The 272,809-nt window shown below is 39.9% G+C and overlaps 1 pseudogene; it reads right to left on the bottom strand.

Annotated features, from left to right (window-relative positions):
* Positions 1–59,423: 59,423 nt before the first annotated feature.
* On the bottom strand, positions 59,424–254,351 carry LOC144252640 (growth factor receptor-bound protein 14-like; annotated as a pseudogene).
* Positions 254,352–272,809: the final 18,458 nt, after the last annotated feature.

Raw genomic sequence — 272,809 nt, 5'->3', positions numbered from 1 at the left:
CTATCTTGTCATCAGTTTGTATAACATTTTTCAAAAGCAATTTGATCTGTGTAATTAGGAGCCAAAAAACTTTGGTTTTTTGTGAACCATGTTTCTGTGTTGTGTATGTGCATATCCTGAAAATTTATGCCCTACATAAGAGCAAAGGATAACTACTTAAATATATTTATTATAGTACTAGTTACATTATGAAAACTTGGAAAACAATGGAATTCCCAAGGATAGAGTGTATTTTTGCTTGTTGTTTTTTGTTTTTCTTGGGGTACCAGAGATTAAACTCAGGGGCACTTGACCACTGAGCCATATCCCCAGCCCTATTTTGTATTTTATTTAGAGACAGGGTCTCACTGAGTTTCTTAGCTCCCCACTGTTGCTGAGGCTGGCTTTGAATTCATGATCCTTCTGCCTCTGCCTCTCCTGCCTCAGCATTCCCAGCTGCTGAGATTACAGGCATGTGTCACCAGCCCAGCAGATAGAACATTTTATGTGATGCAGTTTTCTTCAGTTTGGTCAACAATAAAAAGACATTAAAAATGATAGCCATACAAATTATTATAATACTCAAAACTATGCCGGTATCTATGATGATGTGTCTTTCCAGAATCAAACTGGCACTTACCCATATTCACAGTTATGATACTATTTATATAGAGAGGATAAGGTGAAAACTGAAGATAGTTACTTGATTTAAGGTAAGAGTTACAGGTAACTTTTTCCTTCCTTCCTTCCTTCCTTCCTTCCTTCCTTCCTTCCTTCCTTCCCTCCTTCCCTCCTTCCTTCCTTCCTTCCTTCCTTCCTTCCTTCCTTCCTTCCTTCCTTCCTTCTCTTCTTTGTTACTCCCTCTGGTATTATTAAATACTATTTGTAGAATAAATCATATTTAATAAAAATTAGGATAAATGAATCTATGATATTTTTCCTCTTTGAAATGTCTTTATCAAGAAGTTTCTATTATGTTTATATGTAAAATGGAAGATTGATTAGCCGAATAATACCATACCTTAAAAAACCTTTCACATGAAATACTATTAGAAAGATTTGGTGGCACATGCCTATAATCCCTGTGACTCTGCAAGCTAAGACAGAAGGAAAACAAGTTCAAGGCCAGGCTTGGCAACTTAGCAAAACCTGTCTTAATATAAACTGTTGGTGATGTTTCTCATGGTATAGTGCCCCTGAGTTTAATACCAGTACAAAAAAAAAAAAAAAAAAAAAAGAAAGAAGAAAAGAAAAGGAAACAAACATAACAAAATTCTAAATATTGAGATAAATATGCAAATATTTTTATTTTAATTAGTCACTTAATTGTTTTCAGTTTTCATACCAGGATCTCTAGGATCTTTGGATTAACAAAAGGAAGACATCCAAAAACTCTCCACGCACTATGGAGCAGCAATCAATGAGACAAATTGTTCCCAAATTCACTGCTCCAAAGAGTACATAATATCAAATTAAATTGAATAATACAATAAATCCAATTAACAAAAAGGAGTTTACAGAATAATTATATTTAAGATTGATACATATTTTCCAGGCCAACCAAAATGTTTTCAGTCTAAGAACTATTGGAAAAAAATATTTTGAAGGCCAAATTCCAAACATCTGTTAACACGCTGTGTATCAAAATCTTCTAATTGTATGTGGTTATTTTATATTTTATTAGAAATTCCCAATTTAAAATCAGGAATGGCATAAAATATTTACTTGGAGAGAAAGCAAAGTCCTGGGTTCTAAACCCAGTCTGGCACAGACTATCTCATTGCCCATGGCTCACATCACATATCTCTCTGCAACTTGTATTCTGTGACCAAGAATTCAAACAGAATACAATCTCCTTTTTACACATTTGGATTTCCAGTATTCACTAAGAGAACTTAAAAAATAAAAACTTTATTTGTGTTGGTTCTTCCCATGGATGAAGCAGATGATTATATACTTAGTTCATAGAAAGGACCCAAAATTATATTTTTAAAATACTTTTAGAACTTCACAGAATTGTGGCATGTTATTTTCTGAGAGAAATCAACTAAATTGTATTAGATATATGGTTGTTGACTATGTTATTTATTCTTTTATCTTTTCTTTCAGGATTTTAAGGCCCTGAGGTCCCCAGTATAAATATAGACCATCAGTAGAAAAATTATAGTTCTGTGGTATTTGGGGAAATGGAATTTAATAAGAAATGTGATTAGAAAGAAGTGGATGAAACAGGACAACACAAATATTTCAAAATGTTGCATTTACTAACCTTTTTCCAGTCTTCAAGCAAAGTAAAAACAGAAGTCTGATTGTTTTGAGGGATAGTCTCTGAGCAAAAAAATTAAGTGAATTAGAAATTTTGTAAACATTAAAGTCTTTCAAGGGCCTACAAAGCCAGAAAGATACACTGAATTAGGTAAATTACCTCCAACATAAAATCACATTATTCTGTCCCTGACTAAAGTTTTTCCAAATATATTTTTCTTCCCAATTGCATGAAATTGTGTTGTAGAGACATTACCACAACTTGCTTTTTTCCAACTTGGCTTCATGATAAAGCAAACATCCCATTTCACCTTAAATGACTGTAATAGTAAATGCTTCATTGGCTTTGAAGAATAGTCTGGTGTTTATGAAAATTTAGCAAATATTCCCCAGCTGAAAGGGGTCTTATTGTTTTCTTTTTCTAATTCTCTCTATATAAAATTCTCTAGGACCCCAATAGAAATGATAACTTGCTATAAAATTTTATTTCTCCAATATCCTCACATAAAAGATTTAGCTGGGCACAAAAGAATCAAAGAACTCATTAAACTTTTAAGGTTTCTCCCTTTATGCTTCAAATTCCTGTTTATTATATAACTCCAATTTTAAATTCATCTAAAAACCAAACCAGAAAGTCAACTGAAAACTCTAGTTCTGTTCACTAGAAAAGTTTCCATAAAACACGTAAATGCCTTTAATTGCTCCAGCACTGCTATTAACTTGTATTGGGAAAAAAAAATTAGTAAGGTGAAATCCCATTACCCATCAATTCTTCTGTTTAAACAGATGCATAGAAGTCAATTTGGATCACTTATAGCTTATTGGTTTCCTTTCTGGTTGACTTAAGTAATTCAGAAAGAATTTTTCTTTCTAAATGACGTTATGTGAAAATTCTAAAGTTTACCAAATAGTTATGTTGTTTTCTAAGTTTCCAACTCCATGTATAACAGTTCAGTTAATAATTTGCACAGAAGAAAATAAACAGCAAGAGATTATTACAGTTATGAAACATATACAGTAGTTTAAAGGGTTAAATTTTATAGAAAACTATTTATATCAAATTCACATTACAAAAAGCAGATTTTTAAATTCATATTATACAATAATTCTATTTTTGTGCAAATAGATATTTATACAAAGCATGTAAGTGATAACATCATGAGTGGTTTTGTTATTATTTTTTGGTTCTGAATTCTAAAACTTATGCATTTATGAATTAAACTATTCACTTTTAGTTATCTATAAAAAGTATTTATAAAGCAACTAAGTTCATTACAATAATTGTGAATTTTTACAGCTACTTTATGTTTCTACTAGATAGTATAGTCTTGAAAAAAATTGCAAAAACAGGTTAAAGACAGAAAAGTAAAATTTTTACATATGAATCAAAAGGTATTTTTTTTTTTACTTTTGCAACTTCCAAAAATGCTTGTAGTTTTTTTAAACATAAATTTTGCATTTCAATTCTAATGAAAATTATGACTTTGAAAAAATCTTACAGAAATAACTTATAGAAACATTGTAAGATATGTATCATATATTTAACATCAAAATAGATTTTGATGAGATTCACCTGTTGTTAACATTTTCCACATTTGCTTTATCACTTGCTCTCTGGTCTCTTTCTCTTCTCCTCTGAACTATGTTAGCAGAAGTTACCTACATGCTGTCCCTTTACTTCTAAGCATACAATGTATATTTCACAAAGATATTCCACATACTCACAGAATAGCTATCAACTTCGAGAAATTTCACTTTCACATAGTACTTTATAGTCTGAATCTCAATTTTGTCATTTGTGTTAAAAGTCATCTTTATATATACTGAACTGTTCATTTATGTGTTAGGATGCTGTCTTTAGTCCTTCAGGAATGTTAAAATAAAAACAATCATATGAAACTTTCTGTGATAACCATAGTGAAGATGTGGAAGATGTCATCCAAGATATTCCAGATATTCCAAGGTGTTGCCTTTGCAAAGGGCCATAGCAAAACTTGGATTGAATCTTCCCACCAGAAGTAGCTGCGTGTTTTCTGAATATTTATGCACACAGAGCATGTTTTGATGCTTATTTTGGCTACCAAGAAATCTAAAGCCAGAATTAGCTCACAAATCTGGCAGGAATATATGGTGCTTTGTTTTGCTTTGTGCTATCAATAGGGGACAGACAGATGTAAGTGGTGGGAACACAAAGTTAATGGAATAATTCTATAAAATGGGCCCACTGTGTTGACCCCCCCATATTTTCTTTTCTCAGAAGTAATTTACTTACAGCCCTGCCTGCCTTAAGTGGACAGGATAAGTCACATTCCTCAGTAAAATACCTGTTACCTAAATAATGTTGATAAGAGAAACACAAGTTACCCCGATGGAGGAAATTTTGTGATCCTTTTCATAGACTAGATCCCAAAACTCAAAAGAGAGATAAGGATAATTCCTCTTAGCCACAAAATTTGTAAGAATTTGTGGTTAAGAATTCAATTAGAACTGCTCAGCATAGGTCAAAGTGACCTAGAGTTGTCATGGCAGTGGGGACTTGAACGTCTGATGTCATCTTGCTGTCAGTCAAAAGTCAAAAGATGGATCTCTCTGGGGACTCTCTGAAAATTTCTCTGGGATCCCTAATAAACGTGGAGTACACCAGAGGCTTGTTGTACCTTTCCTCTCTCAGAGGACACATTCTCTCTATATATAGTGTCCTTGAAGGATATAATAAATAACATTCCCCAAGACAGCCCCCAGGAAAAAAGGAGGACACAGTGGCCAGGAAGGAGGCGGGTGGTGAAGAAGACACAGGTTCATCCCTTCCCAGTGGCAATGGATCCTGAAAGGAGGAGGTGGGTACTAGGCACTGGGCCCTGAACTTTTAACCTTTACCATTTCCAGTGAGTTCTGTAAGGAAAAAAAAAAGCAAAAAAAGTGAATCTCTGGGTAACAGTGGATCCAGGGGCAAGAAGATAAGCAATGAGTATCAATTTCTGTGCTTTTATCCTTTCCTAGTAACATTGAGTCCTAGAGAGGAAGGCAAACAAATGAGCTCTCCATTCTGAATGTTTATCCCAGTAACAGTGAGTTTTGAGCTTTTACAACCATTTCCTTGGGTTAGAATGAGTTTTGAGCTTTTATAGCTGTTTTACTGAGTTAGATTTTTAACCTGCGCCACTAGTTTCCTGTTGGCCAAGACTACTTCTCCTCCATCTTATGATTAATTCACACTAAACATTCTGCTAGGATCAACTCTCATTAAGACCCCTCTTGTAACCAGTTGTGCCATGTTCTCCCCTGACAATGTGCTATGTGCCATTCTGCTGACACTTAGTAAAGACAGCTGTTAATTCATTTGAGGCCACTCCTATCTCAGTTATTTGTGCATACAGTTCCCTTTTCCTTTTCTTATCCTTTCAATAAACTCATTGCCTGTTACTCTAAGTGACATATCTGAAATCATTCTAACTTGATAAAAAGAATTAGGGTTTGAGGGGAGGTGGGGACCTTCAGGCTGCCTCAGTTTCCTAGAAGGCCCCAGTTCTGTGATACTATCACCATATTTGTAATTTGTTCTTACTTTCCATTTGTTCACATTTCCTCATCTATGTCCTTTGTCCTTTACTGCTAACTGCAAAACGACTTTAATTCCTTGTAAGACAACTCTTGGACATAAACAAGTAAATGGGCTAAATACACACATGCATACATAAATGGGTGAGGAATATGTCATTTATTTAATATTGTAATTGGAATTAGGACAAGTACATGTACTAACGCCATGTCTGTGAGGCAGCATGTTACCATATGCTTCTTCCTCCTTCAGCTGCTTATATTTCCAATAGAGAATCAGGTGCTGTTATGATATTTCAGTAGGTTATCTTGGTGATCCTCTTACTAGTCTCAGGATTCCCATCAACTAATTGAGAACTAATGCCAACTAATGGCAACTTTAAGAATGTACATAGAGGCGACAGTTGTGTACACATATCAAACCCCTCTACAATGATAGTGCATAGTTTCAGAAAATTTGTGTTTCTAAATTTAATTCACATTCTAGGCCCAGCCTAGTTAGTGGCCTCATTTCATACACTAAGCCCTTCTATTCTGCAAGAATTAGAAACCTTTCGGGCTTCCATAACAATAGCTTTTGTTATCCTTTTCCATTTTGAAAACCTGTTTGGCTAAACCTCTAAATGAAGCTGATTAAATCCTGAAGGCTTTGAAAGTGAAAAAATAGATTTTGCTAAATCATATTTTAATATATGTTATTTAGAAAATATTTTCTTGAGACTTCTTTTCTAAACAATCTTACTACAGGTCAGGGTGCTGTTTTGTGGGAAGGGAATTCCATGCTGATTGCCATAAAGTTGTCTCTATGGCAAAAATAGGGGAATTTGAATAGTTCTATTGATTCCTCACTTTGGGAATAGATTTGACAATTGAGAAAATATCGCCACACCACATGCATGACTTTGCCCGGTTTTCACAGCAACCCAGTGAGATAATCACAACATGAATGGTGCCTATTTTATAGATGAGGAAATTGTGATCCAGAGAGTTTAAAGTGGTCCATGACCAGGAATTTTCTGCCTGTAGAGTATTTAGTTTTTTTTTTTTTATGAACCCTCAACCAAACTCATAATTTACCCATTTCACTGATGGCATCCTCGTCTTCCAGGAAAACAAAACTAAACAAAACTTGGATTAATCTTCAACTCTTCCTCTTGTGGCATTTTCTGCACTTGGTGAAAGCCAATCCCTGCTGTCTCTGCCTCCTAAAATTTCCTGCCATCTGTTGCTTGCTTCTGCCACCTCGTTACCCTGACAGTAATTGCCTTGTTACTGTGGATCCAAATTACAGTGAGCATTTCTACTGGTCACTTGACTACCAGTTTCTCTTCTATTTGCAATACAAATTCACTACCAGTGTGGTTTCTCTGCTGTACGACAACAATCATGACCTTTCCTGCTATAGGATCAGCCATGGAGTTCTACTACAATTAAAAAGTTCAGATGCCTGAAACTGCCATAAAGAGTTCTCAACTGTTTTTAAACCAATTTTATGTTATTTTCTGCTTTTACTTGATATTCCCAGCCTATAATAGCCATTACAACTGCCACATTTACTTGCTATTTTCCAAAAGCATTATGCATTATTCAGCAGCTGGGTCTCTGATCAAGTTCCTCATGCGATTCCCAAACCCCATGCTTAAAAATTTAGTTCAAATATGCCCCCAAAGAAGCATATAAAGTGCCTATATCTCTCCAGCTGGAATTCATCTCCTTCTCCCACATTCTCCCATGACTCTTGATTCAAATTCTATTTTAGCATTCCCTGGAATTCAGTCTTTTAATCATTTCTATGTGTCTGCCATCCACTGTAGACTACAAATTATGCAAGAAAAAAAATTATTTCATATTTTTGTTACTTCCTCATCTATGTCAATGCTGTGCATTAGTAGATATACAATGAATGTTTGCCAAATTAGTTCACTTGAGAGACTCAACACTTTGTTTTCAATTATTGCCTCTATTTTCATTAAAATGAGATTGTCACTTGAAAAGAGTGCAATATATTGACCAAGTATACCTGATTTTCTCTAACTGTGGTCAAGTTTTCAAAACAAAAGAAGGCAGAATAACATTCTGAGAGATTTTTAAAGAGGAAACGGGCAACTTAGAAGTGAGAAGTGTTGGTGCCAGTAACATTTTAAGGTAGCTAAATGAGAAGATGGACCAGAGTGTTCTGTTAGTATATAGGGAAAACATTATGGACAGAAGGATAGAAGAGAAGGAAAGAAAGAAGCTCACATTTTTTAAAAGTGCTAATCCTATAACAGAGACTGCAGCATAGCATAGGTTTATTCTGAGTCCTTTATCAGCCAGAAAAAGTGTTTTTATGCTATTGATTTACTTATTTAACACAAGGGAAATTGAGATGAAGAGGTTTGCACATTCAAATCCAGGTATATCTGATTCTAAAGGACATTGTGTTCCGTTCTATGTAGAATTGGATAAGATGGATGCTTGGGAGAGGTGCTCAAGGACAAAAAGAGTAGATGGTAGAGAGGAAAACTGGGCACCAATGGAAGTTTCAGTTTTATTCTGATTTTATCTCCTCCTCCTCCCTCCTCCTCCTCTTCCTCCTCCTCTTCATCTTCCTCCTCCTCCTTCTTCTCCTTCTCTTCTCCCTTCTCTTCCTCTCAATAAGACATAAAAGTACATTGTGACAAGAAGAAATAGACCTCAAATCAGATTTCAAACACATATCCATTTAAGCCTCTGCTGTTTTCTTCATAAAAAGCCTTCCCATTTCCACTTGCACAATCTGCAGCTTGTCCTGGATACAGAGAAAAGAAGAGAAGTGGGCAAGGTGAAAGGCAAGACTTTTTTAAAAAATATCTTTCTTTTATGGAACGGACTATGCTGTGAAAGTCAGTCTTGTATCTTTTAGATTATAAATCTGAGTGGGGCATGCTGTCTTGGCAAAAAACAGTAGCAATGTGCAAAGTGTTTATTGCCAAAGGCAATATCATCATTACAGCAGATAATTATGAACAGGGCTAGTGAGCAGTACTGGGAGGAAATGGTTCAGAGGAGAAGGGAGTGAGGCCCCTGAGGGCTGAAACCAATCAGATTCTCAATCCCTGGCCTCTGTGCTGCCTTTAAGCTCAATCACTTTCTCTAAATTACAAGTTTTTTTTTTTTTCTGGAGAGATGAAATCCAATGAGAGTGATCTGAAACCAGGGATGAAGTAATGATTAAGGGTAAAGATGATTTTTTTTAATAGTAAACCCAAAGCATCTCCCCACTTCATGACCTGTAAAAACTGTTGGAATTCCCGGGCAGGTTCCTGAGGATTCTTATTATTTAGGATTTTTCATCCAATTTCTCTTGTGGTTTCCACTTGACACATTTTATTAGGTGCAATAGCTGGGTGCTGCTGTTTCTTTCTCTTGATCTGGAGTCAACTTATGAATGAGGGCAATTCAACCTCTGCAGCATGGTTAGGAGAAAATAAGTCTAATGAATTCAGTGTATGAAGGAAACGTCTGCCCTGGGTCTCTTTCAGTGGAAGAGGAAAGAAAAGAGGCAGTCAGGCTGCTACCTGGCTGTCCTCTGCAGGCAGGGTGTCGTCTGGACTTGGGTTTCCTGCTGGAGTGAAACAGGCTCCTTGTTATGTAAGACCCTGCTGGCTCTGTAGGCAAAGCCACCGTCTGGAGGTCACACCCAAGCCATGCTCTAGGAGCCTTTGCCTTGGTGTCTGTATGCTTACTTGGTTCATTTCGAGAAACCACTCCTGTTTATAAGAATTCTTTTTATCTGAACCTCTGCCCTTCTGGGAACACAATTCTTCTATATGAGGCAGAACTACTACCCAATCTAGCCTCATCAGGGATTTCAGTTTTTCTCCAAGTGAACTGTACAAATGAATTATGCTTTACCACTTGATTTGTGCAAAAAGTTTTATTCAAGGAAGATCAAGATTGAAATACCTGAAAAATATTACCTGCTTTCTTCTTATAATATTCTGAATCTAACTCAACACTTTACTTTATAACCTGAGGTCAGAATTGAGAAGCTTCAATTTATTATTAGAGTACATGACATAAAGATTTCCTAAGGCCAAAGTGAGAGGTAAAATAATTATTAAGGGCATGTAACAGGAACTAATCAATCCAAATGGATTAAGGCCATGAATAATGCATTGGTCTAATTATTGAGTCGTCCTTGATGACTTGTCCTTGGAGTTTACTGTCCTCAAACTTAATGCCCCATGGGTGACTGATATTTATCATATGTGTATTTTACATATGTCATCTAATTTAATTCACAAATGGTATTATGATGTAGATCAAATTATTTTCATTTTATAGAAAAATAAAAGTATAGTGAGGCCAAGAAAACTGCTTAGGTCACACCACAAGTGAGTGGTAAGGCAAAAATCCGGACACACCTCACCTGCCCCAAGTCAGTGTTACCTACAACACTGCTTAAATTTTACCCTTGCTTTAAATTGTCTGCTACAAGGACACCCCACAACTCAGAGTATTAAATTTGTAGTCTTATTTGAATACCACACAGTTCTCTCTCCTACATTATTCTAATAAGTAAGACTTTATTGAATGCCTACAATGTACAGAAAAATCAAATAGCTCTTACAGCAAACAAACTGCTAATACTCTATTATGTTCTATATTCAACTGACTCATGTAAGTTATTCCAAAACTTATTTGGCCAAATATGAGTGAGAGAGGAGAAATTTCTCCTAAAAATAGGAGTGCTTATATGAGAGAGGTTTTACCTACAAGGCAAAATAGCAAATCTTTGATCTCAACAGAGACCAATTTGGTTTCATTTCCAATTTCATGTTTGGCAAATGAGATAATTGGAAGTGTAATTCTGGATTTTAAAAAAAGGTTATTTTTAAAAGTTCTCCTTTGTTCCTGCCCACCTGCCTGATTATAACACAGCTAAGGCAAAGGTGGTGAGCAATTCCTATCTCTCAGTACCAGTGGAGGTGGGCAGAAGTCTCTCTTGATCTCACTTCATTCCACCTGTGTTTATTGAATGCCTACTATGTGTGGAGAGCTATGCCAGGGGATGTTCTTTCCAGGGCTCACTGTGCTGCCTAACCACTCACCCATTGGAAGCCTTTTTGCACTTTCATATTTTGTAGGCTTGACTTCTTCAGGCCTTTCCCCCAGTTATAGCCAAGAGCAACATGACGTCTTTGAAGCAGGGTTTACAACCTTGTTTTCCTATTACTAATATAGCATGCTGTTCTCATCAGCAGCCTTATTTGGCTATTGACATGGTGACAGGCTGGAATGTTTTCTCAGAGATCCAACAGCAAAAGAAAGCAAGAACAACAAAAAAGGACAAGGAGTTCAGAACAAGGAGAATCCTTCCATAACAGTCTACAAAATAAATTGAATTCCACCAGTGCTCTAAGAACCGAGTATTTGGCACAATAGAGGAAGCCTGGGTATTTTCTGGAAAAAAATGAGGAAACCTGTGAAGAATACAAGGTGAGTCTCTCTCCTCCTCCTGGCTCTTCCATGTCACCTTTCATGTAGATACAGACACCTCAGTGCATCACGTAGGACATTTATGATACTATAATTCCTCATCCCTTCAGAATCAGCTAAATAATCCCCCTTTTCCAAAAAAGGTTTCTGGTAAACTCTGCCTCAGTAAAACGGGCCAGTCCTTCTTTTGTGTTCTTACTCTAACTTTCATTATACGGAATTTCAGTGTTGAGTCATTGTGAGACTACACATTTGATTGCCTGGAATTAAAGGTTGACTTCTACACTTAGTTGTCTGACTTTCAGCAAATTGCACAACATGTCTAAGCCTCAGTTTCTTTATTAATTGAATAATAATAATCTAAAAAAATGAGGATCAAATGAAATAACAGGTTAAATTAAATGTCACAATTTAATTACACATAGGTCTCTAAATATCTTACTCCTTACCATAATTGCATGCCTATTTTCCTATTAAACAGTGAATCCTTTAAGTGTGAAATTTATGTCACATATATTTGAACTTAGTTTCTCATTGTGTTCTTAATTAATGGATAGAAGCTTCATGAAGTAGGATAATATATTACCTAGTATAACACTAACCAATAAAAATAAAGATACAAAAAGCAATACAAGTTATTTTTTTTTGTTTCTGTAAAATTCTAATTTGAATAATTGTGCATATTTTTGAGGTACAGAGTGATAATTCCTATACACAGTGTGTAATGATCAAATCAAGGTAATTAACATTTCCCTCTTCTTTATCATTTGTCATTTGTGTTATAACTTTTAATTTTTAATTTTTATTTTTTTTGGTAGTGAGGATTGAACATGGAGGTGTTCTACCAACGAATCCCCAATCCTTTTTATATTTTATATTGAAACAGAGTCTTGCTTGTTAAGTTGCTAAGGCTCTTTCTAGTCTGGAACTTGAGATACTACTACATCATCTTACTGAGTTGCTGGGCTTATAGGCATGCACCACTGTACCTGGCTTGTAACTATATTTTCATACCCATTATCTAACCTCCTTTTATTCTCTTTCATCTTCCTATCTTCTTGTGACTGGCTCTTTTACTCTCTATGAAATCAACTTTTTTTTCACATATGAGAAGGAGCATGTCTTTCCAAGCCTGTCTTATTTCACTTGTCATAATGCTTCCCAGTTCCATTTATGTTGCCATATATGATGGAAGTCAATTCTTGTTCATGCCTGAATAATACTCTGGTGAATATATGCACCACATTTCTTAAGTTACTTTTATATTCTGGATATTAACTTCTTGTTAGATGATTAGTTTGCAAATATTTTCTCTAATTTTGTAGACTATTTTTTAACTCTGTTGATTATTTCCTTTGCTATGAAGAAGCTTCTTCATTTGACATAATCTTGTTTGTACATTTTTGCTTTTCTTGCTTAAAATTTGGGGTCTTATCCAGAAATCATTGCTTGCACAGATGCCTTGAAGTGTTTCCCCTGTTATTCTTCTTGTAGTATCATGTTTTACATTTTGTCTTTGATCCATTTTAACTTTATTTTCATATATGGTGAGAGATATGAGTCTAGTTTGCTCTTTTACATATGGGTGTCCTGTTTCCTGGCTCCATTTATTAAAGCGAGTGTCCATTATCCAATTTCCACCTTTGTCAAAGATCATTTGGCCGTGGGCATGTGGATTCATTTCTGGGTTCTCTTTTATTTTTCATTGATCTGTATGTCTGTTTTTCTGCCAGTATCATGTTATTTTGGTTATTTTAATTTTGTAGTATGTTCTGAGATCAGATATTGTAATACCTACAGCTTTGTTCATTTTGCTGAAGATTTCCTTAACTATTTGGGGTATTTTGTGGTTCCATCTAAATTTTAGTTTTGTTTTTTCTATCTTTGTGGAGACTGCAATTGGAATATTATGTGTATCACATTGAATCGGTAGACTGCTTTGGGTAGTAAAAATATTATAACAATAATTCTTCCAATTCATAATGGGAGGGGAGGGGGGATAGTAGAGAATAGGATAGAGAGCAGAATTCATCAGACACTAGAATGGCAATATGTAAATCAATGAAAATGTAATTGATGTAACTGATGTGATTCAGCAATCTGTATACGGGGTAAAAATGGGAGTTCATAACCCTTTTGAATCAAACTGTGAAATATATCAAATTAGATGTAATGTTTTGAACTACCAACAATAAAAAAAAGAAAAAAAACATGGGATATCTTTCTATTTTTTGTGTCCTCTTTAAATTTTCATAAGCATTTTGAAATTTTTATTTTAAATACATTTTCTTCCTTAGCCAACCATGTTTATTGATCATCCTGTACCTCTCCAAAAGTGTGACAGAGGAACCAAGGGTCCTTCAAAGTTATGGCTCCACACATGGCTTCCAAGGTCATCATACTTTACGTATCTAGATGATGAAGGGTAAGACAATGGAGAAGGTCCACTTAACTCTCAAACACCTTGGCTCTGTAAGAACATACCTCAGTTCTGCTGAGATTTCACTGAAAATCCTCACCATTTCTACACAATTCTATGCCATAGGATAAGTAGAGAATCAGCCATTATAGATAGGCCTTGAAGGATATTCAGGAATCTGATGGGTAAAAGATGATCAGAAGGATATTCAAAGGAAAATAAAGGAGATCAATCACAGAAAGGGAAAGGTAAGAATTACAGAATCAACACATTTCAGGTTTCAATAGGAACACAAGGTTCATGGCCCAGAGTTTAGAGATAGAGTGGAGTGAGAGCTAAGTTTGTAAACTTCATGTGACTCTTCACTTGGTGTCACTCTCAGCCAAAGGCTCTGTACTTCTAAAGCCCAGCTTCCCTTGCTGCCTCACATTCCAGGGCAAAAGTGGTAAGTCTGAATATAACTGAGGCCATTAGGTAACTACTTATAGAATGAATCTCAGGAGATAATTGGTAGATAGGAATAAATATTTGCTGCTTATCTAAAATTCAGATTTAACAAGGTGAACTATATATATTCTGAAAACTTCAATTTTAAGGACAAGATGAGGAATCTAAATCATATTTCTTTTAGTTGTAATTATAATTCTTTATGATTTGAATACACATTTTTGGAATTTCCCCTTCCCAGTCACTTCTCTTGTTTCTAGTTTTTCACACACACAATCAAACTCACCAAGTTATTTTTGGTGGTATAATTCCTTCTGACTTTCCTTTTTAAATTTTTTATTTGTTCTTTTTAGATGTGCATGACAGTAGAGTATATTTTGACATACTATACATACATGGAGTATAACTTAATTAGGATCCCATACTTGTGGTTGTAAGTGACATGCATTTTCACTGTGGTTTTTATATATGTGAACAAATAAAAATTATGTGTTATCAGTCCTTTTAATAGCTAGTTCTTATGGCTAGTTATCAATGTTCTTTAGTTGCTAAAGGCCACTAACTAGATCAACTTGTTATTAGTGCCAAACTTAATTATCCTAAGAAAGTTTTCCTTTGCTCCTAGACCAGGGTGGATCACCAATACAAGGCAGTTATCTTATAAACACATAGAGATAGTAAAGCAATGTTAGTACAGTAAAAGTAATACTAGTGTAGTAGTAGCAACAACATCCTTATGGGTAACTTTAGGAGAACCACTTTTACATTTTTAATGCAAATTATTCCATATAATCTCAAAAAAAAATTAACTTTGTAACAGAGAGGTTAACTAACTTGCCTATGTCTGACTAGCTGGTAAAATGAAAAGCCAGAGCTACTGGGTTAAGGATTAATGTGTCATCATAGTAGTTAGCTGCATTAATACAAATTATATTCCCAATGGAATAATGACTCAAAGCATAAACTTTTCTATACTGAAAGACAGTCTTGAAACGAGTCAGCTGAGTCAGATTTAAATAGTGCCTTTTGCATTTTCTTATTCAGTACTTTGGGTAGGCTATTTACTTTCTCTGTCTTTTATATTCTTTGTCTCTAAAAGGAAATGAAAGTGCCTACTTAACAGATTAGTAATATAAAATAAAGTACATTTAATCAAAGAAACTAACACACATAAATAAAAATAATAGGTATCATTATTACAATAAACCTTCACTTCCATCTAAACTGTTTTGTACAGAATTTACTTGTCTTAGAAATGAGGTTCCCAATGTTCACATATAAATAAAAATTAAACATCTAAATGCTTACTATTTCTGTGTCTCTTATTCATCCCATTATTGTAAAGAAATTGAGATGGAGTTATATCTATGAAACTAAGCAATAAGGGAAATAAAAAACTAAGCATGCCTTAGTGCTTGTTAGTTCAAAAAACATCATAATATTCTTTAATTTTTCTTCTAAAGGAAGGGTAATATCTTTCTTTCCTTATAATGACTTGTAATTTTTCCTACTAAACAGATTAAAACAAGACTATTCTTGTTTGATGATGATAAATGTGTGACTGTTGTTTTGGATAGAAAGTACTGAAAGTTTGAATTAACACTTAAATAAAAAACTAGTTGGTATCGCTTTTTTGCTCTTGTAATGAAGACCATTGTACATCCTTGATTTTTCTCTTTAGGTATGGTATTATCTCGTCCTTCTCCTTTATGCATTTCTTCCCTTTATTCTAATTCTTGCTTCAAGTTCCACCCCATAAGAGTACAAATAAAGATTTGATCATTGTTCACTGGCTAATATTTTCTAATTCCTTGTCTAAAGTAATGTAGGACTTGTGTCTTTCCAATGATTTGGATGTTATCATCATATTATTGCATAAAATACATACAAATTAAACTATCAATGAACAAAACATGAAGCTTACATTCTGATGCCTGATTGTTCCATTTTTCTAGAACTCAGAGTCTATCTTATTTCTCTTTCTTATAAACATCTCACTGTTGAAATATTAGAGACATTTAATAAATGCTTACTCATTTATATATATATATATATATATATATATATATATATATATATATATATCAGAATTTAAGTAAGTAATATATGGCAGAAGTTGACACAAAATAGATGCTCACAATGAATTTATTTCTCATTTTTATGATTCTTCCCTGACCGTGCAACATTCATGGATTTTTTAAATTTATTTTTTTAGTTGTTGATGGACCTTTGTTTTATTTAATTATATGCAGTGCTGAGAATCAAACCCAGTGCCTCACACATGCCAGGCAAGTGCTCTATTGCTGAGCTACAACCCAGCCCTTCATGGATCTTTTATGAGGAGTCAAAAGCTTGATTCTGTTCCCAATTAGATTAACTCAACAATCTAAAAACTGAGCATATAAAACATTCTAGTTGACTTAGCAAGTTCTTAGTCAACAAAGTGTTGTTACTTGAAATGTTAAAAATCTGCCATCATAAGTAGAATATTATTATTTTTGTCAGGGACATATTTTCTGGAAGGATGTCACATTTTCCAAAATGACCATCTTATATATTATTACAATGTAACATGTGTTGACTTCCTCCTACCCCTCCCCTCTATCTCAGGTTGACTATTGTCAGTGCTTTAACCAATAGTGAAGTTACACTATTTGTTGCACAGCCATGGTAACTGGAGCAGGGCAACTGGAAAAAACAATTCTCAGCCCAGTTAGGCCAAGCTGTCAGACAGATGAAGCATGTCTTAGAACATTCCATCCTTCAGTGTAAATGACAACTGTGATGGTAGAGCAGAGGTGCTGCTTAATTTGTGAGGTTTCCATTGATTCCTGGGATTGTAACCACTGGAGAAGTCTAAGACAGTTTTGCCTTAAAAACTCATAGCTCTGGAAGAATAAAATATTCTTTCTTCTTAATAGTTTTTTCAGTAATTAAGTTTTTATTTCCACATCTTTTTAGTAAGTGTAAAAGTATACTCCGAATCACTCTTTCTCTCATAGTGGTAAAGGGTGTGGGGAGCACAGTCCATATGTTTCTACATAAATCTAATTACTATCTAAACACTGGCCTTCACTGAGGTCACACACTTATACTGTGGAGGGCTTCAGATGGTAGAGGAAAAATTTTACATCTGGAGAATATCAAGTCTTGTCGATTGTAGCTTGTTGACTACAATTGCCATGCCAATTTTCTTGTTGTTAATCCCTTTGTAACATTAAAGAAAAAAAATGATTCTAAACTTGTCATAAACTGGAATTGGGTAATAGCTATGGTGGACAATAGGCAACTCAGACTTGCTAAATATTAAAATGCTTCCCTCACTGTCATTGAGGTGAAACAAAATGTGAGGTCTACACATGTGAGTAAAAAGGATAAAAAAGGATAGCTTTGCTTCCGGCCATTAGTAATAGAATGAAAACAAAATATGCAAATCCCCCAGCTGCTGAGAGTAAGAAGCTCCATGCAGTTCATCAGTGAAAAAGGTGCTAAATGGCTACTGAGTCTGTTTGGAATTGTCCATAGCAAATGGATTCCTGAGCCTTTGGTCTGACAGAGTGAACAAAACATTGCCAATAGATGATTAGTAGGCCTTTAAATAAGGGAAGTATTTAAGAAGGCAAATGGAGAAAAAAATATTTTTCCATGTGTTTTACCCTGCCAGTATGCAGAGTCAGGAAAAGAGACATCATGATTCTCCAACACAATTTGGGATTTTACATCAGAATGTGTCATGAACTCCTTTGAATCCGAGGGCCGAAGAGAGGGATAGGGAATCAAAAACTCTTTCAGGGTTTCTACTTCTTTGCTCCAACAAATAATGAACTTTGGCTTATGAATAATGCATAAAAGTCTTTTAAAGACCTTTTACCCTAAGCCATTTTGGACTAGATGAGCAAGTATTTTAGACATAGTTAGTATTTTGGAATGATCCTCCAGATTATGTAAAACAGTGCTTTACTTTATCCTTGATTAATTTCAAAACATGATTAAGAGGAGGGGTCTTGGGCTTATATCCCAATCTCTCACTTCTTGATTGCTTATAACAGGTTGCTGAATTTCTTTGTGCCTAAAGTTCCCCATCTTTAGAAATTAATTGTATGTACTAGCTCCAGAGTACTTTGTAGGAATTAAGTGTAATGAAACACTTGAAGGTCTTAGAGTAGGGCCTCACATTTGCTCCTATTATTATGTTCAGTTGTGGCTTTCTAACTTACTATAAGTGCATACTATCTTCTAGGCTGGTTTTCAGTTTGTTTTATTCATTTCCTCTGTAGTAGTGAGTTGACCATGACCACTCATGGCATTTGCTATCACAAATTATAACTTATAATTTTATGTCTTATCACCCTCCTTCTTTTCTCTTAAACTTGACACAATTTATTTGCAGTTTAATAAGGTCTTCTTTTCACATTATATCTTACAAATAGCTATTTAAAACTATTCCTTTAGAAAACCAAACAAAGAAATACAAATATCCATACATGATTAGAAAGGTAGTTATTTAACCATAAGTTTCACAAGGCCATGGGACCATGATTGCTTGCTTGCTTGCTTATTTGTTTTTGTTCATGTGCTTGTGTAAGGTGGATGTTGTGACTTACTTCTAACAAAGAATATGACAGAAATGATGGGACATAAGTTAAAAGCTTCAGTTACAAAATTATTCTGGTTTGTTCCTTTCTCTACCTCCTTCCCTCCCTCATTTTCTCTGTGAGAAGCCAGCCACTGTGTTGTAAATAACTCATGTCAGTCCATTGCTGCTGCTGAAAATAAATATCTGAAACTAGGTAATTTGTAAATTATGGTTTGCTTTCTTGTTTCAAGATGGTACCTTGTTGCTACAACCTGTGGATGAGACGAAAGCTGTGTTCTCACAGGTAGAAGAGAAAGAAAAGCCAGGCATCTCTCTTAAACCTCTTTAATAAGGGCATTAATCCCATTCATGAGGGAAGAATTTTCATAGATGAATCCAAAATGGTTTTTCCTCTTGGTATCACCATTTTGGGGATTAAGTTTCGACATGAATTTTGGAGAGATACAGATATTCAAGCTGTGGCATTCTATTCCGTGTACTGCTAACTTCATATCCTCTTTGCAGTTCCAATAGTTCCAATATCTCTGAGCCTGGGTTGATTGGTTTATTTAAAATATTTTTTCTTTGCTTATTTGTATTTTTTTGTAATACCTTACCAAATGGCAGAAATCAAGGTGAGGAAATATTTAAATTATATTTATACCTCAAGCTCAATACACTTCTTCTTTCAGGCATATAAAATTATGTTTTGGGTTTGGGTTTTATAGTTGCAAAAGTTACTTTTAGTCTACTATAGTATTCAAATTCCTCTATCAAACGCCTGACTTTGAACTAGGGTAAAGACTGGAATGTTAAAAAGTTTCGCTCAGTGTTTACATTATATAAATATTAGTAGAATATTTATCTTGCACTTCAGTATTTTAAATGTTGTAATTTAGTTAAACATGCAAAGCTGTTTGTTTACAGAATGATTATTTGTAACATATATATACCCTTTAAAAGGTTAATAACTGGAACTAGATGTAGATCAGAGATGGAATTATAAGCCAGACCTGATTCAGTGAAGGTGTTCATTTTTACCTAGGAAAGAATTTCAAAGAAGGAGCATCTTAATGCACTATCAAGTGAACCTACATTTGTGCCCATTGCTCTGATTTATTAACATATACCTGAGCATGATTGGAAATTATTTTGTTGAAACTCAGTAATAACATGGTATCTTGTATTTAAAATGTAGTCATAGAGAATGACTCAACATCCTACTTTATCCAGGTCTGTTTTAGGTTTAGCTAAATCTCCCATGTCCTAGGAGAACCCTTCTTAGTTCCATATGAACTGTGCAGATTTATCAGTTAATGACTGGACACCAACAGCGTTGATGTTACCTGGGAGCTTGTTAGTAATGAAGAATCTTGGCCCTACTTCAAACCTACTGAATCGTAAATTATTTTTAATATGATCCACTGGGGATTTACAGGCATATAAAATCTAGAAGGAACAATAATAGGAATGAGTTGAGAATCTGTATACCTTAAATTTAAATTCCTGAAATGTTTCTATTCCCTTTTCTCTGACAGCAGTATTGTTCAACTTATGGGCAGATTTTCAATAGTCCTAGTCCCCCCAGGACTTTGTTAATTATATTATCCAGAGAAAGCACAAACTGCCAATTGCCCACTGAGAGGTGCCAGCTGTTTTAGCTTCATCAATCTACCCTTTGTGTATGTGTTTATGCACTTTCAAATTAAATTTACTGTTTCAGAAATGTCTTTTAACTCAGATACATCCAAGTATCTGGAGAGTCATGATTAATGTACAACCAACAACTTACTAAGCTAAAGAACTAGTTAATAAACAAAACTCTAGTAATCTTCTTCTCTATTCTGATAATTTGGAATTCCAAAATTATATTATTAATCTTATCTGGACAGAAATAGATGAAAAATATCTATGTCTAGCTTTGGGGGAGATAGAAATACCTTCTATTTTCATTTTTGTACAAATGATTTTCTGATAATTTAATATAAACATTCATAAAACAAGTGGTCAAAATCATAAACTAGATCACTTATACATATTGAAATATTTTGTTGGCAAACCTCCCATCTCCATATGCAACCTGACTATATGGATTCTCTCTCTCTCTCTCTCTCTCTCTCTCTCTCTCTCTCTCTCTCTCTCTCTTTCTCTCTTATTTTAGAAGGCAGCATTTGTCCTGGAGGGTAGCATAAATTTTAATTTTTTTTATTTTGAATATGCTTTTTCTAAAGCACTTTTCTTTAGCATTGTTGGCTTCAAAATTTGCTCATGGATCCATGGAATAATCTCCTGAACATCCAATGTTTGTTTAAGATGGCATAAACCACCCCCACTCCCCACACACCCCCACTCCACATAAAAAGAAAATTCCAAAAAGGCTTCCTATGGTCACAATCCAAAAACAAATCTCAGATTCACTACTGGCCAAGTACCTGAAACATTGACTGCTAAGTGGAACTGCAGGGTTGACTTCAGATCAGGAATGAATGTATGGCTTTGTAAAATAATTAGGTTTTCCTAGCCTTTGATTTACTTCATTCTTATTCTACCTTAACTAAAGTATTAAACAGCATAACTTCATTTGACAAAACACCCCTATTTGAGATTTTAATCAAGACAGGTTTGAGTCTGCCTTTACTCTGCTGTCAAGAGCCAAATGATTTAGAGATCATGGGAATTCCATGAACCTCAATATCACTATGTTTAAAATGAATAAAAATAGTGAAATATTTTGCAAAGTTATTGTGAGAGTTAAATTTTTAAGTATACAATAAAAGCACAGAATGCAATCCTTCACATTTAGTATTGTCACCATGGTAGCTATTCATGTTATTTGTGATGTGATAGTAATTACTGTCCTGAAAATAAAAAATAAAATAAAGCTATAATTCTGTACATATGGGTAGGTATATGTATTTTAATATATTCATGTGTTTTCTACAACTATAATTTATTTGTACAATTCTTTCCTAGTCTGTTGCCCAAAATATTAAATGCCATTTGGGAAAGGAAATCAAATCAACACATGTTCTGATTTGTTCCGGGCCAATTTTGCAGTTTTTAGACCATATCAAAATGCTGCTGTTTGCATTAATTATGTATATGTGTACCTGACAACTCATACCAGAGCCTAGAAGAGTCTTGAAAACTAGTCTATATTATTTTATACATAATATATGATTAAAGTTATAGCTTTTACAGAAGTTTAAATATATATTATACCCTCCTTATATAGAGGATTGCATATTGAAGGAGTTTGGAGTCAGATACATACCATTCAAAACTATTTGATCAAGGGCAAGTCATTTAATTGCTTGGCCTTAGGTTGTTTTATATTTTTAATATTAATTACAATGATAAAGTACCACTATAGCAATAATGATACATTCCATGAACATTTATAGAGTGCTTACTATGCCATAATTTATTTATTTAGTTGAGTATTTGTATTAGTCACACTTTGTAGATGATAAAATGGAGGCTCAGAGATGGCCAACATTATCCAAATAATAAGCATCAGATCTGGGCTTTACATCTATGTTTCAAAGTACTGGTACTTCCCATACTGGGAAGTACTGACAATTTTCCAGTGTTGTCATCAGGAACTGAGTCAATGCAGGAAGAGAATACTTTCTAAACTATAAAAATATGTAAATGTTAGCTATTATTTGTGCTATTAAAGACTCTAACCTCTGATGCTAGAGAAACTTTATTATGATATAAGAGAAAATTCAAGTAGAAAAAATGTCCTGCAAAGCTACCTTTTCAGGATCTTAAATAATGTGCTATTTATAATATGTTGTTTCCCTAGCCAAAGGCCACTTTCAAATTCTTCTCCATTAAACACTAAGGCATTGCCTCTATTGAACCCAAAATGCTAGATACATATTTCTATCTTGTCTTCATTTCACATGGGGATGGTTGTTAGTTTCCTAGTACTGCTGCAATAAATTACCACAAGCATGGTGGCTTTAAACCACAGAAATTTTTCTTACAAAATTAAACATATTTTTAACATATGAGGTAGCAGTCACACTCTTTGGTATTTACCCAAATTAATTGAAAACATTTGTCTACACAAAAACCTTCACACAGATGTTTATAGCAGTTTTATTCATAATTGTCAAAACTTGGAAAGAACCAAGATGTTTCCAGTAGGTGAAAGGGTAAATAAATTATAGTGTGTGAAGACAACGGAATATTATTCAAGTCTAAGAGGAAACCGTGACAAGACAGAAAGAAAATTCAAGTACATATTCTCAGTGAACAAAGTCAATATGAAAAGATTTTGCAATTGTAATGGTTAATTTTGTGTGTTTATGTTTCTGGGTTTTGGTGTTCCCAAATATTTGATCCAATACTATGTGGAGTGTTTTTGTGAGTGCTTTTGGATAAAATTATCCCTTAAATTGGTGAAGTGGCATCATCTAATCAAGTGAAGGCCTGAATAGAACACAAAGTATGACTCTTTCTAGTTAGGAGGGGAATTTTTTTCTGCTTGACAGCCATCTGACTAAGGCTAGGCCTATTTTCTGCCTTTGAATTAGATCTAAACATTTGATCTTTTGGGGTCTCTGGCAGGTTGACTCACCCTCAAGATCTTGGACTTTCCAGTCTCCACTACTGCATAAGCCAATTTATTTTAATAAATCTTTCTCTCTCTCTCTCTCTCTCTCTCTCTCTCTCTCTCTCTCTCTCTCTCTGTGTGTGTGTGTGTGTGTGTGTGTGTGTGTGCCAAGTAGGCACAGAGACCTCCATGAAAACTCCACTGAAGGTGTTGCCTTAGCTGTCTGCTGCACTACTCAGCAGTTCTCAGCCAGAGAAGTGGTCAAATCTAGGGGACATTGGGCCTGTCTAGAGGCATTTTTGATTGTCAAAAATTGTAGGGGTTGGTTGTAAGACATCTAGTATGTAGGGAACAGAATTGTTACACAACATCATGGGCATGCCCCTAATCAAAAACAGCCTCTAGCCTATAAGAGTAACCATGCTGAGGCTCAGATACCCTGGCCTAGATCATAATGCTGCACAGGAAAACACTGGGACTTTTCTAGTTCCTTATTTTATTTCCAGTGATTTAAGAACAGGGATTGTCTTCTTACTAGGGGTCTCCTACTGTTGATAAAGGGAGGAAAAAACAAAAGAAGAGGAGAGGGAAGACACCCAGTATATTCTCAGAAGCAACCTAATTTGGGTCTGATGGTGGTGCTACAGTCACTCTGTCAGAGTTTACCATCCTACCCAAAGTTCTCTAGTCTAAGTTCAGTTGTTGATTTCGAGCCAGATCAGGTGATATTCCTCCTAAGCCAAAACTCTATTTAGGTAGTAGTCTTTCCCTCTCCTCTATCCCAAGCATGCACAGTGATTTATTGAGCACTTTACCTGCACACACACACACACACACACACACACACACACACACACACAATTGCATGCAGAGCCATCATATCTACTGCTCCATGTCAGAGGTTGTTGTCTGAGGCAGTCTCTTTAGAGCTGCAGAGAAAATATGTTGACTTCTGATGCTGCATATTCCAGAGTGGTCTCTGTCATGCTTCACTTTCCCTTCCAAGGTGCCATCAGAGAGAATAAAAGCTCCTGTGAGATGCAGTGTCATGTAAAACTAGACTACTGCCTTTTTCTCTTAACCTGAGAAGTCTGTCCTTATCAAAAACATTGTAAGCTCACCCCAGGCAGGCATCTCCTGGTGACAGATTGAGGATCAAAGGACAGAGGAGAGACTATTGACAGGCATCTACATTTTCTGCTCAACTGGCCAAGCCTTATGTCACACTGGAAGATACACCATTAAAACAAGGAGTCCTGATGCTTGGCAGTCACTCATAATTCTGCTTGTTGTTTATGAAGCATGTGACCTAGAAGACCATAAACAGAGGCCCTGGTCTGAGAGAGTAGAGAGCAGGCTTCCAAGAGCACCTGCAGAGTCACTTTTTTCCTTTTGGGGAAGCAAACTTCTTGTGTTAGCCAGGGCTTTTACTGTTGGGACTCATGTTTCTTTGACTGTTGGGGGCTGCAAACAAGTCAAGATGGCGCCTGGCAGTTTGCCAGGAGGAGTGGTCTGTGAGGCAACGCCACAAAGCCATTAAGTTGATGGGGATTCCTTATTGGCTGACTGCTGTATCTAGATGATGCTAATTAAGTCAAGCTGTGTGTAATCAGTTAGGTATATATACTTCTGCTGCAGTGTAATAAGCGGGTGCCTGCTACCTTGGGTGCCTAATACCTTGGTTGCCTGCTACTTTGAGTTCCCGCTCAGTTCTCACTGAGTTTCCCTGCAATAAAGCAGTTCCCGCTTCAACCTTCAAGTTGCTTGTCACCTCCCGGTTATTGTGCTCAGCCAGACTGCGGCATTTGACAATGGGGCTTTGCTTACCCTGAAAGGTATGGCTACCTAGGCTTCTTGTGTTTGTTTCTCTGTGTGTGAGGGGGTGCATGTGTGTGTGTTGGGGGCAGGGGAAGGTACTGGAGATTGAACTCAGAAGCATAGTACAGCTGATCTACACCTGAAAAATATCCCTAGCCCTTTTTATATTTTATTGTGAAACAGGGTCTCAATAATTTGCACAGGCTGGCCTTGATGCTGAGCAGTGCAGCACACAGTTCCCTTACACACTTGAATAACAGACATGTACCAGTGTACCCAGGGCATACCCTCTTGGGTGTATCTAATTCCTAGAGTCAGTCATCTACCTAACTTGTTCACCATATGCAAATTAACCAATCTAGTTCCTACTCCACCAATACCCTCCCTATTGGGCTTCCAACCTCCCAGAACACTCTCTGCCTACTCTAATTGTTACCGGTGTTTACCAGTGATGAGTCATTGCTTCCCCAAATGCTGAAGTATAACACCAGGGAAGCATGCCAAAGCAAGTGTAGATTGGAAAGTGGAAGGCTTTATTAAAGGATAGCAGAAAAGACTTCTCCTCTGGGAAAGAAGGGGACTCAAAAGGCAGAATCCGTGGAAGGGGGAGGTCTTCTCTTTTATATAGCTAAGGTCTTCTATTAATCTTCTCACATTCCTGTCCTTTTTTACCCTTTATTCTGCACTGATAGAATGCAGGTGGGAAAACTAAAAGGTGGAAGATAGGAGGACTGAAGGAGTAATCTAGGCAGGAAAAAAATCTTGGGTGGTTTGATTAGTACCTCTTTGTTTGCTGGGAGCAACTTCATTAATATTTCCTTAGGATGGGTTCTGGCCTTGGGCATATTAACATTTTAATTTCCCTAGGTGCTGTTCCAGTTTACTGGACTCCATCCTCAGCCAGATGTCTCTGACTCAGTTACGCTAGGTGAGGACCCATAGCAGCCCCCTAGCAACCACCAATCAGCATGAGACAGGGAAAATACTTGGGATGCCAGATGACCCCCCCCAGTATTCTCCCTGGTTGATAACATGTTAGGAAATCATGTAATTTAGCACATACACCCCTCGTGAATTAAACCAATAAGTTTAAATGAATCCCCCTCTTTTACTAACCAATCACCCCTACCCAACTTGTTCGCGCCAATGAATGTGCTAATCAATGTTAAGAGTTTTGTTTGATTTTCCTGTGGTGTGGAATGATTAGCTGTGTGATATTGTGATGCATAGAGTATCCCCCCAAATCTATAAAATCTCACTGAACAAATGACCCAGACTCACTCCTTGGGACCACCGTGTTGGAAATGGTTGTGAGTCCCTGCTTCAGCTTGCAATAAAAAATCTTGTGTGATTGCATCAGATTCGGCTCCTGGTGGTTTTTGGGGGGTCCCCCCAATCCAGCATTACAGCCCTAGCCTACTAGAACCCACTGCAATGATTGAAACATGCTAATCCTATGTAAACTTGGTTAAGTTGCCTGATTTTTTCTGCTTGAACAAATGCAGTGAAACCTCTTTCCCATATTCTCCATCACTTTTCACACACTCTATTTATGACCAAACCTGGTGCTTCCCACATGGCTCTGCACTACTGTTTATAGAAAACTGTAGCTCTATGCGATGGTATACCTGTTTCTGTGAGTCTCCCATATCTGATAAAAACAAACCCAAGGCAGTTTTAGAATAATGCCAAACTTGTAAAGCTTCTCAAAAAAGCCAGGGAAACTACATCCATAGCCTACACTCTTAGGTCTGGGTCCTGGGGCTGCACCCAGCCCTATTTTTTTCTGTTAGTCTCTCCCCATCTCATTGGTGGAGAACAATAAAAGGTTGTCAGAGGTGGGAGAGGAGAAAGGCCACTGCACTTAGGAAGTAGGAAGTGTGCAAGCACACTTACTGTGGCATACTCTCTTCTTTCAATATGGGTCACAGAAGAGACCCAGACACAGATAAAAGCCCACAGTAGTAAGGAGTATAGCTAGACTTAAGCCCAAAATTCAAATGTTTGTTCTCTTCCCACCTACTCAGTTATTTTCCCAATGAAGTTTTTAAAGCTTTTAAAAAGGCAGGCCATATATTCTGGGTGTTGTTACAATCAGAGTAAACTTTTTAAAAGAAGAAAATGCACTGTCACCACTTTATGACCTCTCCTCTTCCCAATTGGTATTATTATGGCCTGTGACCTCAGCTTTGCTACCTCCTCATCTTCATGCTATGGGGAAATGATTAGGCTGTCCTTCAGGGAGAGAAGGACCTGTAACATTCCAAAGGATTTTCTGCTACTGTACTATAGCCATTGCTCTCTCTAGTCAAAGCCCCTGGCTTCATATCACTTCCTGGTAACTGCAGTAAAATTAGCCTCACAACAGGAGCAATTGAAAGACTCTGATAGGAATGACCCAGAGAAGCTAGTGACTGGCTGAAACACACCCTTGAAGCCAGCAGAAAAACGCATGCTTGCCCTCTAATGGTCTTAACTGGCAACTGCAGTGATCTGGACACCATGACCCAGGATCTTCATATAAGAAAACTGTGGTCCTCCCAATTGTAGTCATAGCACAGTGATATGGCCTTTAGAACTTCTTAAACCACAGATTGGGTTTTGCTTCCATCTCTGAAAGAGAAGTAAAGTTCAAAATGTTTATAGGTATTTGACTAGTAGGTGTGAATGCTGTTGTTGATGATCTTAAAAAGGGACATTGCAACAAGATTCCCTGGTCCACACTGCAGAATCCAAATGGTCAAAAAGTCAGGATGGGCATAATATACAGTCTGTGAGGCCTGGTTTAATTTAGATGTCTCCACAAGATTGATGCAAATTTCCATCACTTTTACACAAATATTTGCATGTGAGGTGTTTCATGCTAGAGATTTACCAACACAAATGGGAAGCCTCTGTGATGGACAACCACCAGGATTTTATAAGAAGATTATTTTGAGCTTGCAGTCTCCGGCACAGGGAGCTCTGATGGATGCTTGGCCCCATAAGACCACTGCTAGTTCAACCAAGGAGAAATGAGAAGTTTTCTTATCTCTTGCCTTCCATCCTGTTAAAACTAATGAAACCACAAGTACATTTGACCAATCAGAAGTGATCCCTGCTCTGACACTCCATCAACTTGAATCCACTATCTGGCTATACCTGTTTTACTCACTCAAGAAATATACCTCAGTTGATGTGGTTCTTAATATGAATCATAAATCCAGTAAAGAATGATTTGACTGATACTAGAAACAAATTATTGCTTAAAAATATATGCCCACTGAAAAGCATGTATATATAATACAGAAAAAAGGCAAGCACTTTAGAGTTGATGTGTCCATTGGACACAATAGGCACTGTAGCTGTATTCCATGGAAATCTTTTATTTTGAAGTTCTAAGAAAAATAAATACATAAAATATGCCTTGGAGTATATTGATCTTCACATTATTCCAGGAGCAAAAATGTCACTTTTAACCTTATTTTCATAACAATGTACCCATGAAGACAGAAGCAACTCTTTAGGACTCTCAAATTTGGGCTCCAACTCATAGCCAGAATTAAGTCATCCCAAGGCTTCTATGAACTTAATCTTCTCCACATTTTATATTGGTAATTAGAGTTGTACATAATGCTGTGATTTGTTTTTGCATATTTGTACAAATGCACACTACACACAGTACACTGACCACAGGGTTTTACAATTCATGGTGAATATTCAAAAGTGAACTCTTTAATCCTTGATCCTCCTCAAGTATTGTAAGAAAACTCAAGGTCATCAGACCATGCTGCCAGCAATGGCCACAATTCTCTGTCTCTTTCTCTGACTCTCTTCCTTCTGCTTATCTTCTTCAGCAGGATCCCACAAGGGAGTCCATTCATCAGCACTGCTTAAGGCCATATTTTGGCATGATGCTTGTTAACACTAATATGAAACTAAAGCCCTGGTCCCCTTCCTTGTTAGGGCTTCTAACTGCACTAGCCAGAAAAATGCTAGGGGAGTGTGGGCTTTATCTACCATGACCAAGAGTCTGTGCTAACATTAAGCACAGGACCTTGACCAGTGTGCCCAGAAGGGATGGCTGCATTAATTTAATCTCAATATTCCAGAGGGTACTGATGCCAATTTGTGACTCCTAGAGACACATGACAAACCATAGCTTGGAAGATCATGAGTACATTGGTAACAGTGTCAGCTTGGCTTAGCTAGAAAACTGACCTTTAGGGAAATGGCCCATCCCTCTCAACAAGATCTGAGGACCAGGCCTGGTTCACATTCACCTACACTTCATTGAGAAAGGTGTGGCTTTTGGCCTCAAAATTTTTCATTTCTTTTCTCCTCTCTGACTCCCTTTCCTCTTCTCACTTCATTGCCATTGTTCTCATTATCATGGGCAGGACAATGTGTACTGGGCATTCCTGGATTACTCATGGTCATGTGCCTTAAGCTTTCCAGCCAATTGTTCAAGAGAAATATTGTTCTCACTTTATAAATGGAGCAAAACTGGTCCCCAAAGTATCATGTATGCTGTTGCTGAGAAGCAAAAGTCAAAAACACCAAAAAAGCAACATCTCTAGCAATTAGAGAAATGCATATTAAAACTACACTAAGATTTTATCTCACTCCAATCATAATGGCAATTATCAAGAATACAAGTAATAGCAAATTTTGGGAGGATGTATGGAAAAACCCACATTTTTGGTGGAACTGCAAATTTGTGTAATCTCTCTGGAATACATTATAGAGATCCCTCAGAAAAACCACATTTTTTTTAGGAATAAAACCACATTTTTAACTAATTTTTCACTCCTCAGCATATATCCAAAATACTTAATATTAGCATCATACAGTGACACATCCATGTTTATAGCAGCACAATTCATAATAGCTACGCTATGGAACCAACCTAGATGCCCACCAACAGCTGATAAAGAAAGAAATTGATACACACACACACACACACACACACACACACACACACAAACACACAATGGAATATTACTCAACCATAAAGAAGAATGACTATATGACATTTGCCAGTAATTGGGTGGATATGGAGACTATCATAGTAAGTAAAATAAGATAATCCCCAAAAACTGAAGGTGGCATGTTATTGCTGATATGTGGGGGGTAAAGCAAAATAATATGAGAAAGAAAAAAGAAAATGTTAGTAGATTATCCAAAGAAATGTTAAAAAATGAGAGCAGAGATAGGAATAGAAAAGACAGCAACATGAATCTTACATAAGTTAGATTGTATACATAAGAAAATTCCCCCATCATTTCCACTCAAAAAATGGGATTTCTAATTAGAAATAATTATGAATAATAATTGGAAAATTTATGTTTGCATAATTTTATCAAAATAGATTTTATGTCATGTATAATTAAGTTCTTAAATAAATAAATAAATAAGGACTAGTAACATGAAACCAAATTGATGGCATCATAGCTTAATGATGAAATGTCTTTAGGTACATTCCAAAATTTTCTGAATCTCTCCCCCAGTGGAGTATGCTGAGGGTGTTCAGACCTGAGAGAAAGTTAGAAATTCAGGATGTTGCACCAAGGAGAAGAAGGAACCCCATCCCTTCCACATTCATCTTCAGATGAAGAGATGCAAGGGAGCAGACAATCTCAAGTCCCCCCCCCCCAAAAAAAAAAAACATTTAACTATGGCAGAGAGGCACAGAGTGCATTTTAGTGGATCAGTGAGTATATATTTATTTGTTGGCAAGTCTATGAGTAATTTATTGAATTAGGTCTGCAATCAGCTTTCCTAGATTCACAATGAAAGTCGAAATATTTTTTCCTTGAAGAGATAGACCCTTGAGCTTTTCTTAAAACAGTCTTCTTTGTATTATTTAACTTTTTGCACCACTGGTATTTGGGGGACAAGATACATAGATCTTTTGAATGAGGTCTGCTGTTTGCAACAAGACATGTAGGCAGGGGTAGGCAGTTAGTAATTCTCTTTTTCTTTTTTTTTAATTTCTTGTAAAGTACAGAGTGTCAAGTTACAATTAAGAATGCACAAGGCACACCTGGGCAGGGCTTTGTGACTTTTGTAGGAAAGCAGGTGAACACCCACAACCAGGGATCCTGGTGAAGAGCAGAAACCAGGGAAAGTGCTCAAGTTGGCCTTAGTCTATGCAAGGCTACAATAATGTGGCCACTGCAGGTATTTCTCTCAAAAAATGGCTAGCCAGGGAGCAAGGGAGCCCAGAGGAAGCTGAGTTTTACACATTTTTGTGCTCTCTGACATCTCTTCTGAACTGATCCTTTTAGTCTTACTCCAGGCAGAATTCAGGCTCAAAATGTAGATTAAACTCAGTTGAAGGAAAATCAGACTTTAATGTTGCCAACCAGGTTTGAGTCTTCTCCAAACCACCTACAAAAACTTCTGAGAGCCTCCACCAAATGAGGCAGAGATGTATTGACTACTTCCGAACAGGATGAAAGACCATTTCTGTTCATATAATTCTGCAAAGATAAAGAGAAAACATCTCCGCACATTGAAGAATGATTTGGGAAGGTCTCATTATTATAGAAGGCCCACATAATGAAAATTTGAAGAATGAACCTCAATTTCTTAGCATTAGAACCCAACAAAACTCTGGTAACCAGGTACACACACTACAGCTCATTTAAAGGGATATGCACAAGATAAAAAGACGTTTTTGTGATGAATTCAAACTTTTCAAGGTTATAGACACAAAAGTGTCCAGAGCATGTTCACATGTGGGCTCAGCCCTCACACAAAATTCTTATAACGATGGTCTAGAGGGATGATTCCCAAAGTCTGATTTCTGAGCACTCTAGAACTTTTACTTTTATGCATAAGCAAGTTTGAGGTACATCAAAGCAACAGAGTTGATGCAATATCATTGGATGGTGAAGTCTATATTCCTTACCAGGGTATAAGCTTGTCAACAACCTAGGGACTCTTAGCTCATATAGCTTAGGAACTTCTATTACATTAAGGCTAAAGGGGGATTATTTTGATCCATTTTTTTTATTTCCTGCTTCTGATACCATGGTTATCTTTTACAGGTACTTATTAGCCACTGCAAGCCTTTATGGTTTAATGTCAGTAAGCAGAGCTGCTGTTAGGAAGCAGGATATATCACAGCCTTTCGGCTTTTAAACAGCTGAATTTCCATTTACCTCTACAACAAAAAGCTATTTCTGAAGAATTTCCTCACATGAAAGAAGAGTAAACAATAGTCTCTCAAGTCAAATGGACCTCCTGGGATATCTTCTCTATGCTGTCTTTTTAAAATGGGGGAAGAAATCACGTTTCTCCTGATGGACATCTTCTATATTAAGAACAATCCAGACTTGGAGGAGCTTCAAATGAATTTTATACAGTTCTGTCCTGGGCAGTTCTCAGCTCTCACTTATGTTGTTGAGAGATCATTTGATATCTAGAAGCCTGTGTTTTCTCATATCTACAATTGGATGCTTTTGGAGGACACAATTGAACAATGGCTCCCCGGAAAGTATTAATTAAGTAGGTGCCAGGCCTCCATGGCTGATAAAATGCCTTGAAGTTACTGTGAAGGTACTGCTTAACTATTATCTTACATCCCGCATAAATTTTCTTTTAAGAAGCTTATGACTTTGTCATCATGAACACTCATGTCATTCACATGTCCAAATACAATATGTCACACATTCCTTGTCTGAAATTCAGATTCAAATTCTCTGATGATTTATGTTACTTCCAATAATTATGTATCCATAGTTGGCATTTTTTGCTATATGCCCTTAATAATACAATTTTCTGCTGCTTGCCTTTAAAACATAGGACTTGGTGGTTTTTTCTATTCGTCTAGATCAGCCTGTGTCTATAATTGATAAACCTTTAGTAAACTTACCACATTTTCAATATCAATGTATATATTGATGTGTAAATGGTGTGTGTGATGGATTCTAGCTGGTGTTTGCCATTGATGTTCTTATGGGCCAGGCTATACGGGCAATGACCAAACAGACTTCATTTTACTATGAGACTCAATATCATGTAGAAATGCTTCTCCCATGGGAAAGCCCCACCTCTGTACCCATTAATAACATACTTGGCAACACAAAATGGCAATTCTTATACAATGTAAAATTGGTCTCTTTTCTTTTCATTATTATTGGGCAATGTAACTTGTCAGAGATTAATTGTGTAGACATTAGTAACTATTCTCTAATCTAACTTGAACTCAACTAGTGTCATTTTGACCCACTTCCCTTATGTTTGCTTGCTGCTATGCCAATTGGCAAGTCCTGTGGGAAATACCAATGTACCCATTTCATTGTGCTGTTAAATGCCCACTTTGGCTTCTGTACATGCTTGCTTACATTGGCTAAACTCCCAAACATCCCTTTCCTGTTTTTTTTTTTTTTTTTGATTAAATATAAGGCCAGGTGAAGACAGGCATGTCACGCTGACTATCTTGTTCTTTGGAGAGAATAGTGACTGTCATTGCTAAGTACTAAAGGCTTAATTGAAATGTCAATGTGTAGTTTGAGAGTTATTTGGGAGATCTTGGTATAATAATGTAAACTGAACCAGGATTCCCAGGATCTGGAAATATATCTGAGATATATAAAATAGTTCGGTTCATATTATACTAGGTATTACATTGGACTGGATTTTATATACTTATATCATAAATTCTGCTAATTTGAATAACTGTCACTTTCAAAATATGAAGACAATAAGGAATTTTTCACGTTTCTTGTGATGTGGTGGAAGTGTTTTGCCTTTGCAATCAGACACAGCTTAGAAATTCTGAGTCCCAGCCTACTTGCTTATATAGTTGTTGGACTTTGTCCACAAACAGAAACAGATTTTACATCTCAGCCACTAGGTTTGAGGCCAAATTCCAAATAAGAAATTTGTCTTTAATGAATATAAACTATAGATTCAAGGCTGTGGACAGAAAATACCCAAGCCCCTGGAAACTCATCTTCCTTTTTTTTTCTGATAACTACAATTGGAAAGAGACTTTGACCAGTACCAAGTTAGAAGACCTTTCTGTGGAGCTCCCTGCTCTCATTCAGGGCATTGTCTCTACTGCTCTTGGGCCAGAGGAGAAATACTAGTAAGGAATTTTATCCCTCCACTTGAGCACATAAAAGGATAGACCAGGGGCTTACCTCTTTGACATAAGGGAACCCACAGTTCTCATATTTGGAAGTTGGCTGCTGTGCTAAGATATTCTGGAGAATTTCATATCTGAGAGTGTCATTTAAAAAATACATACAATTCACTACTAATTCTTAGTCACATAAAAGTAATATTATAAACATATTGGTTTATGTGATTGAAATTAATTTCAACTGTTTCTTTTCACTTTTTTAATGTGAATTCCAGAAAATTTTAAATTACCCTTGTGCCTTATGCTTTTTTTTTTTTTTATTTGTTGCTTTAGGGGGTTGCTTCTCAGCTCAAAGTTCTATCTGTCTCTCAAAAAGACCAGAGAACAAGAAAGTTAAATGATTTTTTACAGCAATTTTTATTTTTAAAAAATTTATGAATAATATACAAGCATATATAATTCATAAACTGAAATGACCTTATATGCAAGGTTAAATGCATATATTTTGCTGATTGGGCTAGGTCCCACTTCTGGGAGGAAATCTTGCAGCATCCTGAGGCTCTGAGGTGCATTTCCTACATCTCAAAAGATTAAAACAAACAAAAAAAAAACCCTGCCACCCTAAACCTGCCATAATTCTGGCCTCATTCTTGCCTGAAGTGGATATCATCCCCTGTGGCTCAAAAAGAAGGCTCACTGGGCTCAGGCTGGGTGGCTGGGACTGACTGAAGCCTTTCTCAATTAGAAGCCCTTACTGAAAACTGTCTAATCCTGAGAGCCGCCAGCGAGGAGGGGATTGTCTTCCGCACTTGGTTTCTGGAACTTTTTTCTGGAGTCCGCTATCCCTCTGGCTTTGCCTCCCTCTGGGCCCAAGATCCCGGGTTACTCTTCTGTGCCGGTGCTGAAGCAAATCAGGGAGCAGGTCTGACTGCTGAGCACCAGGAAATGATGAGTGTTCTGTGGCACCTGGAGCCTGGGCAGGGAGGCTGGAGGAGGGAGACCCGTCAGGCGGGACTGGCTGTGGGGGAACTGGAGCTGGCTGCCCCAGACTCCAGAAACTCTCTGGAGTTTGCAGGCCTAAGCCCTACTCAGGGCCAGTTTCCCTCATTCCCACTGGCCAGCCCGGTGTTGAGCATGTTGGTGGCTAAGACTCTTGGCAGCCTCCTTGTGGCAGCCTAAGCCACTGCTCAAGTCCTATCTTTCAGGTGGGTGCCACATTCTAGAGTCTTCCTGGGCTGTGGTGATTGACACATGGGCTGAGTCTCAGAATCAAATCTCCAAATGTGGTTTTCCTGCAGGAGGGGAGTGGTGCTGTATAGGGTCCTTGGTTATTTATAAGCTAGATACTTTTCAGTTTTACCATCTTTGTTTATTTATTTATTTATTTATTTATTTATTTGGTATTGATAGTTTTAAAAGAAGGGTGTTTTACCTTATTTACACCAGTGTGTTACATTAGGTCACTGGCATCATTAAACAAGTTACAGAGTTATCAACATTATGCAGCTTAATCCTCTGTTACCTACTAAGTTTCAATGTGCAGTGTTAGTTGCTTTGCACAGCTCTCAAGAAAGTTTATTGTTTAAAGTTACTGTTATGTGGGCAGGTTCTGGAGCAGTAGAGTTTGGTGAAACATTGTGGTTGTCTAAGAAGAGAGTTTCTTTTTTCCAAGAAACTGAGGGTCTGAGATTATAGTGGAGGCTGATAAGACACTAGCACAGATCCTCATGGAGGGCTGCCTATCACAGCAGCTATTATCTTGCACCTTTGTAGAGAAATTTTCCCAGGCACTGAGCATGTTCCAGCCATGAAGTCATAAGAGGCCCCAATATCAGACACTGCTCTCCCATTCTCTGTCACCCCTTTCCACAATCAAAGAAAACTTGCTGTTCTCTACATTTCCATAGTCAGAACCCTAACAAGTTTTCAATATTACTTTCTTTTTTCTTTCTTTTTTTTTTCTTTTTTTGGTACTGGAGGTTGAACAACAGAAGAATGGTTTACCACTGAGCTGAATTCCTTTTACTATTTATTTATTTATTTTGAGTCAGAGTGCAGCTAAGTTGCCGAGATTGGCCTTTTTATGGTTTAATGTATATTGGCATTCCTATTGCAATTAAATATATAATTTTTACATATACATGGGTTCACCTACGGATTTTGTTTAAATTGTGATTCCTTGATTATTGTAATAGTAAAGTTTCATAATATATTTGTGTCAAGTGATGAAAACTCCTTTTTCTCTTATAATTGAGAAGTTTCTTGGCTATGTTTACATATATTTAACACTATATATGGATTTTAGAAATGTATGCTTTAGTATTGATGTTTTTTTTTTTTTTCCACTTAATGTAAAGCATGCTGAGCTGGGGGTTGTAGCTCAGTGCTAGAGTGATTGCCTCACATGTGGAAGGCAGTGAGTTAAATCCTCAGCACCACATAAAAATAAAATAAAGATATTATGTATGTATGTGTGTGTGTGTGTGTATAGTAAATCATGCTTTTTTATTAATTACTAGTTATAGTTATAAATACTATTCAGGTTCATTTAGTTATAATTGTAAAAGCATAGAATATAATTGCTCCACTTAAGTACATAGTACTTCCCTTTACCCTCTCCTTCTATTTTTCCATTTCTTCTATTTACTTAGAGTTTTAAAATTTATTGCTTTATGGATACACATAAAGGTTAAATGCACTGTGATATATTCATTTATTTACATAGAAATTTTGATGAAAAACGTTGTAAGTTAATTTGGGAGAAAATTATCATTTTTTTGTGAAGTTTATCATCTACACATGGTCTGTCTAATTGTGTCTTTTATGTGCTTCTCATAATTTTACTTTCTCACAAATTATATATATATATATATATATATATATATATATATATATATATATATATATATATAACTTGTGTATATGGGAAACACCCTATGTATATGGCACCTATATAAAACTTAAATATTTTTTTAAACTAGCTATTCTGTGACCAAATTTTTCCACAATTTATTATTTATCACTTCCAAAAGGTACATTTCTTTTTTAAATTTATATATGAAAGTGGAATGCATTATGATTTTTATTACACATGTAGAGTATCATTTTTCATATCTATGGTTGTATACAAAGTATATTCACACCATTTTTTCATACATGTACTTTGGATAATAATGATCATAATGTTCCACCATTATTTCTAACCCCATCCCTCCTCCCTTCTTCTCCCATCCCTCTGCCCTACCTAGAGTTTATCTATTCCTCCCATGCTCCCTCTCTCCCTATCCCACTATGAATCAGCCTTCTTATATTAAAAAATGTCATTTTGTTATTTTGGATGGGCTAACTTCACTTAGCATTATCTTCTCTAATTTCATCCATTTACCTGCAAATGTCAAAATTTTATTCTTTTTTATTGCTGAGTATTATTTCATTGTGTATATATTCCACATTTTTTATTTTATCTATTCATCTAATTGAAGGGCATCTAGGTTGGTTCCACAGTTTAGCTATTGTGAATTGTGCTGCTGTAAACATTGATGTGGCTGTGTCCCTGTAGTATGCTGTTTTTAAGTCCTTTGGGTATAGCCAAGGAGAGGGACAGCTGGGTCAAATGGTGGTGCCATTCCCAATTTTCCAAGAAATCTCCATACTGCTTTCCATATGGTCTGCACTGGTTTTCAGTCTCATCAGAAGTTTATGAGTGTACCCTTTTCTTCACACCCTCATCAACACTGATTGTTGTTTTTCTTCATAATTGCTGCCATTCTGACTGGAGTGAGATGAAATCTTAGAGTTTTTGATTTGCATTTCTCTAATTGCTGGCGATGATGAACACTTTTTTCTATATTTTTTGATTGATTGTATATTATCATCTCAAAAGTATCTGTTCAGGTCCTTGGCCCATGTATTGATGGGGTCATTTTCTTTATTAGTGTTTAGCTTTTTGCATTCTTTATATACCCTAGAGATTAGTGCTCTATTTGATTTGTGAGGGGTAAAAATTTGCTCCCAAGATGTAGGCTCTCTACCTCACAGATTATTTCTTTTGCTGAGAAGAATGTTTTTTTTAGTTTGAGTCCATCTCATTTATTAATTCTTGATTTTAATTATTGTGCCAAAGAGATCTTATTTAGGAAGTTGAGGCCTAATCTCATGTGATGGAGATTAGAGCCTACTCTTTCTTCTATTAGACACAGGGTCTCTGGTTGTATTCATAAGTCCTTGATTCATTTTGAGTTGAGTTTTGTGCATGATGAGAGAGAGGGATTTAATTTTACTTTATTGCATATGGATTTCCAGTTATCCCAGCACAATTTGTTGAAGACTCTGTCTTATCTCTAATGCATGTTTTTGGAACCTTTGACTAATATCAGCTCAGAGGGGACAACATCCAGGATGTCTTGAGGTTACACAACTCAAGTTCCCCCTTCCATATGAAAGTCAAGTTGAGATGAAATCTACAAATAAAATCTACATAATTTTTGAACAAGACAAATAGAAAAACAAATCCTGGTCTAACCAATTATGGTACCTCCAAAAAGTAAATTTATTTTGGTTAACTTAGCTAGAGTCACATTCAATCACACTGGGTATGAGATGAAATCATGTTTGCCATCCACTTCTAATCAGAATGCTGGCAGGAACTGCAAAACACTCCCCTCACCACACACATACCTTGTTTTAAACTGGGAGACACTAAGGAAAATAAACAACAACATCCCACAGTCAATTGGGTGGCAAACCTGGGACTTCATGTTTTGCTGTTCTGCCAAAGTGCCTTTCAGCAGTTTTGGATGAAGCATCCAAAGTAACATTCAGCAGCATGCCTCGCCTCCTAAATATTTTGTAAATCTCATCCAAGAATGATGCATTAAGGGAGAATAATCTCTGTCACTTTAGTGGCCTTAACCCCCTGCTTCCCATTTACATTACTTGTGGTTGACATTGATACTGTATCCATGGCAATACTCAAAAATTGCACACACCCTGCAGACCTAGAGTTCTTCTTGCCTTCAGTTAAAGATGCAGCAATAATATTTTGCACATATACACAGGATGGGGTTATATATAACATTTGTAAAGTTTTGTCATCTGCAAAACCAGAGTTTATGGGTTTATCCTCTGGGTATTATAGTATTTTTTAGAAAACTGAAAATAAATACATTATAACTTTCCAAAGCTCAATGTGTCACTAGTGTTATCCTGGATCTTGTCTTGCCTTTAGCAAACACAGTTTGACCAGAGGAGGGATTTTTTTTTTTCTTTTGAAGAGGAAGAAGGTTTCTTTACATCATCCCATGGTGTTCTTTGCATCTTCAGGAATCCCACAGAACAGTTTTAATGTTCATAATAATAGAAAAAAAAAAAACAATCCACAGAATGATCACTGTGGGCCAGGCATTGTCTAAGATATAGTTTGCATTCTCTCATCTAATCCTCACTTTGACCCTAAGAGACAGATTCTGCTAGCCATTATTCCCAGTGGGCCTGAGGGATTAGTAGCTTGTTTGCAATCAGAAGAGTGAGTGGTAGAACCAGGAATCAAACCTAAATCTCTGTAGCTCCAAAGCCTATGTTGGTAACCTATTCAGAGACAACCAGTTGTAAATTCCTGAGGTAGCCAGTAATTTAGTCCACCTGGTATCAATATATTCACCATGAAATATGGATGTATATTGATTCCACTGTCTAATTTGTTATAGAGAAATTACCCCATTTCAGCTTAAACAAGGGGTCCAATTGAAATTATGTTAAATGGCATCCAGGAGGAGAAGACTCAACATGAGTCTGAGCAAGAACTGACCAGGGGAGCATCCTCTGAGGCCACAGAGAAGCTGCACAGCAGAAGCTGAGCTTTGTAAAAGACCCCAGTGCTACTTCTGATTTGTCACCTTAAGTTATTAATTCAAGAGGAGGAATAAGAGAAGCCTGCTCAGGAGCACAAGATTACTTGGCAGGGTTCACATTGTCAGAGGGCATCCATCCAAGTTCTGGGCAGTGGCACTGAGGGCTTTGGGTGGGTGTGGCCAGGCTCCTTCCCTGAGAAGGTGCACAAACTGTTCTCCATGGTTTCTGTGGGTGTGATGGCCCCCACGCAGCTCCTCTGAAAGGGCCACCAGGTTCCATTTCCAGTGTGAGGACACACCCAGACTAGATGGAGAAGATCAGTAAATGGACATTGACCTGCAGGGGTTGTGAATCAGAGATGGAGCTTCTTTAAGCAGGACCAAGGTGGATGTTAAGAGGCTTTTAGAATTGGAGGGGGTGGGACAATCAAAGGAATGTGGCCAAGAACTTGGCAAAGCTCAATCATCCTGTGACATTGCAGGATTGAAGGCAGGATTGCCTTGAAGAACCTAGCCTTCATCAATAAACTTGACCTTCACCATTTGTAAGTCTTAAAACAGAGGATTTAATCTTAGGGTCCATAAAGGTCAGCAAACATTTATATTGGTTTGTTTGTTGAAATGCTTTATACTTCTCAAACATATTGAGGATATGAAGGAGAATTTCTAGATTATCAATAGTTATGTTTTCTGTATCAGAAACATAAGCAGAAATTGTTTGAATGATTTTTCTCATGATTTACTTCAAAATAGCAACATTGAGTGAATTGTATGGATACACTCCACCAAAATTAGTTTCAACCTCATGAGCCCTTGAAATTAGTCCTAGGGCTGGGCATGGTGGAGCCCACCTCTAATCCCTGAGCTTCAGAGGCTGAGGCAGGAGGATCATAATTTCAAAGCCAGCTTCAGCAACCAAGAAAAGGCCCAGTTCACTAAATAAAATATTTTTAAAAAATTGCTGGGGGGCTGGGGATGTGGCTCAAGTGGTAGCACAATCACCTGGCATTTGTTCCGCCAGGGCTCGATTGTCAGCACCACATACAAACAAAGATGTTATGTCCGCCGAAAACTAAAAAATAAGTATTAAAATTCTCTCTCTCTCTCTCTCTCTCTCTCTCTCTCTCTCTCTCTCTCAAAAAAAAAAAACTGCTGGGAATGTAATAAGCATACGTGGGTTAAATTCTAGTACCCCAAAAAAAGAAATTGTAAAAAAAAATTAAATTAGTCCTAAGGAAAAAATCATTTTGTTATAGAATATGAAAAAGCATAATGAAGAATTTAAAATGAGTTTTAGGGCCAGAAATATGGCTTAGTAGGAAAGCACTTATACAGCATGAGATAGGCCTAGGGTTTAATCACTAGTGCAGGAAAAACATTAAATAAAATAAATTTTATTGCTTTGTTTATTAAACTTGAGTCTGAAATGGGTTTAATATGATGACAAATGTTAAAAAATATTATGAAAGGTTGCTTTTATCACTATGAATTTTATCATACAAAATTAACACAGTATATAATAATATTTATAACATATAACATGCAATGCTTATAAAATGCATCATAGGCAAAAACACACCAGGTTGTACATGCCTATAATTTTTGCTACTGGAGAGGCTGAGGCAAGAAGTTCACAAGTTGGAGGCCGCCCTCAGCAATTTAGTAAGGCCTTTTCTCAAAAAAAAAATGGGGTTTATCTCAGTGGTAAATTGCCCCTGGGTTCAATCCCTAGTACCAAATAAATAAACAAAATATATCTTACAGGCCTTGGGTTGTGAGTCAATGGTAGAGCTGTTGTCTCACACGCAGGGGCACTGGGTTTAATCCTCACCACCACATAAATAAGTAAAATAAAGGTATTGTGCTCATCTACAACTAAAAATAACAAAGAAAAAGTCTTTAAAAATGTATCATACACTTTTTAAACTACAAAATACTTTAGAAATCTTAGAAAACTTTGTGTAATTTTGATGGCCTCATTCCCTTGATTTGCTTTTTGCCATCTTCAGCTATGATACAAAGGGCTTTTCTGGTTTCTATGTAACTTATCTATGTTGAAAGATGCTGGGTTTGTTTCACCAGAATAATTTTCTAACTTTTACATTGATTTTATTATGCCCTTGATTATTCAATAAAATAAAATTTCTCACTGAGGAGAGAGCTAAACTTCTTTACAGTTCCTGTCACTTTCTAGGTTTATTCTTAAATGTCCCCTTCAAAGAGGAAAAGAAGTATTATCTCTCAAGCACCCATAGCCCTAAATTAGGTGTTCACACTGAACAGTTTTTTATTTTCACCTTCCTCAAATAAGTCCTAAAGGTGGAATAGAAGGCTTGGTGTGGTGGTGCATGCCTGTAATCTTAGCAGCTCCAGAGACTAAGGCAGGAAGATAGCAAATTCAAAGCCAATCTCAGCAATATAGAGAGGCTGTAAGCAATTTAGTGAGACCCTATTTCTAAGTAAACTATAAAAAAGGGCTGAGGATGTAGATTTGTTGGTTAAGTGTCCCTGGGTTCAATGTCCTGTACCAACAAACAAACAAATGTTCTGGAATAAAACTAATGATAGCTGAGCTCATCAAGAAAGGCCATTGAAAATCACAAAAACTTTGTGACTCTACCTTATACAAACAGGTGCCAGAAACATTAGGCCTCTTTGATAGGATTACTGATGAATTGCTTGTGAATAAATGAGGTATTTTTTCAATGTTTCTTTCCACATTGTAGACTATAGAAGCATTGTCTATAGGACAAATTTCCACCTTATCTGGTTTTGATTTTATGGAAGCTATTTTACAATTCTGCAAAATATAGGTAGCCAATAGCAAGGAAAAATAACTCTCATCTCTACACAGGTACATTCTGCTGTGGCAGCCTGGTTCAGCTAACTTTCCTTTCCTTCTGTTGAAGAAGCTTATTTGAGCCCTATCTGTGCTTCTGCTTTAAATTTCCTTTGCTTGATATAAGTCTGTGCTTTTTGACTTCTCCTTTTAGTCAGATATAATCTGCCTAGTTTCCTCATTGATTCAGTGAAAATCCCTAGCAAGTGTTCATTTTATATCTGTTTGAAGGTCATGATTTGACCTTTTAAAATATATGTTTTCAAACAATGCACAGGGTAAATGTTCATTACAAATAAGGCAAAACTTAAGCTTTAGAGTTTAATTCTCACCTGTAATACCAGTAGTTTGGCAGGCTGAGAATTGGAGTTCAAAACTAGCCTCAGCAACTGTGAGGCCCTAAGCAACTCAGAGAGACCCTGTCTCTAAATAAAATACAAAATAAGACTGGGGTGTGGCTCAGTGGCAAGATGCCCCTGAGTTAAATCTTGGATACCCAAAATAAAAGAATTGAACACACTTGTGGAACCAGCATCCAGGTCAAAGGACAGAACGATATCAGGGACTCCCTGGTTTTTCTTGCAATCACTACCCTCCCCCAGCCAACAGAAGAACTTGACACTGAGTTCTCAAAGCTTGGATTAATCTTGCCAATTTTTGAATTTCATACAAATTGAATCACAGCATTTTTGTGAAAGTTCCTCTCATTGATTATGTTTTCATCCACAAGTTTGCATACAGTGGTAGAATATTCATCACCACATCTGATGTCCCTTGAAATATGGGTAATTCCATTTAGGACTATTATGATAGAGCATTCATCAACGTTTCTATTGGTATATTTTCACAATCATGCAATTTCTACTGTGGAGTGGAATTGCTAAGTCATATTTATTTCTCCATCTGTCTAAAACATGAATTCACCTTGAGAATCTTTGATGTAATCGAACACAACAAGGTTCCTTTTACCCTCTCCCTTTCTTTATTTGTAGTTCATTTCATCCACAGTGAGAAAAGAAGCCCCTACTAAATATAGCATGCTTATTATTTGCTCAATCCTAGAAAAGTATAAAATAATTTCAGAATTGGTAACCTGTATTCCCTAGCTGTGTCTGCTGAGAGGGCCTGGGATCAATGGCACTCCAGTAGCAATGAGCACAAATAGAATCCCAAGAAAGGGAAGCAGAGGCCAGATGCAGTGGTGCACACCTGTATTCCCAGCAGCTCAGGAGGTAGAGGCAGGAGGATCACAAGTTTGAAGCCAACTTGGGCAACACATTGAGACCCTGTCTCAAAATAAAATCTAAAAATCTGAGGAGTATAGCTCAATGGTAGAGGACATGCCTGGCATGTGCAAAGCCATGGGTTTCATCCCAAGCAGTACAAAACTAAATGAATAAATATATAAGGAATTGTTGAATGTCTTACTGGCTAGGAGTGCTGGGTTCATTGTCTCTGTTAAGCAAAGAATTAAAGAACAGGACACAGAGATAGCAAGCAAGAAGTAGGCTTATTGTAAAAGCAATAGAGTTTCAGAGATAGGCTTCCCTGAAAAGAAGGGGCCCCAGGGCTGGGAACTCAATGGGGGAGTTTGGGTTTGTTGCTTTTATGATCTCTGGAATGTCCTCCTTTCTTTATCTCTTCTCCTGTTCATGTGCTCCTCACTACTATTGATTGGTGTCCTCTGACCACAAGTTTGCTTTAGTTTTTCTATGGGATTTCCCACTTAGGAGCATGAATGCAGAAGTGTTTGTCTGATGGGGTCCCTCGCTTAAGTCCTCCATGAGAACTTTCATCAAGGAGGAAGTTGACCTCATCAGAAGACTCTCTCCCTGTTTCTTTGTTCTGGCCCCACTCCAGGCCTCCTCTCTCCCATCTTGCCCTGACTGCCTAAGCCCTTCTACATCTAGAAAACCACCTTTTGAAACACAGTGTTCATGAATAGTGAGCCGGAGTCATCAATGAATGAAAGGGTTAGTAGGTAAAAAAAAGGTGATCAGATATTTACATAGTATTAAAGATTCTTCCATGAGATATTTATTACAAAAGAAAATTACAAAAAAAATATTTTTAGTTGTAGATGGACATAATACTTTTAGTTTTATTTATTTATTCTTGTATGGTGCTCAGGATTGAACCTGGTGCCTCACAAGTGCTAGGCAAGTGCTCTACCAATGAGCCACAACCCAGGATTTTGCAGGCAGACTTAAGTACCTTCCAACTGGAAGCAGCAACTCTCTGACTTTAGATTAAATCTATACATACATTTTCCTTGAAAAATGAGGAAGAAAATACTTCCCTGGTACAAAGATTAAATGAGATAAGGCATGTAGAGTCCAAAACACCACTGAGATTAGAGAAGGCATCCAGCAAATGACAGACTAATAATAAATGATGGTACTTGTTGGCCACCTGTGTGCTTTGTGGCCTGGCACCTGGTGGGTATATATTCTCTCAGTTACTTTCACTGATGCCATTCTTCCCAATTTTGAATTTGATGGCTCATTTTTAGAGAGAGAATATTTAACTTTAATAAACTGGTCCCTTATTGTCTTCTTGCCAAGAAATATCCCATATACATTGGGCTGGTTTCTTTAAGTGTGAGAAAATAAACACAGAGTTGCCATAAGTTCAGACAGTTTATGGAATCATTCAAGTAGTTCCGGTCCAACCATATTTTCTAGTTAAGCAAATCTCCTACTAATAGCAATAATTTGTCTCCTTCACAATAATGCCTCTTTTGATTTGTCCTTTATTGCATTGAATTGCCATTGAGTACTTGATTAATTAATTAATTTAATGTCAGTATCTCTACATTTTCCTGGTGTAAGAAAGAACAAAGGCCATGAAAGGAGGCATATGTCTGTATTTTCACGGCTGGGGAGGCTGAGGCAAGACCATTGAGAGTTCAAAGCCAGCCTCAGCATTTTAGAGAGGTCCTAAACATCTTAGCAAGACCCAGTCTCTAAATATAAAAAAAAAAGGCTAGGGATGGTGTTCATGCAGCTCAGGGGTTAAGAGCACCTGGGTTCAATTCTCTGAAAAAAAAGATAAAAAAGGAACACAGATGTCTTTTATCCTCTATGCATGTGTCAACTGTTTGATTAATAAGGAAGAAATTTTCCATGGATATGTCCCTTAAATTATACCTTAGAGTTTATCATTATTGATAAGTCATCAATGGCTGTTTAATTTCAATAGTTAAGTATTTATTGAAATGATACCATTATTTTTATTTTTGATTCTTTAACTATGAGACAGGAATGGTGGCCTGAAAATTTTTCAAAACACCATTTGGGAATGAATAGTCAGCAACAATTTAATTTATTTTCAATTATCAGTTAAATGACTTGGCTTACTTGGGAGGATGAGACAGAAGGTTCACAAGTTCAAGGTCACCCTGGAAACTTAACCAGCCTCAAAGCAATATGGTAAGACACTAAAAATAAAAAAATAAATAAATAAATAAAAGTCCAGGGATGTGAGGATGTGGCTCATTGGTAAATTACCCCTGTGTTAAATCCCTAATACAAAAAGAAAGAAGAAAAGAAAATTTGCGGCTAAAGGATAGCCTATAAATTAGAGCAGGAGGATATTTAGATGTCCATTTCAGGAAAAAAAAAAAAACCTTAAAGTTAGAAATATTTTAAAAATACATTTCAAGGACCACAGAAATATTATAAACTGAAAAGAGATTACATCTTTAATAACCTTTAAAACTACTTGAGGAAAATAATGGAAATCATTTTTATAATTTGAAGTGTGGAATCATAAGCAAATTGTAAATTCTAGAAGTCACAAAAAAATTGAGAAATTTGGCTACCTAATATCTAAACTTCCTGAGCAAAGACACCAAAAAGATAGTTAAAGGGTGGTCTGGGGAAAGCATTGCCAGCACTAATAAAAGATATTTACATTAATAATTAGAATATACCAAGAAAAGGGGAAAAATAGAAGGGAAAATTATTTGAGTAGGCAAATGCAACCCAATCTCACTTCTAAATAGCAGCAACTAAATGAAACCAACAAGAAGATACCATTTTGAAGCATAAGATGGTTTTATTAATAAAAAAAAAAACTTAGGTGTTGGGGATATGCCCTGGACACCAGGGTCTGTGACCTCAGGTCCTCTCACTCCAGAAGTATTTAATGTAAAGGACACTTCCTCCACATTATTCCAACCAAACAGTGATGTCAGAGTTGGGTGTGCACTGGCTCATGTGTGGTTTCCTGAGAGTTAGGGGCAGTGTTTGCCTTTTGAAGGAAACATAAAGTTTCTCTCATTCTGTGATTGCCAGGACAAGAATCTAGGCTTTCCAGAATATACAAAAATGGGGACTAAGAATGTGATTCACTGGTTGAGCACTTACCTAGCACATGCAGGCCCTGGGTTCAATCCCCAGCATGGGGGGGGGGGAGAGAGAGAGAGAGAGAGAGAGAGAGAGAGAGAGAGAGAGAGAGAGAGAGGGAGAAAGGGAGGGAGAAAAAAACGTGGTATTTACAGCTGCCCTCTCTTTCTAATGCCTGCACTACTTCAAGTGCGCTGACCTCCAGTAGAAGGGAGCAAGAAGGTCTCAAAACGAGTCCTCCAACAAAGCCCACTACCTCCCAAACCACAAGTGTTAAAACCCCCAAGAAGCACTTGGCCACAAAAATCGCTTGAAATGAGCGCCCTCTAGTGTAGAGACAAAAAAAACCTCAGAGTTACAGGCCCAGTGTTGAGATTCTCTGACATCTAGTTTGTCCACTAAATTTCAGATTTATTAACACTTTTTCCAGCATCTGGTGTGAGAAACTGCTCCGATTTAAAAACAGATTTGTGTTTCCGGAGAGCATCTATTCCGTTTGGTGGGAGGCAAATGAAGACTCTCTGGTTGGCTTTTTAGAAGACACAAATAAGATCTGTGTTGTCCATGCCAAACGTTCAGCAGTTATGCAAAATGACCACCAAATAGCACTCTGACACATTGAGAACTTATGTAAGATCCTACTATGGGGCGGGATATATGGGTAGCTGTGTGAAAGCCTCCCATGCATGAGACCCTGGGTTTGATCCACAGAATCTCAAAAAAACCAACAAACCAAACCACTATTTTTAGGTTTGATGTTAAACATCCCCTCTGTCCCCAAGAATACACAAAAAGGTGCCTCCTTGGATGATTATGAGTAGAAAACTAGGGCAGAGTAATCAGGTATTGGCAGGTTTTCCACTTTTATTTGTGTGTGAATTTTTTATGTAAATGTTAAATATGCAAAGCATTAATGCTAATCAAAATGTTTCCATGAACAAATTCTGGCAAATCAGCTGTATGATGATTATATAGATCTGCTATTATTATTATTTTTTTTGATTAGCATTACTTTATGATGGGGTTTTCTCAAAGTCACTCTAGAATTAGTGGCACTGTGGGACTGAGCACTCTTCCATTATATGAGTTAAAATGACTAATTGAGGGTCTGAGTTTAATTATACTCATAAGCACAGGCAAAGTGCAGCTACTTTGATGGCTTAATATCATTCTTGTGTACACAAAGATAGATGGAAAAAAATTAGGGTTGTATATTGTTGGCCTTTAGGACAAGATGCTGAAGTGGGAATAGAATAATAAAAATAAATAAATGACTCAGGGGCACCAGGAAATGAGCTGGGGAAGCTAGCAAACCCAGCCTTGTGCACATGCTCAGGCTGGAGACAAAGTCCCAAGTACCCATGACTAAATACAGTGCAGCTATACAATAACGTAGATCTGAATTTCTTATTTAGCTGCCTCTTAGATTAACAGGAAAAAGAGTATGCTAGCAAGGCTTTACCTGCAGCTTACTCTGAAATGATGATAATGGCCACAACAGGGATATTTAGGGTATTGATTTGTGATATTTTACTGGAAAATGCAGCTAGGTTTCACAGTAAGTCCAGAAAGCATTCATTCTGTACCCAGCTGCTGGAGTTACTTCCAGAAATGACACGTATATCATGTCATGCTACCTGTGTAAGGACACAGAATAACCTCTGGCTGTTAGATAAATCCAAGCCACCTTGAGAAGCTGGCTTGAATTGCAGAGAATAAGAGCAGGACAGCTCTTCAGTGAGAGCAGAACATGCAGAAGTCAGATACAGTGTGGGGAGACCCTTAATGAATGGTCATTCAGTCAAGAGGTTGGATGGAACCTTCTTCAGCTGAGGTGAACATATCTGGGCTTGAAGAACTCAGTCCTGCTCACACATACTGCTTTGTTTTGTATCTGAGCCATGGAAGGAAATGACCTGTGTACAGAAACACAGGTCCCTGTCTGGGTTGTTTGTCCCCATATGTGGGCACTATTTTGGGACAGGCTGTGTCTCTTCTCTGAGATATTTACTCATTTTTCTCCCTGTGCTGTGTCCACAGGTGACTACCTTGTTTTATAGGTGTCTCTCCATTTCTTCCTGGGATGATGTGTTCCTTTCCTGGGGATGCCAGTATGAAGCATCACAAAATCCATGGCAGAAAGCAACAGAAATGTATTCCCTTAGTGTTCTGGAGTCTATAACTCCAGAATCAAGATGTTGGTGGGGTCATGTTGCCTCTGAAGGCCCTATGGGAGGATCCCATCCCTCTTCCTAGTTTATGGAAGCCTTCAGCAATCCCTGGCCTCCTTGGCTTGCCACTCCATCCCACAAGCCTCTGCTTCTCTCTTCACTTCTCCCTTCCTCCTGTACACTCACAGGGTGGCTCTTCTCTTCTTACAAGGACAAGGACAAGCTGATATTGACTATGTCTCTAAAGGCCCTATTTCCAAATAAGGTCACAAGCTGAGGTTAGGGGTGGGCATGAATTTTGGTGGGACATTTTCAGCTCACCACTCGGACCTCAGCTGACATGAAATTGTCCAGAGGCAGAGCCCATCTGACCTCACTCATCAGTGTTCAGACGGGGTGGTCAATATGTGTTTTCATTTGAAGGTGATGATGGTGCCGGCCAAAGGTTAACAGATATATCTGATTACACTGTGTGCAACAAAATAGCCATGTGTACAAAACTAAATCCATTTCAAGATCTGCACAGCCTGACAGGCTATCTGAAGTCCTTTCACCAGAAGAGTTCTTAATCATAAAATGGAGGAGAAAAGATCAGCAATATCCTTCATATACATGTCTTCAGTCTTTTTAACTATTTGCTACATTTATTTTGAACCATATTTTTATTTTTATTTTGGTGGGGTGGGTACCAGAGACAGTCAACCACTGAGACACATCCCCAGGCCTATTTTGTATTTTATTTAGAGACAGGGTCTCACTGAGTTGCTTAGCGCCTCACTGTTACTGAGGCTGGCTTTGAACAAGCCAGCCACCATCACTCTCCTCAACCCACTTCTCCAACAATATGTAAGAGATTATTTTTTTTTCATTTCTGTCCTCTTTCCTCAGTGGCAGAAAGATACTTCAGGAACAAATAGATAGATTTGCTTGAGAAAAAAATCCATTTCCTACTCCAAAATGAATTTTAAATGGAAAAGGACTAAGGGCATCCACTTTTCATTTTATATTTGCTATGTGCTTAAGTTTTTGCTGTGTCAACATGCCAGGACTTTTCCATGAAGGTGTTTCCTGCCTTTTAGGAAAGGAAGAGGCAAGTGGTTCCTCTCTCTAGAAGGTATCCTGAAGCTGGCTCATTCCCCAGGCAGGGTCTGGAGCCACTGCCACACATGCTGGACCACACCCACTGCTCAAGAGACAGCACAAGACTGTGGACACAGTCTCCCAAGATTGGAGCTCATAAAGGCAGGATGACATCAGTCTCTCAGCTCCATACAACAGAGGCACAGACTTATCTCACTCAGATTTCCTTTGCTGAACATTTTTTTGGACATTTAGGAGCAGTGAAATTTGCATTCATAAAATTGTATTTTCTTTCTGAAAAACAATAAAAATGTGATCTCTTTATAGCAACTGCTTAAATCTTTAACCTTGGCTTCTCACCCAAGATGACATAACACGTATGAATTCTTTAGGAACAAAAATCAAGAGTAATGATTTCTAATAGTGAAGTGATAGATCTTCTCTACCATATGCTCCTACTGGACTGGTAAGCTACACTGCCTTAGTAAATACTATCCTGGAAAGAGTTCTATTTTCTTTTATATTTCATTTTCTTTATCCATTCCTGAATATATACTTAATGGAAACAAGCCCAGAATATCAACTTATCTTAACAGTATCCAATGATGGAGGAGTCTGAGTACTGTAAAAATCATGTCAATGTTATTGTCTAGGATATTCCTTAAAAACAGCCTTCTCTTAAAGAAAAGAAAAGGCAACTATAACTGTCTAAATGAAATTCAAGATTGGGCTAAGAGACTAACTCTGTCCAAGCCACTTGACACTCTATACTTAAATTCTGTCTTATTCTGTTTTCTGTTATTACAAAAAAGAATTGATTATTGGTACTTTATTAAAAAAGGGGGTGGGGTTATTTAGGCCAGAATTTTGGAGACTGCAAGTCCAGGACTGGCCAATCCCATCTGTTCAGCTCTGGTCTGGGCCTTCTGGCAGTGATACTACAAAGGCAGGAGTTTGTATGGAAGAGATCATGTGGCAAAACGAGAAGCCACAGAGATTCATGGACCAGGATCAGTCTTTTAACAACAATTTGTCTCAAAGGAACTAACCAGGTCCTCCCCACCACATTAATCCCTTCCCACCAGACCCCATCTCTGAAAGGCCCCAACATCTCTCCTCCTCACCACACTGAGGACCAAGCACAGAACTCTGGGGGACAAGTCAATCCAGACCACAGCAAGGCCTTAGCAGAGGGAAATGGAATGGAAGGAATTGGAGAGAGGAAGAAAGCAATTGGCCTTTTAAGGCAAGAGGGATGTTGGTCAAGTAGAGGCCACCCAGTAGGTGGATTGACAATATTTGGATCAAAACTTTCAGGTCTTTGGAAGGCAGAGATTCTATAAATAATAATTATTGAAGGTTGACTTAAGAGTCTAGTCTCTAAAGACAATGCACCTCGGAATTCCTGGACTTCTCCCAGGGCTCTACCAGACTGTGCCTGCTGCTCTTTCTGGGCATGATACTTTCTCTTGCACACACTGGGGCAGTCCTCTCCATGCCTGGCCCAATATCACCTGATCCTCGAGGTCATTTTTTACCACACCTGGCTGAGTTTGTGACTCCCGTGGCAGTTTTCCTCCTGTGCTACCCTAACTGTGGCGTCAGCCTGAGAGTAGGACACCACCTTAGGGCTAACTGTATGGACGGCCCCTTCTTCCACTAGGCACGAGTTTCTAAAGTGCAGGAGCTGCTGTGTTGACCTCTTGTCTCCTGTCTGGTTCCCCAAGGCACATACTAAGTGTTCGGCAAATGTTTACAAGATAAAACTACTACTGTAGGGGCTGGGGATGTGGCTCAAGCGGTAGTGCGCTTGCCTGGCATGCGTGCGTCCTGGGTTCGATCCTCAGCACCACATACCAACAAAGATGTTGTGTCCACCGAGAACTAGAAAATAAATATTAAAAATTCTCTCTCTCTCTCTCTCTCTCTCTCTCTCTCTCTCTCTCTCTCTCTCTCTCCTCTCTCACTCTCTCTTTAAAAAAAAAAAAAAAAAAACTACTACTGTAAGCAAAAGCAGCCTAGGAAGATTTTTTAAAAAAATGTGAATAAAGATCTAGGAGTTTCTAGAAAAAGCAAGAATGTAAATAAACTCATACTAAAACCTAAAATCTTCTATCATGATGTAGGCATTTGCACCCATTTGGGTATATTGTCAACATTATTTTTCAATAAATGGAAAAACAAATTCCTTGAAAGCTTATATCCACTCACACTTTGATAACTTAATTTTGGCCTCCTCCAGGGCTGCTTTCTTCCTCTCCCAGTCAAACCTGATCATCAATATAATATGATTCATAAACACATTCAAACAAGAGCGGAGCCCCGGGCATGGTGGTGCACACCTGTGATCCCAGTGGCTCGGGAGGCTGAGGCAGGAGGATCCAGGTTCAAAGCCAGCCTCAGCAACTGAGAGAGCCCCTAAGCAACTCATCAAGAATCTGTCACTAAATAAAATATAAAAATAGGTCTGTGGATGTAGCTCAGTGTGTAAGCACCTTGGGTTCAATCCCCTGTACCCAAACACACAACAATGGCGACAAAAAACAAAGACAAATAAGAGAGGTAGAATCATACTGCTTTTTGTAGGAGGATGGAAGTTTAAAGAATTAAGGAAGAAGTTAAAGTTTCACTGATTTTGATAAGTTTTGGTTTGTCACTCGCTTGATAAACGCAGAAACATGGGAAATCACAAGCCCTCGTTGCATTTTGGCTAAGGAAACCTGCTCTGGCTACAACAAACTCTTTCCAAACCAAATGATCTCTTCTTGTGCTTCCTGTGTTGCTACCACTTCTAGCCAGCAGCAAAAGCCAAATCTCTGAGTGAGCAGAGAAAGATGGAGAGTCTCCTGAGTCTGACCTACCATTGTTCTCACCTCACCCTCAGCCAAGGGCTTACAAAGGGGGGCCTTGACATGCACCAGTCCAGCTTCTTCAGCTACTTTTTCTTTCTTTTTTTAATTTTTATTGGTCCTTCGTAACATTACATAGTTCTTAATACATCATATTACACGGATTGATTCAAGTGGATTATGAACTCCCGCTTTTACCCCGTATACAGATTGCTGTATCACATCAGTTGCCCTTCCATTGATTGACATATTGCCTTTCTAGTGTCTGATGTATTCTGCTGTCTGTCCTATTCTCTACTATCCCCCCTCCCCTCCCCTCCCCTCCCCTTTTCTCTCTCTACCCCTTCTACTGTAAATCATTTCTTCCATTTGTATTATCTTGTCTTACCCCTCCTTTCCTCTTATATGACATTTTGTATAACCCTGAGGATCGCCTTCCATTTCCATGCAATTTCCCTTCTCACTCCCTTTCCCTCCCACCTCTCATCCCTGTTTAATGTAAATCTTCTTCTCAAGCTCTTCGTCCCTACCCTGTCCTTGTTTACTCCCCTTATATCAAAGGAGTCATTTGGTATTTGTTTTTTAAACATTGACTAGCTTCACTTAGCATAATCTGCTCTAATGCCATCCATTTCCCTCCAAATTTTATGATTTTGTCATTTTTTAATGCAGAGTAATACTCCATAGTGTATAAATGCCACATTTTTTTTTATCCATTCATCTATTGAAGGGCATCTAGGCTGGTTCCACAGTCTTGCTATGATGAATTGAGCTGCTATGAACATCAATGTAGCAGTGTCCCTGTAGCATGCTCTTGTTAGGGCTTTAGGGAATAGACCGAGAAGGGGAATAGCTGGGTCAAATGGTGGTTCCATTCCCAGCTTTCCGAGAAATCTCCATACTGCTTTCCAAATTGGCTGCACCAATTTGTAGTCCCACCAGCAATGAACAAGAGTGCCCTTTTCCCCGCATCCTCTCCAGCACTTATTGTTGTTTGACTTCCTAATGGCTGCCAATCTTACTGGAGTGAGATGGTATCTTAGGGTAGTTTTGATTTGCATTTCTCTGACTGCTAGCGATGGTGAGCATTTTTTCATGTGCTTGTTGATTGATTGTATGTCCTCCTCTGAGAAGTGTCTGTTCAGGTCCTTGGCCCATTTATTGATTGGGTTATTTGTTATCTTATTGTCTAATTTTTTTGAGTTCTTTGTACATTCTGGTTATTAGGGCTCTATCTGAAGTGTGTGGAGTAAAGATTTGTTCCCAGGATGTAGGCTCCCTGTTTATCTCTCTTATTATTTCTTTTGCTGAGAAAAAACTTTTTAGTTTGAGTAAGTCCCATTTGTTGATTCTATTTGTTAACTCTAGCGCTATGGGTGTCCTATTGAGGAATTTGGAGCCCGATCCCACAGCGTGTAGATCATAACCAACTTTTTCTTCTATCAGATGCCGTGTCTCTGATTTAATATCAAGCTCCTTGATCCACTTTGAGTTAACTTTTGTGCATGGCGAGAGATAGGGATTCAGATTCATTTTGATGCAAATGGATTTCCAGTTTTCCCAGCACCATTTGTTGAAGATGCTATCCTTCCTCCATTGCATGCTTTTAGCCCCTTTATCAAATATAAGATAGTTGTAGTTTTGTGGATTGGTTACTGTGTCCTCTATTCTGTACCATTGGTCCACCCGTCTGTTTTGGTACCAGTACCATGCTGTTTTTGTTACTATTGCTCTGTAGTATAGTTTGAAGTCTGGTATCGCTATACCGCCTGATTCACACTTCCTGCTTAGCATTGTTTTTGCTATTCTGGGTCTTTTATTATTCCATATGAATTTCATGATTCTTTTATCTATTTCTACAAGATATGCTGTTGGGATTTTGATTGGCATTGCATTGAACTTATAGAGAACTTTTGGTAATATCGCCATTTTGATGATGTTAGTTCTGCCTATCCATGAGCAGGGTATATTTTTCCATCTTCTAAGGTCTTCTTCTATGTCTTTCTTCAGGGTTCTGTAATTTTCATTGTATAAATCTTTCACCTCTTTTGTTAGATTGATTCCCAAGTATTTTATTTTTGGGGGGGATATTGTGAATGGAGTAGTTGTCCTCATTTCCGTTTCAGAGGATTTGTCGCTGATATACAGGAATGCCTTTGATTTATGCGTGTTGATCTTATATCCTGCCACTTTGCTGAATTCATTTATTAGCTCTAATAGCTTCTTTGTAGACCCTTTTGGGTCTGCTAGGTATAGAATCATATCATCTGCAAATAGTGATAGTTTAAGTTCTTCTTTTCCTATTTTTATGCCTTTAATTTCTTTTGTCTGTCTAATTGCTCTGGCCAGTGTTTCGAGGACTATGTTGAACAGAAGTGGTGAGAGAGGGCATCCCTGTCTGGTACAGATCTTAGAGGGAATGCCTTCAATTTTTCTCCATTCAGAATGATGCTGGCCTGTGGCTTATCATAGATTGCTTTTACAATGTTGAGGTATGATCCAGTTATCCCTAATTTTTCTAGAGTTTTGAACATAAAAGGATGCTGTACTTTGTCGAATGCTTTTTCTGCATCTATCGAGATGATCATATGGTTCTTATTTTTAAGTCTATTGATGTGGTGGATAACATTTATTGATTTCCGTATATTGAACCAGCCTTGCATCCCAGGGATGAATCCTACTTGATCATGGTGTATAATTTTTTTGATATGTATTTGAATCCGATTCTCCAGAATTTTATTGAGGATTTTTGCATCAAGGTTTATTAGAGATATTGGTCTGTAGTTTTCTTTCTTTGAAGTGTCTTTGTCTGGTTTCGGAATCAGGGTGATGTTGGCCTGGTAGAAGGAATTTGGAAGTTCTCCCTCTTTTTCTATTTCCTGAAATAGCTTGAAAAGTATTGGTGTTAGTTCCTCTTTAAAGGTTTTGTAAAACTCTGCTGTATACCCGTCCGGTCCTGGGCTTTTCTTAGTTGGTAATCTTTTGATGGTTTCTTCTATTTCCTCTATTGTTATTGGTCTGTTTAGGTTGTCTATATCCTCCTGACTCAATCTGGGCAGATCATAAGACTTAAGGAATTTATCTATGCCTTCACTATCTTCTATTTTATTGGAGTATAAGGATTCAAAATAATTTCTGATTATCTTCTGTATTTCTGAAGAATCTGTTGTGTTATTGCCTTTTTCATCCCGTATGCTAGTAATTTGGGTTCTCTTTCATCTTCTCTTCGTTAGCATGGCTAAGGGTCTGTCAATTTTATTTATTTTTTCAAAGAACCAACTTTTAGTTTTGTCAATTTTTTCAATTGTTTCTTTTATTTCAATTTCATTAATTTCAGCTCTGATTACAATTATTTCTTGCCTTCTACTTCTTTTGCTGTTGTTTTGCTCTTCTTTTTCTAGAATTTTGAGTGAAGTATGAGATCATTTATTTGTTGGTTTTTTCTTTTTTTGAGGAATGAACTCCAAGCAATGAATTTTCCTCTTAGAACTGCTTTCAATGTGTCCCATAGATTCCAATATGTTGTGTCTGTGTTTTCATTTAACTCTAGGAAGTTTTTAATTTCCTCCTTGATGTCTTCTAAAACCCATTGATCATTCAGCAACCTATTGTTCATTCTCCAAGTGATGCTTGATTTTTCCTTCCTACTTTTATCATTGATTTTAAGTTTCATTCCATTGTGATCAGATAAGATGCATGGTATTATCTCTACCCCTTTATATTGTCTAAGAGTTGCCCTGTGACATAATATATGGTCTATTTTTGAGAAGGTTCCATGTGCTGCTGAGAAAAAAGTGTAACTACTTGATGTTGGGTGGTATAGTCTATATATGTCAATTAAGTCTAGGTTGTTAATTGTGTTATTGAGTTCTATAGTTTCCTTATTTAACTTTTGTTTGGAAGATCTGTCCAGTGGTGAGAGAGGTGTGTTGAAGTCTCCCATGATTATTGTATGGTGGTCTATTAGACTCTTGAACTTGAGAAGAGTTTGCTTGATGAACACAGCTGCACTATTATTTGGGGCATATATATTTATGATTGTTATGTCTTATTGGTGTATGGTTCCCTTGAGCAGTATGACGTGTCCTTCTTTATCCCTTTTGATTAACTTTGGCTTGAAATCTATTTTATTAGATATGAGTATGGCCACTCCTGCTTGTTTCCGCAGTCCATATGAGTGATATGATTTTTCCCAACCTTTCACCTTCAGTCTATGAATATCTTTTCCTATCAGATGCGTCTCCTGTAGGCAGCATATTGTTGGGTCTTGTTTTGTGATCCATTCTGCTAGCCTGTGTCTCTTGATTGGTGAGTTTAAGCCATTAACATTTAGGGTTATTATTGAGATATGGTTTGTTCTTCTAGCCATATTTATTTATTGATGTTACTAAACCTGATTTGTTATCCTCTTTGACTACTTTCCCCCCTTTACTGTCCTACCTCCCATTGTTGGTTTTCAATGTTATTTTCCATTTCCTCTTCCTGTAATGTTTTGCCAAGGATTTTTTGAAGAGATGGTTTTCTAGCTGCGAATTCTTTTAACTTTTGTTTATCATGGAAGGTTTTAATTTCATCTTCTATCCTGAAGCTTAATTTCACCGGATACACGATTCTTGGTTGGAACCCATTTTCTTTCAGTGTTTGAAATATGTTATTCCAGGATCTTCTAGCTTTCAGAGTCTGTGTTGAGAGATCAGCTGTTATCCTGATTGGTTTACCCCTAAATGTAATCTGCTTTCTTTCTCTTGCAGCTTTTAAAATTCTCTCCTTATTTTGTATGTTGGACATCTTCATTATAATGTGTCTAGGTGTGGATCTCTTATGATTTTGCACATTCGGCGTCCTGTAGGCTTCTAGGATTTGGGATTCTGTCTCATTCTTCAAGTCTGGGAAGTTTTCTCGTATTATTTCACTGAATAGACTGTTTATTCCTTTGGTATGGAGCTCTGTGCCTTCCTGTATCCCAATGACTCTTAAATTTGGTCTTTTAATATTGTCCCATAATTCTTGGATGTTCTGCTCATGGTTTCTTAGCAGACTTGCTGAGTTGTCTATGTTCTTTTCCAGTTGAAATACTTTGTCTTCATTGTCTGATGTTCTCTCTTCTAAGTGATCTACTCTGCTGGTAGTATTCTCAATTGAGTTTTTAAGTTGGTTTATTGTTTCCTGCATTTCTAGGATTTCTATTTGTTTGTTTTTTATTACCTCTATCTCCCTGTGAAATTGATCTTTTACTTCCTGGATTTGTTTGTCAATGTGATCTTTCATTGTCTGATTTTTCTGTCTCATGTCTTCCTTGAGACTCCAGATAATCTGAAGCATGTTTATCCTGAACTCTTTATCTGACATTCCATCTGTTGCAGCTATTACCTCTTCTAATCTTGAGTTGACCTGCATTGCTTGTAGTCCTTTCTTTCCTTGTCGTTTCATACTGCTCGCGTTTCTTTCTGCTTGGTGCAACTGTTGTGTTTTTGAAATTTACCCCCTGGCCTGTCTTTCCAGTGGGCCGCAGGTATCGTTGCTCCCCCGCTCCGGCACCTTGCCGCTCCCCAGTGCGCGCCACAGACTCCAGCCACTGGGCAATTGCCTATCAGGCTATGTGACCCTCCGTGCGGAGAAATGGAGCTCCCGCAGTCGAACTTCGCACAATGGAAATCTGTCCACTAGATTCTGGAGCACCTCAATTTCGCTGGAAATTCCCTAAAAGATATCCTTCAGGCGATTCACATCATCTTTCTCCCGCTCAGTGAAGCGGCGCCCTGGGGTGATGCACTCCCTTCGCTGCCATCTTCCCTCCTCAGGACTTGACTTCTGCACCCGCCGTGAGGCCACCTGTGGAGCCGGGTAGCTGCGGCCGTTCAGCTACTTTTTCATCACAGCGCTACACATGTATGTTCTTAATGGCAGCACCCCAAGCCTTGAGTCAGACATCAAGAAGACATAATCATGCTCCTGTGGTACTCAGATTTCAACTGATAGATTTACTAGCTCTCTACTCTTCTGACATTGAGTCTGAGACACACAGACGTCGTTAAGAACCATGACAAGCTTGGTAAGTCAGCGGCAGCAGGGAGGGGAAAACTAATTGTAATAAGTGGAAATAACTGATCTAGAAAGATCAGCCATGAAAGGTGGGAATGCCTGCAGCTTGAGCTTTGGAAGAGTCACATTTCTCCTGGTGAGGCAAGAGGTTTCTGAAAGGTAACAATTGAAGAAGTCATAAAATTAATGCCCCAATGGAGGTATTTTGGAAAACTGTAAATTTGGCTTACGTTCAAGACTACCAATGTCAAAAATTCATGAATTTGTGACCTAGAAGAAAAGCAAAATTGTCAGAGGGTCCCCACTGCTGTGAATGTATGGAGATACACATGAAGCCTGTCTCTTTATCTCACATTCTGCATACACATTCACACAGAGGCCCTTCTCAAGACTAGGCTGAGAGTGTTATTCTGAATATTCATGACATGATGATTATTAATGTCACTGAGGTGATTTCATTCCTACTTGGCAGAGACAAGTTTTTATACCTAGAAACCGAATAAGTGTTAAGAGAAATGGCAGCTTTGCAACAGCCCAGCGAAAGCAACTCTGTACATTTTAGTCTTGAATGATTATTTGACTAAGTGCCTTTAATTACCCCCTCCTGAGCCCCATTCCATGATTAACCTTATCCTGGGGAGATTTCCAGCTTTGACACAAAAATGCAACATCCTTGGGAGCAGAGGTTCCAGAGGTTCCCAGCGAAAACAACTCTGTACATTTTAGTCTTGAAATACAGATTATTTGAATAGGTGCTTTTAATTACCCTCTCCTGAGCCCCATACCATGATTAAGCTTATCCTCCGGAGATTTCCAGCTTTGACACAAAAATGCAACATCCTTGGGAGCACAGGTTCTAGAGTTTATAACTGTATCTTGATTATTACTTTCTTTCGTAGGAGTCAAAATTAAACAAGGCATAAAGAGGCTCTAAGAAGTCTCAATAGATTTCTGGGGGATTATTTTGTAAAAATGCTTTAGGAGAGAATTACCACATATTTACAACTTCTATTATTTAAAAAAGCATTTAACACAACAAGCCTTATGAAACAGCTCTTTCTAAGAACCACAGACTTGAACAGTCACACAGAAAATTGAAAAACAAAAACAAAAACAGCTACTGGTGATAGTTAAGTAGGTCCTTGCACATCTGTTGTCGACTCCCCAAGCAACTGGCCTGTCTGGTTATTCTACATGCATGATATTACATCAAATGACCCAAAACTATTGTTTTCAATTAAAGTGACTTATATTTGGTTAGATAAAATATGTGTTTTGGGCCCCAGACTGAAAAAAAAAATCTTAAATAAGTCAGACACAGGTGTAGGTACAGGGCAGTGGAAGATGCCTACACCAGGTCAGTGCAGGATTAAAAACTTTTGGTTAGCTTCTTATACAGCACTGCCACACCAACACTCATCTTTGCAGAACAATCCTACCCTTAGGAAGGCAGCAGTGAAAACTACAAGGAAGAGTGCCTGACCCAGGAGGACCCAGGGAAGATGGCAGGAGCAGGCCCTTGTGCCGCGGGACTGACCTTAGGCACCCAATGGCATTGCGCAGCACCTGTGATGAATGCAGCTGTATTTTCTGATCATCCTGAAGAGGTGAATTTTCCCATCCTGAGTGGGGGATAATCACCGAGTTGGTCAATACTGCCAGGGCGTCCTGGATAATTGGCATTTTGAGTGCATCACATGACGAGAGGTTCCACAGGACTCCTGCAAGAGATACACAAGGAAAGAGTTGGTAGCTAACAGTCATTCTCATCTCAAAGTGTTTTCCTCTCTGGAGTGAAAGGCACTGGCAGGAAGGAGTGAGGCAGTGTTGTGCCACTGATAAAGCAACATAAGAAATCAGGGGTTCTCGTGCCATTTAATCTTAGCCTCAATAAATGTTGTCAGCTCATGCATATGTATCTTTTGATTTGGAAAAAAATCAAATACTTCTTAACATAAACCATTCAAATTCAAAAACAACCTAAAGATTTAATTTTGAAATATTCAAAATGTCAAAGACTTTTCTGATAATTTGTTAAGTATTATTGCAAACTGAAAATCTTATCATTTTTCTTTGAAGAAAAAATTCTGTAGCTTTCTAATGGATAATTGCAAATAATGCAAGGAAGTCCAAAAGGGGAGAAAACACTAAAATGACCATGGAAAGGTAAAATTCTTTTTAGGAAGAAATATGACATAAATGAAACCTTCATATTAATGACAATAAATACTTGCTAATTAAGTCAGAAGCCAGCAACAGATGTGTAGGACCATCTGAAGCCTGGCTCACTGCCTAGGCTGCCAATCTTTCACACTGTGTTTTCACTGAGTCAGAATCCAACAAGCTGTGCTTACAGTTGACCAACAAAATGTAACATTTATTACTTTTGGAATTATTTGCAACTACATTTCTATGAGCTAAATTTTATGTGCAATTGTTTATATGTGCCAGTTAATCCCTACTGATCTATTATTCCTTCCTTCGGTCAACACATTTACTGAGTGCCCTGGGCAGCCTCTTGGAGATGAGGGCACCATGATGCTCAGGACAGAAAAAGTCCCTGGTCTTGAAAGTGAGTTCTCACATTCAGGCAGATAGGATAAGGGAACTGAGGTAGGCAGGGGAAGAGGAGTCCAAGCTTCAGGAGGGTAGATTATCTGGATAGGAAGGTAAAGAAAGTTTTTTTTAGTGTCTGATGTTTTAGCAGAGAACTACAGAAGGTGAGAGACTGGGCCACACTGAATAAATAGTTATATGTTTCTCAAAGAGAGTAACTAAGCTATGGCAGCAAAGGACATCAGTAGCAGATCCATTTCACAGTAGTTATAGAATTATTATTAGTGTCTATTTAATCCATTTCTCTCTCTCTCTCTCTCTCTCTCTCTCTCTCTCTCTCTCTCTCTCGTCTCTCTCTGCACTGAGATTGAAACCAGGGTTCCTTTACCATTATGCCACATCCCCACCCAGGGGTACTTAACAACTGAGCTACATTCCTAGCCCTTTAAAAAATGATTTTGAGACAAGGTGTCACTAGGTTGCTTACAGTTACAGTCTCACTAAGTTGCTGAGGCTGGCTTCCAATACACAGTCCTCCTGCCTTAGTCTCCCAAGCTGCTGAGACACATTTCTTTTAAACTCAAAATTTCACAACACAACAACCATGTATTTTTATTTTATCAAAAGAATTTGAAACATTCAGTGGTAGGTTGCACATAACAAAATTGTGAGAACTGCCCAAGTTTTAGCTCTAACTACTTTCTTAATTAGAATTTTAATTTCTTAGACTATGATTATTTAAGTCTTCACTGAGTCTTCAAATGATCAACTGGGAACCTGTTGAAAATGTGGATTTCTGGATACAACCTCCAAGAGATTCTGATTGGGTCAATCTGATTGGACTGCAACAGTGCAAATTTTAATGTACACCCCTAAGCCTTCTGATTCTAATGCAGGGATGAGGGGTCACACCATGAGCTTCCCTGCCTCAAATAAAGCAGAGAAGAAGAAATAGACTGAAAGAAAAACAAACAAAAATCCTCAATTTATCATTTCGTACTTTATTCGAACAGTATCAATTCTACCATCTTATGCCAGTTACAGGTCCATTCAGTATTTCATGGGGACCCACTTATATTGTTGTATTTCTATACTCTATGATGTCTAATTCTGCTTTAATGCAAATTCACCTGCTTCTCCAAAGAAATATAGTTTTGCATGTTTTCATTTTAAAATATACATTAGGTGGTTAAGAATGTCCTTATCATTAAACTGGTCTCTTCAAATTTGCCATTCAGTTTCAAATGCTTATTTGCAAAGAAATAGAAGTAGAAAAAGAGGGAAATGACATTGTAGCACTTGGGAGGCAGCCAGCTGGCCATGTGCATATGAACAGGTAGCAGAGAGGAGTCTTTTCATTTCTGAGATAAAGAACTAACTTCAGAAGAAAAAGCTATCAATTCCTGTGCTATGAAAGGAAGTCCAAAGTAGAATCTAGGAGTCCAGACTTTTAAAAAATTGTGCAATCAGTTCATGTATCAATAGTTATTGATGGAAGTAAATGTGTGAAGGGTAAAAGAGAACTTTTATGAAGAGGGGCAGAGCCCTGCATTAAAGTTTATTTTCTCCTCACACATCTCCATGCAGGTCTGCCTCTGCTGGGCTCCTGACTTAAGGGGTATGTTTTCTGCCATTCTGTCACCATCATTAAGTACTCTGGCCAGGCAGCATGTCCTGTGCAGATACTTAGCCTCTGTGATAGATGATGGCTTTGAAATAGTTATTTTGTGGACTTTGAACTTCTTTAAACAGTTTGGCGTGATGTCTGTTACCATTATATTCCAGGGGAGAGAAAGTTTTACCAGCCTATAAACATTCTTAAAAATATTGGTTAGTGTTACCATCTTATAAGTGTGTACTAGATAAATTGATGAAACATGCAAATATTTCATCTTGGATCACAGAAATACCTCATCATAACAACTTACCTCAAAAGAAAGTACATTGAAAAAGCTACACTTCACAGTGCTATTTTGGGAATATACAAAAGTCAGTGAGACCATTTGCACACTTCCTTCTGAACACTGTACACTATGATTTACTTGTTTTATTATTGATTTTTGCTTTTGACTTGAATCAAAATTCCAATATCACTTCTTACTTGAAGACTAGGAATTCACAAACCAATTTTAGTATTTAAAGGACTCCAAAATATTTCCCCATGTCTCCTAGGTCAAGTTCATTTGCTGAATTTCATTAGCAAATGAGCAATAATTCATTTGATATGATTTTTCATGTTATTATAAATGTGAGATCATATGGGAACATTACCAATATAGAATAAGAGTCATATTTCAGGCTGATTTTAATTAAACATATTAATTCATGTGTATTCAATAAAACACTGTAGCCTAGTGAGTTCATTGTGATGATACAAAATAATTCTATGACAATTCAGTTTTTAGATAGAAGAAATGCTCTCGTGTTTGATCTGTTTCATAAATCCCAGATTTTCATATATTATATGAACAGTACAGCTTTGCTATCACTAAAAGCTTGAATAGTCATGTAGTCTCTGGCGGTATATAAAACACAGAGGATTAATTTGTTCCTGGGATTTTCTCCCTGAGGTCTCCAATATGATTTATTGTAATTAGTAAATCTCATTGCCCCTTTTACTAGGTGAATACTATAATCTAATGTGATTCAAATACTTTGAGGGAGAATAATATAATGGCTAAAATCATGGGTAGGATATGGCAGTTACTGTGATCCTAGCATTTCATCCTCCATAGAGACATATGCCCCTTGTTCTTGTAACCACAAGCATTTCTTACCAAGCTTTTAAGAAAATGGTCTACTTTTGTTAGATTCTTTTTGTGACAGGCAGGTATTTGGAAAAGAAGGAGATGGTGGCAATGGAATATAACAAGGAATGTGAGTTCTACCTCTTTATATTCATAGATGGGCCTTTTCCATTCTCACTTCTAGCCAAATGCTGCATTGCTTCCTTGCCTACCATGCAGTGGATGGTACTAAGCCATAGCTCACACCCAGCTCTCACTCAATGAAGAGCTGTGGGGCGCTATTTGTCTAAGACTCTATCAACATAGTGAAACCCATGGGGTTGGTGGTGTGGTACCTGTTCCCATAACTGTTTTTGCTTTAACATCTCAGGTCAGGTAGAGTACCTCCAAATGTAGTAGTCACACATATCAGTGTTTCTCAAATTGCCACGTGCATAGGAATGCCCTGATTGGAATTCAGGCTCTGACTCCATAGGTTTGAGGCATGGCCCAAAGTGGTGCATTTCTAAAGAGCTCTCAGGTGAAGCTAGTGCTGCTGGTCAGGTTTTGAAGCCAGCAACTCCAGGTCCAGCTGTACATATGTATCTGGTTGCTAGAGGATATCAATTTTGACACCCATCTGCAGCCCTGGAAGCAGACATATTAATGCCACAATGTGCTGCCTTATGGAGGGGACAAAAGAAGCCTCAGCAAAGGCAGAACAAGGGTGCAGCTGAACACTGGCCATGCAGGTGAGGCCTAGCAGGTAGCCAACATTCCAGGTTCAGTATGCACATGCTGTATGCCCATGAGGACATGTGAGCATCCTGGGACTGCTATAGAAAGACTTGCCTCTAGGTGGTCAGGCTCACAACAGGGGCCCACAAAGGACTTCTGAAGCAGCCCATCTGGGGCAAGAGTCAATTCTAGGGAGCAAAACATGTCTTTCCATCAACAGGATGGACTTCAGAATGGAACACTTGTGATCTCAGTGTTTCTGGGGCAACAGGTACACAGGTTGCCAACACTGCTGCAGTGCCCACACATAAGGAGAAAACTCGCTGCTTCTGCACCCTGAGAGAATCTGTATAGCACTCACTGGGGACTTTTCAAAGAGTTTGATGTGTGGGGCCCACTCCCAACCAAGACCTTCAGGGATAGGCCCAGGGAATAAACAGTTCAGTCCCTCTCTGGGTGCTGCTGAGAAGTGACCTAGCTTGGACAGTCAGTTTCTAAGCTGGAGTTTGGGGGCAAGATGCAGGATCTTGAGGAGCACAGGTCAAGGTTTGGTTGTCACCAGGCCCCTTAAACCAGAGCTTCAGGGCATCCCCAGAAATGCCTGTTCCTAGATTGCAGGGAGTGCCTATTAGCTGGAAGTTTCATTTCTAAAGTGTGTAAGAAGGTAGCAATACATTTGAAAACAGGACAATGAGGACATGGGTTTTGCTTCAGCATGGTATACCCTGTGCTGCAATTAGCCTCCTACTGGGAAGTCCCTGGGAGTCCAAAGGCTATGCCCTGCATAGACCTCAGGACATTTCCTACCTCTATTCTCTTCCATAGGCCTCTGAAAAAGGTCTCTGTCCTGCACAGAGTTCAGCTTGTAAGGAGCAGCTGCTCTGGGGCCAGGGTTCCTGATGTTCTCTAGTGGGTATGTGTGCAGGGGTCAGGCTAGGACAATTCTGTGTCCTGTGATTGCTTAGGAATCTTTCTAAAACAGCTTCAGACTGAAGCTGGTTTAAATTCCCCCAGAAAGACTCTACCTAGGCATTTCAAAACCTTCTCAGTGAGACTGGGCAAAATGAAATGTGGGGAGCAATGAATTTCAAATTGTAATACTATTATTTCAGGCTTGTAATCATAGTATTTGGTCATCTGCATGCACAGAAGTTGAGTACGGGAAAGTTAAATTTTCACATGAGAGGGAGCTTGTGTTTAAAATTTGCTTCAAACTGAATGAAGTACCACGTGTTTGGCTTAATGCTATTTTCTTATTGTCCTAATTAACTATTGATGCAAAACAACTTATGATTCGGTGCTTTATTAATTAGTCACTTCCCAGAATTTTTAATGGCCAGTCTCATACTCACACAGATGCTTTTTTTATATCAACAAGGGGGATAAAATTCAATGAGTGTCATTTTATTTCTTGCCAGCTACCTCTCAATACCCCATTAGTGCAATATTTGAACAGTGCATCTGGAGTCTGGCTTCTAGACCTCACTATTATAGGTCATTATGGATATTTCCATGGAAAGAACCCAGAACACTGTGGTCCTCATCCATCTTTTTTTTAATTTATATACAAACAGGACAAACAGGTTGAGACTCCAAAGGGGACTCTTGTCCTGCTTTCCACAGTGCTGACTTTTCCTTTTTGATGTCATGGCTTCTGCCCAAGAATGCACATGAAATTCTGGATTTATGAACAGGAGGAGGGTCTTCACTAGATGAAAGTAGTTTTCAGCATGCCATTTTCTTTCTAAGTGGCTTGTAATATTTTTAAATATATGTGAATTAAGATGTTTTGCATCTCAGCATCCTACACACCAGCCTTTTCTCTCAGCTTGTCTTAGATATATCATAGAGAGGCTGCACAAATTCTCTTTCAAAAACCAGACATTTTGCTTCTAAAATGCAAACTTCCAATACATTATCTCCATATCATTTCTCTACAGCTCTCTGTGTTTCACCAACACCCACAGAGCAGCCTTGTGATAATTTCAGAACAGAAGTCACCATTAACTCTCAAAAAGACCTATGAGGAGAAAATGACATATTGCTTCGCAGATCAGTCAGGGTCTATATTTATATTTTATAGCTCCTCTGTATCAACATTTTATGATTATTTTGTTCTACATAAACTCTGGCATACATAAAAAGAATTTGAGAAGAGCAGAATTACACTGTCCATTGAAAAAATTCTAGGAAGGCTTAAAATTTTCTTTTGATTCTTTTCCTCCTAAAAATTTTAATATTGTGTATGTGCAACCGTAGTTTAAAATCCAATTAGTTACTAGAAATATATGTAAAATCATCATATGAATACCAGTTATAGCCACTAAAACATCAGTTTCCTAATATTATACACAATTTATGAAACCAATCTATACCTAAGTTCTCCCATATCATTTCTTAAATATTGTCTGTATTCAAGGATGACACACTAAATCAATAGTTGGGATGAAACTCTCATGATGTGAGGGATACCTTCTAATACACAAACCCTATTTCTGTTGATTCTTCTAGTACAGAACAAATGTTATAGGTTTGAAAGAAGACTACCAACCTGAAGGGGAATGTTTGTGGCCATGTGAACAATAGTAAGTTAACTGAGTACTGAGGTCTAAATGTTTGTGTTTGCCCCCAAACTTTTATGTTGGAACCTAACCCCCACATGAAGGCATTTAGTAGGGGGAGCTTTGGAAGGTGATTAGATCATGGGTGTAGAGCCCTCATGAATGGGATTTGTGCTCATGTAAAAAAGGACCCAGACAGACCTTTTGCCATTTTTTACCATAGGAAGGCATGGCAAGAAGGCACTATCTACAAACCAGAAAGTGGCCCTCACCAACATCAAATCAATCAGCACTTTCATGTAGGACTTTCTGGACTCCAGAACTGTCAATTACCATTGCATATAAGTTATGCAGTTTATGATATTTTGACATAACATCTCAAATGGATTAAGAAATGTAAAATGTGATACTGGAGAAGGCTGGTATTACTTGTTTCTAACTAGCTGAGTTTAAAACCTGAAAGAATATGTGTGTGTGAGTGTGTGTGTGTGTGTGTGTGTGTGTGTGTGTGTGAGAGAGAGAGAGAGAGAGAGAGAGAGAGAGAGAGAGAGAGTTAGTTCCTAAAGAGAAACAAACATTGGCTTTTCTCTTTTATATCATCCAGGAAAGAAAGAAAAGCATACCTCCTAAGGCTGTAACTTTTCCCCAACATCACCAGTCCATACACAGAGAGCTAAGGCTGAAGTCAGAAACTTCAGGAAAGGCAGGTGCCATTCAAAGTTCAGCACAGACTCCCCCTCTATAATGACCTGGCACTTTTCTGCCCTGGGCCCGTGCAGAACACCAAGGAAAAATCAATACTATCAAGTCTCAGAAGATATCCACATATAAAGCGGCAATTAGAGGGGCCTCCTTAACCCTACTTTTTGGTCAAAATTATTAATGGTCTTCTTGGATTCTGCTGGTCTTCAGTTTCCTGGGAACAGCCACAGGACACGGCATGGGGTCTGCACCAGGGAAGAAGTGTGCCTGTTTATAAGACCTCTCACTTCCACAGAGCTACACTTGTAGGGTTGCTCACTCCTCAGTGGCATTCCATGGACTGCTTTCTGGGTCATTGGGAATGCTGCAGTGGCAACGTATGGAAGGTAAAAGGCCACTTTCCAAGTAACTGTGGAACTCAGAGGTAAGGAAGCCGACATTTCTCCTATCGATGCTCAACACCCATGGAGCCATGCTTTCTGTTAACTATTGCAAACTGAAAAACATTTTACTAACTTTAGGGAGACTCTGGCATCTCTGTGTCCACTCTTCACTTTGAACTAACAATGGCTTTTGGTTTTCCTGGGCTGCAACAGTTTCCTCCACTAGCTAGCTTTATGATACCTGACCAAAGCATTAGCTGAAATCTCCTGGGGGGGAGCTCTGAAACAGGCAGGGCTGGTTAGCTGCCCCCCAGAAGTCCACATGCTCACTGGTTAAATCTCTTATACTTTTGATCATAAGAGAATTTAGGATACTTTCTTCTTTTTATCAAGGTTGTTGCTTTGGTAGTATGCAACACAATAAATATATGTAGATCTATTTGGGATTAGCCTTTAGAGATTTCAGACATATCCATTTTAGTTAGTCAATAGTGTGTGTGTGCCTACGTGCACTCACATGTGTATACGTGAATATATGTGTATGTACTATATTTTACCCTCAGCTCCACACCAACATTATCTTCAGAGGCACAGAGGAGGGAGGAGCCCAACCACCCTCCACAACTTCACCCAGGCTTTCTCCATTGTTGGTGCTCAGGATCCAGCCATGACATCACTGTCATGGCACCCAGTTGACACAGGGCTGTGTGTTCTCCTCTATTCACCTCCTGTGGTTTGCTTTTGTCATTCTGGATTATACATAAAAGCAGTTCACAGAATACTGCTTCTCATCTGAAGCTCTAAAGAGAAGATTCTCTGAGTTCAGTACTAGCAAACCATGGGGATTTTGCCACGTGATCCATCTCTCAAATATGATAATGAAACCTGGCTGGGATCTGGTTCCTTTCTGGTGTCCCAGAACCAGCCCATGTTAATCCACTCCTCTTCAGTTTTCTCACATACCCTCACCTGCTTCCAGTCTCTAATGCCTCAGATATCATTTACATACTCTTGGGACCCTTAACCCAGTGAAAAAGTTTATATGGATTTATAGATGATTCATTCTTTTTTAATCAAATGGTTCCTTAAAAAAAAAAAAAAAGATCCTGGGATACTGTTATGGCTTGGATGGTTCATGCTGGAAATTTGGTTTCCAGTGTGGAGCTGGTGAGATGGTGGAACCTACAAGCCACGGGACCTAGAGAGCATGTAAGGTAATGAGGTCCCTGGGGATGATGCCCTTGGAAGGGACACATGTAGTTCTTGTGGGACCCGAGTGAGTTTTTGAGAGAATGAGATGGTAAAAGAGCAAATACGAAGCCTGGAGTACTCTGGCTTCCTGCCTCATCATGTGATTGATCCCTCTCTAATGTGCCCTCGCCATGTTGGCATCTGCCACATTGTACTCAAAGAGATGAAGCTGCTAGTCTCAGACCTTCAGCTCGAAACTCTGGTACATAAATTTCTTTCTTTAGAAGCATCCAGCTTCGGATATTTTGTTGTAGCAACCAAAAAAGAAAAAAAATACACACACACACACACACACACACACACACTCACACACACACACACACACACACACACACACTGAGGCAAATAAAAATTTTTGTTTGAGGCAACTCAGTGCCTCCCAAACTTGGTCATATCTCCTCAGAGGTCATACCTCCTCCACCATCCAACATAACACCTGTGGAGCAGGTGGGGTCTGTTTTACTTCTTTCAGAGATCAAAAGGTCTTCTCTCTTGGTGTTTGAGATTTCATGATGTAGAATAAAGAATCTTTTCTATTCCAAGCAGAGGGAAGTTCAGGAGATCCAAACTGCACAACAGACTTATGCTAAAACTCATGTATGTCCCTGGCACACTGAACACAGGCTCTGAGGCCCCTCTGCACACTCGTTCACATGAGTATGGAACTCACTCTAGACCTCCCGTCTTCTATATGCATGGCCACAAGGGCAGTCTATTATACCCAGCCTCGAGGGCTGCCTCCTTCACTTAGCCTTCCCTGATTGTCTTCCTGGGAGGTGCCTTTCCCTCTTGGGATTAATCAGGTTCCATATCATGATGACATGATGTTCTGAGCAACTTGTGCACCACTGTCATTCCAGTCACAGGTTTCATTGATTTATATTTGGATTTCCATTAAAGCCTGATACTGTGCCTGTCCTTAATAACAAAAGTTATAATTTATAGAGTTGTTTTTAACACGTGGGTAAAACGACGGGCATGCACAATCTCACATGATCTTTATAACAACACTGTGTGATTGTAGAAGTATTGAGTGTGCAAGCCCTGAAACGTTGCCTGATACAAAACAGGTGCTCAGTAAACACCTATAGACTTGAACCAAACTGTCCAAGGTCACAGAGCTGGGAGGTGAGGGAACCAAGATACCCACTCACCTATGTCTATAGCCCTCAGTCTTTGGACCTTGGGAATATGTGACAACAGCCTCTACTTCCCTATGTGCAATTAAATACATATTTATTTTACTTTACCTGTGCTGAGATACTGACATGACTCTGAGTCTCTGGGACTTGTGCCAACATGCACAGCTCACTGCATGGGCTGAGTCCCCATTCCCTGCTTCCCAGCTGATTTCCTATCCTGGGACTTGTCTTCATTTCCTTCTACTCAGGACCTGTTCTTTTCTGGATATCTTTCTCTTATTTTATGTTCTTATTTAGTTGTGATACATTCTGCACCTACTGTAAATTTCTAGGACAGTGTGCACAGGAGAAGACTTTCTGATTACTTGTAAAGCTGATATATTTGATTTTCCCTTTTCAGTGGATAATTGGCTGTGTGTAGATTCAGGGTTGAGAATTAAATCCCTCCAAAGCTTTGGGAGCAGCTCCTTGTTCTCTGCATTCTAACATAACACCTGATGAGCCAGTGGGGTCTGTTTGACTTCTCTCAGAGATCAAAAGGTCTTGTATCTTGATGTTTGAGATTTCATGATGTAGAATAAGGAATCTTTTCTATTCCAAGCAGAGGGTATTTTCCACGAAGGCATGTGCCCCTCATCTTCTGTTCCTCCCTGCCCTTTCTCTGAGACCCCAGTAACACGTTCCATCTAGAGACTTGTCCTCTATGGTTCTTCTTGCATTATTCTCATATTTCCTGTCTCTTTCCCTCTATGTCCTACCTTCCGGGTAACTTCCTTGATGACTTTCTAGCTATTCTATCATATTATTAGCTTTGGTAGTTACATTTTTACAGCACAGAAGAGATTTGTTGTTGTTCTTGGATCTTTTTGCATACCATCCCAGTTATTATTAAATGAACCCAGGATCATCCTAAATCCTACTCAACACAGAATCTAAAGGTTTTGCTTATTTTGTCTAATCTTTTATATTCCATAAATTATCTATGTTTCTTCCAAGAGAAAAATGTAGTTTTCTATTTTAGTCTCTCTTTTGTGCCACTCATTCCACCCCATTCCTTGGTAATCCTTCCTAATTTATCACATTGAGGAAAGAAAACCTAGTAGCCACTTCTATTCAGTGTGAACACAAGGCCTTCCTATGAGGCACTGTCCCCAGTTACCATTTAGACAGGGAGGACAGTGTAAGTGGGCCTACCATGTTCCTCCAGAGTGAGTGGATGGGCAAGCAGCCCAGTCCCTGGCCATCCCACTTCTGCCTACACCTGCACGGCATGAACCAGGCCACCAACATCCATGTCAGAAGCTTAACTCTCTCAGACAATGCGTGCAGTTTCTTTAAGAGAACACTCCTGCCTTGTGGTGAGCTGTTTCTGTGAACTGTGGCCGCCATTACAAGATGGCGCTGATTTCCCCTGTAGTCTGTGACAAACAACTCCTTATCAGAATGAGTTGGCATGCTGTGACTTGGCACCCTGTGAGAGAGGTCCACGTGGCAGCTTCGCATTGGGGCTTAAGGTGCTTTATTAAGGCTGGGAGGGGCATCCAGGGGTTAAGAAGAAAAGTATCAAGGACCTGAATAAACGGCTGAAAGAAGATTCCTGAGTTGCGTCTTCCTTGCGGGCAAGGGGTCGCGACAAGTGGTGCCGAAACCCGGGAACCAGAACTTTCAGTCAGTCAGGGGTGGTGCACCGGTTACTCCCAGGTAAGTGGGATCTGCGATGAAAGCAGGGATAGTCCCAGTAAGTGGGATCCACGTCCAAAGCGGGGTCAGCTCCTCTACAAAGAAAGAGAGAGCCTCATATTTATTGCAGCTGCACTGTGTACTTTCACTTTTGTTTTCTGTGTTTTTTTTTGTTGTGTCATCTCGTTTTTGTTTTTTGTGATATCGCTTGTTGTTTTTTGTGCGTCTTTTGTTGTTGTGTCATGGGTGCCGCGTCTTCAAGTCCGCTCCTCCTGGCCCTAGATAACCTGTTACGTTCCAAGGGCCTGAAAGTGAAACGTAGTACTTTAGAGAGATTTTTACAGAAGACAGATATTGCTGCGCCGTGGTTTGCATTCTCGGGCAGCCTTACTATACCTAGCTGGGATAAATTAGGCAAAGACCTTGACTTTGCTTCTGAGCAGGGCATGTTAGAGGGTGGGGTGATACCCCTTTGGAAGATGGTCCGTAGTTGCCTCACAGATGGCAGATGTCAGGAAGCACTTACTAAAGGACAGGAAGTTTTAGAGCAATTACATGAGGAGAAGTCAGAAACGGCAGAAAGTGAGGTATCTCAGGAGGATGGGAGTGTGCGGAGCATGAAACAGGGGAGGAGGCGGCTGTCTCCGGCAAGAAGTAAGATATCTCAGAAGGATGGGAATGTACGGAATGTGAAACAGGGGAGGAGAGGATTGTATCCAGATCTCAGTGCGCTGCGCACACCCCCATGCGAAAGTGGGTCAGAGAAAGAGGAGGATGAGGAGGAGGAGCTTGGGAGGCTGTCTTGTCAGCTAGGGAGTGTAGGCATGGGAGAAGGGAACAGAAATAAACAGGGGCTCAAGAAAAATGATCCTCCAGATCCACCGCCGTATGGTGGGGGTGTTTCGGGGAGAGCTTTCCATGCCCAAACATGGAGGGCTGTTAATGCTGAGATGGGTCTTGCTTATCCAGTTTTTCAGGATGACAATAGGGGAAGATTCCATGAACCCTTAGATTTCAAAATTGTGAAGACCCTGGCGGAGTCCGTGCGTACTTATGGGGTGGATGCCGCCTTCACACTAACTCAGGTGGAGAGTTTGTCTAGATACTGCATGACTCCCTCTGACTGGGCTAGCCTTGTTCGGGCTTGTGTTTCCCCGGGTAAATATTTGGACTGGAGAGCATTTATGCTAGAGGGCGCAATAGAGCAGGCCGCCCAAAACCATGCGGCGGGACACCCCGCTTGGGATAAGGACATGCTTTTGGGGCAGGGGAGATTTGCTAATCAACAGACAGGATTTCCTCTTGAGGTATATGACCAAATTAACAGCATTTGCATTCGGGCATGGAAATCACTTCCAAATAGAGGAGAGGTATCTGGTAATTTGACCAAGATTCTACAAGGCCCTACAGAACCCTTTTCAGATTTTGTTGCAAGGATGGTAGATGCCGCTGGAAAGATTTTTGGGGATCCTGATAGAGCCATGCCCCTTATCAAGCAATTGGTTTTTGAGCAATGCACCAAGGAATGTAAGGCAGCAATCACTCCTTATAAAAACAAGGGCATAGAAGCATGGATGAAGGTGTGTAGAGAGATTGGAGGACCTTTAACTAATTCAGGCCTTGCAGCTGCTGTCCTTCGGATTGCCAAAGGGGGAGGTCCTGGTGCCAGAACATGCTTCCATTGTGGTCAATCTGGTCATTTCAGACGGGAATGTCCCAAAAAAGGCAGTTTTACTGGACCTCCTTACGGTGGCCCTTCCAATGGCCTTCGTCTACCGGGGTTGTGTCCAAGATGCAAAAAGGGAAAACATTGGGCAAGAGAGTGTCAATCAGTGAGAGACATCCATGGACAGCCTGTTTCAGCTGGGCCAAAAAACGGCCAACGGGGCCCCCGACCCCAGGGCCCACAAATATATGGGGCAATGGAGAATGTCACACCCGCACCCGAGACATGGCCGTCTCTACGCCATCCCATGAAACGCGGAGAGCCACTACAGGCGCCGCAGGATTGGACCTCTGTTCCACCTCCAGACTCGTATTGACACCTAAGATGGGAGTCCAATTGGTGGAAACTGAGTTTAAAGGGCCTTTACCACCTGGCACTGTAGGTTTGCTAATTGGACGTGCATCCTCTATCTTGCAAGGTCTTCATGTTTTCCCTGGAGTCATCAGCCCTGATGCTGTAGGGACAGTAAAGGTTATGGTGGAAGCTCCAAGGGGCATTGTGTCTATCTCTCCAGGGGATCGGATTGCTCAATTACTAATTTTGCCTAACTTGCATACCCACTTCCCTTCTGACTCAAGGTCACGGACGGGAGATGAAATTGGTGCCACCGGAGGAAATTGTGCCTATTTGTCACTGAATATGAGCAATCGCCCCACTTTGGAGTTAAGCATAGAAGGTAAATCTATTGTGGGATTGCTGGACACAGGGGCGGACCGTAGCATTATAGCCCTTAAGGACTGGTCTAAGGGATGGCCAGTGCAGACTTCTGATCAATCCCTAAGAGGACTTGGATATGCCCAAGCCCCTCAAATCAGCTGTAGACATCTATCTTGGAAGGACCCGGAAGGACATCATGGTACTTTTCAGCCTTATGTACTTGATTTGCCTGTTTCTTTATGGGGCCGTGATCTGATGAATGACATGGGGTTTACTCTTAGCAATGACTATTCCCCGGTGTCTCAACAAATTATGCTAGATATGGGGTATAGGCCAGGTCTAGGACTAGGAAAACACCTACAGGGGCGTAGGCATCCTGTGCAAGGTCATCAAAAGCTTAACAGATTTGGTCTGGGTTTTTCCTAGGGGCCACTGGGGCTCAAATACCCATAACATGGCTCACCGAGGAGCCTGTTTGGGTGCCTCAGTGGCCTCTTCCCTCGGTTAAATTGGCAGCAGCCCATGACCTAGTTAAAAAACAACTTGACTTGGGTCACATCCAACCTTCTACTTCTCCCTGGAATACTCCCATATTTGTCATTAAGAAAAAGTCAGGGAAGTGGCGCCTACTGCATGATCTACGAGCGGTTAATGCTCAAATGCAACTTATGGGGCCCATTCAAAGAGGGCTGCCTCTGCTCTCCTCTGTTCCTCAGGGCTGACATATTATTGCTATTGACATTAAAGACTGTTTCTTTTCTATTCCTTTGCATCCTAAAGACTCACAGCGTTTTGCATTCACCCTTCCCTCGTGTAACCACGAGGAACCAGATCAAAGGTTTGAGTGGGTAGTGTTGCCGCAGGGCATGGCTAATAGTCCTACGATGTGTCAGATGTATGTGGGGAAGGCACTCGTACCTCTCAGACAAAAGTATTCCTCCATTAAGATCATTCATTATATGGATGATGTACTATTGGCTGCTAAATTAAAACAAAGGGTTAATGAGGCTTATAAAGAACTAATAAACCTGTTAGCTCAATATGGACTGCATATCGCACCTGAAAAGGTTCAAACGGGGGATTTTATTAAGTATTTGGGAGCAACAATTGGGTATGACAAATTAAAACCACAAAAAATCACCATAAGAACTCAGAATCTCCAAACTCTAAATGATTTTCAAAAACTGCTGGGAGATATTAATTGGATAAGAGGATATTTACATATTCCTAATATTGTGCTTCAGCCTTTGTATGCTACTCTTAAGGGTGATCCAGATCTTACTTCCCCTCGTAGCCTCACCAAAGAGGCTAGAGCGGCCCTTATGAAAGTAGAAGAGGCTATACAACATGCCACTCTATACAGGCTCCAGAGTGATAAACCTTTCCAGTTATGTGTGCTTGCCACTATGCGGCAGCCTACTGGAGTACTGTGGCAAGATGGGCCTTTACTATGGATCCACCCACATGTGTCTCCAGGAAAATCCTTAGAATACTATCCTGATGCTGTTGCAGCGTTAGCACTTAAAGGGATTCAACAAAGCATTCAATTTTTCGGACAGTCGCCTTCTTCTCTTATCATACCCTACACTAAAGCTCAACTTAATGTTTTGTGTGCTACTCTAGACAACTGGGCTATTCTATGCTGTTCATTTCAAGGAGATATTGATAATCATTACCCTTCCCATCCATTACTCAATTTTGTTAAAGAGCATCCCATCATTTTCCCTAAGGTGACTTCACCCAGTACTATTCCGGGGGCTGTTAATATTTTTACTGATGGTTCCAAGTCTGGAATGGGAGCTTATGTAAGTAATGATTCCCCCCCTGTCCAGCATCAATTTGCTCCAGGAAATCCACAATGGGTAGAACTACAAATTGTTATTGAGGTTTTTAAGCAGTGTTCTTTTCCTTTTAATCTCATTTCGGACTCCGCCTATGTGGTACAAGCACTAAGAGTCCTGGAGGCCGTGGGAGCTATTAGTGATGCCCATAATGTATCTGTTTACTTTACTCAACTTCAACAGCTTATCTGTAGCCGCACTGCTCCTTTTTATCCAATGCACATCCGGGCTCACACCTCTCTTCCTGGTCCGTTATCACAGGGCAATGCCTGTGCGGACTCAGCCACTAGAAATCACTTGATATGCTTGGCTTCCTCCTTGGAGGGGGCTAAATTATTTCACCAAAACTTCCATGTTAATGCTTTAACGCTACGCAGGCGTTTTTCCATTTCAAGAGCAGATGCTCGTCAGATAGTATTACAATGTCCTCATTGTGTCACATTTCTTCATCCCCCTCATTATGGCGTAAACCCACGGGGATTAAAGCCATTGGTTGTCTGGCAAATGGATGTGACACACATTCCTGACTTTGGTAACTTCAAGTATGTACATGTCTCTGTTGATACGTGCTCTGGAATTATTCACGCTTCTGCTTTATCGGGAGAAAAGGCACGTAATGTTATTACTCATTGCCTAGAGGCATGGGCAACATGGGGTGCTCCTACATCCCTTAAGACTGATAATGGACCTGCTTATACTGGCAGACAATTTACATCCTTTTGTTCTACTATGGGAGTGCAACTTACTCATGGTCTGCCTTACAATCCTCAAGGACAAGGCATTGTTGAGCGTGCTCATCGCACCTTAAAGGAAACTTTACAAAAACAGAAAGGGGGAATAGGAGCTGAACACACTCCTAAAGAACGCCTGTCCTTAGCTCTCTTTACCATTAATTTTTTGAATTTGGATATTCATGGTCGCTCTGCGGCCGATAGACATGTGTCCCCTCAGCCCTCTGTGATTGGCTATGTTAAGTGGAAAGATGTTCTTACGGGCCAATGGAACGGCCCCGACCCCGTGCTGACATGGGCACGAGGATCTGTATGTGTTTTTCCCCAGGATCGCACGGAACCGCTGTGGGTCCCTGAACGCCTGACAAGAAGAGTCTTGACTCCAGCCAACCAGCAACAAGAGATACCACAGCAATCCTGTGATGAGGATCTTCATCCTGCTAAGTGCTCTGGCTCTGATGTTGATGCCGATGGTACAGGCGACACCAATGCAGTGGTGGGCAGTGGCACGGGCATGGCCGATGCCGATGCCGGTTCATGGTAATTCTAGTGTTCTCCCTACTCTTTTTTCTACCTCATGTGAGATGTCTGCTCCCTGTGCTTCTCCTAGAGGGGACATAGAGAGCATTTTTAATCAATCTCAAGTTAATCTCACAGGAGTTTTTTGCTTCAGCCTTGGGAACGCTAATTGCATTAGCCTTAAGACCAAGAATTTGACTAACTGGGAGGACCCATTGCGGTCCAGTCAGGACTCGGGGAGCATTATCAGTGCCGTACTGAGCCAAGTAGCTTCGGGGAAGCAATCAGGCTCAGGGACCCCCGCAAATAGCTCTGCTTTAAATATAACTACCTTGGCTATTATCTCCGAGGTGCTAATCCCAGTGCCTTCTTCTTCTAATAATATCTATCATGCCACTCATTTCAAGGCCTCTCCTTACTGTGCCCCTAATCTTGGTTTTCCCCCAACATTTACGCCTTGTCAGGATCATTCTTGGGAGAAACATCAAGTTGCTAAAGGTTTCTCCCTTTCTCCCTCTCTTAAGAGGTATGTTTATAACTTTAATAACAGTGCCAACTCCTCTACAGGAGTGGGTTGGTCCTGGTTTCAGTGGCTGATTTCCAATGAAAGGGGGGCTTCAGCCGATATTTCTACATTGGCTCAATTGCTAGGAGCCAAAAGCTGGTTGGCTAATGTTTCTGGCACTGTTAGGGAGAGTGAACGAGGAAATAGACTTACATCTGTTTCGTTCAACTCTCTGTTATATAGTGCCACATTACCCCCTGCAATGGTCTGTGTCCAATCCCCGTTCCTGTTCCTTTTGGCTAATGACACCTCGTCAGGGATGCTAGATTGTTCTAATGTTACCTGTCTCTTATCTGAGTGTTGGAATGGTTCTTGGACTGTAGCAGTGGTTATGAAAATTCCAACTTTTGTCCCAATCCCGGTAACTGCAGATCCTGAAAAATTCCCCATTGTTGAGCTATTTCGAGTCCGCAGGGATTTTGGAATTACAGCAGCCATAGTGACAGCTGTGGCGGTATCTGCTGCTGCAGCGGTTACGACCGGAGTGGCCATGGCCAATCAAGTACAAACTGCTGCCACCATTAATCGAGTTGTTCAACAAACTTCCATCATACTCGAATCCCAAAACACAATCAATCAACATATTTTGTCAGGGATTTTAGCTGCCAACCAAAGAATAGATTTACTCCAAGCTCAGATAGAAGAATTAGCTGACTTGGTGCTTTTGGGTTGCATTGACCAACGTGCACATTTATGCATAACCTCTGTCAGATTTAATGATTCCAGGAATGCTTCCCGCATCATTGGCGAATATTTGGCCGGAAACTGGTCCATGGAAGCGGAAGACATGATCCAGTCTCAACTAACCCAAATAGCTGTCTTGAATAGTACCCGTGTCGATCCCGTGACCTTGGGACAATTCACCGATTGGATATCTTCTGCCTTTTCCTTTTTTAAAGAGTGGGTGGGGGTAGGCGTTTTTGGTGCAATGTGTTGCTTCGGTATGTTCCTCTGTTTGTGGTTTCTCTGTCGCCTCAAGGCCCGCAATGCTCACGATAAGGCTATGATCATACAAGCTCTTGCAGCTTTAGAAAATGGCAATTCACCTCAAGTCTGGCTTGCGCATCTTAAACAGTAAGTTTTTGACATGGTCGTTGCACCCCAGGTTATTATAACATTGCACTGGGATCGACATGTCTTTCCTCGCTGTTCTCTTAGTGTTGGAAAGCCCTTGCACTCTGCCGGTCTTGCTGCCATTGCACGCAGATGGGTTTCCACACTAGTGCTTCTCTATCGCTTTAAAGTCCGTGCCTTTCTTTCAGGGTGCTGTCAACTTGTTTGTCATTGTACATAGCCACAGTTCAGCCTCAGCTATCCCCCTCCGTCCACCATCGTCACGGTACAGGATGCGAGGCAAGGCACTGCACTTGAGTGATCCTTGGAGTGGACCTCAAGGAGAGCATGTCCTATTGCATGCGGGTTTGACGTCCTTCCTTACCCCACCTTATCCACGCCCCGCCCCACGAAAAAAGGCGTCGGCTGATATGGCCTCAGATCTGGGGAAGGGCCCTCCTTAGGGCTGAGCCATACTATGCAGCCACTTCTGCACAGTGGGATAGGACCTCTACTCTCGCCTGTATTGTTATATAAAAACAAAAAAGGGGGAACTGTGGTGAGCTGTTTCTGTGAACTGTGGCCGCCATTACAAGATGGCGCTGATTTCCCCTGTAGTCTGTGACAAACAACTCCTTATCAGAATGAGTTGGCATGCTGTGACTTGGCACCCTGTGAGAGAGGTCCACGTGGCAGCTTCGCATTGGGGCTTAAGGTGCTTTATTAAGGCTGGGAGGGGCATCCAGGGGTTAAGAAGAAAAGTATCAAGGACCTGAATAAACGGCTGAAAGAAGATTCCTGAGTTGCGTCTTCCTTGCGGGCAAGGGGTCGCGACACTGCCTTAATCTTGAACAGAAACTGGCTAGTTATCCATTTTGGTAGGAGAGGGGACATGAGCAGGAGGGGGTGCCAACTTAGAATCATCTCAAACACCAGCTTTTAATTATCCCTCCATTACAGCCCCATAGTTCTCCCCAGGAATCCCAGCTCAATTCTGACCCTTGAGCTTCTGTTTTGTAGAAAATTCTTGACTTCTAGTTGACACTCAATATCCATTCCCTGTGTTCCCGTGTCTGTCTTTCTTTCTCTCTCTCTCTCTCTCTCTCTCTCTCTCTCTCTCTCTCTCTCGGTGGGGGGAGGTGAAGGGTACCATGGATCCAACTCAGGGGCCCTCAGCCACTGAGCCACATCCCCAGGCCTATTTAGTATTTTATTTAGAGACAGGGTCTCACTGAGTTGCTTAGCACCTTGCTTTTGTTGAGACTGTCTTTGAACTCACTTTCTTCCTGCCTCAGCCTCCCAAAGAGTGGCATGTGCCACCATGCCAGGCAGTGTATTCTTGTTGCTTTAGTGACTTTGTTCCCAGTTTCTTTCCTGTACTTGTAATTTAGGATGGGGTCTGAGAAACAAAGGCAGCAAATGAGCAGCAGAGAATGAACCCACGTTTACGACATCTTTTCACATTTTTTAGTTTACATTTTCCCAGTTAAATTTAGAACACAGTTGAAAACATATAAATATCAATAATATTGAAAAGTCTTTGACAGAATCTACATAAAGATATCACCTTCCTATAAAATAAGAACAATAAAAAGATGTGCCTATTTCATTTTAATTGACATGGTTGCTATGTGGTAGGAAGGATAGATAGATAGGGATTAATTTTCTGTGACTAAAATGAGAAAGAAAGACACCAAGAAGGGCTAGGGTCACCCAGCAATCTAGATTCTTAGTTCTGGACTCCAGACACTAACTTGCTCTAAGAGGGTGTTAGAAGGGGCACTCTTCCTGCTGCAGTTGGACCTGGACACGGAGTGAGACGAAATTGGATGCTAAGGTAAATGTGATGCAGATGCCACCCAACATGAATTTATAGACGTCACACTAAGGACTGCTTCTGGGAGCATTGAACTCTGGGTTGAAGGACATTGGAAAGGACTTGGCATATACAGAGGAGGGAGGGTTTTCTGGATTCCAGGGTCCACCTTCCTGGCAGGTGGAGAAGCCTAAAGAGATGAAAGATCAGACTTCAGGCTCCTTGCTATAAAATGGGGGTACATAATCCTAGAAGGCAAATGGCTGGAAGAATAGATGTTGGGGAAGTGGGAGAGGGCCCATATGTGAACACCAGCCTGCCTTCCCAAATTAGACTGGGATGCAGGAGAAAGATCTATTCAACATTGATTCACAAGATGGACTGGGCACAGGCTGGTCCTATGGGGCAGGAGTATCTGGGGAAGGGGTGAGGAGAGATGCCTAGCCGGGGGGGGGGCACAATGAGTCTCTGTGCCTGGAGAGCACCCCAGTGATGTCTTGCTCCAAAGAGCCTTTGAAAGGCCCAGTGGAGAGAAACACCTTAATCACCTGCAAAGAAAGGTTAGATACTGATTCGTATCCTAGTAAAACTAAGCTGGGATTCATTTCACTTTTGCTCTTTTTTTTTCTTTCATCTTAACTTAATGTGATAGTGGAGCAGAACGTTCGTGCAGCCCAGGAGTGTCATGCAGACTTGCTGGTCACCTGAGATAGTGAAGTTCCCTTTGAGAACCTGACTACCGAGAGGGCAAGGCTTGCACCAAGGATTAGGCATTTGTTGCTTTTCTTCCTTATAAGGCACCTGATAGCCTTAACAAGGCAGGCAGTGGACCTGAAATTTCCACATATTCAGAAGCCTTCCTTCCTCCCTTCCTCCCTTCCTTCCTTTCCCAGTGCCATATTTAAATTCCAGTGCAGACCATCTAAAAACTTCACAAAAATCTCTCACGCATTATCAGTCACTTCTAACTGTCTAATTGTGTGGAATGAGTAGATACATTTCCAAAGAACATCAGCAAGTTGTCACAAATCAAACCCACAGATTCCAAAATCGTGTGTTTCTACACTTGAGCCATCAGAAAAGCAGAGGATGATACCAAATTTCTCTCAGCACCTTGTAGCAGAAGTTGGTTTTCGTTGTGTCTTTTTTTTCTCCATGTCAATAGTAGAGGCAAGTGTGAGTTGCCCCAGTGGTACTCTTATTCTGTTGCTCTGTGAAAGGTAATCCAAAGGAGCAAATGCAAATATCAAAATTTTCTTCTGGGCTTTTAAGCTTCATGTTAATAATGAATAGCTGCCCGTGGCTTCTTACTCTTTCCTAGGTATCAGGGGCTCCAGGTTCATGAAGATCTAAGTCAGTACCCTGACACCCCTTTCTGGACTCATGTGTAAGCCATTTATTCAACCTCTTCAAACCACAGATTTTTCATGTGTGTTCATCACTGTAACAAAATACCTGAGATAATTTGCTTATATAAAGAAAAGATTTATTCTGGCTCATAATTTTGGAGGTTCCAGTCCATGATCAATTGAACCTGTTGCTTTGGGCCTGTCACAGCCAAAGTATGTGGAAGAGCAAAACCACTCAGATTTTATGTTCAGAAAGCATAGAGATAAAGAGGAAGGGGCACACAATCCAACAGGAGGATATTTCCCCAATAATCTAAAAACCTCCAACTAGACCACACCTTTTAAAAGTTTCATCACTTCCCATGAGCACCACCCAGGGGAACAGGTTGTTAACATGACAGGGCATTCTAGATCCAAACTAGGCACTGCCTACACATTGGGGACAGTAATAACTACAACTACTTCAGAATGTTGAGGGAACTCATCCAGTTTTTCAGTGAAGCTCTCACTGTTATGACCATGGGACAATGACTTGGTTGGTTAGGGAGAGTCTGGCTATGCTCAAAGATGCATCAAAGAAAGTTCACCCAGCAGAACTAATGCCAGATTGGGATAGGATCAAGACAGGTATTTGGGTTCAGAGCTGATCATAAACTGTTGCCCCACAACTACTTTGATTCTGATATCACTCTTAAAGGTGAAGAAAGATATAAATAGTCATGATTCCCAGCAGAAATACAAAATCCAAAGTTACTAAAAGTATGCTAATAGAAACTACAGGGACTTCTTAAATTATCAACATGAAATAACAGCATTCCAATACTTAACTACTCCTTTGAGAAATCCAGTTAAGATAATAAACATAAAAGATCATCTAATACACTGCTTCTAAGGCTTTGAAATTGGTTATTCAAAATATTGATACCTGTGGCCCACCATCAGGCCCGCAAAGTCGGGGCGCAGAACTTCGCCAGCCCGGTGCGGGAGAACGCCCCTGCCGCTACTCAGGCAGGAAACTCACTGCCAGGCCGCAAGAGGTCCAAGCCGCACAGCCGGCAGAGGCCGGGGCCAGGAAGCCGGGCCTGCGCACTGAGGGTAGCGGGGTGCCGCGGGGGGGGGGGGGGGCAGGGGGCGAGGGGGGGCAGGGGGCGAGGGGGGGCAGGGGGCGAGGGGGGGCAGGGGGCGAGGGGGGGCAGGGGGCGAGGGGGGGAGCGGCGGGGGCCACGCGCGGGGGGCGGCATCCAGAGCGACCCTCCGCGCGCACCGCGCACCTTCCTGGGACATTTGCTATTTGACCCACCCTAGGAGCCCCAGGGCGTTTCCCCCTGGCGACCTGTGGTGTCAGAGGAGGATGATCAGGGCGGGTATGCCGCGGGGCGCTCGGGGCCAGGGCGTGACCAGGCGCCTCAGAGGGAGTGGGCATCTGGTAGCATGAGGCCCGCAGCGCTCCTGCAAACATATTCTTCAGTCTCTGCCATAGGAAGCCAATGAAAGATGCCTGCTGGTGACCAAATGATGCTCATGCAAAAAAGTGGTTCTGAAAATTTTAATAACCCTTATGTTTTAAAAAATTGTGTCTTCATTTCTTCTCAGGAAATGTTTTCAGTTCAAAATTTGATGTGACTTGATCAAGTGTGAACATTAATGGAAGTTCATATTTTTATGTTGTGCTAAGGATTGAACACAGTGCCTCACACATGCTAGATAAGCGCTCTACCACTGAGCCACAACCCCAGCCCCAGAAATTTATTTTTAAATTGCTCCTTCTTATACTAAATTTAATATGATAATAAATAAAGCATCATGTTTTATTTTAAAGAGTAAAGTGTGTATATTGTAGTAACTCAGAGTTACATTGGCACTCTTTTACTCTTATATTGAGACAGGCTCTTGTTAAATTGCCAAGGCTGACCTCCAACTTGTGATCCTACTGTCTCAGCCTCCCAAATAGCTAGAATAATAGATGTATGCCACCATGCCCAGCAAGAAATTATAATTTAATTTCCATTGTTAAGAAATACACTAGATACTAGTTTGGTCACCAGTCAGAATTTATTTATATTTTAACCTCTTCCATGTCACAGCTACTCTTAGAAAATTGCACGCAAGTTCTTAAAAGACAATCTTCTAATTACATATTCACCTGGTATCCATTTCAACAAATGAAATTAGTCTCAGCACACATTAATTGACATAATTACTGAAACATCAAAATCATATTAGCCACTGTAGCTCAAAGAAAAATAGAAAAGAATCCATTGCTCCAGCAAATTGCAAAAGTGTTTTCTAACAAGGGCTCAAAAAGGTTGTTCAACTTGTAGATAGTTTTAAATAAAGCTAATAAAACATGGCTATAATAATATTCATTCATAAGACAATTCTGGTTTCTTCGTGTGTTTTGGCTATATTGCATTTAAAATTCAGTCTTTATAAAATCATGCACTTTATTGATCTTATAATCCCCATTATACACGTTTTAGTGGCATAGCACTCCTGTTTTAAGAAAAAAAATGTATCTACCATTTCTGTTTTCATAATTAACTATCATACAGTCATCCTCAAAGCACAACAGCAGCAACAAAGACACCATTGTATTTGTAAAAAGCTTACTTCTCAAATTCCTGGCTCTTTTTCCTAAAATACTGACATCATAGTGAAACACTGTTCTCCCTGCTTTGGGTTCAAGTCATCTGATAAATCAGAGAAACATGAAGATAGCAAAATGAAGACATATGTTATAGTGATTCTGCAAGGCAAAAATGTCTTTGCCAAGACTTCTTTATTGATTACATGCCATCTATTGTTTCACCTCTCTCTTCCTTGTTTCCTATGCCAGGTTATTCCACCACTTAAAATGTAATTTGCACAATCCACCTTCCATGCACTCTGTTCTGGTTACTGTGCTATTATTAGACTACCTCAGCTTTACAAGATCTTGTATCAAAGCTCATTAGCATTCTTTATCATCATCATGATTATTGCTATTATTATTTGCTTTTGCTCTTCTCTGCAGAATGTTTCCTCTTTATTGCAACACTTGGTATCATCTCCCTATTATTTGAAAACTGGTTCATACATTGGTGTAGAATTTGCTTTTGTTGTAAATTAACTCCGATAAATCAGAGAAACACACAAAAAAACGAATCATTCAAGATAAAAATAGACCTATACTTGGATTATTTGTTACTGTTCCTTATCACTTAAAATCTTCACTATCAGTAATGTCTCTTGAAACATTATTGGTAACTAATTGTGTTTATTATCAATAATATTTGAATTTTGTGAAATTACAACCAGAATTAGAGTGAAATTACAAAATGAAATTACAACCAAAAATATAATGGAGCAGGGGAATTGAAATAAATAAGGGAAATTATAACTCACCATTTAAAAAAGAAAGACTTTAATACATTATTTGCATTGCATAAACCCATTGTTTTCAAGCTCTGTTTCTTATCTGCAAAGACAGAAAACAGTATAATGTGTTTGTTCTGTTCAACACATAATAAATGTTTACTTTTCTTAGATTCTTCCCATTAGGTACCCCAAGCCCTCCACTAAACACTGTTCAAAATACAAAGAGCATTTCAGTTTATCTTCTCACTTTGCCTTAGCACCACCATTACACAAACACACTCCAGGGTCTGTCTGTGGTCCAGCCCATGCTTGCAAGAGATCTAATGATTATCTCAATTACTTTTGTAGAAAGCAATCAAACTATAGCAATCTTACAATCACCATTGATAATGGATGTCAGAACCTTTGACAAATAAAGTCTCAAAGTCACTCTTCACATCTCTTAATTATAAGGAGAAATAGTACTTTAAAATTGCAGACATTTGGTGAGTTCTGTCTTAATCAAATGACCCAATATATTGTACCAATTACAACAGCACATAAATTTGGATATGATGCATTGAGTACACATTAATACCTATATGATATTTCCTCAAAAATTTTTATTATGCTGGAGATGGTACCCAGGGATTTGTGCATGTTAAGCATGTGTTCTGCCCCTGAGCCCTTCCTTCCAAAAATATTTAACATGAATCTAATCATTAAGAGACAGCCAGGCAAATTCAACTTGAAGGACATACTGAAAACTGGCACAAATTCTAAAAAAAATTGTTGATACTATAAAAGTGAACAAATTAAAACAGACTAGAAAATTGTAACTCAAAGGAAGGTGAAAAGATAGGAAAATTGAATGTAACAGATAATCTTGGTTATATCATGGAATGAAAACAAATAAATAAAACTACAAGAACTGTATTGGAACCATTGTGAAAATTTTAATATACAGTTTGTTTTCAGATAATAATATTGGATCAATGTTAAATTCCCAAGTAGTTGTATTGTGGCTATGTAGAAGAATGTCCTTTTTCTTAAGAAATATATGCTACAGTATTTAGGGATGAAGGGTCAGGATGCCTGCAATAAATTATCCAATGGTTCAACAATACCTATATACCAAGGGAAGGAGGACAGAAACAGAGAGCAAATGTGGCAAAACGTTAGCAATTGGTAGATACAAGCTCCTCATTATACTTTGCCTGCAAGTTTTCTGAAAATTTGAAATGTTGCAAAACAATAAAACTTGGGAAAACTTATTAAACCAAAATCCAGCATTTCTTAAGGAAAGAAGTCCTGGGTTTAATTACTTACTTTAAGCCAACATTCTTTGCTTTGAGGAAACATAGAGATCTCCAAGTTTGTGGAGCAAAGGGAGCAGGGTCAGCACCAGGTGTACAACAAACATTGCTATGTAGACTCGAAGTTTCAGGACAGACTCTATCTCTCCAGCCACAATGAACCTCAGATCAAAAATAGTAACCCCCCCCCAAAATAAGAATTGTGTTTACTGAACATGTACAGATTTCTTCTTGTCATTATTCCCCAAAAAATCCAGTATAAAATTATTTATGAGACATTTACATTGTATTAGATATAAGTGGTCCGGAAAGAATTTAAAGCATACAGGAGGATTTGTGAAGATTCCATGCAAACACTCTGCTGTTTTACATAAGGAACCTGAGCATCTTCAGATTCTGGTATCCATAGGAGGTCCTGGAACCAATTCCCTGCAGACATAGGAAGGAAGGATTGCATATATTTATGTAGTTAAATATGACATCAGAGATGCTGTAGTACAAACAGAGGCTCAGAGATATATGCCTCACCCCATGTCACACAACATAACAATGGAGCTGGATTTCGAACCCAGGAGTCCTCTGTTCTATTAACATTTGAGGCTTCCTCATATACAATTATTTCTACAAAACAACAACAACCTAAAATTACCTGAACTATTTCAGTTTAATAAAAATTTGGACTTTTTGCATGAACAAGTGCTACCAATTCCTCTCTCTTTTCCCACCAATCCTCTATGAAAATGAGACTACAAAGCAAAACCTGAAACATGTAAGATTTTTGGAAGTTAATAAAGTCAAGCCTATAATAGGAAAGAAAGAAATTCAGATTAGTCTATATCCACTACAGAAAAATGAGACCTCATTTAAAATGCGAGTGAATGTTTTTGACTATAATGTTCAAGATGTGGTTTGCTATTTAATGGAACTTCAAATGATCAGAAATTTAGTTAAATTCTGACCTTTTCCTCCTACCACTCTGCTTAGTATATGATTTTATTTATTTATTCTGTTGTTGATCTAATCAAAGGTCTTGCACATACTAGGCAAATCTCTACCACAGAGCTATACCTCCAGCCTCAAATATATGATTTGTTTATTTTAAGAACCACAAAGCATTCTTGAGATGCAAACTGTTAAATATTTTCATCCTACTTTCTAACTTGAAGACAAATAATATTAAAGAATGATTTCTATTGTTGCATTGTTGAATCCATAGTGAAACTCAAGTTTCTTATGCCACTAAAACCCCTGTTGTATGCAAGGAAATTCAGGACTGCAGGCAAAATAGTCTGCAGGCAAAGAAGTGGCATTATGTCTGTGAAGAGTGCTGCCCAATACCTCTTCCACCAGTCCTCCATGAAAATGAGACTACAGCACAGCAGGAAAAACAATAACAACATTATAGCCCAAGTGACCTTAAAAGCAAGCAAATCCTATTATTTGAATGGAGTAATGGATAGTCCTGAGCATTATCAGTCACTCTGGATGTGACAGAAGTACACTTGTTGTTAGATCATCAGAAAAAAACAAACAGCTTTTCAGCATTGCATTCATCTTGAGCAAGCCAAAGAGAGATGTACAACAAAAATGCTACATTCAATACAACTATTTTTTTTAGAAATATTGCATATTAGAGAATGGAGTCTTAAAACTAAAATTAACTTGCTTTGTTAAACAGACTCATTCTTTCTATGCACCCAGGTCACTTTGGTTTTGCATGCAATATGCAAAGTTCCTTAGAAACCTTTTCTCTCCCTTGTTAATAAATGTCCTTCCCTTTTCTGGATTAGGTATTATAGCCATCTTCCCTGGTAAAATGTGGACACATTTTTGACATGTGAACAGTGTATATATTCTTCATTTCCTTCCTTATATATTATCCTGGCATAACTTAAATGTTCCTGGCTGAAATGTTAAAACTTCATATTCAGGCATATAGTGCCACATATGAAAATATCTTACACCTGATGCCAATCTACAAATTCTTACTCTTTTTTAATATTTTTTTTATTTTTTTCTTAGGTGGACACAATATTTTTTTTTATTTTTATGTGGTGCTGAGAATCAAACTCAGTGCCTCACGCATGCTAGGTGAGCACACTACCACTTGAGCCACATCCCCAGGCCCCAAATTCTTACTCTTTGCAAAAGAATAATAATAATAATAATAATAATAATAATAATAATGGGCTGGGATTGTAGCATGGTGGGAGAGCACTTGCCTACCATGTGTGAGGCACTGGGTTCAATTCTCAGCACTGCATATGAACAAAGGTCCATTGACAACTAAAATATATATTGAAAATAATAATAATAATATATTGTACCACAGTCCCAAGGCAAAGAAAAAAGATCTTCATGGCTGTACTAAAAATTATCTCGGGTGGTGAGTGTGGCTCAGTGGCAGAGTGTTTGCCTCACACATTTGAGGCACTGGGTTCTATCCTCACCACCACATAATAATAAAATAAAGATAATGTGCCCATCTACAACTAAAAAAAAATTAATAAAAATAATTTCATTCACCCTCAGCTAGGCAAACTTAGAGGAAGATTAGGAGGTAAGTTGGCCACATTTATCATCATACATTCAATCAATACATTCACTGGACACTGTATTAAACCAACCCCTTCTACTAGGAAGATAGAACTCTTTAAATAGAAAATAAGTAGACAGTGATGAACAGCAATATTATCCCTGCCTTCAATTTAAGTTCCCAAGACTTTGGTAAACGTTTGAATCCTTTATTCTCTGGACATAAAATCGCATTTACCAGCTTTCGAGGGAAGATAAATTGAATGACCTGTGAGAGCGCTCTCTCCCTCTCCCGCCCCTCACCTCATTTCATATTATATGGAGAAGAATGACTCTTTACAGTATGGATAGCAATAGCTTAGGATTGTGAATATGAACAACATGACCCGACGAGTAAGGGAATCAGTTTGCCACTGAGATCCAGCTTCCTGATTCCACGGCACTGAGTTGGATACCCACGAGTCATTCTGAGGATGCTTACCTCAAGGGTTAGCGTACTAGTGCCACAATCTGCTGTCTGTAAACTGGAGACTCAGGTCCAAATACAAGAGCCTTAGAGCCAAGAGCATATATGGTGTGAGTTTTAGTCTGAGGGCAGGAGAAGGCCATTTCCCATCTCAAGCAGGCAGGTCAAGAAAGAGAATTCCTCCTTTTTCTGCCTTTCCATTCACACCCTCAGTGGATTGAAGCAGGCCCACCACACTGAGGAAGGCCTTTGGCTTTTCTGAACCCACAGCTTCAAATGCTAATCTCATCCAGCAGCACCCTCACAGACATTCCTTGAAATAATGTTTAGCCAAATTTCTGGGTGTTCCATAGCCCAGTCAAGTTGACACATACAATTAAACATCACAGGTAGAAAGCTATGTTTACTGGCATTTACAAACATGCCAGGCACCATTGTAGGTGCCTCACATACATTGTCTATGCCACTTAACTGGAGTCTATAGGAAGGTGTGGAACCTGTCTGCTTTGATGAACATTACATTCCCATCCTCCAGCATAAGTGATCAGCACACCATGAATATTTACTGAATGAATAAAATGAATCGGAAGACCTCACTGAATCCTCAAAAGAATCCTGTAAAGTAGGCAAGGTAGATTTTACCCTCATGTGACAGATGAAGAAACAGAAGCTCAATGAATTTGAGAAGATTGTCATCTCACTAGAACTTCAAAGAAGGATTCTCTACATATCCAAGCAGCTTCCTAAATTATAAGGTTGAAATAGAATTACTACTGACAGATGAAAAACACTTTGAATACTAGACTAAACCTGTGGAAGTCAACATCCTGACTCCTGCTCAGTAGAATCCCTGCCACTCAAACAATCCTCCATTTCTCTCTGTAGAGGATGAAAGAAACATTTTCTTTTTGAATGTTACCGACACAGTAACATCAGATGTGAGGTCACAGACCATATATTTCAACGTGAGTATGCTATGTGATCAGTGTGTCTTTACATCAGCTTTTCTGAGAGGTTGACGCAGCAGCTATTACATGTCTCATTTTAAAGACTAGGAAAATATAAGCAATGAACTAGAAAGCAAATCAAATGATTAGAATCACAGCCAGGAACAGGGGTGCAGGCCTTTAATCCCAGCGTTTCAGGAGGATGAGGTAGGAGGATCACGGACTCAAAGTCAGCCTCAGCAAAATGAGGCACTAATCAACTCATTGAGACTATTTCTAAATAAAATACAACATATGGCTGGGGATGTGGCTCAGTGTTTGAGTGCCCCTGAGTTCAATTCCCAAAACCAAAAAAAAAAAAAAAATTCAAATCAGGATTTCTCTGACCAACCACAGTGTTTCTCCCCACCCCATAATAGGCTGCCAGGGTATCTCTCTAGAAGTGTCAATTGACAGCTCATATGCCTACAAATTTATTTTGCCTGACTCAATGCCATTATTAAATTTTGCATGTTAAAACAGGAGCTACTCCATGCTAATCATAACTTCTGGCTAATTTTAAAAACCCCAGAGCAGTGGTAACACCAAATAGAATACTACATTGTTGTCCTTTTACAAGCCTTACTTCTTCCTTTATCATGGTAAAATACATGTTATATAAATGTGCCATTTTATCCATTCCTAAGTGTAAAATTCCAGTGTCATTAAGTACATTAACGATGCTATACAACCATTACCATTACTTTCAAAACCTTTTCATCATCCCAAACAGAACCTACACCTCTTAAACAAGAACTCCTCACAGCCCTCTTATGCCAAGCCCTTGTCCTGGAGTTGTGGAGCAGTGGTTGGCAGGCAGGAGAACAGGTGGGATCAGAGCCTGCAATGCCTGCATGGGCCTGGGGCTGGCCAGCCAGGGCTGTTCAGTTTCTACTGGAATCCTCTCCTGCCAGGCTGATTGTGGGGAGCAGAGGAATACAAACTTGACCACTGGCACCAAAGTGCTTGTCTAGGGGAGGATTGTAAAGATCCAGGCCAATGTCATTGGCTTCAGAGCACCTGTAATCACTAAGCTAAGTAGATTGATACGATTCTTCTCTGTTTTGCCTCTTTCTCAATATAAGTGCTTGTTCCGAATGGAAAAGTTCAGAAGCTAAAATAACTCCATTGCATGTTTTAAACAGGGGAACACGTTGGCCTTTTGTCACAATGAGGCAAAATATGCTTGGAAAAAAAAAGCCTGCTCTTCTGAAGTCTGCCAGTTTGGATGTTTTTCATGTCCTAGAAACTGCTGCTGACAGCCAAGCATGGTAGGATGAATAAAAAAATCTGGATCTGTCTGTGGATGTTGAAACTGTGAAGCTCCGCCAAGACATGAAGTCATTTTAGGATCCAAGAGATGGAAGGGAAAGCTTAGAACATCACTAAACTGTAACAGATAAACTGGATTCCAACCCAAAATACAGATATCCAGCAACACTGTGTTCACAAACAAATGTCTCACTATTGCACTAAGAGGTTAGGGAAAGAAACTGGGGGCTGAGGTTTCACTTGATGCTGCCAACCAAAATAGATGTTCTAGAAAACAAAAGTAATGGATGCTTGAAGGGAAGAAAGAAAGCAGTTCTACCTGAAGTTAAAGTAAAGGCACCTATATCCAAGTAATTTTCAGCAGCATAAAGAACATTGGGGAGGGCTAGAGATGTTGCTCAGTGATAGATTACTTACCTAGAGAACCTGGCTTCCCTCCCCAGCAAAGCAGGGGATGGGGGAACATTGCCTATACAACATACTACAAATTGAAACGACCTTGGATCCCCATTCATGTGTAATAACAGAGCTGATAACAACACATGACTGTTTATCAGAAGTTAGGTTAATGTTTTCTAAATTATCCAAGATTTTGGAAAAGTTCCCAAATCTTGGGCTTTATTCTTCAATATTTAAAAACTAAGACTCTATTTCTAGAGAGGAAAATTTGACCTGGGTGTGCTTAGGAAAATCCAACTATCTGGGTGTTTACTCTTCTCTTCGGGGCTACTTCAAATGCCAGTATTGTAAAAAGATGAGCTACTGCAACATTCTGAGCCTTTCATTCTAACTTGGTTCAAGTGATCTAAACACAGTCTTATTAAAGTCTTATTATTCTTTTGAGACACATTGTTCTCCACTTGACTACTAGATAAATGTTGGCACCTAGTTTGAATGTCATCTCCTCTTCAGATCATTGGACAGCAGCTTCCTGAGCATCTATCTTCAGTAAATAATTAAAGATACATTTAAAAAAAATATAAGGAGTGATGATAGCAAAACATTGGAGGCTACCTAAATGTCCAGCTGCTAGGGATTGGTTAAAATGGGCCAGGTACAGTGGTGCATGCCGGTATGCCTGCGATTCCAGAGGCTAAGATAGGAGGATTACAAGTTCTAGACCTGCCTCAGCAACTTAGTGAGACCCTGTCTCAAAATAAAAAGGGCTGGGGACATACTTCAGTGGTAAATTGTCCCTGGGTCCAATCCCCAGTCCTGGAAAAAAAAGTGCAATTCAATCAAGCAAAATATTTAGGAAAAGAAAAGGAAAAATAAGTCTGCCAGCTTGCCATAGTTTTATTTATCATTTTTATTACTCAAATACATAATGTTTCAATGATGGTAAAAGGACATAAAAATGAAAATCCAGTCCACACTGGATATCTAAACCTAGGGTGCTCAACCCCTGAGCTACTTCCCCAGATCTTTTTAATTTATTTATTTACCTATTTTTGATTAGAGGCGGGATCTCACTAAATTGCCAGGCTGGCCTCAAACTTGCAATCCTCCTACCTCAGCCTCCCAAGCTACTGGCATTACAGAGGTGTCCTCTCACCTGACTAGGACCTGGATAAATTCCTACACACATATTCACTTAGGCCTAATGTTCAGTACTTCTAGCTCCCAAGAAGTTCCTCCTGCCATTCATCTCCTCAGCTAAAGCCCAACTCAAGTCCTTCCCCAAGTGAACTATTCTAACCTTTCAGGTTTTTTAAGTGTGTAGGCAGAAAGATTCTTCGGCCACAGAAATGCTGGACTTGCCACAGAAAAGGGAGGGCTGACCGTGGGTGACTAAGGGCACTGGGGACTGGATGTGCTGGGCTGTGGGTGCCACTCGCCATCCCCAGGTACACCCAGATGCCTCATTTTGCACCTAGATTCAAGGACACCCCACCCCACCCCCACCCCGTCCGTGCTAAGAAGGGTGGTGCACCCAAGCTCTTGGCTCAGGGCGTGGTTTTTCTTTTGGAAGGCCCAATCCCAGGGACACACCCGAGGAGGGAATGAATTTCTCTCCTGTCACTTCCTCTATCAGTTTTCTTAATTTTCCAGAAAGAACAGAAAGAGAAAAAATTTCTCCACCTATCCTTTCATCTGCTAGGAACAATTGAAATATCTCTTTGCCTCCTTGAATTTCTCTTTCAATCAGCAGGTTAAGAACCAGCAAAAGGAACTACTAATGACAAACAACAAAAGAGTTGAATTAGCAATCTTTGGAAGGGTTTCCCATTACATTTAAAAGAATTAAATAGTGGGTGTGATGGTACTGGCCTGTAATCCCAGCTATAGGGAGTCTTAAGCAGGAGGACCGCAAATTCAAGTTGGAGGCCATTGTCTCTAAGTGTTAATTTCTGTTTTCACTGAATGAATGTAATTTAAAATGAGGCCCTTTCAAATCAGTTAACTTCGGCCATTTGAGAAAGATAAGAAAAATGGACTCACGCATGAACCCCCAGCAGAACCTGCTTCTTTGGGATAAATACTGTATGCCACAGCCATGCACTACTTTGGGAAATTACAGATCTGTTCAGAAAGAGAAAGAGGGTTTGAGGGGAGCAGGTTAAAAGGACCCCAGACATTTGTTTTCGATTTAACTAATCATGAAAAGGAAATTGAAAATGAATGAAGGTATCAATTTTGAAAAATATGGCAGTTCTATCCCTGTCAGAAACCCAGTAAGGTTGGTAACAAAGCCCAACAGCCCCAGTGTTCTGCTTGGCACAGTGCTTGGCACATGGCTTGTACTCAGTATGCTTCAGATTCATGGTGCCCTATAAATGAAAAGTTTGCCTAATAGTTGTGTTAACTGTGAGGATTTTATTCATGCTCTCTTCACACCCTATCTTGGTCTACTTGCCATAACAAAATACCTGAGACTCAGTAATTTATAAAGGACAAAAATTTATTTCTTTTGGTTCTAAGGTCTGAAAGGTAGGTATATCAAGACATTGGCAAGTTCAGTGTCAGGTGAAGTCCCTTTCCCCAAACACAGTGTAATCTAGGTGTTCTCATGTGGTGGAAGAGCAATAGAGAGCCTACTGATTCCCTCTAGCCATCTTACAAGGCACTAACCCATCCACATCCACCAAGGCAAGGTCCTCACCATTTAATCACATAGCAGAAGGCCCCACCTCTTAATGCCACCATGAAGGGAACTGAGTTTCAACACATAAATTTGGGGAAACACATTTAGACTACAGAATGACTCCCTTCCCATTACTTTAAAAATAACTCTTTAAAAATATAAACTAGTTCCTGTCGTCTTATGCATACAACTCTTCAACAACTTCTCTTTATTTTTTTCTTAGAATAAAAACCTTAACTCCTTTGCATAACCCATAGATCCACATGACATAGCTGCTTGATTCCCCTCTCACTTGCATCCTAATAAGACTCAGCCTCACGGCCTGCCTCAGTTTTTGCAGGCATACCCTTGTCGTACCTCCAGCCCGCACTGTGCCTCTGAACAGCACGCTCTTTATGTAGCTCTGCTATGGACTCCGTGTGCAAATCCCTCAGCTCTCAGGACAGACCTCAGCTTTCTCAGGGAGCCTCTTATCAGTCAACTAGAGTGAACTCACCACTCCGAGAGACTGTTATCTCACCACTCTCTTTCTATCACAAGACTTATCAAACTGGGACATTGTCTTTCTTAGTAAATATCTGTCTTTCTCAGGGAAGTAACAGCATTGTAAGAAGAGAGGAGTCATCTCTCTGTTCACAGAAATATTCCCAGTGGCTAAGACAGTGTGCATAGTGCCTGATGCTTTTTAGAAGGTCAAAAATATTGTCTGATTTAATGAGCGAATGGTAAACAGAAACATATGCCAGTTCCTTGTTAGAGATCCTTCTCTATATCCAAGGTTGAACTTCAGAATTCATGATAAAAACATGCCACTAGTTGGTCAAGTCAGAGAACAATCTGCTTCATCTGTTCCTCTCCCAGCCTTATTTATACAACAAACATGTATATCACTAGGACAGTACTAATTTTAGAGGATATAGATAATAACATTTATAACAGCTAATTTACACTGAGCAATTCAGACACTTAATCCTTCTAGTATAATATAATGTTGAATCAACTATTCCCATTTTGCAGAAGAGAAAATCTGAGCTCCACAGCCTACATAATGTGCCAAGGTCACATTTTTACTAAATGACAGACCTTGATTTGAAATCCTAGGTGTGTCAAATCCCAAGTACAAATTCTTAACCATAAACAAATCAGTTTATTGCTTTAAGAACCTCACAGGGGGGGATGTCAATCATGAAATCTATTAATGTTCACTGTGCAACATGGTGATCAAATGACGATCTGGTGGATGCTCAGACAAGATTCTCTGGGTGGGAAAAGAGTTTCAAAAGCCAGGGAAGGTATAGTTGAATCCTTTGGTGCCAGTGTAACGTGGAACTTTCAGTATCCTGTTCTGGAGTTACATTGTCTGTACTTCAAAATGTTGTAGGCTTCTTGGGAAAAAAATGATTCAATATTTCAGCATAGCAGTTTTTCCATCTATCAAAAGGGAATGAAAACAACATGTATTATATCAGGTCCATGGGATGATTTAATGAGTTAAATCGTATCATGTGTTTAGACCAGTGTTTGGCATATAGTAAGCATGCAATAAATGTCATATTTTTAATCTATGAAAACATAGATGGTTATCAGGATGGATTAAATTTTGGCAAAAATGGCTTTCTAAAATGAAGGGACACAAGTGCCTATAAGGAATAAAGTGACAGAGTCAAAATCTTGAGACATTCTATAGGTTGAAATTTTGGGGTTTCTGTGTGGAGAGGAAGGTGGTATTATCACATGACAGGAGAGGGAGATAGTATCATACCATCAACAGCAGCAGACCTGGCGTGTAGCCAATATTGTGGTGAGCATTACAGGTGAGCATCGCCTGTGAGCGGGGCCTGGCTGGAGGAAAAATGTGGGACAGTGACTAGACACAAGAAAAGGCCCTAGACACTCAGGATTGGAGAGCCACCCAGTGGGGGAGGAGGAGCCACTTCACAGTGATTGGTTCCAGGGTATTGGGAGGAGAAATTACAAAATTAGAGATTTCTACCCCATTCACAATAGCCTCAGAAAAAATAAAAAAAAACATAATTTGGAATCAATCTAATAAAAGTGGTGAAAGACCTCTACAATGAAAACTACAGAACACTAAAGAAAAAAAATTAAAGATCCTAGAAGATGGGAAGATCTCCCATGCTCCTAGAAAAGCAGAATTAGTATCTTCAAAATGGCCATATGACAAAAAGCACTATACAAATTTAATGCAATTCCTGTTAAAATACCAATGATGTTCTTCATAGTAATAGAAAAAACAATCATGAAATTCATTTGGAAACTAAGAGATACAAATAGCCAAAGCAATCCTTACCAAGAAGAGTGAAGCAAAAGGCATCACAATACCAGACTTTAAACTATACTACAGAGCAATAGTAACAAGAACAGCATGGTGTTGGCACCAAAAGAGATGTGTAGACCAATCATACAGAATAGAAGACACAGACAAACTCACATAATACAGTTATCTCTTACTAGACAAAGACGCCAAAAAACTTTATTGGAGAAAAGACAGCCTCTTCAACAAATGGTTCTGGGAAAACTGGAAATCCACATGTAACAAAATGAAAGACAACCCCTATCTCTCACTCTGTACAAAAATTAATTCAAAGTGGATCAAAGACTTAGGCACTAGAACAGAGACCTGTGCCTAACAGAAGAAAAAATAGGCCCAGATCTTCACCATATCCTCTTAAGAACTGACTTCCTTCACAAGACTCCTAAAGCACAAGAAGTAGAATCAAGAATCAATAAATAGGATGGGTTCAAACTAAAAACTTCTTCACAGCAAAGGAAATTATCAATATGAATAGAGCCTACAGACTGGGAAAAAATCTTTACCAAGGAACCTCAGATACAGCATTAATCTCTAGGAAAAAAATCTTAACACCAAATAAATAAATAAATAAATAAAAATAACCCAATCAATAAATGGTCTAAGGAATTGAACAGGCACTTCACAGAAGGAAAAATACAACTGATCAACAAATATATGAAAAAATGTCCAACATCTCTAGCAATTAGAGAAATACAAAGCAAAACTACACTGAGATTTCATTTCACTCCACTCAGAATGGCAATCATCAAGAATACAAGAAACAATAAATGTTGGTGAGGATGTAGGGAAAAAATACACTCATACACTGCTGTTGGGCTCTAAATTGGTGCAGCTAGTATGGTAATCAGTATGGAGATTCCTCAGAAAATTTGAAATGGAGCCACCATTTGACCCAGCTATCCCACTCCTTGGTTTATATCCAAAGGACTTAAAATCAGCATACTACAGTGATGCAGCCACATCAATGTTTATAGTAGCTCACATTAGCTAAACTATAAAAAAGAAAACCTAGGTGTCCTTCAACAGATGAATGGATAAGGAAAGGTGGCATATATATGCAATGGAGTATTAGCCTTAAAGAATGGAATTATAGCATTTGCAGGTAAATGGATGGAGCTAGTGAATATCATGCTAAGTGAAATAAGTCAATCCCTAAAAAACACGGTTGAATATTTTTTTTTTCTGAAATGAGAATGCTAATTCACAATGGGGGCAGGGAGACTAGAGGTATTTTGGACTAGGCAGAGGGATGTGAAGGGAGAGGAGGGGGTATGGGGGTTGGAAGGATAGTAGAATAAATCAGACATTATTACCCTATATGCATATATGACTACACAACCAGTGTAGTCATGTACAACCAGAAGAATCAGAAGTTATACATTTATGCATGATGTGTAAACATGCATTATACTGTCATTTATAACTAATAAGAAAAAATTTAAAAAATCAGAGGAGGTCACATTCACATAAAAGTTTGCTAATTCCTCCAAGATGAACCAATCACCTAGAAAGTGTTCTTTCCCTACCCTGTCCAGGCAATTACTCTAAAGAAAGTCTTCAACCTTCTCTACTTCCCATAATATCAACCTCTATATTTAGAGAGAGGAAGTAAGACAATATATAAGAATCCCAAATCATACTTTTATCCTTTTAACCACAGGTAAAAAAAAAAAAAAAAAAAAACATGGCCATCTGTGGGATCTAGTATAGGTAGGCGCACTTTGATTATCTACTCAGTCCCACTAATGGATGGCAGGACCCTGTTGCAGTGCTCAGGGGCACTTTCATCAAAGCAGACTCATCACAATGACTGAAACAAGGCCAGAGCACAACATGGAAAGTACAGTGTATTGCTCCTGTAGGAAGGGTAGATGAGAGGTAGCATAAAAACTGCACTGCATGGAAAGAAGAATATTGCAAGGTGGAGGACCTAAACATACAATTACAAATGCAATAATAATATACATTAGAATTCTAGACAATGTGCTGAGTGTTTTATTTGAATGATTTCATTTAATTGCCAAGAAAACTTCAAAAGTGGTGGTGATAATGGAAATAGTAATAGGGGTAGTGGTGGGGGTAGTCCCCTATAGGGGAAAAAAACCCAAAACACTCCTCAACTAAACTATGAATCTACTCAGAATGGGCTAGAATTCAAATATATAAAGTGTGACAGCTGAGCTATCATCTCAACCTGGTTCCTGGTACCTTGTGTATTGTGTGGCTCTTAATTAGAAGGTGGTAAATTATTTATGCTTACAAAGGATATTGGCATGACAAAAAAACTAAACACTTGATACTCCAACTGAGAAACAAGTGTTTATGACAGTGAGAAATTCATTTGGGGGATTTCTGCTATCAGCTTTTAGGTCATTATTGTGATGTGCTCCTCCAAAAGGTAGGACTTTCTTTAGGCCATCACTAAAATCCTTTTTAATAATGTATAAAAAATCCCTCTAATTTGTGACCTGAGGAATATGCTGTTAGAGACATTCTAAGCAGTACCCCAATTATGAGTGTTCCTATAGGTCCCAGAAGGTCTAAGTGTGAGATCCAAGACTGGCACAAGGTGACACAATCTACAAGAGGTAAACATGGAGGTTTGGCTGAGGGAATGTTCAGTGAATATTACAATAACCCTACATTTCAAAAAACTACTCTGTCCCCCACTAGTATTATGAGTAACACTGTAAATCACCCACCTATTCCCAAATGAATATAGGACAGAAAATTGTAAGACGTATATGGACAAGAGTCAATTCAACCAGAAGTAGACACAGGAAGGCACAGCACAGCAGGGTTTCCACCACATTGATAGTTATGTCTCTATATAGTTCATGTGCTTTGAAATTCTATCTACTTTATTTTACATATTTAAAAATATTCTATCAAAGGGATCCATAGGCTTTACTAGACCACCAAATGGAACCAAGGCACCACAAAGCATGAGAACTCCTGGCAATGGAACAGCTTATGGAACAGCTTTAAATCAGTAAAGCCAGCTTGGAATGCCAAGCTGTAACCTTTGCCAATGACAATCATTCCCCGTCAGGGTAATTAGGATCCAGGGAACAGTCTGATCTGCCTACCAGAATACAGCCACCATGAGTAGAGTTATCCTTGTTGGTATTTAAAAGACAGATACCACATGAATTAATTGATGCTGAATACCCTGAAACAGAGTAAAATAAAAGTCTACTCATATAAACCAGGACTTTCCTAATACAGGTGAAACAAGTAATTATTCCAAATTAAAGCACCCTAATAATTTTAGTCTTGTTTGATTAGTTCTTCCAAATGTTTCAAAATGATTACCTATTCCTTCAATATATGGAAATAAAAAAGAACATCAAGGATTGGATGGCTGCGGCACTCCCTTCTTTCTGAGAGAGTGAGGCATGCCAACACCCACATATGAACAGAAATAGAAGAAAACCAAGCTAATCTGTCATCATTCCCATCCAGACTGGGGCAAAATAATATAACATGGCTAAATCACAATGGAAAGGATTCCAAAGGAAATTTACATGTTCTGGGGAATGCATTTCAAAACTGGAGTGCCTGTGAATGTGTCTGACATTCTCAGATTTAACGTCATAATAAATTTACACACACATACACATACACACAGCCACACAGAGGCAAGTACCCTTTTTTAAAAGAAATTAAGAAAACAATAATTTCCCTCCGTGTTATGGTTTAGATATTAGGTGTCTCCCAAAGGCTCATGTGTGAAACAATGCAAGAAATTTAGAGTGAAATGATTGGGTTATGAGAGTCTTCAACTAATCTACTGCATCAATCCACTGACAGGGATTATCCATAGTCAGGTAAGGTGTGGTTGGAGGAGGTGGGTACCTGGGGATGTGTCTTTAGGGTTTATATTTTATCCCTGGTGAGGAGAGCTTGCTCTCTCTCCGCTTCCTGGTGGCCATGGCTTTTCTCCACCACACACTTCTGCCATGGTGTTGTGCCTCATCTCAGTTACCAAAGAATGGAGTCAGCTGTCTATGGACTGAGACCTCTGAAACTGCGAGCCCCCAAATAAACTTTTCCTCCTCTAATTGCTCTTGTCAGGTCTTTTGGTTGCAGCAGTAAAAAAGCTGACTAAAACACTCCATGACTCTTTCCTCAGTAATTTTGACTTTTGATTTAAAATTAAAGTAAGCAATTTCATATAAAATCTGAGCTCCCCAATAGTAACTTTAGATCAGCAATGAAGTTAGAAACACAAATAACAAATACAAGCACAAATTGATCAAATTATAATAATATAGTATTTAAAATATTAAATTTTATGATATTTGTTTGAAATGGAGATATCATGAGAAAGTGCATTCCAATTCATAACACAGTGTGTTTCTATAAATTGAAAATAAATCAGAAATACCCAGGCCCATGATGAAAGTTTGAAAGGGGCAAGTGTGATTACCTCCCACTATTCCACCAGCAAGTCCTGTGTCTTTCAGGGTTTGTGGACACCTGACCAGTAATTTATTTATATATTTTTAATTTTTTATTAGTTATTGGTGGACCTTTTTCATTTATTTTTCTATATGTGATGATGAGAATCAAACCCAGTGCCTTACACATGCTAGGCAAGCACTTTACCACTGAGCCACAATCCCAGCCCCATGACTAGTAATTTATAATAGTAGATTAATGTTCTAAGTTTTATTGTTTTAGGAGTTAGATTTGCAATGAGAAGTAAAGTGAATATTAAAAATCCAATAAGTAATTCTTTTTCAGTGATATTGATTTTATTCACATTTCATGAATGTGTTCTATGTTTTGTAAACAAAAATGTATAGTTTTTAATCTAAAAGTGAATTATGCAGTTTTGAAATATTGATTAAAAAAAACTGTCTTTCCCACAAGCGTGTTACAAGGCTCAGTTAGAGGGGATGGGCAATATTTTGTATAACATTGAGGTTTACTTGATGTTTTATTTCTCCTCTTTTTTTAAAGAACAATGATTATTCTTCCCACCAAACTGGGAATAAGAATCATAGAATAACAACAACAACAACATCAAAACCCAGCCAAACAAACAAAACTAAAAAGTAAAAACATCCCAGATTGTCTTGGAGTTGTAACAAACAGGCAGGTTACTGTCTCAAGTTTTCAAAATTTTTGGCTTCCATAATGATGTTACCATGCTAAAAAAACTAAAAGGGGCACAAAGAGAAGAACAAAGATTTACCTATTAGGATCCTCATAGGTCTTGAATCTTTCTTTCTACCTGTTTTAATTGGTTTCCTGATTTATTAATGAAAGGATCTAACGAATGTTCTGAAAAAGCATGAGTTGAACATAAAATATTAAGGTGACAATTTTATGTTATCATAGTTTATATATCATAAAGTATGTGCAAATTATCAAAATTTTTTCAATAGTTTGATCATTTTCTTAAAAATATATAATCTAAGCCAATTATTAAGAAATGAAAAAAGTGCAATTAACAATGTGCCACTAATATGTTCAATACTAGTATAGATTTTATGGTACAATTAGTAATTCAATGACTTTAATGAAAGTTTTCTAGACAAAAAAACAATTTACTTCAAAATAATTTTAAGCTGCTACCACAAAGTATGATTTGATCCTTTGGCTGTAATAAAACCAGAGAACATACAATTCAAAATTGTTTTTAGTTTTATTAACAAGTCATGTATAGTTTCTTTTAATTAATAGCTAAAGATTTTGTCATGCTCTTTAATATTAAAAAAGTAGTATAACTGGAATTCAGTTTGCAAAAAGGTCATTCTGAAACCTGATTTCTTCTTCATATTTGGTGTTTGAGAATTCTAGGGCTGTCATATTTTAAAAAGGAGAAGATAAAAGTTTGAAGTATTCATATTTGAAGAAAATACAATAATATATGAAACCACAAAAGAACACTCCAAAACATTTTTTCCTAAGGTTTAATTTCAACTTACAAATTTTAAATGACGATTGTAATGCCAATAAAAGTTTTCATTTATTTGCAATGCACGAAATATTTTTTTTTATAACTTGCAGGTGAAATATTACTTTCACCACAGTATTTTTACCCCTATTTATGCTCTCTTTTAATTATTTTCCCCCTTGAGTCTCTTTCTTCAACAGTTTAACACGTTCACTTCTGGCTCAGCTATAGCGCAATCCCAGAACAATAATATTTCAACTTCCAAGGAAGAACACCCTTCTTGAGTTGGTAGAACTCCACCAGCTGGATTAGATCCATAAATCTAGTGTGGCCATCATCTAGCATGTGGAACATTTCACCATCATCTTCCACCTGCAATAGGAAAAGCAACAAGCTGGTAAAGAGGGTAAAAAATCCATCCAGAAAAATGATGGTTGTTCCACTGCAAGCCAAAGTTGTTCCACTTCATGCCAAAATTGACAAGTTTATAAAACTAAGGACTGTGCAGAGAACAGCATGGCATGCCCACTTCTTTGATTTCACTTACATTTTAAAGAAGTATCATATGATCCTTGGATAAGAAACATGCCTCCACTTTCTCTGCATCTAATTCTCCCAGAGTTCTGTTTAGTTAGGATAGTTTAACAATTTTGAGTCAATGAACAGAGAGAAATCTGCACTATTCAGTGTAAAGGTAGACAGGATATTTTAATGCTTCTGTGTACAGAAATTAATTTCTATTTCTAAACATTGTCTCAGTATATTAAATGCCTCAGTATATTAAAGAATGACTATTCATATAATTTTTATCATCAAATTCATTCTGAAGCAATAACATATTATGCTAATGGAATGTCAGTTGACTTTTTTGTTTGGTGGTGAAGTCTTCTAGCATTAAACGCTCATTCTTGCTGGGGACAGTGATCAAAAAATCAAAGAAGCAGGGTTGGTGCTCTATATGGCCTTTGAATGATTTCAAAAAGAGCCAATTCAAAGGAAAGCATTAGTAATTTAAATAAGACCTTCCTGAAAGTAGATTGAATCTGTTTTCCTCTGCCTGATTCCAATATGCACGTCACATATGTACATATGTGCACATGCTGACACACAACAGCAGAAGAAAAAAAAAAAACCAAAGCAAGTTGTGCCAGCCAAAAACAGAGTCACAGATATTTTAAAAATGTTCCCAGGATTATTGAAATGTCCACCAATCTCACAGTTCCTGTGTTTCTATACAAATAATTTAAAACAAATGAACAAAAACTAGCAACAATAATAGCAAAAAATGTCTTTGAGAGAAGAGAAGAGAAAGGGTTTTTAAAATAATGTTTTTTTAAGGAATGGTTAGAACTCAGAAAAAAGAATCTTTAGTGGCCTTTTAACAATAGGTGGCATGGGGTCTATACAATATTGCTAAATCATATTTCGTGCAAAAAAAAGATAAATTTAATTTTTACAATTCCTGTATTTCTTATATTAATTCAGGCTCATAAAACCATTTCTGCCAAATTTAACTCTGGTCAAAGCACAAGCTCCCACATTATATTTAATAAAAGGAACAACAGGAAAACAAAGTTTCCAAAAGCTTATGCATTAAGATCATATCTAATATATGAATATGAAATCACAAATTACTTAGTGGTATAATTTGAAACTGAGTGCTTTATTCTTTGTCCATGACTCATTGACAGGACGAAAGTTTTGGGGTTACTCTGACTATCCCTTACCAAGAAAACTCTAAAAAGAGAGAGGAAGAATTTCAATATGTTTCTACATTTACTCACAGATTTCATAGAAACATGCCATGTAACAAACCCAGGATGTGTACTCATAAAAGCTGTAGCTTGGATCTCCTTAACTGTGTATTCAGTGGGTATGATTATTAAACTTGGTGAATTATATGTTACAACATAATCTCTTACTACAAAACTGTCATCAGTGCTAATGTAATTTTAATAGGATAAATACTCAGTCTATTTGTGACATTGTTTGCTTACAATACCCAGCATAACATTCCATTGGCATCAACAGTTCATTTTGTCCTTTTTCCACTGGGAAATTGGGTATTCCCATGTAACTACCAGAAAGAATAAGGGATGAGAACAAAAAAGGGATGAGTGTGTGTGTGTGTGTGTGTGTGTGTGTGTGTGTGTATATATATATATATATATCATAATGATTTAGAGTAAAATCATTTTTACCCCCGTTCTACACTTGGTCTGCTTTCTTCTTTTGATTCTGGCTTCTACTGTTACACGACAGAAAATAAGAAATGCTATATCCTTAAAATCCATCTTTAAATTGTTTATTAAATGTTTAAGTAAAAATGTTTCAAGTTAAAAAAAATATACCCAACATGCAATTTAACCTTGAAGAATGCAGTGGGAAAGCCTCTATTAATGTCAGGTTACAAAAAGAAGACGTGGTCTAATGGTCTCAGAAAAAAATGCTGCTGGGTATGGATTCTTATTTACTGGCAATGAAGTGAAAAGTCAGTTTTGTATTAATTACTGGAAAACACACTTTGTAAGTCATCCCCACTAGTGACTCCAATACTAATCTCACTGTGCCTGGGCAAAGAGGCAGCCAAATTTGAGACATCACAGATGTCTGATGAAATTATCCATTTTATTTGTGAAACTCTGATAGTACATCATTGGGAGACAGGACAAAGGGCATTTTATGGGAAAATTAAGCAGTAATTCTTCCTCCTCCCAAGCAGATCACCACTACCACCTGATGGACCACCTGACACCTCCACAACTTTCCAAAGGAATACCAAAATAATAGAAACAGGCATGATTACTCTGTTCAATTATTTTCTCCAGGTTACAAATTCATAAATAAAGGGAATTATAATCTTCTAAAACATTTAAATCATTCTTTCTTGTTTTTTTCTTTTCCTGACCTCACTGGATTGTAAACTCTGATCACTATTCAAATTTATATCCAACAAAAGACCATGCTCCAAGCAGAGAAGTATATTAAAATCTTTTCTTATTTAGACTCTGATGAAATGCTGACTTGTTATTAATAATCTTCCATGTGAAGATGCATTTTTACCCAAATGTCAGTATTAAATCTCCTCAAACCCTTGTCATCATCTTAAGTCAACCTTTGAAGATAAAAGATTCTTTCTCCAGTTGTTTAAACTGACAACGGTTTCATTTCTCATCCAATCCTCAATAAAATGTTCTCATTGTACTGCATTTGGGAAGGAACTTAGCAGTATTAAAGTACCTGAAACTGAGTAATGTGAGAAGAAAATCCTTCAGATTATAAATCTCTCATAAAATATTTTAAGCTTTTCTTGTGTACTCCATGGTATCCCATTAAAAGATAACACAAAAAATCATCAAAAGTACTCTTTTAATAGATTCATATTTTTAAGCTGTTAATATTTAGAGAAAAAGCAATAGGGATGTAAACAGAAATAAAAGCAAACATTGAAAACATCAGAAAAAAAAATTTCTACTTAATATACCCTGCATTATACCTAAAAAGAATTACAATGTATAGGATAATGTCATAATGTAAATCATATTTTAGAATAATATTAATTACTTGTTCAAATTGAAACATTGATACCCAAAAACAAGGTTAGTTTTTTTTTTTTTTTGCTCTCATGAATTAATATCTAAAATGCTAGAATTGGCACAGAATGGATAACATTAGTGCTCTTAGTCAAGAACAAAGAATACTATTCTCTTCTCTGTTAATTTATACACAAATACTAAGCACACTCTGTGTACTGGGTATTATACAGATATTGCTAGAATTCAGTGATAGCCACTCTTACAGAACAAAGTCATTTCTGTGTTATGATAAGCCAAAATTAAAAACACTTGGTGTTCACTGAATAAATTATTATTATTTACTGGCAAAATCCAAACCAAATCCAAAATCCAAACCCAAATTCTACTCAACACTAAAAGTATCAAACTTACCCATCCACAAGTCCTTGCTGAATAATCAATCGCTGAGCTTCATCTCTGGAAATCTTGTGGTGAAACCATGGCTGGGACCGATGGATGGCTAAAGAAATAAAATAAATGAATACAAAAGTTTGCTTGCAGTGACTGAAATTTCACTACATATATGCCCCCCATCACTTAGTGACCACATGTCACTAAAGTCATGTCAAGCTGCCCATCAGCTCAGTGACCAAGGCTAGGAGCACACATACCTATTTTTGTGGCAGAGGTCTGTGAGGAGGCAGTGGGTCTACTGTGACTGCCCAGGTGCAAACATCCTTTTTTTCTGAGCAAGGAATGGGGGTGAAACAAACTGAAATTAAAAATTCTTTCAAGAAAGTGAAATTATGAGTACCCTCCAAGCGAGTCCTTCTTCAACTGCAACTGAAAGAGCTTAGGTGGGATTTTTCTATAACTCTGCTTTTCTGACCTGAGAAGTCCATTACTACCAGGGAGTTCTCTGATATACTTCTCTGGAAAAAAATTCTGAAAAACAAAACAAAACCAGAAAACACTTGCAAGTCATGAAAATCTTCAAAAGTTTACTGTTTTGCTGGCAATATGCTTCAATTTGAGACTGGGATTCCCAAAGTGGCTATCAGGAAATTAAAAAGTTAAAAGTACATATTCATTATAAAATGATGCTATGGAGAACTTTGCTAAATAAGTTCAATAGCTATTTGTTAGGATAACTGAATTAAGTGCTGAGTAATGTGATGAAAATCTTTAAAAGCATGTTTTTCCCCTAAAAAAACCTCTTTTTCACATTATCTCCTAATATGGCAAAACTCCAACTGAGGAAGAAATAACCCTTCCTACTGGCTATAAAGAACTACCACTTCTGAACTCATCTCTGTATTAAACTTTATGTCAAATCCACCAACTTTGAAGCCACAATTTTATGATTCAAAATATGTAAAAACTATAACTTAGATTGATACACATCTTCTTAGAAATAGTACTCATGTTTTATAAAGGAGCAAATTGGAGTATGTGTTTTGAAAGCTTATCATATCAAGTTTAATTTTATTTGGAAAATGAAATTTAGCAGAATAATACTACATAATACTAGATTTCATATTAAAATTTTTATAATGGGGCTGGGGTTATGGCTCAGCAGTAACGCACTTGCCTGGCTTGTGTGAGGCACTGGGTTTGATTCTCAGCACCGCATACAAATAAATAAATTTCTGTCAACAACTAATTTTTTTTTAAATTATGTTGTAATATATAAACACTTTTTCATTTTTGAAGAGATGGGTGGCCAAGTGAGAGCTGCAAAAACAATTCTGAATGACAGAAGCACAGACATGAAAAGAAGACATATTTAAACAAATGTAATCAAAACAATGATAAAGTCAGTGTTTTTGCTAATTACTTCTTATATTCATAGTCTCTAAAGGGAAAGTAAAACATATAAATACTGGATCTTATTTTTATTTTCTTTTTTCTGGCATGCTATTTTGCAATCATCTTTCAAGAAACAGGCATGCTATCTACAATGAGTCGTGAGTACTAAAAGAGAAAATTGCCAAATCCTCTAGTCAAGAGTCTCACATGTCTTATACACTAGGAACATAACTTAAAACTAAGCAAAATAAAAAAAAAAAAACTAAATGGAAGTGTGTATCACTTATTCTTCAATAATTACTAAAAGAACAAAACCCAAAGTGAAATTACACTGGTAAAGTATGAGCCAACCTGCATCTGGAGACTTGTGGCTTTCACACACACACTCTCTCTCTACATTTGGAAAAGATACTATAGTCAAATGTGGGCTTCAAATAAAACCTTATCCTCAAGAAAAAAAAAATTAGGTTTCTTTATCACTGCCCCACACATGCCATTTTATTAGCATCTGTTATTTTCTCTTCAAACCATGTGATAATGGATGACAATCTTATTATGGTCCATCTATATTTCTAGAGATCTGGCATGCAATCTTCCATTTGTTACAGGAGCCTTTATAACTGACAGCTGCTCTTTCCAGACAGATGCTGTCTCAGTAATCTCTATTTGCTGTCACACCTTAGTTTGCCCTTCTCACCCTGTGATTTTCCGTGCTGGGAAGTGGACCAGTTGGATATACTTTTGCTTTCCCAACATTAATGGAAAGTGTCTGCCTGCCCAAATCAGAATAACAAACCTGGATCCTAATGATAGATTTCTCCTTATAACATCTTTAACTTCAAATGCCAAGATGGGTTCTATAATGAGAAGTTCCTGATAACATAAAAATACTGTGAGGAAAAAAAAAATAAGCTGTTGGTCTCTCCCTACCCAATACAGGGGACCAGATGTACAATAAGATCCCATGTTCCATAATTATCAGACAAACAGAGAATACAAGACAATTAAAGAAATTTTCCATTTGCTACAATAACTACACTAAGAGGAAATAGGAGTGTACAGTAAATGTTGTCTACTGAATGGCAGGTGGTGGATGAAAAATCAATAGTTTACCTTTGGTGGACGAAGAAATGGAAGTAAAGCAAAGTCTGTCAAACCCAAAAGGTCATTTTCAGCTCAATTTCTTTCACATAGGAAAGCAATGCTGGTAACATTCAGAACTGGCTGTATTTCTCAAATATTTGTTCCTTTTTCTAGCTCTTCTTAGGGGATGAACAGGGTAGGCCCTAGCAAAATGAGCCATGATTTTAATTGCATAGCCTTTCTCTCTAAGAAGGGAAGCCTGGGTGTACCCTGGATTACCCAGGCCAGACTCTGAGACTGCTTGTATCCACTTTTAGTGAGGATTACATGTAAAATGGTTTTTAGGCAATATAACTACATGGCAGCTAGCCATGCTTTCTCTGTCACTCTATTTGAAGGATCTTGATAAACCTGCAGCTCAGAATGACTGAACAAGAGGGCAAAGAATTCCTCCAGATATCGTTCTCTCATCTGCTTCATACAGTGGACACCCCAGATGAGTCAGGAGATTATGCAACTACCCCCTTCTTTTACACTGCAGGACACCAGAGATCCAACCAAGATCACACACCTTATGGTAAAAATAGCAACCAATATGTCTCATCTAGGGTTATTTCAAGTGCCACATAGTGGGAGGTAAAGGAAAGAAACTGCAGCTTAGCATGTCTAGCCCAGGGTTAAAAGTAAAGCCTATTGTTTAATTTTTTGAATTCTTTGTATACTCTGGATATTAGGGCTCTATCTGAAGTGTGAGGAGTAAAAAATTAAACAATAAGAAAACAAATAACCCAATCAACAAATGGGCGAAGGACCTGAACAGACACTTCTCAGAGGAGGACATACAATCAATCCACAAGTACATGAAAAAATGCTCACCATCTCTAGCAGTCAGAGAAATGCAAATCAAAACCATCCTAAGATACCATCTCACTACAGTAAGATTGGCAGCCATTATGAAGTCAAACAACAAGTGCTAGAGAGGATGTGGGGAAAAGGGTACTCTTGTACATTGTTGGTGGGACTGCAAATTGGTGTGGCCAATATGGAAAGCAGTATGGAGATTCCTGGGAAAGCTGGGAATGGAACCACCATTTCACCCTGCTATTGCCCTTCTCAGACTATTCCCTGAAGACCTTAAAAGAGCATGCTACAGGGATACTGCTACATCGATGTTCATAGCAGCACAATTCACAATAGCTAGACTGTGGAACCAACCCAGATGCCCCTCAATAGATGAATGGATTAAAAAAATGTGGCATTTATACATGATGGAGTACTACGCAGCACTAAGAAATGACAAAATCATGGAATTTGCAGGGAAATGGATGGCATTAGAGCAGATTATGCTAAGTGAAGCTAGCCAATCCCTAAAAAACAAATGCCAAATGTCTTCTTTGATATAATGAGAGCAACTAAGAACAGAGCGGGGAGGAAGAGCAGGAGGAAAAGATTAACATTAAACAGAGTCATGAGGTGGGAGGGGAAAGGGAGAGAAAAGGGAAATTGCATGGAAATGGAAGGAGACCCTCATTGTTATACAAAATTACATATAAAAGGTTGTGAGGGGAATGGGAAAAAAATAAGGAGACAAATGAATTACAGTAGATAGGGTAGAGAGAGAAGATGGGAGGGGAGTGGAGGGGGGTAGTAGAGAATAGGAAAGGTAGCAGAATACAACAGTTACTATTATGGCATTATGTAAAAATGTGGATGTGTGACCGATGTGATTCTGTAATCTTTGTAATGTTTTGAATAACCAATAAAAAAAGTAAAGTCTAAAAAAAAACTGAGGAGACATTTTCTCCCGATCTCCACACTCCAGCCAGGAACATATTAAATGAATTACTCCTTTACCCTAAATGAATCAAATCTATCTGGATTCCTAAAATATCTGCTGATGATTCTCATTTCAAAAGTTGATATGAGTGGCTGTCACATGGTATTATGGGTAGGTGCTCCTTTTGATATGATAACTGTTGTTTTGTTTCTCTTCTCAAAACATGGACAAGTTTAAAAGAGAATACTGTTACTTGAGAAAGGTAACTAAATTATTCTAACTTTTCTATGTAACTCACTGAAAACAGTTCCTGAGTAGAAAGCAGCAGAGACAGGTGAGGGGCACCAGCACCATTCAGGTCACTGACCCCTCTGTATTCATCTAGAAAAGTGGGGCTCTCCATGCACACAAGAGTAAACAAAAAATACCTCCCCAAACATCTAGGTCTCCTTCACAGACATTAAGAATAGCATAGATACAGTTCTCAGGTGCTACCTTCTATGATCACAACTCCTGTGTAAAACAAGCCCTTACTACAAGGCATTGGGACCTCTTGCCCCTATCACACCTGATTCCAGTCAGATTCACTCAAGGAGCAGTTCTTTTAACAAATGGGGTTGAATAAGCAAAGACCAGCTAACCAAACTCGTGATCAACAGCAGAATGACTTTCAGTGGGAAAAAGTAAAAATAATATCTCACTTGTATTCTAACAAAAATAATGAAAATGGAAAGGACTTTATTTATAACAATTTTTTTCCTATGATTAAAAGGACACTAAATAATAATTGCTTCCAAATGTTTGGCTGCTATTAATATGTCCATGCTAATAACTCTAGATTCTAAAAAAAAATTTGGAGAGATTTAGGAAAGGATTAAGATAATAAAATTCATCATTTTTTATACACAGATGGATTGAAAGATAAGAGTAAGCTGACAAACTGTAGAAAATATTCACCTTAAAGTGATTTCTATTATAAAAATTCATTACATTCCTTAGTTTCTTATTTTAGGGCTAAAAAGTAATATGATACAAAGATGAAAAGTTATTCTTCCATAATTTAAAGCAACATGACTACAAAATAGGGGCTATTTTTCTATATCATCTATTAGGCTTCATAATCAACATTATTTCATGCCACATTCCTGGAACTGAGCATGTCATCTGGCACATTGCTTGTGGGTAAATGTACCTTCCTTGGTCACAGTCAGGAAGAACACATTTTTAACCTAAGTGGAAACACAGTTTTCAGAAAAGTGCATTAACTGATCTGTAACACAGGCACATACATCTGAATTTCTAATATACCCAGTATTAAGGAGTGCAGCAAGAATAACTTTAAGTTAATAAACTTTAAGTTCAGAAATAAATTTCTGTGTTAATGCACAGAAATTAAAATTAAGTGCTAAAGAAGGTAAAAGATGTGCCTGTGTGTGTCTGCAAATAAATATCAAAGTTACATTTGGTAAAACTCTTAGAAGCACTGCATAGTTAATGTAATGCATGACCTATATTTTGACTTGTAGTTTTTGCATTTCCTGGAAAGCAGTCTGCTTTTTAAGGACCTGGAACTTAAAAAAAAAATTACTGCTAGAAAGCCAGAAAGTAAAAACATACACATGTGTATATTACAGTTTTTAAAATTTGAAATCATTGGCATCTCTATAATAGGCTACAACAATCTCAGAATCAGTATTAAAATAAATAAGCAAACCCATAAAGAAAATTAATTTAAAAAAACACAATGCCAAGGAAAATGATCTATAAATTATCTTATTAAGAATCTAATCCTCAAATGATGTAATGACATAGAATATACATTCCTTCAAATATTTAAAATATTTTACTAACATATAACATTATGTATTATAATTGAATATTTCATATATGTCCTACGATTTTTATCGCAGACCATACACATATGCTATCCAAGTATAAAAAATTCAATATAACATCATACATACAAAGTATAACTTTACTTGACCAAAAGGAAATGGTAAATGTATTGTAGTATGTATTTGTAAAGTAATAGCAAATTAACATAACATAAATATAAAATAAAATATAGGTTCAAAAAATTGATCCTTACCATTGGTGATATACTCTGAGAACTGCAGCCACTTCTGTCTTGATATGGATGCATATAATTCTGGTACAGCTGCATGGCATACTGCAAAATAAATAAACAAAAACACAATGCTACAACTTTTACTTTACTACCCTGGTAATTCAATAAAATATTATTTCATTAATCATATATCATCAGTATAAAAAATAATTTTGTAATTTTCCTTCAAACAGACAAGTAAAGCAACCAAAATTTTGACAGAAAATCTTTTAATGCCCTTCAACAATACATTTAAAAAAGATATGTTTTTAATTTGTTTGTTTTACTGAGGCTCCCAAATTAAGGTCTTGCTCACTAGTATTATTTTATACTGGTATTACTTTATACTGAGACTTACATTTCTACTTACATACTCACATAGTTTGCAGCAAAATCATTTGGACTGGTACCTTGTCTTGTGAAAAGGAAGCTCACTTGGGAAAGGTGTCATACTGCACATTCCAAAGATTTAAAAAACCTCACATATGTCCTAAGCAACACTGTAAAATTCACTGTCATTCTGATGATTGATGAATTAATTTGTCTTTGGTAAAACTATCAATTGGGCCCTATCTGGAAAATTCTTGGCTCTATATCATTCTTGGTTAAATATTATTATAACCAAGAATAATTATTCTCATAATACTTTTGGGCTTCATATTCAGAAAAACAAAACACTGAGGAGTCCAGCTGATTTCAGAGTTTCAAAATAAAATGTAGCAGATTAGAAATGTGGGGTCTTCACTTTTAGGAGGTAGCATCTGACAGACTGAGCCAGCTGGCCATAATGGGAAAGTAGGAGGTCTGGATTCTAAAGGGATTATTAGTTTGAGAAAAATTAAGACTGCTAACTGCCATGAGCAAACTTGTCCTGAAGGAATCCTCATCTGAATCTGAAAACTACTCCTTTAGATCTAAGCTATTTTGTTGAGGGGTGGGGGGCGGCAGTTATATTGGCAGCTTTTAAATTTTTATTATTTCAAATTATTTATTTTTATACATATTTATTTACATTTTGGCTACACTCCACAATTCTTTCCATTTCATGAAGATATAATGAACTTCATGTTAGCTCTCATCAGCCCTGTTCCATCTACTCCTTCCACCTGCATGATGTTGGCATTTGGCAGGGTGGTCATTGTGTTCTATCACCTCGAGGCCCCAGCAGCACCTGAGCCAGCAGGTGCTGGGTCTCAAATGAGCCTGACAGTGGAAGTGTATATGGAAGGTGTGGAGGATGACTTTGAAGAAGAATGTGCTGCTGTTGATTCCATGTTGGCCCTCATGAACTATCCTTATCACCTGGAGGAGAATGACCATCTCCATGCCTGCCTCCGGGGGCTGCCAGAGTCCAAATGATAGGTAAGATGGCAATTCAGTGGCAGGTCTAAAAGCCCCGCCCCTAAGGGTGCCAGCCCTTAGGTTCTTCAAAACCCCAATCAGGCCACAACACTGCTTCCGGGGTCGAGCTCTAGCCTAAGCATCACCACCTAGCTCAAGGTTTCCTGGTGGGTTTTCCTGCCCATGCCACCCTTCTGGCACCTCCCTTTGTCCCACCTGGGCCAGCCCCTATTGACCTGCAACCCTCTGGCACCAGGTATGGGTCTGTGACCCACATATCTGTCTACACAACTTCTGAGCAACACCTACTCTGCCCAGTACTTGAGTGTCCACCTTAAATGGGCTTCCTTCATGTACCCACACAGGTGCACAGACACACACACTCACAGACATGCATGAGCGCGCACGCCCACACACACACACACACACACACACACACAGACACACACACACAAAGAGTACTGTATAGAAAATATTGAATGACACCATGAAATCAAATCTTACCCATAGGATAAATTTTATATAAATAGTTCAACAGTGCTATTTCTCTACTAGTTCCTTGAAACTAATTCTAACAAAGTGGATACATTTGGTAATTAGGCAAACAAACAAAAAAAATTGGGGGGAGGGGATTGAGAGAGTCATTGTTTCAAGATTATGCTTCTAACATGAATACAAACCCACACTCATTTAAAATTCTCTGTGCTGACTTCTTTATCCAATTGTTTCCCAACTTTTAAAAATTATTTAATTCAAGGTTTGAAGGACATTAATGGGACCTAATGAAATTCACTTTAAATCAACTCTAAGCCTACAACAACTTTAAAAAGAAGAAAGAAGAGCTTAATTCCTAGTCAAGTTCATTATGAAGTATAGATAATAACCTCAAACCAACACTTTCACAAGGAACATGAGGATTGGCTACCTTCTTCATTGAAAAACCTGCTACCTACAAATAAGATGGTTATCTTCCTAGCTGTATTGTTCCTGACACCTGCAGTGTTAGGTAGGTACCTAGGTGCCATTGAAGACCTTTAGTAGGCATTTAACTCTTGTCAAGGGTAGTCATGGGCCAACTTTAACATTTCTGTGTCCTATGGAGGGGCAGATAAAAGAATGAAATACCACAACAGAGAAGCCATCAGAGTTCTAACTGAAGGGAGAGAAAGAGAGAATATATAACTGGGACATTCTATGTGAGCAATCCACTTTTCTAAGTCTTCGATGTTCTACAATTCTATATGTAACTAGAATTTCTCCAAAGAGAGGCCAGATCTGTTAATATTCAAATGTAAGACAGACTGTGTCACTTTCATGTCTGGTTTTTCATTGGCTACAGGTTAAAGGCACTCCTGGATGTTCGCCTCCTTTTCTGGCATCATCTGGAAAAGTTTTGTCATTGAAATAAAAGGGAACACTGTTATGATAGGTAGAATAACCATCCCAGAAAGATGTCCACATCCTAATCCCTGGAACCTGTGAATATGTTAGGCTACATGACAAAAGGAAACTGAGGTTGCTAGCCAGCTGACTGTGGGATGAGGATTATCCTGGCTTCTCCACGTGCACCCAATGCAATCACCAGGAGCTTATAAGTGGAAGGGAAAGGCAGAAGGGACAGAGCTAGAGAGTTGGTATCAAGAGAAGGACTTGGAGTGATACTACTGTCTTTGAAAGTGGAGGAATAGCCACCAGCCAAGGTATATGTGTGGCCTCACAAGGCTGGAAAGGACAAGGGAAGTGGTTTCTCCCCTGAAGACTCCAAAGGGCAAGCAGCCCTGCCAAGCCTTGACTGTGACCCAGTAAGACTCATTCTGGACTTGAACTAAAAGAGTATAGGATAGCTGGGAGGAGTGTCACATGCCTACAATCCCAGTAACTAGGAAGGCTGAGACAGGAGGATCACAAGTTTGAGGCCAGCCTGAGCAACTTAGCAAAACGCTTGACCAAAATAAAACATAAAAATGTGGGGGTATAGCTTAGTGGTAGATTGCCAAGTTTATTCCACAATACTGTCAAAAAGAAAAAAAGAATATAGGATAATAAGTTTGTGTTATTTTAAGTCTCTAAATTGGGGGTAATTTACTATACCAGCTATAAAAATCTAACACAATAAACCATCTTTGAACTGGAAATCTGACTTGAAAGGGTCTTAGAGAATAATCAGATGAGGGGAAAAGGCAAAAAGGGAACAATCTTCCAGAAACTAAGCATCACCAAGATGTAAGAATTAAAGGAAATTTTTGACATATTTCATTGATTCTTGCAATTGCATTTCAAAATACAACATTTGTCTCTTCAAAGATGGCACAAAGCCAGACATTATGTGGAAAGTAACAGGTATCCATGACTCTGAGATGAAAATGATTCAGGAAAGCCAGACTTGGAACAGGAAGAAGTTTTACAGATATCTTGACTAATTTATTTCACTTATAATTTCATATACACATATACATATATCAATGTCTACATATATAGACATATGTACATGTATATATAAGTAAGTCTGTGCATGCAAAGGTGAAATATTGCAAATTTCTAGGTAAGTCTAAATAAGTCTATAATAACTATTTAAATAAAAGTAAAACAAATGTCAAAAGTGATGTAAAAGTCACCTGTCATAATTATATTGGCATCATTTTTTAAATTTTTTTGTAATATCACAAAGTGTATCCTTGTAAAATCAATGGCAGCTGAGATTCTCTGAGATACTGCTTAATGGGTACATTTTGTGGTGATGAAAATATTTTGGAATTAGATGGAAGTGATGGTTGCACACTTTGAATGCACTAAATGTCAATGAAATGTTCACATTAAAATAGTTTGATTAATTATTAATATCAGAATTTTACCTCAACTTAATTTTTTTAAATAAAAAATAAAAATTTCCTCCAAAGCTAGTCTGATCACTTATCTGATTATGATTGTTCTATCCTTCTTTACCCTGATCTCTCTCTTACCCAGGATGCTAGTAATGTTTTGAAGTGCTACCGAGTGGCAAATATGGAAATGGCAGCAGAAAAACTTCTAGGTCCAAAGTGGACCTAGAAAATACATAAGCTGAGAACTTGATTATGTTAAGTGAAGTGTACACTCTTCAGCCTAACGAAAGGGCAGAACCCAGGGATTCTATAAGACTCCATTTCTCTGATTTTAACATCTAAATATATCAAAAAGCTAGTTTTAGAAAACACACTCTGTTAATAATCTAAATCTTTATGTGGTAATAAGTGAATCATATATGCTATGCATAGAATATGAAATCTATAAGTTAATAAATTATATTAGTGATCAGGCATAAATTATAAAGAATATCTGGGTAAATGCTGAAACTTCTAATTTAAACAAAGGATTAAGAAAAATAGTAATTTGTATATTTTGGCAACTTTGGCAGTAAATGATACTAAATAAAGTGCCCAGACATACTCTTTGTATTTTACTTTTTCAAAAACAAAAACAAAAAAATTCAACAAATTATGCTTATGGAAGTTGTAATTTCCATTTAACACCCAAGTGGATGATTTAAAAATATGCTCATAGGAAAATCATACAATTTTTTTGTGTTCTACTAGAAGTAAGTTGTAATTCTTAAGCTAGAATGTAATTTATAAAACACTTTAATGGAACATAAAACAATCGCATGAAACATATCCAGGCAGACACATTTTAAACACACTTCACACTGAATTGTAAGCAATGTTGTATAAACGTAGACTAAGTTGTATGTGAGAGAAATCCATTCAGTTATACTGGATATGGATATAATACTCTTGCAAAAATAAAAAATAAAAATCAGAGAATTTCCAGAAATGGAATATTACTTCATAAACAAAAGATAAAGTATTAGCCCATTCCACTTTACTCTGCAAATGTTTATCTTTTAGATTAAAAAATACATGCATTTGGTGGTGGCTATGTTTCTTCTTTCTCATGCAGCCACAAAGATTCATATTAGGATTCACTCTTCTTTGCATTTTCAACTACAGATATTTTCAAACTTTTATGGTACTCACAGCATTTAATAGAAATTCATGCCTCCAGTGAGATTATCTTAAACAATCTAATCGTGATCACCCAGCACATCCTACTCTGCTCTTCTTTTGCACAGAGCATTTTGAGGTCTCGGGGTCCTCCTGCTTTGTTAGGCTAGAAGGGCCACAGCACATTGTTTATCGTTAATGCATATCTTGAAGGTAACACCTGTTGAAATAAAAGCCACTAAAATTCTCCTATATATAAGAGAAAGCTGTCTCTTTATTAAAAGAAATTAAAAGAAACTCAAGCTCACCTAAAAGGCTGAGGCTTGCTTTATTGATCTACCAAAATATTAAGCCTGTACCTTAAAGCAGAATCCATAGTTAGTTTGTGCTCCGTGGTTTTTTTTTTTTTTTTTTTTTTTTTTTTTTTTTTGACCGCCAGAGACACATAAATATCACTAGTGCCAAATTCGCTGAAAAACTGCAAAGGCCATGGTTCCTAAAAAAATACATAGGAGTCTTGAAATGGATACATGTTTTGCAATATTTCTTTTTGTATGTTTATAATGTTACATAATGTATTCCTTGGGCAAACATTACCTAAATACAATTTCAATATAATATGACAAAAAGAAAAGAAATTTTTAAAAAAACCTATGTCACTACACCCTTAAATAATCAGGAACTTGATACAGTTTTATTAAAATTAACAAGTGACAAGTGATGTTCATTGGGCTGTTTCCCTGCCCTTCAGACTGCCAGCTGATGATTGGCTCACAGTGGCCCCAGCAACATCTAGCTGATTGGCTCCTCTGCGGTGATATTCATTGGGCTGTTTCCCTGCCCTTCAGACTACGGAACTGCTCATTGGGGGACTTCTTTGGCTCCGCCCACGCGACCCAGCCAATCGGCCTCAAGAGCAGGAGGATTGTGGGAGGTGGTGTGGTTTGTGTGGGGAGAGGCTTCTGGAAGCCGGTGGTGGCAGTTGGGCTCTGAGGGTTTTTCCTGAGGAGCTGTTTTGTTTGGCGTTTGTAGTTTTAAAAATAAAGTTTGTTTCTTTTGACAAGTGGCTCCTGAATTGTGCCCAGCCAGACTGCGGCAATGTAACACATGCATATGTGCGGGCATACACACACACATTCTATTTTAAACTCTCTATTGTCTTTATTCATCATTTCCAGGATTCAGAGAGAGAAGATAGGAAACAATGACTTTTGAACACGTTTTCCTAATCCAGGTTTCAAATTATGGTATTTCCGTAAAGGGAAGTAGGTTGGTTTGAGCTTCTGTAGCAGTTAGGAAAAAGGTAAAGGGGACCATGTGTCCTGCTTCATTAGGCTACAACCACGCCTCATAGTTGTGTACTACGTAATACACCACAGGAAACAACCAGAAGGGCTGTGTGACTATCTTGCTTTACAAGAAGGAAGCTCCTATGGCTGAGCTCAGGGAAATTATCTGGCAGTGGACTGTGTCTGATTTTCAAGGCAAACTGGTAACATGAACAGCTATTTCTTTTCTGGGAAATCTCTGAGAGTTAGAGCTGGTCATGGGAAATCATTGGGTCATATTATTCTGTGATAGGTTAATAACTTGGAGAAGTACTAAATTCTGAGGTTCAATGTATAATAAAAATTGGACAAAATGCATCTGTTCTCTAAAACTTTGCCATAGCAGTATGGTCTCAGGTCAGGAAAATCTTTATCCTCTAGGATCTTTTTGAAAATGCAAATTATCAGGCCCCACCCCAGACCTAGTGAATCAATATCTGCATTTTAACAAGATCTCACTGATCCCATATGCACTAAACTTTTGTAGCAGTGTGTGTGTGGGCGTGCGCACACATGCACACAGAATGAGAGAGAAAATATTCAGCAATATTAGCAACCTTATCCAAAGACAAAGAAATTTCATTGTAATTTATAAATAGGCTTTCACAACTATGACAACTAGTAGAGCAAAAATTTATCTATGTCTCTGTTCTTAAGCATTTTAATCTAATCAATGACCATAGTTCTTAAGACCATTGATGAATAAGGCAGAAAAGAAAATAACAAAGATCTAGCATAGGACCAATGGAAAAATGGGGAAGGAAGGAAAATGTACTCTTACTGTTATATTTTTAAAAAATGTATTCCTTGATAGACACTGATTTGATAATTAAATGTCTGATTTATATGAACATGGGATAAAACCATCCCTGTCCAGTGATGCTGTAGAAGTGAATATAACTTGATCATTCAAATGAAAGGAAAACCAAGCTTGAGAAACACTGGAAGGCAGTAAGAAGCATGATGAGTCTTTTTGTCTTGACCAATTTTTGTTCTTCTATTTAAGGCATAACACTACAAGCCTGGGTTGGCATGGTTAGCAGAACCTAAACATGTATGTGAGGGTATAAGGGAAGAGATGGAAAGATAAGTAGAGATTTCTCTGCAAATCTAAGTTACAGACAATCTCCAACACTTACAGTAGAGGTATTTAACTCCCAAACAGCTGTTACATCTTCACAAAGTGAAATCAATCAAACCTCCTCATTGAGAAGGACAGGACACAGCCTCCATGCCAGGTAAAAATGTTATATTTGACTTTAGATAATCTACACATTTTGTATCACAATCACTGAAGAGATCTAACATCCTCACATTTTTACTTTGGCAGAGAACATAACGTCATTTCCATATATTGACTGAAACATGAGCTAATTAAAAGAATATTATGCACTGATGGATAGCAAAGTCAGACCCTGAATCTTTTAGAAGGAACATGGCCTGTTCTGTTATATAATTAATGAGTGGGAGGGAAAGGAAATGAAGAGTAAAGTGAAAATAAAATGGGCTGTGTGTTTTAAAGAGAGACCTGTTGAAGAAGTAAGAATATAGGAATTAAAGAGACATTATCACATCTTCCAGTCAAGAATCACTGTGGTAAGAATGAGATAAACATGATTGACTGGATTGAGAAGCCATTTCTCTCAGTCTTCCCTTCTTCCTCTTTTGCAGTACTGTAGATTGAACCCAGTGCCTCATGCATGTTGAGCAAGTGCTCTTCCCCTGAGCTACAGGTCCAGCTCTAGAAGCCATTTGTTTTTCTCATAAGTTAAAAGTAAAATGTTAATCCCAGCAAACATTTGTTTAAAATATACCTATTATGTTACTGTATATAATAGAAACATTTAGGAAAAGAGCAACCTCATTGAAATGGTTAAGATGGAGCTTAAAACCTTAATAATAAAAGTAGACAGTTATTCATCCTAACATTTTAATGTAGAAATTTGTAAACTAGTTTAAAATGCCCAAGAAAAGCTCATCAGAGAATAATGGCTTCATCCTTCTCGAACTAAGATTACTGTTTCTTAGAGAGTGACTTCTAATGATTTTTTAATTGATTTTATTCCTTTCTCTATCTCTTTCTCCAGGAATATTTCTCTAAGAACATTATTAACTGCTTCCTCTTCTTTTATATCAGCCTGTCCATGTGCCATTTGATATGGTAGCCATTCCTCTCTTCTCTCCAATGCTGTCCATTCCAGGTCAGATTCTACTACCTCCACTCTGGATTACTGAAATGATCTTCTAATTAGTATCCATACCTCTGGTCAATTTCTGTCTCCCTCTTTCCTCCAGTATTTCCTCATTGCCTCCCCTATTTCTGACCCCTGATTTCTCTCTCCCTCTATCACTTTCTCTTCTTGATATCTTAAACTCCTCTCTGTGCCTATCTTAATCTTCTTAAGATACTCATTTGATCATTTCTCTCCCTTGTTAATGCTATTTCAATGGCTTTCTGTGGTGGGTTGAATGGTGGCTTTCCTTCCCCAAAAGAAATGTCCATATCCTAACCCTGGAAACTTTGAATGGGACCTTATTTGGGGAAAAAATAAAAAATAAATAGTCTTTGGAGATGTGGTTAAGATAAGGATCTCGAGATAAGATCATTCTAGATGATTCAGGTGGGCTTTAAACATAACTAGTATCCTTATAAGAGATACAAAAAATTAAAGAGAAGTCCAAGTAAAGACAAAGGCAGAGATTAGAGTTAGCCACAAGCCAAGGTATACCTGGAGTTACAACTGGTCAAGACTAAGAATTTAAAATGTCAAATGATGAGAATGGGGAAAATTGTCAAATAAACAATAAATGAGGGGCTGGGGATGTGGCTCAAGCGGTAGCGCGCTCGCCTGCCATGCGTGCGACACGGGTTCGATCCTCAGCACCACATACCAACAAAGATGTTGTGTCTGCCGAGAACTAAAAAATAAATAAAAAATTCTCTCTCTCTCTCTCTCTCTCTCTCTCTCTCTCTCTCTCTCTCTCTCTCCTCTCTCACTCTCTCTTAAAAAAAAAACAATAAATGAACATCTCCAGCACAAAAGAAGAATATGAGTTTGCAGATTGCATGTATATGCAGACAATCAGGCAAGATTTAACAGACTTATTTCAACAGACCTAGAAATGCAACAGGGGAAATTGCCAAACACAAATAATTATAAGAATAATTATTTCAGAGAAATGACAGTTCATCCATAAAGAAGGAACAGTGTTGTCACTGACAATAACAAATTCATGAATACAAAATTAAAATACCCTCTTATGAAAATCTTCAAAGGAATATTACTTGAAAAATCTCAATGGATTGCACAAAATATCAACACTTATAAACCACAGACTATTAGTGGTCATAGACTATACATAGAAACATAGAATAGACAGTGCTAAAAGCTATGGAATATACACATGTCTAAGAGACCATATGTATGGATGTGACTATCTCCACATGTATATCTATGTAATGGTGTGTATAGGTCCAACATACCAACAAACCAACACATCCATTATTCCCTGATCATAACATCATAAATTCTTCTAGGAATTTATCATCTACCTAAGGAAAGACAACAGCACACACAAAATAACTAAATAGTAATAAAGGACTCAGATGGGTGTTACTAACTGTTCTGTTGATGTTGATTAAGAGAAGGTCAGAAGTGAGCAAGACCAGTCTTATGACTGGGATATGTGGAAAAGTTGTAGCTGGGCACAATGGCACACTCCTGAAATTCCAGCCATTTGGGAGGCTGAGGCAGGAAAATCCCAAATTCAAGACCACCTTCAACAACTTAGCAAGACCCTAAGAACTTAGCAAGACCCTATCCCCCACAAAAAAATATGAAACTGACTGTGGATATAGCTCAGTGGTACTGAACATTGAACATCCAATCTTTAGTTCCAAAAAGAAAGAAAAAAAGGTGCAGGTGCAGGGAGAAAATTAAAGGTATAATCTATGTTGGACCTCAAAACCTTCAGTCTTGGATAGAGAGAAAGGAGTAAATTCAGGGTAGGGAAAAATTAACAACATATGTGGTACAGAAATAAGAGCATCCAGATATCCTCAAAGATATATAGAAACTAGTTTGAAATAAAACTGAACAATTTTTAAACATATCATGATAAATCTTTAAAATACAAAAAATATCACCACCTCCTGATATCAGGTAATAAAATCATAAATATAACAAAGTAAAAAGTCTGTTTTAATTTACAGCTAATAATCTTACATAACATATTACAGATACTTAATTTACCTTTGATGTTCCTTTAGTAGAAAAATATAAACCATATCTTCTTAGAAGGATGTAAATTTTTTCCAGGATTTCTTTCCCTGTTCTTCTGCATGTAAGAAGCCATGGATTTCAGTATATGTGCTTGAACTTAGAAATATCTGGAAGAAAAAGTTAGACTCTCCCCTAATATTATGGAAACAATGATTTTGTAGCCTTTTACCAATCAAATGTAAGTATGAAAAACTAAACAATATCAATATCAAACATCAAAATTATAAACTAGTTGATTGTCTTTTTGTAAAGCTGGATATCATCTATAGGGTGAAGTCCTATATTTCTCATCTTTTCCCATGTTTTTTTTTTGTGAGTTGACAGGTTTACCTATTGATTTCCTTGTGTTATACCATAGAAGACCACAATCCTGATTCAATTATTAAAGACAGGAAGTTGAGCCAACTTCACTTTGCTGATGAGAATATACAACCTCTTATCTTCCATAGTTCTGTCATGGGGCAGTATGGCAGGCTGAGTTTTTTCCAAAGAGGACTGCAACCATATTTCCCATCCCACGTGTCCTTCTGCAATTGCATCTTGGCTTTAAACCATGAAAAGGTGGATTTTGTTTCTCCATCCACCCTGAATCAGTGTAAGCCTATCACTGCTTGGACCAAAATAAAATTGTAGAAGTAACCCTTTGCCAGTTCTAGATATGTCCTAGCCTGATGGCTTTCAAACCAACTTGACTTCTGCAAGTCAGATGCCACACAGGAAATGTGATTATCTGGAAACCCCCGTGGGTGAGAAGCCCAGTGAAACTGGAAAAACTCTGGAAGACGAAACGCCTCACAGAAGGAGAAAGAGAGGACAGGAGTTGAGTGTCACAGCATGTGTGGTAAAAGGGACAGCTTAGAAGGGGACCTTGAATCTTCTCTAACCACTGAGTCAAAGTGCTTCAGAGATGAAGCAAACTCTTCTTAAATCCCTGCCCCTCAAAATGGTTGGCAAAATGCAGGTGGGTCCTTTAAACCATTAAGGTTTGGAAGACTGGGTTATACAGTAGTAATTAACTGAGATGGGGGCACACATTGGTCACGGAAAGGAGAATGAAAGGGAGTCACTCTGTGTGTGTGGCCATGCTCAGTGTCCTTAATAAGACACTGGAAGTGCATTAATGTCTCATTAAAAGAAGAAAATAGAAATCCCTATGAATAAACAAATGGAAGAACTGAAAGTAAGAGAAATTATTAACTACAACAATGTACTTTATTTTTAAAGTCTATTCAGGGAAATGCCAATAGTACATATTTACATTTTTAAAGTAATTTACTAAATTTTTTTTAATTTAATGAGCCACAGATATTAATTAATTGACATGTAAAACAGGCAAGTAGTTTTTTTAGTTTGAGTGCTTTCCAAGTTATTAAACCAAACCAATTAAATTTTTAAAAGAGAGTTATGGAGGTCACACTAGACAAAGAAGAAACCTTTTAAAAAGTGGAGACATTGCCTCAGTGGAGAGAAGAGGTCAGGGGCACATGCAGGACTATCTAATTCCAAAGCCTACATTTTTTCTTGTTTTTATGATTTGCATTAAAGCAATATAACTATGTAAGAGGAGGATTTGGGAAAGGAGATAGAAGGAAAACCTCCACCCCACCACCGAGTCACAATACAATAGTGAAGCCTACAGGGAGCTGAGAGTTGGGAGTCCTGAGGTTGTCATTTACCCTAACATTCAGATGGAGGGGGGCTCTGTGAAACCCAGTGGCATAGAAGCAGCCTTCAGAAAAACATCTGAAAATTAATCATATTTCTAAAATATTCTGAAGTATGAAAATAAAGCATGCCCATATTGAAAAGCCCACAGGAAACAAATCTATGGTAGATATGCCTGACTAATAGATTAAAATCATATTGTATTGGAAATATTAAAAGTTATCTTTATGAAATACCAGAGAATACTGAGTGAGTTCAGGAATGCCTAGAGCTTAGCTTCAATCCTTATGAAGACATAGCTCAACATTAACCTGTGAAAAACAACTGCAGAGCTTCTGATACCAAATCTACCAATCTATCAAAATTAAAATAAACTGTTCATTTATTGTAATGACAATATCTTAGGAAAATGCTCCCCCCCAAATAACTGCTAGTTTGGAAGAAATGAATCTAACAGACACAAAAGTAAGGAGATTTTTAATTAGATAACCAGCATTCATGATTCAGCTAAGAATATCTTACAATTCTATGTCAGTATTTCTGTCACAGCTATTAAAGATGTTGGTATATGAAACAAATATATCTGAATATCCCTCCATTCATTTAATTGCTAAGTATTTTATCACAAATAGAATTGAAGGTGTTTATTATAAATGCTAATACTATGTATCTATTGATAAAATGTCTTCAATTTACTGAGAATTTTGATTTTTCAAAAGAATAACACAACCTATACACACATCACAAAGCAAAACTCTAAAGTTTCCTTTCATAGCATACATTTTTAAATGTTTAAAATCCTTTGACAACTGGCCAGAACTGAGAAGAAATATATTTTTAGGGGGATGTATTGATTTAGGGCATTCTTTACCCAGCTTTTTGTTTGGTTGGTTCTTTGTTTGTTTGTTTGTTTGGTTAGCTTTTTGCCACCCCCCTCAAAAAATTAAACATTCAAGTCAACATGTCAAAATATGAGCATGCCTAATAAGGACCTAAATTTTTCCCATTATTATGTGATTTCTTACATATTTTAATGGAAATATATATTTACTTGTAAAATTTGTGTTGGGGATATTTCACCATTGGTTTCAGTTGCAAAAGACACCATATGCTCTGGAAAAAAATACTGGCAAAAAATAAAGGATACATTATCGCTAAACCCATGCTAGAAAAGTTTGAATTATGACCAGTATAGAAATCTAAAGCAGAAGATCCTTAAGCCAATGTATCTAAAATCCACATTAAGTGCTTCTGAAAATGCTGGTCCTTGGACTGTACCCTCAGGCATTTTCCCAGGTAGAGTTGGGCCCAGATGACAGTGATGCAGAGAGATGCTCCGACCTGGAGTCATAGGACACTGCCCTCAAGTTGACAATGAGCTTGTTCCCACATCTCTTCCCCAAATCCTCCAACTACTCTACCAGGTACGAAAAGACTACTGACCCATTTTACAAAATCAAGGCTCACAGAAGTCAAGGGCAAAGGCTGTACCCAGGTTCACAGTCAAGAACATAGAGAAACAAGGACTCAGAGTGGGAACTAAAAGTCCAATTCTTTCCACCTACTGTTTTTCCAAACTTGTTTAATCATAAAATTCACCCACAGCAGTTGTTTAAAATAGAAATTCCCAGACCTCATTCCTGGAGTTTCTGATTCCGTAGGTCTGGTTAGGTCTTGGAGTCTGTGTTTTTAATAAGTACTGGGACTCCCTTAGGTAAATTTTATGATCAGACAAGTTTGAAAAAATATATTCTACTATATTTCCTCTAGGACAGAGTTTTTCAACAGCAGTTCTACTAACATTTTGTCTAATAATCCAGTGTTTTGGGGCTGTCCTGACCCTTAGAGGGTGTTCAGCAGAATTCGAACTTTGCCCACTTTTGGCACTGCTCCTGCTGACCCCCACCCCACCCCCAGTCCTACAACCAAAACTATATCCAGATATTGTCAGATCACCCAGTTGAACCATTGGCTCCAACTGTACAAAGTGAATGTCTCATATTATTTAAATTACAAATAACAATAATAATAATAATAAAACAGAAATGAGCACCAAACCATATTTCTTTAAATACAAATTTTAAATTCTAGCTTTTAATAAAGATTTGCAACAAGAAAACACTTTTCCTTCAAATCTATTTAATTTTTGTTAGAACTCTTATTTTCTTTGTCAAAGATCATCCCATTATGTTTCTATTAATAGGTTAAAATAAAAGAGAATGTAAGAGATCTTTCAGAGTTTGAAAATATTCTATTATGGTGTGTATCATATATTTTTATAAAGGATCATTTCAATCCAATTATCCAAAACTTTGTGTAAAAAAATGCTACTGCTGCAGAGACAAAAACAATTTAAACTAATGAGCCCAGAGGCTATTCTGACTTCTCTAGATCCCTAGTCTTCATTAGAATGTGACATACATTTATTTTCTTTTAAAGAGGATTATAATGAAAGTAGTATTTGCTATATAATATGCTACTCTTTATCTCATTTCTATTTAGCTCAAAAATTATTTCACTAAAAACAAAATAATTTGAAGCATCAAGATTTATGTCAATCTTAAATTTCTGGCTAAGCTACACATTCCCAATAATTACCAATCTATTTTTGTTTTAGAAAATTTTTTACTTAAGTTTCCTAAATATTGTGAAGAAAACTTAAACTACATTTTGGAATACATTTGAGGACCTATAAAAATTTATCTCAAAGTTAAATGTACAGTTGCTTTGTCTAGTTTTTCTCTAAGGCAAGAAAAAAGCAATAATGCCTCCAAAGTAGGTTTACCTATATTTTTTAAGTTAAATGACTAAATGCATCTCAATTGAGATTTTGCAAGTAAGGCTAAAGAAATGTTTTATATGTGTCTGAACTGCTTTTATCATGGTGACTAATCATTGTTAGAATAAGAAATGTGAGTATAATTTTAAAGGGCCAGAATCACTAAACGGAACTGTATTTTATTGATAGTGACCATATTCTTCATGTAAAATTTAACTGATTCATTTGATTTTTATTGACTGTTAATGGAGATTTCACTTACCATTGGGTTGTTAAAGAATTCATATTTGGCATATTTTTTTTTCTAAAGTACAGCTTATTTTCTTCTTCCATTCCCCAGTTAGACAGAACTTCAGTCATCCACTCATGGTCTTCTAGTGTTCTTTCTGTGAAGAATGCTTCAGTGAATATGTTAACAGATAAACAGACACACACACAAATAACTGTACAAACGTTTAGAATAGATTTTTATACATGTCTCATATGCATAGAAAATTTCAACTCAATTCCTAAATATCCAGATTGATAAAAACTCCTCATCAATTTTGAATTAGTAATTCAATTTTTATACCAAAGCAGTCATCTGAAAAGAAAAATTTCATATCACAATGTAGATTTTGCTAATTCTCAATTTCCTTTTATTGCTATGCAAATTATGATATAAATTTAATAACAAACTGCATTAAGATACAAGAGCTACTCTGCCTCCAACTCATCATGGTGCCAAAATTAAAATATTTGTTTCAGGGCTGAACAATTCACCTCATTAAGGGATGAAGAATTTTGACAGATTCAACACACATTTAAGAGGCATAATCTGGGTAGATGAGAAAAAAATTAAAATAGATGCTTTAAAAAGAAAATGTTAATGAAAGTAAATACAGATTTTTTAAAGAACCTCAATTCCTTGTGGTACTTTGTACTTTCAAAACTAATATTAAGGAAAACATATCTTGTATTAACAATAAAGATAATTAGGTAAGGGGAGAAAGCACTGGGTAGAAAAGACATTTGAATGATTGAAGCAATGGCAACTTAAATAGGTAAAACATAATACCAAATCCCTATTTCAATAAGAAACTGTAATGATGTTCATATATTATTATTTATAATAGCCTCAAACTGGAAGTTACCCGAAAGTCTAGTTACTTGCATATGAATATGACGTGGAAAAATTATGCTATGGTGCCAGAAATGTGAACAATGCTGATACAGGATAAATGAGGCATGCAGGGAACCGCTGGGGTAAGGTCAGTGCTGTGTTTCTTGATCTGGATGTTGATTACCTAGCTACATGGCACTCTCTGAGAAGTCACAGAGTTATCCACGTTGGCTTGCTCACTTTTCTTTATGTGTGTCATAATTCCATAAAACATTGGGGGGAAAATGTAACTGTAAAATTATTAATGCAAAAGAGGAAATGGAGAACAGCCAACAAAAGAATAAGAGATTCTCTGCTTTTTTAGTATTTCTAGGAACTTTTCGAAAAGTATCTATGCCTCAGAAATTCAACGCTCAGTAGTGATCTGTGACCTATTGCACCTGAACCCTTGAAAGTAATGTCATCCTTAAATAGAAGCTTATTCATCTGAAAAGAAGTTCTTGACAGAGTACTCAATGAATATGGATGAGTTTGAGTTAAGTGTATATCAACACTCTTGGTTCTGTTCTTAACACTGATTGCTCCTTTTCTGTCTCATTGACTGGCTCCCTTCACTGCTTCTCTTTCCTACGACTTGACTTAGTCCTTCACTCAATACCTTCCTTTGTCCTTCCTCAAACTAATTCACCACCTCCCCTTTTTCATCACATCTGGGAGGCTCCTTCAACTGGAATCTCTGCCTAGAAGTACCTTCAGCCAAGGTCCAGTCCTACCTTCTGACACTCTCCACCAACTCAAGCACCGTTCACCTGAAATGAAAGTCAGTATAGTGGTACTTCAAAATAGTAAACATGGAATTACCATAGGATACAGCAATTCCAGTCCTGTGTGAGTACCCCAAAGAAGTAAAAGCAGAGATTTAAAGATATTCGTACAACAATGTTCACAGAAACACAATCCATAAGAGCCAAAAGGCTAAAGCAACACAATGTTCATCAAGGGACGAATGCATAAACACAATGGAATAGTCACTTTAAAAAAAGGGGTGAAGTTCTGACATATGCTACACCATGGATGAACCTCAAAGTTACTATGATAAGTGAAAAACTACAATCAGAAAAGGTCAAATACTGTAATGCTACCATTTATACAAGACACCTAGAACAGCCAAAGTTACAGGGACAGAAAGTAGAATGGAAGTTGCCAGGAACTGGGGGTGAGGGGGGCAAGGAGTTATTTTTGACTTGGTATAGAGTTTCATTATGAGAAGATAAAATGTTCTAAAGATAAATAGTGGTGATCATTGCATGACAACATAAATGAATTTAATGCTGCTGAACTGCACATTTAAAAATAGTTAAAATGGTAAATTTTATGTGATACACATTCCATAATTTTTAAAAACAACTTAAAGCAAAATAAATTCATCTTTCTTTTTATATCTTAGATTTTTCTCCACTATGATAAGTGTTATTTTTGCCACATTCTCTCAAAGAAATGTAGAATTAAGTCACACTTTCATTTTTCTCAACCTCCTCTCCAATAATCCTTTACTCCTGATATTGCAAGCTATCAGGTGTTATTACTCCAAGTGTCACTCATAACCAACAATTCCTACACACACACACACACACACACACACACACACGCTTTTCCACCATCACTACTATTGTTGGACCATCATTTTTTTCTTGTAAAGCCTCTTATCTCCAAATTTCTTCCAATCCAACCTGAACACTGTTATCACAGCAACTTCCTGTCTCTCGAGATAGTTGTCTGAATGTGAATCCTGCTTAAAAAATTTGTCTACCTCTACTTGTTACAAGATAAACCAATGTAGTTTGGCAACTGTAAGTTATTCATCCATTCAATGAACAAAGATTTACTAAATCACTGTGCAGCAGCTCTTCCTCCCAAACTGGGTTGGTCTCCAATACTGAGTGCCTACGGCCTTCTCTTGTGTTTCCTCAAGCCAGACCCCGCTTACCTGTGACGCTCACCAGAATACTGGCTACATGCCAGGTCTGCTGCTCCTGGGAGCCCTGTTTTCATGAACGCCTGAGCACACTCTCCCTGTTTGCCTCCCTCAGACCCTAAGTTTGTAGAGCTTGGGGCTGAGAACTCCTAGTGAATTTGCTTGCCCTCCGGTAGCCACGCCCCTGGTAGCTGGTGCAAGGGACCTCAGTTGTCAGCACTGTTGGGAGCGGTCGCCAGGAGGCCCACGCCACTCCTGATTCCCTCAGTGTGGCTATAGCGCTCTCCAGGATAACTGGGGAGGGGCCCTTGCAGGAGAACTGTGAGGGGCCTTTAAGGTTTCCCCGCTGTGTGGAGAGGGATGGCTAGGGGATTACACACCTGTAGCCGCTGGTTTCAATGAAGTTATCTCCTCTGCCAGTGATGTCACTTCTCTGCCATGGTGGTATCCCATGCAAATGGTGTCCATTCGTTCCCTTTGCTGGGTGACCAATGCAACAGATGGGTCCTGACTGTCTCTCCCAAGCCTCGTTCGAATCCTGTGGCCACTGCCTATGAAAGCTCGGTTGGCTTTTACCTCTGTAAGTTCAGAAGGGCCAACCAGTTATTTCAGGGGTATCATTAGTGCTGAGTCACAAGAAGCAGGTGAACCGGAGCTTGAATGCAGCTAATCCGGGCTCAGTGTGTGTTCCAAGAGGCCTAGACTGTCCCCCCCAGATTCACGTCAGCTCAGCATTGCCTAGTGATCCTGAGCAAACAGCATTTAGACAGTTTACGACTCCCTATGCTCACACAGCTGAAGGGGTCAGAGACTTGATCTATCGGTGCCCGACGCCATGTTGGATCCCAAAATAGTTCTTTGCAAAAATGCTTTAATTCCATGAAATTTAACCACTTATCAATATTCTGCTTCTTCTCTTCTGAAACTTTTACCCAAGCATATGAATTCTATAACTTCTTCAGAATATCACTGTGGAACCCATCAGACTATTAAAGACAGAACGCAAGGCAGCCTAACAGGAACAAAGGGGATTCTCTGGAAGGCAACAGATTGAGAAATGGAAGCTCATGGGGCCTACACTGGGTGGGGTGGGGGTACATGTGGGGGGCCAATAGAACCCAAGGGGGCTTCTGAAGGCAAAGAAGCAGACAACAAGCACATTGCAACCATATATAGCCAGAATTGCCTATTGATGCTGCTGCTATAGAAGAAGATATCATGATGGCCTCACACTGGCTTGTGTCCACATACTGGGAGGGACAGCCCAGAGAACTGAGTATGTTCTAGGAAGGCTGAGAGTGGACCTTGCTTTTTGATTTACATGATGAAGAGCAAGAATTTGGGAGTCATCCAGCCTCTAATTGCACTTGAGTGAAGGAGTATATACTCTGGCAAAAAAATTAGAATACTACTGGGGAGAAGAAATATATACATAAATATTTACTCTAGGCTCATACCATGGATGCCAATATGTAACATGCTATTTCAATATATCATAAAAATCTTTCATGTTAATATATACTCAACTAAAACACAACTATTTGGGGGCAGGGGGTTGGGGATTGATTGTAGGGCCCTATGCATGTTAATCACAGATTTTACCACTGAACTATAATAAAAACTTTTAATGATTGAATGATATATACTTATTTGAATGTACCTTTATTTAACTTATTTTTGATAATTAAAAATTTAAATTTTTCTCTATTTTAAAACATTGTGATAAACATCAAATAGTTAAATATTAATTTACTTAGAATACATTCTTAGAAGTAGAACAGTTGTTTCAACTTTCAAGTTATATAGACTTAGTTTTAAGTCTATTATTAGTGTGTTTTCAGTCTTTTTGTACAGCATGATTAAAATCATGCTTTTAATTTTTCCAATTTGATAGGCAAAATATAGTAACTCATTAATTTTTTTTAAAAAAATTACCTTTGTTTGATTACTGGAACTCTTTTAAAGGCCCATGACAGTGTACTGAAGGAGTCAATTGGATTAATGCTAGGAGGTGCCAAATTTGGGCCTCACAGACTATTTCTTCAGAAAGAAACAATAGACTCCTTTGGCTGCTATGAAATGCAGTCACACAAAGCACAGTAAAGCCAGGATCTGAATTCAAAAGATACATTTTCTTTGGGAATAATTACCACCTAGAGGAGGCGATTAGTGAGAATAAGCCACTTTCACATGGAATAGTTAGCAAGAAATGTCACAAACCTTCAAGTAACAAGGGAAATAAGATGGCTCAGCAAAGCCAGAAAAATGGGCCAACTGGTCAACTGTTCCATCACCAGCTTCTTAGGTTGGAAAAGAGTTTCCTAATATGATTCATTTGCTCATTCTGCAATCAGTTAAATTCCCACTATGTGCCAGATACTATTGTCGACACCAGGGATGAGACAGAGCCTTGTCCTTGAGAGATTTCAGTGGATAAATACACCAAGCAGTAATTGTTCAGTAACCTTAGCAAAGTGCTTTTGGACTGGGGAAGATAGACACCAGCTCTGTCTGTGGGACTCACAGAAGACTTTGTAGAGAAGTGACAGAGGAACCACAAATAATTTCTGTGCTCAGATTGGCAATAATTCTGCTGATCTGGATGGGAGGAAATTGCAGATCAATGAAATGAAATGGCTTGAGTCTAAGGCAAAAATAGTTTCATAGCATGACTTAGGAAAGGATGGGCCTGCTTTTGAATTCCAGCCATGCCAGGAATAGGATATATGCCCTGGGAAAAGTCACTTGATATACCTGAACCTCTGCTGCCCAGCTGTAAAATGGCAGGAAATAATATCTACCTTGTAAGGTCAATCTGAGCATAAAGGATCGTGGCATACAGTTTTCGGTAAGTGGTAATTATAAAATTACAAAGTGCTCAATATCTGCTGAATGAATGAATATAAACATTTTTACATAGTAATTAATTTTCAATTATATAATAAGGTTTGGTCTAGATACTTAGAGGGCTTCTGGGAACAAGGAAGGCCATTTTCCTCATGATCCCAGGGACTTTGTAGAAAGGTCATGCATGCTATTTTAACTTCATTCATTCAATAAATACTTATGTAGTGATGTTCTCTTCTAGGAACTGTTCTAGTAAACAAAGTCCCTGCCCTTGTGGAACCAGAATTCTGGTTGGGAGTGAGACAACAGGAGGTGTCGATAAGTACATGTCTGGATGGGAGGCATATTATTGAGGCATTAATAACTATATATCATGTAAGGAAAAATACCACACTCAAAAATAAAGTACAATGAGGAGTAAGAGAGTGATGGGGGTGTATTCTAGCTAGAGTGATTCAAGACATGATATCCCTAATTCTGCCAACAGCAGAATTGCTAGCCCCCATCACTCACCTTGATGTTGGAAAGCAGCTCCTCTAACACAAAGGTAGGAGTGTACCTCTACAGTCCAGTGAAGAAACCCCACTACCCTGATCAGCTCTTTATTTGAACAAAGGCTTTTGAAAATAGCTTACTAATTCTGTTCTGTTTGCCAGGGAAGCCACAGTTCTCCAGGATTCAAAGCACAGTTTAACCTCTGTGGGGGATTGCTAATGAGAAAAGGAAGTGAGGAGGAATTTTTTATGCTTTTCTCTTTTATACCAGTAAGAATAAAACAAAATAATAACTCCCATTTTCAAAATACAATATACATGCTCTTGTAAAATGTTTTAATATGAATAATTAGTAGCAATGGCACAATGGACCCCACCCTCAACCCTGCCATGAGCTTCAAACTAAGGCAAATCCTGTCCCCATTTCCATATATTACTGTCCCTCATATTTTGAAACAAATCCTAAATATCATTTCATTCTATCCATAATTTTTCAATTTTCTATATATATTTAAATGATTCTTTAAAAATATAATTATAATGCTATGATCACCCTAAAAAATAACTGCTTAATCACAAATATCTAGTCAGTATTCAAATGATCAGTTTTCCCATAAATGTAATAAATAACTTTAAAAAATATGTACAATTTGAATTAGGAGTCAAGGCACATCACTATTTTGAGTTAATTTTTAAATTTTTCTTTTAATGTGTAATTTTCATTTCCAACATTGGACAGGACAAAGGAATACATTATAACCAGCAAACCCAGCTGTAGGGAATGCCACAGGACAAACAACTTGGTTTCTTAAATAATTAATCTGTGATGGTGGGGGTGGGAGAAACTGGAAATAAAAACTACACAATAAAAGAAGGTTAAAATATATTAAACAAACAAAATGGTGAATCTTGACTCCTGATTCTATATAAACTGTTTTCCCCATAAATTAATCCTTCTTGATTAGAGAAATAACAGGGCCATGCTGGCCTTGCAGTTTATTGATAAACCCAAGTTGTGTGTCCATAGAGTTCCCTATGGCCTGAGTTTTGCTGGTTGCATCCCCATGGTATTCTTTGTTGACTGCATTCCTCTGTCCTTTTCAAATGATAAATTGGCAGTTGGAATTTGCCTTGATGGAGTTCATATTTCATTTGAGGGGGCATAAAGATTACTTAATATAAGGGCTCTGTCCTTGTTTCAGGAAGTGACAATACCTGAATTTTCTCTGTTTTGCCAGTACTATTGTTGATGAATTCTAGATCTGTTAATATCTTGGAAGTTGTAAAGTGGTGATAATCTAAGTCTTACCAATCCTCCTTCACATATTATCTGAACAACTTATTCAAGGAAAAATATTCCTCATCTATTATTTGGCTACAAAGTGGTACAGTTCTATAATAAATGTAGGATAAGTATTTGAATATTTTTACTTCTTTACCCATTTCAAAATAATTTATTTTCTTAGCATTCCCTTGCAGTGACCAACTTGTTTGCTTTTCAGTATTGTTATAAATGTGTGACTATTTAGCATATATCAATTCATTGTGGTTATTACTCTTACCGATGCTTGTAGTCTCCCATTTGGTTAGTGGCAGCCTCTTTAGGTTGGCTTCTAAGAGATTTATGGATATAAGATACAAGATGTTTTAAGTTCATCTTGTATAAGTGATTTATGAAATGTCAGTCTTTGGTGACGTGAAATCAGGACCAATAGTGGGCATTTTCTAAAGGTGTGTTGTTGGGGAATAAGAAGAGGAAGAAAAGTTTGACTTGTGTTAGAGGTCTTCAGATCCTTTTATCTGTTTTCCCTCCACAGATCTACATAATAATGCACAGATACAAACTCACTGGTTAAATGGGGATCACCAAAATCTCTAGAATGGTTTTCAGCAGCCCAATATTTCCTGACTCTAGAAACTTACAGAATGCATCTCAAACCTGTAGCCAGCATGGCCTTCTTATTTCTCTAATCAAGAAGGATTAGTTTATGGGGAAAGCAGTTTATATAGAATTAGGAGTCAAAATTCACCATTGTGTTTGCTTAATATATTTTTAACCTTCTTTTATCGTGTAGATTTTATTTTCAATCCCTCCCATCCCCGCCACCACAGTTTGATTATTTAAGAAACCAAGTTGTTTGTCTTGTCTAACAAGATATTAGATGTCCTTTGCAGGGAAAGGAATGAGGAATGTGGGAATTATGCAGAGAGTGAACCCTAGAACTCTATCAGGTTCCCTTTGAATCTGTGGCTAAATGCTAAGCATCATATGCATGAAAAGAGAGCCTATAAGGCATGACAGAGCAGAGCTGCCTGGGAACCATTGCCTGACTAGAGATTTTATAGATCATACAGTTTGGGAAATATTAAAGTTCCAAGGAGTCTATCTTATTCACAGCCAAGTTGTGCCAGGGTGGTGGGTAGATTGCAGATAGGCCAAAGAAAATGCCCAGTGTGGGAAAATATGGTTTATTGGGGAAAGCTTATAAGAGACCATGGACTGCTCAAAGAAGAGGTTAATGGTGACAGGCTAATAGATGGCATCTCTGACCCTGATGGTGTTTTGTCTAGTTGTGGTTGTCTGGACATATCCTTTAAAAAAAACTATTTATTTTAATTAGGTATATATGACAGCAGAATGCATTTTGATTCTTGGTACACAATTGCAGCACAACTTTTCATTTCTCTGGTTGTACACAATGTAGCGTCACACCATATGTGCAGTCATACATGTACCTAGGGAGATGATGTCCATCTCAGTGCCCTTGATTCCATGCACATCCTCAACATGGAATGTCCTAGAGGGACTTTATGTGTTAGGCTGCAGAAACAGTGACGTTTTCAGCATCAGCTTACTTAGTTTACTTGTGTCCCCAGCATCCCAAGAACTGTCTTGGCATTCATGTAAGAAATCAGTTTTTAACAGGTAACACTAACTTGTCCTGGTTCCCAGCAGAACAGAGAGCCAGTGTCTTTCAATATAATATTTATTTGGTCTTTCAGTCCCAGGCTTGCTCTCATTAAGCTAGATTTTTAGAAACTGAAAGGGGCATTCAGGGATTTGTGTTTTATGGTCCCCCTTTGCTTTAGGGATGATATACTCCACCTCCAACATACCTGAACGTGCCCATCTTTCACAATGTCTCCTGGGTGGCATATCAGGATATAGGTTTTACCTAAATCCCACAACAGTCATACAAAGGGCAACAGAATGCAACAAGCCCTAGCTATAAGAATGCAGATCAAATGCAGCTTATCTCCAGGTAGCATGAAGGGTAACCAAGTAGAAACAGGATCAATACTAAGTTTACCTATAGTTGTAATGTGGGTTTGCAACTGTATCACTGAAGGTAGGTTGGGTTAACCATCACAACATTTTGTTTCAATGAGTCCACAGATGCTTCCCTGTGCTGTAGTTAGCATAGTAACATTTTACTTTGAAGTAGCACCTTACTCATTTGGCTTGTTCTTTTTAATTTTAGTTTTAGTAAGCAAAGTTCTGCCTCTGTATTATCTAAGGTGGTAGCCATGTGCTTAGCTAAAGCCTTAACCTGTAACTCAGTGTCAGTGTTTGTTGTTTGAGGAGAAGGTAATCAAGTGGGAAAAGTTACCAGGTGGGTAACTATTTTAGTCAGCTATTTCATTGCTGTAACTAAAGGACCCAACCAGAACAACTGTAGAGGAGGAAAGATTTATTTAGGGGCTCACAGTCTCAGAGGTCTCAGCCATAAGGGGTTTGCTCCATCATCTGGGCTCTTGGTGGGGCTGAACATCATCTTGATGTGGAAGAGTATGACAGAGGAAAGCAGCTCACATGGTGATTCAGAAAGCAGAGAGACGGGTCTCCACTTGCCAGATACAAATATATACCCCAAAGCCAAGCCCCAATGACCCACCTCCTGCAGCCACACCCTACCACTTCAGTTACCACTCAGTTAATCCTAATCAGGGGATGAATTTACTGATTGGGTTAAGGCTCTTATACCCCAATCATTTCTCCTCTGAATCTTCTTGCGTTGTCTCACATGTGAGCTTTTGGGGAACACCTCGCATCCAAACCATAACAGCAGCTGAAGTTATTTTGTGTTTAGCTTTATTATATTCTAATTAGTAAGAGTTATATAGACATAGTGGGAAGTACATAGGCTGTATGGTCCTTTTTCAAGTGTACTGGCCAATCCTCACAAGACAGATATTGCCACCCATGGGTACCACATGTCCACAACTACCCGCAAAGGAAAGCATGTACTCCCTCTCACACATGTTGTTTGACTGCCATTCTAAGCAGCCAGTGTTTATGAGTTCAATGGTTACATTGCATTGATTGACAGGTTCATGCCAGAGGGTAGGAAGGTATTACTTCAGGTATTTCTGTTCTTTGAGGAGCTTTTCTTTTCTTTTTACCTGTGTTCTACTTAGCCATTTCAAATCATCAAACACAGAAAACCTAAGCAAAGAATTAGCCATTGCCATTTATTCCTACACCAAATGGAAGGCATATTTGGTATCTTTTAAAGAAAGTTAATTTACATTTAAGTCCATAGGGCAATTATCCATCTAGTTTATGAGTAGTGATTATTGCTGCAGTTTAACATCTGCTTGCATTGTACCAAACTGACTGGCTGAAGATGTCACAGGAGACCAGCGGAGGAGGACAAGGGCAGCTCACCACATACCCAGCAATCCCTTTTTATTCTGCATCTCTGAACAGTATTTTCCAACTTTGCAAATACATTAGGTCTAAGGAGGAAAGGTTAGATCAAATCTTGATTATTTAACAACACATAAGAAAACTGATCATTCTGAATGAAAATAGTACCAGCCTATGGCCCATGACCAGGTTTACAATACCATGTTTTATTATAATCTCAATGGTTCTTGGGGTTTGGGCAAAGAAAAGTATGACAACAGATAGGATGTTACAGACCATAATGAAATGACCCACTTCCCTTAGAGATTAAAAGTCCTGAATGAGTAGTTTTTTAAATGTCTTATTTTAGTGTTTTTGCCCGTGGACCTAGGAACCCATACCAAGCAGGCCTTATTTGCAATTCCCACAGTCAGTGGATTGTAAGGGTTCCCTAATGTAGCTGTGTGGCAGCAGCAATAGCAAATTATCTTATTCTCCCATTCCTGGAGCACAGGAGTTTTTCTCAAGAATTATTTGAAGCCAGATGGTATCATCAGGTTCTGGTATTGATATCAGGAAGGCATCTGGGGATCTTTGAGTCCTGCTTATTGATGGCCTTGATGGCCCTCCATAGTTGCTTTATTTACACTGCCAAGGGTCCATCTTCCACATCTTCCAACACTCAAGCTCTCAAATAAAAGCCTGTGCTTAAAGGTTGCACCTCTTTGCTATGGCTAGTTGGAATTTGATTATGTATTAGTATTGATCTCCATTCAGCTAGAATCTTCTAATTATATTCAACTCCCCATGTCTCATCACTGTGCATACTCTACACATGAGGCAATTTCTAAGAGTGGTTGCTCCTCCTTCCCTGCTTTCTTAGTCCTCTGTCTGGCTATGTGTGTCCCTTGATGCACTGATCTTTATGCAGTCTGCCTATTCTACTCCTCATTTTCTTAAGGTTGCTTACCTACATTGTTGTGAAAATGTCATGCCTGGTCTTTAGAAATATCTATTGTTGTTTATATTCTAGGAAATTGGGGCTTTTCTGGTTGTCTTTACATAATATTCTCTAATGAAAAATTTCAAACATGAAAACGTTGAAAGAATTTTGCAAAGAACACCCACATATCTACCACAGATATTTGACAATTTTTTACTGTACTTACACATTGTGTATCCACCATCTGTCATTTTTTGCTGCATATCAAAGTAAGTCACACATCCTTATGTAAGTTACATCTGAATATTTTATTGAATGCATATCATTAACTACAGATAAGTATTTTATAGTTATTTTTTATGAGATACAATTTATGTAGAATAAGTTGTATATGTTTGGATTTTTTCTTTATATCAGAGAAAAGAGTGAGTAAAAAAAGTAAAGGCAGAAGAAGGAACAAAAAATAATAATTTTGCCTTCATACAGAAATTATAGTTCAGGCATATTCATTTCAGGACCTAGGTGAAGATTTTGAAATTATGAAAGTAATAACTTTTTAGTATTTAGGGAGCATTTGAATGATTTAATTTATTTAAGTTACTATCTTATTCTGTTTTTCATCAGAGCTTAATGTTTAAAAAGTATCAGCAATGAATTAAAATAGGAGATATTGTATGCTAGTGGCTGTCTTTTTAAAATCAAGGAAATAAATCACATACTGACTTGGAATGAACATGAAGTTTCAAATACAAAAACTAGAAATTAACAGAGACTTTAGGGTGAGAGTTTCAGGATGTCATTTTGATGGTTAGTTAGTACATACTAACTTCACTGCATGAAGTTAGCTGTTGTTATTCCATTCCAGATGGTGTGACCACATTCCACAGACTGGGTGGATTATAAACAGCAGGATTTATTTCTCATAGTTCTGGAGGTTGCCAGCATATTTGGTGCCTGGTAAGAGCCATTTTCTGGTTAATGGATTGCACCTTTTTTATTTTTATCTCGCATGACAAAAGAGGCAAGTGATCTCTTTTAACCCTTAAGAACACTATTATGGTTTGGTTATAAAATGTCCCAAAAGATCCTGTGTTAATGCAGCAGGTGAAGATTAGATCATGAGGGCTATAACTTACTCAGTGGATTAATGTATTTGATGGGTTAATAATTCCAAAGGAGTGTTGTAGTGGTGGTAACTGTAGGCAGGTAGTAAGCGGCTGGAGGAGGAAGATACCTACAGACAGACCTTGGGGAGTATATCTTGTCCCCCACCCCCGCTTCTCCTTTTCTCTCTCTGCTTTTTAACACCCATGAGCTGAGCAGCCTTCCTCCACCAGGTCCTTCTGCCATGATGTTCTGCCTCTCCTCAGGCTCAGAAGAGTGGAGTGCATCTATGGACCTCTGAAATCATAAGCCCAAGTAAACTTTTTCTCCTCTGAGTTTTTCTAGTCAGGTTTTTTGGTCACAGCAATGAAAATTGACTGATGCAGCCACCATTCTTGTTCAAAATATGACCATCACCTTAGAGGTGGACATTTCAACATCTGAATTGGAGGAAGGACATTTTCAGACTACAGCAGCTGTAGTATATTTACTTTGTTATGAAATATTGAATATTTGGGAGACTATACAGGCCAAACATTGCACATATCAATATCTAAAGTAGAGGGAGTTTGCAACTACATTAAATTCCTGCATTACCACTATTATCATCACTACTCTTATTATTGCTACTTCTTATATGAGTTAATATTTATGGAATCATCTTAAATTTGTCAGTGCTTGATGCCAAATAGTTTTATAGTATTATTTATATATGTAAATGCCTATAGATAAGAAGTAGTTTTATGGAGTCTACAACCATTTCCTAAAACATCACAAATAGTATCTTAGTAATGGATTGCTTAACTTATGTTAAATGAATCCTAATAGATAATATCATAAAAATAGCATATATGCTTTAAAAACTCAAAAAATTTAGTTGGTTGTGGTAGAGCAAGCTTGAAATCCTAGCCACTTGGTTGTCTGAGGCAGGAGGATTGCAAGTTCAAAATCAGACTTGGCAACTTGGTGAGACCTTAAGTTACTTAGGGAGACTGTGTTTCACAATAAAAAATAAAATTGTCTGGGGATATGGCTCTGTGTTACAAAAAATAAAAAAAAATAAAAAATGAACAACAACAAATTCGGATTTTATCACAATTACTAAGATATCAAACTGTCAAATGTTGGAAATACGTCATTTTATAAACAAAACCAATTTGTTCTGCTATTGTAAAGTGCCTTGTGTAGTTAATAGCAGATCTTTGGTACAAAGGGTTTAGTTCTGAAGACAGTGATCTTCCTCCCAAGTTCACTCTTAGCAAATTCAATTTTCCTTCTTCCAAAAATAGCCTGATAATCCCTGGATACTCTTAAGAACTTTGGAGGTAGCCTCATTATAAGTGCCTCTACTTCTCTTAAAGTTGAGTTACCATTACCTTTGGCCTTGAAGAAGGAATGTAATGGAGTGGAAAATATGATAGAGAAAATACTCCAGGAAGAGAATATGTTTTTTCTACTTTTGAAAAAATCCACTTATTACCTTTAAATTATTTGTATTAACAATCAATATTTAATTTAGATAGTGGGGAAACAGTGTAACAAAAACACATCAGAGGAAATTAAAATCATTATAACCTTCTCACACAAAGATGAACAACTTGCTGGTGTAAACATTTCTTGTTATATATATATATGCATATAAAATAATGAATACTTATGTATAAGGATATCTAATAATGAATACATTCTCCATCTAGAATACTTTCTTTTTTTTAAGAGAGAAAAATGAGAGAGAGAGAGAGAGAGAGAGAGAGAGAGAGAGAGAGAGAGAATTTTAATATTTGTTTATTTTAGTTTTCGGCGGACACAACATCTTTGTTTGTATGTGGTGCTGAGGATCGAACCCGGGCCACACGCACCCCAGGCGAGTGCGCTACCACTTGAGCCACATCCCCAGCCCTAGAATACTTTCTTAGAAGAAAAAAAAGAAGCATGATTTAAATTATTACCATAAACTGTTACAAAAATCACTTTGAATTCCATTGAAAGAATAATGTAATGTGTGTGTGTGTGTGTGTGTGTGTGTGTGTGTGTGTATGTATGCATGTATTCAGGGAGAAAATAACAGTAATAACAATATACTTGTTAATCTGTTAATAAAATATACTTGTGAATCTGTTAATAAAATTTAGTGTTTAAAATCAGCATCTTAATTTTAAAAAGATGTTTGTAAACCCTTTGTACCAAAGATCTGCTATTAACTAGGCAGATAATTGATAGTAGATAATTGATAATTGATAGTAGGAGTTATTTAAGAATTTAGTAAGAGGTTTTTTTCTCTCATATATATTTTATTTTTTATTTTTTTTCATCTTAAGAATTTTCTTTTTATTTTTTTTTATTGGTCGTTCATAACATTACATAGTTCTTAATACATCGTATTACATGGTTTGATTCAAGTGGATTATGAACTCCCGCTTTTACCCCGTATACAAATTGCTGTATCACATCAGTTACCCTTCCATTGATTGACATATTGCCTTTCTAGTGTCTGATGTATTCTGCTGTCTGTCCTATTCTCTACTATCCCCCCTCCCCTCCCCACCCCTCCCCTTATCTCTCTCTACCCCTTCTACTGTAAATCATTTCTTCCATTTGTATTATCTTGTCATACCCCTCCTTTCCTCTTATATGACATTTTGTATAACCCTGAGGATCGCCTTCCATTTCCATGCAATTTCCCTTCTCACTCCCTTTCCCTCCCACCTCTCATCCCTGTTTAATGTAAATATTCTTCTCAAGCTCTTCATCCCTACCCTGTCCTGGTTTACTCCCCTTATATCAAAGGAGTCATTTGGTATTTGTTTTTTAAAGATTGACTAGCTTCACTTAGCATAATCTGCTCTAATGCCATCCATTTCCCTCCAAATTCTATGATTTTGTCATTTTTTAATGCAGAGTAATACTCCATAGTGTATAAATGCCACATTTTTTTATCCATTCATCTATTGAAGGGCATCTAGGCTGGTTCCGCAGTCTTGCTATGATGAATTGAGCTGCTATGAACATCGATGTAGCAGTGTCCCTGTAGCATGCACTTGTTAGGGCTTTAGGGAATAGACCGAGAAGGGGAATAGCTGGGTCAAATGGTGGTTCCATTCCCAGCTTTCCGAGAAATCTCCATACTGCTTTCCAAATTGGCTGCACCAATTTGCAGTCCCACCAGCAATGAACAAGAGTGCCCTTTTCCCCGCATCCTCTCCAGCACTTATTGTTGTTTGACTTCCTAATGGCTGCCAGTCTTACTGGAGTGAGATGGTATCTTAGGGTAGTTTTGATTTGCATTTCTCTGACTGCTAGCGATGGTGAGCATTTTTTCATGTACTTGTTGATTGATTGTATGTCCTCCTCTGAGAAGTGTCTGTTCAGGTCCTTGGCCCATTTATTGATTGGGTTATTTGTTATCTTATTGTCTAATTTTTTGAGTTCTTTGTATATTCTGGTTATTAGGGCTCTATCTGAAGTGTGTGGAGTAAAGATTTGTTCCCAGGATGTAGGCTCCCTGTTTATCTCTCTTATTGTTTCTTTTGCTGAGAAAAAACTTTTTAGTTTGAGTAAGTCCCATTTGTTGATTCTATTTGTTAACTCTAGCGCTATGGGTGTCCTATTGAGGAATTTGGAGCCCGATCCCACAGCGTGTAGATCATAACCAACTTTTTCTTCTATCAGATGCCATGTCTCTGATTTAATATCAAGCTCCTTGATCCATTTTGAGTTAACTTTTGTGCACGGCGAGAGATAGGGATTCAGATTCATTTTGGTGCAAATGGATTTCCAGTTTTCCCAGCACCATTTGTTGAAGATGCTATCTTTCCTCCATTGCATGCTTTTAGCCCCTTTATCAAATATAAGATAGTTGTAGTTTTGTGGATTGGTTACTGTGTCCTCTATTCTGTACCATTGGTCCACCCACCTGTTTTGATACCAGTACCATGCTGTTTTTGTTACTATTGCTCTGTAGTATACTTTGAAGTCTGGTATCGCTATACCACCTGATTCACACTTCCTGCTTAGTATTGTTTTTGCTATTCTGGGTCTTTTATTATTCCATATGAATTTCATGATTCTTTTATCTATTTCTACAAGATATGCTGTTGGGATTTTGATTGGCATTGCATTGAACTTATAGAGAACTTTTGGTAATATCGCCATTTTGATGATGTTAGTTCTGCCTATCCATGAGCAGGGTATATTTTTCCATCTTCTAAGGTCTTCTTCTATGTCTTTCTTTAGGGTTCTGTAATTTTCATTGTATAAATCTTTTACCTCTTTTGTTAGGTTGATTCCCAAGTATTTTATTTTTGGGGGGGATATTGTGAATGGAGTAGTTGTCCTCATTTCTGTTTCAGAGGATTTGTCGCTGATATACAGGAATGCCTTTGATTTATGCGTGTTGATCTTATATCCTGCCACTTTGCTGAATTCATTTATTAGCTCTAAAAGCTTCTTTGTAGACCCTTTTGGGTCTGCTAGGTATAGAATCATATCATCTGCAAATAGTGATAATTTAAGTTCTTCTTTTCCTATTTTTATGCCTTTAATTTCTTTTGTCTGTCTAATTGCTCTAGCCAGTGTTTCGAGGACTATGTTGAACAGAAGTGTTGAGAGAGGGCATCCCTGTCTTGTACCAGATCTTAGAGGGAATGCCTTCAATTTTTCTCCATTCAGAATGATGCTGGCCTGTGGCTTATCATAGATTGCTTTCACAATGTTGAGGTATGATCCTGTTATCCCTAATTTTTCTAGCGTTTTGAACATAAAGGGATGCTGTACTTTGTCGAATGCTTTTTCTGCATCTATTGAGATGATCATATGGTTCTTATTTTTAAGTCTATTGATGTGGTGAATAACATTTATTGATTTCCGTATATTAAACCAGCCTTGCATCCCAGGGATGAATCCTACTTGATCATGATGTATAATTTTTTTGATATGTATTTGAATCCGATTCGCCAGAATTTTATTGAGGATTTTTGCATCAAGGTTCATTAGAGATATTGGTCTGTAGTTTTCCTTCTTTGAAGTATCTTTGTCTGGTTTCGGAATCAGGGTGATGTTGGCCTCGTAGAATGAATTTGGAAGTTCTCCCTCGTTTTCTATTTCCTAAAATAGCTTGAAAAGTATTGGTGTTAGTTCCTCTTTAAAGGTTTTGTAAAACTCTGCTGTATACCCATCCGGTCCTGGGCTTTTCTTAGTTGGTAGTCTTTTGATGGTTTCTTCTATTTCCTCTATTGTTATTGGTCTGTTTAGGTTGTCTATATCCTCCTGGCTCAATCTGGGCAGATCATAGGACTCAAGGAATTTATCTATGCCTTCACTATCTTCTATTTTATTGGAGTATAAGGATTCAAAGTAATTTCTGATTATCTTCTGTATTTCTGAAGTGTCTGTTGTGATATTGCCTTTTTCATCCTGTATGCTAGTAATTTGGGTTCTCTCTCTTCTTCTCTTCGTTAGCATGGCTAAGGGTCTGTCAATTTTATTTATTTTTTCAAAGAACCAGCTTTTAGTTTTGTCAATTTTTTCAATTGTTTCTTTTGTTTCAATTTCATTAATTTCAGCTCTGATTTTAATTATTTCTTGCCTTCTACTTCTTTTGCTGTTGTTTTGCTCTTCTTTTTCTAGGATTTTGAGATGAAGTATGAGATCATTTATTTGTTGGTTTTTTCTTTTTTGAGGAATGAACTCCAAGCAATGAATTTTCCTCTTAGAACTGCTTTCAATGTGTCCCATAGATTCCGATATGTTGTTTCTGTGTTTTCATTTAACTCTAGGAATTTTTTAATTTCCTCCTTGATGTCTTCTAAAACCCATTGATCACTCAGCAAGCTATTGTTCATTCTCCAGGTGATGCTTGATTTTTCCTTTCTTCTTTTATCATTGATTTTCAGTTTCATTCCATTATGATCAGATAAGATGCATGGTATTATCTCTACCCCTTTGTATTGTCTAAGAGTTGCCCTGTGACATAGTATATGGTCTATTTTTGAGAAGGTTTCATGTGCTGCTGAGAAAAAAGTGTAGCTACTTGATGTTGGGTGGTATAGTCTATATATGTCAATTAAGTCTAGGTTGTTAATTGTGTTATTGAGTTCTATAGTTTCCTTATTTAACTTTTGTTTGGAAGATCTGTCCAGTGGTGAGAGAGGTGTGTTGAAGTCTCCCATGATTATTGTATGGTGGTCTATTAGACTCTTGAACTTGAGAAGAGTTTGCTTGATGAACACAGCTGCACCATTATTTGGGGCATATATATTTATGATTGTTATGTCTTGTTGGTGTATGGTTCCCTTGAGCAGTATGAAGTGTCCTTCTATATCCCTTTTGATTAGCTTTGGCTTGAAATCTATTTTATTAGATATGAGTATGGACACTCCTGCTTGTTTCCGCGGTCCATATGAGTGATATGATTTTTCCCAACCTTTCACCTTCAGTCTATGTATATCTTTTCCTATCAAATGCGTCTCCTGTAGACAGCATATTGTTGGGTCTTGTTTTTTGATCCATTCTACTAGCCTGTGTCTCTTAATTGGTGAGTTTAAGCCATTAACATTTAGGGTTATTATTGAGATATGGTTTGTTCTTCTATCCATATTTGTTTATTGATGTTACTAAACCTGATTTGTTATCCTCTTTGACTACTTTCCCCCCTTTACTGTCCTACCTCCCATTGTTGGTTTTCAATGTTATTTTCCATTTCCTCTTCCTGTAATGTTTTGCCAAGGATTTTTTGAAGAGATGGTTTTCTAGCTGCGAATTCTTTTAACTTTTGTTTATTGTGGAAGGTTTTAATTTCATCTTCTAACCTGAAGCTTAATTTCGCCGGATACACGATTCTTGGTTGGAACCCATTGTCTTTCAGTGTTTGAAATATGTTATTCCAGGATCTTCTAGCTTTCAGAGTCTGTGTTGAGAGATCAGCTGTTATCCTGATTGGTTTACCCCTGAATGTAATCTGCTTTCTTTCTCTTGCAGCTTTTAAAGTTCTCTCCTTATTCTGTATGTTGGACATCTTCATTATAATGTGTCTAGGTGTGGATCTCTTATGATTTTGCACATTCGGCGTCCTGTAGGCTTCTAGGATTTGGGATTCTGTCTCATTCTTCAATTCTGGGAAGTTTTCTCGTATTATTTCACTGAATAGACAGTTTATTCCTTTGGAATGGAGCTCTGTGCCTTCCTGTATCCCAATGACTCTTAAATTTGGTCTTTTGATATTGTCCCATAATTCTTGGATGTTCTGCTCATGGTTTCTTAGCAGACTTGCTGAGCTGTCTATGTTCTTTTCCAGTTGAAATACTTTGTCTTCATTGTCTGATGTTCTCTCTTCTAAGTGATCTACTCTGCTGGTAGTATTCTCAATTGAGTTTTTAAGTTGGTTTATTGTTTCCTGCATTTCTAGAATTTCTAATTGTTTGTTTTTTATTACCTCTATCTCCCTGTGAAATTGATCTTTTACTTCCTGGATTTGTTTGTCAATGTGATCTTTCATTGTCTGATTTTGCTGTCTCATGTCTTCCTTGAGACTCCAGATCATCTGAAGCATATATATCCTGAACTCTTTATCTGATATTCCATCTGTTGCAGCTATTACCTCTTCTAAAGTTGAGTTGACCTGCATTGCTTGTGGTCATTTCTTTCCTTGTCTTTTCATACTGCTCGCGTTTCTTTCTGCTTGGTGCAACTGTTGTGTTTTTGAAATTTACCCCCTATTTATTTATGTTGCTCTTGTATACTTGAAAAGTCTCCCTTGCAGGTGCGGGCGGCGGCTGTGCCCCTACTCCAATTGGGGTGACGTGTCTACCACGCTGGTGGCTCTCTGGGCCTGTTCAGGGAGTGGAAGGCGGCTCTGCTCTGTCCCTATTCCAATTGGGGTGTCGTGACTACCATGCTGGCAGGTCGCTGGGCCTGTTCCGGGCATGGGCGGTGGGCTTGGCTGGCGGGATTCCACCTAATGGCAGTTCCTAACCTCCCTGCTTGCTAATTAATGGCTTCTCTGAGGCGCCACGCCTTCTGTAGCTGCGGGGCAGGCCGCGTGAATCAGTTGGCCTGGATCTCCGGGTTCCTACTGCTGGCTGTTTTGATGTTGCAAGCTGTTGGAGAGTGGTGGTGTATCCTTCAGCTTTCCCGGATGTTGGCCGCTGACTGCCTGGATGGAGTGTCCGCTGTTTTGATGTTGCACTCTGAAGGAGAGTGGCAGTGTATCCTTCAGCTTTCCCGGATGGTGGCCGCTGACTGGGTCTCAGAAACCTTCCTCTCCCTCTCTTCTCCCAGCCTATTCCCAGCCCCAGACACAACCTTCCTTGGAGGGGGAAAAAAAAGTAGCGCACGGGCAGAGAGAGGTAGCGCTGCTTACAAGTCCCTGCGCAGCGGCTTTTTCCTTCGGATTCTCCTGGGTCCAGTCTTGGTCTTGGCTGCGGGAAAGGGCTCCCGGAGGCTAGAAGGGGCCGCCAGATCCTGGCTCCTCCCGCAGCGGTGGCCGCGGCACCTCCAAGTTTCTCATATATATTTTAAATAGTTTTTCTGGTTATTACATATTTTCTATTGGTAAAAGAGAGTGCTTCTATTTGGTTATGTATTTATTTTAGGAGTGGAGAGTTACAGAATTATTCTTTCTAGTATCAGTATCCAGAGCATGAAAATTCAAAGTCCACCAGCCCATATCTTCTTATTACAGAATGAATTTCCGTAGAGTAAAGTTGGTGCTTGATTGTTTTTACTTTTCAATCAGGCATACCTATTTCACAATTGAAAGTTCTCTCTGTCCAACATTCAAAGAGGTTGCTCTTCTTGCATGCCAAGTAGTAAATCTCCAGGAAAACTGCCCATAAAGTCCCTTGCAAGGTGCTAAGTGAGATAGGCTTTGGAGAAATAGGAAATTTGACCTATATTGATTTTATGTCCTCTGAGAAATAGGCAGCATGGGCTTGATTAATGAGCATTTCCCACCTCATTTATGTCCCAAATCTCTGCAATTGACATCTGAAAATTCTCATACTTTGTTCCAAAGTAAATTATGTTGAGTTCCTTCTCTGGTTGTGAAGTCTCTCTGCCTCAGATGGCCAAGTGTAGCATTCTTGGTCATGCAGACAGCATGATCTGGGAAGGATGTGAGGGAACATAAACAAAGCAAAGCAAACAAAACCCACAAATATGATATGTGTGATCTGAATCTGGGAGTAGATTGATCCATTAATAGATAGATAGATAGATAGATACACACATTTATACATATTTATTTTTGAGTTTATTTTTTCTTGGAGAGTTGACCTCCCTAATGACTTTTTTTCATATTTAACATGAAAATTTTCTATTTCTTTAAAACCTGTGTCATTATCTCACAGTATAAGTGAGTTAACCCTACTATAAGGAGAAGAAAAATTATGGTGTCACTTTAAGATTAAAGATGCAACCTGTATTTCATGAGGTTATACTTCAGTGTCCATATTGACAGTTGAGTTAAAGGATCTTTAAAAGGTAGAAAATCATAGAGAGATGTTAAGAAGATATTTTCTACCCAACGGTATTCATTAGAAACATCTGGGAATATCCCCCCCCCAAAAAAATGCACATTAGGCATATAACATAGAAGAGAGGTTGGTAAACATTATCCATAAAGAATCAGATATTTAGTATTTTATGATATTTTAGGCCAGGTAGTTTCTGTAAGAAGGACTCATCTGTTGTTCTACCCCTAGCATAGCCATAGCTAATATCTAAAAGAACCAGTGTGGCTCTGCTCCAATAAAATTTTACAGACAAATATGGTCTAGACTTGGTGCAGAGGTGTAGTTTACTGACCTCTGCTCTACATGTCGAGTTTGACATACCAGTGATTTAATTCTGATAGAAAAGCAAAGCCATAGACTTCAGAGGGCAGTCATGGAAACCACTATTTATCTCCCACATTGCCTTGAATAAATTAAAAAGCCAACAGACATGAAAAGGAAACAGAAAATCACCTCACGTGAGAATAAACTTTAAAAGAATTATAAATTACCTAGATGTTAAATTTAACACAGACTTTTAAAATGACTTTAAAAGAACTGATAAGGAAGCTAAAAGTATATTAGAAATGAATTTATAGGTAGTGTTTACGAATCTTGGGAGAGACAATGGGACGTGAAGAACTAAATCTTACTATGATTGAATGAAAGAATCAATGTATTAGATAATAAGTATGATGCCAGGCCATGAAAAACATAGAAAAACAATACGGAGGAAAAAAATGAGAAAATGAAGAGAGCATCAAGGCCCAGGGGGGGTGGTCATGGCAGCATTAAGTAGAAGTGCTTGTGATGCAATTGCCTAGATGTGGGGACACTTGTCCAATATGTAAGAGTTCAGTGTAGTTGCTTTCATATTCAGTGGTCTTTCCACATCTTCCTGCCCAGTTGTAAGAGTCAGGTTCTGCCTAACATTGCTTCAAGCTTCTTGAATGAAATGTGGCCTGATCAATTGTCATCCAAATGGATGCTTAGAGGATATTATCATCTTCATTTTATATTTGCAGCCACAGTTTTTTTCCCCAAAGGGAAGCTATCTATCCATACTGGTAAATTAAAATAGTTATAAGAATGGTACTAACATTGCTTGCATAATCAAATGCAATTGAAAATAAAATGCACCAATTTAGACTGGACTTGAGCCTCTGTCATGTGCATAATGCCCTTTGTTTCTTCCTGGATACTGTGATGGACTGACTTTTGCAGTTGTGTTTTATTGGTAAATTTATTCCCACCATTTCCATCCATATATCTGAAAGGGAGGGATAATAACCAACTTGATGTAAACTGATTATAAACTAACTATGCTAGAACTCAGGTGGTGAAGGATAAATGATTATAATTACATTCAAGCTACTGTCACTGTATTGGACAAGTGTAAGTGGATATGAAATAGCCTTTTAAAAGGACTTCGCAAAGCAAATCTGTCCATTTATATACTTCCTGTAATCTTGCTGAATATTAGAGTCTATTGCAAAGTACACATTTCCATTCTGGTTGTTCTATAAACTCTGGTATTAGTTTGAGGACGTGACTGCTAAAATGTTTAGTTTTCCATCCAGAAAAGGGGCAGTATGCTTAGAAGCTGGGACTCCAAGAGCTGTATTGAAGCTGCATTGGATATTAAACACAGTGCTCATATCTGCATTATTTGTTTATTTCAGGTATCTTATGAATGGAGAGGTCTGTGGCTTGCTGTACTTGGGTCTCCCAGCTCGCCCTATGGACATCACCAGTTTTTGAGATAATCTTTCCGTCCCTTCAACTGTAATCATTCTATAAATGTAGAAACACTCTAAATGATCAAACTAGAGATGGCTTTTGTTTCTGCGAAAATTTATACCAATAAATAGGAATTCAACATCTTCTGTGCCTTCATTGTTCTGTATAGGAAGATAAATAAATAGAATCCTTTTTTTCCATTTAACATGTCTTAGACATTTCAAAATAAATGTCTTCAGCTATTGATTTTCTCTTTGATCATTTTATATGGTGAAGAAATACGACAAGAGGCTATTAGAATTCCTTAAATTGAAGTTGTCTATTGATTTTTATACTATTACTAAATATTGAAATATTCTTAACTAAAGCAATTTAAGGCTCATGGATTCCTAAACAAAGGTGTATGCCCTGGTGTAATTGGGCATTCTATGGGTAAAAAGGATTGACTACTCTGTAATCTTTTTTTTTCAACATTTTTTAAAGATGTCGATGGAACTTTATTTTATTTATTTATATGTGGTGATGAGAATCAAACACAGTGCCTCACACATGCTAGGCAAGCGCTCTAGCACTGAACCAACACCCCACCCTATAGGTTCTTGATATAAATGGCAGGATTAATTGATTACACTTTGTACAAAAATGTCTCCAAAGTCTCTGCTTTGATAAGTTTTGGACAATTTTTCGTCTCTCAACTAATAGTGAAAAAATAATAGTGGAGGTGTAAACATTAGGCATTTCATTTCTCTAAAGACCTCCTTAGAAGAAGATAACTCAGTACCCAGATGGATTAATGCTTATGCTCATAGTCAAGGGACATTGGAAAAAATAATTTCACATCTTTACAAGGTTACGATTGCTTTTGGTACATTTACACATTCAGTATTTATTAAACCAGGATATACAGGTTACCCGTCATCTCAAATACTTATCACTTATTTATGATGAGAACATTAAAATTCCTCTCTTTAAACAATTTTATATAAAATTTTGTCAACTATAAGTAATTATATGATACTGCTAACTATCATCACTTTCTGTATAACAGAATATCAGAAATTATTTCTCCTATCTAGTTGTGACTTTGTATCTATTAGTGGGTGTCTCCCACTCTCTACTCCCTAACCCTTCTAAGCCTTTGATGTCTACTGTTCTGCTCTCCTTTAATGTTCTACATATGAGTAGAATCATTTGGTATTTGCCTTTTTGTGCCTGGAATATTTTATTTATCGTTATCATTTCTAGTTGCATTTATATTGTTCCAAAATACAGGATTCCATCCTTTTTAAGACTGAGTCATATTCCATTATGTATAGAAATACTATATTTATATACCACCCATCATTGGACACCCTGGTTGATCCCATATCTTGGCCTTAGTAAAAGTGCAGCAATAGACCTGGTAATACAGAGATCTCTTTGACTAACTAATTTCATTTCCTTTGGATATATATATACTCAACAGCGGGAATGCTGAATAATATGGTAGTTTGATTTTTAATTTTTAAAGAAAACTTCATGTTTTTTTTTCCATAATGACAGTATTCATTTACATGCTCACTAACAAATGTTATTATGTACTTGGCACCAAGCTGAGCATCTGACATATTTTTGTGCAATTTTCACAATGGCCATATGAGATAGTTATTATTATTCTAATTATATAATTGAGAAGACTAAAAGTTATACATGTTGTTTAAAACATCATTTGACAAAGGAAGTCATAGAGACAAAAATGTGGACATCAAAATCTATACTACTGAGAAGAGATCTGAAAATTAAACACTGAAGACTAAATATTAACCAGGTTTTTGTATGGTTTGTGAGCTACTTTAAAATTTCTTAAAAATTAGAGGAAGAGTAGTATTTCTTGACTCATCAAATTATATTAAATTCAAATATGAAAACCTACAAGAAATTTGATTTCATCACAGCTATGCTCAGGAGATTTTGACCACCCTGTTTTCCTACCACAATGGAAAAACTGAGTAGTTGTAGCAGGGACCATATGTGGTACTTTCACTACTTTGTACTACTATTTAGTTTATTGAAACCTGCACTGCTACAGTTACAATACAATAATTATTTTGTGTGTCTCATATGTGGCTGTATCAAGATATTTTATGTATTATTTTATCACTGGTGCATACCCAAAATGGCAAAACAACAATAAGAGGAAATTAACTTCTAATATTGGGCTTTAAAGTAGAATACCGTATGGATTATGTTTTTACTGAACTCAGCATCAAAGCACTGTGTTTATTATGTAATGGAATTATAGCTATTCTGGAAGGATTTGCTGTACCTTGGCATTATCAAACTAAACACTCATCACAATATCCCTGCTAACAGGAAAGCAATATTATAAAAATTTAAAAACAAAAATAAATTATCTTCATTGTAGAATTTCTTCACAGAAATAAAAATTAAAATGTTGTCTGAGTGACTCATTGTTATCCAAGCAAGGAAAACTGTTTACCAGTTGATTAGTTAATCAAATCACATTTTATTGCCAATTCTAGAGAAATGTGTCTTCAGAAAAATTAATTTGTTTGAAACTACTAGTCTATCTGAAGTAAAGCTTAATTGAAGAATTATAGACATTAGAAGCAAAAATGATCATCAATTAAAAAGTATGATGAATGAATGATTCTGAGGTGTTTTCTTTGACTCATCAAGACCCAACAACTTTACTTTCTTAAAGAATCAGTACTGTTTTTAAAGTGACTGAAGAATTAGTGTCTATTTATATCCAGCATGAATCAACTACAGGCCAGAATATTTTCAAAGCAGTTGAGCATGCAAAAATTCACTAAAACCTGAAGTGGAAACTGCTGAGAAGTATCATAGCTAGTGGTGGCAAAGTATAGGTGAGTTGGGGGAAAAACAGTTTATATTGACAGGATTGAAAAGCTTGTAGAAATTCAATTTAAAACTTATGTTCATTTATAATTTTATTCATTAGCATATACTCTGTAGAAAATATTTGAATCTACAGTAAGATAGAAGCAGTGGTGTCAATGGTGAATCTTGTGTACACTACTGGACTCAAAAATTATTATTTCATTCATTATTGTCAAGACAAAGTTAAATATCTTAATTTTTTCTTTTTTTATTTTTCTTTTTTATTTTTTTTTATTAGTTGTTCAAAACCTTACACGGCTCTTGACATATCATATTTCAGACATTAGTTTCAAGTGAGTTAAGAACTCCCATTTTTACCCCAAATACAGATTGCAGAATCACATCAGTTACACATTCACCTTTTTACATAATGCCCTATTAGTAACTGTTGTATTCTGCTACCTTTCCTATCCTCTACTATCCCCCCTCCCCTCCCCTCCCATCTTCTCTCTCTATCCCATCTACTGTAATTCATTTCTCTCCTTGTTTTTTCTTCCAATTCCCCTCACAACCTGTTTTATGTAGTTTTTTTAACAATGAGGGTCTCTTTCCATTTCCATGCAATTCCCCTTTTCTCTCTCTTTCCCTCCCATCTCCTGTCTCTGTTTAATATCAATCTTTTCTTCCTGCTCTTTCTCCCTGCTCTATTCTTAGTTGCTCTCATTATATCAAAGAAGACATTTGGTATTTGTTTTTTAGGGATTGGCTGGCTTCACTAAGCATAATCTGCTCTAGTGCCATCCATTTCCCTGCAAATTCCATGAATTTGTCATTTTTTAGAGCTGCGTAATACTCCATGGTGTATAACTGCCACATTTTTTAAATCCATTCATCCATTGAAGAAATATCTTAATTTTTTCTACCACAAGCAGACTGGTGATTTACCATTGCTGAAGTTTTACTGTGGTTTTCAAGCTCATGGCTGGACTGAAATTTTCTCAATATGAAGAACTACCATCAAATACTATCTTCAATTCTGTGGCAGACTCAATAAGGTATCTAAGTTATTTCAATCCAAAATGTCAAGGCAAAACAGAGGCAGTACATAGACCTTATTTAGCTTAAAGTTAATCTCAAAATGAATAGTGTTATTTGAAGCACGAATAACGTAAACTGCCTTGTAAGCCACCCATGTTGATGGTCATTATAACAAAAAGTAATATTATCAGTCGCACAAATTTCCAACCTCAACCTTTAGTTCCAATGTTGTGTTTTAGGCCTTCATGCAAATGTTAAAACAATATCCATGTTTAAAAATCTGTTAGCCATGTAACTTGAGTTGCTTCCATCTTGAATTGGAACTGATTAGTTTGCAGTATGCTGGCACATTTAAAGGCAAATATACAGAAGAATCTAATAGAATTCTTTAAGAGCTCTCAAACAATAAATGTGCAAAATTAAAATCATATGATCGTGGGTTGCTATCAGTATTCTATAATACGGAACTGTGATTAGACATGTTCAGATATCAAATGCTAAGATAACATTACAGATCAGCTAATAGATGAACATTTGCAATCAGTTTAATGGTGCTGAAAACTATATTTCAACCAAATTAAAGACAATATTACTTCTCCTCTCATAAATGTCATTCTTCTGATAAGAGCACCTGTATGATAAAAACATTTTCAGTTACTCTTATTGTTACATCTTGAATTTCAGAAAAATGTGTGGAGATTTGTTTTCTCACTGGCTCTGTAATATATTAATAATATCCTTAGTTTTGTCTCTTAGATCAAAAAGCTGAAAATTATTTACTATGTGGCCTTTCATTGAAAAATCTAGCTGATATAATCTAGTGCTCAGAACCAATTAATATAATAATTATGGTTTTTCTTCTTTGATCTGTCACTAGTGTCCCCATAGGGAAGACTAGATGGTTTCCATTTGCTTTGACTCCACAAACGTTTATTCTTGCTAAAAATCCTTCATTTCGCTGCTGTGCTGCATAGTTACAAGGTCATGGAGCCTTGTGCAAGAAGTGTATTACATGTCTAAGACTGTAAAGTACACATATTTGAAGACTAACCCATGTGTTTATGAAAAATTAAATTTAACTTTCTAGTAACAGATTAGGAATTGTATAAAATTAGATGCATTAATAATGAATGGTCATCAGAGCCGAGTTACTAAGAGAATAAGTCTCAAATCTCTTCTACATCCCAGCTATACCCCTAACTTGCTGCATGAACTATGGAGTTAAGTGAGATGATTTAAAGACTGCAATCCTGGCCTGGTATTAACCAGGAGTTTGCTACATGTAGAATGGTACATTTATGACACAGGCAGAGAGAGACATGTGTGCAGAGGAAATGGGGAGATTAAAAGAATGTGATTAATTCAAGGGACACAGAATGGAGTCCATTCTAACTCAACTCAGGAAGCAATAGTGGACTGGATTGATGCTGTGGAGGTAGAGGGAACAGGAAGATGTGGGGTGACTTTGCAATCCAAACTCAGGTTATTTTTCCTTTTAAATACTTTGGATATACCTGGAATATTATTCAGTCTTGAAAAGGAAGGACATTCTGATGCACACAGCAATATGGGTGAACTTCAGAGAATTATGCTAAGTGAAATAAACCAAGTCACAAAAGGTTCCACTTATAAGATGTTCCTTGAGCAGTCAGATTTATAGAAAAAGAAAGAATAATGGTATGATAGTTTCCACATGGATAATATATATAATTTGTATTTATAATGTATGTATAATTTGTGTGTGTGTGTGTAATATGTCATTTATTTTCATCTTGGCTTGAGAGTCTAAAATATTTATTTTCAAGTATTTCACATCAGTCTTTAAACTCTAATGCTAAATTGCATCCACAAAGTGTGTGTTCTGTATAGTTTATAAGATGAAATTTATTTGCCTATATTCCGCATCCTTTGAACTCTGTACTTCTTCAAGGCAATAACTTAAACACTCCAATATATAGGGACTTAAAAGGACATGTCTGTGTTTTGGTTACAAAATGCTGTTTAGAAAGGAAAATACTCAAGTGCCAAAGCTATCCTCAACATCTCAAGTTGAATCCGTTTTTTTCATTAAACCAGTTTATGAAAATGCAAAAGACTAGAGCCATATCTGAACCTAGGGAGCCTTCATGGAATAGAAGTTTTTCTGATAGGAAGGTAGAAAGAAGTAAAGTTCGTTATAAAATTAAGATGAGAACTAGGGAGCTGACTAGGATTTGCCTAACGATAGGCTACTGCTGGAGCAAGCTGGGAAGCTTTATATATGGGATATGGGACAGTATAAGATATCAGAAAACCTAAACATGGAGACCTGTGGATATTACTGGGAAATTTAATCTAAAGTCCCTTGGTTAGATTCTGAGTTGAACATGTGAATGCTAATGGCCAAGCAAGGTAATTCTTTCTGCAATGGCTACTTTTGGAAAGTCTCACTGATGGAATGCTGCTGTGTGAGAAGACTTAGTCTCTAATCTTCTCCTTGGACAGAAAAAGAAAGCAGCAAGAAGCAGATGCTGGGGAATAAGCGGATGAACACTCGAGGAAGGTAGCATGTTTGCTTTATTGAACAGCTAACATGTTGGGTGCTGTGATAAACACTTTGTAGAGTTCACAGGTAAATATGATGCTCCCTATAAGATTTTATAATCTAGGAGAGAAAAGATACATGAACTTTTGTATTTGCCCTAAGATTAGGGAGTAATTAAATGCATATTTAAGATTTTTTTTTTTACTAATGAATAAGAAACAAAAAGAATGTGCTTTTGCTAATACATAGATAAATCTCAGTTTTAAATTCTCATTGTCACTATGAAACTGTCTTCTGTAACTATCCTCTAACACATTTGAATATAGTTCTCTCTCTGGGCCTGGTCCTGTCAATGGGTTGAATAAACTTGGTAATTGCATTAATTCATAAATAAATGCCCTGGATGGTAGGTAGTAACAGTTTTTGCTACTATGTCACATTCCTTTAGTCTGTTGTATTTGAGTAATTACAATATAGAAAAAAAATTGAGTGGAGAAATTATAAGCCATGAATATGTACCTGTTTGCCACTGCTAAGGAACTTTATTAGGGGCTAATGATGCACAGAATTTGAACTAGGAGTCACTCAGATGACTGTGGAGGAACATTTGAGGATTTTGGCATAAGCAGTAAGTGAATCAACCAACTTCATCCTATATGGTAACACTCAAATCAATGAAAAAGGTGGAATTCACCTCTCTATAAAAACCATCTAAAGGCATTTATAAATAATGATTGAACTACTCCAACACAGTGTACTACTTGTAAGCAGACATAGCAATGTATGGTACCCACCATATTGACCAGTGACCTATTACAGAAATGTGTTTTTACTGATCTCCCTTCTTGCCTTAGCTTTCTAGTTTAACATACTTAAATGGAGAACTAGATGAAAGACATTTCCAAATGGAAGCCTCCCTTTAATATCATTCAGTTTACACTGGATTTTTAAACGTGCAATATATACACCACCATGGCAATTTCAACCTTAGAATTGAATACGGAGAAACAATCAAATAATAGGATGTATGTCTAACATGTTATGTGGTAAAGGTCGCATTTGGGCCTTACAGTTATTGAATGTCATTCATCTGCAGAAATGTTAAAGTTTGTTTCAATCCTTGTTTATTCTGAATTGGTATATCATTTGCTATTCCTTATGGAGGGTGCATTTAAACCACATCTCCACAGATAGTTTCTGCAACCACCAATTTATATCCATGACTTACAGTGTCAGAGTTTCTTTTAGAAAGAAATGATATTTTTGGAAATTTATTTCTAACAATACCTTTTTTTCCTCAGAATATGGAACATTTGCCGTAATCTTTAGCTCGGCCTGGAGAAGAAAGAACTAGCATTATGGAAAAGAAAGGAAAACATGTGAAAAAATAAAAAAGATAGCTTTTAGCCCTTTTGAGAAATATTTGTTTAAAGTATGAGCAGAAATTCAAGTTGATGCCTCTAATTTGAATTTGTTTATACTTAACAAATTACAGATAGCAATATTTTGAGACGTTCTGGAAATTTTTAAAAGGCATTTCTAGTGGAAAATAATTCCTAAATTGGCTTCATTTTGATGTAGTGTTATATTTTATTTACAATTAAATCCTTGTTTTCTTGAGTGTCCAATAAATGCTTATTAGAAGGCTGTCTGGGTGAATTTGTTACTTTTTAAAGGTATTTATTTTTCTTATTAGTTGACATAGCAATACTTTAAAACAAATATTCCATACCCCATTAAAAGATGGCTACATTTGCCTTGTCATTTTGGTTTATCTGTTTTCTGTTTCTTTCTTTCTTTCTTTTTTTTTAAGAAGCCATGAAATAAAAACTTACAGACAATATTTACACTTTGCTACTTTTATACTCCTTCAGTTTAGTGCTTAACTCTACTTATTTAAGGCATATTTTAAAACAATGTATAAGCCATATTTATATACATACATACATGTTTTACATATATAAAGTTTTAAGACAGATGCATATGCCACATTTGTTTTAGAGTACAATAAATTATAGGTGAAAAATTGCAATTGATGCTGTCAAGTGATGACTCAGTGAAAACAACTTTCCTTTAAAAATTACTCCTTTTTAAATTCTTATTTTCATTTTGAAAGATGCTATTTTCTATACACCTTTCACCAGGCACGAATGAATCTAGGCTACAATGCTTTCTGACAGTCATTCAAGCACATTCTCTGTTTGTCCTTATCATCTCTATACAGATAAAGCTGTTCCTACTCTTCCTTAAATAATAAAATGAGACCATGAGAGAATGAATCTGATTATGTATTTAATAAATAAAAGAGGTCATTTTATAATTTGAATTTCACAGTGTTATAAACACCTTTCCATTTTTTTTTCTTTCAGAATCTGAAAATGCTGGTGACATAAATTGGTAGTTGAAAAAACATGGTAGAAGATTGTTTCATTGGGAATGGTGGAACTCCCTACATCACACTCCTTCATAAAATCCAAGAGAGAATTGGCAAAAATTGTGGAAATCAACTTTTTCGAAAATTTTGAAATTTAATCAAATTCCATAATTGTAGAACATTTATTCCAGGGGGGAAAAGTTTTAATATTGGTAAGAACAAGACTTCTGGTATTTTAAGTTGATCTCTTTCCATCCTCCAATACTTATATTGAAAACCAGTAATTCTATATACACAATGAAAACCAGCAGTCTGCAGCCACTGTCTCAGAAGTAGAATCCTTGCCTAGCATATAATCTGGCTCACTATTTCAGAGGTTCCAGTCCATACTCATAAGAAAACATCATGACAGGGAGTGCATGGTAGATCCAAGCTGCTCACCTCATGGTGGATGGGGAGGGGAGAGAGAATAAGAAGGAGAAAATGGACTGGGTACAAAAGATTATTTTCAAGTACATGCTACCAATGACCCACTTTCTGAAACTAGACCTCACCTCCTAAAGTTGCACCTCCTTCCAACAGCACCACAGGCAGACAAAATAGGACATACTAAAACACAACCAAATAAGACATACTAAAACTCATGGGGATATAGCCAACATCTTGCTAGAGAAAAATCTTCAAGTGTAAATGACTGCAGTATAAAAGGATGATAATCTAACATTCCACTCTAAGAACCTAGAAACAGAACTGAGAATATTTTCCTGTAGCTTTAGGAGCTAACATTATGTTTAATGGTAAAACATTGAAAGATTTCCTCCTCAGATCAGAAATATGACCAGAATGCCCAGTCTTATCCTTCTATATTCAACATTGTTCAGTCAGTTCTATCCAGAACAATTAAACAAGAAAAATAAATAAAAGTCATATATATTGTAAAAGAAGTACTCTCCTCTATTCATAGATCACATGATCTTGTATGCAGAAAATCCTACAGAATTCACACATAAAACATTTAAACTGACTTTTTTAGCAAGATTGCATGTTAAAAGAATACACAAACATCAACTGTATTTCTAAACACTAGCAATGATCATTCCAAAAATAAAGAATGATGCTAAAAAAAAATAAAATACACATCAATAAGCTCAACATATGTATAAGACTTGTACACTGAAAACTACAAAGTAACATTTAAGTAAATTAAAGAAGAACTGGGGTGTAGGTCAGTGGTAGAGTGCTTGCCTAATATGTATGGGGCCCTTATTTTAATCCCCAGTACTGAAAAATGAGAGAAGGTCAGATCTCAATAGATGGAGAGACATACCGTGTTCATAAATGGAAAGAGTTAATATTGTTCAGCTAGCACTTGCCCCCTTATTGATCTTCAGGTTCAACATATTCTATACCACAATCACAATTTGTTATTGTTGTTGGCAGAAATTGAAAGTATGATCACAAGGGGACTAAAATCTCCTAGAATCTCCTAGTTCCGTAGGCTGGGCAGGCCAAGATGGAAGTACTGACCCATTATTTGTCTAGCAAGGCTTCTCTCTCTGCTTCTGAGATAGCACTTAATTTCTCTGTCTCAGGAAGGAATCAACACTGTGATTTTGTGTGATGAAACTGACGGAAGGTAAAACAGTAATGTCACTGTATGAAGGTTCTTTTTTTAAAAAAAAATTTATACATATATATTTTTGTAGTTTTATACAATACCTTTGTTTTATTTATTTTTATGTGGTGCTGAGGATAAAACCCAGGGCCTTACACATGCTAAGTGAGCACTCTCCTGCTGAGCCACAACCTCAGCCCCTGAGAAGGTTCTTTCATAAGGACATTAATGTCACATGTAAGGGAGGAGCCCACATGACTGACCTACATAACTCCTAAATGCCTACCTGTAAATAGTTTTGCTTTGAGGATTAAGTTTCAACATGAATTTTGCAGGAAAGTAAACATTCAAACCACAGCAAGCCCTATTCTCATGAAGTGGTACTTTGGGGGCTTTTTTTCTATCATTGGTGGGAGTTACACATGACAAAAAGAAGGCACATTTATTCTGAGTATACCCAGGATGCCCGCCCTCAGTAGAAATAGAGTGAGCTTACCTGAAAGGTGGGGAGAATCAAAACATAATATCTCTTTCTAAGAAAAAAAACCTCCAATTATTCTTTAATAATTTTTCTATGTGCAAATGACTTATCTTTTTATCAAGTGGAGGGATCTGAAAGTTCTAAAATTAATTCACATTATTGTCTTTTAACATCTGCCTATCCTTGCTTTGCAAATTCTCATGTTTATGTATCAGTGCCTTGTTGAAAAGTCATTTTTAAGATCTTTTAATATAGGATTTGTAGTCAAGGCTATGACTATATGGGTATTAGAGAAATAGTTTTTTCAGTAAAGTAGGTGCTTATCAGACATTTATTAGATATTGAAGTAATAATCAGATAGGTTAAAAAATGCAGTCCTGCTACTGATTAACATTATTTATACTTGGAGATGGGAGATTAATCCCCAAGTTAGTCCTTGCATTGGAGATGATTAGGAGAGAAAACATATTTTCCAAATCTTATATAAGGATAGCTCATATGTGCTATCTTACCTCCCCATATGTGCACAACTATCATTCTTGACCCAGGTAATCTCCACTAAATTTAAAGCATATATGCTTTCTCTATGTACTTTTCAAAGTAGAATTTGTAAAAAAAAAAAATGACATTTCTTTTAACTTGGAAAATCTTATTAGTATTTGCCATTATTTGCAGATTGGTAAAAGTCCTTCTTTTTTTCATTTCATATCATCATTATTGCTGAAAATACAGTTTATAGATCATTACACTTGTAATCTTCCTTTCTACATCATTATTCCTTTTCCTCCATTAAGCTCTTGCAGAGTTAAGTGAAGAGCTATAGTGACAGTGATGGGCAAGAATATTTTCTGCTTTGTCAATTCAAATAAATCCCAAGCTAGTAAATGACAAGCTATTTTGTCAGCAAGGATTAACATCTAGTGATGCCTGAAAGAAGGACCAATGTATATACAGTCCTAACTGGATTGATAGTATTTTAACTAGTATTCATAAGGGGGAAATGCTATCATTTCTTTAGAATGGTTTTAAGTACACTGAGTACCATTTTCCTTTCTACATCTCTATATTAATTTTATTTGAAATTGTCTGTAGTATAAGATACTCTTGTTGGTACTCATTAGGAACTAAGTATTATGTTAATTTCATAAAAACATTGTTCTTATTATATGACTATTATAGTTTAGATCTTAAATGTCCCTTGGGGTAATGTGCTAAAGCTTTCTTTGCCTGTTGTGCTGTTGGAAAGAGGTGCAACTTTAAGAGGTGGGGTCTATTTGGAGAAAGTGGGTCACTGAGAGCATATAATATATATATATATATATATATATATATATATATATATATATATATATATATATATATATATATCAGCAGACCTGGAAGTAATAAAAGACTGAAAGTTGTTACCAGATAATAGTAAAGCATGCATGCTTTTTGTACCAGGCAAAAGTAAGAGTAAATTTATTGTAAAAAGTAAAAGTGTATATTTGCTGAAGTTTGCCTATGGTTTGAGTGTGTCACCCAAAGTTTCAGGTATTAGAGACCTGGTCTCTGGTGTGTTGGTACTGAAATGGTTGAACCTCTAAGATGTGGGGTCTAATGGAATGTCATTATGTCACAGAGGCTTCACTTGCACAAGGGATCCAGGGAGTGTGCACTTGCCTTTGCAGGACAAGGTTACAAAGTCTAACACCTTCCATGAATCTCATGCTTCCTCTTATTGCTTCTTTTTTTTTTTTTGCACATGCTCCTGCCCTGATGCCACCCACCATGTTATGATGTAGCCAGAAGATGCTCATCAGAGCTAAGTGGATACTAAGTCCATGTTTTTTGGACCTCCAAAATAGATAAATAGAACTCTTTAATTTATACATTATCCAGAATCAGGTATTCTGTTATAAAGCGATAGACAGCAAACTAAAAAGACAAAAAAAGAAAAAGAAAACATATTCTCTTATCTTATTCTTGCATCTATTGTCCCACAGTGCTTCTAAGTTAATGTAACTCATGTTGGGGACATTGTAGTTGATTAGAGTGAAGTACTAATGGAGGCAGGGTTGCAGCTGCTGTGTTTCTCCAGATGAAACCCCATGATAGCTTCAATGAGGGCAGTAGCAATTCTAAGTCTAGGAATTTCAATGATTTTAAGATATATATATTTTTTTCATGCACAATTGACAGAGTTTCTTGGTAGAAATTACATGACTGTCTACTTCCTGCCTCATAACATGAGTGGTTTTCCCACTGAATGCTTACTCACTTCAAGTCCATTCATGCAGGCTATTGAGGACGTTTAGTGGGTTAATGGATTAGAACCATCATGAATTAGACTAGTTCACTTCTTACATGATTTGAAAAGTAGTTTGGAAATTTTGTGATTTTTTTTCACTTCTGCTTATTGGCAAAGGTCAATAGGTAGTAGAGATGTGTAAAGTTAAATGTAATGATGCAAAAAAAGAAGCCAATTTGATCTACATCTCATTAACTCATTTTTCACTGAATAACAGGAGGCATTAAAAACCCTTTAGGATCCAGTAAATTGGCATCTAATTGGCACCTCCTCTTTAAAGAATAATTGGAATCCGTGTATTTAGGAAGATGGTGGGTCTAATCTTTATGGGGAGACAAAAAATGTAGCTATGTTTTCACCAAGTTCTGCAGCCATATGCAAGGTCAAAAATGCTTTAGAATTAGATAATCAATTCGCATGCATTCAAAATCAACCTTGTTTCTTAACTTCAAACTTACTCTCTTCTTGTTTTTTGTCTTGTAATTTTCAGTGCTATATTTGGATAGTCTTGGTAGATTTGACTTTTTAATTTGGTTTTTTCCTGTCCTTAGAGGAACTCCCACTTCTCAGCTTGAGAAGAGACATTTGCAGAACATGGAGAGAAAATCTTGCAGTATCCTGAACATCTCCAGAAAACATTCTGACAGGAGGTTGAACGTGTGTGCCAGGCTTCCATGAAGAGCCTGTGTTAATCATGATGGAGGGATGGCAAATGTCCTCTGCTTCCTATTTCCTATTTAAAGACCTCAGATAGTTTCAAATGGGGATACAGGCCTGAAGTCCAAAAATAAGCCATCAGTCAAGGGTAGGAGACATATTTATGATGTCAGAGAGGATTCTTTCTCTTGATTCCTTCAAGCTGCAGTTAATATCAAATCTCTATTGGAGATTTCTGTTTTTTTTCTTTTTTTGTTGTTGTTGGGATTAAACCCTCTACCAACTGAGTCATAGCCCTAGCCCTGCATTAGTTTTGGGTAAAAGGACTGTTGAATCACACCACTTATGTGAAGGATTGTGTTACAATTAGTGTATCAGTTTTTCTATTACAGTTACATTTTATCTCCAAATTTACTTATTTAAAACAACAATCATCTACTTTGCTCAGGAATTTGTCATTTGGATGAAGCCTGTTCGGTTACAGCTGGGGCAGCTTCCCTGGGGAATGAGAATCCACATGTGAGAGAGCTTGTCTGCTTGCTTACTCAGGTGAGGGTCCCACTGTCAGCTGGGAGCTTGGCTCCTACTGGGGGCTGGCAACTTCAGTAAGGGTCGCTGAGCTCCAAAGTAGGTGTCCAAGAGAACTAGGCAGAATTTGTATTTTCTGTCCTGTAACCTTGAGGGTTACATAATGTCACTTCTCTCACAGCTTCAGCCTGCCCAGATTAAGAGAAGGGAACTAGACCCTACCTCTCTATGGGAAATGTCAGAGGCATATGATAGTAGGGCACTTGTGATGAATGAAATTGTTTTTGCCACTTTCAGATAATACAATCTGTCACAATTTATTTTTCCTTGGATACCACTTAAAAGAATTCATTTTTGATAGCAATGATTCCTCCATCTTCAAGGTGTGACTTCTAGAGACACAGGGATTGAATTTTCAGGGATATTAGCATGTAAGTATTATTTCAAATTAAGATCTATTAGAAACTGGAAAATACTTGTATTTTTTCTTTGTAAATTGGTGTTCATATTTTTGGTATGATTCTTTAATTGATTTTAAAAAAATCAGGATTCTGAGACCTGCCATGGAGTGAGAAGGCATTTCAGTTAGCTGTAGGCAAACACACACAAACAGAATCTTAAGTCACCTTCCTGACTCTACCAGACCCCTTTCCTCCCCCAGTCCTACAGTCCTACACACACACACACACACACACACACACACACACACGGGATGGTGAAGAAGCCCTACTCCTGCGTTGCATCCTCGGATGTCCTCCAGCCTAGGACGCTCAGATTCTGCTCCAAGTCCAGTCAGAAACCAAGAGAAAAAAAGGATGTCCCCTCCTTACGTACACAAACACCTATAACACTGAAAAGCCCTGCAGACAGGCTCCTGTTGGAACAGCTAAAAGGCAGCTGGGGTCAGGTAGCGGCGGTATAGGCAAGCCAGCAGCGAAGGTCAGTGGTGGGCGGTAGCGCCAGCGATGCGAGAGCTGTCCGGGTCCCAACGGGGCAGGAAAGCCTGATGAGGTTCCAGGAGTCCCCGCAGCTGCTCTTCCTGCGACTTGTGTCCGTTCCAAACTTGCGTGACTGTGGCTCACCCTCAGTCAACATTAGCCACTACCCCCCAAATTGTCTTTGCTGACCGCCCTCCAGCTCGAGCGGAGCTGAGGTCCAGAGATCCCTCCTCCCACCTTTGCCCGGTGGAGTTCCCTGCAGCGCCACTCAGGACCCGCTCCAACGGTGCCAAAAATTGGGAAAAGTTGCCTGGTGGCGGCTCCATCTCTCCGGCTCCATCTCTCCAGCTCGGCTGTGCGCTCTGTGCGCACTCATCGCCAGCACCCGGCTCCTGTGATCCTTTGCTTCTCTTTCCTTTTCCATTCTGCTGCCCAGAGGCCCTCGGGTTCCAATCCTAGGAAGTAAGAGGTGAAATTTCTTGAGGCCAGGCGCCAGCCACGCTCCTGCTTCGCTCAGGGTGCCCTCTACTGGGAGAGAGTAGAGAGGAGGAAGGGAGGCTGGGCCAGTGCACTTGACCAAGTGAGTGAGGCCCAGCCCAATCCACCAGCTGCCTGAAGGGCGCTTGGCAGCAGGCTTGCTCCAAGAGTTTCAGCCTAGAAATAAGTCATGACCCACGGATCTGTTATTAAAAATAATAATAATAATAAAACCATGAAGGATGAGCTGAGAAATGATGTTGGGGCTAGATGCAAAGAGATGAAACGTGGAAAGGGTTAAAGTCAGATGGAATCCAAAGGAGGATGAGGTTGGATGAGAGCTTCTGAATTTGAGAAGCTGTGAACTAATCCCTTCTCCCATATTTTTTGGAAATAATATTAGGTAGTGAGAAAACAATCTGCAGATGTATTCCATCTCGTCTGCATCTTCCAAAGCTAAATGTCCAGGAAACATTTAAGAAACAGACACATTTTAATTCTAGTCTGCTTCCTGGAAATCCTCCATTTCAACCAGGCTGGTACCTTCCTCTGTTTTCAGTTGTAATATAGTTGCCAAACACCTTTTCAGAAGAGTATTACTTTACCTACTTAAGCTTTTTATTAAAAGTTGTGTATATTTCACAATAATCTTCTGCTCATTTTGAGGTTCCTTTGGTGCAAAAGCATATGTTGTATGAAGGCAAATTGTGATGATAGCATTTGGGATGAGATCATCCATGGTTTGCCCTGCAACTCAGCCTTCATGTCAGAGGTGATGATTTCATATTATTCTTGGAGTCCTTTAATCAAATAATTGAATCAGAAATTCTTTCCATTCATATTTGAGAGACTTTTGTCTTCACTTCCTAACTCAGTCACCTTATCTTTCCTATCATAACCCTGATAATTAATCCTTTAATTTAAACTTGAATAATTTCATACTAATTGAATAACTTTCTGACTCCTTGAGGTAATTAATCAAAGTTCTATATTTAAGTAGAAAATTGAAATTCGTGAAATAGGTAAGACTTGCAGGGATAAGATTAAAAGAACTTTGGACTTAAATGAAAATATCCCTTACTTCTTTGACTTCTATATTTTTGTGTTTTCGAAAGAAAGATCTTGGAGAGATTGAGGAGAATGGAGCTCATCTTTGGAAAATTCACAAATGTGTAGTTTAAAAATGCAGCAAAAGAGTGCTGGATTTTCATCTAAAGTGCTTTAATCCACAGTGGAGCTTCTTTGACTAAGGACATAGGGAGAGAATAAAGGATGAGATTTCTGGGATAAACAGTAAATGATAGGGGATTCATCTTTATTAAGTATTTGAGAACTCAAAGCATGTTTATTAATGAAGTTTCTTCCCTCTGAAATACCTTCAAACACATACAGGGGTGGCTTTGTCAACATTTATATACTTACTGAAAAGGAAGAGCTTCTTTTGTTCCTTTAATATACAAAATATTGTTCTATATTTTTATGTTATCTTAATTAGTGTTACTTCTATCCAGAAAATGCAGATGCCAATTTTTTTTTTCTTTTCTGAAAAAGAGACGCTGCTGAACATCATTTCTGCAGTAACCAAATGTAGAGACACAAGAGCTGAGGTCAGTGTGAGGAAGAGCCACACCAGCGCAAGATGAATGGTTACCTCTGAGAAGTATGTGATTCTCTTTGCTTTGAATGGGAAATATATTCAAACCATATATGTGAAGCAAAAACTACTGTGTGATGTTTAATATGAAAGAATAGATTTTATTTTAGGATGTAAGTAAGAAAAATATAATATGGATATTCTGTAGGAGAACATTCATGGTTAGAAATTTCTTACTTGAAAATAATTTTAGATTTGCAGAAGACTTACAAAAATAGTGGTGAGAGTTTCTGCATACCATTCACTTAGGTTTCCCAAATGTTAATCTGTTACAAAACTATACATAATATATTACCTGAAAGAAAAGATTGACATGGGTGCAATGTTATTAGTTAAAATACAAACTGTACTTGGTTTTTCTAGCTTTTCCATTAATGTCCTATTTCTACTCTAGGATCCAATACAAGGTACCATCTTGCATCTAGTTATTATGTCTCTTCCAATCTGTGACTATTTTCAGGTTCTCCTCATTTTTCTTTTCTTTTTTTTCTTTTTTTTTTTTTTGTGAGATTGGCAATTTTGAAGAGTACCGGTCAGCTGTTTGATAGAATGTCCTCTAATTAGTTTTATCTGTTTTCTTAGGAATAGAGATGCAGATTTTTAAAAAATAATTTTTATAGCAATTTTAGATTTATAGAAAAGTTGAGAAGATAACGAGGTACAGAGTTTTTCCATGGGGAGCTGAGGTGTGGTTCAGTGGTACAGCACATGCCTAGCATGTATGGGGCCCTGATTGGCTTGCCTAGCATGTGTGGGGCCCTGGGTTCTATCCTCTGCACCAAATAAAAATGAATAAACAGAAGAGTTCTTCCACTCCATACACTCAGCTCTTCCTGTATTAATATCAAACATCAATATGGTACATTTGTCACAATTAATCAGGCAATGTTGATAAATCACTATTAACTGAAGCCCATACTGTATTTAGATTTTCATAGTGTTTACCAACTACCTCTTTGCTGTTCCAGGAGATGACCAGATTCCTGGGCACAGGATCTGAAAAGGGAGAAACACAAGTGTGGTTGGGACATACCACACAGATGTAACAACAGCGTCCATTGTACATATTGGGCTGGTCATATGGATGGTTGAGGCAAACATATAAATGTCAGTCTTTAGAGTTAAGGGTATGGTAATGGGAAGTGCATGAGCTTTGGGGCCATAGAAAATAAGTTCAATCTTATTATTAATTTCAGTATGAAATAATTCAAGAGCCCTGGGAAGAGGTGTCACTTCTCTGAACCACAGGGCTTTCCAGTATGTAAAAGGTACTCGATGCACTAATTTATTCATTCAAAGTATTAGTATTGTGAAGTGTGTTAGATCAAGTGGATGTGGAAAGAGATAAATGTACAAATATGCGAAATGGACATGACAAGGCACATAAAGATAATACGATAGAGTGATGTGAGAGAGTGACAGAGGGGATAGATTAGGTTGGGTGTTGGATAAACCACTTTCTAAGGAGGGGGTATTTTAGTTGAATTGGGAATAATGAAAAGGAGTTGTCTGTGCTCCATGGACAGTTATGTAAACCTAGCAAATGATCATGTCAGAGCTCATGTTTTTGATCAGAAAAGTATGTGTCAAACCATCAGATGGAAAGCGGATTTAGAGATGATCATAGCCTGGGAAGGTCCTGTCTTTAGGATGTGTCATAATTTTCTGAGGAGCTTGTTAAAATGTATTTTCCAGGGTTGCAGCCCCCTGTTGCCCTTTCTCTCCAACCCGGATCTGATTTCTAATTTAGATGAAGCTCTCCAAGTCTGGCTTTCTTTTGAGCCTATCATTCAAAGAATCAGTAGATAGGTTGTTTCTGTGCTCCCACGAGCCTAACTAAAAGGAAAGCGGACAGTACCCTGAGATCCTGGAGGGAAAAAAAAATGTCGTGAACATGTGCTGACTGTGAACTATGAATCAGGCCATTTTAACTGCACCCAGTTCTTCTCCAGTGGCCTTCTTGCTCCCTAAAAAATATTTTAAGAAAATTCTATGAGTTGCTACTGATTGTATAGTTACAAGTAATCCCATTTGCTTGGACCCTGCCTTCTATCAATAAATGATGTCACTATTAATGCCATCAATTTAATCATAGGGAGTTGATAATCATATGGCTCTCATTACATGATATCAAATTGTCATTCTAAAAGTTGAGCCAATTTTCATGGCTGTCACTGTTGGCTCAGAGTAATAGTTTGGATTGAAAGGAAGGGTGTTCTGTTTTTTAATCTAGAAAGAACTGATGCTTGCTTTACTTGCATGCTTATGTTATCTAATCTCAACTTTCCCCTCTCATTTTAACAGATCTGTAAGATACTGTTCCAGTTATCTTTTCCAGGGACTAATTTTTCATCTCAGTACCTAGATTATAGAATTCTACCTGCAAATCCTTAATAGTAGTTGCATGAAAAATTGTGAAGCCAAATTCTGAAAGGGGTAAATGCAAGTGTGAAGGTGGCTTATGAGGCCATTTTGGGGAGTCTCAAGAGGGACTGTGCTGGGATGGGATATAGCTCAAGTGGAGAGTGCTGCTTGCCTCTTATGCACAAGGCCCTTGGTTCTATTCCCTGCACCAGGAAAAAAAAAAGGAGGGAATGTCCTTAAGGAAACGTACCTTGAGTTCCTTTCTTTCTGTTTTTCTTCCTTTCTTGCCTCCATAAGTATGAGAGATGTTAACATCAGCATTCAGAGCTGCCTCAGAAAAACACAAAATGCCCCTAAGAGTTTTCAGCCTGAGGCAACCAGTGGAGAATAAGGAAGACCCAACCTGTCTCTTTTACTTTGGGGATGGTGGGTGTACCCAAGTTATCTGCTCAAATATGAGCTTTAGCTTTCAGAGAAAGAAGGAAAGACGGAGAAACAGAGAGGAGAGAGAAGACAAATTTTGTATTAAATTTATTATTTTTCTTTTATAAAAATTTGTTCTAATTAGTTATACATGAGAGTAGAATATACTTTGATACATCATGTATAGATAGAGTATAATTTCTCATTCTTCTCTTTGTACATGATGTAAAATCCCACCAGTTGTATTGTTATATATGTACATAGGGTAATAATGTTTGATACATTCTACTATCCTTCCTCCCCCTATACACCCTCCCTTCCCTCCAGTCGCCTCTACCTAATCTAAATTAAATTTTGTATCAAATTTAAAATTATAAAGGGATTAAATTCTAGTATGTTAACTTTATCTGTCTCCAACTCCTCTTCCAAAAAGTATCCAGTTGGTGTTTTTAATTGTTTTTTCATTAGTTTATTAAAAATAATATATTTTTATCATGTATAAACAGATCAATGGATACCAGTTTACCCTAGAATACATCTTTATCTAATTGTATATAAATTATTATAAAGGTATCACAATGGACACTAGTTTGCATAGAATACATCTTTTCCTAAACTTAACATTTTGATATATTTTAGTTGTATTTTTGCTTATTCAAAAATATATACACACAATTAAGTTGGAAGTATTTTGTAACATGATGAAATCAAATGTTCAGATTGTTTCCACATGTATGCTTTTTATTCATTGATGTCACATATATTTTCCAAGGTGTTATGGGTATTATAGTGTTTTTCAACCTGAGATACATATTACAGTCTTTTGGGGAACTTTAGAAATAATACACTTACCCACATACATGTCTCCAGAAATTCTGATTCAACTACTCTGGGAAAGGTTTAATTCTCCAGAAGAATCTAAAGGGGATCCAGGCTTGGAGCTATTGATGTAGGTAAGCCTCTTTTTAAAAAAAAATAATTACTATTGAATATGATACAACTTGCTTTTCCACAATGTTGGTCGATATTCAGGTGAGATTTAGTTTAACTTAGTTATCTTTTCCCCTGTGCATAGAACCTCTGTGTCATGAGGCAACTGTCTGATTTATGTCTCTGATAGATCCATAATCAAGATGTTCTTTGAATTATGGTATGCAGATGGGTTGATCTAATTTGCCTTGGCTAGAAGCTGGCTTTGTAATTAGGAACTATGGTTAATGATGTGAACTTAGAGCTGACCTCAGAAGAGGCAGGTAACAACCAGAGCAGGTGTATCAACTCAGGGCCAATCTTCAGGTTAATTTATGGCACTCTGTGATGATTTGTGGCCATTGAAACTCATTACCAAAGCACCTGGTGCCCAGATGGCCCCAGTAGCTCCATTGGCCATCTGATGTGAATGAGTGAAAAGATCATTAGTGTTCTTAAGTCACAGTTAAGATGTTTGGTTGCTTTTCTGTTGAAACATTGTGTAGAAGATCCCCAGGAAGCTAACCATGAAACAAATATTAAATCCACCACTGCACTACTGGCTACCAGGTAAGAGGAGATGCTGTTTTATCATTCAGCCTCACAAAACAGTGCGCATGCAAGTGTGACCTGATTTGCCTTTTTCTTCAAAACCTAAAAGAAACAAAAAATAAAATGCTGAAAGATATGCAAGGAAGGGAAAGAAATTTAAATTTAAATTTGGACTTTTGGTTTCCAGGAGAGGCTGATCCCTATAAATGAGAATTTATTTGATAAGAAATACCTGATTGCATAGAGATAGTGCTGCAATGGTGTGTCCTCCCCCCCCCTCCCCAGCCCGCTTTTTCATTTTTAAGTATTTTCCCCCTGCTGAGTCCAGGATCTCCCCTCTGCTGGGACTGGTTTAAAATTTCTGTCTGAGAGGTTTTTTTTTTTTCCAGAGAAAGAGCCTACTGGCAGATACAATGGTTGTTATTGCTGGCAAAAGCATTATTGGAGGCTAAATTTTCCCTTCCCAAACTGTAGCAAAGCTTGCCTGTGTAACTTTAGTCATTTTTTTTCAGCTTGTGTTCATGGAGCACCTTCTTTGCACCAGGCACCATTAGAGGGTAGAGAGATGGTGAATAACACAGGCATGGTTTCCTTTTTTCAGAAAGCTGGCAGTCTGGTCGAAAAATGGATGCAAACATCGCAGTGGGAATATCATTTAGAAACACTCCCTCCCATCTCTCTGTTTTTCACTCTTCTCCTTTCTCTCTCCTCTTCTCACTTCCCTCAATTCCCTTATTCCTTTTTCTGTCCCTCTGAACAGGAAGAGCACCTGATGCCCCTGGAGAGACAACATTTGAATCTGTAGGGAATGTTTGGTGCATCCCCTGATGCAGATGTCTCATCCCCACCCCCACCTTGCATGACAGTCAGTGAAATTTAAAAACACAAACGATCCTAAGGAGTTAATAAAGGAGGTAATAGTTTACTCTGATACTTTTGAATTAAAGTGTAAGATGGCACATTGAGGGGAACAGCTGCTTGGTATCTTCATCAACTCCCTGAAGCCAGCTGCACATTTTATTTTCTCCCTTCTCCTCCCCTTCCTTGCCCCTGATATCCCAGGTTTAGCTTAAGATTCACATCTGCTCTACCCCAGAGTTGCTCTGTCAGCATATAAACTTTCCTACAGCTCCTGTTTGAGAACTGACATAAATGTACAGCACGCTCGCCCCCCAAAGCCTGAGTTTCCCGTTGACAGGAGCAAGCACTTTCCATGCTTTGATGGCCGCCATTAGCATGGAGTGGTTAACTGCATTTAGAAATAAATGGTGAAATAATAGTTGTCAGGGAGGCTTTTTAAAGATCACATTTTCTTCATGTTTAATGCTTCTTTAGCTCTTAGGGAGCAGCCAGGGGTCCATTTATGCCTTGGAGCAGAAGCTTGGAAGTAGCTCCCACTCCCCCAGCAAGCTTCTTCACTGTGTGCAAGGAGTCCTCTGTTGCAGGGGATAGGGGAATGCATGTAACTGTCTTTGAAAGGCTCTGTTCTCCTGACTCTCTGCTCTGCCATGATGGTTTTCAGGGCAGAAGGGGAAAGAAAGTTCCTATATTGTTATGACACTGGAAAGGATTGTTGACCAGCTTGTGGCCTCAGAAGAAGCTAAAATTCACATTCCTTGGACTCTTTTATTTGGGCCCTGACAAGGAAAGAACTAAGATTCCAACTCTACTTCCTGCTATAGATCCACCTGATTCAAGGCCCAATTATAAATGAAGAAAAAGGGAAGGATGATGTGTCCCCTAATTGAAACAGGGGGCCCTGATGCATTAGAACTGAGGTTTTGGCTGGGAGCCCATAGCCTTCAGCATCTTCTGGCTGGAACACAAAGAGGAAAAGGAGTTGTCAGGGCAACAAGAGAGTGCCAGAATCGGACCAGGCAAATAGGCATCCAGTCCAGCACCTGCCCCTCAGTGTTGCTAGGTAAATGTTTGCTGACCTCAGTGAAGGGAACTACAGAGGTGTTTTGCTGCCTGTTGAGGTCCTGGTCAGAGAGCACTGGATGGACCCTGGTCTGAAGGAATCCACACTTGGCTGGTAACCATCGTCAGCTACATTTCATTCATTTGACCTTCCTTTATTGCCTCATTCAGTATTCATGGGGAACTTATTGTTTCAGTGCTCATGATTCAGTAAGGCACAGGACAATTGCAGTCCTCACTCTTGTGGAATTTACTTTGCAGCTGTGTGGCTCAACCTATGTGCACTCTGTAAATTGCCTGACCTGCACAAAACCTGTCCAGCCCAGCTCCTGCCAAAGGATTTCCTGAGCTGTGAGAGAGTGTCATCATTTTTATCATTGAGGGCATTTCCTTGCTTATAAAATGGATGTGATCATGTCTATTCCACAGACCCCCACCAGATTAAATGGGAGATGAATTTCTCCAGATCAAAAAGTGTGATGCAAATTGAAAGCACACACATCATCTCGCGTGTAAGGCTTTACTACAGTTAATGCTCTATGTTTTAAAGGAACAACCTTCACTTCCTGCACCATGATTTTAAAGCATCCTGATAGGAGCCCCCTTAGTAGTAGAGCCTGACAATCTCTATCCAACTTCCATTCTTTGGTTCTCTCCTGGCTATTTTTCACTGAGCTTCAGAAGCTTTTGTGTTTTCTTCCAGACCTTTTCTCTCTTTGCTTGCTGTTCCCGATTTCTTGTTCTAGCTATATTTCTTGTGTCTCTTGCTGCTAATTCTGTTCCATTATGTCCATTATGCATTTCAGCCAACAGTAGGCCCTCCCCAACTTGAGTGCAGAGAGAATTCCATATAGCTAAATTAATCAGGTTCAGTTTATGAAAATCCATGAGATTAGGAGTCACTTCCTTTGTGATTGTGCCTGATTAATCAGGTCAATCAATGCATATTTTTTTAAAAAGTCATCATACGGTAGGTAATACAGATTTTACCTTCCTCTTGACCTCTGCTTATCAAAATATCTGATTATTTAGGATGTCAGAATATACATTATGTGATTTTTGTTTATCAAATCTAATTTATATTCTTGGGCATGCATTATGGCTTTACTATTGCAAGTCAAACCATGATGAGGAACCTCACTGTTATATTCATTGGCTCTGATATAATATTTTCTTTTGAATAAAATGCTCATGTTTGACTCATTGGATTAAAAGATATGCATATTTCTAGGTCTGCATATTTCCATATTTCTAGGAGGTTTATTTGGGGTACATAATGCTGAATTATTCCTCCTAATTTTGTTGTTTTGAATTTGGGTTTTTTTCTTTTGCCTAACATACTAATGTTTATTATTAGATTTTATATTTGTAGCTCAATATGATAAACTGTTTTGTATATTAAGTTGCTGAAAATACTGTTGTACTAGACACAGTTGGAAAAGAAATTTGAATCAAAACTCAAAACAGTTATCTTTCAAGGTTGCCACATTGATATAAGTCTTGATTAAGTATGAATCTATGGAACAGAGTCCTTATCTTGTCACTGATATTTATCCAAAGGAAACACTGTATTTCCCTTGGATCTTATTATACTCATAAATTCAAATAGAATCCCATTTTTGAAAATCAGGACTGCACCAAGGGTATTGTTTTTGACAAGCTTCATTGTGTGTGTGTGTGTGTGTGTGTGTGTGTGTGTGTGTGTGTGTCTTTCTCTTGGTAATGGGGATTGAGCCCAAGGGCACTTAACTCCCCAGTTCTTTTTTATATTTTATGTAGAGAGAGGATCTCCCTGAGTTGCTTAGGGCCTTGCTAAATTACTGAGGCTGGCTTAGAACCTGCAGTCCTCCTGCCTCAGCCTGTTAAACCTCTGGGATTACAGGCTTGTGTCAACACCCCTGGATATCTTTCTCTTCAATCATCTTCCTTGCCCCCATGTAGTTCTATAGTCTTGGACGCCAAGGAAAATTGAGCATAATTATCATGTTTTAAGATCCCGTTCAATGATGACTTCTAGAAATGGCTAATTTTTCCTCCCCCCTTTCTGCCAATGCCTTTCCTCCTCCTTTTATGTGCTTCCTTCTTTCTTCCTTTTTAAGACATCACTTCCCTCAGCCAAGGTGTTCACAGTAGATTTTGGCATGACTTTGGAACAATCTGGACCCATGATTTTGTAATTTGACGACAGGTGAAATTTTCCTGGGAAAACATATAAACTGCAGTTACTAGATGTTCACCATATTAAATATTACCCTTAAAGTTACATGGTATGAAATAGAGCCTGAGGGTGTTACCAAGGGCATGATCTAACTTGGGCTTTTTGCTGATGATGGATGTTCCTGGAGAAGTTTGGCCTTAGACACAGTCAACAGGTAAGTCATTTGCAGATCCTAAACTAGATTCTATTTAATTGTGGCTTTTAGTTTGTGACTCTTTTTCCTCTTTTTATTTCTGAATTTTCTGTTGGTTTAATGAAATAATTATTTGTTAACACCATATGTTTTTCACAGACATACTTAAAAATATCCTGTCTGTCTCTGTCATTTCTATAAACTCAAATGTATTTAGAAGTATAAAAGAAAAGTGTTGCTTTCTGAGTTGTATTGTCAGTGCTACTGATGTGGTTTCTTCCTGCTCTCTAGTAGTAGCTGTGGCCAAATGTACAACCTCGTTGGCCTGGGTAAGTACTTGTGCAAAATGCAAGTCTATATTTTATCTTCCAGATTAGATAGACAGCATTACCTGTATTTATATTCCTTTCTGTTAAAATAACAATAGCATTTTTCTCTTTGGCATTATACAGTTCATGGTTATCTCCTTCCTTGTGAGTCAGGGAATTACTGATGGAAGAAGGATGGGCCGACTTCAGGCCTGGTGATTGGTTTATGTTCTGTGGGGTACAAGTCCAGTAATGCTTCTGTGTGGTTCCTACTCAGTTGGTCCCAAATTGCCATCTACAAAGTATTTAGTGAATGCCTCTGTGCCAGGTACTGAGAGAAGCTTTGGAGAATCATTTCTTCTCTATCTACAGAAAAATACATGCAGAGATGGGGAGCCGGCTTTGGTTGTGTTACATTGATAAGGCTTGGAACTACATTTCCAAAAGTGAGACACATGTGATAGATTCGGAAGGCACATAAGAAGTAAGCCACTCTTACCATGGAAACACCATGGGAGTCACACAGGCACACAGCAGTGTCTGGTGGCTCCAGGTTGCAGCTCTTCTCCTTGACTGTTCGCTTCTATGCCTAGCAGTGGCCCCAGGCCAACCAAGTGATGATGGCAGCCCCTGCAAAAAGGCTTAAGAGAATACTCTCTCTGCATTTCTGTGCTGGTGCCAGACATGCTCATACTTTTTGGGATTTTTCTGCAAGCATTGATCTGTGCGTCCAAACCCTGCTTGAGTCTGTCATGAACACTGACTCCTCTGATCCTCTGACTCTGCCCTTCCAGGTCTTCACTTCTGCAGATCTCTCCAGGTACATTCAGTTTATTTAGTAAGTCCCTAGTTCCCACCATGCTTATGGTGGCTCTGCTTTACTGAGTGGTCTTCATGGATAGCCCTGGCAGTGTACAGAAACACCAAGTGCAGGAACACCCACTGAATTTCACTAGAAAGGGCCACACAAATCATTTGGAAAATTAGATTATGAGAAATTCCCTAGGACAGCCCCACATTGACATTGGTTTTCCAGTTCCTCAGGTAGAACATTGATCTGCTTTTTAGATGTTATAATTTAATCTAGTTACTATGCACAATGGTGGTCTTTTGAGGACAGAAGATAAGTTGAAGACTTGGGAGATGAAAGAGTAACAGTTAATCCTGGGGGAAACTTGGTCGTCATTGTAGTTTTAGGCCTCCTTTCCTTATATTTTAGAGTTAAGAAACAGAAAAATTTGTTTCTTCTCTTGTTGTAATTAGGCATTGTCCTTACATTGCCCATTTGCTGTGGGTAATTTACCCAGCTCTGGAAAAATTTAAAAGAGGACAGTGTAATACCAGTTGCCATAGAAATGCTGGTCTCTGTGGAATCATCCAATAATAGCATAGTGGTCCCGACCAAACCAAGGAGAAATGTGCTTGTTTGTTCTATCACTTTTCCTTCACTAATAGGGATTTATTGAGTAGCTATTTTGCAGAAGGAACATTTGAGCTAAACCCCATGGTTTTTTGATGCTAAGTGTGTGTGTGTGTGTGTGTGTGTGTGAGAGAGAGAGAGAGAGAGAGAGAGAGAGAGAGAGAGAGAGATTATTGTGGTTTTAGTTGAGGACATCACATTATCTGGAGAAACCACATTTTAAGAATTTTCATATTGGATACAACATGGTACTGTCATAGTGGCTGAAGGTGGAAAAAGGAATGAACCTAGAAGCCAGGTGCTATGGTGCACAACTGTAATCCCAGCTGTTTGGGAGGCTGAGACAAGAGGATAGAGTGTTCAAAGCCAGCCTCAGCAAAGGCAAGACACTAAGCAACTCAGTGAGATCCTATCTCTAAAAAAATACAAAATAGGGCTGGGGATGTGGTTTAGTGGTCAAATGCCCCTGGGTTCAATTCCTGGTACCCCCCCCTCAAAAAAAAAGAACAAACCTTGAAATTTATTATACAACTAGGTCCTAAAGTGGTAGTGATTGCATGCTATTTAGGACAATAAGAGAAAACCTGGGTGGTGAGGATGAAGAAGACAGGAGTGAGGGGAGCACACAGGGCAGTTACTATGAGGAAGGGAATATGGGGTAGTGTGAACAGGGTTGGCTAGTTCCAGGGAACTCTCAGTCATTCCAGGGGTGGTCCCTGGGATAAATCAGGGTAAATATTGGCTTGGTATGAGATAGTTATGTAATAAGGGAGTTAAGGGTATAGACTCAAGATTGGTTAGTTGAATATATAGAATCTTTCATCTATCAATGAAGGAATACACTTTCTTTTCAGAAGCACATGGAACATTCTCCAAAACAGACCACATCTTAGTCCACAAATCAACTCTTAGCAAATACAGAAAGAAAAGACATAAGAGCTTGCATTCTATCAGAACATAATGGAATGAAATTAGAAATTAACAATAAATAAAAACCAGAAGCTACTCTAACACCTGGAGACTAAATAACACACTATTGAGTGATCAATAGATAACAGAAGAAATCAGGGATGAAATAAAAAAAAATACTTAGAGGCAAATGGACAATAGCAACACAACATATCAAAATCTGTGGGACACTATGGAGGCAGTTCTAAGAGGAAAGTTCATTGCATTGAGCTCACTCATTAAAAGAACAGAAAATCACCAAATAAGTAATGTAACTTTACATCTCAAAGCCCTAGGGAAACAAACAGACAAACCAGGAAACCAGCACCAAAAGTAGTAAAAGACAGGACATCTTTAAAGTCAGAGCTGAAATTGTTGAAATTGAAACAAACAAAAAACAGTCTAAAAATTGAGGAAAAAAAGTTGTTTCTTTGAAAAAAATAAACAAAATCATTAAATCCATAGCCAAACTAACAAAGAGAGAAGCCCCAAATTATTTAAATTTGTGAAGAAAAAGGAAATATCACCATGACACCTCTGAAATAGAGACAATAAAAAGAGTCTACTTTGAAAATCTATACTTCAATGAAATAGAAAACCTTGAAACATCAGCAAAATATGACATACCCAGATTGAATCAAGGGGACACAGAACATTTAAACAGATCAGTTTCAAACAATGTAATTGAAGACTCCATCAGAATTCTACTAAAAATGTCCAGGACCAGATGGCTTCTCAGCCGAGATCTACAAGACCTTGAAGTAAAAACAGACACCAGTCCACTAAAATTATTCTATGAAATAGAAAAAGGGATGTGTTCCAAACTCATTCTGTAAAGCTAGTATCACCCTGATACCAAAGACACACCAAAAAAATAAAACTTCAGACCAATATCCCTAATGAACATAGATGCAAAAATTCTCAATAAAATACTGTCGAAAACATATTAGAAAGATAGTGAACCATGATCAAGTGAGTTTCATCCCAGGGATACAAGGTTGTTTCAACATACAGAAATAAGTGAAAGTATTTAACCACATCAATAGACTTAAATACAAGAATCACATGATTATCTCAATAGATACAGAAAAGCCATTTGACAAAATTTAGCATCTACTCAAAACAGTAGAAAAACATGGGATGATAGGAACAAACCTCAACATTGTAAAAGCTGTATATGTTAAACCTAAGGCCAATGTCATGGTAAATGGTGCAAAATTGAAAGCATTCCCTCTAAAAACTGGAACAAGACAAAGAGACTCTCTTTCCCTACTCCTGTTCAACATAGTCTTTGAAACCCTAGCCAGATTAATTACAAGAAAGGAATTAAAAGGTTATGAGTTGGCGGGATGGGGGAGGGAGAAGGTCAAACTATCTTCATTTGCTGAGGACATAATTCTATATTTAGAAGACCAAAAAAACTCTACTAGAAAGCTTCTAGAATTCATAAACAAATTCAGCAAAGTCTCAGGGCATAAAAACACCCATAAATCAATTGCTTTTCTATAAACCAATGATGTATCATCTGAAAGGAAAATCATCCCCTTTATAATAGCTTCAAAAAAATGGAAATCAAGCTAAAAAAAGAGATGAAAAGTCCTCTATAAGGACAACTACAGAATAAAGAAAGGAATTGAAGAAGACCTCAAAAAATGGAAGGTACACCCATGTTCTTAGATAGGCAGAATTAATATTATCAAAATGTCTATACTACCAAAAGCACTCCACAGATTTAATGCCATGCCCATTAAAATCCTAATGACATTCTTCATAGAAATGGAAAAACAATCACTATATGCATTTAGAAAAATAAGAAGCTCATAGCCAAAGCAATCCTTTGTGAGAAAAGTTATTACAGGATACATCACAATACCAGAACTTAAATGATACTACAGAGCTATAGAAACAAAAATGGCATGACATTGGCAACAAAACAGACATGAAGCCCAACAGAACCACATAGAAGACACAGAGACACACCCGCATAAATACAGTTATATCTTACTAGACAAAGTCACCACAAACATACCTTGGAAAAGAGAAGGCCTCTTCAACAAATGGTGCTGGGAAAACTGGAAACCATGTGTAGCAAAATAAAATTTAACTATTATCTCTCACCCTGCACAAAACTCAAACTGGATCAAGGACCTAGAACCAGAGACCCTGTACTTACTAGAAGAAAAAGTAGGACCAATTCTCTATCATGTCAGCTTAGGAACCAACTTCCTCAATAAGATTCCTGAAGCACAAGAAGTAAAATCAAGAATCAATAAATTAGATGGGGTTAAGCTAAAAATCTTCTTCACCAAAAAGGAAACAACCAAGAACATGTACAGATATCCTACAGAATGGGAAAAAATCTTTACCACCTGTACCTCAGATCAAGTATTAATCTGCAAATTATGTAAAGATCTCAAAAAACTCAACACTAAAAACCAAAAATACAAAACACACAAATAATCAATAAATGGCCAAAGAAATTGTACAAGCACTTCACAGAAGAAGAAATATGAATGGTCATAAAATAAGTGAAAGATATTCAACATCTCTAGCAATTAGTGAAATGCAAATTAAAACTACTCTTAGACTCCATCTCACTCCAATCAGAATGACAATTATAAAGAATACAAGTAGCAATAAATGTTGGCAAGGATGTGAGGAGAAAGACACTCTCATACATTGTTGGTGGGACTGCAATTTGGTGCAACCATTATGGAAAGCAGTATGGAGATTTTTCAGAAATCTTGAAATAGAACCACCAATTGACTAAATTTTCTTACTCCTTGGTCTATACCCAAAGGACTTAAAATCAGCATAATATAGTGATGCAGCCACATCAATGTTGATTGCAGCTCAATTCATAATAGCCAAGCTATAGAAATTACCTACATGTCCTTCAGAGAATTAATGGATAAAGAAAATGTGGCATATATACAAAATTGAATATTACTCAGCCATAAAGAGGAATGAAATTATGGCATTTTCTGGTAAATGGGTGGAGCTGGAGAATATAATGCTAAGTGAAATAAGCCAATCTCCACAAAATAAAGACTAAATGTTCTCTCTGATATTTGGTTGCTAACCCAAAACAAAGGAGGATTGGGGGAGAGGAAGAAGTCCATTGGGTAAGACACAGGGGAATGAAGGGAAAGGTAGGGGAGAGGAATATGAAGGACAGTAGAATAATCTGACATAACTTTCCTATCCTTGTATTTGAAAAGGTAAACCAGGGTAACTCTGCATCATGTACAACCACCAGAATGGGATCCTAAGTAGAATAAGTTATACTCTATGTATTTATAATTTGCCAAAATGCATTCTACTCTCATGTATAATTAAAAACAAATAAACAAACAAAAAATACAAAATAATAACAACATGGCACTGAAATTTTAAAAAAAATGTTGGTTATATATGAAGAGTGGAGGCAAGTTGTTGCTGTCTTAAGAATTAGCTAGCTCTAGGAGGGCCAGTCTTTCCTGAGACAAAGATATTTAAGATGTTGAAACATTGTAATATATTAAATAATAAAAAATAGTTATAATACAAACAATGAGATTTAAAGTACGTTTTTACTTTTCTTCCCAAACAGAACACCAGTTTTCAAAAGCAATGGCCTGCTTCTGGCAAGGATGTAAGTTCTGGGCCGTTGTGGGAGTTGAGCAGCAGGCATGGCATGCAGAATGTTATTTTTTTTACTGAAAGGAGCCGTTACCTCTGTTGGAATAGTCTTGATAAATTTCCCAGGTCAAGTCGTATTTACAGATGAAGAAATAGCCTCCCAAAGGAACAGCAGCTCACCCCAGGCTACTCAAACAGATGTTAGCCTGGGAGTTGGATGTTGGGTCTCTTGGTCTCTAGGCATTTTCCTCAGTGCTGGACGGCATAGGAAGCATTACAGAACAAATATTTTCTGGACATTTATTGTGTATTAAAAAAGATATACTTGTAGATTTTTTTCCTACTTATTCCTTATAAGAACTCCATGATAGAATTTTACTTTTGAACCCATTTTACCGATGAGGTTCTGAGATGAGAGAGCTTGTTTTAGTTCACATAGTTAGTAAATGGGAAACTAGGAGACCACTCTGGGCATTTTTGAATATAGACATCACACATCATTGACTTGTCTTTCTTAATTTTCACAAGAGATAATCCCCAGAGGCCAGGATCATGAGGTAGAGCCCTTGCCTAGCATGCATGAGGCACTGGCATCACATAAAAATTAAAGAAAATAAAGGTATTATGTCCATCTACAACTAAAATAAAATTATATATATATAATATATATAAATGTGTGTGTGTGTATTTTTTAAATAAAAGGAAGAAAGAATCCCCAGATTTGGTGCCAGTGTTTTAGAATGAGGAAACTGAAGCACAGGGAGATTCTGTAAACTAAGTGTAAATGTCATATCTAATAAACGGCAGGATCAAATTTGGAAACCTCACAGTTGAACCCAGAATCTTCCATAATAATGAATTCAAACACAGAAGGACATAACTGGGTATGGAGTGGCTAGAGGGATGCATGTATGCACCCAGGGCTTTGTCCTCTCTCTATCTAGACGGGAGAAAACCCCAAGGATTGGAAAAAGACTTGAAAGGAAAATAGGAAAGGTTTATTTCTCAGCATCTCTCAGCAACACACTATAAAGTCAGGGCAAAGCTGAAGTTCTAGGCCTTGGCCAAGAATGATGTCCAGGGAGGTACACCTTCCTTCTTAAAAAAAAAAAAAAAAAAAAAAAAAAAAAAAAAAAAAAAAAAAACAGAAAACAAACAAACAAACAACAAAAAAAGCACTTATCCCCCCCCCAGAGAGATCAGACCTGGACATTGTAGGAGTTCCTTTCCTCATCCACACTGAAGCCTAGTGCTGCTCGTTCCCTGCCACATCTTAGGAGCTAACAAAGCCTATTCTGATAGAACAATGTTAATTAGAGCCTAGGTGATGGATGAAAAGTGTAAGTAGGAAGTCTATTAAGACACCTGGATTTGCTTGTTATTGCAGCATAACCTAGCCTTTCCTCATTGATACAGAAGGGTGTGTGTGTGTGGGGGGGGGTGTGTGTTTGTGTATGTGTGTGTGTGTTTTAGGGAGAGGCTGGATGGAGGAGACAAGATGAGAAGGAAAAGTGGGAGAAGAGATAGCTTATGCTTTTGGTCTTTTCTTTCTGTTGTTTTGTTTTTTGTTGAGAGTGCTGGGGCTCAGACCCAGGGCTTTTGTGCATGCTCTTCCTCTAAGCAACACAACCCCAGCCTTGTCTTTTGTTTTTAACTTAAAAAAGAATAACAAATTTTAAGTAGGTATTGGGAAGAGTTAGAGGCATCATCTCATTTGGTTCTTACAAAAAATGATCTATCATGTCTAATCCATAGTCTTATTTTACAAAAGATGAAACTCACACATGGTGTGGTTAAATAACTTAACTAAGGTCTAACATAAGTACTTAGGAACTAAAACCTAAAGTTTTGGTTTTGGTTTTGGTTTGGATTCTAATTACAAAACTGTATGTTTTTCTATGGTTTAAAGTTGTTTAGATATGGCAGATCACCAACATGATATTGACTATTAAATTATTGCATTTGAGTAGCCTGATTAAGTCAGACCCTGTTTAAGTCAGGTTTGATGCTATATTTGTATTTGTCGGGCTCTGCTCCAGATATGGTAGAGGCTGAGAGGATAAATAATTCCCAAGTATGCTCAAAGATCAAGGACTCAAGTAGTATGTAAATCACTCTAGAGTGAAGGAGCAGATCATAAATTCCACAGAAAAAATATACCATAGCCCAGGGGTTTCACAGAAGTGAGGGATTTCTTCTAAAGAATATATAATGAAAGTTCTTTTATGATTTGTATGAGTTTGAACAACAAAAAAGTACAGGAAAATTATGAATGTAATTGTAAGCAATTTATATGTGATATACCTTTGAAAGGTTACAATGTATCCAAAGTCTTGTCATCAAATAGATGAAATTGGAGCTCTTAAATTACTATGCATGGTATTTACTAGATGCATTAATAACTAAGAGTTGTGAAGAGAAAGGAGTTTTTTCTGGGAGTTGAGCAGAGAATGAAATATTTTCAAGAAATTCACTGTTAGATCTCTGCAATGGTTCAATTAGCAGTGATAGTAAACACATCCCTGGTGACATTTCTCAATAAAATTTAAGTCTTCCTTATTGATATTTTTATACACACACACATGCACACACACAGAAATTAGCTTCGCTGAAAGCCAGAGCAGATGACAGTAGACACAGTGGCATGACTTATAACATGGTGTAATCCTGGATTATTCCACTGGGAAAAGAAGCTATCATTTTTCAGGAGCTATTTTTATTTTCCAGGAAATAACAGGTTCTTATTTATAATCTGCAGGTTTCTAGGATCAATAGCAAGAGGAACTCTTTATTGGCATTTTTTTCCTACAAATGTGGCACAGTGAAGACAAGTCATCACTTCTCAATGTGACCACACTTCTGACACATTTGACAGGGGTTTGAGTTTAATTTCCCAGTAATTTCCTGCCTCAGTTATGATCAAAATATAGGCTTCTAGCTGCCAGTATAGCTTTATCTCTTGTACAGATGTCACACCAAGGTGGCCTGATTTTATCGGTTTTTCCTCTCTCTACCTCCCTTCCCCTCACCAACATTTCAGTGACAGGGGAGAGCAGAGGAGCAGTGTGACTCGATAGCCAGTTTAATGTCCAGTGTGCTCTCTGAATTGGCTCCAGGTGTGACTCAGAACTCAGACTACCTGGGTTCCAAACACACTGGGCCTTCTACTAGACCTAACAACAAGGATATAATTCTTCGAATCAGTTAACAATGCACATGGTCTTTGGTGTAAGGCCTGTGTTCGAATTCAAGTTGAACCACTGATTCTAGATACTTTTGGAGAAGTCATTGATCTTCTCAGGACCCAGTTCTGGTAGGCTTTACTTGGGTGTAGGTGTTACTTCATGAAGGGGGACGTCTATGTTAAGGTATGTAGCCAAACGCTGGGTTTGGTGACCTGTGAGACAATAGATCTCAGTGGTAGAGGCTCTGGAGAAGTTAGTATTGAAAACTAAGATTCATCCACTTGTCAGTTGGATGGTTTCTCACCTTCAATGTTGTCTTCATTTCTAACAAATGTGTACTAGGTTTTGCCAAAAATCTACGGGCCTCAGCCATGGGGGTGTACTCCAGGAACCCACATAGATTAATAACAGGCAGAGGAAGACAACCATATGAGATAAAGGAGGAGAGAAAAAATTTTTTCTGATTAAGTGCTTTGATCTAGAAATCTCTGGAGGAGTCAGGTGTGTGTTTGTGTGTGCATTTGTAAGATCTAAACCCTAAAGTTTTTATCTGTCAGGCTAATTGGTATAATGAACACAGGTAAATACTGCTAGGCCCTGACACAGGTCTTGACAGGTAAAGAAAAAGAGTTTTATATTTGCAGGAGAGTTTGAGTCATGATGAAGCATCTGTTCCCTGAGTGTGATTAAATTATTACTGTTCAAAGAATACCTAAAACAGTGTCCCCAAAAAGAGACATTGGAGTATGAAGGTTTCTGCATCAAATATGTATTCAAAGGTTCTATAACGATCTGACTGCTACCTTTCCCCTGAGCCAGCAAATGATCATAAAGAGACATTTCCTTTGGGAAATGGAGTTCGTATATTTGAGAGAGAACTTGCACCATGATGCTCATGAGTGGCAAATCAGGAACACTGGAGCTGTTATTAGCAGCCCTGGAGAGCATGAGAGCCCCTCCTTGATTTCTGAACTCCCACTCCCTATAGGTTGCCAGCTCTAGGAGAGTGAAAGGGGAGTTGGAAAGGTTAGGAAAGCTTGTAATATCAGAGTCTCTTTAGCTCTGTGAATTTTCCCTTGAAAACTGTTTGCAAAAGAGATATTGGGGAAAAGTTACAAGAAATCATTCACTGACATTAACAGGTGAATTGGCTGCCTCCATTTGTGCTAGTGACTCTGAATCTCAGCAAAAAAAAAAAAAATACAACATTTATTTTCCATAAAAAGTGTTTACTTGTTCCATATTATAATTCTAGATGCTCTTAACTTGATATTCTGCTTTGCCGTTGTGTTGTTAAACCCATGTTTCTGTCAGATTGTTGAGTGTGAGTTACGATTGCTTACACATTCCTGATTTATACCTTGCCTGTTCAGATAGAAAGAAATAAAATATCTCAATTTTGATGGATGTCAATATGAACGGTTAGTGGAGCTATCAATAATACTAGATGATCTTTCCTAGGAACCAAATACTCAAATAAATAAATGTCTGTAGTTTAAGCTACTGAGAAGAAGAATGAACCCCAGAATGGGTCACATAAAGCAATGGATCCTATAATTATAAATTTAAAAAATGCATTTGAGAAACCCTGGCTCAATAATTTTTCCTGTTATACTTTTACTATAGGATTACAGGAAATTTTAATATACTAGTGTGAACTTCAAATTCCAGCCCATCTTGCAGGTTGATTATTCTATGAATCCCTTTGGAAATAGCTTGTTTAGATGACTTTTCCTCCTTATTTTATATTCAGATTTTTAAATGCAGTCAACATACTGTGAGGGTAACATTACCTTTCAGTGGTTTAGATGTTGTCTTGAAATGAATCAGGAGTTGTTGACTACCCAACAGGCAGTCATTCTTTGATGATTTCTTCAACTTCTTTATTAAGAGCCTATCACTCTATTTTAAGGGATGTGGTCATCATTCCATTACCTTTGCCAGACATTTATTTTCCATGCTTCCATTCCAAAGTTAGAAGTATTGATGTGACCCAATTCTGGTCAAAGAGAAATGAGACACCTGTTAGGAAGATTCTGGAAAATTACTGTGATTTTATTTTTATTTCTTTCTCTTTCTTATTGTAGTTCCTGAGATCAAATCCAGCACCCCTTGCACTCTAGGCAAACCCTTTAGCACAAAGCTACATCCCCAACTCAAATGTTGGGATTTCTAATAGGAGAAATTTGTAAGGAGGAGCTTCTTACATGCCATTTCTTTCCCCTTCCTCTCTTGATGTGGTTGGTGCTGTGGAGAAGTGTCATTCACAGAAGCTCAAAGAAGCTCATAACAATGGAAGAAATTTGTGAGTTCTGATGATGCTGTTGAAGCTCTACACTGCACCTGGAACTACCTTCTTCCAGATGACCAGTTACACAGATGATCAGTGTCCTCAGGTGTAAGCAGCTGCCCATCTGCTTTCCTAATACACCCTCACTGATACATGCTTTAATTTTTTGTTTTGTTTTTAACTGTTTCCACCTCTTCCTCACTCATTTCTCCAGTTTCTGCTTCTCAGACTGGGAATAACTCAAGGAAACAAGGTCCTTTCTTTGAATGTTTTCAAAAGTTCTGACTGTAGTTTGTTCTGGCTTTATTTATTTATTTTTTTATAGAGTGCTGAAATTAGAGGTTTTCCCCATTCCTCAAGATGCTGACAATAGGTTTTTGTTCTCTCTAACAAGAAATTGTCAACAAAATACTGGTGCACACATTGTATATACTAATATATACTAATTAACTAGAGTTAATTAGACTCTAATTCACTAGAGTCAGCACTCACTTTCTAATTATAATAATCACTGGGTTAAGTTGTAGGCAGCACATATGCATTTCGAATAGAATCTTGGTAACAAAAGATAAATCATGCCCAGAAACTTTGGGGAAGATATTCATTCAGCTGATGGAGGTTCACCCTTTGTTTTCTTGGCGCTGCTGCCTTCCTGAGCAGCTGGGTTTCTTGTGGGCAAGTGGGCTCTCAGGAACTGGCTTGCAGTATCTGTAGGTCCTAGGGCCATAATTACATAATAATGTACCCCTTAGGATTCAGGGGATGCAAAACTGAGATATTCTGAAAAGTAACTGCTGGTTTAGGATCTCTTAACTTTTGGACATTTTATGCATTGCAGCTAATTCATTTCTTGCTATCTCTTAATAAATTTAGTTAATGGTCATGTTCCTAGTCTGCAGGGTGGCCTTTTCCCACTCAGTGCTTCTTTAAGGAGTTTGGAGCATCATATCTATTCTTAGAGAAAGTGGAAGAATGAAAATAGCACAAACCATTAAAAAATGTTTTATTGTTTAAAAAAATTTTAAGTGACACAAATACAAACTACCTAGAACTATTATTTACATTGAATAAATGGAAAATGGTTATACAAGTAATTACAAGGGATTCCTACAAATAAATGTGAAAGAGAAAGCTAAACACAGAGCACAACATATGAAATTGTCATTAAGAAAAGAGGAAACATGAATAGTCAATGAAGACATGAAAAAATGCTCACCCCTTAAATGATCAGGGTTATTTAAAATAAACCCTGAAATCCCATTTTGTACTTATTGTATTTGACAAATTCCATGCAGTTGGTAAGGAAGTAGAAAATGAGGACACTTATATACTACTAGTCGGAGTGTGAATAGGTGAAATCCTTTTGAGTGAAGTTGGCAATGTTTTGTGAACTTAATATTCATTCTATTCCTTTGAATAAATGATTTTCGCATGTATGTGTATGTATGCATATATGTACATGTATATTTTCTCCATAGTTTGTGTATATATAGTGTGTGTGTATCTTCTGTGTTGAAAAATTATACTTACTCCCCTTAGGATACCACATACATATACATTGTCTTCAAGTGTGCACCCCTAGAAGACAATGGGGGGATACATATCTGAGACACCTGGAATTGTGTGCATGTTTTTATATCTGTGTATATGTCCCAAAGAAGTTATTTCATATTTGCACAATGAATCATAAGAGGAATGATCGATGTAGCCTCACGTGTTGAACCCAAAATAATTAGAATTTGCTTATGCATGGCAATAGCTAAATAATTGGTAATATATACACTCAAAGGAAAAACTATGTGAGTGAAAATTAATGTGCTATGTATTTACATTTAACTCATTATCTAAGGTAAAAGAAAAATAGCCAAATATACGCGTGTGTATGCGTTTGTATGTATATAAATGTAAGAACATGTAAAGCACAACAAACCAACAAAAGGCTAGCGGAAAGTCGTCTTCAGGGGAGGAGATATTTTGGGCCCAAAATAAGTTTTGCAGTAGAAGATAAGACTGTTCTGCTCTGGCTCATAGTGGAGCCAACTGTAAGATGCAGGCTCTGTCACTGGAACTTGGAGAATCACTCTGTTTTCATTACCTGATCAAGTAGTCATTGCTACTGTCTTCTTGTCAAAGCTGCTACCTGGGGGGAGATAGTGTGATAGATTCATGTGTGAGATGCTATTCATGTGTGGTTACAAAACAGCATCTGAAGAAAGATGAAACTCTTGCAGAGCAGCCTGCTCTGAGAGATAAGGGAAAGGAAGGGTCACAAACCATTTTCTGTTCTTCTTTTGCTATGAAGCATCACCTGGGGGAGAGTTTTAGAAACTCTAAAGTCATTCACTTAATTAAACAGACATTACCTGTTGCTGGGACCTTTGCAGTGGTCTCTTAAAAACTTCTCTCCCCACCCTTTATCCCTGCCAGCAGTCTCTGCCTCCTTCCTACAAATTAAATCTCCTAACGATATAACTCCCACCATTAATACCCAGTTTTGTCTTCTGTGTGTCGAGGTCCTGATCCTGCTCCCTTTAACATCTGGCTCCAGCTGACTGGCTGGTCTTACCATCTGCTCACTCCATGGACATTTGCTGAAGAGTATCATCAGTTGAACAGACTTGTTTGTAGGCACAGAGTCTTGAGAGAGAGAGCCAGATGAGCCAGGGTGCTTTCCTCAGACTACAGACAAGAGAACAGCTACAAATAAGATCAGTGCACATGGCACAAGTGCTATGCATTCAATAATTCATGTGCCAATGAGTAACTAGGAACATTAGATAGCATGATCAGGGAAGACTGCTTTGAGGAGGTGACATCTGAGCTGGGGTCAAAGAAACAAGTATAACCATGCAAGTGTCAGAGAGAGGGATGTCTTGTTTTGTTTCTTACACTCTGACCCAGCTGGCCTCTTTCTGAACACAGTCTAGTCTACCTCAATACCATTCCTCCCATCTCCACCTGTGGGAGCTCCATGCCATTTGTAATGCTATCTCCTTCCTGGAGGTTTACCTGTCCTGCTGAGCCAAGCCATCAAGCTTAGCTCTCATAGTAACATTGGTGATCATACGGGGATCTTCCCAACATTATTTGAGGATCTCTTGATGACATATGGCAGAAACTTGGTTGGAATAGGTAAGTACACAATGGCATTGGTTTTGGTAAATAGATCGTCAAATAAGCAGAGGCAGAGCTGGTCCCAGGAGTGACTGTTTCATGCAATCTTCAAAATGCAAGGTGCTCCTAGAAGCTGCTTTGTATCAGCTTGTGGTTCTGAAAAGTATCTCTCCAGCAGCCACCGAATCCCATCAGTTACTCATTTCATCAGTTTCCTGGTTCCTTCCTTACCAGGCCCTCCTGCTGTCCCTCACATGCTGATTCTTGATGCCAGCTCCAGTTGCCCCACAGCCCATCTTCAGGAGTCTGGGTCCAGGTACCTGTGACCCCTCCCTCAAATTCCATGAGTCAGCCAGCAGCCTCCCCTCAGATGATAAGTCCTTATCTCTTTGAAAAGAGTTTATTCATGTGCTACCTCCATTAAAGCCAAGTGTCCTTTGTCTTTTGGCAGGTTCTTTCTGTCCCCTAACTTTATACCTAGTTAACAAGACTGGACAGTAGGTTCTGTCTGTTGAAATAACAAGAAGAAGGGCGGCTTCTGTCTCCAGAGAGCTCCTCCTTCTATAACCAAAGGAGCCTTTTCACAAACTCAAAACAGTATCATATGGAAATAAGCTGCCAAATCTTGTTCATTTCCAACAAGGTCCTAAAGCTAATCATTTTCCATATGACATATAATAAAATAATGAATAGTGAACTAAACTCATAGATCCTAATAGCTTATCATGTGTCTGGGACAGGGAGTCTCTAAAGGCATCTAGGAGGGAAATCTATTTTAACCAGTCTAAATGTAGTTTACTTTGGGACTAAAACCACCTTGTCTCTCTTAAGGGGATACCTGCCATTCTCTCATTCTTCTTTTAATTGTGAAAATGTTTAACCTTACATGTTCCACTCCTTCCTGCAACCAGAACAGCTGCATCCACACTTTCACTATGCATGGCAAATTGTTTTTACTTGCTCACATGTGTATTGCATCCAGCAGTTCTTTTTAGCTGTGACAGGAATAAAAGAAGTGATTTTAGTCCATCAGTGCTTGTACTCATCTCCCCTTCCTGATAACATTTATGGGTTTCTCTGATGTCAGCTCCTGAGCTTATTTGAGGGAACAGAATCCCAGTAAAGATGGTTAGAATACTTGAAAGGAGTAACAGGATCAGGTTGATATGAATGAAAAATAACAAGAGTAGGCAGAGTGGGGAGAAAAAAGCTTGCTTGAACTTAAGGCTGACTTAAAAATATATATTTTCATTTGTATTCTTAAGGAGATTTCAAAATAAAGGAAAGGAGAGAGAGATTTTGAAGGTTGCTGCCAAACATGAATAAGGCAGGGTGGGAGTGAGAACTTAAGAAGGTTTGCTCAGAGTTATGAATGGAATCTGCATTTGGTAGACACAAATAGGCCTCAAAGAAAATAATAATATATTTCAATTGTCTATAGTTGTTACCAAGATATTTCTTAAAATGTGACTCCGTGTTCAATTTGCAGTTAAGCCTACGTGTTTTGATATGGTTTATATTGTCATTGAGTATTTTCTAATTGACCCCATACCCCATACAATAAATATTTCTGGAACATGGAGACTAAGCAACTCCACAGTACCCTTGCCCATTAGTATTGAAAATGGTTTTGTTATATTAGTGTAATATGTAACATGAATCACTTATTGTGAATCAAGCCCTATGCCAAGATTTGTCTATGGCTGGCCTTATTTAATACACATTGAAGCAATGAATGGGCATTATTATTATTATTATTATTATTATTATTACTTTTCAAGATAAAACAGGGATTTCTTGCTCTTTAATAACTAGGCCCAAAGTAATTCATGTACCTTAAAAATATTTTTAGCAACCTGTAGTGCTCTGGCTTTTTCTGGACAACTTTATAAAGTTCTGCTCTCTAAAGAATATCTCACTCCCCTGTTCTTTCCTCCTAATCATATGACATCAGAGAGACATCAGCGGCTGCAGGATGGAGAGGTTTGAGGCACGAGTCCCTGGTCACTTCCTAGGCTGTTTCTCTCTCTCGGCTGGGACACTAGACCCCCCTTTGTCTTTCTCACTTCTTTACAGGTCCTCATCCATCCTCACTTTCCCCACATCTCCCAAACTGCTAGCAGATGGCCAGGATAAAATCCACACTTTTATTATTTCAAAAATATTATTTTGAAAAGGGAAAGAGATGAAATTTTTTAGGAGGAATGAGTGCCACACTGATTAGAGACTTCTCTTTATGGCAGTTTCTTTAGTATTTCTGAAGAGAAATAATTAATCCTGTCATTGGATCCTTTTATTTCTATCCATTAGGAATTTACCTTTTTTAAAATTTGTATTTTTGTGTTGGGGATTGAGCCCAGAGCTATGTTCATGACAGGCAAGTGCTCTACCACTGTGTTAGAGCCCACAGGTTTTTTTTTTCCTTGTCATAAAAAAAAATCTGGGGAAAATATGAGAGACATATAAAGATATCTATCTGGGATAGAATTTTGATATGTTTTGGTGACTGAGAAAGTCACGGGGAGGTTGGAGACAGGATTGTTAAGTTCAAGAACAGATTGCTGGAGCATTTGATCTCATTGGCGCCCTCTGCCTGTCCTGGCTTAGAACTTCAGCTCCTTGCATTCCTTTGTCAAAGAAGAGTCATCAGATAATCATCCTCTATACCATAATATGCACAGATGTCATGTGTCAATTTAAATAAAAATAAAAATGAATAATATACAATGAACCTGAACTAACTCAAAGGGAAAAAAGAAACATTTAGTTATATTTGGTATTCAGCACCTGGAACAGAGCAGATTCTTGATGTATGTTCCTTGAATCAACAAATAAAATAATCCAGGAATAAATGCACAAAGAAGTGAACAGTGAGACCAGATGGATGAACATCAACAACAAAAATGTTATGACCTCCACTGTGATTTATTAAAACATACCCTGTGCCAGGCCATCTCCTAAATGTGCTTCTATTTCCTCATCAAAACACAATAATAAGAACTTGTGATGGGAAACACCAGTGCAATTATCTTACTAATAAAGACATGGAGGTTTAAAGATGTTAAGAAATATCACTTTTGAAAGGTGGTCAGTAGTAAGTCTCAGATTGTAATTCAGTCCATTTTTATCTAACAAAATGAAAGATTTTGCAGAAACACAGTGAAGGTCTTGTTATTTCTAATATACAGATAAACAAACTGAGGTTCACAAACATTAGCCCACACTTGTGTGGGTATTGGGCTCAGTCTATCCCAAGTTTGACCCCCCAAATCCTTCTTTAAAGGTTGCATGATTTGGGACATTTATTTATCCTTTCAGAACTTCACTCATTAAAACTTAGAAGTAAAAATAATGTTCCATCCACTATGTTGTTGAGATAATGAAAAATGAGGTAATCAGACAAATCCTTAACACAGGGCCAGTAGTTAGAAAACTTGATAAATATTTCATTTTCAGTATTCCAGTGTATTTACACATCTACCGAACACCCCCCCCCAGCACCCTAACACACACAGATGACAGAAAGCAGGCTGAAGACTGAGGAGAAGCTGGTGTTGAACTGATAGTACAATTCGCAACAGTTCCTTAAAAACTGTGTGTTTAGCTGAGTATCAATCCAATACAATCCTAGGGATGCAACAGATAGTAAACTCTTGTTAAGTTGAATAATTTGGATCAAAAATAAAGTAAAATAAAATTAAGATAAAATAAAGCCCAATGAGGCTTTACACCCTTACCCTGAAATATAGATTATCTTGCAGACGTCACCTTTAGGGACATGATAACATTTTTGTTAAGGGTGGTATCCAAAGGAATAAGGATCAAATTAAGGACTTCTTGAAATAGTTTTTAGCCCCCAGAATCAATTTTGCCACATACTCTTCAACAGGAGAGTTAGAAAGCCATTCAGGAATTCCACCTTTCCATGAGAAGTGCCATAGAATTTGCCAACATGTTTTAAAACCACCAAAGTCTACCCACTTTGCAACACTATTTAGATTCTTCCAAAATACAAAACATGCTCAGTACCTCCAAAGTGTTAAAGCATCAGGCTCAGGCTGAGGTGCTGTATGTATCCCATCTAAATCAGATATATGTGCAAATATACCTTCTCCCCTGTGGTTCCTTAAGTCCAGTTCTTTGAGAACTATTCTTCTCAGTCCAGAGTCTTGTGAACTGAAGGTTCAAGCTACTTGCACACCAGCAACACAGAGAGGAGCTGGCCGACATAACCAGTACAGATACAGTCTTCAGAAATTCTGAAAAGGAAAGACACACAACACAGCAATCATTGTTCTTTAGTACTTCTGAAATAAGACCAAGCATATGCTGACAGTTCCTTGACAGAAATGAGTTATATTTGTTGTGCATAATTTTTCTATGAATCTTGGGTTAGCCTTCTGGATTATTTATCCTATCCTCTGAGTCATTACTCTTTTTCTAAAAGAAATGCCTGGAATTTTTAATTGAGGACTTTTCTCAACCTGTTTCATACATGTACTAATCTGAGGATCCATAATCCCCCCCACTTTTACTATATGCGTTCTATTAGAATAGAAATTGTAAAAAAAACGTTTTGTGGGTTTTTCATGAATCTGGTTGGAATCCACTGCATTAGAACACAGTCTGTACTCACAGATCTTGTTGATATAGGTGTTTTTCTAACCTGAGCTTCTCTGAGGCTTCCGTGAAACAAAGTCCAGAGAGTTGTAGGAACCTTCTTATTTATGTTAGAAGATCTAAGAAGGTGTCCTGATGGTTTTTTGAGTGTCATTTATAGTTTGAGGGAGTTTATGTGAATTTGCCTAGATACTTCTGAAATCTTAACAATGGAATTTATGGACCCACCGTGGATTTGATCTTTGGTGCTTCCTTTTACTTTGAGAATCATCTAAGAGTTTGGGAATGAGCAATAGTATTGTTTTTGAACTCAGAAACATCTCCTTTCTTTATGTCTCTCCAAATTTTGCTTTCCCAATTCAAAGTTCCTCACCAATCTCTTGATCTTAATGTCAGCTAGCTAAAAGAAAACAATTACTGCTTTCAACATTTTGCTTTGAAGTCTTGTTAGCTGGTTCATTAGGTATATTTTATAAATTTTTTCACATCAAAGCAAGCGAAAAGAATTGCTTGTTCTTCTGCCATTACATGAAAGGGTACCTTTACATTTAGCTCCCAATAACTTTATCTTTGTTTAATTTCTCTTGCCCACCACCTCCAACTTGGGGCCATAAAACTTTCACTTCCATCTCATTAAGAATATTCTAAGCTCTGCCAGCCCCACAGTATGACTAGAGCTCTTAGGTATTTCAGGTTTTGTAATGGACCCCACTAGTCTCTTCTGGTTGTTTAGTACTGAGTGGAAAATAAAAGTACCACAAAAGGTGGATTTAAAGAATAAAAGTAGTTTATTTTCCTCAGGAACCTGAGGACTAACCAGACTCCGGCAACTTTCTTGTGAGTCACTATGGTGGTGGCTTTAGATGGTTCTGGAGATTAGGTTCATCTCAGAGCCTTCTTGAGGCACACATCTGGTACCAGGGTTGGGACTCAAACACCAAGCTCAGTATCTGTGGGCCTCTGCTTTCTCTCCAACCATATTTGTTATCTCCATGTGATATTTCCACATGGCAGCTTTATAAGGTCAGGTTGTCTTATTTGGTCGAGAAAGACTCCAGCAATAAGCATCACTATAGAAACTGGAAGAAGTTTCTCGATTTTGCTACCCTATCCTTAGAAGTTAGCTACATTACCCTCAGCATACTCCACTATCAAGGCAGTCCAACTTTAAGCAGAGAATTTATAGTTGTCATCTCCTTTGGGAAGAGAATAAAGGAAGCTGTGACTCAAAAAAAATCTCAATTCTCAAAGAGTTGTTTTAGCTCACTTTGTATCCAAGCAAATGAAAACTGAAGTTGATGGCTGAGATATTATGGAAATAGTGCAATTATTGTAAAATAAGGGAATTATTAAATATGTGATGCTACATTCATCTAATGATGGAAATTATGGTTTTGAAGAATCTTAATTAAATATGAAAATATTCAATATATATTGATCATGTGAAATAACTCTGGACATCAGCTTCTGTATAAAAGTATAAACCATGGATATCTGTGCATATGCAAAAGGCAAGGATATGGAGCTCTAGCATCATGCACAAGAAAAGATGATTTATTAGATACCTGATTTATAAGACAACCAATAATGTATATATGCATAAGATAAAAAATGGAGGGAAATATATAAATTATAACTCATCTCTAGGCTGTTATCTTATTTGCTAATATTTATTTCTATTTTCTGCACTTCTGCTTATATCTGAAACATTTTTATTAATATTAAGAAAGAAATTAAAATAAAATAGATGCTCATAAGTAACTTTCATAAGGTTGAAATTGCAGAAAGTGAGCTTTCCACTTGATGTTTAAATCTAGTGTTTTTTTTTTTTTTTATTTTTTTCAGTCCTGTATCTCTCAATGTTGTGCTCTTTGCTAGTGGGAAGGACTGGGATCCCGCTTGCCTTAGTTAATAGCTCTTACAGTGTACATATTCAAGCCCACTATCTTTTCACCCATATCACTCAGCAGGCCATATGGAAAGCACAGTAGTAATGTGTCTACCCCTTGAGTATTTATGTTGCATGTCCATTGGCCTTTAGAGAACACAAGACTCACTGTCCTTAAAATGTTTCCTGTTTGTATTTATGTGTACATTTGACTGATATTTTAACTGGCCTCATCGGACTCTGCTTTTTGCAGTAGCTGCTGCTGCCTCCTGCTGGGCTCTTTTCCGGTTGCAATGTTTTCTTTTTTGTCTGGCCAGGCTCAGCCCACCCCAACCATATGCAGGCATGTTAGAGGGAACCAGACTTCTTTTTTATCTGTGCCTGTTTCTAGAGGTTCATCTCCAACTTGCTTCAATTTCAAGTAAACAGCTCAGCCTTTCACGGTCAAAACTTAGGAGAAAAGCTAATTAGCACTCAACTCAAAAGAGAAATGTCAGACATTGTTTCCTTACAGGAGAATAATCAGGGACCGGATTGGACCTACTTTATTGTTATTTCCTAATAGTTTTGCAAGGGGGCAGTTTTACATTAATTTAATTGAATACATATGGAGATTTTAATTTCTCATCTGTTTAGATGACCTCTTTCTGTCACTTCAGGCCCCTTCATTGCTTTGAAAAAATTGAAAGACCCAGGGACTCAAAGAAACTTACTCAGAAGACAGGTCAGGCAGGGTCATCAGGGTATCATCAGAGTTTCTCTCTCTAGGAGAAACTGTCTCCCTGGAACAGTTGCTCTTCAACATTCCAGTTTGATTCTCCCCTTTTCTCCCCCTCCCCAACTTTTCTTCTCTTCAGGAAATCACTAATTTATTCATAGCCCATCAGTCTTAGCCTTACCCTGGTAATGGGCCAAGCACAGTCTAGAAATGAGATCTCAGAAAGAAAAAGGGAAGCTGATTTCCTAAAGAGACTGTCTCTGTGAGTCACAACTGATGACAGGACTGTATTGTAGACTAGTTTGCATTGTACCTTGTATCTGTTTTCATGAGCAATTAGACCTTCTCTTAGTTTTCATCCATCCAATATCATAAAGAAGGTTGCACAAAAGTAGTATCATCTCCATTTTACATATAAGGAAACAGAAACTTGAAGGAATTAAATGACTTATCAATATTATTATTATTATTATTATTATTATTATTATCATCTTTTTTGTGGTGCTGGGGGTTGAACCCAGGGCCTCATGCATGTTAGGCAAGCACTCTACTGCTGAGCCACATCCCCAGTACAACTTGCTAATTTTTTGTCCCCTATTCCTAGAAATCATTTTGTACACTGTTGCCCAGATGATGTTGGTATGTTATAAACCAATTACATCATCTCTTACCTAATACCTTCCATTGCCAAATGAAATAAAGTACGAACTTCTCAGTATGGCCTGTATTATTTGCCTGATTTGTTTGTACTCCTCAAAAATAGAATCTCACTACCACATACTAGTATTGCTAGACAAATCATCTGCTGGTAACCTGTGGAACACTCATTATAATATAGGCATTTGATAAATATACTTTACATAAATCATCTTGTTCGTGGCAAATATGGGAGGAAAATATTATTATGATCATCAGTTTACAAATACTTTCAATCATTCATTGTGCAAATATTTACAGCATGTCTCTGCATATGTCAAACTGTGCTGGATGGTAGGAATACAGCAGGAAACTAAATAGACAAAACCCACTATGAATTTTTAAATAAAATGTTTGCTGCTTTAAAAAATTGTTTTATCTGAGAGTATTTGGCAATAATGATCTCCTCTGGTGTATTTAAAATATAATTTTTCAAAAAAAAATTCAAGCTTCATTTAGGGGCAACATTTCTTCCAATTATTATAGAAAAAGAAATTGATTTATAAACCACAGATTTCTCCCCAGGAGAGTTGGAACTGCACCTTCATCATAGTGCAGGGGTCAACCCATCTGGGATAAATGGCATTGATTCTCCATAGAGGTGCTTGATGGAGAGATTGACATTTGCTTGTGATGAGTAAAGCAATCAAAGCCCCAAAGTACAGCCGAAGCTCCTAGCATGCCATATTATCTCCACAGGTGCCTTTAGGAAATGGATGTCTTGCTGATGTTTGCAACACTAATTTTCTTCCTTTCTCCTCAGCCTCACCTGACTTCCAGCTGGATGTCATGTGTGATATTTAATCTCTGAAGGTGACATGCTGGGCCAATGTTAGGTGTTTATCTTCTTGATCAATGTTGGTTAAATGCTAAAATATGTGAAATAACCTATGATTCTGGATTATAGTATCTACCTGTACTGAGTCCTGGCTGTGTGCCAGGCACACTTGTGTCCATTCAAATCATGTAGATAGAGTAGAAAGGTGGGATTTGAGGTTCTAGGGTTAGATGAGCATTGGAATCTTGGTTCTGCCTCATTATCTAACAATAACCTATTTGATCTTCAAAACCAATGAAGAGGTAATATTATCTCCATTTTCCAAAAAGGAAAATGAGGCTTAGAAACATGACTTAATGGGCCAAATCTGTGTAGTCTGCAAGAGTACGAGGTGGAACTGGGCCCATCTATGTCTAAAACACATCCCCTCAGCTGTGGGCTGTGAAAATGACTGATGCTCAGTGTCGCGACCCCTTGCCCGCAAGGAAGACGCAACTCGGGAATCTTCTCTCAGCAGTTTATTCAGGTCCTTGATACTTTTTCTTCTCTTAGCAGTTTATTCAGGCCTTTGTTTTGACATGTCTTTTAGCTTCTACTGCTACTCCTACTACTACTTCTACTGCTACTCCTACTGCCACTACTACTACTCCCGTGTGCCCCAGCCTTAATAAAGCAGATAAAGCCCCAATGCACAACTGCCACGTGGACTTTTCTCATAGGGTGCCAAGTCACAGCGTGCCAACTCATTCTGATAAGGAGTTGTTTGTCACAGACTACAGGGGAAACCAGCACCATCTTGTAATGGCGGCCACAGTTCACAGAAACGGCTCACCACAGTTCCCCCTTTTTTGTTTTATTACGACAATACAGGCGAGAGTAGAGGTCCTATCCCACTGTGCAGAAGTGGCTGCATATGGACCAGCCTTAAGGAGGGCCCTTCCCTAGATCTGGCTCCATATCAGCCGACGCCTTTTTTCGTGGGGCGGGGCGTGGACGTCCAACCCGCATGCAATAGGACATGCTTCTCCTTGAGGTCCACTTCAAGGATCACTCAAGTGCAGTGCCTTGCCTCGCATCCTGTATCGTGACAATGGTAGACGAAGGGGGACAGCTGAGGCTGAACTGTGACTGTTTAGAAATACAACGACAAACAAGTTGGCAGCACCCTGAATGAAAGGCACGGACAGCACAAAGGGGGAGAAATTCGGTCGTTACATCTGCCATTGTTAGATAAAGGCCAAGACGTTCCCGTGGAATCTCAGGCGGATAAACAGGAGGCCTAATGAGCTGGCCACTTCGACATGCAGAACAAAGAATTGGGGGCTGGGCCCCCGGGGGCCAGGGAAGGCCTGCTATCAGCAAGTTCCCCTCTTTTGTTTATTGCATGTCAAAGGGAATCAAGTAGCCCCTGTCTTAGGTCGTCCACCGCCCCTGCACTGCTTACCCGTCTCTGGGGAGGCCCCATTCCCCTGTCTTAGGTTGCAGTGCAAGCGTGGAAGTTGCCCGTCACTGGCTACTACAAGATCAGCTCAGCGTGTTGTGGCCAACAGGACATTGTTATGGTAACCGCCTCCATAAACAGGACCCAAGACCGTCACCAACAAATGGCAGGTGTAGTTGAACCGTAAGATTAGTTAGTAAAGATCCTAGTGCAGAAAGGCAGGGAGGAGAGGTATGCACAAAGGAAAGATATGGTAGAAGTTTCAACATTAGAAGAATGACAAAAGAAAGACATGTCGATCCCAGTGCAATGTTATAATAACTTGGGGTGCAACGACCATGTCAAAGGTTTACTGTTTAAGATGCGCAAGCCAGACCTGTGGCGAGTTGCCATTTTCTAAAGCAGCAAGAGCTTGTATGATCATAGCCTTATCGTGAGCACTGCGGGCCTTGAGGCGACAGAGAAACTACAAGCAGAGAAACATACCAAAGCAACACATTGCACCAAAAATGCCTATTCCCACCCATTCCTTAAAAAAGGAAAAGGCAGAAGAAATCCAAAGGGTGAATTGTCCCAAAGTCACCGGTATGACACTTGTGTCATTCAAAACAGCTATCTGAGTCAGTTGAGACTGGATCAAATTTTTTGTCACCATGGACCAATTTCCGGCCAAGTACTCTCCGATGATGCGGGAAGCATTCCTGGAATTATTAAATCTGACAGAGGTTATGCATAAATGTGCACGTTGGTCAACACAACCCAAAAGCACCAAGTCAGCCAATTCTTCTACCTGAGCTTGGAGTAAATCTATTCTTTGGTTGGCAGCTAAAATCCCTGGCAAAATATGTTGATTAATTTTACTTTGAGATTCGAGTATGTTGGAAGTTTGTTGAATAACCTGATTAATAGTGGCAGCAGTTTGGACCTGATTAAGAGCCTGTTTGCATTCAGCAAGCTGTTCCTTAATCTTCACTTTATCAGTTAAAAGAGCATCCTTTACCAATCTCCATAGAGAGAAAGTAGCAATCGGGACTCTATCTGGACCCTGGTCCCTCAACAACTTTTGGAGATCCTGCTTTACCAAATCCCAATCACTGTTATTAAGAAAGCCTCCCGTCAGAAACCAAGGACAAGCCTGGGCTATAGCTTCAACGAATTCAGTTGTTGTCTTGGTTTTTATTCTTGTTCCTAGTTTGTTTAACAGTTCTTTAACTTCGTTAGCCAGACGAAGTTTCACTGTTGAGTTACCCATGGTACGTACCCTGTCTCTTTAAATTATCTTTGATCCAATCTTCCCCCTTCTCCCTTAGAAGGTGAGCCTCGTCCGCTTACCTCTGCTTTCCGAATCTCGGTAAGGACCTCCAGATGCCAAGTCCGGCTAACGGAAACCGAGTCCGGCGAGAGACGTCGAGGTTAAAAAATTTTAAAAAATTACAGGACACCAAGGTTCTTCATCCAGGAGGAGGCATGTGTGCCTTTTTTTTTTTCTTTCTTTCTTTTTTTTTTTTTGTATACTATGGAACAATTTTTGAAAATCTGAGAATCTATAAACAAATTATTATATTTTGATAAGAAATATCAATGAAAATAAAGTTAAAACCTTTAGATATTTTGGAGAAATAATTATAATAATTTATCATTTTATGAGTTTGAACAATAACCTTGAGAATTAGAAATTACTTGATTGTATTTTTACTTAAAAGCAAATTTATAGTAAACACATTTATCTCAAATATCTGTAACTGAAAAGACAGAGTATCTGATAAAGGTAAATATAAAACATAAATTATGGGTTTTCTGTTGAAGAAAAACAATTAGGCAAATATATATTAACTTAACTAATTAATTAGGCATGTGCTAATTAATTTATAGATTAACAAATATAGGTTATCTAAATATCTAAACACATATATATATATATATATATATATATATATATATATTAAGAATAAGAACATAAGTTATAATTGTATTAACTTTATGTAACCACGTGGTCTTAAAATATTTGGATCCATTTTAATTTATTTTCAACTAGGAGTGCACTCTTCTATGTGACGTCACTTGATGTAACTGAAATAAGATCCTTGAGCATACATTTTTATTTTTATAGTTAGCAATGAAAGTAAGGATTTTTTGGTCATCACAGGAACTTTGCCGGCTTGTTCCTGTGGCGAGCAAATGCATCTTTATAACCTTCAAAATTAAAAGTAAAGTATAAAGAACCATATTTGATATCTCTCATCAATAGAACATTATTTAGTAACACAACTATAGAGAAAAAGTCAGGTTATTTAACTTAGAACTAGCTTAAATTTAGGACTGTAACATAGAAACCTGTGGAATTAAATTTTGTCTGAAAAAGATATTTCATTAGCATTTACAGGTAGGCATTTTTTTAAAAAAAAAAAATACAGGCTCTGAGCAGCTCCGGTAGAAATCTGAAACACAGCAGTACAGGTTAGTGGCTGGAAAGCGGGACCAGAAGTCCTGTCTGAGTGACTGTGGAAGAACCAATCAGAAGCCCGAAAAGGTGTGGGAGGTGGGACCAGGAAGCTACTCTTCCGGCCAGGCACCCCATGGTTACCATGGTGATGCAAACAACATGGAGTCCGCTGCCCATTTTCGGGGCAAAAGTTCTCCAAGTTTTCCTAGCCAATTGCATTTTGTTTGAGTTTGTCTGCATTTTTTCGCGCCTGGCCAAGATCTTACTGCAGTAGCAGTTTGTTCTGTCTCTGTGACCTGCGGTTGCAGCTCTTGTATATCCTGCACTTCCTGGCGTTCCCCTGGGGAGTCTACAGATAGAAAGGGGTTGGTCCCTGGGAGGTGACGAAGTCGCCCACTCCCCAGGGTATCATTTCGTCCCTGGATTGCCCAGTAGACCTTGGGGCGGGCCCCTGTTCCTGTTTTGAGGGCAGCGGCCAGAACCTGTCCAGTAATATGAGCTCTATCAATATCCTTATAAGTTCGAATCATGTCATCAACACTCTTTGTTCTGGTAGATTTAATAGCATTTTGGCAATAGGAGTTTACATTTTTAAGAGCCAATTGCTTAATGACCAGCGTGGCTTGTTCCAAGTTAGGGAATATTTTCCTTGCCACCTGCATCAATCAGGCAATGAAGTCAGAATAAGGCTCAGAGGGTCCTTGAGCAATTTTTGAAATTTTTGTTGTAGCATTTTTAATAAGTAGAGCCTTCCAAGCCTAAATGGCTGCTGTAGCTACCTGAGCATAGACCCCAGGATTATAATTAATTTGTTGATTTATGATAGCATATTGTCCCAAGCCTGTTAACATTTCAAGGTTATGCCGTGGGAAGCTGGCATCCTGATTGACTCGGGCTAGCTCGCGACACCTCTCTTGATTTTCACTTTTTCACAACAAAAAATCCCCTCCGGACAACACAGCCATGCAAAGCTGTTGCCAGTCACTAGGTGTCAGCTGATTGGCAGAGAAAGACTCGAAGAGAGTCAATGTAAAGGGGGCATGGGGTCTGTAATTAGTAACTGCCTCCTTTAGTTGCTTAATATCCTTAAAGGCTAGAGGAACATGCACTCTGGCCGGCTGTCCATCCAAGTTTTCAATTACTGGGAAGTTTGGGCCGTCTTAGGCTGCCACTGAACATCCCCCAGCCTTCTGGGGTTGTCCTTGTCCCAATCGGGGTTATAAGGAGGGAGCGTGACAGCATCAGGGCCGTAGGTGCTTTAAATCTTGACCTTTTCAATTGACCCTCCAGTTCCTCTATCTCCCTTTCCAGTTCTTTTTCCTGCCAGCTGTTACCATGGAGCCCAGTTAGTAACTCCCTTATCTTAGAAATGTAGTCAGCACTGTGAAGCCCAGCTCAAGGCCAGAGGCCTTGTTACATATTTTTGTGAAAAACTAGTAAGGGAGTGTCCAGTGCCTGGAATGCTGATTTTTTCAGACAGTAGCCAAATAAAACAGGGCAACATGAAAATAGGAAGTTTATCTACATTAAACCTTTTTGTAGAGATTCTTTTGCTGAAAGTCCTAAAATAAGCCATGGTGAATATTCTGGAGAAGGTCAGTTAAGACTTTTCTGTGGGCCTGGTAGGGAGGGGGAAGATGAGAAGGCGGGGTTGAGAGCGGCTAGGGTGGATCCAATTCCTCAGAACTGTCCGAGCTACTTGTGTCCTTGGGAGTTTTTAACTCAGTCAAGTCCGGATAGAGCCTTCTCCTCTGTTTAACTTCAGACTCCCTTATCTGTTCACCACTCTTACTCCTAATACTTTCTGCTACCTCGCTATGTGACCCCTCCGATTTTTCTTCATGCAACTGCTCAAGAACGGCTTGACCCTCGCTCACAGCTTTCTGGCATTTACCATCCATTATATACCCCCTCACTAATTTCCAAAGCGGAATGGTACCGTCCCTTAAAGTTCCTTGTTTGTAAGTGAAATCCAGATCTTTCCCTAATTTGTCCCAACTGGGAATCGTGAGACTCCCTGAAAAAGCAAACCAAAGAGCTGCGATATCAGCCTCTCTCAAAAACATCTGCAATGTGCTCTGTTTCACTTTAAATTCCTTAGAACGCAGCAGCCCATCCAAGGCCAGCAAAATTGGGCTTGAGGAGTTAACACCCATAATGTTTTCAAAACTATGAAGAAAGTGAAGGCACAAAGCCCCGCTCTCTCTTTATCTACAGAGGAGCGTCCTATTTAATTATTTTTCCGCTCTCTCTTCATTTACCGAGGAGCGTTTTATATTATTATTTTTCCCCCGCTCTCTCTTTATCTACAGAGGAGCGTCTTATTTATTATTTTCCCCCCGCTCTCTCTTTATCTACAGAGACACAACAACAAAAGAAGCACAAAAAACAAAAGCGAATTGACACAACAAAAGAAACACAGAAAACAAAAGTGAAAGTACACAGTGCAGCTGCAATAAATGTGAGGCTCTCTCTTTCTTTGTAGAGGAGCTGACCCCGCTTTGGACGCGGATCCCACTTACTGGGACTATCCCTGCTTTGATCGCAGATCCCACTTACCTGGGACTAACCGGTGCACCACCCCTGACTGACTGAAAGTTCTGGTTCCCGGGTCTCGGCACCACTTGTCGCGACCCCTTGCCCGCAAGGAAAACGCAACTCGGGAATCTTCTCTCAGCAGTTTATTCAGGTCCTTGATACTTTTTCTTCTCTTAGCAGTTTATTCAGGCCTTTGTTTTGACATGTCTTTTAGCTTCTACTGCTACTCCTACTACTACTTCTACTGCTACTCCTACTGCCACTACTACTACTCCCGTGTGCCCCAGCCTTAATAAAGCAGATAAAGCCCCAATGCACAACTGCCACGTGGACTTTTCTCATAGGGTGCCAAGTCACAGCGTGCCAACTCATTCTGATAAGGAGTTGTTTGTCACAGACTACAGGGGAAACCAGCGCCATCTTGTAATGGCGGCCACAGTTCACAGAAACGGCTCACCACAGCTCAGTCCATTGTGTCTCTCAGCTGTTTACAATGCTCTTCACCAAAATTATATTGCTTACCACCTAAAACCCATCCTAGTAAGCACATTGAGAATTTCGAAGACTTCCCCAAGAAAATTTAATATATGACTAAATATTCACTTTCAATAATTTTGATATCTTATAGATAACTTTTTAAAATAATCTATACATCATTAATTACTAATACTGTAAAGTTGCTTGTTTTGATTTTTCTAAAATCAGCTGACATCCTGATGCAATTTTTAAATCATGTAAACAGAACATAAATCATACAATGGTTATTGCTTTTATCTATAGAATTTCCACACTTTTCTTATTTTCACAGGTTTATAGTATTCTTCAAATACTTAACCTGTTTGTACCAAGTTGGGAATGCCCTGTCCTTATACATCTTCATTTTTTCAACAATACAATTTTCTAAACAGTATAATTGTTAATATTAATCCTACCTCAATGAAAACGCAAAGTAAATTTTTACCTCAAATATTCTAACATTTTTCCTAATATGAATGTCCATTTAGAATTTTTGGATGCTGCACTTTGCTTGTTCAAATCAAACATCAGTTAATAATCTTGCACTTGCTCACTTATTTGAAGTCTTCTTTTGCTCATCATAGTCTATGAGGATGTATGCATTTCATGAGTGATTCTAAAATAAAGTAGAAGCGTTGAAAAATCATTGCATTTCAACACTTTTATTTGGCAATGATACAATCTCCTAAAGATAGTATAAACTTGAAAATAATTGAAAGCTGCTAAAAATTTGCTTTAGATTAAGACACATTGTGATTTAAAAAAAAAATTCTTGAATTGAGATAAATCCATTGAAGTTTTTTTTCCAATCTTGATGGTCTATAACATCATGAATACAGGAAGAAACAAAATGGATTTCCTAAAATACATGTTGGATCAATACAGGAAGAAACAAAATGGATTTCCTAAAATACAAGTTGGAGGAATTTAAAAGCTAGTACTTATGTGGAAAAAAAAAAAAAGTTTTGTTGAAAACCTTTTATGTGACAACTACTTATTTCTCTCTCTTTTTTAGTCACTCCTAATTGATGGCATTTAAGTCCCACTTTATAGATGGGGTAACATTTGGAGGGGTTAAGAGCATTCCATAGACTAGGCAGGTGGCTTGTAAACAACAGAAGTTTATTTCACACAGTTTTGGAGGGTGGAAGTCCTATGGGAATTCTATTTATAAGAGAACCCTCATTAACTAATCACCTTCCCAAACCCTTTTATGGCTTCCTAATACCTCACATTGGTGATTAGGATTTAATATAGGAATTTGGAAAAGAAACAAGCTTCAGACCAAGCTATGGGAGAATCACAGGCAGAGAAGCCCACAAATGTGAAGATCTTCAGCTCAAGGGGAGATCAATGGAAGACAGAAAGATAAGAAGAGTAGTCTGAGTGGAGGTCTCTGAGACAGGCAGGGCTGGCACACGGAGGTTTCTCCAGGAGCTCTTAAGGAGTTGGGGTTTCAGCTATTACATGCCAGAAATAATAGTCTTGTCACAATATATAAGCAGGTTGGAGTATAGAAGATTTGGAACCTAGTTGGGAGGATTTTGCAGATGCCAAAGCAGTATTATGGTGATACAGATGGGCATGGGTACTAGAAATGGAGAGTGCCTGGCTTTAAGGGGGTATTGGGAGAAGAGTTGGTAGGACTAGTTAATGACTGGATGGAGGTGGTAGGGAACACTGATAGACAATATGTGGAGGGTGATTTCTTGGCACAGGCTTATGATACTTAAGGTAGTTGATATTTGTTGATGTTTGTACAACTGGATGAAAAGAAATTTTCAGAAAAAATATTTGCTTTAGTATGTATGAATATATATGTGTGTGTGTGTACGTATGCATGTATGCGTATATATATGTATACATATGTGTGTGTGTGTGTGTGTGTGTGTATATATATATATATATATATATATGTGTATATATATATATATATATATATATATATTTATATCCTTGGGAAATGCAGAGTAGGCTATTGGAGTTCAGATGAGTGGTTTGGGGAGTTAAATGAGAGAGGAAAAGTAAAGGACACTTATCGACTGCCTTAATTTTCAACAGAAATGTTAAATAGTCTCAACTAGAAATTCATCACAATCATACTTAGGAAGGCGGAGGAAAGGAAGAAAAGAAAAAAATACTGGCTAATGATATTGATCAATTTATAGTTGTTATATTATGTGCATGTATGAATATGAAACAAAAAATCTCATATATATACAATGCACCCATAAAAATAGGGGAACAATGAATCGGGATTGGCTGAGTGGTAACTAAATAAGAGGGCTCTGGAGCCAGCTAGCTTGATACACAGAAACCTAGCTGTGGTATTTACCCATAGAGAGGACTTGGAAACTATGCTAACTTTTCCATGCTTCAGTTTCTTTATGTAAGAAGTAGAGATAATAATAGTGAATTAATGGTCTTATTGTGAGAATTGAAGAGTTCCTATTGTTTTCAGGGCAGTACCTGGCAAAAGTGATCTTAACTTTGTGTGGATATTCTTTTTAGTATATAGATTGCATTTCCTTTGTGGGGAGAACTGGAGCTCAGACATCTGCATCTTCAGAAAGACACTAAAATAAATATGAATTGGTTTAATTACTCATTGCATATGGGCTCTTGTTGGGTATGATGAGCTGTGGCTTAGCTTTCCTCTTTTCTTTCTTAACAATCAATAATTTTGAATACTTTGTATTCTGCAGGAGCTGGGGATATACATAATCATGATCCTTCCCTCAGTAAACCACACAAATAAGCTCATTAGTGCATGATTGGATATGGGGAAAACAGTGTTATGACATAGCTAAACACATAGATCATGGGAAACCAGAAAGAGACAGGGATTCAAAGGCACCCCATGGCAGTTTGTCACATAACCAGAACTCACAGTTGCTATGGCACTTGTGACAAGAGCATTATCTTTTGAGTATTAAAGAATAGACGAGAAGTGAAAATGGATGACTCAAGAAGTGCCCTGAGTTTTAGGGAGAAATTATTTAGGGAAAAAAAAACTAAATCAGAATTGACCAAATTTCTTGAGATGTAAGAGGAGTTGAGTTTACTCGATTTATTGTGGTGTCATTTTCCTTTGTAAATATTCATTTAAAAAGGTGAAGAGGACAAAAATAATCCTGATGTATACAGCTGTGATTCCTATGTACCTCCACTGTGATACAAAAGTTTGAGGGCATATTCACAGCTACTTTAGCTGAGTCAAATAATTTTATTTGGTACCATTTCAGGCAAGAGCCAGGCAACAGGCTACTCATGACTTAATTACTAGACCATATTAAGACATGAAAATTTCATTGAAATTAGTGCTATAATAATTTATTTATAAAATGCCGCTGTATGCATTTGCATTTGACAATCCATTTACTTTCAGCCTGGTACTGTGTGTGCCCCATTAAATTATAAAGTGCAAGGTCATTAACCTGCAATTCCATTTGTGATCATATTATTAAATTGCATCCTGTCCTTTCTTTGTTTGAGACAAAATTGTTAGATCATTTATCTGTAACTATTTAATTTCCCTCTGAACTTCCAAAAGCTCCTATTATTGCTAATTAAGCAGGTATGACCTGTGCAGAAAGCATTTGGCACTCCCTGAATATCTGGCCAGGATCCAAAATTAGGTCAGGTCTCTTTAGTGCTATAATTTTCCTCTTATTTGCTTTTGGCCATTAGTGATTTTGGCAGCACAATACATGTTTTCATGTTCAGGATCATTAGGGCTCGGGGACTTTAAAGAGAGAGCTTGGCATGTAACCAAGAACACCATGGATAGACAGTGGGAGCAAAGTGCCCCCTCTCTCCAAGCCTAGATGATACTCAGTGTTGAATGATCATGACTTGTTAGCTCAGTGTTATGGATAATGAGTGGGATTTGTAGAGTGAGACTTCCCTTGTAGGTTCCTTCTCACAGATAAAACCAATATTCAATGAAGATGAGGAACGTGCACTTCCTATCTAGACTGGCCATCTTCCATACCTCACTGAATACATCTGTCCTAGATGATGGACAGTTCTAGCTGGCTTTTATTCTTAAGTGAAAAATGAAAGAAATGGAAAGCAGCTGCCATTTGCGTTCCTCCTATCAATGTGCTAGTTCACAGTGAATATGGAGGCCCCCAACTCATGCTCAAGTTAATTTTCCTATAATGCTATAATTGAGATATTATTTCAAACCAAATTTTGTAAGCGACTGGGGCCCAGAAGAGAGAAATTTACTTGCCCAGGTTTGCACAGTTACTAATGAGTGGGGGCTCAGAGTTAATTAAAGTTGTGTGTACAGGTCTCCAGGGTGCTTGATGATAAATCACAGCTCCATTGTCCTCTAGCATCACTATGTGTGAGAAGGTGGCTCATATTCCATGAGGACAGGCATCCTGTCTCAGGAGTAAGCACCTTTGGTCTTTATCTCCCCCACCCCTTTTTTTTTTTACTTACTTCTCTGTTGACCACAATGACTACATTCAAGAAAAGAAGAAGCAGGCATAAAAAGTATAAGGCAAATATAGTCAAATTTCAGATACTGGCAACTTTCGATCAATGATGTATCATGCACATATCTAAGACCCAAAGATAAATGAGTGAATGGCTGAATTAACAGAGAAAGTTTCTCACTTCCTTTTCAAGTGGACATACTATCTTAAGACTATATTCAATTTCCTGTATCTCATCTGCCTCTACTGTCACAACTTAAACTTGAGAGGCAGAGATTTTGTCTTTCAGTTGTTCCAAAATCTCTCAACTAGAACAGTGCTCATATAACATGTCCAGATGTTATATGAATAATTTTGTCACTATTGTTAATTAAATATTGAGGAATTTGAACAGTGTCATCCAGGATTTTGGAAATACATAGGACTGTTTTCTCATTTACTAAACATCTGAATCTTTTGCCATTCATGTTTTTTTTAAATAATTTTTTCCTCTCTTTTCACTTCTACTTGTTACTTATTTAGTTTACTGACTAAGATTACCCAAAGTAGGTGCTTTTTGCTATTAATATGAAGACTTGAGTGAATTGGGGAAAAAAGGAAGCCAAACTTAAAAAAATAAGTTGTATTAATTTGAGTATTAAATACAGAGAAGGCATGAGGATTTGTCTATAAGCTACATTCAGTTTGAATGAATCTAAGTTTTAGTATTAAATTTGGGTACTCCGAAGACTAAATTGTGGTTGAGATGTTATGTGTGTTTATTTGTTTATTTTTCTGGGTAGAGCAACACACGCCTAAAATGGTTAGCAGTGCCTGACAACTCTTAGAAGGAATGTATTGGAGCTCTTGTTTGTAAATCTAAAGTTTTGTTGCTATTATTTTTTGCTGACCTTTCAAAAGTCTTTCCCAGAGATACATCACTTGATTATCATATTATTGGTTCTGGCCAATACGGAAAATACACCTGCTTAACTTAATTCTTGATTTATTTATGAACCCACTGATCATCAAAATTTTGCTCCTACCTCTTTAATAACTGAAAAAAGTGTCACCTTGGAAAATTATATATCAGGAGCTCTATAAGTGATTTTTAAATTATTAGAACAGCCCTAGAAGATGGGCATAAATACTATCCTCATTTAACAAAGGAGGAAACAAACTTAGAGGTAAAGTAAAATCATTTGAAGCGAGGCTCGTGTGTTTTGTCAATGTGATTGCATATCATTGAACTTCACATTCATAGAGAAGTTTCCTTTTTAAATTTACTTAAATATTAGTATAACATTTTATTTTCAGAATAATGAAGACTCAGTTTTTCATATGAAGTATCAGTTTGATTTTGTGCTTTTTTCTTCTTTTTTGAAACTTCTTCCTATCTTAACTGACTTAGAATGAAATTTTCACTTAACCTCTTAGCTCTCAGTCTGCCATGCATTCCTGTCATTTTTTCCCCCAGAAACTGATTGGCTAAATGAGCCTCTAGAGATTTCTGAGTCCTGTAAATTTCAATCCCAGAGTAGAATAATTTGCTGAGGGAGCTCAGCTTTGCCACTGAGAGAACTGACTACTAAGATGGTGATATTAAGCAGCGTTTTGCATGAGTTTTGCCATCAAGTATGTGAAAAAGAGGCAGATGACAGAGTAAAATGTCCCTATAAGACTCTGCAAAAGAAACACCTCTTCAATGAATTGTCATGATCTGCACAAGGTGTTCGTTATAGAGCACTAATGACATATCAGGTCTCAGATATACATCAGTGTCACCATGTACCTGATCCATGTTCTGTAATATCTTGTGATCTGTTCGTTTCTTATTCACAGAGAGTTTTCAAAAATTCATTCCCTCAGCAACACTTTCAGTCCTTGAGTTGTTGTTTCAGGTAAAATTTCTATTAATTCATATTCTAGGAGGCTGAATACATAATTTGACTTCAGTGGCAGGGTTGTTTAAAATGCCTCCAGGAAACAGAGAGACTCACAGAATACAGGATGTTGTTCTTGGGAGAAGCAAATGCAATTAAAGTAGTCTACACTTGATACAGATACTCTTTCTCTATGTCCATCAGAGAATTCTGCTGACTTTCTATAAGAAGTGAGTATATAATTGGCTTCAATGAATATGTGCTATCAAGCTCTCTTTTGTTACAGTGTGAGTTCCTATTGTGGAATGAGAGCACCATCTTGACTTTATGCTCTGTCCTATCATTAGCATTCATTCATGTTAGAGAAAGTCTTAATGATTGGTGGAAAGCTTAGTTATTTTTATATGGGGCAAAGGTACATCCTGGGAAAGAATTTATTCTCAAGGGATGCAGGTTCTCTTACAAAGCTTCATGATTAGGGAAGACTGGGTAGATTCTCAGTATAGCATGGAAGATTTAGAGCATGTCTCCACTAATGTCCTAGCATGTTTCTCCTTTCATCTCATTAGATTTAAGAGCTTGAACAATATTGAATAGGTATTACCAAAATTTAAATACCTAATTAAAAAAATCTTTAAGTAAATAGAAGGAAGATGAATAGAGTAGAGGAAGGCGAACAGGAGAAGTGAGGAAAGGAGGGAAAGAGAAAGTACTGGAGACTGAAATGGAACAAATTATATTCCATGCATGTATAATTATGTCAAAATGAACCCCAATGTTATAGTTATAATGCATTAATAACACATTAGAAAAAAATGAATAAAAATTCCTGGTTTCTACTGTAGTGCCTGGCATCCAATATATATTGTTTAATGTATAAAAAAGTTCAGGGTTAGGGTTTTATTTGAGAAAGGAGAGAAATTTTAGATTTCATCCTGTGAGCCAGGCACTGTGCTAAGTAGTTTATATACATGACATGTTAGCTTGAATAACTCTTTGAAGTAGTTGGAATTATAATCCTTGTTTTTCCCATGGAGAAATTGAAGCTTCTAAAAACTAGGTGAATTGACCAAGTGCACAAGACAGAGAAGAAAGCAGCTGACCTAGGATTATATAACCCTCAATTTCATGATACCTCCTAAATATTATTGGGCTAACTTTAAAGAACTTGAGTCTCTACCTGAGTAATGGGGGCACAGTATAAAAACTGAGACAATTTGTCAGCATTAATAATAAGAAAAACATGGACATAAAATAATTCACCAAAAATGTTATGAATACAAAATACTTCACATACTAGATATCAGTATGCTTAGGATCTCTTAAAATCTGTGGGAAAGAGATTTTAAAGACCATCTAATCAATTGTTATCTCTCTTCTGTTAGATTTTAGAACATATTTAACCATATTGTTATTGTCGATAAAGAATTGCATACTCAAGCAATGAAGGGTGGAATGAAGCCACCTTGCTTTTATTTCAGTATTTCAATTTATTTATAGTTGAAGATCTACTTCTACATTCTTTTGACATCATAGTTTTGTTGAGTATTAGATGATTTTACTGTTCTATAAAGCTATTTTGTTTTGAATATTTCTGATTTAAAACAGCATATGTTCTGATAAATACAGCATATAATGTCTCTGCCAGTCTGGATCCATGAACTCCCCAAGATCCTCCAGTTGTAGTATGGCTAGGACTAGGTATATCCACTTCTTCACATCCTGGGACAAACAGGAAGCTTCCTGAATTTAAGTTCATTCTCCACATTGGGATTGGACTCTGGGCCACTTAAATTCTTACTTGTATCGAACCCAAAGATCTTAAGAAGTCTTTTTTATTTCACATATGATGGCTATACTGATCCCTGTACTTAAGGAGATCTACAGCATTTGTGGATTTCATAGTTTAATTTTGCTGCACCAGAAATTATGTAAAAAATTAGACTCTCTGTCCATAAATTATTTGAACTTCTCCTTCACTGATAACATATGAAGATTCAACTTCCACTGGAATTTATTATATAACAGCTCAGAAAAACACATTTGTCTATCTGAGTGTTCTGACATTTGGTATATTTTCATTTATTTGTCCTTCAAATACTTTCTGCAGTTATGGCGCAAGTCTCTCTATGCTAGTGAATTATAATATATTTTTATTATGGAATGTAATAAAACTGGCTTTAAATAAGAATATAGAGCCACTTAAAACAATAAAGTCTAAAGCAACATTTTAAACACCCCATTATTAGGTTTTGAGATAGTGCTGAGTTCAGAGTTTTTTTTCCCCTTTGTCTCTCTTCAGCAGATTTGGTGTGTTTTCATGATTAATTATATTAGGTATGTTTCATGATTCAGTGAAATTGTAATAACATTTTAGATGCACAATCGTTTATCACCCAAGCAGAAAGGTACCTCTTTCTTTCTCTAGTTTGCACTTGATCAATTTAGTATAAAACCTAACTTCATAATCTTTCAAGTTCATATATCTCAGGATAAGAAGTTGAACTTAAGTTATCAAATCCCTCATCACAGGGAGAATAGTCTCTACACTAAAGTTAGAAACTTCCATGTGACAAATGATTATTGCTTGATTACTGATAAATATATTTACATAAAAGTATTAATGTCATGGAAATGAATTAATTTAATATAAAATGGTATCTGCTCCATAAATTTGATAATTTCTTTACTTTGACTTAGATGTCTGCACATTACATTCTGGTCTTTTTAAAAATATGTGTTTAATAAAACATATTAATCAATGTGTCATTTATTATGCTAGCTTAATAAACATGAGACAAGTAAACTGAAGGTAATTATGTGCCACTTAAATCTGTTTCCTAAAACACATTCCAAATATACGGCCCAGTCACTAGTTGTATTGAGTCATGACCTGAGTTCCAGTTGTGGGGTTCTTTGGCTGAGGTCAAACTAGGCTTCAGTGAAATTGTAGGCTGTGTCTACAATCAAAAGTACATTCATGTTCTTCTTATACCTGTTCCTAGATTTCATTTAATTCTCAATGAAGTCTGTAACCCATATCATTTAAGTTGCATTAGCATGCTAGTTTCCCATTGGTAAAATTATGGACAATAGATTTTGTTTCTCTAAATTCTACTCTTCCTCTCAAATTCTGATCATTCATCTTGCGTATACAACAATAGCAAATCTACCTACCTTCCACCCTTCTTTTTTGTATAGATAATGTAGTGAAATTCCCTAATTTTACAGATGAAAGTAAGTCTTCTAGAGAAGAAGCAATTCCCCAAAAGTTGCGTGACTTGTCTTTTCCTTGTTCAAGGCTAGGTATATGGATGTTTTGTAATCAGGTTTTTACTAAAGGAATACTACATAAAAAGCTATTTGGATGCAGTCATGAGAGAAATTCCACAGACCAATTCTGCAGGTCATGCCTGCAGAATTGAGATGGTCAATGAATTCACTAAGCCAGAGATACAAGTTTGGCTTTTTAACAAAGGACTAGAATTAATTGTAGGGATCAAGAAAATGGAGTCAGATATTATAGAGTAATAGAAATAATCAAAGTAAAATGGCTCAGGAAGAAAACAATACAGAGTACTTCCCTGAGGAGATATTATGCCCTGAGATTCTAGGACTCACAGAAATAAGTTCCATTGATTTGCATCAGAGCCAGCTGTATTGAAAGAGAGTAGCAACAAGCCCAAATCAACTGCTCTGCTGTCCCTCTTCTGCATTGCTTATTACACAAGAAGGAAAATTAAACTACTGTTTAAGACTGGAGGCTTTGGAAATGAACTATATAAACATAAAGGAAGATAATTTGGGGCTCTGCAAGGAAGTCACAGCCTGTCACACCAAATGATGAGAGAAGAGATTGCAAAATCAAGCCAGGAGCACATGTATTATTCATGGGCAAAGCTCAGCTGCTCCTTTTCACAGAGTAGGGGGCGATGTCTGAGTGGTCTAGTCTCTGCTCCACTGTGAAGGTGGTTCTATCTTGGAAGGGGTCTCAAGGAGGATTCAAGAACTGATGGCTCCCTGGATACCTGAGACCCTTATAGGTAGGTCTCTAATACTTTCTTAAATATAATTCAACCACTGAAGTTTAGAGTTTAAGGTCATTAAGTGAACTGATAGAATGGTGTGTGTGTGGTGGGGTGGGGGGGGATAATATGAGATTTTGGAGGTCGAATGACACAAATTAAGTCCACTGAATAATTTCATCATCACTAAGGATTTATCCCCATATGGAAACACGCTGATATATAGTCCTATGTCAAGTTCAGAATTTAAATGATGAGTAAAGCAGAACTTTGTGAAGCTCATTTTCTTTGATCTTAATTGATATAATTATTGTACATAATTACAAGTTGTAGTGTGATGTTTCAATACACGTGTACATTCTGAAATAATCAAATTGGACTATTTAGTCTATCACCTCACAAATTTATCACTGCTTCATGGTAAGAACATTTAAGATCCTTTCTTCTATTTTGAAATATTTACTACAACATTGTAAATCATTGTCACCCTGTTGTGCAACTGTACACCAGAATTTACTCCTCTTATCTGACCATAACTTTGTACAAATTGACCACTCAGTACATTCCCTCCTCTCCCAAGCCTCTGGTGAACACTGTTCTACTCTCTACTTCTATGAGAGCACCTTCTTTTGATTACATATGTAAGAGCTGCCCTTTCAACATAGGAAGATTGCCCAATGCAATGTCCTTATTGTTGTTTCTCTGGGCTGCAAATATTGAAAGCAGGAGAGCGGAGGGGTTCATGGTAGGTCCATAGCTCCTGATACTGATGATAGAGCAAATATTTGCTCTCCTATCCTCTTGTCTTAAGTGGATGAGACAATAAAGCTTTTCCAAGGAACAAAAAAGAAGTAAGTACCTTATTGTCAGAAATGTCAAAACAAAAGGTGATCTTTCTTTCATATCTCTGAGCAGCATGATGTCAGAAGAGACCTATTCCTGCAGATAGGAGGTCTGGTTTCCAGGCTGATAACTCCACTAACTCACCTTGGAATCATGAGTTCATTCCGCCACTCCATTTTCTCATCTGTGAAAATGGGATATGAAAATCCATCCTATTTCCCTCAGAAGCGGTTAGGAGATTTATGTGAAAGCTTTTAAAAACACAATGTTATGGAGAGGTATAAATATGTTAATTGTATTATAAAAGCCAGCCAACTCTTCATTTATTAGAAGATCTATAGAAGTCTACTGCAGTGGACACAATTCCTAAACCTTTGCCGTGGAATTGGTGTATAAGAATGAAAGCATGTGCACTTTAGAAGTAGAGAGACTTGGGTTTAAATCCTGGGTCAATCGTTTATTCACTATGTAATCTTGAATAAAATAAAATGATTATAGTAGCAAGCACATCTGGAATAGAAGTGTAGAAGCAAGATTAAGAAAAGATTTTTTTCTTCTTCTGTATAATGTTACCTTCTATGTGCCATGCATTTATATTAAGTCTCAGTTTCCTTCTCTTCAAATAGTGATGCAATAGTTCAATACAATGCCCTGTCCATCTCTAACATTTTCTAGGCCTGGGTTTCTCTGGTCACATTTGGAATCTAGCTTGGATGAATTCATGAAGCTCAGAATTAATTACTGGGAATAGGCAGGAAGCAAAATTCAGGTAGCAACAGGAATGAACAGCCACATTTCTAGCTTCACTTGTCTCTCTCACATGCTTCCTTGCTAATGGCCACCTCTGCAGGACTCTGCTTAATGAACATCTGCAGCAGCACATTGCCCTGCAGGTCAACCAATGGCCCTTCCACAGGCACTTGTCTTTTTAGGTAGGGGCTTGTTTTATGCTTTTCTCTCAGATGGAGTTAATGTAGTTGAAGCTCATTATGATCCCAGTGCTGGTCATGGATGAAAAAAAGGCACTCTGCATTACCGAAAGCATGAAATTAACCTGGTGTATAATTAGTTTTGCGAGGTACTAGCTACACAACAGGGAAAGCTAACACAACATCCTTTTTATTTATATAGGTGTTTTCACTGTGCTGTGGCAGCCCATGACACAGTAAAATGTGACTCTTTTTTTTAACCTGTACCTGACCACTAAGGTGTGGGAAAGCCATCATCTGTTCAAGGGAAAAGAATACAAGATTTTGGCAGTTTTTGTGATAGCAGAATGATTTGAGTTATAGCATGGGGACTTTGTTTTGTTTTGTCCCTTTCTTGTGATCTGGTTTAGTGATTCTTCCCTTCGGCATGCATATGCATGGCTATGTAGGGTTGTATACTTCCAATCCCATATATTGTACATTAGGGGTGATTCAGGAGACTTTCCAAGATCATGTTGACAACATGCAATTTTTATGGTATATAATGAATATATGACTTAACCCAAGAAGAAAATAATTTTATTATTTTTCACCCTAAAGATTAATAATTCTCAAAATCATTGATAATAGTAAGCTAGCTAATTTAGAATATGATCTCTCTAAAAAATTTTGGGTGAGTCTTAGCAAAACAGTTTTGAAAAGCAATTTGTCAATATCAACTTGAAGAATGTGCAAATTGTTTGGTTTCATCATTCCATATCTAGCAATTGTTCTCATAGACAGATTCACACACATACACAGATATTTAGAAAGATGTTTATTATAGTGTTGATTGTGTTATCAAAACAAAATTATTAATGAATATATTTCTTATTTTTTAGGTATCATGGAATTGTACATTCAATAAAATTGAAATTCCTTATCTTGACCCACAAGGCCCTGAATGTTCTGACTTTGGTTTTATCTACAACCTTTTCTTGTGCCCTTTATCTTCTTGTCATCCATAAAATAAAAATTTTTAAATTACTTGGACATCCACCAAAGTGAAGGGGAAAAATAGATTATGTCTAGGCAAGAGAAAATCTTATATAAAATAAGATATATTGATAAAGATGAAAATATCTCCAAGACAGTATTCTCTTATGTAGGAAGATGTAGTTGTGTGTACACATGCATACCCTTTTCTCATTGAGAATTCCATGGTATAGTTGAAAACCTCATTTGGACTGAGTAGAAATTCTGAAGAAACTATTAAAACTACCACTCCCAAATTTCCTCTGTTATTTCTTTTCTTTATAGAAGTTAAAAAAATAATACCCATTTTACTTCTCATTCTCTTACTAGAGAATGCCCTTATAAGCCTGTCCTAAACTTTGTTATTTACTAGAATAGCAAGTTTTTACAAAAATTGAATTTGTACTTGGCCCATACAAACTTTACATGCATGGAGCTCATACATTCCTCTGTATAGACCCATTAGTCAAGTATGAATATCTTCATTTATGATGAAAGCTAGAGAAGTTCAATAACTTATCTATGGCCACCTAACTAGTCAGTGATACAGTCAACATTTAAAGTAAGTCTGTTTCCACAGTCCATTCTTAAAACCACTAATCTATAGCAGAAATGCATTAAAACTAAAAAACTTAATCCCAACTGACAACACCTTTTCCCCTGCCCCAAATTCCATACTAGATAAGGTGCATGAGGGAGAAAGGAAAACTGATGATATTGTCCTTAAACTCTCAGGACTTACTGCCCTCCCCTTCCATGTCAGATGATCAAAGACTCTTTGGATACTCTAAGATGTAACCTATAGGCACAGAAATACTTCACTACTCTTTCCAGTGTAGAGATGACTTGTCTTTCTAAAGGGTCAAGTCACTTCCATCAGAATCACCTGAGTTCAGAGGGCAGACACCTAGGTCAGCTTTGCTATTTCTATTGTTCTAGGTCTATGACATCCACAGTAACAGCTGTAGAAACAGAGATGTCTATGATTAATGTCCTAGAGTTGGAAGGAACTCCTGTAAAACTTACAAAGTTTGTTTATTTTCTTATTTTAAAGACTCTGATTACACTTCTCACATTGTGAATCTAGCTTTTGGTCATTATTTACGTAGTATCATGGGTCAACTTTGTCGTTAACTGTGTGTGTCTGTAATTCTGTAAATGATAGTTTACAAAATTGCTCAATATTAATACAATTGCAAACAGGATGAGTTAGGAAGACACAGAAGCAAAGTGGAAATATCTCTGGTCTATACCTCCTGATCCTTTGTTGTGGTCAGATATGTAAGGAATTTTGGCCCTCTGGACTTCCATCCTACGTCTATTCCACACAATCTAGTTGACTAGGGACATTCTCAGTTTATGCTCAAATTCACTAGGTCTAGGTTGCACAATATATTCCACAGTTCCCATAACAATGAGAGGAGTGCTAGTATTGACTCCATAGGAGTTTGGTGAAGATTAAATAGATTGCTCCATGAAGGTTTAGACCTTGAATGAGGGGATTTATGCAGTTGAGAACATGCACTTGTCTTCAGACTACAAAAGAAAGAAAATTATTTAAATTAATCTGCCTAATCAGGGTAGGAAGTAAGTGAAGATTAAAAGACAGGATGCTATCAAATATCTAGATATGGAATCTAGTAGCTGGAAAACTATGTGAAGATAAGAATTACAACTCTCTCTGTCTCTATTCTCTCTCCAAGTGTCCTAATTTCTACCTCTGTTTACCTTTTCTGTCATTCTCAGAGGCCCTTGGTCTCTGGTTTCTGATTTGGCTCCATTTCCTCTATCTAGATCCATTCATTCTATTTTATTACCTTTGCTCTCTTGTTGGCTAACAAACCAACTTCTGTGCAACATCAGACACCTGATGCTTGTGTTGGCTGACTAGTCTTGAGTCTGTTCTATCTTTTGGCACTCCTATTCCAGGGGCTGTGGGAAGGTTTGGAGGTGACACTCTATGTATAATAGTGTATTTTCCTGGATGTTTCTCTGCTAATATCTTTATTGATAAAGTCTGCTACAGCTACAGTTGTTTAAACATGCTGAGTTTCATCAAAATGTAACCCATCTGAGCAAACTTATAATGGCCTACTTTAAGAATAATTCTCACATCAAGAATGAGTCTTAAGCATTAGAGACAAGACCTAATAATGTTTTTTATAGAAAAAGGATTATTATTATAACTCTTACAGATAATTCCCCTTTGATACATATAGTTTTTTTTTTTTTTTGGACATCATCATTTTGTTTCTAATAGTTGGCATGCCTTTCTTTGAGTCAGTCATATTTTCTGTCCTGACATTTACTATGAGTTTTGAGAGGTTGAATGGGATAGAGTAGGGGGAACTAGTTGTAGAAAAGCTAATTTGTATTTCCCATAAGGGTCACATTCATAACTCTGGGCTCATAAACACTGCCTGCTTAGTAAATGAGTTAATAAAAACAGTGAGTGCACAAATACATACACATACATCACACCCAAGTAAGATTTCCATGCTGTCTTAGAATGGCCCAATGACTTCACCATCCTGACTCTCTTGATTCTTCTCATGCCAATAGCTGCAATTGGCTATAAATATTTTCTAAGGTAAAATGGTCTTTTTTGTCTTTGAAGGTAAATATCTCCAGATTAATTTCAAAAATTTGTATCGGAGAGAGCCAACATCTCCTTTGGGATGGTAGGTTTATCAATGGAATCATAGTCAATAAAGGTCTTATACCCAACCCCAGCCTCCTTCTAAAGAGTAGCCAGAAGGCCATTCTGAGGCATGGCTTTCCAAGTTTCACAATTATTCAATATCAGATTCTGCATTATCCATTTCTGAGAAATGGAAAAAAATAATCTTTCATATTTTGCCTGAGATGGGAGACTAGTAGGAAAATTAGCATTAGAGTTAAGGTTTACCTATTAAATAGAGGCAAATAACAGCATTTAAAGTAAATAAAAGCTGTACAGAAGGAATTCCTGGCTTTGGGAATCAATGTTAGATATGGAAAGTGAATGGGTTTGGGGCTTTCCATGCAGAATCTATATCAAATATACCTCTTTAATTAATAGCTGTGGAGCCTTATCACATTTATTAAGTTATTGGAGCTTCATTTTATTTATCTATAAATGTAAATTAAGCATTTTCAAGATTGTCAGTGTATTACCTTTGTGAAGTAGGGTTCAATTTCAGCCAAGCCTCAAACTACTGGTAGTTATTAGCGAAGAAATAACCCTTTAGCCCTTGACTACATTTTCCATGAGAACCTCTGTACTTCTAGCTATCTCCCTGGTCACTCTATTTATAGTTCCATCTGAAGGTTGTGAACTTACCTGTTGTCTTCTACAAATACTCATTTACATGAACAAATAGGTATTCTAAGGGAATCAGAAAAATAATTATTCATCTTAAAAAATTAAATTGACTAATAACATGCTTTTCTATTATAAAACTCTTATGGTTTTTATATGTAGTATCCCCCAAATAGCTCACATGAGACAATGCAAGAAAATTCAGAGGTAAAATGATTATGAGTTGTGACCTAATCAGTGGTTAATCTACTTAAATGGGTGGTAACTGTAGGCAGGTAGATGTGGCTGGGGGAGGTAGGTCACTGTGGGTGTGCCTTTAGAATTCATATTTTGTCCATGGTGAACAGAGCTCTCTTTCTCTGCTTCCTTTTCCCGTGTCTTGAGCTGCTTTCCTTAGCCATGCCTTCCACCACGATGTTTTGCCTCACTTTGGGCCCAGAGCTATGGTGTCAGCCGTCTATGGACTGAAACTCTGAAACAGTAAGCCAAAAACCTTTTCTCTTCCTATTGTTCTTGCCAGGTCTGTTGGTCACAGTGATGGAAAAGCCGAGTCATACACTACCTGGGAATATATATATTATCCATATTGAAATTCATTATATTACAATTTAAAATAATTTCCAAAATAATAATCATTATCCTGATATCATATTAAAATTCATACTGAATCAAGATGCACCATCTCTATTACCACTTTAAATCTTTAAGGTAATAGTGTTATTAATTCCATTTTCTAGTTGAAGAAAAGCAGTCAGTTCAGAAAGATTATGACTCACCTGCCATCAAGATGGCATGAGGTTCTTGTTCAGCTAGTTCCCAACTCTGTGTTCTTTCAATTATTGACATATTATTGTCTCATTCATATTACTTAACTATTTATAGTAATAACAGATACCTCAAAGGGATTCATACTTGACCTTTTTGTTCTGATTTCTATGAAAAAGACCCCCAAAATAAGTAAAAGTCATGGATTTGATTTCATGATCTAGACCTTTGCTTATAATTCCCCTCAGGTTGCCCCTCTCCACCTCATGAAATATAGTTCAGTTCTATGTAGAATTGACCTGAAAGCTACAAAAGGAAGTGTTTAACTACAACAATTCTATGGACTACAAACATAATATAATAATTTAGGGATTGGGTTGTGGCTCCATGGTAGAGTTCTCGCCTAGCATTCTTGAGGCACTGAGTTCGATCCTCAGCACCACATAAATGTAAAATAAAGATATTGTGTCCACTTAAAAAAAACTAAAGAAAAAACAACCCCCACATTTTACCATATTATTAAAGAAATTAATTGAACTTGGATTGCCATGAGCTAAAATTTTTGTTTGATGCAAGGAGTGAATATTAATTTCCTTCATATATAATCCTCTTCTGTACCAATAGCAAAAGAAGGAATTCTAGAGTAAAACCTCAAAAGATATTTGGTTTCAATTATCTATTCTTTCTATGTAAAAGAAAAAAAACACAATTTCATTTTTAAATGAACGTGTGTTTATATCCATTTCTTTCCCAATCAAAACAGGGCAGAAAATGTTTTCAAGAGACACAACACCCAAGCCCAGTGCAAAATTACAGAAACAAACTTCCCTGATTTTTGCTTGAATCTCAGTGAGTCCCTATGACTTGAAACATGTCTCTATGAACTTCAGGAAATAAACCAGAAATTAGCTTTTGCCCTTGAAGTTTTGCTGTATTGGTACTTTACCTGTATTCTCTCTCTTTTTCAACAGCAATATTGAGATGTAATCTACATACCATAAAACATACCCATATTAAGTATAAGCTTCAATGATTTTTAGTTAATTTAAACACTTATACAATCATTATCAAAAACCTGTTTTAGATAGTTTCCATCACTCCTGGAAAGTTAACTAATCATCATTTTAAAAGGGAAAGAATAGAATAAACTCTTTGTTATTCAGATTCCTTTGACTTAGAATTACTAGCAATTCATAAAATAGGCATTTTGTATATAGAATGACTTTGGCTTGTATAAAACATCTTTATACTTCATTTTATTTGTCTGAAGAAGTGATTAATAATATCTGCTTTACTTCATTCATAGATCATGAGTAGTTAAAATGTGAATATTATTTTATCATTTTGAACAAAAACATAGAAACCTTACTTTCATTAGGGTCCTATTTTCTCCTTACTTTTAAAATGTAAAGGAAAGTAATTTTTCTATATATATTGAGCAACATTTCATGTCATGTTATGATGTTTGCTTCAACAATTAAGTATTTATTTAGGAAATTCAGGACATTTTTGTCCTTTTGATGTTCTTCTCTGTCTTTTGAAATTTCATCCTTTTTTTCTGTCATTTCTTTTATATTTAGAGAACTTTATCCATAGGGGTAGTTTTACTAACAAAAAATAATCTGTTTTAATTTCTTTTGAGAATATTTTTTTGATGAGGTGGTACTGGGAATTGAACTCAGGGGCATTAGGCCACTGAGCCACATCCCTAGCCCTATTTTTATTTTGTATTTTATTTACAGACAGGGTCTCACTAATTTGCCTGGTGCCTCGCTTTTGCTGAGGCTGATTTTGAACTTGCAACCCTCCTGCCTCAGCCTCCTGAGCCACTGGGATTACAGGCATGTGCCACCACACCCAGCCGGAGGATATTTTGTTACCTTCATTTCTGAAGCATATTTTGGCCAGATATAAAGTTCATGGTTGACCATTCTTTCTTCTAATTCTTAGAAAATGTTCTACTTCCTGCTAGTCTTTGTCTTCATATGAGAAATCTTCTGGCTCTTGAATTGGTATTTCTCTATAAATCATGCTTCATTTTCTTGCTACTCTTAAGTATTTCTGTGTTGTAAGTTTTCAGAAGTTTAACTATGATGTTTGGATTTATTCTATTTAGAGCTAACTCAACTTGAAATTATAGATTTAAATCTTTCATTATATCTGAACAGCTTTCTGTCATTTCTTTCAATGTATTTAAAGTGCCATTTGCTTCTTTCTCTTTTACCGCCATAAGTTTGACAATATGAATTTAGTTCTTTTGCTGTTTTGCCACAGGTCTTCTTTACTTTGTTAATTCTTTTATTCTACTTTTTCTCTGTTTAGATTTGCTAAATTGTATACTCTTTCCTCAAATTCATGTCCTTTGTGATTTCCATTTTAATGCTGAGCATCTCCAGTGAGCATTTCTGTTGTTATTTGCTTTTTAATTTCATTACTGAATTTTCCAGTTCTAATATTTGTGTTTTCTTTTCCTTTATGACATATATTTCTTAGCTGAGATTTTTCTATTTATTCATTTGCTTCAAATTAATTAGCAAATACTCATTGAAGAAATTTTTGCAATAGCTACTTTTAAAATCCTTGTCAGATATTTATTTTTATATCTGATTCATTCCAATCAATCTTGACCTGTATTGTTGATCATTTCTCATTCAAGTTGTGGCTATCTTGGTTCTTGGTATGATGAATGATAATTTTACTGACTCATATGCAATATGGATATTATATTTTGAGATTCTGATTCCTGAATTTCTTCCATTGAGGTGTTCCAGGAGGTGAATGGCATGTATGTTCAACTTTCTGCTGGACTTATCCTCATCCACCCCTCTGCCAAAAGTGGATCCATTTCTTTTACAAATTGATTATGTAAAAATTGGGATCCTACCTCAGCCCACTAACGACTTCTTGGCAGAAGTGTGATCCTAATGTTAGCTCCCTGTTATGCCCTTCTGAACCAAGAAGGGGAAAAACAGTCAAAACACATTATAGAAAATAAATATATCCATTATGTTTATTTGGTTATAGAAGTAGGCTTTCATGGAATGGTTTCTGGTAAGATTTTTTTATGCAGATTGTGGTTGTTGGGTCTTTTAGTATATTTTTTTAATTCTTATTTTTCAAAATATTCATCACCTTACTTAGTTGAGCTAGCAAAAGTCAAAATATTTGTTGGATAGCAGGATGCCTTGTTAAAAGAACATAAAATCTCTCAAAAAGCATCTGAGCTTTCTTATCTTATAAAATATTCTCTAATTAGAGAAGAGGAGAGATTAGCTAATTTTGTTCTTGAACTAAGTTTTAACTTGGTATAGTGTTCTATGGTGGCAAAATCCTGCCCCTAATTGCAGATATTATGGTTTTGCTTTTCCAGATTGATATAATTTCTTAACATATTCAGACCCTAGGAGTCCATTTACATTTCATAAAATTTAACATCACTGTAGATATATATTGTTCTTACTTTAGAGCTATTCATTGTACCTTGTGTGAATGATGCTAAACCTCCTCTTACCAAGATCTTTTTCAAATATTTGTTTGCCAAGAATGTACCCCCTTTGTGCTATAAAACCTAATAGATAGACAAAGGTCATTATTAACTGCAAATACTACTAATACTTACTATAAAAGTTCCTGGATATTATAATGGAGGGGAGGGGCTTGCAATCTGGTAAAATGAAGTCAATCTTTAGTGCCCTTTAAGATCCCACAAAACTGAAGCCACAGAAACCCATGAGTCACTCTGGAGCCTAAATTTTCCTACACTTTTGGGCCAATCTTGAAGCAAAGGTCTAACTGACTAGCCTCCAAATTAGCCAGTATTTGTCTGTGGCCTTCCTAGTGACAGAGAGTAACTTCATAGGCAAAGCAGCTTCTATTGGACAGAACAATTCCAGGAACAGGCAAGGAGGTAAGGGATGAGTGCTCCTATATATGTGCTGTAAGTTGAAATCTACTAGAGCTCAAGTTCATATTGGTGTCCTAAGTCTCAATAACTCAGAATGTGTGTTATTATTGGAAGGTTGGAATCGTTACAGAGCAAGTTAAAGTGTAGTCATCAAAACGAGCCATAACCCAGTATGACCAGCTGATTTATAAATAGGGGAGAGACACACTGTAGAGACGTCGATGTAACCAGACACAGTAAGAAGCCAAGCAGAGAGACTTGGAAGAGCTCTTCCTTCACTGCCCTCAGAAGGAACCAACCCTTTTCAATCCTTGCTCTTAGATTTCTAGCCTCAAATCAACTTGCGCACCTACCATTAGAGAACCTGGGTAAGACTTAGCCTTGGTACTGAATTCCATTTTTGTTTAATGCTCTGTTTTGTTTCTCAAATACCAAACCCTGGTTTTTCATTACTACAACTCTATCACGATGCTTACAAGACAATATGTCACCACTATCAAGTTTATCAATTCTCAGCTAATGGCTGTGCTATCACCTCCTATCCCCAGAACCTCTCTGAAACCCACAGGTGAAAGGGAGGTAGAAAGTGGTTAATAGATCCTCTAGAAGGAACAAATGACTTCTTTGCCTTTGTCTAGTTGTTGTTACCCTCTGCAAAGAAAAAAAAAATAAGTTCCTAAATTATTTTTATCTGTATAAAGTTTGGATGCCATGTAATATTCTCAGGAAAAATTGATATGATACTTTTTTGCTAGAAATAAATGAATCTTAATATTTACATGCTGCTGTCAGCCAGAAATATGCCTGGACTGGGCTGATCTATCTCCAAAACCTACGTGTGGATTGCTTTCCAACAGAGGATGCCCCCACCACATAGCCTGGTGGAGAGTTCAGTGGCAGAAGACAAGGCAATTGGGTCTCTCAGCCTTGAAGGCTGGAGCAATGTCCTGAAAAGATGATTTTTCTCTGAGCTTTAGGAAGATGCTAGGTACATGAAGAGAATCTTCAGCATAAATAACTGCCCAACTTATAAACATTTTCATGAGGGAAAAAGATCATATTTAGAAAAGCATCTTAGGAAAGGAGGAAGGCAATTTATTTAAGGGAAATATTTTTAGTAGGTAAGCTGCATACTTAGTTAAGGTGAAGAGAATGAGATTAAATGGGACATAGAATTTGTTACCGATATACTTTCTACAGTTCTCCTTAAATTTAAAGGTGCACAAGGCTGTACTTGACCTGTCAGGTGGGGTCTTGGATACACGGGTCATGAGAAGTGAGAAGAGGTGATTCCAAGTCATGTTTTATGGGATGCACAAGAAAGTCATAGAATCCTGAAGATCCACAGATAGAAAATCTCGAGTGTGTATTTGAAGTTCGTGTATCTCTACTCTAATAATCAGTTTGCTTTAGGAATCTTTCCTGTGCCCGCCCAAAAAATGAACTGCTTTTAAGAGTCACTACAAACATTTAACTCCATTGTCCCTTTATGCTGTTATTTTCCTGAGGTTTCATTTCAGGTAGAGTCTCAGGGACCATAGTAAATACCTGAAGTTACCCATGACTAAATTTATGCTGATGTCACCAATTCCCTGCAGCAATGGAAAGAGAGGGAACTGTTCAGTACATATTTTTCTCAGCAATTTACTCTGACAACCTTTCAAAATATTGACTAATGTTGTGTTAACAGGTGATGGATCTGGCTGTCCTCTGGCCCAGAAGTAGATTCTCATAGCACATCATATATCAATATCCACAATCTGGTAATATGGCCATGACAATTGAAGAAATAAACTCCTTTCATTAAAATATTTGTAAGAACTTTTAAGCCTTCTTGAAGGTCTGGTACTTCTTGAAGGTCTGGTACCATTAAAAATAACAATAATAAAATATGTATTTATATGAACCCAGCACTGAGCTAAGGACTTCACATATATTATTCAATTCTCTCATTTGCACACGCACACATACCTCTATGAAGCAGGACTTTGATCAACTGTGTTTTACAGATGTAACTTAGAATAGGTAAGTTGTCCAAAATAATTTGACAAATAGTACCAGAGCCAGGAATGTCTGTCTTTTTGAATCAGTCTGAGGCCTTAACCATATGACATACCGCTTCTCATCTAAAGAATATCTGCCAGTTGTAAAGCAAAGGTCTTGGAACATGTCCCAGACATCAATTAAATACTTCCTTTGTCCTTGAGGCATACTTATATTACTCTGTAGAAGGTAGGACTAACCTTTTAATACCTAAAATCCTCTGTTTCTTTTCTGCAAAAGAATATAATTGAACAGGATGTCAAATTATTTGTTGCACACTTATTCTGTGCCAGGTTTTTACATAGCTTGTTTTATTCTTAAAGCAATCTTGAAAGGTTATTGTATTCATTTTGAAGATGGTATAACTGATGCTTAAAGCAGTGTCACAGGGCAAGCTTTTCACCTAACTGTGTCCTCAGGTGACCAATTGCCGTAGTTTGCAGGATTTGACTTTTTTGTTAGCCTTTGACACATAAACATTTGGAAGACATTCCAGGTCTTACCATAACTGCATTATGACTGCAAGTTCTTCATCTCAGCAAACCTCTCAGCCCCTGATAAACCAGGACCACCAGTCACTCATTCTTTTTCTGTCTTTTTGGTACTGGGATTTGATTGACCACTGAGCCACATCCCACCTCTCTTTATTTTGTACTTTGAGACAGGGTCTGTCTAAGATGACTAAGGCCTTGCAAAGTTGCCGAGGCTGGCTTTGAACTCGCAACCGTCCTGCCTCCACCTCCCAAGTCGCTGCTTGTGGGTCATTCTAACTTATGAGGGCTTAAAAGGCAAAGGCACCTCTGACGGCTGGTGCCACAAATTGCAGACACAATTAGTTTATCCTTGTACCCTGCCAATTCAGCTTGTTTTTGTTGGCAGAGAGGTGACCCATCTAGAGAGAGAGAAACACAAGCGTATCCAAAAATCACAGTGAGTCTCCACTCAGGAAAAGAGACTGCAGCCAATGCGGCAGCGATCAATCACAGCACTCAACAACCGCCACTCTGTCAAGCTAATTTTCAACTAATCCATTCATCCTCAACATCTTCCAGCTGCATGATCAAGAAACCGTGGACACGGGGTGGCTTAATGCTGTGTTCAAACCTGGGTCCTCAAAGGGATGGACATTTTCTTCATCTTCTCCTTCCTCTCCTCGTCCCCCTCCTCCTCACACACGTCAGCTGTAGGGTAAGTGGGGACCTCGTCGTACAGAGAGGAAGCAGAGGCTGGAGCGGTGGGTCTGAGCTGTGCTGAGCGTGTGCAGTGACCCCACCCTTGTCCTTGTTCCTTGTCCTCTCTCCCAGCTTTCATCAGAACACACATCTCCCCAGCTTCTCTGCCTGGCAAGGTCGCTGCCTCCCATAGTCCTGGCTTAGAGGGAGACTGTGGTTCCTTCTCCTAGGGAGCACGGTGTCTTCTCTGGGCTTGCTGGTACTGGCTTCCTGAATCCAATCCAGGTCAAGCTCACTCACATTTATTTAGCAACTATCTGTGCCAGATCAATCTCGTAGCTCTGGGGTGAAACCAGGACTTGGCACACACTGGGCAGGTGCTCTGCTCCTGTGCTACCCACCCAGCAATTGCCTTTCTAGAATGGACTATTTTTAAGTAAAGAAATTTCTTCACAATGTATCGTCGTCTGGTTCTGACAGTGATTCCAAGCTCCAAGCATTGTCTGTACACGTTAGAAAACCACACAAGATCCTGAGCTAGATCTTAGCACATCCCACTAGAGATGCCTGCAGCCTGGGGAGGGGCGGATCTGCTGCCTCAGGATCACTGCTGTGGCTTCCCCAGCTCCTCCTCCCCTGATCTCATCCAGCCTAGGCCCGGACTGCAGCACAGCATGGTGGATGGGAGACAGACTCATCTGCAGTCCACCTGGGCTTAGACTGACTGTCTGGCTTGGGCAAATGACTTCATCTTTCTATGTCTATTTCCTCTTTCTCATCTGGCACGGTGAGGACAGAACAAGACGAGCTGGGTAAGGGCATCTCACAGTAAGCTCGCTGGAGGGTTAGCATCCTCCAGACCGTGAGCCCCTGAGCATTTGCTCCCTCTCTCCTGAGACCAGGAAAGCCAGACCAAGCAGGGAGAAACCATCTGCTCACAAGGGCCAAATAAATGCAAATAGAATCTGGGTTCTCAGATCAGCAATCCTAAGATTTTTTTTTTCTTTGCCCCACACGTATCCTAATGAGAGGTTAAAAACTAGTGACTCATAGATGGAATATTTTACCTGCTTGCTCTATGGTTTTATTTAACCAGAGCATTACTCACAATGAAATCTGAATATTTGGCTTTTCTTGAGAGAGAGAGAGAGAGAGAGAGAGAGAGAGAGAGAGAGAGAGAGAGAGGGAGAGAGATCAGTTTGGCTCCAGGCCTGCATTCTCACGGGTCACCCATCTGCTGGAACTACCTGCTGTCAGTCATTTCATTCTCTGCAGGCCCCACCCTTCCCTGTCACCACTGCGACCTTGTGAATCACTGCTGGCTTCTATTGGTATCTCTCATTACACACAGACTCTTCTGTCCCTCGTGTTACAGAGATATTTCCCTGGTTCTATCATTGACCAACAGACTCCAGGGCTCCCTGAGGGGTCCTGTGGTGGTGCAGCCTCGAGCATGGCCCCACTGCCCTGGCCTCCCAGACAGACAGGCCTAGAGGTCATGCTCTCAATGCTCCTCTGGAAGCACTGGGTAAATACTGGCCCTTCCACCAGTGGAACACGTTTTCCTCCCCCACGTTTCAGATGGAAAAATGGGATTGGAAGGAACTTACCTAGAGCCATGAGGGCCTGATTGGATTCGAGGTCTCCCAAGCTCTCCCGAGGTCCTCAGTCTCCAGCTCTAGACCGACTTGCTCAAATAAAGACTGTGGGGGCGGTACCTGCGCCACCTCCCAGTGTGGCGCTGTCCTCCCTCCTGACCACCTGAGGACAAGGGAGGAGGGAGCAGCCCTCCCACACACCCACGCAGTGCCAGACAGCCCCAGGAGGAGGTGGGCCCCCTGGGGATCAACGCCAAGACAAGCTCAGCTTCCAGGACGGTGACTCAGGCCGCAGAAGCCAAACTGGTTCTTATCTGCATTAAACGGGACAGTAGGTAGAAACCCGAGTGAGTTTATGGGCTTTGTGCCCACCCCAGCCCTGACCGCCACCAGTTCAGACAAGTAAGTGCACATACATTCATCCAAAAAGCATGTGTTGGCCTGATCCTGCCTGTGGGACACTCTACCAGGCATGGGAAGCAAGACAGACAAGGTCCCTGTGTCCCAAGGAAGAAATCAGACTATAAGTGAGTTGTAAGAATGAGGCTTGAGGGGTGGGTGAGTGCTCTTGGGCACCTGGAAAGCATGGCATGCCTCTGAGGGACACAAGGGTGGGTGGGTATGCAGAAACTAAGAGCAAGTGGCACTTGAGCTGGAATTGGAGGGATGCCTAGGACGGGGAGAACATTCCAGGTGGAGGGAACATCAGGGAAAGGCCCTGGGGCAGAATCTTCGGCCACTTTGAGTATCACTTGGAAGCTGGTATGGTCACACATGATTTCAGCAGAGCATTCACCCCTTCTTCCATTAACATTGAGCCTCACATGCTGGCCACTGCTGGACTCTGTCCAGAAGGCCAGATCGGCTCCCTGCACTTTCTCTGGGAGATCCCAAAGGTCTAACCCTTCTCCCTCTTTGCCTCCCAGCACCCACCCGCTCCAGCTTCACACCCCTGTGCCTGCCATCAGGGAGCCCACACCCCTGTGTGCTCAGAACCATCAGTGGATGCGTGGCAGTTCGCAAGAGCTCCCTAGGTTGGTCCCCAGCTCTGTCCAGCTGGGTGAGTCCAGGCACCTCACTCTGCCCTCCGGGTCTTAGTTTGATGGTGGCAAAATGACCCTGGCACTCTCTGCCCTAATTGTGACATGGGCTGGCTGGAAGAATGAGCAGCCTGCACGTGACAGCTCCCTCTATCAACTGTGAGTTTGTGCAGAACCTCACTCCAGGCGGGGACGGGGAGGGCGTGCGGCTTCCAGTTCTGCCACCTCTGAGTGTTTAGGGAGTCTGGACTGGTTCCCAGGGTCTCCTCAATGGAGTCACATGCCTGGCAACGGGTCCGGGAGATAACAGGAGCCCAGACAAGAAAGGCTCCCTGCCAGGGTGCCCCTGATCAAAGGGACTTCCCGGCCTCACTTCCTGCTCTCGTTGGTGGTGGCTTCCCAGGCTAGAGGGCTAAGACCGCTAAGCTTTGCCTGACAAGTCTTCAAGTAGCTTTTGAAGAGAAATGCCTGTTTGCTGAGGAATCAGAAACCAAACTTGCAAACCTGGAAACTTTGTAAAGGCCACTTTGCAAACCTGGAAAGTTGAGCTGAGCACAGCCTGTGAAGCTGCTGGCAAGCCGGTCACATCTTGTGACAATGCACATCATTGTGCATTTCTGGGATGACAAATAGGAAGTCACGTGGTGCAGGGGGCTCTGGTGCCCAGGAGGTCAAATCTCAGCCTCACTGGATTTTATCTCTGTGCTCTTTGCAACATCTACAAAATGAGGGCAAACTGCTGTCACATCATAGTGCAGTTTAGGACTGAGCGGACTAGTGGAAGGAGCTTAGAATAAGCACGAAGTCCTCAGCCCTCTGTCTGCAGCTCCGCGTCTGTGGGTTCAAACAACCATGGACTGAAAATGACTTCAAAAAGGCCTGTGTTGAGATGCTGTGGAATCCCAGCATCTCAGGGGGCTAAGGCAGGAGGATTGTAAGTTCAAGACCAGACTCAGCCACTTAGTGAGACCCTGTCTCAAAATAAAACATAAAAAGGACTGGGGATATGGCAAGGTGACTAAGCACCTCTGGGTTTAATGGCCGGTACCAAAAGAAAAAAAAATACTTAAAAAAATGGCCCCTGTTCTGAACACATTCAGATGTTTTGGGTCATTATTCCTTGGATAACACTGTGACAGGTATTTACGTAGCCCTCACATTACGTCAGGTACTAGAAGTGATCTAGAGATGAGTCCAAGTGTACAGAAGGACGTTCTCATCCTGTGTAAACACTGTGCCACTCCACATAAGGGACCTGAGCACGGATGGATTGGGTATCTGCATGGGGTCCTGGAGCCAGTCCTCTATGGACGCTGGGGGACCACAGCATGAGCTATGATTATCGTGGGCTTGGGTTTGATTTTTTCCCTGGGAAGCTTGCATCTGGACTAGTCTAGGGCTGGTCACTGAGAGTAAACTTGGCTGCCAGTCAGGGCCAGGGCATTCCAAGTCCATCAGGGCATGAGCTTTGGGTTCCCTGTTGGCCCTGACACTGGGCATGTCCAGAGGTCGTGAGGGTCCTGTTATGGGCACCTGAGCCCCCCAGTGCCTGGCCCACCCAGAACTCCCCTGTGCAGGATTGCCACCACTCCTCCAAAGCTTTGCAGCTTTTAGGGGACAGTGGCCTGGCAGAGGGTGCTTGGAGCATTGTTCCCAGAGCTGGGGGCAAATGGTAGAAGTGAGGAGGACTGGCACTCGAGGACTTGGGAATTCCAGGTGTCCAGGGACCCTGGTCCATGGGAAGGGGCTTCTGAAGAACATTTAGGAGCCCCAACCTCAGTGACGGTGATGCATTGCTTGCTCCAGCACTGACCTGCCTGGCACCAGAACACTGCCTGGAGAGAGGACAAAGGACAGACAGAGGAGGGGGGAAGGAAGGAGGTAGCAGCGGAGAGGAGCGAGACATGAGGTCAATGTCCTGAGAACCCCTCTCTTGGTTTGAGACAGTCCCAGGTGAGGCCTTCTCCAGGAGAGACCCCCCAGACTCCCCAAGGGAAGTGTCCTGGGGGGGACAGAAGACTGGGCCATTAGCTGGGCTCAGAGCAGGGCTCCTGCTGCTGTGGGAAGACCAAGGGTTTTAGCTGTGGGAGCCTGAGCAAGGACCCTGAGGTCTGAAGAGAGTGGGATTGGTTTCACAGTACCGATGACTAAGCCGTTGCACTTTTCCCATGGTCAGGTAAACCCCAAAGACCTGTGTCTGAGTCTGCAGAGCTGGGTCCAGGTCAGCCTGTAAGACAGCCCTGTTCTCTGAGCTGCGTGGGCCTTCTTTTAGTTCCTCACAGTCACCTCCTCCTTCCACCTCAGGACGTTGACATGCAGCACCCTCCCTACGCTGCTCCGTACTCCAGCCGGCTGTCCTCACCATTTCCTCCTCAGCTTAGATGCTTTGTGTGGGGTCCCCCCTGTAATATCTGTCCCCCTGGGCAGGTCACAGTAAGAAGTACATCCGTTTTGTTCACCATTGTGTCCCTAGCTCAGAGCATGGGACCCGCCCATAGATGAATGGACCCATGCACCAGGACTCTCTCGCCCTGGTGCACGCACACACGCACACACACACATGCACACACACACACACACACACACACACACGCTTAGATATTCACAGGTGAATGAGACTCCTGGGTATAACATTCACAAGTGGCTGCACATTAAGCCACACAAGCTCACATCAACTGAGTCAAGACGGGCAAACTCTGCCGTGCCCAGGGTCTGTTCTGCTAGGAACAACCCCATCCCTTCACCCCAGCTCATAGGCAGTGAGGTGAGACTGAACCTGACCTTGTCGCCAGGTCATGGCTAACTGACCAGTGGCAGGTGCCTGGTTTAAACTAACACACTTCCAGGAGTAAGGGGTGACCTCAGAGAGGCCAGGCCATGTACTGTCCCCAGGCTGAGGACTCCTAACTCCACGAGCCTCGGGGTGGCCACCTTCACAGGGGCACGGAGAAGCAGAGGTGGCCACTCTGCAGAGAGAGAGAACCACGCAGGTAGACAGATGCAGACAGAGAACACGGTGCCCTGGAGGGGACCCACCATGGCGGCTGCCTTTGCTCCTCCCAACTCTCCTGTTTCCAGTTAGTGTCTCTCACGAAGCCTGAACTTCCTGTCACTGTGTCCCGTCCCTTTTCAGCCAGAGCAAGTTCAGACGTGTCAATCCCCTCTATTATTTAGAAAATCCTACAAAATCCAGCAAGCAGCACAGAAGGGACTGAAGAAGCAGGAAAAGTGGGAACGCGGAAGGGCAAGAATCCAGCCAGACCCGCTAAGGAACTCGAAGCGCCACTGGAGGCCACTCGGCTGTGACACAAGTGGACTGGCCTGCGGCTTCATCTGCCTGTCCCCGCCTCGAGTTGCTGACCTATTCCTCTTTTTCTCACTCCAACCAAAATGTTTAATGATGATTTTTTATTGGGGTACAATCAGGGTGCCTCTCAACTAGCTTGGGGATGATTATACACCTGTGAGCTAAATTGTCACCCCCTAGGCCAGAGATCATCTGGTCTACCATCCCGTTTCAGCCTGCTCCTGCCCCTTTGTTGTTATTGTTATTGTTAGCATCATCATTGGAGGAAGAATAAAGCCTACTCTCAGGACAATTTTAAGCATATAATGTCTAGTGGCAGAGGCTCTTCTCACACAGACGGTCTCTAGAACCCATGGATCTTGTGTAATCGAAACTTTGCACCTTCCCAGTCCCCTTCTCCGGCCTCAGCCACCGAGACCAGGGCAAAGGACAGGTAGCTGATTATCAAAGGAAAGGAAATGGGTAGAGGGCATTCCTGCTAACCGCCTCCAGGGGAGGGGAGAATTCCATCTCCAACAAAAACAGGCACCCATGACTCTTCCTGCCCTAATGGTCACATAGGCAGGATGGGAGGGAGCATGAGAAGAAAGGAAATCTGAAATCTACAAAAGGGGCAGGACACCCCACTCCCTTGGGCACCAGCTTGGACCCCTCCTCTATGGAGGAATGTCCCCCACCCCCCACCCCACTCTCTCCCCTCTCCTTTAAATAAACGCCTTTGCTCTCGCCCCACCCTTTCCTGGGCACTCAGTCTTCCACACCGACACCTAGGGAGCAGGACCGATCCGGGTTTGTTTCCACACTGGTGTCATCCTCTCCTGCAGAGGCTCCAGAACCCGTCCACCTCTCACAGCTGAAAATTGGTGGCTCTCCCCCATCACCTTCCCCAAGCCCTTCTCCCAGCCCCGGCAACAGTGGGTCTCTCTTCCGGAGTCGGACTACTCCAGATCCGTGTGTGGGTGAGACGCGCTGCATTACCTCTCCAGTCTGGATCCTTCCACGTCACCCCATGTCCCCCAGGTCTGTCTGTATTTCAACAGCAGCAGGACTCCTCATTCTTAGTTTAGACGGCCCTCCACGTACGGACACTCCATGGTCACCTCCCCTCTCGCCCTTCCCTGTCTTGGTTCTTGCAACCAGTGCTGCCCACTCAGCCGTCTTCCCGTCCTCGGCCACACACATGGGACACAGACCTGATCCCCAGTTGGAATCCTGCTGATATCCTTCAAGCTGAAACCCCAGGGGCGGCTCCTCTTCCTCTCCCCATGGCCAAGGAAGCGGCAGGGCTGTGGGCTAGTTCAAGGTGGGGTTTTGTCCCCTGTAACAACAAATGATGGAGACAACAAGAGACCCGTGAGCTCCTCTCGGGCATCTGCTCTGTGACGTTTGCTCCCCAGCTGCTCTGCCAGGTGCCAAGTTAGATTCTAAGGAGACAGGGCATCTCTTCAAGGAATCCAGACCCTTGGCACCCCAGAAAACTGCCAGCCATCGCAGGATAATACACAAGAGGGTGAAGGGAGCACAGGGCTTGGAAATGGCTCAGGGGAGGAGGATGGGGGGAGGGGGGAAGGAGGACTCCAGGGTAGTGAGGCCAGGGGACCTGCAATTCAGGAAGCCTTGAGATCTGAAGTGTAGCACTCAGCACAAAGGGCAAGAGGGGGCACCTAGTCCCCAGACCCCTTCACCAGGAGAGCCTTGGGCTTGGGGCAGAGCCAGATGTCCAGTGGGGGGACTTGGGTGGCAGCCTGCTGGAGGTTGCATTTCCCCCATTGTATCCTCTTGAGGGGAAGGAGTTGGGGGCTAATGGTAATTATAGGACCCTCTGTCCCTACACCAACCAGAACCAAAGTGCCTCTCTGCTGGTTGCCCCATATAACACGGTGGCTGGGCCTTGGGAAGCTCTGCCTCAAGGCTACCAGGGTCACCTGAACTAGTTCCCTCTCTGAGGCCAGGGGCTTTCATAGGGAAAGTAGAAGGATTTAGACCGTGGGATCTTGCAGTGCATCAGAAAGACCCAGGGACGCGCCTCTGTGTGCTCAGGACAGGAATGAGTGACCAACCTGTGGTCTGTAACAGAGTTGTATCACCAGGGAGAGGAGGCTGTGCCCAGGGACAGAATAATCCACAGCTGGAGGTTGCTTCAGACCCAGGTCCAGAGGCCAAGGTCACGGACCTAGGTCTCAGGAAGGCCTGTCTTCCTTTCTTGCAAAAACACAGGGTGCATAGCTAACCTAGACCAGCCTCTCTGCCACTCTGGAAAGGGGGCCCTGTGTGCCTGACAGAATGTGTGTGGAGCCCAGCATGCAGTGGGGATCAGCATGCAGGGGACATCAACGTGCAGTGGGGATCACCATGCTGTGGGGATCAGCGTGCAGTGGGGATCAGCGTGCAGTGGGGATCAGCATGCAGTGGGGATCAGGATGCAAGGGGGATCAGCATACTGTGGGGATCAGGATGCAGTGGGGATCAGGATGCAACAGAGATCAGCATGCAGTGGGGATCAGGATGCAACAGAGATCAGCATGCAGTGGGGATCAGGATGCAGGAGGGATCAGCATGCTGTGGGGATCAGGATGCAGTGGGGATCAGGATGCAACAGAGATCAGCATGCAGTGGGGATCAGGATGCAACAGAGATCAGCATGCAGTGGGGATCAGCATGCAGTGGGGATCAGGATGCAGGGGGGATCAGCATGCTGTGGGGATCAGCATGCAGTGGGGATCAGGATGCAACAGAGATCAGCATGCAGTGGGGATCAGCATGCAGTGGGGATCAGGATGCAGGGGGGATCAGCATGCTGTGGGGATCAGCATGCAGTGGGGATCAGGATGCAACAGATATCAGCATGCAGTGGGGATCAGCATGCAGTGGGGATCAGGATGCAGGGGGGATCAGCATGCAGTGGGGATCAGCATGCTGTGGGGATCAGGATGCAGGGGGGATCAGCATGCAGTGGGGATCAGGATGCAACAGAGATCATCATGCTGTGGGGATCAGGATGCAACAGAGATCAGCATGCAGTGGGGATCAGGATGCAACAGAGATCAGCATGCAGTGGGGATCAGGATGCAACAGAGATCAGCATGCTGTGGGGATCAGCATGCAGTGGGGATCAGCATGCAGTGGGGATCAGCATGCAGTGGGGATCAGGATGCAGGGGGGATCAGCATGCGGCAGAGATCAGCACACATGGCTTTCCCGGGGGAGACACGGCAGATTCCAACCTGTGTGGGTATGGAGGAGGAAGAACTGAACAGAGAGAAGCAGAGCTGGTACAGGCACAGCACACCCCTGGCATGTGGCACTTAATATTATCCTATTTCCACCCCACCCCCTTCCACATGGGTTATATATTCTTTTTATGGAAAAAAAATTACTGTGAAATTTTGCCATAAATATTTGACTTTTGAGAGTCTGAGGTTTACAAATGTCTGATTTTCCTTCTCCCAGTACATGGTTAAGAGTGTTTTTAACTCCACTCATCTCCTTCTCAACCTAGACATTACTGTTGAATGGCATTTGAATGGCATTTTAATTCTATCCTTGTTCTAGATTTTTGGACATTTTTTTCCAAACAAGACGAGCTTTGTTCAGAGTTTCTCTCTTGGTTTTGACATGGGCGCCCCTTCTCTCTCACTTCCCAGATCTCCTGCAGGAAGCAGAAAAACACCTCCCACACCTCCTAGAGCCACACCCTCTCCCCTGGGGGCCGTGACTATGTTATGTCACAGGGTAAATTAAGATTATAAGTGGAACTAAGGCTTCTAATCAGGAGACCTTGAAATGGGGAGGTTATTCTGATGGCCTCGATGGGCCGGATTGAATCCTCTGAGTCTATAAAAGTGGAAAAGGGAGGTAAAGAAGAGCTCAGAGTGACCAAAGGGATTCAGTGACCATGGCTGGATTTTAAGATGGAGGAAGGGGCCACAAGCCAAGGAACTGGGTGGTCTCAAGCAGACTCTCAGAGCCTCCACCAGCCCTGTGACACCTTAGCTCTAACCCAATGAGGCTCATGTCACACCTGCAGAACTAGAAGATAACTTTGTATTGTTTTAAGCCACTAAGTCTGTGGTAATTTGTTACAGCAGCTAATAGGAAACTAATACACCTCCCCTTTGGGGGTCATCTTGAAACGTCCTTTAGATATTATTTTTTAGGAGGCAAGCCCATTCAGAAATGTCTTTATTGTGTACTTCTTCAAAGATCATTTTGGCAGGTACACAATCTTGTCCCAGCTTTGTTAACAATCAAATTTTCCCTCAGCGTTTCTAGGATGTCATTCGACTGTCTCCTAGTTTCTGTGTGACTGAAAAGTCGGCTGATAGTCTGATTGCCAACTAATCTCTTTAGCTTTGTGTTTTACGCCACTCTCTATGATGCATCTATGAATTCTGTTTTATTTGTTCTCTTTTGTAGAATCTCTGTTTGCAGAATCTGTGGAGGCATTTATTTGAAAGTTCTAAAATATTCTCAGACATTAACTCTTCAATGTCGTTTTTCTCCTTGTTCTATTTTGCCTTAAAGGGTTGTGGTTAGAGGTGTTGGCGCTTCTCCTCTGACCCTCAGGCTCTTGACATATCTGTTATACACTGAATTACCTTGCTTTTTTATTATGTATACTGTGTAACTTTTATTCTTCAGGTACAATCGTTCAACTTTATTCATGGTGCTGTTTAAACCCATTTATTTGAGTTTTCCTTTCAACTCAATTTAATTATTTTTCAAATCTACCAGATCATTTGTTTTTTCTTATCTCTTTGCTCCTGTTTTATTCAATTTTTAGCTTAAATGTTTCCAAAAAATTTAATTTCTGAATCTAATAACTCTGAAGTCCCCCAGGGGATCATTTTCTGCTTGAATTGTGAATGTCTGCGTGTGTATAAGAAATTCCCCCTGAAACTTGTAAAGAAAAGAGAAAAAGCAAATGAAGTAAATTAAATTTCATATTAAATTATTAATAAACTTGACCTTCTAGTATAGCAATGTAGCTCTTTATCAAGGAAACAAAGCAACAATTAAACAAGAATTCTGGTTCCAGCAGGTACTATAACATGGTTCTTAACCTGAGAGGTGTTTGTGGAAATGACTCAGAAGTCATATATTTTTTTTTTGCTGTTTGTAAGAGTACAACATTTGCTTTTTTGTTATTCTGATTAGTTGTGTAAGACAGTAGAATGCACTTTGACACATCATATATAAATGGGGTATAACTTCTCATTCTTCTGGTTGCACATGATGTAAAGTCACAACCATCATGTAATCATACATGTACATAGGATAATAACGTCTGATTCATTCTGCTATCCTTCCTACCCCATGCCCCCTCCCCTTCCTTCACTCCCCTCTACCTAATCTAAACTAACTGTATTCTTCGCTAGCCCCGCCTTAATTTGAATTAGTATATGATATATAAAACATTTAACACCAAAAAAATAACCCAATCAATAAATGGGCTAAGGAATTTAACAGACACTTCACAGAAGACATACAATCAATCAACAAATGTGGAAAAAAAATGTTCAACATCTCTAGCAATTAGAGAAATGCAAATCAGTATTACTCTAAGATTTCATCTCACCTCAGAATAGCAATGATAATAAATAAATGTTAGTGGGAATGTGGGGGAAAAGGCACGCTCGTACATTGCTGGTGGGACTGCAAATTGGTGCAACCATTATAGAAAGCAGTGTGGAACCACCATTTGACCCAGCTATCTCACTCCTCAGTTTATACTACAGGGACATAACCACTACATTGTTAATAGCAGCTCAACTTACAATAGCTAAAGTATGGAACCAACCTACATGCCCTTCAATAGATGGATGGATAAAGAAAATGTGGTATATATACACAGTGGAATATTACTCAGTCATAAAGAAGAATAAAATGATGACATTTGCTGGTAAATGGATGAAGCTGATATCATGGTAAGCAAAATAAATCAAACCCAAAAAACCAAAGGAGTCATTTAAATTTTATGCAATAGGTCAGGCTCATTGGGGAGATAAGAACCCTTATCTCAAAACTATGTATAATCTCAGAAAAAAATCAAGAATCACTACTCCATAGGTGCTTCAGAAATGGAAATAAGCTGTAAGTTATTATTCTGTATATTTCTCCACTGTTCTTGCACCTAGTCTATTTCTTCAGTTATGTATCTTTGAAGAAAGATCTTTCCTTATCTTCTCATGTGTAACTGTAGCATCACAGAGGGGAAAGAAGAGAATTTAAATTCCTGTATATCAGTAAACAAAGTAAAATGTGCAAAAAGCAGAATTCAGATAGGAAATAACAAGTACAGAAAATGCTGAACTTTATCATGCACGTGGAATAAGAGTTAAAATAAGGTCCTCACACCTAATGGCTTGGCCAATGTTAGGAAGGCACTCTTCCAACTCCATGAGACTGCAGCAAGACTCAATACCAGCACCAGCACACTACTGCTCCAACTCTTGGTCACAAAAGGAATACCAGTCTCAGTTGGCCACTGAAGTTCCTGAGTGAAAGCTGCTTTGAGAGCAGAGCCTGGCTCAGCCTTCAGAAGGAAGGGATTGATCCCCAATGATCCCACTCGAGGGAGCATTTCAATAGAAAATCATCCAAAGCCTAAAGCCTCGCGAGGATCCCATCACAGACGAAAGCAGCTGAACACCTACGTGTGCAAACCAAGGAAAACCAATCGGTAAGTCTGCACCTGCAGAGAAGCCCGCATCTATGTGAAGTGCTGAATTTGAAAGTCCAGGAAGTAAACCTGAGAAAAGCTCATGACACGCTGCCGGAGTCCCAGGTGTCCCAGTGTGACACGGAGGATCCAAAAGGGGAACTAGAGGAGGAACTGGAATGCAAATTTCCCCACGTTACGAAGTCCTGGGCTGCTGCTCATGCCTCCTGACGGCCGACCCTGGGACCCGGTGAGGAGGTGTGGCACTGCGGTGGCAGGTCCAGAGCCCACATTTTTGAGCAAACAGTTCTCACGGGAGAAGATGCGAGTTTCATGGGCAAGCGATGCCCGAGCTGGGGGATGAGCAGGGGAGGGTCTGCGGTTCCCATGGGGGACTGCGTGTGGTCAGCCCGGCCCCAGGGCTCAGCGGGAAGCCTCACTGGCTCTTCTCAGGGGAGCTCCAGTCACCATCTGGGTCCTGGACTCATTGTGCTGGTCACCCACCAGCTCACTCTTCCCCATCCATCCCCACCTCCATGCCCTAGGGCATGTCCTCCCTCTCCCAAGAATGCCCTCTGGTCAGACACTCATCCCCCCAGCCAGCTCCAGGGCCAGCTCCTCTGAGAAACCTCCCTCTGGCACCTCCATGTCGGTGTCAGGGCTTCCTGCCAGGGTTCCTGTCCCTCTCTTTCTACATCACTGCATCGTGTCATGTTTCCTTCCTGGCACTGGAGTGTCTGGAAATCAGAACCACCGTGCTTCAGTCATGGCAGGGTGGGCCGGGGATGGGATTTGGAGTTGGAAAGAACTGATTTTAAACTTCAGCTTCCCTCCCTGCTGGCTGTGTGACCTTGGGTGAGTTACTGAGCCTTTCTGAACTTCTATTCCTTCAGTGCCACAGCAGTCAAAGGGAATGTGTTTCAGACAGCTTCACCTGTCAAGTACCCAGTGAGCATGGGCTAAGCCGTCCCCGAGCCTTGAACCACCAAACGGAAAATACCAATCTCTTGGATCCCAGCTCAGCCCCACACCAGAAGGACCAGGGGAGGAGTGGAAAGTCCAGAAGACCTCAGCCCCTCAAGCCCATAGACTTCCGGTCTAAGGTTGGAAATCAGCCATGACTGGTCGTGTTTTCTTGGAACACAGAGACATTGGGGAAGTCCCCATGCTTACCTCTTCCCCTGTAGTGGGGAGGCCCACTGTGGGGGTGAGGAGCCCAGCCTCCCACCTCTGCCTCCACTGGCCAGCATTCAGTGAGTCAGTGTTAACAGGGTCCACAATACCCTTGAACGTGGGGCCAGTGACCTCATGGTGTGAAGAACTTTGCCTCCAGGAAACCCCCCCCTCCAGGTTCCCGAGGAGTCCCCCCTCCCCCACTGCCATCTCACCTGCCCTTTATCCCTCTGTGCAACGCCTTTTCCCGACACCCCCAGTGGGAGCGCCCACCTTCCATGTCACTGAGATCCAGGGCAGCCCCTGTGGGGAGGTCCCTTGACTTTCTCCCTCAGTGCCGCTGCCGAACCACGAAACTATGCGCATCTCAGTCCACAACCAGACTGGACCCCATGGGACCCGAGCTCTGTCTGTTATTAGCTGAATAATCTATGGCCACTTCTCCAAATCCGTGGCCACTGACCTGGTCCACTTTGGGAAAAACCTGGTAGAACAAAACAATCCACCTCCTGGGTGTCACGAGAATCAAATAACGTGATGAGAAAGAACCAGAAACCTGTGGGTCCTGGCAATACCGATTGTCACCTGTTTCTCCTCCTTTCAAATTACTCATGTTCCTTTCTTCCTACTCCCAGTTTCTGTTGATGGATGTTTCCCTCCAAATGTGCTTATGACACCCCGAGTGCTCCCCCACACCCCCGACCTCCCCGGGCAAGCTGGGCCGTCTTCCCCCGCTGTCCCTGTTGAGGACAGGCCCGTCTTCTGTTCACTTCCCCTGGCTGCTCTAACCAATGACCCTGAACGTGGTGGCCGTAAACAGACACTTCTTGTCTTGCTGTCTTGGAGAAGTCTGAGGCAGGTGACCACGGGCTAAAGCCAAGGTGTTAGTCAGGCTGCGCTTCTTCTGGACTCTAGGGGACAGGCCATGTCCGGGCCTGTTCCAGAGCTAGGGCTCAGAACGGCTCCTCTAAGAGGAGTTCTCCTAACAGCCTCAGAAGCAAGGTTTCTCTGAACTTCTCCAGTCCTGCCGCCTCCTGTTCCTCTTCCTCCCCCACAAAGCAAGCTGAAGATACCAGAATTTTTCTTCCCGAAGATGGACGTAGAAACTAGAGCCTTCCTTCTCCAAAATAAGTCACAGATCCTAAAAATATTATTTTCCCTCCACCTTTCTTCTTGGAGTTGGCCCTAAGGATGCTCTGACCCACCTCATCTGACGTAGGTCCGGAGGCCCATCCCTGAGGGGTTCCTCCCTGGGAGGAAGGAGTCTCAGAGATAACCAGGAAGGGTCAGAGCAGACGGCCTGGCAGGGCTCCCTTCAGTGAAGGGGCCCCAGATCCCAGTCTCCGCGTCCAGCCAAGTTCTATGTGGCCCCCATGCTTCCTCCAACTTATGTGTCAAAATGAATAGTTGATCCTAAGTCCTTGGGGGTTCCATCTGAAAAAGCTCCATGTCACGTAAAACTAGGACCCCAAAAATGTGTTGTGCTTTTCTCCTGTCAACCTGTCACCGGGTGTCAAGGTGTTGCCGGGCCCCTTTATGATTGTGTTCTCTGCCATCGACTTCTCATGGTTACTACTCCATTCCTGGGCCCACAGGACTGCCCCCACCCTCACACTCCCTCCTCAGCCCCACCCTGCTCCTCCGCAGTGAGGACCCTTGTGATCCCACAGGTGCCCCCCGGTGAAAGCCAGGATCGTCCTCCCATCCTGAGATCTTGGCTTGATCCCTTCTGTAAAGCCCCCTTTCCATCTTCGTTGCCACACTCTGGCCAGACCTTCCAGAGGAGTGATTTCTGCACCCTGGCCCTTAGATCAGCTTCAATCTTAATGAACCCAATGAAACGAGACCTGTGCTGGACACTCCCGAGTGGCGGGGCTCTGTCCTCCTGCTCCTGTCTTGAGAAGGGTGGTCTTTGCTTCTGAGACCATGTCTCGTGGAGAAGAGATGTAAAAATGCCCTTTCTTCCTTCAAATAATGGTGATAATCAATGCAACTTGTTACTTAGTGTCTGTTCTCATTCAAACAAAAAGTTGGTTTCCCACATTTTACAAAAGGTTGCTGGTACAAATTGTCACCTTAGTCACAGCTCGGATCCTATCAGGCCCCTCTCCCTATCTGAAAATGTGTGTGCCTCTCTCCACAGAGGGAAGGAAATGCCTTTGCCCCTTGGGCCACTCCAGGTGACCCCTGGCTGCCCACTGCCACCTGTCCCCACATGCACTCCCACACGCCTGCCACAGGGACCATGGACTCTCCCAATGTCCCCCCCTGCCCTCCTGGTTCCTTTGCCTTGTTTTGCTCCTGGGACTTCCCCATCCCACTGACTCATATTTACCTGTTGAAACCCTGGGGAACCCTCAGAGCCCATTCCAACACTGAGGGCTTCATAAACCCAAGGGAACCAGAGACCGTCCTCCAAGACCTGTGTCTTGTATGAGGGCCATTAAGCTAAAGGCAATTAAGAGTAGCAGGTAGAGTCAGGTATGGTGGTGGCTCCTGCAGCCCTGGCTACCCAGGAGGCAGCAGGTCCATCTGAACCCAGGAGCTGAAGGCCTGGCTGGGCACACAGTGACATGTCTCCAGAAAAGAGGAAGAATAAGGGGAGATGGAAGAAGGAGGAAGAGGAGGAGGAGGAGGAGGAGGAAGAGGAAGAGGAGGAGGAAGAGGAGGATGAGGAAGAGGAGGAGGGGGAGGAAGAGGAGGAGGAGGAGGAACTGCCCATGGTGCAGGAAAGCCCGGACTCTCCCCCTGTTCGCCAACAGCAAGGTACAGATATACAAAGGCATGAGGTGCCCCCCTCCTCTTCCACCAGTGGGAACAAGGGTGACTGTGGAAGACCCGTGGGCCTTGAGATGGCATGGAAGGACCTACATGGACCCGTTTACTAGCTGGTTTCTATCTGGCACTTTATTTGGCTTCTCCCAACTTGCTGTCCCTAGAGACTCAGAGCCCTTTGCTTTTGTCTTGTCTACACATTTCTTGCTCTTTGTTAAAGGATGCTATGCAAACAGAATTCAAAGCCACCTCTTTGACACTTCTCATTGCCTGGCATCTTTGTGTACATGGAACATACATTTAATCAACTCATGTGTGATTCTCTCTTGTGATTCTGAGTTTGGTTGCAGGGGTGCAGACCAAATGAGAATTTATGAGGGTGGAGGGAAAAAAGTCTGTTGCCTTCCCTATGCAGCTTCCTGATCTCCCGACAGTGCCGTCTCTCCTGACAGGTTGTTTGGGTCTACTTTGTGGCATCTAAATCTCGGTTTATTGGAGCTTGTTGGACCCTCCAGCAAGGAATGTGAGCATACAGTGATTTCAAACGTGACTTTCCATCAGAAAGGTCTGAGTGCCAATCTGGTTCCCACCACTTACTAGGAAGGACATGTTGCTGAGACTCCCTGAGCCTTGCTTTCCTCATCTGAACAATGAGGTACTGGAGGTGCCTCTCAGGTGAGGCCCCACAGGTAATGCAGACAGAACCATACCCGAGGTCACCACTGGGCCCACTTCCTGGGCGTGGGGACCGTGGCTCATCCTGTCTCCCCTGGTGGCCACATGTGGCCTGATGTGCCCCTATCCCTCTTTGTCATTCAGTGCTACTCTTGTGACTAGCATAACTTGAATGTGTCCAACCACAAAATAATCTAATTTTTGAGCTTTTAAGGAAGAACAGAATGTCCCTACAGGAGGGCCTTCCTCTGTCAATGGCCTCTCTTGTCCTTCCTCAGCTTCTCCAGCCTCCCCAAATGCCCCCTTAATATCTCTGTCCTGAGGTCGCTCCCACTGCCCCATCCATCCTGGGAATTACCCGATAATCTTCTTCAATAAACTGCAATACATTTTTTTCAAACATTTCTGTAATGAATTCCTGTTTCAGTGAGTCTGAGTTCACTCCACGGGCCGTCCCACCGAGCTCTGACAGCCACAGAGACGCACTGATGATGGTGACTTGTCACACCCAAATCGTGACACTTCACACACCATCCACCCTTCATGTTTCCCTGTGGCAATCCCCCCCCCCCCGCATGGCCATCTCTAGAGGTACATGGGATAATTTCAGAACTCAATACTTAAAAATATTTAATAGCATAATTATGTGTTTAAGATGTAACAGAAACAAATACAATCAGCACCTCAAAGACATGATTTCTTGGATTGATGCTCAATTTCTTGGATTGATGTACAGTAGGTGATCCCTAGTTAAATGCAGATGTGATGGCCACATGCAGGGTGGAGTGGCCGTTTTGCTTTCCATCCATCGACCACACAGGCTTCCATGAACCTGGGGGATGAGCTCCTCCAACCTCCAAGGTCATGGCCTGGTGGCTTCCACGCCATAACCTCAAAGGACCCAGTGCTCCCCGCTCCTCCCCAGGTAGTGAGGAGGGTGTGGCCCAGTGGGACAGATGGGTGCTCCTACTGAGGACTTTGATTTTGCAGAATGACCCAAAGTTGCGGAAAGCACTAGGTTCCAGGGTGATGGAGCAGCCGCCATAGTGATCCTTCAAGGTATTGTCATGTCCCCATCATGTCCCCAAAGGCTACCATGCAGCACTGACTGAGACCCAGGACACTGACGTCATTCCCAGAGTCACACAGCTATTGAGGAGGGCTCACAGACAGAGGGGACTTTCTCCCACTCCTGAGGTGCTCTGCCGACCACAGTCCCCCACAGAGAAGTTCAGATTGGTCACCGTGCATCAGCCACCATGGAGGACTGTACCCTGATGCTCTCGGCTGTGAGGTGGAAACTCAGCAAAGTGCACGGGCTGCACCCAATGCAAGGGTGGTGTCCTTCCTGTCATGGGGTGAATGACCAGATGCGAGGGTGGTGTCCCTCCTGTCGTGGTGTGAATGCGCCACAAGCCCACACTGCCAGCCAGGTGGCTGGGAGAGCAAGAGACATGGCCCTGCACAGGGCTTTGGCTACTGCTGCTGTCACACCCAGGCCATTTCTGGTCCTGGAAACTCAACAGATATGGGAAGAGGTCCTGTGGGTGGCAGCTGGGGTCTTCGGGACGTCTGTTAGTGATACCGCGGGTCACTGGTGAAGAGTCCTGCTTCCCCACATGTTGAAGTTTGAACACTGGAGACACATGCCCAGGCAAGCATAGAAAGAGGGGTTTATTTAAAAGGGGTAACAGACTCTCCCGGGAGGGAGAAGGGGCCATAGCCTGTATCCTGGCATCCCCAGAAGCGAGGTGTTCTGCCCTTTTTATGTCCTAGGCTACCTTTGTTCTGCCTTCTCCCCTTACCTCTCTCCTTCCTGCCTACGTGACTAGGCCCAGGAATGGTCCGTGGGGGTGGCCCAAGGGTGGGAAGCAGGGGGTCTGAAGGGCAGGATGGAGCAGCCCAGGACAGCTCCCTGTAGGGAGGGAAATTCCTGGGACAGGTGCCCTGGGCCACAGGCTGGAGTGGGGCAGGTTATCCTGATAAGGGTGGGGAAGGGTGCTGAAGGCAGTAGCCTGTGAATTCCTCCATTCTCGGACCTGACCTGGCCTAGCTGGTGGCTTCCTCTGCCCCCTTCCAGCTCGTCTCTGCAGAGCCTGGGAAGCAGCACCGTCTTAGGATATTTTGTGTTACTATAAGAAATGGCTGAGCCTGGAATGTTAGGAAGAAAACAAGCTTGCTTAGCTCACTGCTCTGGAGGTTGGAGAGCACACTGCTGGCCTTGGCCACTCTATGAGGGCCTCACGGAAGATGGCACCACAGTGGTGACAGCACTTGCACACACAGGAGGAGCTTGTGCAGGACAGGGGGTCACGCAGGGGCCAGCCCCACTCACAGCCGCCCACTCTGCTGAGGGCTCCTCCAGTCCCTCGAGACTTGACCCCTCCTGCCAGGTGCATCAACCCACCCTGAAACCCCACGACCTGATTCCCTCCCGCCAGCACTTCCACACTGCCACCCCGGGGACCGGGCTGCCCACATGCAGCCCTTTGGGGCAAACCATCTCCATGCCCATAACCACGCTTCTCAGACGCCCTTGCAGCTAGAGTTCCAGATGTCACTCCAACTCTGCCCGTCGGACACGTGGCTGAGAGGCTTGAATCTGGCTACATCATCAGGGGATGCTGACCCCCAATTTCAGCCAGCACGGCTCGCTCCAGGCGGCAGGTTCTGGATCTCGACTGCAGGTGCAGCAGTGTGGTCCCGGAGCCAGCAGCCGGGTGGTCCCTTTACCCGGCCAGCTCCAAGGGTGGGCGACAGGGGCCATCGGAGCAGCAGCACCTTCCTGACTGTGATGCACGGACAGACATCTCCCAGCAGGCCCCCTCTGGAGGCTTCCTTGGGACGGTTCCCGGATGTGGACTAAGGCCCGCTCCTCCAGGTCTCCAGCCGAGGCTGGGAGGGTCCAGTTCCTTATGTGAAAACCTTCCTGACCACATCCCGAGTGCTTTCTGTCACCCGTCACTGAATCCTGACGAAGAGACCAGCATCTCGCCCTTTTCCTTGACTGCACTTCAGGGCATTTCCTGGCTCTTTCCGGAAACTTCCTTTTACTCTGCACCTGGCACAGACATGGCCTCTTCCTGGAAGGCTCTGCTGCCCACTTCAGGGAGGCTATGGCTGGTCCTCCTCCTCGTCCCTGTGCCCCGTTTCTTTCCCTCCTCCTCTCTGTCCCCCTCTCCCTCTCTCCTTTCTTCCCTCTCCCCCTTCCTCACTTGTTCATTGTCACACATGGTTAAATGGCCCCCTTAAGACACTGGCGATGCGACCCTTGGAGCAAGCCGCCCTCAGGTTGCCTGTGGAGTGTGGGAAAGCCTCCCGCGGGCATGGAGCTGGCAAGTCTCTGCTGGCATCCAGGGCCACAGGTGCACACAATGTGGACAGTGCTTAGTCTGCTGCAGAGCTGCATATGGTGTCCCCCAGAGAGAGCTGAGCTCTGAAGCACGAGGAAGAGAAGGCAGCAAACAGAAGAGGGATGATTGTCTGATCCCAAAGAGTGATACATGCAAGACAGAACTTGTGAGAGACCACGGGGACCTGGGGGACCTGCCAGGACTTCACCATGGCTGTTCTTAAATATACAGTGATACAACCACATCAATGTTGATAGCAGCTCAATTCACAGTAGCCAAACTATGGATCCAGCCTATGTGCCCTTCAACAGATGAATGGATAAAGAACGTGTGGTTCATAGACACACTGGAATATCACTCAGCCATAAAGAATAAAACTCTGGCATTTGCTGGTAAATGGATGGAACTGGAGACTAACATGCTAAGTGGAATAAGCCAGTCCCAAAAAATCAAAGGCCGAGTGTTCTCTCTGATATGCGGATGCTAACACACAATTCGGGGGAGGGGAGCTAAAAATAGAAGTTCATTGGATTAGGCAAAGGGGAATGAAGGAAGAGAGAGGATGGGAATAGGAAAGACGGGAGAAAGACTGGGACATAACTTTCCTGGTTCATATATGAACACACAACCAGGGACACTCCATGTTATGAACAGCCCAAGAATAAGACACACTCCGTGTTTGTATAAATGAATCAAATTCTACTCCACTGCCATCAAGGTGCATGGAGGTTGGAAGGAGGCCAGGCTTTGCAGCGTGGAGACGGGTGTTGGCCTCCATAGCCTCCAGACCAGGAGCCACCAGGAGGGGAATTGCCTGGGAAGACGTGGCCATCAACGAGCCTCAATGGCTGCTGAGGGGCCACAGAAGTGACTGTGAAACATGGAACAAAGGGGAGGTCAAGGACATTCTTATCTTGAGGCTTAGATGATTGAGGTGGAGGAGGAATAGGAGCTTCGTTTACAGAGAAAGAAGACACAGGAGGAGAAGCGGGTGTTCCTGCAGCTAGCAGGGGTGGTCCCTTCTCTTTGAGTGGCATTTCAAATGTAGCTGTGTAGCCCAGCTGCCCAGTGGTGGCTGGGCATAGAGACCCGGACAGGAGCAGAGACAAAGGCCCACGTGGGATGGCTGCAGCTTGGCACAGGAGTGTGGAGTGGAGGGTAAACCAGTGTCTGCACTATTTTGTGATGTCATTCAAAATCACTTTTTATTCTCCCCATTGGGCTAAGAATTATAACAATTTTATCCTTAAGTCCCTATATTTTGGAATAGTATCTTTGCTATAATTTGGACATGAAGTGTCAACGCAAGAAGATTCAGAGGTGAAATGGTTGAGTTAGGAGAGCCTTAACCAAGTCAGTGGATTAACCCACTGATATGGATTAACTGGGTGGTAACCTGGGGCCGCTAGGGTGTCACTGGAGGAGGTGGGTCAAGAGATGTGTCTTGGGGACTTATATTTTGTCCCTGGTGAGCAGAGCTCTCTCTGCTTCCTGATGGTCACCTCCTGAGCTGCTAGTCTCCAGAACACTCTTCTGCCATGGTGTCCTGCCTCATCTCAGGCCCAGAGCAATGGAGCCGGCTGTCCACAGACTGAGACCTCTGAATCTTTGAGCCCTGGACCCTGGTTTTCACGCCCCTTCCTTTGGGAAGAGACACGAATTCTCAGAACCAGTCTCCCCTGGATTTCTGTTTGGGGTCACAGACTTTGCCTGTCTTGTGGGGACGTGGGGGAAGTGGTGACAGATGAGCAGCCTCTCCGACTGAGAACGTTTTTCCATGATATTTTCTGACTAATAAGGCTGAGCAGAAAGTGACAGACTGGGCCCCCACGGTTCCACCGAGGGGAGCTGGCTGTTGATGTCTGACTTCCTGTTTTAGTGGCTCCCTTTCTGTCATGGAAACCCACACACAGAGGGTCATGTACCCTGCTTGGCATTTACTCCTGCAAGGCTGACTCATGGCTCCGAGCAGGTGGCTGCGTTTTAACATCATGTGACAAGCACATCTCGAAGCTGGGAAGAGATTCTGTCGGCTCAGCACCGATGGCGGAGACGGATCAGGCGGAAGGAAAGTGCTGCAAACTCCGGGAATCCTCAGACTCTTCCCAAACCAGGTGCCTGGGAACAGCGCTGTGGTCTGCATCAGCTGCGGTGGGGGTGGCAGGAGTCTACTCACCCTCATCCTGGCTGGTGCTGACACACATGGTCAAGGCAACCTGGGAGCCTCCGGTGCTGAGAGCCCACACTATGGAGCGGAGCATAGGGCAGACACGACCACGGGCGGGTGAGTGAGTGGCAGCCGCTGGACATGTGCTGGGCAGACAGCGCATGTCCTGCAGAAGGCCAGGCTGCCCTTATCTGTGAAAACGTCCTCTGGCCTCCCTCTCAGGTGCCTCCGTGGCTCTGAGCTTCCGGAGCCCTTAATTCCACAGTCCCGGGTTGCTCACCACTGAATCCTGGGACAGTGAGAAGGGGCAGGACGGCGGCTTGAACTTGAAAGCGAAGCCCAACCCCACACAGAGCTCCCTGCACAGAACCCACCGAAGCAGCACCCAGTTAGTGGATCCCCCTTGGTTTGCAGGGAGACACAGTTCCAGGACCCCCAGGGGCACCCAAACCCAAGGAGGCTCAGATCCCCACATGAAACGGCTGAGCAGTTCCGTGTAACACCTGTGTCCTCACACATTCCTGAGATCATGATGGGTCACTGACGGTGCCTAATGCCAGGTGAGTGCTGGGGAACAGTGGTCACTCTGTATTGTTTACAAAATAGCGACAAAAATCAAAGTCTGTATGTGTTCAACACAGACACGCTTTCTCCCGAAGATTTCAATCCGTGGTTGATTGACCGTGTGTGTGTGTGTGTGTGTGTGTGTGTGTAAGCCACAGGTATGGAGGGTGACTGAGCACATGGAAGGGGTTAGGAGAGAAGGGATGGAGGCCCTGGGAGAACAGCACGAGCCCTTCTCATAATGGGGAACCCAGCAGTTAGCCCTTCGGAGGCAGAGGGGCTTCTCCACCTAGGAGCCTTTGCTTTCATTCCAATGCTCCTCCTCTGGGTTCTTGGGGTCTCCTCCAGCTGTACTGATGGGCCCGAGCCCCTGCCCCCAGTGTTCCCATTCTGGGGTTCCAATGGGGCATTGCCTCCCTCTGCACAGCCCCCCAAGGGCTGACCCTCTCCCCAGGTTCCCAGTTAGCATGAAAACCACTGAGCTAGATAAGGAACCCAAGAGGGCCCTGAAGCCTGGCCTTCCCATCGAGCAGGAGCACCACGTACTGGGACCCACTCACTCCTGAGCCCCTGTGCCCAGACGGCACTGAGCCCGGGTGCTTGGTACCTTCTGCAGAATGAGTGAGTGGGCATTGCCAGCCTGCACAGCCCACGTCGCAGCTCCTCACCAAGGTGGCACAGCATGACCGTCAGGATCGGGCTTTCAGGGTTCAGGCAGCCTGCTCTCAGCCCCCTCCTCCCATCTGCTGGCAGTGACCTTGGGCAGTTCTCTGTAGCTCTTCCCTTCGACAGGTAGAATCTACTTCTCTGACAATTTCTCCCTTCCTCAGGGCAGCCTGCGATCTGCTTTGACCAACGGGATATGGGGCAGTGGTTTTGTGAGCTCAGGACCCTGAACCTCAGAGGATTTTCAGTGTCCACTTCAATGTGGCACCAAGATTGTCACATAAGGAAGTCACTCTGATCTGCCAGAGGGTAAAATACCTGGAGGACACCCAAGGTCCCCTACCAACAGCATAACTGCCAGTCCTGTGGGAGGGTCCACCAATGTGAGTATGTGCTCAGTGTCTAGCTTCCCACCGGGCCTGGCACTCCCAGGGGGCAGGGTCGAATCCCCCTTGTTAAGGGGGTGCTGGGAGACTTGATATGGGCTCCAGAGGCAGGCAGAGTTGATTTGGAGCCCTCCTCTTTATTCCAAGAGGCTCTGGAACAACTTTGCACAAGAGAGAAATGTGTTCTGGGTGTTCATAGGACTCATGTCTGACCCCATCTCTGTTTCAGAAGGATGAATCCATTGTGAGACAGACTTTTGGGGCACAGGGACCGCCGGGTAGGAAGTGTAGGTCTTCAGGGGCTCAGAGAGCTCCCAGGCCTGCAAGGCAAACGCAGAGCCTGATCTCTGCCGCCCCCTGCAGCCCAAAGGCTGCACTGCAGGCTGTGGGTGTCAATTGGAGGTTGTCTTTTGGGGTGGGGTGGAGCGTGCTTTGGTAGAATGGTAGCATGCCCTTGTCGCCATGTACATGTGAAATAAAATTGTAAATTCACATAGAAATATATCCTGAATGTAAATACTTCTATCCAAGATGTTAACTTTGGTTTATACTGAATGCACTCATCTGTCAACTTCATTTACAGAATGATAGTATATTTCAGAGAATTGTCTAGGAGAAGTGATGTCCATTACAGTTTCCTTTGCTTTTCTTCAGTTTTATTTTCCCTCTCTAAAACCTAGGTCAACTTCTTGGAACTTACATGTGTTGTGTGTGTGCTGCAGGGTTTTTTTGTGTGTGTGGCTTTTAGAGCAGTTGTTCATAAATCCTGAGATGAAAAATTGGGTCAAAGGGAAGTGAGACTAGATTCTGAGTCTTGGTTGAATGATTTAGGACACACAGGTTCTAGTGGACCCTGAACGCACTGCTCTCCTGTGTAAGGTTGATCCACAGCCTTCTGGATAAAGAGAAGGGGCCTCTTAACCAACTGCTCCTGCCTCTGGAGCTTACAGTGAACATGCACCATGCGCACACCTGGTCACTCATCTGCACACAGCACACACACACAGACACAGACACGTGTCCATGTTACATAAATGCACCCCAAACACACATGGGCATGTGCAGACACCTCCCCATCCCTGAGCCTCCCAGTGCTTCCTGATTGAAAGGTTGCCACACTGTGCGCCAATTACCTGTTGACCCTGTCGCCTGAACTACCAGTTCACTCTGAGATGTAAGTACTGGATAAGAGCTGACGTGGGCCTCTCCCGCAGAGTTACTTAATTCTAGCTCTCATGGCCTGGCTGCCGAGGGAAAACTTTGGGGCCGTCTCCAGGGAGGACAAGGAATTCAGGAGACAAGTCTTGGGACATGGGATGGGAATATCCTTGGCACCTGTGAACTGCACCTGGCAGGAGCAGCCTCCATTTCCTACTTTTCAATCTCTGGAGCCCGAATAACTTGTCATTATTTCTATCAGAGTGTGCATAGGTCACAAGAGGAGGGCCAGCAAAAATGAGGGACCCGGGCTGGGATATAGCTCAGTGGTAGAGCTCTTGCCTAGCATTCGTGAGGCCCTGGGTTCCATCCCCTGCACCACCACCAGAGAGAGAGAGAGAGAGAGAGAGAGAGAGAGAGAGAGAGAGAGAGAGAGAGAGACCAGGTGTTATAGCAAGTATCTGGGAGGCTTTGAGGGGAGACAGCCCCAGAACTTGGGTTCCTGCTCCAGAAAACTGAAATGCAGCTCAGAGTGAATGGTCACAGCATTTGAAAATGAAGTGCACTAACCCAACCAGAGCCACGCCACCCTCTAAGGAGAGACTTTGCCAGTTAGAAACACCCAACTGAGGACTTCCCACTTCAGCCGGCCATGCTCCTCTTCTCCTGCTTCGGGCACACCTTACAAAATCGGCCCCCACACACCCACCTGGAGGAGCCCTGAGCAGCAGCTTGTGTTCTTCTAATACAAAAATCAGAGTCTGCTCAAATAAACTCTTGCTGAGTGTGGTAGTTCATGTCTGTAATCCCAGAGACTCGGGAGGCTAAGACAGGAGGATTGCAAGTTTGAGGCCAGCCTCAGCAATTTAGTGAGGCCCTAAGCAACTGAGCGAGACCCTGTCTCAAAACAAAAAATCAAACAGGCTGAGGAGGTGGCTCAGTGGTTAAGCACCCCTGGGTTCAATCCCAGTACAAAAAAAAAAATCTAAGTATGCCTCAGTTTATCTTTTAATCCATGAATAAAGGAGATGAGCTGGCCATGGGAATATGAATCAGGGGTCAAGCTGACCACAGAACCAGACAGAAGGCAGGTCAGGCCGGGGGTGGAGAGCCGAGGCCCTGTTGGCATCTGGGTGAGTCCAGCACTGGCCATGGGGGCCCAAGCTTAGAATCCCAGTCCTGCTTGAGGTTCCTGAATGACTCCTCCAGGTTCCCAGGTGCACCCTGTGGCCAGGCAGGCACAACCTGGCACTCCAACCGAGGCCCCACTCACCGAGCCCCAGATGCACGGGGCTGTCCCCTGTCCCCCCTTCCTGAGTGCTCTTTCTGCCTAGAATGCCTGTCACCTCACTCTCTGTCTGGACCACTTTTTCCCTGAGGCCCAGATTGAAGGCACAGCCCTCCCTGGTGACTCTAGCTCTGTGCGTGCTTCTGGAGTCCTCCTTACACTGCCCATGGTCGTCCTCCCAGAACCTGCAGAGGTCCCCTCACTCGTTAGAGACTGTGCACTTACTCTCTCCTTCTGCGGACCAGCTGCTGTCGTGGACACAGGTGAAGTGAAGGCCATCGTGTCCCTCCTCTGCTGAAAGCCTTCCCAGAGCGCCCCTTTGCACCCAGCATATGGACGCCCTTCCTTGGGCCTCAAAGCCTCTCTGGCCCACACCTGCTGGTCCTGCTCACCCCCCAGTGTCCCTTCCTGCCCCTCCCCACCCCCAGTCTTACGTCTCAGGGCCACAGCGGACGCTATTTCTCTGCCTGGGTCACTCTGAGTCCCAGCTCCTTCCTGTCCTTCGGCCTCACCAGAGTCCAGGCCCGGTGCTGCCCTCCCTGAGGGACTCGGCACTGAATCCCGGGGGCCTGCAGCTCCAGGCGGGAGCTGCCTCATCTGTTTGCTTTTTCTCTTTCTTGTCCATTTTATTTGCTGGTCTGTGTTTTGGCCTCTCGAGGACAAGCTCCAGGGGGACAGGCTTTGTTGGCCACTCGGTCCTCAGCTCCTAGAGTGGAACACAGACTTTTGGAACAGCACTGGACTCAGGTGGGCCAGGTCTGAGCTTGACCTTCAACATGGAAGCCCACCGGACCTTCAGCTAGCCATGTCACTCTCTCAGTATCCTCATGGTCAAGTGTAGCAAGAATACTTGCTTAGCTGGGTCGCTCTGAGGAAGAAGCCCCATGTCCCAGAGCCGGAGCACAGAGGGAAGAGCAGCATGGCTAGGAGGCCTCTCCAGCCACCGGCCAGGCAGGGTCTTCCTGCAGGGCTCGGCACACCCTTCCCAGGGACTCATGTTGCTCTGCGGGGCCTTAAAGGAGCCCACCCCCCTGTCCTGGTGTGCTCCCTGTGGAAACGGGTCAGCCCTCAGAGTCAGAGGCTCCTGCAAAGAGACTGACCCTGTGAAAGCCCGGGTGCAAAGCTTCACAGGACCCTGCTCCTTCCTCAGGGGGGGTCATCCTACCCCAGAGTGCCACCAGGAAATGACCACCTGCAGAAAGGCCAGCCCAAATTCAGGCATGGAAAGCAGCCAACCGTGAGAATGGCCAGGGCTGCAGTTGGCCAGGGGCATCTGTGGAGTCCCTGAGCAGCCTTCCTCCCTCTCCCCATGTGGGCCCAGCCAACTGAGAAGGGAGGAGAGAAGAAACACGTGAGAACACAGTAAATGAGACAGGAAAGAAGCCCAGAGGGCCACCAGAAGGAGCAGGGCTAGAGGGGCAGGGTGATACCCCGGGCATTGGGGCGGCGGGCGAGGGGATCGGCTGTGGCTGTGAGCTCAAGCCCCATGGCCTGGGAGCTGAAGAAGTAGGGCTGAAATCAAGGTGTCCTTGGGTCCTGGATCTGCCACTGTCCCCTTGGGCAGGTCACTTTGGATCCCTGGGCCTTGAGGCAAGAGTTTGGGGGTTGATGGGAGTGAAGGAGAGCAGGGTAAGGGGGCAGATGCCGGCTGGACACGGGCGTTAGGGTCATCCCACAGCTCTGAGATGGTATGAGTTCTCCTTGGTCTAAATAAAATGACAGATTGCCCAAATGTTCAGTTATAACGATGCACACTGCATCGCTTTTTATAATATGGTGAAGATGGGAAAAGCCTAAGTGTTCTCAACGAACCTAACAGGAGATTGGTCAAAAAAATTGCAGCAATTGCAGTAAAGAAGACGTATGTGTACACTGAAGGTGACATCATCGACGAAGGTTTAGAAGGTGAAATTTTCAAATACACCTGGGAAACGCACAGGTTATGAATAATACATACATGACAGCACGTCCACACACATACAGAGATGCACACGTTTTAATAAAGACAGCTAGTGTTTTTATGACACTTGTCTATGACCGATAGGATTATGAGTGACTTTTTAACAGCTTTCCACATTTTTCCTATAATAACCCCAAAGTTTCTTTGTAATATAAAGTTGTTTTTTTAATTAAAAAAAAGTGCTCAGTCAAAAATCATTGGCTCCCAAACATGCTTGACCACCTGGATCACCTGGGGGACTTTTTTTTTTGGGGGGGGGATACTGGGGACTGAACTCGGGGGCACTTAACCACTGAGCCACATCTCCAGTCCTTTTTTATATTTTGTTTTGAGACAGGATCTTACTGAGTTTTTAGGGCCTCACTAAGTTCCTGAGGCTGGCTTTGAACCTGCCATCCTCCTACCTCAGCCTCCTGAGCAGCTGGGATGACAGGTGAGCGCCACAGCACCCAGCACCTGGGGACTCTGATGGAGATTATTTCAGGGGCTGAGGGTACTGAGTGAGGCCTGAGGCGGTTCAGTGATGGCCAGCCTTGGGCCTCGGTGTGCCAGCTCCGTCCTTCCCACTGTTCAGTGCACATGCCAGTCACCTGCAGCTCTGGAAAAACTGCAGACTGGTTCCCTGGGTCTGGGACAGGGACCAAGACTTTGCCTTTCAAACATGCAACTGGGCAGTTTTCACGCTGCTGGTCCCTGGACCATACTTCTAGTTACAAAGTACCAACCAACACCCAGTCCAGGTGGTCCAAGAGCAGTGTGGCCTAGAGTCCAGCCCACGATGTGCTCCCACCTAGCCACACTGCCGAGGCACCTTTGGTGGTGGCCTCAGACATGGAGGTTAGGTGCACTGAGATCCAGAAGGGGCGGGCCTAAGCAAAGGGCCTTGTGTGCGGCTGAAGACTGCCCCTCCTGGTCAGTCGGCTCACAGAGCAGGCGGAAGCTCAGTGGTGGTCCAGCCCCACTGGACCCTCTGGTTCTGTAACCCACCCTAGCGGGTGTCCCATGGACTCCATATTGGGCCTCTCGGCCTGGGTCCTGGCTACACTGAGAGGTGGTGACTAGGGCTGAGAAGATGGCCGCTGGGAGACCCCTGGGCTGCCCCTGTGCCGAGGCCCTTCCCAGTGCACCTCGAGCTCCCTCCTCAAGCCGTCGCTTCCCTTTAGGCCCCAGATGACCTTGCACTGAACCTTGGCCTCTATCCCTCTTTCCTCAATTACTACTCCCTGGACATGACCTCTAGCTGTCTCAGACCTCCTCACTTTTCTGCTGGGTCGAATCCCAGTGACCAGTGGTGCTGAGCTCTGTCCATGTCCACCTGCACAACACAGCTGCCCTGGCCTCTCCTCGTCCCCCTGCACATCACAGCTGCCCTGGCCTCTCCTCGTCCCCCTGCACATCTCAGCTGCCCTGGGCTCTCCTCGTCCCCCTGCACATCACAGCTGCCCTGGGCTCTCCTCGTCCCCCTGCACATCACAGCTGCCCTGGCCTCTCCTCGTCCCCCTGCACATCACAGCTGCCCTGGGCTCTCCTCGTCCCCCTGCACATCACAGCTGCCCTGGGCTCTCCTCATCACCCTGCACATCACAGCTGCCCTGGGCTCTCCTCATCCCCCTGCACATCACAGCTGCCCTGGCCTCTCCTCGTCCCCCTGCACATCACAGCTGCCCTGGGCTCTCCTCGTCCCCCTGCACATCACAGCTGCCCTGGGCTCTCCTCGTCCCCCTGCACATCACAGCTGCCCTGGGCTCTCCTCGTCCCCCTGCACATCACAGCTGCCCTGGCCTCTCCTCGTCCCCCTGCACATCACAGCTGCCCTGGCCTCTCCTCGTCCCTTGCACATCACAGCTGCCCTGGGCTCTCCTCGTCCCCCTGCACATCACAGCTGCCCTGGGCTCTCCTCATCCCCCTGCACATCACAGCTGCCCTGGGCTCTCCTCGTCCCCCTGCACATCACAGCTGCCCTGGCCTCTCCTCATCCCCCTGCACATCACAGCTGCCCTGGGCTCTCCTCGTCCCCCTGCACATCACAGCTGCCCTGGCCTCTCCTCGTCCCCCTGCACATCACAGCTGCCCTGGCCTCTCCTCGTCCCCCTGCACATCACAGCTGCCCTGGCCTCTCCTCGTCCCTTGCACATCACAGCTGCCCTGGGCTCTCCTCGTCCCCCTGCACATCACAGCTGCCCTGGGCTCTCCTCGTCCCCCTGCACATCACAGCTGCCCTGGCCTCTCCTCGTCCCCCTGCACATCACAGCTGCCCTGGCCTCTCCTCGTCCCCCTGCACATCACAGCTGCCCTGGGCTCTCCTCGTCCCCCTGCACATCACAGCTGCCCTGGGCTCTCCTCATCCCCCTGCACATCACAGCTGTACTGGCCTCTCCTCAGCCCCCTGCACATCACAGCTGCCCTGGGCTCTCCTCGTCCCCCTGCACATCACAGCTGCCCTGGCCTCTCCTCATCCCCCTGCACATCACAGCTGCCCTGGGCTCTCCTCGTCCCCCTGCACATCACAGCTGCCCTGGCCTCTCCTCGTCCCCCTGCACATCACAGCTGCCCTGGCCTCTCCTCATCCCCCTGCACATCACAGCTGCCCTGGCCTCTCCTCATCCCCCTGCACATCACAGCTGCCCTGGCCTCTCCTCGTCCCCCTGCACATCACAGCTGCCCTGGCCTCTCCTCGTCCCCCTGCACATCACAGCTGCCCTGGGCTCTCCTCATCCCCCTGCACATCACAGCTGCCCTGGCCTCTCCTCAGCCCCCTGCACATCACAGCTGCCCTGGCCTCTCTTCGTCCCTTGCACATCACAGCTGCCCTGGGCTCTCCTCGTCCCCCTGCACATCACAGCTGCCCTGGCCTCTCCTCATCCCCCTGCACATCACAGCTGCCCTGGCCTCTCCTCGTCCCCCTGCACATCACAGCTGCCCTGGCCTCTCCTCGTCCCCCTGCACATCACAGCTGCCCTGGCCTCTCCTCGTCCCCCTGCACATCACAGCTGCCCTGGCCTCTCCTCGTCCCCCTGCACATCACAGCTGCCCTGGCCTCTCCTCGTCCCTTGCACATCACAGCTGCCCTGGGCTCTCCTCGTCCCCCTGCACATCACAGCTGCCCTGGGCTCTCCTCGTCCCCCTGCACATCACAGCTGCCCTGGCCTCTCCTCATCCCCCTGCACATCACAGCTGCCCTGGGCTCTCCTCGTCCCCCTGCACATCACAGCTGCCCTGGCCTCTCCTCATCCCCCTGCACATCACAGCTGCCCTGGCCTCTCCTCGTCCCCCTGCACATCACAGCTGCCCTGGCCTCTCCTCATCCCCCTGCACATCACAGCTGTACTGGCCTCTCCTCAGCCCCCTGCACATCACAGCTGCCCTGGGCTCTCCTCGTCCCCCTGCACATCACAGCTGCCCTGGCCTCTCCTCATCCCCCTGCACATCACAGCTGCCCTGGGCTCTCCTCGTCCCCCTGCACATCACAGCTGCCCTGGCCTCTCCTCGTCCCCCTGCACATCACAGCTGCCCTGGCCTCTCCTCATCCCCCTGCACATCACAGCTGCCCTGGCCTCTCCTCATCCCCCTGCACATCACAGCTGCCCTGGCCTCTCCTCGTCCCCCTGCACATCACAGCTGCCCTGGCCTCTCCTCGTCCCCCTGCACATCACAGCTGCCCTGGGCTCTCCTCATCCCCCTGCACATCACAGCTGCCCTGGCCTCTCCTCGTCCCCCTGCACATCACAGCTGCCCTGGCCTCTCCTCGTCCCTTGCACATCACAGCTGCCCTGGGCTCTCCTCGTCCCCCTGCACATCACAGCTGCCCTGGGCTCTCCTCGTCACCCTGCACATCACAGCTGCCCTGGGCTCTCCTCATCCCCCTGCACATCACAGCTGCCCTGGGCTCTCCTCGTCCCCCTGCACATCACAGCTGCCCTGGGCTCTCCTCGTCCCCCTGCACATCACAGCTGCCCTGGGCTCTCCTCGTCCCCCTGCACATCACAGCTGCCCTGGGCTCTCCTCGTCCCCCTGCACATCACAGCTGCCCTGGGTTCTCCTCGTCCCCCTGCACATCACAGCTGCCATGGCCTCTCCTCGTCCCCCTGCACATCACAGCTGCCCTGGCCTCTCCTCATCCCCCTGCACATCACAGCTGTACTGGCCTCTCCTCAGCCCCCTGCACATCACAGCTGCCCTGGGCTCTCCTCGTCCCCCTGCACATCACAGCTGCCCTGGCCTCTCCTCATCCCCCTGCACATCACAGCTGCCCTGGGCTCTCCTCGTCCCCCTGCACATCACAGCTGCCCTGGCCTCTCCTCGTCCCCCTGCACATCACAGCTGCCCTGGCCTCTCCTCATCCCCCTGCACATCACAGCTGCCCTGGCCTCTCCTCATCCCCCTGCACATCACAGCTGCCCTGGCCTCTCCTCGTCCCCCTGCACATCACAGCTGCCCTGGCCTCTCCTCGTCCCCCTGCACATCACAGCTGCCCTGGGCTCTCCTCATCCCCCTGCACATCACAGCTGCCCTGGCCTCTCCTCAGCCCCCTGCACATCACAGCTGCCCTGGCCTCTCCTCGTCCCTTGCACATCACAGCTGCCCTGGGCTCTCCTCGTCCCCCTGCACATCACAGCTGCCCTGGCCTCTCCTCATCCCCCTGCACATCACAGCTGCCCTGGGCTCTCCTCATCCCCCTGCACATCACAGCTGCCCTGGGCTCTCCTCATCCCCCTGCACATCACAGCTGCACTGGGCTCTCCTCATCCCTTGCACATCACAGCTGCCCTGGCCTCTCCTCATCCCCCTGCACATCACAGCTGCACTGGGCTCTCCTCGTCCCCCTGCACATCACAGCTGCCCTGGCCTCTCCTCGTCCACCTGCACATCACAGCTGTACTGGCCTCTCCTCGTCCCCCTGCACATCACAGCTGCCCTGGCCTCTCCTCATCCCCCTGCACATCACAGTTGCACTGGGCTCTCCTCATCCCCCTGCACATCACAGCTGCCATGGCCTCTCCTCGTCCCCCTGCACATCACAGCTGCCCTGGGCTCTCCTCGTCCCCCTGCACATCACAGCTGCCCTGGCCTCTCCTCAGCCCCCTGCACATCACAACTGCCCTGGCCTCTCCTCATGTCCCTGCACATCACAGCTGCACTGGGCTCTCCTCAGCCCCCTGCACATCACAGCTGCACTGGGCTCTCCTCATCCCCCTGCACATCACAGCTGCCCTGGCCTCTCCTCAGCCCCCTGCACATCACAGCTGCCCTGGCCTCTCCTCGTCCCTTGCACATCACAGCTGCCCTGGGCTCTCCTCAGCCCCCTGCACATCACAGCTGCCCTGGCCTCTCCTCGTTCCCCTGCACATCACTGCTGCACTGGGCTCTCCTCGTCCCCCTGCACATCACAGCTGCCCTGGCCTCTCCTCGTCCCTTGCACATCACAGCTGCACTGGGCTCTCCTCAGCCCCCTGCACATCACAGCTGCCCTGGCCTCTCCTCGTCCCCCTGCACATCACAGCTGCCCTGGGCTCTCCTCGTCCCCCTGCACATCACAGCTGCCCTGGGCTCTCCTCAGCCCCCTGCACATCACAGCTGCCCTGGCCTCTCCTCATCCCCCTGCACATCACAGCTGCCCTGGCCTCTCCTCATCCCCCTGCACATCACAGTTGCACTGGGCTCTCCTCATCCCCCTGCACATCACAGCTGCCATGGCCTCTCCTCGTCCCCCTGCACATCACAGCTGCCCTGGGCTCTCCTCATCCCCCTGCACATCACAGCTGCCCTGGCCTCTCCTCAGCCCCCTGCACATCACAACTGCCCTGGCCTCTCCTCATGCCCCTGCACATCACAGCTGCACTGGGCTCTCCTCAGCCCCCTGCACATCACAGCTGCCCTGGCCTCTCCTCATCCCCCTGCACATCACAGCTGCCCTGGCCTCTCCTCAGCCCCCTGCACATCACAGCTGCCCTGGCCTCTCCTTGTCCCTTGCACATCACAGCTGCCCTGGGCTCTCCTCATCCCCCTGCACATCACAGCTGCCCTGGCCTCTCCTCAGCCCCCTGCACATCACAGCTGCCCTGGCCTCTCCTCGTCCCCCTGCACATCACAGCTGCCCTGGCCTCTCCTCGTCCCTTGCACATCACAGCTGCCCTGGGCTCTCCTCAGCCCCCTGCACATCACAGCTGCCCTGGGCTCTCCTCGTCCCCCTGCACATCACAGCTGCCCTGGCGTCTCCTCGTCCCTTGCACATCATCTACATGGAGTCTTTTCTCTCCGAGATGGTGTTAGCTCCCGTGGAGCAATGTCCACGGGCTCTGCTTTGACCTCTTGGCTCCCAGGAAGGCTTGACATTGGGTGATGCCCTTCTGTCCTCTCTGTCTCAGGTCCATTGGAGATTCTCCCTCCTTCTGGAGCTGTCCCAAAGGTCACCACACCATATCCTGAGCACTTCTGTGCCATGTCCTGTGGAGCTGCAGTCCATGGCTTCCCACCGCAGTGACCTCTTGATCTAATGTCTCCACACTTGACCTCCAGCCATCTGTAGTACACACCGCCATTACACTTTGGGTATCCCACCATTGCACTCCACCACATGTACCTAAGCTTGGGGTGGTCAGCTCCTCTCCTCCCACCCACTTCCCTCTCAGTTCCATTCCTCACACCTCCAGAATAGGCGTTGGGCTCATCAAATTCATTATCAAATTCAAAACCTGAGGAGAACCAAACCTGGTTCCCACTGCTCTGTGTGTCTGCCTTGTCCTCAAATCCCAGTGGATGGCTCCTTTGACAACTCCTGGCTCTCGATGGCCACGCAACTCCACTGCATTCCTGCTCTTCTGCCTTCAACCCAGCCCAGCCCTTGTGAGGCCCCTGGACTTGTTCTCAGCTCTTCTCTCACCACGTCCCACCCAGCTCTGGAATCTGAAGTGGCTCCTCGTTGTGCCACCACTTGGCCCCATCTGACTGTTATCGGTGGCACGAGTCACCTCTACAGGCAGCAGGCTCCTTCCTCACCTTCGCAGAGGGCATCCTTAACTTGTTTCTCAGTTTCTCTCACCGCTGTCCATCCAGAGCTCTAGTATTAAGATTGCTGGACATTGGTGTCCACATAGAAGAGTATCCAGTTCTGTCCCATTAACTATTCACACAGACAAAGAACCCAGACACGCATGGTCATGTCATCTAAGGAAACCCAACTGTGACAGCCCATGCTCAGGTTAACACCTGTCTTCAGGATCAGTGTCTGTAAATCCCAGGGTTAGATGATGGGGCTCAGGTTCTTTCTATGTCAGATTCTCTTTGGTTCCGTGACTCAGAGTTTAATGACCCTTCCTTGACTGCTGTAACCCTGCTCTGAAGGCCTATTAAGTGTCACTGTGGTTTAATGTCCATTAAGACATCTGTTCCTCTTGTAAAAGCCAGTAAGCTCTCGAGGTCACGAAGCCTGGCACCCAGCTCTCCCGATGCTCTCCCCAGTCGCCCGGCGGACAGACCTGGGTGCTCATGAGCAGGACATGGGAATGCACACCCCAGGCTGTGAATGGCAAGGCTGGGTTCCAGACCTAACTCGGCCACCTATTTGCCTTGCTGCCTTTTGTGCCTAAACCTCCAATTTACCTCTCCTTGGAATGAGAGGTTGGGCAAGGTCACCAGTTTTCACAGTGAGAGTTTACACAGAAACTACTGAACATACTGCTTTTGCTGAACAGGGTGTGACAAAGACGCGGGGAACCTGCTGGTGTGCCTCTCGTCTACCAGAGCAGGCACTAGACATCCCCAAGGTATCCCAAGTTCAACAAACACTAGACTTGACCTCACTGGCCTAGATGCTGCCTTCTGGCATTGTCTTGGAAAGTCCAAGGTTCTCAGTATTTAAAAATCTAGACTTGATTTAACCTAAACCACTCCCCAGATCCCACCATGAGCTGCTAGATCTACCCACCATCCCCCCAATTCTATGAAGGGGATTCTTTGTTAACCAGATGGCTTGACAGGGGGCACTAAGAAGGGGACATTTTGGGGACATAGAAGAAAAAGAAGAAGGCAAGACAGCCAGCCCACCACTGACCTGCAGATCCGGGCACCTGGAACCCTGGTGTCGGAGCCTCCAACTGCTCTCTCCAGGGCCTCGGCCCCGCCTTTATATGTGGGTGAGGGTGGGTCGAGCCTGCGGCAGTCGCTGCCATTGATTCCAGGACAGGGAGGAAGAAGAGCCCAGAGATTTCACAATGCCTTTGACACAGTATGGATAATAAGAAGGTGGGGAGATTAATGAGTATTTATCGAAGGGGGCGAGAGTCACCCATAAAGCCCTGACAGAGGCCAGGCACCGAGCCCCACTCTGTGGCTACTGTCATTGGCCATGTTATTATTGGTTTGGCAGCCGGGGACACAGTGTGGGGTCAGACATCAACGGTGACCCACGGGGCTCCATCAAGGCTTGGGATGTGGTTACTTGGAACATAGGGTAGGTCTGAAGATTACTGAAAGCACCTGAAAGTGAGCTCAGGGGCTGAGAGCATCATGAGTGTGTGGCCCTATGTGGAAAGGTGGGGGGTGCCTCTGCTTTTCAATAAGTTTAATTAGTTGGCATCACCTTGATGAAACAGATCATCTAAGGAAACCCAGCTGTGGAAGCTGTTGACCTTATTATAT

Source organism: Urocitellus parryii, unplaced genomic scaffold, assembly GCF_045843805.1.
Source record: "Urocitellus parryii isolate mUroPar1 unplaced genomic scaffold, mUroPar1.hap1 Scaffold_49, whole genome shotgun sequence".
In the NCBI taxonomy this organism is placed as follows: domain Eukaryota; kingdom Metazoa; phylum Chordata; class Mammalia; order Rodentia; family Sciuridae; genus Urocitellus; species Urocitellus parryii.
The sequence above is the reverse complement of the archived record's forward strand: the minus strand, read 5'-3'. Positions and strand labels throughout refer to the sequence as shown.